We start from the raw sequence: 288,358 nt of genomic DNA on the forward strand, positions 1-288,358 counted from the left end.
TACCGCCGCGAAAAAGCACTGTAGTAAGAAACTTACCAGTGGCCATCTTCTACCATTTCGCTCCTGTTTCCTTTCTGTCTTTTTGTGACAGCATCTCGGACTGGCTGGAAGTCACTAATTAAGGTCATTAGCATTCTTAACCCCTTACTGCCGAAGCCTGTTTTCACCTTCCTGACCTGGTCAAATTTTTCAATTCTGACCAGTGTCACTTTATGTGTTGAAAACTCTGAAATGCCTTCAGCATATCTCAGTGATTTTGAGATTGTTTTTTGTGAAATATTGTATTTTATTCTATTGGTAAATTTCAATTGATATCATTTCTATTTATTTATGCAAAAAATGGAAATTGGATGAAAACTTTTGAAACATTTGCAATTTTAGAACTTTGAATTTTTATGACCATAGAACAGATTGTCATGCCACTAAAAAGAACTAATAAGTAACACTTTCCACAAGTCCACAAGTCTAATTTACATCAGCATCAATGTAAAACTTTTTTTGTTCGCAGTATAGAAGAATTTAAACATGAAGCAGAAATATTTCATCTTGTAACAAAAGTTCCAAAACCTATTTTATTAGGGACCCATATTTGAAGTGAGTTTTAGGGGCCTACATGTCAAAAAATGCCCCAAAGTGACCTATTTTCAAATTGCACTCTTCACGGTATTCAAAACCACATTTAGGATGATTATTAAAGGGAATTTGTCACCAGGTTTTTGCCACCTAACCTGAGAGCAGCATAATATAGGGGCAGAGATTCTGATTCCAGCAATGTGTCACTTACTGAGCTGCTGAGCTGCTGCTGCTAGTGTAGTTTTGATAAAATCATGGTTTAATCAGCAGTTGATTATCATTAAAGGACTACTTGGCAAGCTGCCTGGTAGTCCAGCATATTCATGAGCTCTGTATAACTGCTAGATCTGCAGCAGAGAAAACATTGATTTTATCAAAATGACAGCAAAAGAGTTCAGTAAGTAACACATCATTGGAATTAGGATCTCTGTCTCTACATTATGCTGCTCTCAGATGGGGGAGCAAAAACTATTTTCCTAAGTATAATGATACTCCATATGTGGTCAGAAACTACTGCTTGGTGTTACGGGGGGCTGTCTGATAATAAAACCCAAAGGAATATGAGACAGTCAGGGTCCACCGTGCAAAGACTCTGCTGCAGACTATGGCAGAGGATAAGGGTATATAAGTGTGCCACTGTAAATAGTAATAGCACAAGTGCAGAGTGCAATACCTCTGTTAAACTCACAGAGGAATATAATTAGGAAATAAAGCAATTCCTCCCTTGCTTGGAGGGTGTGTGGTATGGTCTCTGTTAATGGTCACAGAGACAAAAGCAGTGAGTGTGAAATGGCACCTACCTAGGTCCGTTCCTCTAGCGGTGCCAGGAGACGGACAGCAGCATAAGCCGCACAAAGCTCCTACCTATGTTCGCTCCCCTAGTGTGCGAGGATACGAACAACTGCCAGACGCAGTATAAGGAACGTTACTCTACCGGCAACATCCACCTACGAGTAGAATCACAAGGCCCAGCCGGACCATGTGCCTCAGGCACCTGCCTAGGTCCGCTCCACTAAGATGTAAGGATACGGACCGCAGCCGAAGCTGTAAGGTATAAGAACGCTACCCTGCCGGTAGTGCTCACCTAGCATAGACAGAGAGATGCCTAGAGGGATGTGCACAGAGCGTCTACTCTCATGCATGAACCAAGAGGACTGAGCGCCGGGCGGCGTGCGTCAGGGTCTTATATAGACTCTGTGCCTCATCCAAGATGGAGGACACCAGAGCCAATCCGCTGCCAGAACGACAGCAATGACGTCACGCTGGCCTATCACCGAGCAAAGCGTCACAAGCACATGACCAGCGACCAATCGGCATAGAAGGTGTCAGAGACATGTGACCGCGTGTCACAAGCACATGACCAGCGGCCAATCAGCTTAGAAGGTGTCAGAGACATGTGACCTCGTGTCAGGGATGATGTCACCCGCACATGTGCAATGGCTCCAAGATAGGACTTAGTCTCCAGCGCTTGCACATGTGCAGTAGCAAGAAATCCGAACATAGTCTCCAGTGCTCGCACATGTGCAGTAGCAAGAAATCCGAACATAGTCTCCAGTGCTCGCATATGTGCAGTAGCAAGAAATCCGAACATAGTCTCCAGTGCCACAGCAACCGTAACACTTGGACACATACCAGGTTCATAAATGGAACGAGTGCCATTTACGTTTTTGAGCATAATTTTGACTGGAATAGACTGCGGACACCATGTTGCATTTGCCGGGCCCATAGATGCCAAAACAGTAGAAAACCCACACAATTGACCCCATTTTTGAAACTATACCCCTCAAGGAATTAATCTAGGGTAGTAGGGTGCATCTTTAACCCACAGGTGGCTCATAGAATTTTATAATATTGGCTGTGAAAATAAAAAAAATATTTTTTTTGCACAAAAATGTTACTTTGAATCCAAATTTTTAATTTTCACACAAATAACAGGAGAAAATTGACTTTTCAGTTTGCTGTCCAATCTCTTCTGTGCATGAAGATACTGCATATACGGTCAGAGGCTACTGTGTAGGTGCATGGCAGGACTAGGAATGGAGGGAGCAGTATTTCAATTTTGGTGCGTCATTTTGGCTGTGGATAACATGTTGCATTTGAAGAGAACCTGACCAAAACAGCAGAAACCCCATGCAAGTAACCACGTTCTGGAAACTATACCACTCGATTGCAATGAGGTTCTAGAACTGAGACATTTGTCACAGAACTTTAGAACACTGGGATGTGAAAATAACAAATTTTCCACAAAAATGTTACTTTAGCCTCAAATTTTTCATTTTTACAAGAGTTGAAGGAGAAAATGGACAAATACAATTTGTTGGGCGAATTTTCCTAAGTACACCGATAACCCATATGTGGTTGAAAACTACTGTTTGAGGACATGGCAGAGCTCGGAAGGGATGGAGCACTATTTGACTTTTGGAGCGACATTTTGACTGGAATAAATTGCGGGCGCAATGTCACATATCAGGAGCTCTTGACGTGCCAAAAGAGGAGAACCCCCCCACACACACACACACACAATTGACCCCATTTTAGAAACTACACCGATCAAGAAATTTATCTTGAAATATAGTGAGTACCTTGATTACACTGGTACTTCACAGAATCTTAGGGGTACTTTGCACACTACATCATCGCAGGTGCGATATCGGTGGGTTCAAATCGAAAGTGACGCACATCCGGCGTCGCAGGCGATATCGTAGTGTGTAAATCTTTTTTGATACGATTAACGAGCGCAAAAGCGTCGTTAACGTATCATCGGTGTAGGGTCCGACATTTCCATAATTTGGCAGCAGCGACAGGTACGATGTTGTTCCTCATTCCTGCGGCAGCACACATCGCTGTGTGAGAAGCCGCAGGAGCGAGGAACATCTCCTACCTGCGTCACCGCGTCTCACGCCGGCTCTGCGGAAGGAAGGAGGGGGGCGGGATGTTTACGTCCCGCTCATCTCTGCCCCTCCGCTTCTATTGGCCGCCTGCCGTCGTTGTGACGCCGCACAACCCGCCCCCTTAGGAAGGAGGCGGTTCGCTGGGCAGGTGAGTGCATGTGAAGCTGCTGTAGTGATAATGTTCGCTACGGCAGCAATCACAAGATATTGCTGCTGCGACGGGGGTGGGGACTATCACACTTGGCATCGCAGCATCGGCATGCGATGTCGTAGTGTGCAAAGCCCGCCTTACAACAGTGTAGTGAGCAATTTCAAACCTCAGGTGATCCACGGAATTGTATACCATTGGGCAGGGAAAATGAAAATTTACATTTACATTACATTTATTCCATACAATATTGCTTTAGCCTCAAGTTTTTAAATTTTCAAAGGGGCCAATACAAGAAAAAGGAAGGTACAATTTGTTACACAATTTTTCCTCAGTATGCTACTTTAAGTATTTTTTACTTATAACTACTTTTCTGTCACAGTGTAAAGCTCGGAAGGGAAGAGCACCATATTGGAGTTCAGATTTTGCAGTAATGGTTTGCAGGTGCCATGTCACATTGGCAGAGCCAGAAAAAACATAACTCCCTTCCTATAACTGACCCCATTTTATACACTACACCCCTCAATGAATTCATATAGGGTAGCAGTGAGCATTTTGACAGCTAAGGTGTTACACAGAATTTTATACCAGTGAGTGGTATTACATTTTCACCACAAAAATTTAGTTTTGACAGTAGATTTTATATTTCTGTTCAATGTGGCAATACCTCATTTGTAGCACTATGATGTTGTTCAGCCAAATGGCACAGCTTAGGAGGGAAGGAGTGCCATTTGACTTTTGGAGCATAGATTTTCCTAAAAAAGGAGTTTGTGGACTCCATAAGGAGAACCCCTAAGTGTAAGCACACACGGCGAGAAAAACAGAGCTAGTGGAATGCGATAAAAAAATCCCATTCCACCCACACCCATGTCACTCTATGGGGCTGCTCCCATGAGCGATTTTTTTCTCAGCCCTAATCGAACCGAGAAAACAATCACAGCATGCTGTGCGAGCAATCCATTTTTACTCGCACCCATACAAGTCTATGGGTGCGAGAGAAACATCGCATTGGACTCGCATTACATCGGTGTAATGCGAGTGTAGTTTGAGAATCACATCTGCTGACAGTGGAGGAGATGGGGAAATTACTTCCTCCCTCCTGCAGCGCCAGCCCTGTCCTCTGTGGCTGTGCTGTGATCGCAGGATCGCATCTCAGTGGCATGACAATCACATGACACTCGGCTTACACTCCAGCAGAGGCAAATGTCATGCGATTCACTGGCATTAATGACCGTGTGGCCCCAGCCCAAGTGTCAGAACAGCAGAAACCTCCCTTTTAAGTGTCCCCATTTTAGAAATTACACCATTCTGGGAATTGATCTACAGGTGTAGTGATGATTTTGACTCCATGGGTGTTTTTGTTTTCCAGAAATAAGCAGGGGCATGATAGAGTGAAAATTGTAAATATGCCATTGTAATACTCAATACACTGTAGTAAGGCTGCTTTCACACTACGGCTTTTTAACATGCGTCCTGAACGTTTTTTTGCTGCAAAAGCGGATCCTGCTTTTACAGCAAAAAATGCATGCAAATGCATGTCTTATTTTGCAGGATCCTGTCACTGGATGTTTAGGGGCGGGCATTGGAGTCATGTGATCGGGAGTGAGGGGAACTAAACGTGCCAGACTGGGAGCCGGCATCTGACAGCTGCGAGGCTCGTAACCAAGGTAAACATCGGGTATACTTGCTTGGATACCCGATATTTACTTTGGTTACAAGCGTCTGCAGCTGCTAGGAGCCGGGCTCCCTGCACACGTTACCAACGTAAACATCGGGTAACTAAGATAAGTGGTTACCCGATATTTACCTTGGTTACGAGTGTCCGCAGCTCTCAGGTGGGGGAGAGGGAGGGGGAGAGACAGAGAGAGAGGGGGAGAGAGACAGAGAGGTAGGAGAGAGATAGGAGAGAGATAGACTGATCACGGAGGCTGGCTTCTGTGCATGCTCAGTAGAGCAAGCAGGATCCTGCCTATCGGCATGCCAGCGTTCACATGCGTTTGCATGCTGTTTAGTCAGGATCCAGCAATTTGCAGAAGTTGGACGCAGCTCAAAAACGCTACAAGTAGCATTTTTGAAAGATGTTAAAAAACTGCAAGTCGCTGGATCCTCACTATAACGCACGCAAACGCAGGTGAACGCATGTTAACGCGAGTTCATTGCAAATGCATTGAAATGAAAACGCATTTGCACTGGATCCGTTTCTGCGTTAAAAAAACGTTCAGGACGCATGTTAAAAAGACGTAGTGTGAAAGCAGCCTAACCTAGCATTGTACCCAGCTCATGCGTCTGGAGAAATGTGCTCCATAAACTACAGTAACCAAGCACTCCTCGCTACAGTACTGACAAACATATGGATGAAAACTGTGGTTTAAGCCCACTGTGGGGCTCAGAATGGAAAGGGACACTTTGGATTTCACTGAATTTATTTTGGGAGTGAGAAGAAGAGGAGTCATGGAGCTTTTCAAGAGCCTCTGTACTATCATTAATATGGAAAACCATCATATTTTTGTTAGATGATGGACCTAAATGGTGGCTTGTTTTTTTGGAGTTGAAGCTTTTATTGGGGACATTTTACACAACATTTTGGATCACATTTATTCTCTGCTCTATGCTGGGCGCTAACATTGGCTTTTCCTTTTAAATCTCTGAATGATGTGATTCAGATAAAAAACCCCAAAACCCAAGAGATCTATTTAGTACAATAAGGCAGAGATTCTTTGAACTCTGACCTCTGCTCAGTGGTGTTCATTTCAGAAGTACACAAAAATATGGATAACCGTGATTTTATGAATGCTTAAAAAGACTGTCACCGCCAAATTATAGCCTAGACACAGTCCAAAGTGACTCCATCTGCCTCATATTTAATGTTGCTTTTTGGGTTCCATTTGAATCACGTATTTCAGAGATTTACATGGAAACCCCAATGTACGAGCTCAGCGCAGGATAAATGTGAGCCAAGCCTTACTGCGATCTTTGGGAGGCAGAATGAACAAATCAGAATTTCATGAATTGCTTTTATTTAAATTTTGGTTACACCATTCACCTGTATGGTATAAGTGATCAGACCAATCTATTCTTCAGGTAAAAATGATTACAGCGATACCAAATGTACAGTATATCAGAATATTTTATTATGTCTTATCATGGGGTAACACTAAAAAAAGCATACTTTGATACAATGTAAAGTATTCAGTGTACAGCTTGTATGAAAGTGTAAATTTGGTGTGCCGTTTAAATACCTCAACTCACAGCAATTAATGTCCAGGGAAGGAGTCTTGCGAGGATAATTTGCATATTCCCAGTGCCTTCTGGGATAAGTGAAGAGTCACCGCGAGCTCAAGGAGAACCGGGTTTTGGCCGTTACAGCCGGAAGGAAGACTTCTGAAAACCGCGTGCCTAGCGGCTCGCGAATTTTAGCCTGTCTTCTTCATTGTGAGCGTGAGTGAGCAAAGTGTGAGCAAAAGTAAGTGTGAGTAGATTTGTTTGTATTTAGTTGTTTAATTACTTAACATTTGTTTAGTGCTATCCCCATTAGAAAATGTGCTCCACTATTGCTAATGCGATCCAGTGTACATCTTGTCTCATGTATGCAGTCCTTGAAAAGCCGTTCGAGGGTGCATACTGTTGTTCGAGATGTGCGCAAGTTGCACATTTGGAAGCCCAGATACTGGATCTAAATGAGCAGCTGGCAACTCTGAGATGCATTAGCAATATGGAAAGGAGTTTGCTGCTCACTGAGCAGCAGCTTGCTGGGTCAGATGTGGGGGAGGATCATAGTAGGGAGCGGCAGGACGGTGAGGTAGGTAGCTGGGTGACAGTTAGAAAGGGGGGTAAAGGGAAAAGTGCTAGGAAGGCTAGTCCTGAACTGACACACCCCAATAGGTTTGCAAACTTGGCAGATGAGGGGGATGTCACTACAGGGGTAGCATTGCTGCAGCAAGGCATGACCTCTGAACGCCAGAGGAGTGTCTGCTCCAGTAAGGGGGGGAATAGGAGTGCAGGGCAGGCAAGACAGGTACTGGTAGTGGGGGACTCAATTATTAGGGGGACAGATAGGGCAATCTGTCACAAAGACAGGGATCACCGAACAGTGTGTTGTCTTCCTGGCGCTCGAGTTCGGCACATCGCTGATCGGGTTGACAGATTACTGGGAGGGGCTGGGGAGGACCCAGCGGTCATTGTACACATTGGCACAAATGACAAAGTTAGAGGTAGGTGGAAGGTCCTTAAAGATGATTTCAGGGAATTAGGTTGTAAGCTTAAAGCATGGACCTCAAAGGTGGTATTTTCGGAAATACTACCTGTGCCACGAGCCACACCAGAGAGGCAAAGAGAGATCAGGGAGGTTAACAGGTGGCTCAGGAATTGGTGTAGGAAAGAGGGTTTTGGGTTCCTGGAGAATTGGGCCGACTTTTCAGTTGGCTACAGATTCTATGCTAGGGATGGGCTGCATCTTAATGGGGAAGGTGCAGCTCTGCTGGGGCAGAAAATAGCTAGAAGGTTGGAGGAGTGTTTAAACTAAGAATGGGGGGCGAGGGTATTCACTTTATAGAAGGGGAATGTAGTGCAGATAGTGACCAGGGCACAAGTAATGAAATTGGGGGTAGTACGGGGGGAAGGGTTAGGACAGTTAATACAGTAAGCAGGAATACAGGTACAGAGTCATACGTAACGTGCATGTACACTAATGCCCGAAGCCTCACAAATAAGGTGGAGGAATTAGAATTAATATTGTTGGAAGAAAATTATGATATAGTGGGGATATCAGAGACATGGCTGGATGAGAGCTATGACTGGGCTGTTAATTTACAGGGTTATAGCCTATTCAGGAATGACCGTACAAATAAGCGAGGGGGAGGTGTGTGTCTATATGTAAAATCATCCTTAAAACCCATCCTGCGTGACAACATATGTGAGGGTACTGAGAATGTAGAGTCCCTATGGGTGGAGATAAGGGGGGGGAGAATGAATAATAAAATACTGATAGGGGTGTGTTATAAGACGCCGAATATTATGGAAGAGGTAGAGAATCTCCTCATAAAGCAAATTGATAAAGCAGCGAGTCTCGGAGAGGTAATTATTATGGGGGACTTTAACTATCCTGATATAAATTGGGGAACAGAAACTTGCAGTTCCAGCAAAGCAAATAGATTTTTGATAACAATGAAAGATAATTACCTTTCACAAATGGTACAGGACCCCACAAGAGGGGGAGCACTACTACACCTTGTACTAACCAATAGGCCAGACCGCATATCAAATATACAAGTTGGGGGTTACTTGGGGAATAGTGATCACAAAATAATAAGTTTTCATGTATTCTTTAGTAAGATGTCTAGTAGAGGGGCTACAAGGACACTAAACTTCAGGAAAGCAAATTTTAAACGGTTGAGAGATGATCTTAGTGCAATAAACTGGGATGATGTACTAAGTAATAAAAGTACACAAAGCAAATGGGAGACTTTTATGAGCATCCTGAATAGGGCTTGTGCAGAAAATATACCCTATGGGAACAAACATGCTAGAAATAGGAGGAAACCCCTATGGCTAAATAGAGCTGTAAGGGAAGCAATAAAAGAAAAACAGAAAGCCTTAAAAGAATTAAAGAGGGTAGGTAGTGATGAGGCATTATATAATTATAGAAAATTAAATAAAATATGTAAAAAGCAAATTAAGTTAGCTAAGTTTGAGACAGAGAGACTCATTGCGAGAGAAAGTAAAAATAATCCTAAAATATTCTTTAACTACATAAACAGTAAAAAACTGAAAAGCGATAGTGTTGGCCCCCTTAAAAATAGTCTTGGTGAAATGGTGGAAGGGGATGAGGGTAAAGCCTACCTGCTGAATGACTTTTTTTCTACGGTTTTTATACAAGAAAATGCCATGGCAGATGACATGACCAGTGATACCATAAATTCACCCTTGAATATTACCTGCTTAACCCAGCAGGAAGTACGCCGCCGCCTCGAAATCACTAAGGTTGACAAATCTCCGGGCCCGGATGGCATACACCCCAGAGTACTACAGGAATTTAGTTCTGTGATAGATAGACCATTATTTTTAATCTTCTCAGATTCCTTAGTAACAGGGTCGGTACCGCAGGACTGGCGCATAGCAAATGTGGTGCCAATATTCAAAAAGGGGACAAAAACTGAGCCGGGAAATTATAGGCCGGTAAGTTTAACCTCTATGGTTGGTAAAATCCTTGAGGGTATCTTGAGAGATGCTATACTGGAGTATCTCAAGAAAAATAACCTTATGACAGAGTATCAACATGGGTTTATGAGGGATCGATCCTGTCAAACTAATTTGATCAGCTTCTATGAAGAGGTAAGTTCAAGCCTGGACCAGGGAAATGTAGTGGATGTTGTGTATATGGACTTTTCAAAAGCTTTTGATACGGTGCCACACAAAAGGTTGGTACATAAAATGAGAATAATGGGGATAGGGGAAAATATGTGTAACTGGGTTAAAAACTGGCTCAGTGATAGGAAACAAAGGGTGGTTATTAATGGTACGTACTCGGACTGGGTCTCAGTTCATAGTGGGGTACCACAGGGGTCAGTATTGGGCCCGCTTCTTTTCAACATATTTATAAATGACCTTGTTGGGGGCATGCGGAGTAGAATTTCAATATTTGCAGATGATACTAAACTCTGCAGGGTAATCAATACAGAGGAGGATAATTTTATATTACAGGGAGATTTATGTAAATTGGAGGATTGGGCTGAGAAGTGGCAATTGAAGTTTAATGTAGATAAATGTAAGGTCATGCACTTGGGTAGAGGAAATAACATTTATGATTATGTACTTAATTGTAGAACACTGGGTAAAACAGACACAGAAAAAGACTTGGGTGTATGGGTTGATGGTAAACTTCACTTTAGTGGACAGTGTCAGGCAGCTGCTGCCAGGGTTAATAAAATAATGGGATGTATTAAAAGAGGTATAAGTGTTCATGAAAAAAATATAGTTCTACCTCTGTACAAGTCACTAGTGCGACCGCACTTAGAATACTGTGTACAATTCTGGTCACCGATATATAAGAAGGACATAGCTGAACTGGAGAGGGTGCAGAGAAGAGCCACCAAGATTATTAGAGGAATGGGTGGGGCTGCAATACCAAGACAGGTTATTAAACTTGGGGTTATTTAGTTTGGAAAAACGAAGGCTTAGGGGGGATCTAATCACAATGTATAAATATATGAGGGGACAGTACATAGACCTTTCCAAAGATCTTTTTACACCTAGGCCTGCGACTGGAACACGGGGGCATCCGCTACGTCTTGAGGAAAGAAGGTTTAATCATAATCACAGACGAGGATTCTTTACTGTACGAGCAGTGAGACTGTGGAACTCTCTGCCGCATGATGTTGTAATGAGTGATTCACTACTAACATTTAAGCAGAGCCTGGATGCCTTTCTTGAAAAATTTAATATTACCAGTTATGTATATTAGATTTTATGACAGGGTATTGATCCAGGGAACTAGTCTGATTGCCGGATGTGGAGTCAGGAAGGAAATTTTTTCCCCATTGGAACTTGTTTGCCACATTGGGGTTTTTTTTGCCTTCCTCTGGATCAACATGTTAGACTACGGGTTGAACTAGATGGACTTAGAGTCTCCCTTCAACCTTAAAAACTATGATACTATGATACTATGATGTCAAAACTTCTAGCAACAAAAGTGAGTACACCCCTAAGTGAAAATGGCCAAATTATTTAATTATTAGTGCCAATTTTTTGTGTGTCTACAATTATTTTCAAGCACTGCCTTAATTCTCTTGGACATAAAATTCATTGAAGCTTAACAGCAGCCACTGGAATCCTCTTCCACTTCCCCATGACATCATGGAGCTGGTAGATGTTAGAGACCTTGCGCTCCTCTACCTTTCATTTAAAGAAGCCCCACAGATGTTCAGTAGTGTCTAGGTCTGGAGACATGCTTGGTCAGTTGACCACCTTTACCCTCAGTCATTTAGCAATGCAGTGGTCGTCTTGGGGTCATTATGTTGGAATACTGCCCTACAGCCCAGTTTCCAAAGCTTCAGTATGTCATAGTACCTGTTCTCATTCATGGTTCCCACAGTGAACTGTAGCTCTCCACAGTGAAAAGCATTCATGCTGCCCCAACCGATGACACTCCTGCCACCATGCTTGACTGTAAGCAAGACACACTTGTCTTTGTACCCCTCACCTGGTTGCCGCCACACATGCTTTCAACAACCTGAACCAAATAAGTTTATCTTAGGTGCATCAGACCACCAACACATGGTTCCAGTAATCTATGTAGTCAGTCTGTTTGTCCTCAACAAACTGTTTGCAGGCTTTCTTGTGCATCATCTTTAGAAGAAGCTGCCTTCTGGGATGACAGCCATGCAGACCAGTTTGATGCAGTGTGCGATGTATGGTCTTATGACTGACAGGCTCACATCCCACCCCCCTCCACCCTTCTAAGGATCCAACCTGCAAAGCTGATCTAGCAATCACAACCAGAGAAAGTTGGAGCCAGATTGATGAAGAGTACTGTTTGCCACTCATTAAGTCCATGGCTTAGAGACTGCAAGCTGCTATAAAAGCCAGAGGGGGTGCAACAAAATACTAGTGATGTATTTGGCTGTTTTTTTGTTTGTTTTTCATGATTCCATAATTTTTACCTCATAATTGAGTGATTCCATAATTTTTCCCTGTTTGTTCTTGAAAAGTAACCGTTACTGGCTAGCACATTATGTTTTCATGATTTTTTTTTTTTTTAGTGTTTCTTAAAGCCAGAAAGTTGTCATTTGAAATGACTTTAGTTTTGTTCCATGTCTGTGATCTGCTTTTTTTTTTTTTAAACAAAAGTAAGCAACTGAATGAACATCCTCAGAGCCTGGTGAGTATACAATGTGTCCATGGTTTCCATGAGGTATCGCTTAACGTCCGCAGCCTTGTGAGTTTTACACGTTCTAATCATAGCATTTCTGTATGCAAGGTGACGATTCATATTGACTTGATGATACCCAACAACTTTGTAATTCCTTTTTTCTCTATCTCGTTCCGTTTTCGAGATAAAAATACTAACTCCGTTGTTTTCCACCAGGTGGCGCTATAGGTGGTTTCATTGCGTAGCGCATGGCTACTTTACTATACCTAGACAACACTTCTATGCCTATAGCTGCCGCCGTTCTCAAGGTAATGGCGGTGGACAGGATATGGGTGGACAAACTGTATAATTTTTTATCAGGGGTTGTATTACACACCAAAAAAATGTTTTTTTTCTTTAAACAAGAGTAAAGAAAAAAAAAATTCTATCACCATAATTTGAGAGCCATAATTTTTTTAGTGACAGTCGTGTGAGAGCTTGTTTTTTTGCAGGGCAAGATAAAAATGGTATCCCTGAAAATGTTATTTACATTTAACTTTTTGATTGCGTTTTAATCCAGTTTTTGTGGGGCGGTTTGATGAAAAAGCATAGTTTTTGCCCTGTGTTTGTTTTTTTTTTTACAGTGTACACTGAAGGGGTCAACTATTGTGACAGTTTAATAGATCGATAACAAATGTATATTTTTTTTATTTTTGTTATTGCAGAAATGTATATTTATTGGTGTAATTTTTTTTCCATTTTTTGTTTTTTATTTTGTTTAGTTTTAAGGTTTTTAAAACTTTATTTTGACTTAGTCCTCTCTATGGGACTTTAACTTTTAATAGTCTGATCACTAGTCTAATGCATTGCAATCTATAAGACCTAATTGAAAAACTACCGCGTTAACTGGATGAGTGGGAAAAGGGAGTGAATGGGTAGACCTAAATTCAGGTATACAAACATGGAGACACAGCTGGGAATTAGTAACATGTAAACTGATTTATTCTATAATAATTTAAGATAAAACACAAGGTTTAAAATTCTCTCCTCCTCTTGTCATTTTCGCAAATTCTACATTTTCATCCTCAATGTGTTCATAACCACCAGGTAATTAGTATTTCACCCAGATCCTCATTATTCCTATTATCAGTTTACCTGCATTCATTCCTGTCACTTTGTATTCCTAACAGGTCCCAAGTCTCCCCTTCTGTCCCTAAGTTTCTCACCAGGACCCTTTCTATAATACCTCCACGCAGAGCTTTTTTTTGTTTTGTTTTTATCTATAATTTTAAACCTTGTGTTTTCTTTTAAATTATTATACAATAAATCAGTTTACATGTTACTAATTCCCCGCTGTGTCTCCATATTTGTATACCTAAATTGAGGTCTACACATTCACTCCCTTTTCCCACTCATCTAGTCAGCGCGGTAGTTTTTCAATTAATTCTTCCTTTAGACAGGTTTACGCGGAACCTGCCAACTGCCTGCAGCTTTCATCCCCTTCCTCCCCCCCGTCTTTTTATACTTCACAGATATTATCAGTCCAGTGTCCCCTCCCTGGCATCACATCCATACCCTCAGAGTTAAGTATAGCCCCTTTCCCATTCCTTGTGGGAACGCTAGTTGTCTATCTTTATATTTTTTAAGGTATAAGACCTATTAGTGTTAGGGCTCTTTCACCCGTCTGAATTTCCGTGTAGGAGTGGTATCCATGGTTTGAATGTAACTTGTAAACTTAAAGGGATTTTCCAGTGACCTAACCAAAGGCTGCAGTCACCCTTGCTTATAGCACATGTCCTGCATTCTGTCAGGGTTCTCAGGTATTACTAGTGAGAGCGGTAAGCCACTTATCTGCAAGTAAGGAATTTGACTACACGCAGTCACATCTCAAATGGATGTGCTTGACATCGCTTAAGGCCACTACACACTAAGAAAAATCGCTAGCAACATCTATGCTGAGGCACGACTTTTGTGATGTAGCAGCGATGTTGCTAGTGATGTCGCTGTGTGTGACATCCAGCAACAACCTGGCCCCTGCTGTGAGGTCACTGGTTGTTGCTGAATGTCCTGGACCATTTTTTAGTTGTTGCTCTCCCGCTGTGAAGCACATATCGCTGTGTGTGACAGAGAGAGAGCAACAACTGAATGTGCAGTGAGCAGGGAGCCGCCTTCTGCGTACGCTGGTAACCACGGTAAACATCGGGTAACCAAGAAGCCCTTACCTTGGTTACCCGATATTTACCTTCGTTACCAGCGTCCGCCACTCTCACGCTGTCAGTGCCGGCTCCCTGCTCTCTGCACACGTAGCCGGAGTACACATCGGGTAATTAACCCGATGTGTACTGTGGCTAGGTGTGCAGGGAGCCAGCGCTAAGCGGTGTGCGCTGGTAACCAAGGTAAATATCGGGTTGGTTACCCGATATTTACCTTAGTTACCAAGCGCAGCATCGCTTCCACGCATCGCTGCTGGCTGGGGGCTGGCCACTGGTTGCTGGTGAGATCTGCCTGTGTGACAGCTCACCAGCAACCCGTGTGACAGCTCACCAGCAACCCGTGTAGCGATAATCCAGCGATCCCTGCCAGGTCAGGTAGCTGGTGGGATCACTGGAGCGTCGCTTAGTGTGACGGTACCTTTAGGGCCACTCCAGTAGGCGCACTTCAGTACAGTGTGATACAGTACAATGGCAGCGCGTCAACTTCTGCGTCACATGCTTCGGCCACATGACAGCATGTGACCAGAGCTTGTCGCGCCTCCATTGTACTATATACACTATACTGGAGTGCGCCGGATCCGCCAAACTGGTAGACAGACCCCCAAAACATTTGCAGGAGTAGTTACAGCAAATGGTAGTTCTACAAAGTATATTGACTCAGGGGTGCTGAATACAAATGCACATCATTTATTGTATAAAAATCATGTGTCATTTCTTTTACTTTTTACAAATACTTGCTACTTAGTGTTGTTTTATCACATAAAATACATTTACGTTTGTGAGTGAAACATGGAAACATGTGGTAAAGGTCATAGGGTATGAATACTTTTTCAAGGCACTGCATTTTAATGCTGGTCAATGTGCTTTATAAGGTAAAGTGCATTCAGCTTACCAGGATGAGTACCCAGGCAGATAGAATGTGCACGGATTCTCCAGGGCAACCCGTTCCGGAATCCAAGATATATCAAAGAGAGGAAAAAGGGGGGGAGGGGATGTGGAATCCAGGACTAAAAAATATTTTATATAAAATCAAAAATTTATTATAACATGTTGGTTAAAAATGAAGAAGCCGCAAAAGGCAAGGAAAAGACAACATCTACATCCTTACACGTTTTCGAAAAGCGTAAGGATGTAAATGTTCTCTTTTCCTTGCCTTTTGCAGCTCCTTCATTTTTAACCAACATGTTATAATACATTTTTGATTTTATATAAAATATTTTTTGGTGCTGGATTCCACATCCCCTTCCCCCCTTTTTCCTCCATTTGATATACAATGTGCTTTATGTTGCTCACATGGACAGCCCACAAACCGAAAAAAGTGTTAGTCTGTATGAGCTGTAAGATTAGAGAAGTTAATGGAGGGTCTGCCCCTGAAAGAACGTTTGCAAAGTTTGGCACTTGTTTGAGCCAAAAAATGTGTTTGTTTTTTTACATCATGTTTATTATAATTTAGGCTATGTGCTTACGTTGCATTTTTTCATGCGTTAACGCAGCGTTTTAAACTGAAGTGTAAACGCATGCGTTCTACGTCCCCAGCAAAGTCTATGAGAATTTAGCAAATTCCATGAGCAGGTTGCGTTTTAAAATGCAGCGTTTTGCATGCCAAATTTCTGACAAAATCGATACGTTCTAAAAACACGTTACTTCTTTTGTGCGTTTTGGATGTTTTTCCCACTCTGTCTATGGTAGAGCAAGCATCCAGAACACATGAAGTCTACATCCATTCTGCATTAAAAAAATACATCCACAATGCAGCGTTTTGAAACGCACATGCAGTGACAAAACGCTGCAGAATATTTGTCACAGCAGAACGCAATGTGCGCACATAACCTTACTCAAGAAAGGACCCATAGATTGTGCAGATTTGCTTTTTTGGAGCACGGGCAGCAGACATGCATCAAACTTATTAAGAATCGTACTCCTCTAATAACCAGCGCATTTTACTCTGTCCTTTTCTATTTATTGTTTGTTTTAATGTTTTGTTTATTGAAGCAAAAATAAGAATACATAGTCAATAGAAAGCAGTCTTAGCTAATATTATTGCAATTGTAGCAGATGCTTCCCCTTCGTCTCTATGACTCTGGCTACCTGTTTAATATCTGATCTTAGCCAAATAATAATAAACTTATCCATCAGGCAGTGGGGAAGTCTGCTCTAGATTATTAGCCTGGTTTCTGGATTAATATGAAACAAATTTATAACAGTAAGTAACATAGGAACTAGGAATGGGGGGGTAGCTGGAGTATAGGAGAGCAAGGTTATATCACATGAAATTCAGATAAGGGAGTCGAGATAGCGGGTTCAGGAGGTGAAGAGAAAGGAAAGAGGAGAAGATTTTGGTCTTGGGTCCACTCAATCCGTGGGAAAAATGATCTGCAGGCCGTCATTCATCCCGTTGGTGGGGGATAAGGTGACTTACAGTCCACTATGTTGCCTTCTGCGAAGTAACTACTGAAAATTGAGGTTTAGATTTAAAGGCCTGCCAAGCCTTCCAAACCTGGAGGAAAGAGAGCATATTCTGGCGTGAGAGGGCTGAGAGTTCAACAACATGATATAATTGATCAATTTTCAGCAAGAGCTGCGGGAGGGTGGGAATTGTCGTTGTACGTCACAACTGAGCAATGAGAAGTTTACAGGCTGAACCCACAAATGACACTAATTTCGAAGTAGCTTTATCTTTAGGCCACATTGGGAAGTTCAGGAGCATTTGCCTAGGGTCCAGGACCACCTTCTTGCCTGTGAGGTCAAATATTAACTGTGATGCTGTCTTCCAGAAGGTCTGGATGATCGGACATGTCCACCACACATGAAGATATGTTCCTTTGTCCCTCTCGCATCTCCAGCACTGATCTGAGGTGGAGGAACTCCAAGTACTAGATGAGGTGGGGACAATGTACCATCTCGCAATCACTTTGAAAGAATTCTCTTGGACTCTCACACAGCATGACGGTCCGTGTGAGGCATTGTAAATTTGGCTCCTTTGTATGTCGGTAAATGTGGTATTCAGGTTCCTTTCCCATCTCAGTATATATGCTCTCTTCACCACCAGTTTTTTTGTAAGCAAGGTATGGTATAAATTAGAAAGTATTTTTTTGGGGGCCCGGGTTTGCATGCAGAATGATTCAAAGGTAGTTAAAGGTCTATCGAGATGGGTATGAGGTAATAATGGTTGGATCACGTGTTTTAGTTTCATATAATGGAGAAATGTAAGCTTAGAGAGGAGGGGGTTCGTACACATTTCCTATTTAGATATCAAAGAGCCATCTACCAGAAGATCTGTCACCGGAACCTTTGCATTGGTTAGGTATGTGGATTTCGTGGACGCAGCTTGGTTTACATCGGTGTCTAAAATATCTGAAACTTGGGTTAGAGGGGAAAGAGGTGGGGCCAATATCTCTCTATTTTCCTTCCAGTTCTGTAAAAGTGTGCTCGTTAGTTCATTAGTATAGATTCTTTTATCTCCCTGGCTGGGAGGGGAAAGTAGCAGGGCTCGTAGAGGGGTTGGAGCTAGGTGTTCTTCTATCATTGTCCATAATTTACTCGGTGGACGTCTGATCCAGTCCAACGTTCTGGAGAGAACGGCGGCTTGGTAATATAACGATATATTGGGTAGTCCCATGCCCCCTTTGTCTTTTGGAAGGTTCAATGTTTGGAAGTTGATTCTCAGTTTGTGTTTGTTCCAGACATAGTTGGAGACTAAAGAATTACATTGGGAGAGAAATGCTTTGGGAATTGGTATGGGTAACATTTGGAAAAGGTAAATAAATTTTGGGAGTATGGTGCTTTTAATTAAGTTTTTCCGTCCCATCCACGAAAGGAAGGGAGCCTTCCACGAGGATAATTGTGCGGTAAGTTTAGGGAGAAGGGGCTTGTAGTTGAGATCAAACAAGGACTTGAAAGTTTTCCCTAGTTTGATGCCTAGGTATGTTATGTGACTATTTGGCCATCGAAAAGGAAACGATTTTTGGAGAGACTTGGTAACTTTACCGGCGATATTAATGCGTAATGCTTCTGATTTAGATAGATTAATTTTGAAGTTAGACCAGTGGCCGTATTCCTCTAATAATTTCATAAAGGCAGGGAAACCCCTTTCCGGCCTGGACATTACCACCAACAAGTCATCGGCAAAGGCTGCGGACTTGTGGTGAATTCCCTGCAGGTTGAACCTCTCGATTTCCCGGTCTTGCTGGATGGAATTTATCAATGGATCCATGACCAAGACAAAGAGTGGGGCATCCCTGCCTTGTGCCATTTTTTATGTCAAAGGGGTCGGTGAGAGTATTGTTTATCCTAATCCTGGCCGTGGGGGATGTGTACATCTGTAGGATTGCGCGTATGGCATTTGGGGGGAAATGAAAGGCCTCCAACGTTCCCTGCAAGAAAGTCCAGTCCACCCTGTCAAACGCCTTCTCGGCGTCCGTTCCCAGCAGCACAAGAGGCAAATTATGGGTCCTGGCGTGTTGCATTAAATTTATCACTCTTAGCGCATTATCCTTCCCCTCTCTACCTCTAACGAATCCAGATTGCTCCGGGGAGATGAGGTCTGGAAGGATAGTCGCCACCCGATTGGCAATTAAACTAGCATATATCTTTAGGTCCACATTCAAAAGTGAGATGCGCCTATAGTTTCCACAACACTCTGGATCTTTCCCGTCTTTGTGTATTAATGATATGTGAGCCTCTAATGCTTGCTTGGGTATAGGATCGCCGAGTAGTAGAGCGTTGCATGTTGCTAGGAGGTGATCTCCCAGGATATCAAAGAATTTTTTATAATAGATATTGGGAAGGCCATCCGGACCTGGTGCCTTTCCCAAGGGGCTCCTGGACAGGATGGACTGAACCTCAGCGCGAGAGAACGTTTTTTACAGGGATGCTTGTTGTAGTTTGGAGAGTTTCGGAAGATTTAGTTTAGCTAAATACTTTTGTATGCTGCATTTCCTCTTGTCCCTTTCCGTTGCCGACTCTTCTGGTCGAATTTGATATAAGTTTTTATAAAATCGTAGGAATTCTTCTGAGATTTGGGAATAGTCTTGTGTGCGTTGGCCCTGAGGGGTTTTAATTACATGTATAAAAGTGCGAGCCTGTCTTTTTTTTATCAGGGACATCATAAGTTTAGAGGCTTTATCCCCATGGAGGAACATGCGGTTTCTCCAACCAAGGTAAAATTTAGCCGACTGTTTATTGAGTATGTCTCTAAGTGCCACACATTTCGCGGTCAGTTGTTCTAATGTCTGTTGGGATAGGGATTTTTTATGTGGAGTTTCCAATGTGGCTATCTCTTCATATAAAGTCTGCAAATACAATTTCTTCTGCTTATTGAGGTGTGAGGAAATGGAAATCAATTCTCCCCTAATGACCGCTTTGTGTGCTTCCCACAAAATTGGGGCCGCAATGTCTTGTGTCTTATTCTCTGCAAAGCAATTACGGAGGCATTCAGATATGCGTTTCCTATTATCTTCCGAGGAGAGAATTGATTCATTCAATCTCCATGTACGGTGGAGCCAATACGGCCTCAGGAGTGAGAAACTGGCCGAAACATAAGCATGATCAGAGTAAGGTGTTGACTGGATCGCCGTGTCAGTGACATTAGGTAGTAGATGCCTAGGTAGAAAAATGTAGTCTAGTCTATGGTATGATTTATGAGGATGAGAGAAAAATGTAAAGTCTTTAGTTGTGGGATGTTGATAGCGCCAGATGTCGATCAGAGAGAGGAAAAGGAGAGAACATTTAATCCGAGATAGGTCCCTTAGAGAGATGTGACTTTTTTTTGCAGTGGAATCTAATTTAGGTTCCAAAGCCACATTAAAATCGCCACAAAGTATTGGAGTACTTTCTGAGAAAGCACGACATTTTTTCAGTGTGGATATCAACCAACGAATCTGTTTGACATTTGGGGCATATACATTCCCTAGGGTTACCATTGAGCCGGCCAATATACCCTTGCCGAATATGAACCGGCCCTCTGGGTCAATAGCAACCTCTCGGGATAGGAAGGGTATATCTTTAGCAAGGGCTATAGAGACCCCCCCTAGAACCTTTGTTTGGAGAGGGGGCATGGAAGCAGGTGTTGTAATGTGCTTTGTCAAAGCTTGGGATCGTGCCCTCACGGAAATGCGTTTCCTGAAAGAAGATCATGTCTGCGTGCTTCTTATGTAGGCTATATAGAGTCTGTGACCTTTGTATGGGGGAGTTTAGCCCGTGAGCGTTAAGACTTATCACCGTAAATACCTTATGATGTGTTGCCATGATGATGCATGCAGGAGGACGATCTTTTCTTTTTCCATCGGGATGAGTGGACCAGACCTGTGACCAATGCGGGAGAAGAAGAGATAGAGAAAATAGAGGGTAGAGAGAGGTTCGGAGGAGAACAGGGTATTAGTATCAACATTGTCAACTATTTGAAATTCAAGACAAATATGAATGTGCGTCAGAAGGGAGCAATAAGTGCAAAACCCCTATAATGACTTCATGCTTTAGCTAGCATAAACAGTAATGTGCAACAATAGACCTGATCTTAGGCCCCTTCAATGGGGCTCGCCTTCAGAGTTCATCTGGAGTTTCTTTGCCGCTTTGCGTCTGGATCTGTGGGTCTTTGGGGTGAGGCTGTGCCACGGTGTCGGTTCTGGGAGTGGTTGTAGTGTAGATGTCGAGTGATGAATTTCCAGCTCTGGGTATTTCTTTCTCCAAAGTGATCCCCAGATCTTCGCAAATCCGTCTTATTTCAGCCGATGTTTTGCCTTGGTAGTGTTTCCCATTTGCTGTTATAGCAATGCCAAATGGGAATAACCAGCGGTATGGAAATTGGCGTTGGCGTAACACTGTTGTGAAGGGTTGTAGCAATCTCCTTTTGGTCAGGGTGGTGGAGGCGAGGTCTTGGAATATCAGTATTTTGGAGCCTTCGTGACTTATGGACTCAGCTTCTCTAGCTTTTTTAAGAATGAGTTCTTTAATTCAGTAATCCAGGAAGCGGCAGATGACATCTCTTGGTGGTTCCCCTTGTTTGGGTCGGGGTCTCAGCGATCTATGAGCTCTTATCAATTCTATTGTTGGTGCAGGGTCAGAGTCCACTAGGTCAGTGAAGATGCCCTGTAGAGTCGGGATCAGAACTTCATTTGCCACCGATTCCGGAAGACCCTTTAATCTGAGGTTGTTTCGCCTTTCTCTGTATTCATGGTCCTCCAGGATGGCATGTATTTGATTGACACTGTCCTCCTGATGGCGAAGGCAAGAGATGATAGTATTGGAGGTGGAGGTTAAAGTGGTTTGAGAAGCTTCCAAGGTTTCCACTCTATGTCCTATTTGGCCGATATCTTGTTTAATGTCTGATAGCTCCCTTACTACAGGCTCCAGTGCATTTTTGAGGATCCGTTTTATAAAAGATCTTGAGATGGGGAGATTCTTGCTATTATCAGCACCCTCAGTGTCACTTTCGTCATCTTCCATATCTTGTACATCATTAGCAGACATGCTTTGGAGGCTGTCTGTTTCAGCATCGGCTGTATGTAAGTGTTTTTTGAGAAACTTATCGACATCAGCCTGAGTAGTGGACTTAGCTGGTCTAGGCAGAGAACTGGCTCGTGCGTTGCCGATTTTGACCATATTGAAGTCAGTCACATATGGTATTATGCTTAAATGAAAATAGTGGGGGTTAGGCTTCTTTACTCCCTCTAGACAGCTCAGAGTCTAGAACATTGTACGCCCCTAGAGAGGGGGAAGGAGGCGAGAAGAGAGTGTCTCTATGCTAGAGGTATGTCTGTGTGACAACTCTCTATATCATCTCCACTGTATAGCCCCACTGGTGGCCTCGGGGCCCGGAAAAGTGTATGGAGCCGGGTCTTAAGGGATTTGCTTGTCACTGTCCAAGTTATGGGGGTCCTATCGCAGGCCGACAGAGCACCCTGCAATGTAGAGGGGTACAGATCAGCCCCCTTTGATTCTTAATTTCTCTGTGTTGTTTTGAAAAGGGGGTCCCCTTTAATGGGGTTCCGTTCCCCCTTCTTCTCCCTCCACCAGTCAGGCTTCTAGGGTGGGGGTTTTGCTCGGCGGTTCCCACTCAGCACCGGCCCCTGCTTTCACCGCGGCCTAACGCTCAGTAGCGTGACCGGCCGCTGGTCCACGCAGGAGAGCTATGGAGGGGGACGCTGGGGTGCCGGATGCCTGTGCTTTATGCCCGTACGGTGCTGTAGACTGGGCGCGGGGCTCACCGAGGGTCCCTGGGGAGGGCGCGGAGCGGGTGTGGAGCCGGGCATTAGGGGAATTCTCACTCACCGCCAGGTCTCCTCTCCGGGCACCGCAGGATCTCCTGAAGCGCCGCTCACAGCCGCCGCGAGATTTCCAGCCGGGTCCCAGGAACTCCAAGCGGCCTCCTGAGGATCCCACGCGGCTCACAGACTCCTCCACTCCGGTCCCGCCGTCTTCCAGATCTGGTGAGTGTCAGAGCTCTCTATCCCTGCAGGCCGTCCGGCTTGCTCCTGCGTCCTGTGGGTTCGCCGCACTGTCCACCGTCCTCGGGACCGGGCGGCCGTTTAACCAAGATGGCGGCGGATCTTCTATTGTTGCACTGGGCGCCGGGCTCACCTACTAGCTTGGTCCAGGTCGAGGGGGGGGGGGGGGAAGACAGCCAGGCCTCCGGACCCTGGTCCGTTCTTTCTGAGCCCGCTGGTGTTCTCAAGTTGTCCTCCAGCGGGTGCCTGCAGTTCTCAGAGGCCACGCTGCTCAGGCCTCGCCGCCTCCAGTGCCCTGCCCGGTCTCAGTGTTGGAGGGCTCCTAGGGGGTGCCCGTGTGGGTGAAGTTGGAAAATGAGGGTCTCTCCCCTCCTGGGGTGTTCCAGGAACGTGGATGGAGGAGTCAGACGGGTGTATTTTCCGCCAGGGAGCAGGATGTCTGTTGTTGCTCAAGAGCTCCCTCATCCACGTCTGCCTCTGACAGCGGCCATTTTGGACTCCTCGTCCTTTTCTATTTATTATGGCCAGGCTGGCCCCCCTGGCCTGGCTGTCCTTGTTTTGTGTTATATGGTTAATCATGTGTCTAACAGCTTTCCATAGCCAGCCTCAGCTTTTTTTTTTTTTACACATAATAGCCGAGTGAAGAGGTTTTTCCACGAAATGCAAAGCTTCAAATGGGTTGACCACTAAAGGCCCAGTCACACACAACGACTTACCAGCGATCCCGACAACGATACGACCTGATAAGGATCTCTGTTAAGTCGCTGGTGAGATGTCACACAGTCAGACCTTAGCAACGATGCAGTAACAATGAGCGACCTGCATAACGATCTTGGCAGCGGTGGGACCCTGTTAGGAGGTCGTTGGTAGGCGTCAAACACAGCGATACGTCCTGCCCAGCAGGACATCCCCCTTTAAAGAAAATGATCCAGACCATTCGGCAACAACTAGTGATCTCACAGCAGGGGCCTGATCGCTGGTAGGTGTCACACATAACGAGATCGCTGGCGAGATCGTTGCTACGTCACAGAAACTGTGACTCAGCAACAATCTCGTTAGCGATCTCGTATGTGACAGGGCCTTAAGGACAATGTCAAAGGATCTCAGATAAACAGTGATTAGATAGGAGGGGACACTAGTCAATGTATGGAGCTGCTGTCTTCTACTCTGTACATCAGGGGTGGGGAACCTCCGGGCCCACAGGCTGTATACGGCCCGCCATGCCCTTTTATGCAGCCCCCGGGCAGATTCCCGGGGGCAGCAGTGCTCGAGCCGCCAACGCCATCTTGTGGGCCGCCATCCCTTTAAATCCGCACATGTGCTTCTGTGCTTACCAATGCATTCTCCCGCTGGCCAGTGCCAGCGAGAGAGGACTTACTTTGTGGGCGGGTTTAGTGCTCTGCGTTGCCCGCCCTCTGCCCTCGGAGCTGCGTGCCTGCCCCCCGGCCTTCTGACCTGCGTGCCCGTCCCCCGACCCTCTGAGCTGCGTGCCCGCCCCCCGGCCCTCTGAGCTGCGTGCCCGCCCCCGGCCCTCTGAGCTGCGTGCCCGCCCCTCTGAGCTGCGTGCCCGCCCCCAGCCCTCGGAGCTGCGTGCCCACCCCCTGCTCTCCGGTGTTGTGAGTTTGGCGCTGCTGTGTGTCCAGCGCCAGCCCTCTGCTGCTGTGTGTCCTGTCCAGTGCTTGTGGCCCCCCCTCCCCTCAGTGCTGTGTGCCCCCCAATGCTGTGTATCGCCCAAAGTTTTTGTGTCCCTCCCCCCCCCACTGATGTCAGGGCTCCACAAGTGATATCTGTGCCCCCCCCAGTGATGCCTGCGCCCCAGCCCCTCTTGTGTGGTGCCTGCGCCCCAACCCCTCTTGTGTGGTGCCTGCGCCCCAGCCCCTCTTGTGATGTGCATGTCCTCAGCGTCTCCTGTGACTTATACATCACAGGAGGGGCTGGGTGCACATACATCACAAGAGCGGCTGGGGGCACATACATCACAAGAGCGGCTGGGGGCACATACATCACAAGAGCGGCTGGGGGCACATACATCACAAGAGGAGCTGGGGGCACATACATCACAGGAAGGCTGGGGGCATATACATCACAGGAGGGGCTGGGAGCATATACAGTGCTGGCCAAAAGTATTGGCACCCCTTCAATTCTGTCAGATAATACTCAGTTTCTTCTTGAAAATGATTGCAATCACAAATTCTTTGTTATTATTATCTTCATTTAATTTGTCTTCAATGAAAAAAAAAATATATATAATTCTAATTGGATATAATACCACACCAAACATAAAAAAGAGGGCGGACAAAAGTATTGGCACTGTTTGAAAAATCATGTGATGCTTCTCTAATTTGTGTAATTAACAGCACCTGTAACTTACCTGTGGCACCTAACAGGTGTTGGCAATAACTAAATAACACTTGCAGCCAGTTGACATGGATTAAAGTTGACTCAACCTCTGCCCTGTGTCCTTGTGTGTACCACATTGAGCATGGAGAAAAAAAAAAGAAGACCAAAGAACTGTCTGAGGACTTGAGAATCCAAATTGTGAGGAAGCATGAGCAATCTCAAGGCTATATATAAGTCAATCTCCAAAGACCTCAAAGTTCCTGTGTCTACGGTGCGCAGTGTCATCAAGAAGTTTAAAACCCATGGTACTGTGGCTAACCTGCCTAGATGTGGAAGAAAAAGAAAAATTGACGAGAGATTTCAATGCAAGATTGTGCGGATGGTGGATAAAGAACCTCGACTAACATCCAAACAAGTTCAAGCTGCCCTGCAGTCCGAGGGTGCAACAGTGTCAACCCGTACTATCCGTCGGCATCTGAATGAAAAGGGACTGAATGGTAGGATACCCAGGAAGACCCCACTTCTTACCCCGAGACATAAAAAAGCCAGGCTGGAGTTTGCCAAAACTTACCTGAGAAAGCCTAAAACGTTTTGGAAGAATGTTCTCTGGTCAGATGAGACAAAAGTAGAGCTTTTTGGGAAAAGCCATCAACATAGAGTTTACAGAAAAAAAAAAAAGAGGCAAAGAAAAGAACACGGTCCCTACAGTCAAACATGGCAGAGGTTTCCTGATGTTTTGGGATTGCTTTGCTGCCTCTGGCACTGGACTGCTTGACCGTGTGCATGGCATTATGAAGTCTGAAGACTACCAACAAATTTTGCAGCATAATGAAGGGCCCAGTGTGAGAAAGCTGGGTCTCCCTCAGAGGTCATGGGTCTTCCAGCAGGACAATGACCCAAAACACACTTCAAACAGCACTAGAAAATGGTTTGCGAGAAAGCACTGGAGACTACTAAAGTGGCCAGCAATGAGTCCAGACCTGAATCCCATAGAATACCTGTGGAGAGTTCTCAAAATGGCAGTTTGGAGAAGGCACCCTTCAAATCTCAGGGACCTGGAGCAGTTTGCCAAAGAAGAATGGTCTAAAAGTCCAGGAGAGCATTGTAAGAAACTCATTGATGGTTACCGGAAGCGGTTGTTCAGTTATTTTGGCTAAAGGTTGTGCAACCAAGTATTAGGCGAAGGGTGCCAATACTTTTGTCTGGCCCATTTTTGGAGTTTTCCGTGAACTGTTCAATGATTTGATTTTTGTTTCATTCTCTTTTGTGTTTTTTCATTGCAAGCAAAATAAATGAAGTTAATAATACCAAACAAGTTGTATTTGCAATCATTTTCAAGAAGAAACTGAGTATTATCTGACAGAATTGCAGGGGTGCCAATACTTTTGGCCAGCACTGTACATGTCCCCAGCCCCTTGTGTGATGTATGTGCCCCCACTGTCTCCTGTGATGTATATACAGCAGTCCCAGTGTCTCTTATGTGTTATATGTGTCTCCAGTGTCTCCTGTGATGTATATACAGCCTCTGTTAGGTTATGTGTATGATTTACCAATCTTATCACAAGATCGCGCTCCAGACCCAGACAAAAATGAAAAAGCAGCTGTGAGAAGAAACATGATTAGTATCACCAAACATCACAGCCGCACCAAAGAGAAGCAGCTCCGGCCGCCACTGTAGGGGTAAGTTAATTAATTGTTTGACCAAATATAGCAGTGTCATTTTCACATTGATAATTTTGTGCGGCCCCCGAAGGTTGGTAGAAATTTCCAAATGGTCCCCGGCTGAAAAAAGGTTCCCCACCCCTGCTGTATATTGTTTCTTACCTTTGCTGGAGCAGATGTCAGCCGATCATTTGGGGTTCCGCACAGATCTGTCACGCCAGTGACTCGCACAGCATCATCATACTCACTGTGGTCACCGTCCTGTGCCTAACCAGCTTTCTCATGTAACTTCTCCAGCGCTGCTGCCTCCACCTGTTGTTGGGGAGTTTCCTCTTGTCGACAGGGAGGCGCAACAAGACTCTGCTGGAAATTGTATTCCCTGTGTCCTATAGCATGTTTGTTCCCTGGCCTATCCCTTCCTTTCTAGTACTCGGTATATCAGGAGCACCTTACTCCACACAGTGGCCTGTTCTAAAGTAAGGTCCTTGTCTATTCTCTTGAGGGTTCTGTCTGTTTGATCTCTCAGTTTTTTTTCTCCTGTTTTGCTCTGGCATGCCTCCGGTTTATTCTGACTTCTGCTGGCTTGCCTCCTGTTTGCCCTGATCCCTCCACGCCTGTTTCCTGTACATCTGCTCTTTCTTCCGTCGCTGTCCTGCCCATCTTGACCATATCTCTGGGTTTTGCCTTACACATCTCCTGCACCCTGAGCCTCCGATCAGCTGCTGTAGCTCCGAGGACTGTCCTGGAGTAATACCTGGCGACTGCCTGTGGCTCATACCTTTCACCATACGCCTCTCAAGGGTAAGCTCGGCCAACGACGCAGTGGATCCACAGCCACTAGCCGTCACAAGAGCTCATATTGATGGCCTAGCCTACAGTAATATAGGACAATTCCTTTAATATGGAGGAAGAACAAGTATCGAGAAATTTTGGCCAACAACCTCCTTCCCTCAGTAACAGCATTGAAACATGCGTCGTGGCTGGGTCTTCCAGCATGACAATGAACTGAACAACACAGCCAGGGCAACTAACGTGTGGCTCCATAACAACCATTTCAAGGTCCTGGATTGGCCTAACTAATCTTCCGACCTGAACCCAATAGAACACCTTTGGAGGGAGCCTAAACTCAATGTTGCCCAGCGCCAGCCCCGAACCTAAAAGATCTGGAGAAGATCTATATAGGAGGAGTGGGCCAAAATCCCTGCTTCAGTGTGTTCAAACTTAGTCATGAACTGCAAGAAATGTTTACCCTATGTAATTGCAAATACAGGTTTCTGTACCAAACATTAATTTCTATTTTTCTATTGCATCAAATACTTATTTTATGCAATGAAAAGCAAATTAATTATTAAAAATCATACAATGGGATTTTCTGGATTTTTTTTTGGATTCTGCCTGTTACAGTTGAAGTGTACCTATGATTAAAATGACAGACCTCTCCATTTAGGTGGGAAAACTTGCAAAATCAGCAGTGTATCAAATACTTATTTTCCTCACTGTAGATAGATGACAGAAAAATATTATGATAGACAGAATAGTTAAATATTCTGCAGATATATAATGTCACAACCCCCTAAATATTATAAAGTTGCACCCTTTGGCACTAAAGGGTGTTTAAATTTGTTTAACATATTAAATAATTGTAAAAAAATTACGTGAGGTCCCTACTATTTTTAAAAACCATAAACTTATATCTATAAGACACCTCTCCATTACTAACCCAGTAACTAAGGAAAAACAAACCATACACAAATATAGTTAATTTTCAAAAAAAATTCCTGACTCTTTTCCTGGTTCACCAATGTATTAAAAAAAACAACAAAAAAACAAAAACCCATGTATCTCAGACATAGCCCAGGAATTCCAACATAGTCCAGGGAATCCAATGTAGCCCACCAATGGATTCCCTAGACTACTTTGGATTCCCTAAACTACGTTGGACTTGCATGATTTTTTAAAAAAAAAATAAATAAATTGGTGAACCAGGAAAAGCTTCGTGGAGTGTTTTTTTTTTAATAAAATATTTTGTGTGGGTTTTTTTTGTACTTATTGGGTTACTAATGTAGATGTCTAATAGATATCAGACCATTTACTATCATCAGGACTTAATAACAGCTAACACACATATGACATCAACCCCAACTACCATTATCCGGACTGCCACCGCACCATGGCAATTGGGAAAAGCCGAGGTAAAGCGCCAGAATTTGCACAACACATGTGATGTGCCACTTCTGGGGTGGCTGTAAGCTGTTTTTTTAGGTTGGGAAGGACCCAAAACCACGGTCCTTACCAGCCTGATAATAGACACCCACAGCTATTTGCTTTACCTTAGTTTCTTATCAAATATAGGGTGTTTTTTTTATAATCTGTAGGGGGTTGTGATATTATTTAGCTTCAATATATCTATCATCTGTAGCTTTACATTATTATTTTTTCTTTTAGATGTGTGCGTAAAAATAGGACGCCACATGGATGATTCATGTGCCGTGCAATTTATTTCCTCTCACCCATTGACTTGCATAGGCAGATATACGCGGCTACACACAGCATGCTGCGAATTTTTTCCTCAGCATGAGGAGGGAAACTTTCAGATGAACACTGCCTCATTGAATAATGTTAATGCCAGTTCAATGCAATGTTTTCTAGCACGTTTTCACATCTACCTGAACTCTTTCAGGTGCAGATTAAGAGGGGAGCCAAAATGCCGTAAGCTTTAGTAAGGAAACCCCTTTAGGAGTGATGTCTCTTGGTATAGGTGTCTTTACACGCAACGACAGCGCTAACCAGATATCGTTGGGGTCACGGAATTCGTGACGCACATCCAGCCTCGTTAGCGATGTCACTGCGTGTGAAACGTACGAACGACCGCTATCGATCAAAATTACTCACCTAATTGTTGATCGTTGACACGTCGTTCTAATCCCAAATATCGTTGCTGTTGCAGGACGCAGGTTGTTCGTCGTTCCTGAGGCAGCACACATTGCTATGTGTGACACCCCAGGAACGAGGAAGACCACCTTACCTGCGTCCTCCGGCAACGAGGTGGGTGTCACTTTCTTTCGGCTGCTCTCCGTCCCTCCACTTCTATTGGACGGCTGCCGTGTGACGTCGCTGTGACGTCGCACGGACCGCCCCCATAGAAAGGAGGCGGTTTGCCAGCCACAGCGACGTCAATAGGCAGGTAAGTACGTGTGACGGGTGTAAGCGATGTTGTGCGCCATGGGCAGCGATTTGCCCGTGACGCACAACTGACGGGGGCGGGTGCTTTCACCAGCGACATCGCTAGCGATGTCGCTGCGTGTAAAGCAGCCTTATGAAGTGACTGTCTAAAGCCCTGCAGCCCTACATGTACATCGCAGAGCTGGAGTTCACTGTTGGATGGAGAGACTTTGCCATCTGCAGATCATTGCCTTCTATCACAGCGTTACATTTACATTCAGTGACTTGAAAAAGAATTCATACCCAGTGAACTCTTCTGCATTTTTTCTACGTGGGACAAACTTAAATGTATATTATAGGGATTTTATGTGATCTACCAACACTAAGTAGCAAGTATTTGTGAAGTGTAGAAGGACATGATTCATGGTTTTCTAAATATTTTAAAAATATAAAAAAAAAAAAAAAGTCTACAAAAATTGTAACGTGCATTTGTATTCAGCCCTCCCAAGTACCACCTTTCGCTGTAATTATGGCTGCAAGTCTTTTGGGGTATGTCTCTACCAGCTTTGCACATTTAGAGGGTGAAATTTTTGTCCATTGTTCTTTACAAAATAGCTCTAAAGGCCCCGTCACACGCAACGAGATCACTAACGAGATATCGCTGGGGTCATGGAATTCGTGACGCACATCCGGCCTCGTTAGCGACGTCGTTGTGTGTGACACTTACAAGCGACCGCTAACGATCCCAAATACTCACAAAATCGTTGATTGTTGACACGTTGTTCATTTTCCAAATATCGTTGCTCGTTCTGGACGCAGGCTGTTTGTCGGTCCTAATGCAGCACACATCGCTACGTGACACCCCAAGAACGACGAACAACAGCGTTCCTGCATCCTCTGTGAACGAGGTGGGAGTGACGTTCATGCGGCTGCTGTCCGCCCCTCCGCTTCTATTGGTGGCCTGCTGTGTGACGTCGCTGTGACACCGCACGAACCGCCCACTTAAAAAAGAGGTTGTTCGCCGGCCACAGCGACGTCGTTAGGAAGGTAAGTTCGTGTGACATGTACCTGCAATATTGTTCGCCATGGGCAGCGATTTGCCCGTGACGCACACACGACGGGGGCGGGTGCGATCGCTAGCGATGTCGCAGTGTGTAAAGCGGCCTTAACTCAGTGAAATTGGAAGATGCCAGTATGCGAACAACAATTTTCAAGTCTTACCACAGATTCTCAATGGCGTTTGACTGAGTCTTTCAAACACATGAATATGCTTTGATCTAAACCATTCCATTGTAGCTTTGGCAGTATGTTTAGGGTTGTTGTTCTGGGGGAAAGTGAACTTAAGTCCCCTATTTTCTCCTGAATTGCCTTCTATTTAACTTCATCCATCTTCCCATCAACTCCATCTTCCCTGTCCCTTCTGAACAGAAGCCTCCTCACAGCATGATACTGCCACACTTGACTGGTGTTTTAAGGGTGATTTGCAGTTACTTTTCCACCACATAGCGTTTTGTATTTAGCCCCCAGGGTTCTACTTTGGTCACATCTGACCAGAGCACCTTCTTCCATGTGGTAGCTGTGTCCCCTACATGGCTTTTTTCAAACTACAAATGGGACATCTTATGGCTTGCTTTCAAAAATGGCTTTCTTCTTGACACTCTTCCATAAAGGCCAGATGTGTGGCGTGTATGACTATTAGTTGTCCTGTGGACCTATTCTCCCAATCTCAGCTGTAAATCTCTGCATCTCCTCAAGAAGTGACCATAGGCCTCTTGGCTGCTTTTCTAATTGGTGCGCTCCTTGCTTGGGATGTCAGTTGAAGTGGACACGTCTTGGTAGGTTTGCAGTTATACCATAATTTTTCCATTTTTAGATGCAAGATGATCAGAGCTTGAGTTTTTTTTATATATAACCTAACCCTGCTTTACTCTTTTCAACAACTTTATCCCTGACCTGATGTATTCCTTGGTTTTCATGATGCTGTTTGATGCCTAATGTTCTCAAACAAACCTCTGAGACCTTCACAGAACAGCTGTAGTTATACTGAGAATACATTACACACAGGTGGACTCAATTTACTAATTAGGTGACTTCTGGAGGCAATTGGTCACTCAGGATTTTATTTTGGGGTATCAGACTACAGGGGACTGAATACAAATGAACATCAATATTGTTAGATTTATAATTTTTAAATAATTAGAAAACAGTGCATCATTTCCTTTACACGTCATAAATACTTGGTACTTAGTGATGGTATATCACAGAAAATCCCACTGTGATACATTTATGTTTGTGGGTGTAACATAAAAAATGTGGAACGTTCACAGGGTATTTTTTATAGCACTGTACTTATACCAAACCATGCACATACTTGTAAATACAGAATATTTTATTTATCTTGTAATCTTGTTTTAACCCTTAATTAGAACATTGACAAATTTAATGAGTGGTTATCTTAAGAACTGGAATTATTTTTTTTTTCTGCATGGTGGATGAAATGAAAAATACAATAAAATAAAACATAAAAACATCTTATGCAACAGTACAGTCTGCATTTGTTCATACATTACCCATACAGTAGTCACACGTCGTATAAATAAAACACTTATATAACATGCACGTATAAAAATAGAAGCACGCCAGAACGCCGCTTCATACACAGTTACCTAGTGGCAGAGTTGTTGCAAAAGTCAGTTCCTTACTGCAAACCAATCAGCACCAAAAAGGATGAGCTTCTGAAATACACAAGGACCAATTGAGTACAGGAGTGTTCGTAGGCCGATCAGTTCAGAGTCCGTCCAAGTATTCAATGCCAGCCTCCTACTAGAGACCCCAATTAGTGAAATGAGAAACCCCTGTAGCCCCTAATGTCAGAACCATCAGTCTTTGGGGCGAATCATCTGGGAATAGGTCAATGAACCTGAAAGGAGCGACAGGCTTGTATGGAAAATGCAGTCCTGGTAATAATCCTTCCCACTGGAGAATCCTTGTGGTCTCGGTGTTGGAGGTAAGGAGAACATCAAACAACTAATGCATCCAGGTCATATCAAGAGTAATATCGACTTTTGTGTCCTGATGATACAGTCAGTGGAAGGGTCACTGATGAAAGGGAAGATACCTCCCAATAAAGGCTGTGTGATAGGAAAAGTCTATACAGTATAATCATGGAGAGCGACTGAGACAGGATGACTCCCACAGTGATCACCTAATGAAGAAAACACAGCTAGTTAGTGTGACACAGATACATATGATCTCTACATAGCTAAAATTAGGACCATTTATGAGAGCAATGTGCGTCCATGGTGCGCATTATGGCACGATTATGGGGCTGTAATTAATAGGGAGGTGTTACATTTCTGTAGAGCAGCCACAACTTCTTTACCACGAAGGACTAATCTACTCTCAGCTGTATATGGGTTCGGATGAGCTAATTATGAGTCACATACAGAATGGTGCGCTTTGCTAAGGGAACATCTCAGAGTATTTTCTATCAAGTTCAGTAGAGAATGATACTATTATTAATGCAGCCAATTTCTGCCAGATCACTGTAGCCGCAGGACACTTTGTTGAGCTTCACTATAAAGGGGTAAGTGTGAACTAATAATGTAGATCACTCAGTTCTTAAACTCCAGGTTTTCATTAAACAGAATCTGACAGATTCGCCATGCCCTCCCACCCACCAGCATTTATATATTTATTTCTAAATACCCTGCATAACGAGCCCTATATACTACCTGACAGCTAAACACATACTGACGAAGTCTTTATAACGTCTTTTTCATATGTAAGTTAATCTTTTGACTAATCCATGGGAAGTTAGATCCCATGCAGCCCTCTCCGCATGTTATCATGCCCATGTGGATGCAATAACATGAATTGTAGAGAGCGGGTGTCATTGCTATCTGTCTGCAAATCCCGCGCATGTGCATTGCCTTCTTGGCTAACATGTCACGTTTGGACATGCGCCTCTCTGAAGCTGAGAAGCACACACCTATCCCTCAGAGGCGCAATGATGTTAGTGAAGAGCGCTGCATGCATGTGCGGGATTTACAGAGAGCTGGCGATGACTGCGGCATCTCTGCAAATCAAGTTGTTATCACACCCACATGGTCACTGACCCCCCCCCCATGGACTAGTCAACAAGGACTTTCAATATGTGCTTAGCTGTCATGCTTGTTAGACAGGGTATTTAGAGAGATTATATATATATATATATATATATATATATATATATATATATATATATATATATATATATATATATATATATATATATATATATATATATATATATAAATATATAAAAGGGAATGTTCTAAAATAAAGAAATAACCACTCCGGTGGTCCCCGACAGTCCTGCAGTGATGAGGTCTAGTTTATCATTCATGTGACCACTGCAGCCCATCACAGACCCCAGCGATCACATGCTGCATACCAAATGTAAGCAACGGTCATGCTAATGGCTTCTGGCATCGAATAATTGTGTGAGTGCCAAAGAACAATGGAGGAAAGAAGGATGTAAAAGGCAAGTACTGGTTATTTCTTTATTTTATAACATGCTCTTGAGAAGCTTTTATAAAAATCCCAAAAAGCCACTAAAAATCCTATTTAACGGTTCCGTTATAATTGATCAAAAGCAAGGCACGTTGCCAATTTGTGATAAAGAAAAGTTTCACAGAAGTAAAGCCTGCAGCTTCTTGTAAACATGCAGGGAAGATTCATAGCAACTTCTGGACATGGCAAGGTATAGAATATTCACCATAGCCTGAACCTTCTTTCAGATACAGAATATAGAAATCTTTTGATATGTAAGATTTCTTTGTAAATATTCTTCACTGCTTTTTTTCTTCATTTATGTCGTCACCTATACAAAGAAATTATCGCACGCGCTACAGTCTCCTTTCAGGAGATCCTGGTCCCTGAGTGCAGTTTGTTGTAGAATAAAAACTTTAATTACCCTCCCTGGGTCCAGTGAAGAGTCTCCACCGCTGTTCTTGGTGTCTGCTATCGGCACAGTCCGTCAGAGAGCACAGAATCTAAGCGGAGCGTTCCGTCTATATGAGCAGCCGCTGAGCTCACTGACTGGCTGCCATATTGTTGTCTATGTAGCGCAAATGAGGTATCCACTACGGGACACTGAGCAGCGGCAGAGACTCAGCGCTGAACTCGGGGAAGGTGAGTAGAGCAAATGTTTTTAAATAATAATCTGCGCCTGGGGACCACCACTTTCTAAAAGGGGATAAACTCTTTAAGAGCATTAAAAAAATGCATAGGGACAGTTTTTGCTACAGGTTTCATAAGTAGAGATGAGTGAACCTCAGGTTTGAGGCTCGGAAAATGACGTGAAAATCTCCCTGGTGAGTACTGCGCTGTGCTGGTGTCTGAGTGACGCGCAGCATTGTGCGCGCTGCGGGATGTGTATGATCGGCTCAGATTTGACTTACATTCTGTGTTCTATGATGTTTTGTTCACGGAGAAATTAAAAAAAAAGAAAAAGCAACACCCACCCACCCATTCACCTCCAGAAGTGTTTTGCTTTCAGCCCACAGCAAAACATGTCCGAAGCAAGGTGGGCTGTGTTTTTTTTATTTTTTCACTTTTTCCGTGAACAATACATCTGAGAACACAGAATGTAAGTCAAATCTGAGCCGATCACACACATCCCGCAGCGTGCACAATGCTGCGCATCATGCAGACATGAGCACAGCGCGATACCCATCAGGGAGATTTCCACGTCATTATCCGAGCCCGAACCCCGAGCCTGAGGTTCACTCATCTCTATTCATAAGGACAAACAAACCAACAAACACACGGCTCACCTTCTCTCTCTGATACTCTTTAAAGAAATACGAGATGGCAACAAAGCATGGGTGGCACAAGAACCACAAGAAACAACCCTAAAAATGAACAGATATTAATGCATTTAGATTTCAAAGCAACACGACTACAGAATAAACTGCTCAGAGTCTAGGGCTACAAGGCGATAATTGGATGTGCCTAAGTTGCATTCAATTGTGCCGTATGTAATGTGACTACAAGGTTTCCCTAAGGGACTCAGGCGACACAAACTATCACAAACAAAACCACTAGCAACCATGTTGTAATGGAGATTGCATGGTTATGTACGGTTTTACTGTGATGGAGTGAGACTGGCATTTGTTATTTGTCTCACAACGCAGCAAAATGAAGTGATTAAATGGCTATCTATATATATATAATTGCCTTATTCTGTCTGTCTGTCATGCTCCGAAATTGTGTCCTTACGGTGACACAAAGCTGATTGGCCGCTGGGCTCGCCATGGCCCCCCCCCCCCACACGGATTGGCCTCTCGCCCCGGCTCTCTGCAGGCCCCGCCCCCCTCACGTAATGCACGCTCGCTCTGGCCCAACTGACACGGAGCTCCGATTCCCAGGTGAGTACACACACACATCAGATCACACTCACTCTCACACTCACTCTCACACACACCTCACACATCACAACATGCTGGGATATCGCTTGCTTCTACACCGGCTCCGTCAGGATCCCGGCAGCGCCAGACATAACCTTGCGATGCTGGGATCTTGACGGAGGCCGTGAAAGCTGGTAACCATTATACACATCGGGTAACTAAGGTCCCTTAGTTACCCGATGTGTATCATAGTTACCAGTGTACACCGGCTCACACTCACTCTCACACACACATCACATCGCATCCACACATCAAGGTCCTGCAGCTGCGGAACATACACACACATAACAGCACACACACACACACACAAATCAGATCACACTCACACACACCTCACACATCACATCGCATCCAAATACTCACAACATCCTGGGATATCGCTTGCTTCTCGGCGGCGATACTGTGCTGTTGTGAGCTTCCAGGACCTGCCGGGGGATCACATGGCCAGAAGCATGTGATATCCCCGGATGTTGTGAGTATCAGCGCATATGTGCAATATCGTCAGTGTGTGTGTCTTTGTGTGTGAGTGTATGCGATCGGGTGTGTGTGAGTGTATGCGATCGGGTGGGTGTGAGTGTATGCGATCGGGTGGGTGTGAGTGTATGCGATCGGGTGGGTGTGAGTGTATGCGATCGGGTGGGTGTGAGTGTATGCGATCGGGTGTGTGTGAGTGTATGCGATCGGGTGGGTGTGAGTGTATGCGATCGGGTGGGTGTGAGTGTATGCGATCGGGTGGGTGTGAGTGTATGCGATCGGGTGGGTGTGAGTGTATGCGATCGGGTGGGTGTGAGTGTATGCGATCGGGTGGGGGTGTGTGGGTGTGTGTGAGTGTATGCGATCGGGTGTGTGTGAGTGTATGCGATCGGGTGTGTGTGAGTGTATGCGATCGGGTGGGTGTGTGTGGGTGTGTGTGAGTGTATGCGATCGGATCTGTGAGTGTCGGCAGAGGAGCACGGCGTGCTGGAGGAGGCTGAGAGGAGAGAGGCTGAACCTGGGGAAGGCTGGGATGGGGAGGCTGATGCTGGAGACAGAGAGGCTGATGCTGGCGCAGCATGGCGGATGGAGCACCTCTGGGAGTGCGCAGCATGGGGGATGGAGCACGTTTGGGAGTGCGCAGCATGGCGGATGGAGCACCTTTGGGAGTGCGCAGCATGGCGGATGGAGCACGTTTGGGAGTGCGCAGCATGGCGGATGGAGCACGTTTCGGAGTGCGCAGCATGGCGGATGGAGCACGTTTGGGAGTGCGCAGCATGGCGGATGGAGCACGTTTGGGAGTGCGCAGCATGGCGGATGGAGCACGTTTGGGAGTGCGCAGCATGGCGGATGGAGCACGTTTGGGAGTGCGCAGCATGGCGGATGGAGCACGTTTGGAAATGCGCAGCATAGCGGATGGAGCACGTTTGGGAGTGCGCAGCATGGAGGATGCAGCACGATGTGGAGTGCGGAGTATGGCGGATGGAGCACGTTTGGGAGTGCGCAGCATGGCGGATGGACCACGTTTGGGAGTGCGCAGCATGGCGGATGGAGCACGTTTGGGAGTGCGCAGCATGGCGAATGGAGCACGTTTGGGAGTGCGCAGGATGGGAGATGGAGCACGATGGGGGGTGCGCAGCATAGGGGATGGAGCACGTTTGGGAGTGCGCAGCATGGCGGATGGAGCACGTTTGGGAGTGCGCAGCATGGGAGATGGAGCACGATAGGGAGTGCGCAGCATGGCGGATGGAGCACGTTTGGGAGTGCGCAGCATGGGGGATGGAGCACGTTTGGGAGTGCGCAGCATGGGGGATGGAGCACGATGGGGAGTGCGCTGCATGGCGGATGGAGCACGTTTGGGAGTGCGCAGCATGGCGGATGGAGCACGTTTGGGAGTGCGCAGGATGAGAGATGGAGCACGATGGGGGGTGCGCAGCATACGGGATGGAGCACGATGGGGAGTGCGCTGCATGGGGGATGGAGCACGATGGGAAGTGCACACCTCCCCCCAACACACACACACATACGCGCGCGCGCGCACTGCACAACACACCACACCACACACACACACACACACACACTGGGAACCACAAACAACTGCCCTACACAGACACCCACACACACAGACAAGGCTGCACACACAAATATACGCACATACCGCACAACACGCACATTGCACAAAACATACCTCCCCCCAAAACACACCACACACACACAAACTGCGCAACACACACACACAATGCTACAGACACACAGCGCTCCACAAACAACGCAACACACAAACAACACCGCTCTCACCCCCCATCACACCCAGACAACATCCAGAACATGTACAGCGCCCTACACAAACACTTGGTAACTACACACAACATCTATATATATATATATATATATATATATATATATATATATATATATATATATATATATATATATATATATATATATATATATATATATATATATTATATATTATATATATATAACAAAAATCATACATGAACTACACAATACGTAAATTCTAGAATACCCGATGCGTAGAATCGGGCCACCTTCTAGTATTATATATAAGCATCTCCAGATTATGTGTTTTAGGTCAGTGTGCATAATGTGAAGGTGCTAATCTAATCATAACGCCCATTATGAGACACATACCTTGGCAAATGTAATGTAGAATTGGCGTTTCATCGTGCTCCTCTCAAGGGTTATAATGTGGTACAGGCCACATGCCAAAGACGCAGCTAAACAAACTTTCAGGGCAATCAGGAGGATGCCGGCCAGGCTCTGATGGGCATGGTAACTGTGGTGATTGGTGTCTTCAAACTGCTCCCAAACAAGTAAAATCACCTGCAATACACACACCTCATAAATATACATATATACACAAACACACACACACATATATGTATATACATACATACAGTGAAACCTCGGTTATCGAGTAATCCGGTTCCGTACTTCCACCGCGCTCTAACCCGCTCTTGCAGTCCACACAAGCATATCGGGTGTATATCAGGTAACCATCGCGACGAGGGAGGAACTTCAGCTGCCAGCACGCTGACGTCACAGGCATGAGCCGCTTGCCTTTGATTGGCTGGCGAAATGCCTTTGAGTAGCGGCTGACAGCGGCAGTTCCGCCCTCGTCGCGATGGTTACCCGATACACATCCTGTACCGGCGAACTACAAGAAACAGGAGGCCGGCGAAGGAACGGAAGGTAAGGTGAGCATAATATGTGTGTGTGTGAGTGCGTGTTTGTGTGTGTGTGTGTGGAATGGCAAAACAGGGGACCAGGATGGGACATTTAACAAGTTGTGGAACATATTGTCTGAATTGCAATGATTTTCTATGAGAAACCTTGCTTTGCTAGACTAGTAACTTGGTTTACAAGCACACTCCCTGCACAGATTGTTCTCGTCAACCAAGGTTCCACTGTATATATATATAATATATGTCGTATTTTTCGTTTTACAAGACGCACTTTTGCTCCCCCAAATTTTGGGGGAAAGTAGGGGGTGCGTCTTATAAGCCGAATATACGGGGGGTTATATATATATATATATATATATATATATATATATATATATATATATATATATATATATATATATATATATATACATATATACATATATACATATATATATACACATATATACATACATACACACACACACTGCAAGGTCCAGGGGAGGTGGGGGCGCTGCTGGGGGCAGGTGAACGCAGCTGCGGTGGCAGCGTTTGATCTCCTGCTCCCGCTCATATAATATGCACAGCCGCTGTCCATCTCCGGTGGTGCTGAAATCGCACCACAGTGACGGGCTGGGGGAGCGGTGCATATTATTTGTCCCTGCGCCCCCCTGTGATGGCACATGCCCCACCCTGTGTTAGATATGGCCCCCCGTGCTGCTGCTCATCCTAAAATAAAAAAAGCTTTACTTACCCCCTCCAGCGTTTCTCCCCGGTGTCCCTGCTTCCACTGTGATTATGCACGCAGAGATCTCACTCTGCTGTGCCGATCACATGACCGCACTGAGAACCAGGAAGTGGAAGAACAGAAGCACGGAGGGAGCTCAGCGCTGTAGGAGGTAAGGAAAGAGTGTTTTGTTTTACTATGGGCAGCAGCCTGGGGAAGATATCTAACACAGGGGGCTTGTGCGATCTATAGGGGCCATGGGCAGCACCATGGGGGGTATATCTAACACAGGGGGACTTGTGCGATCTATAGGGGCCATGGGCAGCACAGGGGAACGTGTGCCATCACAAGGGGGCTATATTCAATATAAGGGGGCTATATCCAGATTAAGGGGGGGGCTAATTTTAGGATGGGGGGCTATGAGGGGCCTATACCTTATATGATTTGTTAGACGGACACTGGCATTATAAGATGGACCCCATTTAACATTAAAAAAAAAATTTCTCTTTTCCTTCACCAAATTTGGGGGTGCGTCTTATAAAGCGAAAAATACGATAGATAGATATCATATATATATATATATATATATATATATATATATATATATATATATATATATATATATATATATATATATATATATATATATATATATGACACACGCAGGAGAACTAAACAACAAACCCCCAGACCTGAGCAATCACAGCAATCACAGCAATGCCTGTGGAGGTTGGCGTGGAATCCCACTGAAGAGGTCTTCCTTGTGATTTCTTCATTCTGCTGAGAGTCCATCCCATACACAGGCTGAGGAGCAAATACAACATCTGCACCTCTGAGGCTATGTCGCATACTGGAACACAAATGGAAGACAATGAGTAACATGTGCAATGCCGTTTTGTTCAATTGCAGACTGGTATATCTTTCCATGAAATGTTGTGGTGTGTAAGAGAAAATGTCCCCCATCTAAGGACCATAGGGAGAGACTAGACTAGTCCAATGTGGTTCATTGCAGGCTCCTCCCTGCCAAGCTCCAGCTGACTGACAGGTCTCACCCATGTGTGTAGATAGGCAGAGACCTGTCAATTCTCTACGGGGGGAACCTATACGGAGATTACATTGCACTCATCCCATCTCTTCCTATGGTTCCAAAACAGATTTTCAAACTATATTTTCTCTGAAACACCAGGGCATTCATTTCATAAAAGTACTTACCTGGCTACAATAACACAGCCAGGTTCAGATTCATGCTGTCTGTGGTTTGGGGAGCATCGACTAACAGCTTCCCCTTCAACCTTGACATTAACATGCAAGGGTGATCAAGAAGGAACATAAAATAATGTACACTATATTATACACACATATCAATAAGTCACCTATGCCCTGCCTTTCTGCACACTGTTTTTTTTTTTATTTTTGCGTTTTTCATGTGTTTTTTAGTGCAGTTTTGTACATAACTGCATGCAAATCCTTATGCAAGCAATGTCAATGAGAATCCTAAAGATTTGTGCACGTTACTTTTTTTACTTTTTTTTTCCCCCTTGCAGATTTGGTGAACAAATAAATCTGCAGCATGTCAATTCTTTCAGCGTTTTTCTACCTCAGAATGTGTAGAAAACACATGGAAAAAAAATGCAACACAACCGTGTGTATTTTCTCCCAAGAAATGCAGATTTGGTGCAGAAATTTCTGCAACCAAATAATTAGTGTGCGAAGATAGCTGTATAGTGCATTACACTATTTATAGGGCTGGTGAAGTATTGATATTTGACTAATTGCATTAATATGGAAAGAATGCATGATAAAAAAATGTATTTACAATTTGGAACCATTTGAGAAGTAATTTGTAAAAAAAAAAAAAAAAAAAAAAAAAATAGCTGACATACTAAATAATATCATATTAAAGACACAACCTAATACTGGGTGTATTCATCTTATATTATGTGAATATATTGGTTGTAAGTTCCAACAATGAGTCTATGTATGTGGATAACTGAAAAGGATCATCAGCTGGGTATAAGTGCTGTGATCCGGAGCACGGAGAGCAGATCCGCCTGTATGCAACAAATCAAAAGGAAGAACTTTTACTAGGTGGGCATAAAATAAGAACATCTAGGCGTTTCTGGTGCTTAGCAAGATTAAGAGTGCTCTTAGCCCCAGAAACGCCTAGATGTTCTTATTTTATTCAGTCACCAGTTGGTATGCCCACCTAATACAAAAAAGGACATTTATGTGTAGTCACCGTAAAATGTCTTTCTTGGAGCCTTTCATTGGGGGACACAGACAGTGGGTTATATGTTTGTCTCCAGGGGAGGCTTGACACTAGGTTTAAAAAAAAAAAGAGTTAGCTCCTCCTCCCACAGCATATAACCCCAGCTAGGCGGGAACTAGCTCAGTTTGGTGTAAAAGCAGTAGGAAAAGGATAACCAAAACCACAAGGGCGGGAGCTGTGTCCCCCAATGAAAGGCTCCAAGAAAGACATTTTACGGTGAGTACACAAAAATGTCCTTTCCTTTCTCACCTTTTCATTGGGGGACACAGACAGAGGGACGTCCCAAAGCAGTCCCTGGGTGGGAACTGAACTATTAACAGTGTATAATATCAGACTAAGAGCTGACTAACAACTGCAACTGCAGTGAACACATATCAAAACACTGTCAAGAACCGAGCAGTGGCCACTTATAAATGGGCCAATGCCGCCTGAAGGACTTGTCTTCCAAGAGCTGCATCCGCAGATGCATGCGTATGCACTCTGTAGAATTTTGTGAACGTGTGCACACTAGACCAGGTAGCAACCTTGCAAAGTTGGGCCGCCGAAGCCTGAGGGCCCGCACAGATTGAGGGGGGAACGGCACCTCGTGCTTTGTATGCCTCACAGATGGCAGTCCTGATCCATCGAGAAATCGTGGATTTAGACGCCGGGTTGCCCTTTTTGTGTCCTACTGGGAGGACGAAGGGGGCATCGGACTTGCGCAACGGCACTGTTCTGGAGATGTAGATCCGCAGAGCCCTGACAAGATCGAGAGTGTGAAGGGCTTTCTCAAAAGGAGTGGACCGGGGCCGGGCAGAATGACGGCAACACAATGTCCGACCAGAGTCCAGACCGTCTTGCAGAAAAGCAAGAACATTAGGGATTGAAAAGGTAAGGGGCGACCGATTTTGACGATCACACCAGGAAAGATAGGTCTTCCAGGTCCTGTAGTAAATGCTGGCGGAGGAAGGCCTCCGAGCATTAAGCATGGTATGAACTACCCTGGAAGAAAGACCCGATTTGGCTAGAATCAGGGATTCAAAATTCAGCTGTGCTGTATTCTGGTGGAATATTGGACCTTGCGACAGAAGATCCGGGCGGTCGGGAAGACGCCAGGGAGTGTCCTGAGAAGTTGGAGGAGCTCTGGATACCAGGCTCTCCTGGGCCAGTCCGGGGCCACGAGGATCACCGGGATTCCCTCCGCTTTGATTTGCTTGATTGCTCTCGGAATGAGAGGAAACGGAGGGAAGATGTAGGGCAGGCGAAACTGCGACCATGGAAAGACTAGGGCGTCGGAGCCGAGCGCTAGCGGGTCTCTCGACCGAGATATGAAGGGACGTATTTTGGCATTCATTCGAGACGCCATGAGGTCCACATCCGGGAGTCCCCAACGAAGAGTGATCTGATGGAACACTTCGTCGTGGAGGGACCATTCCAGTGCTGCTAGACCTTGCCTGCTGAGAAAGTCTGCGGCCCAGTTGTCTACCCCTGGGATATGGACAGCTGAAATAATGGGGATGTGCTTCTCTGCCCAAAGAAGAATCTTGGATACTTCCTTCATCGCTGCCTTGCTGCGAGTTCATCCCTGACGGTTGGTGTAAGCAACGGCCGTGGCATTGTCTGACTGGATCCGAACAGGGAGGCCCAATAGTAAGGGTTGAAAATTCTGAAGGGCCAAAAATTATGGCTCTGATCTCCAGAACATTGATGTGCAGGGAGCGCTCGGGAGGAGACCAGCGTCCCTGAACAGTGTGGTGGAGAAACACCGCCCCCAGCCTATCAGGCTGGCATCCGTCGTGACTACCTGCCAGTGGACCGGGCGGAAGGACTTCCCTTGAGATAGGGATGAGGCTTGAGTCCACCAGACGAGGGAGCTGAGCGGAGACCGAGATAGGCGGACTGTCCGGTCCAGGGAAGCTGTATTCTTGTCCCTGGAGAATAGAAGATCCAGTTGTAGAGGGCGCAGATGGAATTGGGCAAAGGACACGGCTTCTATGACCGCCACCATCTTGCCTAACACTCTCTTTCCATTCCGAAGGGATGTGTGACGGCGAGAGTGGAGGGATTGGGCGGCCCGGATCAGGGAAGACCTCTTGTCCTCTGGAAGAAAAACCTGGGACTGAGCCGTGTCTATCAGTATACCTAAAAAGGTGATGGGCTGATGAGGAATGAGGGATGACTTGTTGAAGTTGATCAGCCACCCTAGCCTTGACAGCGTGTCTAGGCAAATCTGCACGCTTTCTGAGCAAACGTGAAGAGAGCTCCCTTTGACAAGAAGGTCGTCCAAATAGGGAACGACCAGGATGCCTCTGGGGTGTAAAATGGACATGACGGCCGCCATGACCTTTGTGAAGACCCGAGGCGCAGTGGCCAGCCCAAAGGGGAGGGCCCTGAATTGGAAATGACGGTGTCCTATGGCAAAGCGAAGGAACCATTGATGAGAGACACATATGGGAATGTGTAAATAAGCATCTTGAACGTCTATGGAAGCTAGGAATTCTCCAGGTTCCATGGCGGCTAGTACTGCTCTCAATGATTCCATTCGGAAAGTTCGAACCCGTACGAATTTGTTCAGCCGTTTGAGGTCCAAGATAGGGCGGACAGAGCCATCTTTTTTGGGAACGACAAAAAGGTTTGAATAGAAACCTTTGCCGCGCTGTTCCAGGGGCACTGGAATGATAATGTTTGCTTTCTGTAAAGAGGCTATGGCCTGAAATAAGGCCTGGCTTTGCGTTTTGGACTTTGGAAGACGAGAATGCAGAAACCTGTTGGCCGGCAGGGAATGGAAATCGATCTTGTAACTTGAGGTGACGATTTCCCGAACCCAAGCATCGCGAGTGTGGTCTAGCCAGATATCCCGAAAAAGCAGAAGCCGCCCTCCCACAGGAGTCGGATCTGAGGGATACCTGGCGCCATGCTGAGGGGGCCTGTACAGAGCGAGGTCCTTTGGGTTTAGGTTGCTTGGAGTGGGAGCGCCAAGAAGAGCCCCTTGAGGTACCGGATCCTCGATCTGAGCGTTGGGACGGTCCTTGGGCTGATGGTTTTTGGGGGGCAGGCCGAAAGGACTTCCTGCGCCAAGAAGATTTTTTGAAATTTCTGGCTACAGGCCGCTTTTGTGGTAGAATGGTACTTTTACCACCCGTCGCCTCAGATATGAGTTTGTCCAGGGATTCACCAAACAGACGAAGACCCTGGAAGGGAAGTGTGGACAGGGACTTCGTGGAGGCACTGTCCGCATTCCATATTTTTAGCCACAGAACCCTGCGGGCGAAGACAGCATTTGCTGCCGTTAGGGCTGACCAGTTAGCTGCATCCAGGGAGCCGTGAAGAAAATAATTAGAGGCTAGAGAGAACAAATCAAGAATCTCAAGAGCCTCTGGAGGAATATTGCAAGGGCGAAGCAACTTGCGCAGGTTCCTACTCCACACGCTCATAGCTCTTGCCACCCATGTCATGGCAAACAGAGGGCGCAGACAGGAGTCCGAAGCCTGGAAAATAGATTTGACCGCAGCCTCAACTGCGCGGTCGGACGAGTCCTTGAGAGACGCGTTGTCTGAAACAGACATAACTGTGTGTTTAGCCAGTCTGGATACTGGCGGATCCACAACGGGGGGTACCGACCAGGGCTTAACCATTTCCGGAGGAAAGGGATAAGCGAATGAAGAGGAGGATTTTTTAATAAACCTCCTATCAGGGTGATCCCACCGTTTAGATATGATTTGATGAAAAATCGGATCCTAGGCAAAGGACTTAGGAGGCTTTTTGGCTCGTTTGATTGCCGACTGAGAAGTCGGGTCCGAGGGCTGATCAGAAATCGACAGAGAGTGATTGACAGCCATTATTAAAGTGTCTTCCATATGCCTAGACTCAGAAGGGACATCTGAATCAGAGTCAGAGTCTCGGGAATCGTGACTACTAAAGGTCACGGAGCCTGAGTCAGACTGACCATCGTGTGAGTCAGACGAGGCGGAGCGGTCGCAATGGCGCCTTTTGGAGACAGCCTTTTTACATACTGGGGATGATACACCAGACGAAGGCGGGCTCCTCTGAGGGAGCTGAGCCGGGGGGAGGCTGCGGGAGCCTGTGGAGGGCTGGGATATCTGAGCGCCCAGGTCATTAACCTTTTAGACGTCAGAAGAGCCCATGCAGGGATAGCCTCATCAGACTGGGGTGCTGCCTGAATGGTGGCCGGGCCCGAACCCACAGACTGCACGACCCCCTGGTCCGGCAACGTCTGTTGTGACACTGTAGTAGGGGTATGCAGCCCCGGCATAGTGGATAGCTTCAACCATTGGGAAACGAGCTTCCACAGGTGGTACAAGCATAGTACAGGTCCATAGAGGATGCCTGGGAAGCTTTATCACTAGAGTTGAGCGCGGTTCGCGGTTCGAGGTTCTCCAGTTCTAGGCTCGAGTGATTTTGGGGCCTGTTCTAGATCGAACTAGAACTTGAGCTTTTTGCAAAAGCTCGATAGTTCTAGAAACGTTCGAGAACGGTTCTAGCAGCAAAAAAACAGCTAATTCCTAGCTGGCTTTCCGCTGTAATAGTGTAAGTCACTCTGTGACTTACACTATTATGAAATTTCAGTGTATAGTGTGCGGGAACAGCGCCTTCAGATCACTGCTGTTTGTATAATGGCGATCGCCATTTTTTTTTTTTTCCTGGTCTTCCTTCCCTATGCGCGCGCGTGTAGTGGGGAGGGCCATTATGTCAGCCAATCCCAGACACACACACAGCTAAGTGGACTTTTAGCCAGAGAAGCAACGGCATGTGTGATAGGATGTCCATGTCACATGTCCCTGCATTATAAAAACGAGTATCTGCCCGTCCGGACGCCATTATCTCTTCTGCGTCCTTGGTGTCAGACATCACTGGCGCAGCTCCGTCCTTTGTCCTATCGCCGATACTGCTGTATGCGCTCCATACACAGCGCTGGACAGCTTAGGGAGAGCACTTTCTATCAGTCCTTTTAAGGGCTCGTACCGGCAGGGCCAGAGCCATAGGTGACAGGTCCTGAAAACAGAGACAGCGTCTGTGTAGCTAAGGTCAGGGATTTCCTCGCTGCATTTCCCCATTAGGAGGGAATAGAAAGGCAGGCTTCCTTTCCTCTACCCAGAGCCCCACAACCCTGGCACTGTACCCTCCTGTCCTCTGCACACTCCAATTCATTATAACTAAGCCATTATACTAGCAAACACTGAGTGTACCTAGTGGCATCCTAAACGTGGCTGTTGGACTTCTGTATAGTCCCAGTAGTGCACAGATATTTGTAGCACGTCTGCCTGCATTGCACACTCCAACTGATAGTTACTAAGCCATTAAACTAGCAATTTATGCTGCCAGTTTAAGGGCCGTAGTTGCATTGTCAGGGATATTTATTCTTTATTATTCTGCTGTTAATAAAGCTAGACCACCGCTGCAATCTACACCACCTCTCAATTTTTACTACCACATTTTCAGTGCACAATCTTGTCGCAATCAACATGAGTGGCAAAATGACAGATGCTGGTGGAAAGGGGAAGAGGCGTGGTGGAAAAGGAAAAAAAAGGGTTTGTCCGTGGGGAAGGTGGCAAAGCTCCATTATCATCTGCTGAAGATAGACCATCTACCAGCAAAAGTAAGATGTCTACTACTTACCGTGGACAATCCGATGTGCTCCCTTTTTTACGGACACGAACAACAGGAACAAAGGTAGATGATGGGCAAAAAAGGAAAATGCTTGAATGGATCTCAAGTGGTCCAACAAGTGCCCTCTCAGCCACTTCAAGTACCGCATCCAAAAAACACCAGTCCTCTGAGTTGTCATCCCAATCAAACTTGCTTTCTCCCAGCTCTGAAGTCTCCATCAGCCCTGCACAGTATGGTGGAACTGAGATGGCTGAGTCTGCAGAGCTGTTCAGTCACACTATAGCCTGGGAATCAGAGGTCTGCTCCCAAGCTACAGTGAGTACAGAACAGGAAATGGTCTGCAGTGATGCCCAGAACCTTTGTGACTCTGATTCAGGCCGTGAGGACCAAGTTTCTGAGCATAATGTTGACCCTTTGTCACAAACTGTAACAGCTGTGGTTATAGACAATGAAGAACATACTGATGAAGATGAGACTCAGATACCCGATTGGGATGACAACTTAAATATTCGGTCAGGGCAAGAAGAGGCTCGGTCTGAGGGGGAGGGGAGTGCAAACACAACAATTGATGAAGTTCTAGATCCCACCTACTGTCAACCCAGTCAGGCACTCGAGGAGGTCAACAGAGGTGATGGAGGAGGATGCAACTGATGACGAAGTTACCTTGCGCCTTCCTGGACAGAGTCGGAGTACTGGTAGCACGTCTACAACTGCATCCTCAGCCACCACTCTGCCTCTGAGCACTAGTCGGGGTGGATCAACAGGTCGCATGCCCTCTAAGCCTTGCCTAGCCTGGTCCTTTTTTGACATAGCAAAAGATCGCCCAAATTATGTGATCTGTAAAATTTGTCATGGTTCTCTTAGTAGAGGTCAAAACCTCAGCAGTTTGACAACTTCTTCCATGAATCGTCACATGAATAAATATCATATGTCCCGGTGGGAAGCTCACCGTGCTGCAATGCGGCCTAGCGGAGCGAACCATCCACCGCCTGCCCCTTCCAGTGCATCCGCGCGCTCTTCATCTTCTGGGACTGTGGGGACAGCTGTCACACCTGTTTTTCCACGCACAACTTCCACCACTGTAACCGCAACAGGCAGTTTGCTTGGTAGGTCGTCAGTTGGTTTGGAAGGGGAAACAAGTGAGTGTGTACAGCTCTCTCAGACATCGATAGCACCAACGTTGGATGAAGGCAACATCATGTCTCCGCCTGCACTTTCCTCACAAACCTGCATTTTTCCAGGGACACCCTACTCAACACCGTCTACACACAGCAGCCAGATCTCTGTCCCTCAGATGTGGTCAAATAAAAGGCCACTTCCTGCGACCCATGACAAAGCTAAGAAGTTGATTCTATCCCTCTGTAAGCTCTTGGCTACCGAAATGCTGCCTTTCCACCTAGTGGACACACAGGATTTTAGAGACCTTATGTCTGTCGCTGTGCCCCAGTACCAGATGCCCAGTCACCACTACTTCTCTAAGAAAAGTGTGCCCGCGCTACACCAGCATGTCGCACACAACATCACCGCTTCCTGGAGAAACTCTGTGTGTCAACGGGTGCATTTCACCACCGATACTTGGACCAGTAAGCATGCATATGGACGTTACATGTCGCTGACTGGGCACTGGGTAACTATGGTGATAGATGGTGAAGGGTCTGCTGCACAAGTCTTGCCGTCCCCACGACTTGTGTGTCAATCCTCTGTCTGTCCAAGTTCCGCCACTGCTTCTGCCTCCTCCACCTCATCTGGGTCCTCCACCTCTGCCCCAAGCCTGCCTGGTTAGGCCACCAGCGTTCTCACTGCGCAGAAGGAATCACGCACCCCTCATTACTATGCTGGCAGCAGAGCGCAACGGCATCAGGCGGTCTTTAGCTTGACATGTCTTGGGAATAAGAGTCACACAGCTGAGGAGTTGTGGTCAGCTCTGCGGTCCGAGTTTAATAAATGGTTGTCTCCACTCAACCTGAAGCCTGGTAAGGCCGTGTGCGACAATGCTGCAAACCTGGGTGCGGCCCTTCGCCTGGGCAAGGTGACACACGTACCTTGTATGGCTCACGTGTTGAACCTTGTCGTCCAGCAATTTTTAACACACTATCCCGGCCTAGATGGCCTTCTGAACACGGCACGAAAACTGTCTGCTCACTTCCGCCGTTCAAGCGCCGCAGCTGAGCGACTTGCATCGCTCCAGAAGTCTTTCGGCCTGCCGGTTCATCGCCTGAAATGCGATGTGGCGACACGCTGGAATTCAACTCTCCACATGTTACAGCGACTGTGGCAGCACCGCCGAGCCCTGGTGCAATACGTCATGACGTATAGCCTGGGCCAACGAGATGCAGAGGTGGGGCAGATCACCCTGATGGAGTGGTCTCAGATCCAGGACCTATGCACCCTTCTGCACAGTCTCGACATGGCGACGAATATGTTTAGCGCTGACAATGCCATTATCAGCATGACAATTCCAGTCATTTACATGCTGGAGCACACGCTAAACACTATTCGGAGTCAGGGGGTGGGACAACAGGAAGGGGAGGAACGACAGGAGGATTCATATGCGCAAGGGACAACAACATCACCAAGGTCCAGACGTTCATCATCACCAACGCAGCAGGCATGGGACCATGGGGGACAGGGATCAACAAGGGCGCATAGTAGCAGGCTAAATGTTGAGGAAGGTGCAGGAGAACATGAAGAAATGGAGGACGAACTGTCCATAGACATGGAAGACTCAGCAGATGAGGGAGACCTTGGTCAAATTTCTGTTGAAAGAGGTTGGGGGGAGATGTCAGAGGAAGAAAGAACGGTTAGCACCTCTATGCCACAAACACAGCGTGGACTTGGTCCGCATGGCTGCGCAAGACACATGAGTGCCTTCTTGTTGCACTACCTCCAACATGACCCTCGTATTGTCAAAATTAGAAGTGATGATGACTACTGGCTTGCCACACTATTAGATCCCCGATACAAGTCCAAATTTTGTGACATAATTCCAGCCATAGAAAGGGACGCACGTATGCAGGAGTATCAGCAGAAGCTGTTACTCGATCTTAGCTCGGCTTTTCCACCAAACAACCGTGCAGGTGCAGGGAGTGATTCTCCCAGTTGTAACTTGACAAACATGGGACGGTCTCGTCATCTTCAGTCTACCCGTACCAGTAGGACCGTATCTGGTGCTGGTAACAGCAATTTTATGGAATCGTTTCATAATTTTTTTAGACCCTCCTTTGCAAGGCCACCAGAGACAAGTCTGACACATAGTCAACGGCTGGAGAGGATGATACAGGAGTATCTCCAAATGAACATCGATGCCATGACTTTGCAAATGGAGCCTTGCTCCTTTTGGGCTTCAAATCTAGAAAAATGGCCAGAGCTATCCAGTTACGCCTTGGAGATTTTGTCGTGTCCAGCTGCCAGCGTTGTCTCTGAACGTGTCTTCAGTGCTGCTGGGTGTGTGCTGACAGATAAGCGCACGCGTCTGTCCAGTGACAATGTGGACAGACTAACGTTCATCAAAATGAACAAGTCATGGATCCAGAAGGAATTTACTACCCCTGTGTCATCCTGGGGAGAGTAAATGCTTGTGGATTTGGAATGTGCTTGATGCAAATCAAAACATCCTGTTTGCAACTGGGGCACAAGTGTTGCCACTGATAAGGTGTCTGTGTGGGGCCCAATTTTTGGAAAAAAGGGAGACTCCGCTTGGAGTAACCCTTGCTTGCTGTGTTTTTTAAAAATGATCCAAGATGAACAGAGCTGGGATCAGGAAAGACTTTGCTACCAACCCCGGTGTCATCCTGGGGACGGTTAAGAATAGCGTATTTTTGAATGTGCTTGATGCAAATCTAGCTGTGAAGTGTACAACTAGGGCACAAGTGCTGCCACTGAATGGGTGGGTGTGTGTGTGGGGCCCAATTTTTGGAAAAAAAAGGGAGACTCCGCTTGGAGTCACCTTGCGGTGTTTTACATGATTTTAGAAGGGCGTGCCATGCCTATATCTGTGTGTCCTCCTCTTTTTCCTTGTCCAGCTCTTTTGTTTTCGCATGAGTATATGTCCTTGTCACTTTCCCATGTGTTTGTGTTGTGTTGTGAGTTGTTTGTCACCTTTTGGACACCTTTGAGGGTGTTTTCTAGGTGTTTTTATGTGTTTGTGATTGCCTGCCATTGTTTCCTATGCAGTTCGAGCTCGGTTCGTCGAACGTTCGACGAGCTGAACTCGAACGGGACGTCCGTTCGGCGAACCGACCTCGAGCCGAACCGCGACCGGTTCGCTCATCTCTATTTATCACCCTTGCGGTTTGTACGCATGTCAGCAACAAACGTACGATTAGTACTGTGAGCATCTAGCAGTATTACACTACTGTGGGTGAGGAGCTACTAGCAGTATTAGAAAGGGACTGCTATACAGAGCTGGTATATACAAATAGTAAAGTGGCATACACTGCCAACAAGTCGGTATATACCTGCAGGCACAGTCAGTATTTACCGCTAAAAGCTGATATACACCACCAGCCAGCAGGCACACACCGCTAAAAAAGACAGCGATATACCGCTGAACAGAGCGGTATACAGTGCTGCAGAGTTGCAGAGCCAAGAAGGCGATCTCACCCGTGTCTGCTCCCCACATGTAATGGCGTCCAGTGTTCTCTGGCAGCATGGAGGGGAGAGACGGCCCACTAGAGGGAGCGGCTTCTGGAGCAGTGGAGGGGGCGTTGCTAAGAATGCAGGCCGAAGCCGGGAGCTAAATTTATGATGCTTCCCCGGGAACACGGCCTGCATCGCCCCACCGGCGCCTCCTCAGGCGGCAGTTGGATGCAGGGGACGGGTACACGTCGTCTCCCTACCTGCTCTTGCTCCGTCTGAAGACGTGTCGGTCCTGGGATGCAGAGATCTCGGGGACGCATCTTCGGCTCAAGGCTAGCAGGTGCTCGGCTCTGCTTAGCCCTCTGGAGCTACCTCTGTGAGGTGCTTCCAGGGAGCCTGGAGGGGTATGCAGACCCGACCACTTGGGCGCGAGGGAAGACTGACGGCTTTTGCACGCCAGGTTTCCTCTGCCCGTAAGCGGGGGTAACGAGGGTGAGCACACCCTGGTATTTCCCCATAGTAAAAATTAGAATAAAATCACAAAGAAAAAGAAATAAATAAACAAAAAACATGAGCTGGCCTGGGGCTCAGGCCAGACGTGTCAGCCTCCCTGCTGACACTAAAAAGAACTGAGCTAGTTCCCGCCTAGCTGGGGTTATATGCTGTGGGAGGAGGAGCCAACTCTTTTTTAAACCTAGTATCAAGCCTCCCCTGGAGACAACATATAACCCACTGTCTGTGTCCCCCAATGAAAAGGCGAGAAAGGAAGATTTGTTTTATTGTGAAGCTACACTACCTATGTTCTTCCTTGGATATGTAGATCACGCACTATATATAGACACCATATTATAAATAATACTTGGATGTAAAGCTACGTGGAACGGAAGAACAACCCAAGTGATGGGTACTCACATTCTGCCAAACTGCCGATAAAAGGAGCCCCTTTACCATCCTTGGCATACCTGAAAAGAAGAGACATTGGAGTTAAAAAGTAAAATTGCAACAGCAAATCAATAATAATAATAATAATAATAAAAAGACCTATGATATTTACCATGAGAAATGCAGGTAGTTTGCCAGGGCAGACACGACTTGCAGTAACAGAGCATTCGATAGCACTTTCAGGACCGTATGCATCGGCCCACCCTTCTTAATGGTCTGATATAGCGCCTGGATGTATATACAAGCAGCCACAAAATATACAAGGACAAGGAGGAAAAAGAACTCATGTAAACCTGGAAGAGGAGAAAAAGAAGAAAGAGGCGACTGTGGGGTGAGAAGGGCAAAGAGAATAGTCACAAGTAATCACTATGAAGATTTATGTTAAGTTGTGTATTCTCATTTCTCACTGCCCTTCCTCCAAGAGCTGAACTTTTTTATTTGTCTATTAACTAAGTGAGTGACACCATTATCTGTACCGTGTAGTGTACTGAATAACAGGAAAAACCTTCCAAGTGAGGTGAAATGGTGAATTCCACCGCCGCCCAATTCCACCATTGCTTTGAATTTTTGTTTTTACAGGATTCAATATGTGGTAAAAATTACCTGACGATTAAAAACAATAAAAAAATTTGGCATGTTGCCATATTCTGAGAGCCGAAACTTTTTTACTTTTCGGTCACTGGAGCTTTGTAGAGGGTGAATATACGATGATTTGATCTCTTTTATTACATTTTGTATGTGGGTCCTGTATTTGGACTCTTTCTTTTTTGAGCGTAACGTACGGATAAAAATGTTTATATTCTGACAGATCGGACTTTTATGGACACAGGGATAACAAGTATGGTTTTTTCTTAACATCTCCAAACTATGTACTGTTCGCAAAGAACACTTCAAGAAAACCCTGTACCAAAACCATTGATTGTGCACATAGCCTAAGGGCGGCTTTGCACACTACGACATCGCAGGTGCGATGTCGGTGGGGTCAAATTGAAAGTGACGCACATCTGGCATCGCATGCGACATCGTAGTGTGTAAAGCCTAGATGATACGATTTACGAATGCAAAATCGTCGTAATCGTATCATCGGTGCAGCGTCGGCGTAATCCATAATTACGCTGATGCGACGGTCCGATGTGGTTCCTCGTTCCTGCGGCAGCACACATCGCTGTGTGTGAAGTCGCAGGAGCGAGGAACATCTCCTACCGGCGTCACCGCTGCTTCCGTAGGATATGCGGAAGGAAGGAGGTGGGCAGGATGTTTACATCCTGCTCAACTCCGCCCCTCCGCCGCTATTGGTCACCTGCTGTGTGACGTCGCTATGACGCCGCACGACCCACCCCCTTAGGAAGGAGGCGGGGCGACGGCCAGAGCGACGGTCGCAGGGCGGGTGAGTGCGTGTGAAGCTGGCGTAGTGATAATTTTCGCTACGCCAGCTATCACACGATATCGTACCTGCGACGGGGGCGGGGACTATCGCGTGCGACATCGCAGCATCGGCTTGCGATGTCGCAACGTGCAAAGCCCGCCTAAGGCCTGAGCTACACCGCAAAATCCGAGAGGTCCTTGCAATCACAGAAGGTAGAACCTTATATATTTATTATCCTGGAGTCACACTTGCTTAGACTCGTGCGAGGGTCGCATCGCACCTCCCGCCCCAGCCGGCAGCTCTCCTGACAGGAGCATGTCAGCTTCATGTATTTCTATGCAGCTGACATGCTCCTGTCAGTAGAGCCGTGGCCAGTCCAGGCGATTATGATGCGATCCTTGCACGAGTCTAAGCAAGTGCGACTCCAGCCTTACATCACACTGATCCAACCGAACGGTTCAGCCCAACCGGACGTTCTGCCAAGCGACTGATTGATTTTAACTATTGACAGCTGCAGTCCATCCAATTACATACAGCTCAACGTACTACGTTGGACTGCAGCTGTAGCTAAACCGTTAACAAAAATCACTAGCTCTATGAGGCCTCATTCACACATAAATACTGAACACCACAGAACAGGTGTCAATCTCTTAATAATCTTTTTTCTCTCTGTAAGGTCCACTCCTAGCTTTGGCATACAAACATTGATGCAAAAATATTGACCAAATACTGATGTCTGAATGATGCCTAAGGCCACGTGCACGCATTGAGAATTTGGTGAGTTTTATATCTCAGTATTTGTAGCCAAAACCAAAAGTGGAGCATTCAACGGAAAAGTATAATAGAATCACGTCACCACTTCTGTACTTATCACCCACTCCTGGTTTTGGCTACAAATAATGAGATAAAAAATTCACCATATATTCAATGTGTCCACGTGACCTAAGGCAGAGTTCACATGTCCAGTAATCATCCATTACAACGGATCAAAACCTTCCATTGGCAAAAAAAGTTGTGCAGACATAACTATTTTGAAAAAAAATTGATTATTGCAGTATTCATTTTTTTTTTTTTAACCTTGGAGTCTATGGAAATCCATTAACCGATTCCTATTGAGTCATCTGTTTTTCTTGCATTTGTAGAGGATCCGTTTTTTTCTTACTGGATCAGTTTCAAATGAAAGATAAGAATGGTAGCAATCAGTTAATGGATCCGTTATCTATAGACTACCTTGTTAAACAAAAAAGGATCCTGCAAAAATCATTTTTTTTTTATAATGGGGAAGAAAGTTGTGTTTGTGCAACTGGATCCGCTTTAAAGGATGATTCCTGGACATGTGAAGCTAGGCTATGAAGTGTAGCCCTGGCCTTCCATTTCTTTAATGTGTATCCTTGTATAATGTGTATAAAGTTACAGACTGTTCACATTTACATGGAAATGACAACTTATAAATAAAATGTCCGATAAAGTACATCGGCCCTTACCGGACTCATCTGCTCCAAAGTGATCAAACGGATTCCCCGCTGAATCAGGATTCAATAATGTGACTTGAAACGTGATCTCATCTGTCCGCGGGTCCTCATAGCTCATCAGACAGGTGTACTTGTCCACATATACGGCGTACCACGCTACAGGGGACACAATCTGCGGCAGAGTGTAGTTATACTCAGTTTGATTCAAAGGAACTGAAAAAAAAGAAAGGAAAGTAAAATAGAAGATGTGGTTAATGTGTTCTTCATTATGTGGCTTCCGTCTGGAGATCGGAGAGGTGGGAGATTACCAAATATTCAGTGTTATCACACAGGGATTGAAAAGAAATACAACAATTAGTGTTCCAGTGTTTGTGCATTTTGTACAAATAGTCACTGAAGTGATGAGATATGGCTAATCTCATGCTGTATTTGCTGTACATTCACCATATGGCAGCTGCACCATTATATACAGTAAAAATGACAAGAGCCATAGCCTTCCAGTATGGTGGTCACTGCATGGCATATGTCATAGCCTTCCAGTATGGATGTCACTACATGGCATATGCCACAGCCTTCCAGTATGGATGTCACTACATGGCATATGTCATAGCCTTCCAGTATGGATGTCACTGCATGGCATATGCCATAGCCTTCCAGTATGGATGTCACTACATGGCATATGTCACAGCCTTCCAGTATGGATGTTGCTGCATGGCATATGTCATAGCCTTCCAATATGGATGTCGCTGCATGGCATATGCCATAGCCTTCCAGTATGGATGTCACTGCATGGCATGCCATAGCCTTCCAGTATGGATGTCACTGCATGGCATATATGCCATAGCCTTCCAGTATGGATGTCACTGCATGGCATGCCATAGCCTTCCAGTATGGATGTCACTGCATGGCATATGCCATAGCCTTCCAGTATGGATGTCACTGCATGGCATATATGCCATAGCCTTCCAGTATGGATGTCACTGCATGGCATGCCATAGCCTTCCAGTATGGATGTCACTGCATGGCATATATGCCATAGCCTTCCAGTATGGATGTCACTGCATGGCATGCCATAGCCTTCCAGTATGGATGTCACTGCATGGCATATGCCATAGGCTTCCAGTATGGATGTCACTGCATGGCATATGTCACAGCCTTCCAGTATGGATGTCGCTGCATGGCATATGCCATAGGCTTCCAGTATGGATGTCACTGCATGGCATATATGCCATAGCCTGCCAATATGGATGTCACTACATGGCATATGTCATAGCCTTCCAGTATGGATGTCACTACATGGCATATGTCATAGCCTTCCAGTATGGATGTCACTGCATGGCATATATGCCATAGCCTTCCAGTATGGATGTCACTACATGGCATGCCATAGCCTTCCAGTATGGATGTCACTGCATGGCATGCCATAGCCTTCCAGTATGGATGTCACTGCATGGCATATGCCATAGCCTTCCAGTATGGATGTCACTGCATGGCATATGCCATAGGCTTCCAGTATGGATGTCACTGCATGGCATGCCATAGCCTTCCAGTATGGATGTCACTGCATGGCATATATGCCATAGCCTGCCAATATGGATGTCACTACATGGCATATGTCATAGCCTTCCAGTATGGATGTCACTACATGGCATATGTCATAGCCTTCCAGTATGGATGTCACTGCATGGCATATATGCCATAGCCTTCCAGTATGGATGTCACTACATGGCATGCCATAGCCTTCCAGTATGGATGTCACTGCATGGCATGCCATAGCCTTCCAGTATGGATGTCACTGCATGGCATATGCCATAGCCTTCCAGTATGGATGTCACTGCATGGCATATGCCATAGGCTTCCAGTATGGATGTCACTGCATGGCATGCCATAGCCTTCCAGTATGGATGTCACTGCATGGCATATGCCATAGCCTTCCAGTATGGATGTCACTGCATGGCATATGCCATAGGCTTCCAGTATGGATGTCACTGCATGGCATGCCATAGCCTTCCAGTATGGATGTCACTGCATGGCATATGCCATAGCCTTCCAGTATGGATGTCACTGCATGGCATGCCATAGCCTTCCAGTATGGATGTCACTGCATGGCATATGCCATAGGCTTCCAGTATGGATGTCACTGCATGGCATGCCATAGCCTTCCAGTATGGATGTCACTGCATGGCATATGCCATAGGCTTCCAGTATGGATGTCGCTGCATGGCATATGCCATAGGCTTCCAGTATGGATGTCACTGCATGGCATATGTCATTGACTTCTGTAACCTGCACATTTTACAGAAGGAAAACATCTCCGTATGCCATGCTCAGCATAAATAAGTACACCCTAAACTTTAGTTTCCTTTTAGAATCAACGTTTTAAAAAGGATACCAGGACTAAAAAAAACCCACTATATTATATTTTGCACACCCAAAACAGTAGTTTTCCTATCAAATTCAACAAACCAATGTTTCACCTCAATAAAAGTCTTCTGTACGAATTTTCCCCATAAACTTCCAATGAAAGCGGGAAAATCCGTAGGTAAAAGACACACATGCGTTTTTTGTACATTTACGAGGCAGAAACAAATCAATAAGGCATGTAATTCGCACCTAATGATGTCAATACTAGGAAGTTTCAAAACCAAAACAGCTTTATTTAAAGCTTAAAACAGAAAACAGACAAAAAAAACCTCAGTGTTAAAAACCCAATTTAAAAAAAGGCAAGTAAACTAAGGTGCGGAGATGGCGCAGAAAAGAGCAAAAACTAGAGTTTAGGCTACACCATTCTAATTAAGAATTCAGCCACAGGGAAGTCTAACTGATAGTGATGGGCGAATAGTGACTATTTATGCTCGGGTAATGCTTACCGAATACTGAGTATTATTACAGTGTTCGTCACCACAAGAAAAATGCTCAGGTTCCCCATAGACTTTCATTAGGTTCATTATTTGTGCTGAATACTGGAATAGTAAACTTTGAGATTCGTATAATACAAATAATAGGAACATGAATACAGTGGAACCTCGCTTAACGAGTAACCTAGTTAGCGAGTATTTTGTTGAACGAGCAAAGCTTGCTGTAAATTTGTAACTCGGTTTACGAGAAAGCTTTGCTGTATGAGCAAAATACTCACCGCACACACTTCTGGTTCCGTACATCCACAGCGCTCTAACCTGCAAACACACACAAGCACGCACAAACAAACACGCACGCACACATATTATGCTCACCTTACCTTCCGTTCCCTCGCCAGCTTCCTGGAACTTGTAGTTCGTCCGTACGAGATGCGTATCGGGTAACCATCGCGACCGATGCCGGACCTTCCGCTCCCAGCGCGCTGACGTCAAAGGCAGTAGCCGCTTGCCTCTGATTGGCCAGCGCGCTGCCTTTGAGTAGCGGCTGACAGGGGAAGGTCCACTCTCGTCGCGATGGTTACCGGATACACATCCTGTAGCGGCGAACTACAAGAACCATGAGGCCGGCGATGGAACGGAAGGTAGACATATGCTCACCTTACCTTCCGTTCTATCGCCGGCCTCATGGTTCTTGTAGTTTGCCACTACAGGATGTGTATCCGGTAACCATCGCCACGAGGGAGGAACTTCCCCTGTCAGCTGCTACTCAAAGGCAGCGCGCTGGCCAATCAGAGGCAAGCGGCTCCTGCCTTTGACGTCAGCCCACTGGGAGCAGAAGCTCCGGCATTGGTCGCGATGGTTACCAGATACACATCTTGTACGGGCGAATTACAAGTTCCAGGAAGCCGGCGAGGGAACGGAAGGTAAGGTGAGAATAATACGTGTGTGTTTGTGCATGTGTGGAATGGCACAATAGGGGACCAGGATGGGACATTTAACAGGTTGTGGAACGAATTGTCTGCATTGCAATGATTTCCTATGGGAAATTTTGCTCTGCTGAACAAGTAGCTTGGTTAACAAGCACAGTCCCAGAACGGATTGTTCTCGTTAACCAAGGTTCCACTGTAGTTACTATTCGTCCATCACTACTATTTGAGCCCAGTTGACTATAAAAGGATGATACTTAGAGAATAGATCTTACTATTCTATGTTGTCAGCAATGGCTCCCAGCACCAGAGAATCCTGACAGTGTGCACTTATAGCCTAAACCTGGACCACCCCTTTAAAACTCATGGAGGTCATACATAATACTAGCTGTAGTAGTTATTTTATGTTATCTGTATTCATTTTTACAATAACTGATTTGAGTAACGGTATGCTTACATTAGCGCATAGCATCTGATAATTCTCTCATACAAGAACATCGGATATGATATGTTAATGACACTTAGCTCAAACTCTGCTGTGAGCACAGGTGAGGAGAGACAGAGGGATTCATTTCTCCATTGTCTATTTTGGTGTATATCACACTGCACTTGGCTGACATCTGAGTGCAGTCCGATGTTTTGCACGCACCCATAGACTTGTATGGGTGCACACCGTCCGACATACGTTGCCAATCGCAGCATGCCATCCATCAATCCCGCCCAGGATACTTGCGCCTCTGCAAGCATAGATTTACAAGCTGTGGCTCGGAAAGCTGCCCCGCATATCAGATTACTTTATTATTTTAAAGAAATCCCATCCACTGTGCTTGTACTCTACCACGCAGCGTTCTGGATTCAGCGAAAACACGTTGCGTCCAAAACGTTGAGGATGTTGATCATGAGGATGTACCCTTAGTATTTATGCTGCCCTGCTTCAACGTACACAGCACTTTCTCTTGTCTTTTTGACATGGAGTATACGTGTAAGGCTGGGGTCAACCTTGCGATTGCCTCGCGTGAGTCTTGCATCACCCAGCACGGCCGCACGCTCTCCTGACAGGAGCATCTCAGCTGCATAGAAATACATGCAGTTTACTCGCTCCTGTCAGGAGAGTGTGCGGCCCTGCCGGGTGATGTGACGCGGGAATGCGAGACTCGCGGGAGTCACTTGTAAGTGTGACGTCAGCCTAACCAGAAGGTTGGCCGCAGCACAGTACGGCATTGCAGGCTGTGCATCCCCAATATATATTAATAATGTCTCAATACAGCCCTTACCCAACCTGCGATTTTTTTCCTGTATTTAAGCGGAGTATAAAAACCCCAAAATGCAGCATGCTGCATGTATCGGCCGATACTCGCCAATGCAAATCTATGGATGCGAGAGAAAAGAAAAAAAGAAAACAGATGGCACACGGAACATCTCTATGCCGTCTGATTTTTATGCACACATGGCAAAAGAAAAAAGACTAATATAAAAGATATATAGTCATGGCTGAGTTTGCATCCTAGGTCATGGGTCTTCCAGGACAATGATCTGAAACATACTGTAATTCAAGAAGCCCCCAGAAATGGATGGAAACAAAGTGCTGGAGAGTTCTGAAGTGGCAGCAATGGGTCCGGATCTAAATCCCATTACTGACGACTCCTCACAGTCGCCGAGTCTCGTGGAGAGCAGCATAAGCCCGGAGTGGCTGCTACTCAAAGCCTATGGAGCATCAGAGCAATGCTTCATAAACATTGACCGGCGGAATCGGGGAACGTCATGGCAAGCACAGGCCTACGACGGACCTGGGAACTTTGCTTTCTAAAACTGGTGAATGAGGGACAGTGTCTTGTTTTTATTTCTCTCTTATTATGTTATTCGGATTTCCTTTTGTGGACTATGTTGGACCCGACAGGGTTTTTTTTTTTTTTTACAGATAAACTGGTAAAACAGGGAAACAATTGTGTTTTTCAAAGTAAAGTATTTGTGTTTGTTTTTTTTTTACTTACTGCATTAGTAATTGGGGTGTCTGACAGGCCCCCTCCATTACTAACACCAGGGCTTAATGTCAGCTCTGTTTTAGAACAACACACAGCTATCTGCTTTATACTTGATGGTTTAATAAAATATGGGGGCCCCAGATTGTTGTTTCCATTTCTTTTTTAAGTTAAACCTAAACACGACATGAATGGTACTAAAGGGGGCAAATGTGTAGTACGAAGGGGGATTGTGAAATGATATATCTGCAGGATATCTAGCTATTCTATCCATCTGTATACAAGATTGCTTTATGATTTGTGAAAACTCACTTCAATTTACATAGAGTATAATAGTATGAATATATATTATAAAAAAATAAAATAATCGCACACTCGTATATGTATGTCCTGCATGACACTCAGCCAACTTTTCAGGATGAAGATCGGAACAATTTTATATAAGCAGGTGTGAGCGAACCCTAAATCTTACACGCTGTGCCCCTGCATGTACCAGTATAGGACCACACTGAGTGCAGCGTGGTAAAGGGTGATAGATTTGTTGTGTGAATACAGTAAAAATGAAGGCAAAAAGGCAAGAACTGGAGTTATTAAATAGGCAGGACAGCAGCCACACGATACTCCAGCCCTAATAGGTCAGTATTGACTCTATGGAGACCACGTGTTTAGGAGTTAATTCATTTCTATGACTGTGTTCAAATAGAAAAAGGGACATACAATCGTTAGCTGTGGCAGCCCATCTATGTCGCCCATGTGCTCTGTGTCATGAGACAGCCCTACCAGCACTATTTACACAAGCATACCACGGGTACTGTGGATGTTGGCTATTTATGGCCAAAAATGGGATCAGATCATATCATGACCGAGAAGAAAAACTGCTATGTTTGTGGAGATCAATCTGATCCTCCCCTGTTAAAACCCATGCCAGGCCATAACTCACAGGGGCCTCTGCTGGACATGTAGTCGATGGGAGGTATGTATTGCAGAGGTGGTTATCCTCTATGATGTAAGCTCTAGTACACATAAAGCACGTCAGGGCCGCGTATTACGAGCAGCCGGAGAGATGGGCAGGTCTGACTGCTCACATTCCCACACCCATGGGTGCGGTACATGGGTTAAAATACAGACAGTTTGTCTCACACATGGGGTGTGTGTGGAGGTTGCTATACCTCCAGTTGGACACCTGTGTCACAGTACTATCTTATCCTAAGAGGGCGATCCCAGAGCTGAACGGACTGTTGATGTCTTGTGTTTGAACCTTTATATCGGTTTTAGGTTTTCTGTGGAGCAATTTATGCAGACTGAAAATAAACCCGCTGGACTTCTAAAAATTAAATGGTTCCTGTGATACCTGAACCAGCACCCAAGTGAGTAAGCATTACAGTATACATTTATATACACGTACTGGATATCTGTGCCAGCGACAGTCTCTCGGGGCAGCTGTACTCCTCCATGTTTCCGTGCATCCTCACCCATTCTTCATCCTGATACAGATACAGGGCAGCATCTTTCCCAACCGCTGCAGCAACATTGCTGATTCGCACGCGCAGCACAGCTTGTTCTCCTGCCCGAAAAAAGCAAATCAGAAGTTACTCCGCCAGATATAGGAACAACATAGTACTGAATGCCCGGACTCTCATCATATGTTACTATACTGATGGAGAGAAAGGAAAATGCAACAAGCTCCCTGGTGAATGGAGCAGCTACGTTCTCCTTTGTACAGACATCTATATACAAATAGCCATTCCCTTAGATCATGGACTGGCACAACCAGCAGTGCCCATTATACATCTATTAACACAACCACATAAAGGACAACCATCACTGGTTATGGCCTGTAATGGCAAGGCTAGATAGGTCAATAATACCCACTATGATTCAGACAAACGTCACGTGAGGCGAGTGCAAACAACTGGTGAGTGGCCAGTGGGGTATCAGTGTATGCCAACCGACAAACTAAATAGCCAAATTCCTGATGAGTAGTAGCAAGGGGTGGGCCGGCAGGGGGCTAGTTGTGCCCTCCCTTTTACCTACCTACCAGCAGAGGGGCACCATACCTTTTTGGGTACCCCCCGCCCCTATTCTATCCCTAAATACTATTGTTGCCAAAGGTAGGCACCCGCCACCAAGATAAAAATAAATAAAGTGCCAAGTCGTCTCAAGTCAGTTTATATAATATTCAAATTGGTTTCCATCAATTAATAAGTAATGAAGACTAAACAACCCCCCCGAGAACTCCCCACCTAGGGGCTGAATAAGTGGAAACTCAAATATCAGCGACAATATGCTGTAGGCCTAAATTAATTAAAGGAGTTGTCCGACAAACTCAAACATTTTTGTTAAGCTAATCTGTGCTGTATTGTCATATAAAACAGCCCTACATTGTTATTTTTTGTTTTCTAACTTTTGTTCCTCTTGAATTATTCCTTTATTCTCTGCAGCTCTTTGTTTACATTCAGCACAAGCAAACTGACCATTTCCTGTGCCAAACCTCCCAGTCACAGCTGGCACCGCCCGGCCTCAGTGTCCAGCCCCACCCTCTGCCCGCCCCCTGCACACACATTCCCTGTCAGTATTCAGCCTCAGCACTGACCTGTTATCACTACAGCATTGCAAATAACAGCCCCACATCAGGCTCTGCACCACACACCACATCGGGCTCTGCACCGCACATGCACACATCGAACTCTGCACACCACACTCACATCGGGCTCTGCACACCACACGCACATCGGGCTCTGCACCGCACATGCACACATCGAACTCTGCACACCACACTCACATCGGGCTCTGCACACCACACGCACATCGGGCTCTGCACCGCACATGCACACATCGAACTCTGCACACCACACTCACATCGGGCTCTGCACACCACACGCACATCGGGCTCTGCACCGCACACACGCACATCGGGCTCTGCACCGCACACACGCACATCGGGCTCTGCACCGCACACACGCACATCGGGCTCTGCACACCACACACGCACATCGGGCTCTGCACACCACACACGCACATATGGCTCTGCACACCACACGCACATATGGCTCTGCACACCACACATATGGTTCTGCACCACACACAGGGCTCTGCACCGCACACAGGGCTCTGCTCCGCACACAGGGCTCTGCACCGCACACAGGGCTCTGCACCGTACACGCACACAGACAGGGCTCTGCACCGCACACAGACAGGGCTCTGCACCGCACACAGACAGGGCTCTGCACCGCACACAGACAGGGCTCTGCACCGCACACAGACAGGGCTCTGCACCGCACACAGACAGGGCTCTGCACCGCACACAGACAGGGCTCTGCACCGCACACAGACAGGGCTCTGCACCGCACACAGACAGGGCTCTGCACCGCACACAGACAGGGCTCTGCACCGCACACAGACAGGGCTCTGCACCGCACACAGACAGGGCTCTGCACCGCACACAGACAGGGCTCTGCACCGCACACAGACAGGGCTCTGCACCGCACACAGACAGGGCTCTGCACCGCACACATATTGCTCTGCACCACACACACACATATGGCTCTGTACCGCACGCGGCGCTCTGCACTGACCCCCCCCATCCCCATAGGGAACACATGTAGGGAGTACATACTCACCCGTCCTCGGTCCCCGCTGCTCCTGCACGTTCGCGCGCTGTCTGTGCTCTGGCCATATCAGCACAGTAGTGACGTCACCGCTGTGCTGAAGAGAGCACAGACAGCCGGGCAGTGATGAGAAGCTGCGCTCCTTCTCATCAGCACTTTCAAATGTACCAGCATCTGTGATCTGTGATGCCGGTACATTTGAATGTGCGATCCTGAGCAGGGGCCCGGTGCTGGCGTTGACACCACGGCAGCTGCCGCCAGGCCCCTCCCCCAGGTCACGGACCCCACAGCAGTGCAGGGGGAGGTTGTGGGCAGAGTACGGGGTGCGGGGGAATGTGTGGGAGGGTGCAGGGAAGGGGGCGGTGACTCCTCGCACTGTACAGCCCCAGCAGGGAGGTGACATGCTGTTCCAGATTTGCATGTCAACATGGCCCTGCCCATATTGACATGAAATGACCGGAAGCAGCAAAATCACGGCAGGAGCGGTCACATGACCACTCTGAGCCGGGGGAGAGGGTCTGACAGCAGGGCAGGTAAGTGCTCTCTATCTACTTACCTGCCCCAATGTAGCCCAATAGGGTAATAAAAAAAAAAGTCACAAGAAGCCGGATAACCCCTTTAACCAAGAACCCAGCAACTTATCTGCTGGGATCATCTAAAGATCATCCAAAGAAGAATCCCGACGCGTTTCTCCTCATATTTTCTTTTGGGGTTCATCGGGGGAAGTACAGTGGACTAATAATAGGTCCAGAAAGCATTAGGGTCATCCAATAGGGCAATATCAATGGCCCAGTGTACAGGCCCCAGATGGAGCCTGCAGGTCCATAGTACAAGGACAGGACGCCTCGCACACAAAGATATGCACACGTGCTGGTCTCCTGGAGAGTGGGCATATTCAGCCCCTAGGTGGGGAGTTCTCGGGGGGGGTTGTTTAGTATTCGTTACTCATTAATTGATGGAAACCAATTTGAATATTACATAAACTGACTTGAGACGACTTGGCACTTTATCTCCATCTTGGTGAAGGGTCCCTACCTTTGGCAACAACAGTATTTAGGGATAGAATAGGGGCGGTGGACAAGGACCAAGGGGTACCCAAAAAAGTATGGTGCACCTCCGCTGGTAGGTAGGCAAAAGGGAGGGAACAGCTAGTCCCCCGCCGGCCCACCCCTTGCTACTACTCAACAGGAATTTGGCTATTTAGTTTGTCGGTTGGCATAAACTGATATCCCACTAGCCATCCACCAGTTGTTTTGCACTCGCCTCATACACAGGGCAGTGTGCCCATACATGTACTCATCCTGTGCCCGCATGTATAGTATACACAGGGCAGTGTGCCCATACATGTACTCATCCTGTGCCCGCATGTATAGTATACACAGGCTAGTGTGCCCATACATGTACTCATCCTGTATGTATGGGCACACTGCCCTGTGTATGATACTGCACAGGATGAGTAAATGTATGGGCACACTGCCCTGTGTATACTATACATGCAGGCACAGGATGAGTACATGTATGGGCACACTGCCCTGTGTATACTATACATGCAGGCACAGGATGAGTACATGTATGGGCACACTAGCCTGTGTATACTATACATGCAGGCACAGGATGAGTACATGTATGGGCACACTGCCCTGTGTATACTATAGATGCAGGCACAGGATGAGTACATGTATGAGCACACTAGCCTGTGTATACTGTACATGCGGGCACAGGATGAGTACATGTATGGGCACACTGCCCTGTGTATACTATACATGCAGGCACAGGATGAGTACATGTATGGGCACACTGCCCTGTGTATACTGTACATGCGGGCACAGGATGAGTACATGTATGGGCACACTAGCCTGTGTATACTGTACATGCGGGTACAGGATGAGTAGATGTATGGGCACACTGCCCTGTGTATACTGTACATGCAGGCACAGGATGAGTACATGTATGGGCACACTGCCCTGTGTATGATACTGTACATGCGGGTATAGGATGAGTACATGTATGGGCACACTGCCCTGTGTATACTGTACATGCGGGCACAGGATGAGTACATGTATGGGCACACTGCCCTGTGTATACTGTACATGCGGGCACAGGATGAGTACATGTATGGGCACACTAGCCTGTGTATACTGTACATGCGGGCACAGGATGAGTACATGTATGGGCACACTGCCCTGTGTATACTGTACATGCAGGCACAGGATGAGTACATGTATGGGCACACTGCCCTGTGTATGATACTGTACATGCGGGTATAGGATAAGTACATGTATGGGCACACTGCCCTGTGTATACTGTACATGCAGGCACAGGAGGAGTACATGTATGGGCACACTGCCCTGTGTATGATACTATACATGCGGGTATAGGATGAGTACATGTATGGGCACACTGCCCTGTGTATGATACTGTACATGCGGGCACAGGATGAGTACATGTATGGGCACACTGCCCTGTGTATGATACTATACATGCGGGTATATGAGTACATGTACGGGCACACTGCCCTGTGTATGATACTGTACATGCGGGTATATGATGAGTACATGTATGGACACACTGCCCTGTGTATGATACTGTACATGCGGGTATAGGATGAGTACATGTATGGGCACAGTGCCCTGTGTATGATACTATACATGCGGGCACAGGATGAGTACATGTATGGGCACACTGCCCTGTGTATAGTATACATGCAGGCACAGGATGAGTACATGTATGGGCACACTGCCCTGTGTATACTATACATGCAGGCACAGGATGAGTACATGTATGGGCACACTGCCCTGTGTATACTATACATGCAGGCACAGGATGAGTACATGTATGGGCACACTAGCCTGTGTATACTGAACATGCGGGCACAGGATGAGTACATGTATGGGCACACTAGCCTGTGTATACTGTACATGCGGGCACAGGATGAGTACATGTATGGGCACACTAGCCTGTGTATACTATACATGCAGGCACAGGATGAGTACATGTAGGGGCACACTGCCCTGTGTATACTATAGATGCAGGCACAGGATGAGTACATGTATGGGCACACTAGCCTGTGTATACTGTACATGCGGGCACAGGATGAGTACATGTATGGGCACACTGCCCTGTGTATACTATACATGCAGGCACAGGATGAGTACATGTATGGGCACACTGCCCTGTGTATACTGTACATGCAGGCACAGGATGAGTACATGTATGGGCACACTGCCCTGTGTATGATACTGTACATGCGGGTATAGGATGAGTACATGTATGGGCACACTGCCCTGTGTATACTGTACATGCGGGCACAGGATGAGTACATGTATGGGCACACTGCCCTGTGTATACTGTACATGCGGGCACAGGATGAGTACATGTATGGGCACACTAGCCTGTGTATACTGTACATGCGGGCACAGGATGAGTACATGTATGGGCACACTGCCCTGTGTATACTGTACATGCAGGCACAGGATGAGTACATGTATGGGCACACTGCCCTGTGTATGATACTGTACATGCGGATATAGGATGAGTACATGTATGGGCACACTGCCCTGTGTATACTGTACATGCAGGCACAGGAGGAGTACATGTATGGGCACACTGCCCTGTGTATGATACTATACATGCGGGTATAGGATGAGTACATGTATGGGCACACTGCCCTGTGTATGATACTGTACATGCGGGCACAGGATGAGTACATGTATGGGCACACTGCCCTGTGTATGATACTATACATGCGGGTATATGAGTACATGTACGGGCACACTGCCCTGTGTATGATACTGTACATGCGGGTATATGATGAGTACATGTATGGGCACACTGCCCTGTGTATGATACTGTACATGCGGGTATAGGATGAGTACATGTATGGGCACACTGCCCTGTGTATGATACTGTACATGCGGGCACAGGATGAGTACATGTATGGGCACACTGCCCTGTGTATGATACTATACATGCGGGTATATGATGAGTACATGTGCAGGCACACTGCCCTGTGTATGATACTGTACATGCGGGTATATGATGAGTACATGTACAGGCACACTGCCCTGTGTATGATACTGTACATGCGGGTATAGGATGAGTATATGTATGGGCACAGTGCCCTGTGTATGATACTATACATGCGGGCACAGGATGAGTACATGTATGGGCACACTGCCCTGTGTATACTATACATGCGGGCACAGGATGAGTACATGTATGGGCACACTGCCCTGTGTATACTATACATGCGGGCACAGGATGAGTACATGTATGGGCACACTGCCCTGTGTATACTATACATGCGGGCACAGGATGAGTACATGTATGGGCACACTGCCCTGTGTATACTATACATGCGGGCACAGGATGAGTACATGTATGGGCACACTGCCCTGTGTATACTATACATGCGGGCACAGGATGAGTACATGTATGGGCACACTGCCCTGTGTATACTATACATGCGGGCACAGGATGAGTACATGTATGGGCACACTGCCCTGTGTATACTATACATGCGGGCACAGGATGAGTACATGTATGGGCACACTGCCATTAGACATTTGCTTATTACACTGGATGAATGGGATGAGTATTAGTAGTGTAATTGCTCCCTGTTATCAGCCACACTGGTGCCACCCCCCTGCAGTGCCCCCAGCACTAGGCCCAGGAGCTGCAGAACATGATGAGTAGTGTCTCCAGCTGCCTCCGTATACCCACCATGGAAGAGAAAGGTGAAGATGTGCTGCCCCCGGCTGTGCCACGCCAGGGCGCTGTCAAAGCTGCCGTGCACGGTTTTCGCCCATCCCGTGTGTGGCAGGAGCGCCCCCACGGCCAGCAGCAGCCCGAGCATCTCCTCCCACGTACTGCCCGGTGACATGTGCCGCTCCAGCCGCCACATCTGCAGAGTCAACGGGGCGGGGCCGTGACGTCATGCGTGCGACCAATCGGCTGGAGGCGAAACACTGCTTACGTGTAAGTGACACCAGGTAGAGTCGTCAAGCGCGGCTGTCGTAACTTGTATGCGGAGACGCGTACAGTGTCGCGACATACGATGTGCTCGGTACAGAGGAGTCACGTGTATCCGCCCAGTAGACCGGACACAGCTCCATGTCGTCTGTCTCCGGCCCTGTTATAGGCGGCACATCACAACATGAGCAGTGACCACGGGCCCCCCGGGGGCTACCGCAAGCGGCTCCTGGTGACCGGCGGGGCCGGCTTCATGTAAGTGTGCGGTGTGTACGGGGGAAAACGCGGGTAACCGCACAGGTCAAGAGCTGTTCACACATTGGCTGATCGGCCGCTCCCCGTGGTGTCTGCAGTGAGGCACATTGACCAGACGGTGTCCCGTAACGGTCCGCCCGGTGTGAGCTGTGGTGTCACAGGAGTACGGAGGCCGAAGGGTGACAATCTGCGGACAGTCTGTGTGATGTGCACTACAGAGCCCGGCCAGAACATAGTGTGAACGGGCTCCAATGGGAAGACTGGAATGAGCACTGGAAATATGAAGGGATAGGGTATGTTCACACTGGGCTTTTGTGGTATTTTTGCTGCATTTTTTAGCTGCAGATTTGCCTTGGTTTTATGCAAATCCATGCTAATAAAACACTGCTTTTTACAGTCCCAGCAAAGTGTATGAAATTTCTGAAATCTCATGCACACACACCTGCAGATTTTTCGCTGTTTTGTCAAATACCTGCGTTTTTACTGCAGATCTCACAGAATGAGCATGTCAATTTTTTGCAGTGTTTTTCATTGAAACAACCCATTTTGTAGAAAAAAAACACAGCAAATCTGCAGCAAAAATGCATCTAAAAACCACACCAAGAGCACAATGACTCAAAGGAGATTTCCTGCCAAGAGATCAGTTTTTGGTCAGGAAAAAAAACGCTGCATAACCGCCCTGTGTGAACGTAGTCTAAGGCCGTGTGGGCATGCTGAGCTTTTGGTGCAGTTTGTCGCCCAAATCTGCATTTCTATCCTTTTTCCCTGTAAAGTCAATCAGAATTCTGAAGTGCTGTGCGCACGTCGCTTCTTTTTTTCCTTGCAGTTTTGGGTGCAGAAAAAGTCTGCAGAATGTCAATTGTTAGGCCGGGGCACTACTGCGATGCTCGTATGAGACTCGGCTCGCGCTGGCAGCACAGCAGGAGCCGAGTGTCATGCTAGTATTCCTGCGACTGAGGTCTGACCGTGCGAGCAGACCGCAGCTAGGGAGGGTTGGGCCAGCTCTCAGGAGGGGAGGGAGGGATTTATCTCCCTGTCTCCTCCGTAGCCGGCTATTGCCATTCTCGCACTGCACTGGCAGTACACCGGTGTACCATGAGTGCAGTGTGATTTTTTTTTTTTTTTCTCTCGCACATTCACTTGAATGGGTGCGAGAGAAAAGAGTCTTGCATTACAGTCGCAGCATGCTGTGATTGTTTTCTCGGTCCGATTAGGGCTGAGAATATAATCGCTCATGTGCACTGACACACAGGCTAGAATTGGTCCGAGTGGAGTCCGATGTTTTATCGCACTCCACTCGCACCGATTTTCTCGCCGTGTGGCTTAGGCCTTAGTGTGTTTCTTTCTGCACTTTCCAGGCATTGATTTAACTAAAAGAAAGGCATTGCACAAAACCGCACTGAAAACTCACCAAAAGCGCATGCACCACAAATGTGTGCTTTGGTGCAGGAAATTTCTGCTGTGTGCGCACATATCCTTAGGCCGGTTTCACACATTCGGCATTTTGCCACTTTGCCGGATCTGTCACACTCCAGTACAGTGCAATACAGTATAGTTAATGCACTGCGCTATTCTCCATAGACTTGTATGGACGACGCACTGTAACTCAAGTGTCATCATTGCATCCGCTGGACGACGCAGTGTCGTTATTTTGACGCTGCGCCGAGCGGGAGGAACGCAGCATGTAACGTTTTTTTTGAGCAGCGCAATCCGTAGGATTTCACTGCGCATGCTCTCTCTGGCTCCCTGCACCCGTAACCAAGCAAAGTGCTTTGCCGATATTTACCCTCGCTCTGCCCCCTCCCGCACTCCAGTCTGCATGTATGTACACACACACATACACATGCACACTCACCTGTCCTCAGTGCCATCGCCCGCTCGGCTCCACTCACTCCGCCCCCCGCACACATTCTCGGCAGCCGAATGATCAGCTGAGCGCCCGGCCTCCGGCATGGGAGTGCGCTCAGCTGATCGACCGGCAGCCGGCTACTGAGAGCGATCAGCTGATCGTTCACAATAGTCTGCTGCCGGTAAAACTGTAGAGAAGAAGAAAAAAAGGCTTTACGTTGTCTTGTACGATCCGTAGCATCCGTTGTGCCACTATATGCAACGCATCCGTCACACAACGCAGTGCTACGGAAGCCGTTCAACGCAAGTGTAAAAGTAGCCTTAAAAGGTCAAAATGCAAACTACCAATCCATGACCCTACCCACTTTATTAGGGTACGTGCGCACAATTAGAACCTGCTGCGTCCGGGACCTGGCGGGTCCTGATCTGCGGGCCTGTGAGTCTCCTCTGCGGGAGACCGCAGCTGCTTGTACCCACAATCAAGGTTCCGTGCACTGCAGTCTCTCGCTTGTGTTCTCCCTACGGAGGAGGCATGTGACCCCCCCCGCATCAAGGAATTGACATGCTGCGGCCCCAGAAAGCCTCACCGCAGGTCAGTCTTCGCTGTGGGCCGTAGACGCACAGTCGGCATGGGATTTCTAGAAATCCCGTCCACTGTGCTTGTACTGTACAATGCAGTGTTTTGGACGCATCTGAAGCATGCTGTGTGCAAAATGCTGTGAACACTGATTGTTGACTCGTACCCTTAATAAATATTGCTGGACAATAGGTTGAAGGTGATGAACATTAACATTTTTTATATACAGTTAGGTCCAGAAATATTTGGACAGTGACACAAGTTTTGTTATTTTAGCTGTTTACAAAAACATGTTCAGAAATACAATTATATACCGTATTTTTCGCTTTATAAGACGCACCTGATTATAAGACGCACCCCCAAATTTGGTGAAGGAATAGAGAATTTTTTAATAAATGGGGTCCGTCTTATAATGCCAGTGTCCGTCTGACAAATCATATAGGGTATATGTCCCTCATAGCCCCCCCCATCCTAAAATTAACCCTCTGAATCTGGATATGGCCCAGTGATGCCACATGTCCCCTATGGCTGGCACACATCCTCTATGGCTGGCACACCGGCCCCATGTGGCTGCACATGACCCACTATTGCTGGCACATGGCCTCATGTGGCTGCACACGGCCCACTATTGCTGGCACACGGCCCCATGTGGCGGCACACGGCCCCATGTGGCGGCACACGGCCCACTATTGCTGGCACATGGCCCCATGTGGCGGCACATGGCCCCACTATTGCTGGCACACAGCTCCCTGTGTTTATATATCGCCCCATGCTGCTGCTTTTAGTAAAATAAACTTTCCTTACCTTCTCCAGCATTGTCCTGTCTGTGTCCCCCCTCCTCGGGGTTGAGCTCCGGCCTCCTGCATTTCCTGGTTCTCGGCGGTCATGTGATCGGCACAGCAGAGTGAAATCTCTTGTGCCTTATCACAGCAGCAGGAGGGAGGCCTGGAGGAGGTGAGTAAAAAGTTTATTATTTTACTGTTTGCAGCAGCATGGGGGCCATAGCTAACACGGGGGAGGGGGCATGTGCAATCAAAGAAGGGCGCAGGCAGATATAATATACACTGCTGCCCCAGCCCATCGCCGCAGTGCACTTTCAGCACCATGGTGGTGGACAGCGGCTGTGCATATTATATGAGCGGGAGCAGGAGATCAAACGCTGCTGCTCCCAGCTTTCACAAGTCCCCCAGCAGAGCTCCAGAGCTGCCCGCACCTCCCCTGGACTCTGTAGTGTGTGTATATGTATATACACCCCCCCCCGTATATTCGGATTATAAGACGCACCCCCTACTTTCCCCAAAATTTGGGGGAACAAAAGTGCATCTTATAAAGCGAAAAATACGGTATATAATATGGGCTGAAAGTGCACACTCCCAGCTGCAATATGAGAGTTTTCACATCCAAATCGGAGAAAGGGTTTAGGAATCATAGCTCTGTAATGCATAGCCTCCTCTTTTTCAAGGGACCAAAAGTAATTGGACAAGGGACTCTAAGGGCTGCAATTAACTCTGAAGGTGTCTCCCTCGTTAACCTGTAATCAATGAAGTAGTTAAAAGGTCTGGGGTTGATTACAGGTGTGTGGTTTTGCATTTGGAAGCGGTTGCTGTGACCAGACAACATGCGGTCTAAGGAACTCTCAATTGAGGTGAAGCAGAAGATCCTGAGACTGAAAAAAAAGAAAAAATCCATCAGAGAGATAGCAGACATGCTTGGAGTAGCAAAATCAACAGTCGGGTACATTCTGAGAAAAAAGGAATTGACTGGTGAGCTTGGGAACTCAAAAAGGGCCTGGGCGTCCCACGGATGACAACAGTGGTGGATGATCGCCGCATACTTTCTTTGGTGAAGAAGAACCCGTTCACAACATCAACTGAAGTCCAGAACACTCTCAGTGAAGTAGGTGTATCTGTCTCTAAGTCAACAGTAAAGAGAAGACTCCATGAAAGTAAATACAAAGGGTTCACATCTAGATGCAAACCATTCATCAATTCCAAAAATAGACAGGCCAGAGATAAATTTGCTGAAAAACACCTCATGAAGCCAGCTCAGTTCTGGAAAAGTATTCTATGGACAGATGAGACAAAGATCAACCTGTACCAGAATGATGGGAAGAAAAAAGTTTGGAGAAGAAAGGGAACGGCACATGATCCAAGGCACACCGCATCCTCTGTAAAACAAGGTGGACGGCAACGTGATGGCATGGGCATGCATGGCTTTCAATGGCACTGGGTCACTTGTGTTTATTGATGACATAACAGCAGACAAGAGTAGCCGGATGAATTCTGAAGTGTACCGGGATATACTTTCAGCCCAGATTCAGCAAATGCCGTAAGTTGATCGGACGGCGCTTCATAGTACAGATGGACAATGACCCCAAGCATACAGCCAAAGCTACCCAGGAGTTCATGAGTGCAAAAAAGTGGAACATTCTGCAATGGCCAAGTCAATCACCAGATCTTAACCCAATTGAGCATGCATTTCACTTGCTCAAATCCAGACTTAAGACAGAAAGACCCACAAACAAGCAAGACCTGAAGGCTGCGGCTGTAAAGGCCTGGCAAAGCATTAAGAAGGAGGAAACCCAGCGTTTGGTGATGTCCATGGGTTAGACTTAAGGCAGTGATTGCCTCCAAAGGATTCGCAACAAAATATTGAAAATAAAAATATTTTGTTTGGGTTTGGTTTATATTTGTCCAATTACTTTTGACCTCCTAAAATGTGGAGTGTTTGTAAAGAAATGTGTACAATTCTACAATTTCTATCAGATATTTTTGTTCAAACCTTCAAATTAAACGTTACAATCTGCACTTGAATTCTGTTGTAGAGATTTCATTTCAAATCCAATGTGGTGGGCATGCAGAGCCCGACTCGCGAAAATTGTGTCACTGTCCAAATATTTCTGGACCTAACTGTATATGTGTGTGTATGTATGTGTGTATGTGTGTTATATCTCTCTATATATATTATATCTCTCTCTATTCTGTCTTTCTCTCTCTCTCTCTCTGTCTCTCTCTCTTTCTCTCTCTCTCTGTCTTTCTCTCTCTCTCTCTGTCTTTCTCTCTCTCTCTCTGTCTTTCTCTCTCTCTGTCTTTCTCTCTCTCTCTCTCTCTGTCTTTCTCTCTCTCTCTCTGTCTTTCTCTCTCTGTCTTTCTCTCTGTCTTTCTCTCTCTGTCTTTCTCTCTGTCTTTCTCTCTCTGTCTTTCTCTCTCTCTCTCTCTCTGTCTTTCTCTCTCTCTCTCTCTCTGTCTTTCTCTCTCTCTCTCTGTCTTTCTCTCTCTCTCTCTGTCTTTCTCTCTCTCTCTCTGTCTTTCTCTCTCTCTCTCTGTCTTTCTCTCTCTCTCTCTCTCTGTCTTTCTCTCTCTCTCTCTCTCTCTGTCTTTCTCTCTCTCTCTCTCTCTGTCTTTCTCTCTCTCTCTCTCTCTGTCTTTCTCTCTCTCTCTCTCTGTCTTTCTCTCTCTCTCTCTGTCTTTCTCTCTCTCTCTCTGTCTTTCTCTCTCTCTCTCTGTCTTTCTCTCTCTGTCTTTCTCTCTCTCTCTCTCTGTCTTTCTCTCTCTCTCTCTGTCTTTCTCTCTCTCTCTCTCTCTGTCTTTCTCTCTCTCTCTCTGTCTTCTCTCTCTCTCTCTGTCTTTCTCTCTCTGTCTTTCTCTCTGTCTTTCTCTCTCTGTCTTTCTCTCTCTCTCTCTCTCTGTCTTTCTCTCTCTCTCTCTCTCTGTCTTTCTCTCTCTCTCTCTGTCTTTCTCTCTCTCTCTCTGTCTTTCTCTCTCTCTCTCTGTCTTTCTCTCTCTCTCTCTGTCTTTCTCTCTCTCTCTCTCTCTGTCTTTCTCTCTCTCTCTCTCTCTGTCTTTCTCTCTCTCTCTCTCTCTGTCTTTCTCTCTCTCTCTCTCTCTGTCTTTCTCTCTCTCTCTCTCTCTGTCTTTCTCTCTCTCTCTCTCTGTCTTTCTCTCTCTCTCTCTGTCTTTCTCTCTCTCTCTCTCTGTCTTTCTCTCTCTCTCTCTGTCTTTCTCTCTCTGTCTTTCTCTCTCTCTCTCTCTGTCTTTCTCTCTCTCTCTCTCTCTCTGTCTTTCTCTCTCTCTCTGTCTTTCTCTCTCTCTCTCTCTCTCTGTCTTTCTCTCTCTCTCTCTCTGTCTTTCTCTCTCTCTCTCTCTCTCTGTCTTTCTCTCTCTCTCTCTCTGTCTTTCTTTCTCTCTCTCTCTGTCTTTCTTTCTCTCTCTCTCTCTCTCTCTCTGTCTTTCTCTCTCTCTCTCTCTCTGTCTTTCTCTCTCTCTCTCTCTCTGTCTTTCTCTCTCTCTCTCTCTGTCTTTCTCTCTCTCTCTCTCTGTCTTTCTCTCTCTCTCTCTGTCTTTCTCCTCTCTCTCTCTCTCTCTCTGTCTTTCTCTCTCTCTCTCTCTGTCTTTCTTTCTCTCTCTCTCTGTCTTTCTTTCTCTCTCTCTCTCTCTCTGTCTCTCTGTCTTTCTTTCTCTCTCATTACATACTGTTCACACCCTGTGTAATGGGGGTTTACTCACTGGCTGCGATACGAGATAGCATAGGAATCCATTTAAAGGGAACCAATCACCAGGATTTTCGTATATAAGCTAAAGCCAGTGCTATACTGGCACTATCAGGCTGATTCTATACATACCTGTAGCGGTCAGCTCATCCTTACATCAGTTTCATCCTTACATATAGCTATTGAATTTTTCATGTCAGTATTCACACAGCAGTTTCTGCTATTCCATGTATTCCCCTTACATAGTCACTGGTGTGCATACCTTATCTCCCCATAGTGATGTTTTTTTAGGTTTTTGCACCCAGTTCAGACATAGAATAGAGTTCCAAACGTTATTTCTTATTTCTCTCTCTCTCTCTGTCTTTCTCTCTCTCTCTCTGTCTTTCTCTCTCTCTCTCTGTCTTTCTCTCTCTCTCTCTCTGTCTTTCTCTCTCTCTCTCTGTCTTTCTCTCTCTCTCTGTCTTCTCTCTCTCTCTGTCTTTCTCTCTCTCTGTCTTTCTCAAATTCAAATTCAAATATGCTTTATTGCAGGACCAAAATACAATTAGTGTTGCCAAAGCAAGAGAAATACAGTAAGTGTGGTGGGAGGGGATCAGGGTTATGGGGAGTTGGGGGGCACAATTTGGGCTCTGACAGTCCCATTTAGGGGTCTTAGGTTCCCCTCAGCTTATGACATGTGGTGACATATTGGGCGGCGATCTCCACCATTGATTCCTCTTCCCCCAGTAGGAAGCGGAGTTTCATGTCCTCATCCATGGATGGAAAGCCCGGGCTATGGGTGGTAAATTTCTGGAAGTGGGAGCCCCTCACTGCTGAGTATTTGTCACAGTGCAGTAGGAAATGCGTCTCGTCCTCCAGAGCCCCCCTGCTGGCAGTGCTGGCACAGTCTGTTCTCTCGCGGCTTGTATGTCTGTCGGTGCCGCCCTGTTTCCACCTCTAGGCTGTGGGCACTCAGTCTGTACAGGCTCAGGGTCTGCCTGTCTTTGGGGTGGCGTAGCCTTTCCAGATATGGGGCCAGAGTGTAGTCCCTCCGCAGTGACCGGTAGATGGTGAGTTTCTGGGAGTTCTCTAATTCACTCTTCCAGTCCTCTATGTATTGCATCTTGCAGCTCTCTGAGATCTCTTTTATTTGGGCTTTTTGTCAGGGGGTGTTGCTGACTTTGGCTGGACTGGCTGCCGGGGTTCCTGGCTTGCTCTGGGCTCCGGCTCAGCAGGGCTTTATGATGGTAGGAGCTGGGGTTGCTGTTCTGTGTGTGTGCCTGGTGTGATAGCGCCCTCTTGTGTATAGTGAACCATAAGGGGAATCGGCCCAGCTCTGCCCTACAGGCTATGTTTGAGGTGCTGCGATGGACTTGGAGGATGATATTTACAGAACTCCATGTGGAAGACTTCGGTAGGGCTGGAATCCCACTTTGTGTGGTCTGGGTAGGTCACTGGGCCCCATACCTCGCTGCCATATAGCAGTATAGGGGTGATGACGCTGTCAAATATCTTGAGCCAGACTCTCACAGGTGGTTTGAGGTGGTACAGTTGTCTTCTGATGGCATAGAAGGTCTGCATGCTTTTCCTTTCAGGGCTTCTGCTGCTTGCTTGAGGCTCCCGTTATTGCTTAGCTCCAGACCGAGGTAGGTGTAGCTGCTGGTGTTCTCCAGCGTGGAGCCATTTAATGTGAAGGGAGGGAGTGTTTATTTTGTTCTGTTCCTCTTCTGAAACACCATGACTTTGGTCTTCTTTTGGTTGATGGGAAGCGCCCATGTGGTGCTGAATGTTTCCAGTACTGCCAGGCTATCTTGGAGGCCTCTTTCAGTTGGGGAGAGTAGCAGGAGGTCATCTGCGTACAGCAGGAACTTCACCTCTCGGTCATGCAGACTGAGGCCTGGAGTGGGGGAGGACTCTAGAGCTGTTGCTAGTCCATTTATATAGATGTTGAATAGAGTTGGACTCAGGCTGCAGCCCTGTCTGACCCCACGGCCCTGTCGGAAGAAAGCCGTCCTCTTTCCGTTCACCTTCACGCTGCACCGTTCTCAGTGTATGAGCTCTTGATCACGTCGTAGGTCCTGCCACCTATTCCGCTCTCCAGGAGTTTCAGGAACAGGCCTGGATGCCACACTGAGTCAAAGGCCTTTTTGAAGTCCACGAAACATGCAATATTTTCCCCTGTTTTTTGTCGTGGACGTGGGTCTTGATGAGGCTTTGCAGGGTGTAAATGTGGTCCGTGGTGCGGTGGTTTGGCATGAACCCAGCTTGGCTTCTGCTGAGGACGTCACCCTGGGTGAGGAAGGCGATAATCCTTTTATTAATGATGCTGTTAAACAGTTTTTCCCAGAATGCTGTTGACACAGATCCCTCTGTAGTTTGCTGGGTCATATCGGTCTCCATCCTTGTAGATGGGCGTTATGAGACCTTGATTCCAGCTTTGAGGGAAGTAGCCGGCACTCAGGACGTGGGTGAATAGTATTAGCCAGTGCTGCATGAATATCTGGGGAACTGTATTGATCATCTCTGGCAGTGATGCCGTCACTGCCCGCGGCCTTCTTAGATTTTAGCAGTTTGATTCTGTCTTTTATTTCCAGCACACTGATTGGTATGTCCAGAGGATTTTGAAAGTCCTTGATTGTCTCCTCCATGTCCCTCAGTTTAGTCATTATATGCTCTTGTTCTGGGGTTAGGTCGGTCTTCTGGGATATTCTTGTAGAGGCCCTTGAAGTAGCTGTGCCAGATGTTGCCATTTTGAATGTGGAGGGTACTTTGCTTGGGACTTGTACCGATATGGCTCCATGTCTCCCAGAAATGAGTTATCCTGGAGGGAGTCTTCGAGCTGCTGCAGTTTGTGGGAGATGTGCTTTTTGTTTTTCTCCTTGAGGGTTCTCTCTCTCTCTGTCTTTCTCTCTCTCTCTGTCTCTCTCTCTCTGTCTTTCTCTCTCTCTCTCTGTCTTTCTCTCTCTCTCTCTCTCTGTCTTTCTCTCTCTCTCTCTGTCTTTCTCTCTCTCTCTGTCTTTCTCTCTCTCTCTTTCTCTCTCTCTCTGTCAAATTCAAATATGCTTTATTGGCAGGACCAAAATACTGTCTTTCTCTCTCTCTCTCTGTCTTTCTCTCTCTCTCTGTCTTTCTCTCTCTCTCTGTCTTTCTCTCTCTCTCTGTCTTTCTCTCTCTCTCTGTCTTTCTCTCTCTCTCTGTCTTTCTCTCTCTCTCTCTGTCTTTCTCTCTCTCTCTCTGTCTTTCTCTCTCTCTCTCTGTCTTTCTCTCTCTCTCTCTGTCTTTCTCTCTCTCTCTCTGTCTTTCTCTCTCTCTCTCTGTCTTTCTCTCTCTCTCTCTGTCTTTCTCTCTCTCTCTCTGTCTTTCTCTCTCTCTCTCTGTCTTTCTCTCTCTCTCTCTCTGTCTTTCTCTCTCTCTCTCTCTCTGTCTTTCTCTCTCTCTCTCTCTCTGTCTTTCTCTCTCTCTCTCTCTCTGTCTTTCTCTCTCTCTCTGTCTTTCTCTCTCTCTCTCTGTCTTCTCTCTCTCTCTCTGTCTTTCTCTCTCTCTCTCTGTCTTTCTCTCTCTCTCTCTGTCTTTCTCTCTCTCTCTCTGTCTTTCTCTCTCTCTCTCTCTGTCTTTCTCTCTCTCTCTCTGTCTTTCTCTCTCTCTCTCTCTGTCTTTCTCTCTCTCTCTCTCTCTGTCTTTCTCTCTCTCTCTCTCTCTGTCTTTCTCTCTCTCTCTCTCTCTGTCTTTCTCTCTCTCTCTGTCTTTCTCTCTCTCTCTGTCTTTCTCTCTCTCTCTGTCTTTCTCTCTGTCTTTCTCTCTCTCTCTTTCTCTCTCTTTCTCTCTGTCTTTCTCTCTCTCTTTCTCTCTCTCTTTCTCTCTCTCTTTCGCTCTCTCTTTCGCTCTATCATTACATACTGTTCACACTCTGTGTAATGGGGGTTTTACTCACTGGCTGCGATACGAGATAGCATAGGAATCCATTTAAAGGGAACCAATCACCAGGATTTTCGTATATAAGCTAAAGCCAGTGCTATACTGGCACTATCAGGCTGATTCTATACATACCTGTAGCGGTCAGCTCTGATGTATAGGTTTTTGAAATCCAAAAAAGTAAAGTTTATAAAATGAGCAGCTTCTTGAGTCAGGTAAATATATCTTTGTACCGTGTTAGCCAGTAGAGAGAAAAAATTGTTTAAAAGAACTGAAGTTGTCAGTAGTTGATACCTTTTTAATGGCTAACTGAAAAGATGGTAATAATAGCAGCTCCAGACTACTCAGGTCTCTTCATCATGCATGGTATAACACAAAATCTGAAGAGTCACATATTTAATATGAGACTAATATGAGATTAATATGAGATAAAATGTGACTCTTCAGATTTTGTGTTATACCATGCCTGATGAAGAGACCTGAGTGGTCTCGAAAGCTTGCTATTATTACCATCTTTTCAGTTAGCCATTAAAAGTATCAACCAATGACGACTTCAGTTCTGTTAAACAATTCTTTTTCAGCTTGTTGAGTGACAGTTGCACTGGTCAGATCATATATTCATAGTTATCCCCTCCCCCTGTTAGAATTAGCATAAGCATTATACAAACAACTCATTTTGTCTAGCAGGACCTGTGTGAGGTCATAGCCATGTGACCTGGTATACAGCTTTGGTGGCTGAGGCCGCGCCCCTTCTGGTCACATGGGTATGACCTCACACAGGTCCTGCAACAGTCGTTTTGCCTTAGGGTATGTGCGCCACGTTGCGTACTAGCCCAGCACCGTAAAAAGGTGCGCTTCAGAGCGCAGCTGAAAAGCTCCGTTCTGAGGCGCATGGTGCCGGCGAGAACGTGCGCTCTGCCTGCAGCTCCTCCCATAGACAGAGCAGGGAGCTGCCGGCAAAGCGCACGGAAGAAGTGACATGTCACTTCTTTTTACGCAGCGCTTCGGCAGTAGCCGAAGCGCTGCGTTTGTAATATGCCACGTGCGCACGGCCCCTGCAGAATCTCCATAGATTGTGCAGGGGACAGCAGGACGCATGCAGTTACGCTGCGCTACAAAGCGCAGCGTAACTGCATGAATTTACGCACGTGCGCACATAGCCTTAGGAGGGGAAAAACAAAAAGTACCTTTTGGTTGCTGAGGACCTCCTCAGGGATCGGATCTCCAGACCTACCACAGGATGCAGAAGAGTCCTGTAATGCAGGTGCAACAGGCACAACTGGGGGAAGTCTTCTGAGCCTGGTTCTTCTTTATATGCCGCCAAGCTTGTGGCCAACCACTTACTGGCTATGGAAGCGGTAAAACTTCCCTTCACATATGAACTCGCTCGCCTAACGCGGGCCATGTAGGTGCCTGCCTTGGTGACTTTCCACTTTCAATTACATCACTCGGATACACTAGTATGCACCTTTTAATGAATTTGGTGTATCTTATCTTTTATTCCTGCACGACCCTCAGTAACACTGTGTACGAACCCGGGCCATGTCGTCTATAAAACCTGCGTAATAACCCGCCGCTCCCCTGCCAATCCCAGAACACCACAGCTCAATGAAAGAGCCCCCCCCCCAGATTTGTGGCCAGATGTATATGTGGTAATACTGTCTCTTGTGCTTTTGTTCCTGTAATAAGTGTCCCATTGTGCTCCCTGCCATGCGGAGGTCTCCTGCTAGGTTCCTGGACCTTGTGAGGGTCTTGTGCCTTCTTGTAATGCAGACTTTTGATAGCACATTTTGTATGTAGAAATTGCTCCAAGCAGTGTAACCTCCGCAGCGGTCAGGATGGAGGCATAGAGGCAGTCAGCTGCTCCTCAGCATGTGCTACTATGGCTCCTAGTGTGAGCTGGGCGCACGAGGGTCCTCCTGGCCCTGTAGATGTGTATTACAGCAGCTTACTAAACCCAAAACTGAGGGAGATGTACTAAATGTGGAGAAAACAAAGTATCCCATTTGCCACATATGTTGTCTTAGCGCTGATCTGGGATTGTGTCTAATGCTGTCATGGTAGGCATTGTATGGCGCATATGAGGAACCACACGTGTGACCATGGCTGGGTCTGCGGGTATAACGCTGGGTCCCCCATGTCATTTTCTCTTTCTCTTGCAGAGCGTCCCATATGATCATATCGCTGGTTGAAAACCATTCCGATTACCGAGTAATAAATCTGGATAAGGTGAGTGCGGTTTGTGCCCTTAAATGCGGAACCAGTTGAGCTTTGTGTGTAAATCTGAGCACATGTACAAGTCGCTTTTTGCATAGAAATGAATATGTTGATTATTTGATTCTTTCGGTCATAGTTAGGATTCTTTTTCGGGTGGATTTCAGAGCAGACATGCCTAAATAAAGATGTTGTGTTAACACACCCTAAGGCTAACTTCACACAGGGCATCTTTACTGCGTTTTTGAGGTCACAGAGATTCACCTACATGCATGCTTTTCCTTCTCCCAGCAAAGTCTGAGATTTCTATTTTGCTGTCCCGACTGGGCATCTTTTGTTGGCTTAGTTTTTGAAGATGCCGCATGTCAATTCTTTGTGTTTTTCCAGCATTTTTGAGTCTTTCCAGTCAATAGATTTGACTTAAAAAACTTATTGGGCAAAATGCGGTAAAAACGTGGCTAAAACGCATGCATTTTTGATGCGTTTTTGCCGCGGATGCCTCTTTTGGACCCAGAACGCTGCATCTTTGTGGTTAGAAAAGATGCACTTTGTGATCGTTGCCTTAGGTTATTTTCACCTTCCAAAATGAGGGCATATTTCTGGGATATCCCATAACTATGGCTGTTGGGAGTCTGACCTGCGACCTTTTGGATCCTGAGGATTCAGCACATATATCACCTCCAGCATTTTCCTCACACAGTGTCACTTCAGCCCCTCACCACAACTGAGGTAGAGCCAGTATTCGCCCCACCACCGCTCTCTCCTCTGGATTTGTGGGGTTCTGGAGCTGCACTGACTATAAAGTGATAGCATATCCTAGAGATGCCATTTCCAGCGTGTGGTAAAACATAAGGATTCCAAAGACAACCTTAAATAGCATATTTGAATGAATGAGGTTCTGTTCTGCCTGGACGAGATGTTCTAATGGTCACACGTGGCTTTATAATGGCACAAATGGCCAGTTTTTTCCATGTAAGTTACTGAATTAATTTCTAATATTACGTCTTCTTTTTTTCCTCAGCTTGATTATTGCGCCAGCTTGAAAAATCTTGATGCCATTTCAAGTAAACCCAATTACAAGTTCTTGCAGGTGTGGTATGTCCAAGACATATAAAGTGATTTGAATTGTGGACCTTATCAGGGAGAGGTCAGACACCGATAATATGTGATTTTACCCCAAAATGAGGCAGTTGTCACAGGTTAACAGATTATAGCCAAAGACTGCATCACAAAACAGCATTGTTTAGATTGTACCTCAGCCTCACATCAGCCACAATGTGACGTTACTGAAAGTCCTGTAAGGCTTGGTAGGTATCCACAGTTATGTCCTGGATAGGGCCACTCCCTATAGGACCTATATCTACAGTGCCTTGAGGGAGTGTTCATACCCCACTTTCTATTCACCTGACACCCACAAGCTTAAGCATATTTTATTGGGATTTTGTGTGTTACACCATCACTAAGTAGCAAGGATTTGTGACGTGTAAAGGGAATGATACATGGTTTTCTAAATATTTTATAAATATTAAAATTGTGACTTGCATTTGTATTCAGCCCTCCCTTAGTCAATACTTTTTAGGACCAGCATTTGCTGTAATTATGGCTGCAAATCTTTTGGTAGTATGTCTCTACCAGCTCTGCACATATAGAAGCTGAATTTTTTTTCCCATTCTTCCTTGCAAAATAGCTCTTGCTCAGTGAGATAATATGGAGAGTGTCTGTGAACAGCAATTTTCAAGTCTTGTTATAGATTCTCAATGGGATTTAGGTCATGAACTGTGCTTTGATCTAAACCATTTCATTGTAACTGGCAGTATGTTAATTGTTAACCTACACCCCAATCTCTAACAGGTTCTCCTCCAGGAATGTCCTGTTTTTAACTCCATCCATCTTCTCATCAACTTTGACCAGCTTCCCTGTCCCAGCTGAAAAAGGTCCCAGCTGAAAAAGGCATCCCCACTACATAGTTCTGCCACCACCATGTCTGACAGTGGGGATGGTGTTTTCAGGGTGATGTGCAGTTAGTTTTCCGCCATAGAATGCATTTTACCTCTACCCTGAAAAGGTCTACTTTGGTTTCATCTGACCAGAGTGCCTTCTTCCACATGCTAGCTGTGTCCCTTACATGGCTTTTTGCAAACATGACTTCTTATGTCTTGCTTTTAAATGTATTTTTTTTTTCCATGCCATTCTTCCATAAAAGCCAGAATTGGGGCATATACAACTAATAGACTAAACATTTTGAACCTAACCCTGCTTTACGTTTCTCCACAACTTTATCCCTGACCAGTCTGGTGTGTTCCTTGGTTTTCATGATGCTGTTGTTCCTTAACATTCTCAAACAAACCTCTGAGACCTTCACAGAATAGCTCTAGTTATACTGAGAATAAATGATAAATGACACAGAGGTGGACTCAATTTCCTAATTAAAGGGCTTCTAGACTCAGGGCTGTGGAGTCGGAGTCGGAGTCGTGGAGTCGGAGTCGGAGCTCATTTTGGTGGAGTCGGAGTCGGTATAAAATGCACCGACTCCGACTCCTAAAATATATAATAAATTGGGGACAGGAGTGCAATGCAGAATGTGCTGAATATTTTACTAAATAATATTTAGTATAATGCTTATATTTAAGTGAAAAATTTATTGTAGTACAATGTGAACATCAGACATTTAAATGTTTTTATGATACAATAATCAAGATATTTGGATAGAACATAAAATATTTATTGGAATACAACTTTAGAACACAAAAAACTAATAAATTGTAAATATGTAAAATATATATATATATATATATATATATATATATATATATACAGTGTATATACACACACAAGATATATATGTAATCTACTGTATATTACATAGTGTATTACATATTTACAATTTATTACAGTTTTTTGTGTTCTAAAGTTGTATTCCAATAAATATATTTTATGTTCTATCCAAATATCTTGATTATTGTATCATAAAAATTATTAAATGTCTGATGTTCACATACACATATTCATGTACTACAATAAATTTTTCACCTAACTATAAGCAATATATGTAGGAGTCGGAGTCGGAGCCGGAGTCGGAGTCGGTGCAAGAGAATTTGAGGAGTCGGAGTCGAAGGTTTGGCTTACCGACTCCACAGCCCTCTAGTCAGTTGGTCACTCAAGATTTTGTGTAGGGGTATCCGACTACAAGGGGCCAAGTACAAATGCACATCATAAATTTTCAGAATTATGTTTTTAAAATAATTTGAAAAACATACATTTCCTTTTACACTTCACAAATCCTTCCTACGTAGTATTAGTATATCATATAAAATACATTGACGTTATATACATACACATACTATATTATATTATGGGAGTCATGATCTGATATTGTGCTTTGTGATGGGATTTGGCTGATAACATCTGTCCTTGTACCTCAGGGGGATATCTGTGACTCGCACTTCATAAAACAACTCTTGGAAACCGAAAATATAGATGTGGTCTTACATTTTGCCGCGCAGACCCATGTAGGTAAGTGCGTAGTATACTATTATTTCTATGAACAGAAACTTGTCAGATGTGTGGTTAAACTCAAGGAAGTGTATGATTTAGGTCAATTCTATTATATACAGTGGGTACAGAAAGAATTCAGACTCCTTTAATTCTTTCACTCTGTTTCTTTGCAGCCATTTGGTAAATGCAAAAAAAGTTCATTTTTGACAGAAAAAAACCTAGAAACGTAGAATTTTTTGCAAATTTAGTGAACAAGAAAAACTGAAATATCACATGGGCATAAGTATTCAGACCCTTTTGCTCAGACACTCCTTTCCTTGTGATCCTCCTTGAGATGCTTCTACTCCTTAATTAGAGCCCAGCTGTGTTTAGTTAAACTGATAGGACTTGATTTGGAAAGGCACGCTCCTGTCCATATAAGACCTCACAGTGCATGTCAGACCAAATGAAAATCATGAGGTCAAAGGAGCTGCTCGAGGAGCTCAGAGACAGAATTGTGGCAAGGTACAGATCTGGCCAAGGTTACAAAAGAATTTCTGCAGTACTCAAAGTTCCTAAGAGGACAGTGGCCTCCATAATCCTTAAATGGAAGACGTTTGGGACCACCAGAACTCTTCCTAGACCTTGTCATCCAGCCAAACTGAGCAATCATGGGAGAAGACTCTTGGTGAGAGAGGTAAAGAAGAACCCCAAGATCACTGTGGCTGAGCTCTAGAGATGCAGTAGGGAAATACCAAGGCCAGGTATCCATCCACAGACAGCTGTTTCGGGGTATTGCCCCTCATCAGTGTGGAGTAGGATTCTGGCCAGGTGGGAGCAATGCCTAGTTGACCAACAAGATAAAACAATCACTGATCTCGGGGAGACCAGCCTCCAGGAAGGACCCAGCCAATGATATTGGTATTTCCCTTGTCATATCTTTAAACTTGTCAAAAAGTTGGATATTGACTAAAAGGGCCACTTAATATGGTGATTGTGGTGGTCTCCTAAAAAGAGCCACCCCTTGGCTGGGTCCTTCCCAAAGAGATATCTGGCTGGTTTCTGTGTTGAGACTCCTAGGCTCCACGGCCTTTTATGATTTGCATATTTCCTAGGGGGCAATGTACCTAGGATTTCACTGTCTTGAGCGCCCTCGCTGGCTGCCGGCAGTGTTTTCTCTGGCTGGTCTCCACGAGATCAGTGATTGTTTTGTCTTGTTGCACCATCTAACCTGACAGAACTGGAGAGGATCTGCAAGGAATAATGGCAGAGGATCCCCAAATCTGGAGGGAGGAACTTGTTGCATCATTCCCAAGACGACTCATGGCTCGAAAGGTGCTTCTACTCAATACTGAGCAAAGGGTCTGAATACTTATGACCATGTGATATTTCAGTTTTTCCCTTTCGCCCATGACAGCACCACCTGAGAGATAGGTTCCGCCCACATCAGGACAGGAAACCCACTGATAAAAAGGCGGTACCTCTCTTCCACATCAGTTTGGTTTCCTGCCCTGATTGGACAACGCATGGATTCTCCCAGGTCTGACCCGGTGTGGAAGTTTGGTTTCTTACCTCCCCAGGGCTTCGGCTGTCTGCGGTGGTGGGGCGCGGGCCTGGAGCGGGAGCTCGGCTCTGCGTCGCCCCAGGCTATGTGATCCTCACACGGCGCCCACGAGTCGGGCGCCCTGCTGACGGAACGCCGGGGTGAAGAGGAAGTGACGCGGCACCTGGAAGTTCATCACCTGTGCATGTGCAAGGTGTTCCAAGATGGCGGCGCCCAGTGAACGGATTTCGGGCGGGAAATTTGAACCAGGGAGGTATGAGGAGTCACCTTCGCTGCATTCTGGTGAGTATGACTTATCCGCTATTCAGGATGGAAGACAACTCTCCTCCAGAGCAGGATGTGCTGGAACAGCATACAGATTCCCAGGGCAGCAAGGGGAGCGTTCCTCCGGCAGGGCTAGTCCCTCCAGTCCGGCAAGTCGACATTCCAGGGGATCTGAGAAATCCAAATCTGGAAGTCATAAACTGCCTCCGAAACCGGTACCAGATCCGCCATCTTGGGTGGTTAGTGTCTGCTGCAGCATTTCATTGTTTAAAAGTCCCCCCTATGTTCCCTTCTTTCTTCAGGAGGTACCTCTAAGAGGAATCATAGGAATTGTGGGGTTTACAAGGACAGTCTATCCTCAGATTACCAAGGGGGCCTTGTCCCACCTGTATCAGAGAGTTCTTCTGTTTTATTTAGATCATGATGTTGAAATTACATACAAAATGAAACAACATGACCAAATCCTGACATGTTTCAGACCCTAGAACAGGGTCCTTATTCTTAGGTAACATGGACGGTCCTTATTCTTAGGTAACATGGACGGTCCTTATTCTTAGGTAACATGGACGGTCCGTATTCTTAGGTAACATGGACGGTCCGTATTCTTAGGTAACATGGACGGTCCTTATTCTTAGGTAACATGGACGGTCCTTATTCTTAGGTAACATGGACAAATATGTATGCTGGATTTATAAGAGGAAACATGAACTTGTCTCAGTGAATCAGTGTCAGAGTGAAAACATCTGTTGTAGACTGATTGTTCATTTAAGACAAGACAGAGCAAAAAAAAAAAAGGCTTCTGAGTGTTGTGGTGCGCCTGCATCCCTAGCTATATTGGGAGGCTTGGACTGTTGTATCACTTGTGATTCTCAGTTCTGGTCCAGATTGTGCTATGTGGATCAGGTGGTTACTGTCCTCTGATGACTGAGGAAGGGTGGTGCCTGGCCAAAAAATCCCAAAGCAAATCAATGCACTGTTAAAAAAACAAAAAAAACAAAAACACACATGTTACCACAAAAAGCTTAATATACCATTTTGACACTCTAGGTGTGATCAAAGATACATAGTTTATAATTATATCATTCCAGATGTTGTAAAGTGTAAATAAGCGAATCGCTCAGCACCAGAAAGACTACTTCTATTGTTCTCTGTTGTCAGCCTTTATACACAACTGTTATTGGTATAGAGAGGCTGCAACTATTATCCCTTGTTGTCAATCTTACAAGTCATAGAATAACTGTTATAATGTGGGAGAACTACTGCTTTTATTCTCTGTCAGCTATTACTAACCAAGAAAAGGCTGTTATAATATGGGGGAACCACATCCACTATTCTCTATTGTCAACCTTAAGGGTAAGAAACTATTGTAATATGGAAACTAACATCTATTGTTCTCTGTTCTCAGCCATACAAGCTGGGAGAAAAAAAAACAAAAAACGGGGTAATCTTAGTAGAAGGAAACTGCATCTCTTACTCTTTGGTTTTGGCTTATGTATGGAAGCACCAAGCCTCAAGGCTGAGTTGAGAGATATTAGCCGTGCTGAAGTCAGAGTAACACAAACATTCCACTAGGAATTATGGGGGAACTTCAGATAAATCAGGTGGCTCTGAACGGGGTTCCAGAAAATTTTCACCTGCCTCTTCCTCAGCCTTGGACTCCTCATCTTCCTCAGACGTGGACGGCAGACTATGCTTCCCATCCTCTGAGGTAACACCCCTAGTGGAAGCTGTCCGCTCCACTATGGGGGCTGGTGGATGATAAAGATCCTGAATCCACACAAGACCTCATGTTGGAGGCCTGGATTGCAGGTTCATGGTACCTGGAAGGTTGCAGTAGTAGCTCTTCGCCCGGCTGTGGCAGGTACATGTGTAACAAGGTCCATAATGGTCTGGGTCCAACAATTAGAAGACTAACTTAAGGGTACCGTGTCTAGTAAGGACATTATTTCCTCAATTCCACGTATAAAGGGGGCGGCAGACTTCTAGCGGATGCTTCCATCGACTCACTCAAATTATCTGCAAAGGTAGCAGCTCTTTCCAATTCAGCCAGAAGGGCCCTATAGTTGAAATGCTGGAAGGGAGACGTACAGTCCAGGAACAGACTATGCAGGATACCTTGTGAAGGAGACTTTTTGTTTGGATCACAACTGGATGACTTTCTGTCCAAAGCGGCAAACAATAAACAAGGATTTCCAGCTGTAAGCACTCCATTCCCTCGTAGCTGTCCGTTTCGGAGGAAGCAATTTTCCATAACGAGCCTCCCAGAGACCAGAACTCCTGGAAGGATAGATGGAAGAGGTCCTCAGGATTATGTTTGATCCATCATCCTCTACCAAGCCACAAGGCCCTCAATGACTCCACCATCCCAGTGGCGGGGAGGCTCTCCCTCTTCTTGAGACTGTTTCCTCCAGCCCGTGGATTCTACAGATCATTGCAAAAGGGCCGACATTAAAACTGAAGTCGCCCCTTCGGGGGTATTTTATTGTAACATCTATATGACAGGGAGAGAAAAGAATAGTGATCTCCATCCTACAGCACTTAGGGTGGATCATAAATCAGGAAAAATCTAGAACACAAACCTCAACAGTGTCGGTCTTTCTTGGGGCTGATCCTGGATTCAGTCGCTCAGAAGTCTTTTCTCCTGGAGGAGCAGATACTGAAGTCACAATCCCTGGTCACCTTGGCGATTGAAAAACCAGTCATGACCCTCAGACAGGCTATGTCTCTTGTGGGGACCCTCACATCCTGCATCCCCACGGTTCCTTGGGCTCAGATAGATACAGTTAGGTCCAGAAATATTTGGACAGTGACACAATTTTCGCGAGTTGGGCTCTGCATGCCACCACATTGGATTTGAAATGAAACCTCTACAACAGAATTCAAGTGCAGATTGTAACAATTTGAAGGTTTGAACAAAAATATCTGATAGAAATTGTAGGAATTGTACACATTTCTTTACAAACACTCCACATTTTAGGAGGTCAAAAGTAATTGGACAAATATACCAAACCCAAACAAAATATTTTTATTTTCAATATTTTGTTGCGAATCCTTTGGAGGCAATCACTGCCTTAAGTCTTGAACCCATGGACATCACCAAACGCTGGGTTTCCTCCTTCTTAATGCTTTGCCAGGCCTTTACAGCCGCAGCCTTCAGGTCTTGCTTGTTTGTGGGTCTTTCTGTCTTAAGTCTGGATTTGAGCAAGTGAAATGCATGCTCAATTGGGCTAAGATCTGGTGATTGACTTGGCCATTGCAGAATGTTCCACTTTTTTGCACTCATGAACTCCTGGGTAGCTTTGGCTGTATGCTTGGGGTCATTGTCCATCTGTACTATGAAGCGCCGTCCGATCAACTTTGCGGCATTTGGGTGAATCTGGGCTGAAAGTATATCCCGGTACACTTCAGAATTCATCCGGCTACTCTTGTCTGCTGTTATGTCATCAATAAACACAAGTGACCCAGTGCCATTGAAAGCCATGTATGCCCATGCCATCACGTTGCCTCCACCATGTTTTACAGAGGATGTGGTGTGCCTTGGATCATGTGCCGTTCCCTTTCTTCTCCAAACTTTTTTTTCTTCCCATCATTCTGGTACAGGTTGATCTTTGTCTCATCTGTCCATAGAATACTTTTCCAGAACTGAGCTGGCTTCATGAGGTGTTTCTTCAGCGCTCTATTGGGAGACCCAGACGATTGGGGTATAGCTACTGCCTCCGGAGGCCACACAAAGCACTACACTAAAAAGTGCAAGGCCCCTCCCCTTCTGGCTATACCCCCCCGTGGTATCACAGGTTCTCCAGTTTTCAAGCTTTGTGCGAAGGAGGTCAGACATCCATGCATAGCTCCACAGATTTTAGTCAGCAGTAGCTGCTGACTATTTCGGATGGAAGAAAAGAGGGCCCATATAGGGCCCCCAGCATGCTCCCTTCTCACCCGTTGATGGTGTTGTAAGGTTGAGGTACCTATTGCTGGTACGGAGGCTGGAGCCCACATGCTGCTTTCCTTCCACATCCCCCTGGGGGGCTCTGAGGAAGTGGGATCCTGCCGGCCTCAAAGCTCTGACGCCGGGCTCCATCCACAGACCCATTTGAACCTGCTGGATACGGAGCTGGAGTACCGTTCAGGGACATGGCCCTGCACCATTACAGGTACTCTGTGTCCCCGTACACACAGGCACAGCACACTCCAGACTTGCTGGGTGTGCTAGTGCGCCGGGGACAGTAAAGGGTTACAGTCACTGCAGCTTTGCTGAGTGACTTTGTGTATTGGGAACTACCGCGCCGGACGCTCCGGGAGCGGCGGCGCGGCTGGGACTTGTAGTTCGCCGGGGACTGGGCGCCGACCGCGCTTTTACGGCGGCGGCGCTTATAAATCCAGTCCCCGGCTTCTGCGGCCTAGTGCCGCTTCGTTCCCGCCCCCTCCCTGTCACTCAGGGAAGGGGACAGACGCTGAGCAATCGGCAGCGCCGAGGGCTGGAGCCTTATTTACATGCTCCAGCCCTCTCACTGCACACTGTCGGACGCCGGATTCCCGCTCTGACTTGGGGCACGCCCACGGCCCGCCCCTCCTCACACGAGCTGGGGAAGACGCCGGCAGCCATTACTGCAGTCCGAGCTCGGACTTTCGGCAACCAGGCAGGACGGTGGCGACCATACACCCGCTTATAGGCGGGCGGTAAGCGGCACACATAGTGCTGACCCCAAGATATACTGCAGTGTGTACATGTGTATTTTAACTGCATAGGTCGCTATATGCCCGCTTGGAGAGCGACACATCAGCAGCAGGAAAGCAGGTGTGCTAAGGCACAGGCTTTCTAGGCTGCTTGTATTGCACGTACTGAAGTGTTCATTTGTGTTTATGCTTGTATGCTATACACTGCACTGTACAGTCGCTAGTCTTAGCTATATTCTCCTGGAATGGCTAGACTACAGCAGCAGAAAACCAAGGGTGCTGGGGCACAGGTTTTTTTTTTTTTTCTATGCTGCTTGTATTGCATGGGCTGCAGTGTGCATTTGTACTTGTGCTTGTATGCTATACATTGCACTGTATGGTCACTCTTCTGGGCTATATTCCCCTAGATGACTAGTCTACAGCAGCAGAAGAGCAGAGGTGCCAGGGCACAGGCTTCTATGCTGCTTGTATTGCTTGTGCTGCAGTGTTCATTTGTACTTTATGCTTGTATGCTATACATTGCACTGTACGGTCACCAATCTTGGCTATATACTTCTAGATGGCTAGTCGGCAGCGGCAAAAAAGCAACACAGATTTTCAGTGCTGTTTTTACTACATGGGATGCTGTTCATGACACCGTCCCATTGTGTGCATGCTCCCCTGTAGCACTTCGTCTGCCGGGGTCTCTAGCACTTCGTCTGCCGGGGTCTCTACTAGTCGTGGCCAAAGAAACCACCTGTCATCCCTGTCCAAGGACAGGGACGGAGTTGCAGTTTCGACAGATATATTGTCATAAGATAGAGACTTGCAGTCCAGACAGGCCATGGGCAATCTTCCTGACCAACCTCATTTGGAACGGGGGGGTCCCAGGAGGACTCTCTGTATGATAAGGCGGCTCTCCAGGACTTTGATCCTGACATCGCTATCAATCCGGATACACCGGATGGTAACGCCATACGGAATGATCCTATAGCGTCCATCAATGGAAGGTTGGATCTTTCTCCCTTAGCTCCCCCAGTGGAGGAGTCAGCTTCACAGCAGGAGAAGTCCCTTTTCAGTATCTCAAACGGATATTGAGTATTTTTCTGGCCACGCTGACTTCAGAGAAGCAGTCCAGAAACACCACGCTTACCAGATAAGCGTCTTCTCCAAACGTTTTTTAAGATACACGTTATCCCTTTTCCCCTGACGTGGTCAAGCGCTGGACCCAGGGTCCAAAGGTGGATTCTCCAATCTCCAGGCTTGCGTCTAGAGCCATAGTTGCACTGGAGATGGGGCTTCACTTAAAGATGCCATTCACAGACAGATGGACTCTGGTTGAAATCTGTCTAGGAGGCTATCGGCGTGTCGGTTGCTCCGGCATTCACAGCCGTATAGGCAACCTAACCTTTTCAGCTGTTCTTGCGCAGCTGGCCTTGAGCACATGTACATCTGTACCGCAGAGGCGTCCGTAACTCCGCAATGTCTGCACTGCGACTTACCCTATTAATGCTGTCCTAAAAGTACAGTCGAGGTTTCGGTCCTTCCCAAGCTCGGGCAGGTTCCAATTGTCCTCGTGCAAAAGGGCTACAAAACCTCAGACGGGCTCAGATTCCGGCCGGGCTCAATCACGCCCAAGGAAGGCAGCCGGAGGAACCGCTACCAAGGCGGTCTCCTCATGACTCTCAGCTCTCTCTCTCTCTCCGCATCCGCGGTTGATGGCAGACTCCCCCGCCTTTGGCGACATTTAGCTGCCACAGGTCACAGACCGGTGGGTGACGGACATTGTGCTCACGTGCACAGGACAGTGTTCTGTTCTCGTCCTCCGACTCCATTCTTCAGAACGGCCCCACCTCCCCACCGAGCAGATGCCCTGCTGCAGGCGGTGGACGCTCTAAGAGCAGAAGGAGTGGTGATCCCTGTCCCCCCTCAGGAACGAGGGCGAGGGTTTGTACTCCAATCTCTTTGTGGCTCCAAAAAAGGACGGCTCCTTCCGTCCTGTTCTGGACCTAAAACTGCTCAATAAGCATGCGAACGCCAGGCGGTTCCGGATGGAATCCCTCCGATCCGTCATTACCTCAATGTCTCGAGGAGACTTCCTTGCCTCAACAGACATCAAAGATGCCTATCTCCACGTGCCAATTGCTACGGAGCACCAACGTTTTCTACGTTTTGTGATAGGAGACGACCATCTTCAGTTCGTAGCTCTGCCATTCGGTCTGGCGACAGCCCCACGGGTGTTCACCAAGGTCATGGCAGCAGTGGTAGCAGTCTTGCACTCTCAGGGACACCCGGTGATCCCTTACTTGGACGATCTACTCGTCAAAGCACCCTCCCTCGAGGCATGACAACGCAGCCTGAATGTTACGCTGGAGACTCTCCAGACTTTCGGGTGGATCATCAATTTGGCAAGAACAAATCGGTCACCGACTCAATCACTAACGTATCTCGGCATGGAGTTCACACTCTATCAGCGATAGTGAAGCTTCCGCTGAACAAGCAGCGTTCACTGCAAACAGAGGTGCAGTCTCTCCTTCAAGGCCAGTCGCACCCCTTAAGGCGCCTCATGCACTTCCTAGGGAAGATGGTGGCAGCCATGGAGGCAGTTCCCTTTGCGCAGTTTCATCTGCGCCAACTGCAAGGGGACATTCTCCGCCAATGGGACGGGCAGTCAACCTCCCTGGACAGGAAAGTCTCCCTTTCCCAGACGGCCAAGGACTCTCTGCAATGGTGGCTTATTCCCACCTCATTGTCACAGTGAAGATCCTTCCTACCCCCATCCTGGGCAGTGGTCACGACAGATACGAGTCTGTCAGGGTGGGGAGCAGTTTGTCTCCGCCACAGGGCTCAGGGGACGTGGACTCAGCAGGAGTCCACCCTTCAGATCAATGTTCTGGAAATCGGGGCAGGGTATCTTACCCTACTAGCTTTCCAGCAGTGGCTAGAAAGAGAGCAGATCCGAATCCAGTCGGACAACTCCACAGCGGTGGCATACATCAACCACCAAGGAGGGACGCGCAGTCGGCAAGCCTTCCAGGAAGTCCGGCGAATCCTCATGTGGGTGGAGGACACAGCATCCACCATATCCGCAGTTCACATCCCGGGCGTAGAAAACTGGGAAGCAGACTTCCTCAGTCGCCAGGGTATGGATGCAGGGGAATGGTCCCTTCACCCGGACGTGTTTCAGGAAATCTGTCGCCGCTGGGGGGTGCCGGACGTCGACCTAATGGCGTCTCGGCACAACAACAAGGTCCCGGCATTTATGGCACGATCGCGCGATCACAGAGCTCTGGCGGCAGACGCCTTAGTGCAAGATTGGTCGCAGTTCCGGCTCACATATGTGTTTCCACCTCTGGAACTCTTGCCCAGAGTACTGCGCAAAAAATCAGATCCGATTGCAGCCGCGTCATACTCGTCGCCCCAGACTGGCCGAGGAGATCGTGGTACCCGGATCTGTGGCATCTCACGGTCGGCCGACCGTGGTCACTACCAGGCTGGCCAGACTTACTGTCCCAAGGGCCGTTTTTCCATCGGAATTCTGCGGCCCTGAACCTGACTGTGTGGCCATTGAGTCCTGGATCCTAGCGTCTTCAGGATTATCCCAAGGGGTCGTTGCCACCATGAAACAGGCTAGGAAGTCCACCTCTGCTAAGATCTACCACAGAACGTGGAAGATTTTCTTAACTTGGTGCTCGGCTCAGGGAGTGTCTCCCTGGCCATTTGCATTGCCTACTTTTCTTTCCTTCCTGCAATCGGGGTTAGAAAAGGGCTTGTCGCTCGGCTTCCTTGAGGGGGAAGTCTCGGCACTATCCGTGTTTTTTCAGAAGCGTCTAGCACGTCTTTCTAAGATGCGCACGTTCCTACAGGGGGTCTGTCATATCGTACCCCCGTACAAGCGGCCGTTAGATCCATGGGATCTCAACAGGGTATTAGTTGCTCTCCAGAAGCCGCCTTTCGAGCCTCTGAAGGAAGTTTCCTTTCTCGCCTGTCACAGAAGGTGGCGTTTCTCGTTGCGATCCCATCGCTTCGGCGAGTGTCTGAGCTGGCAGCTCTGTCATCCAAGGCTCCCTTCCTGGTGTTCCACCAGGACAAGGTAGTGCTGCGCCCCATTCCGGAGTTTCTCCCTAAGGTCGTATCCTCATTTCATCTTAATCAGGATATATCCTTGCCTTCCTTTTGTCCTCATCCGGTTCACCGGTATGAAAAGGACTTACGTTTGTTAGATCTGGTGAGAGCACTCAGACTCTACTTTTCCCGCACGGCGCCCATGCGCCGTTCCGATGCACTTTTTGTCCTTGTCGCTGGTCCGCGCAAGGGGTTGCAGGCTTCTAAAGCCACCCTGGCTCGATGGATCAAAGAACCAATTCTAGAGGCCTACCGTTCTGCGGGGCTTCCGGTTCCTTCAGGGCTAAAAGCCCACTCAACCAGAGCCGTGGGTGCGTCCTGGGCATTACGACACCAGGCTTCGGCTCAACAAGTGTACCAGGCAGCTACCTGGTCCAGTCTGCACACTTTCACCAAGCATTATCAGGTGCATACCTATGCTTCGGCGGATGCCAGCTTAGGTAGAAGAGTCCTGCAGGCGGCAGTGACACCCCCGTAGGGGAGGGCTGTTTTGCAGCCCTAACATGAGGTATTTCTTTACCCACCCAGGGACAGCTTTTGGACGTCCCAATCGTCTGGGTCTCCCAATAGAGCGCTGAAGAAGAAGGGAATTTTGTTACTTACCGTAAATTCCTTTTCTTCTAGCTCTTATTGGGAGACCCAGCACCCGCCCTGTTGTCCTTCGGGATGTTTTTTGTTGTTTGCGGGTACACATGTTGTTCATGTTGAACGGTTTTTCAGTTCTCCGATGTTACTCGGAGTTAATTTGTTTAAACCAGTTATTGGCTTTCCTCCTTCTTGCTTTGGCACTAAAACTGGAGAACCCGTGATACCACGGGGGGGTATAGCCAGAAGGGGAGGGGCCTTGCACTTTTTAGTGTAGTGCTTTGTGTGGCCTCCGGAGGCAGTAGCTATACCCCAATCGTCTGGGTCTCCCAATAAGAGCTAGAAGAAAAGGAATTTACGGTAAGTAACAAAATTCCCTTCTTTTCAGCAAATTTAACTCTGGCCTGTCTATTTTTGGAATTGAATGGTTTGCATCTAGATGTGAACCCTTTGTATTTACTTTCATGGAGTCTTCTCTTTACTGTTGACTTAGAGACAGATACACCTACTTCACTGAGAGTGTTCTGGACTTCAGTTGATGTTGTGAACGGGTTCTTCTTCACCAAAGAAAGTATGCGGCGATCATCCACCACTGTTGTCATCCGTGGACGCCCAGGCCTTTTTGAGTTCCCAAGCTCACCAGTCAATTCCTTTTTTCTCAGAATGTACCCGACTGTTGATTTTGCTACTCCAAGCATGTCTGCTATCTCTGATGGATTTTTTTCTTTTTTTTCAGCCTCAGGATGTTCTGCTTCACCTCAATTGAGATTTCCTTAGACCACATGTTGTCTGGTCACAGCAACAGCTTCCAAATGCAAAACCACACACCTGTAATCAACCCCAGACCTTTTAACTACATTGATTACAGGTTAACGAGGGAGACGCCTTCAGAGTTAATTGCAGCCCTTAGAGTCCCTTGTCCAATTACTTTTGGTCCCTTGAAAAAGAGGAGGCTATGCATTACAGAGCTATGATTCCTAAACCCTTTCTCCGATTTGGATGTGAAAACTCTCATATTGTAGCTGGGAGTGTGCACTTTCAGCCCATATTATATATATAATTGTATTTCTGAACATGTTTTTGTAAACAGCTAAAATAACAAAACTTGTGTCACTGTCCAAATATTTCTGGACCTAACTGTATGAGATCCCTTCAGATGGAGGTCCTGGTCTGACAGCAACAGTCAGGAAGCTTCTTGGATATGAGAATCCGCTTGGATCCAAAGGTGTTGCTTTCTCTGTCCTAGTGGCAGGACTTAACTCTATTGCCCGCAGGGGTGTCCGGGTGTCCCAACATCACGGATATCATCCCAACAGATGCAGGTCACTTAGACTGGGGAGCTTACCTGAGAACTCACCTGTTACAAGGACTATGAGACGATCATGTGAGGACTCGGTCCTCAAACTTCAGTGAACTAACTGCAATAAAATCAGCCAGGGATCATCCCATGACAATAGATGCAATGCTGATCTCCTAGTCACAGGGTCTTCTATATGCCTTTCCACCCCTGGTTCTTCTTCCGGCGGTGCTCAGGAAGGTTCGGGAAGACAAGGCCCTCATTATCCTCATAGCTCACTTCTGGCCAAAAAGAGCCTGGTTCTGTTGGCTCCAAAGACTGGCAATATCAGACCCTTGGATACTGCCGGACAGGACAGACCTACTAGTCCAGGGACCAATGTGCCAACCCAATGCTCCTACCCTCCACTTGACAGCGTGGCATTTGAAAGGCGGCTGCTCCTAGCACAGGGATTCTCCTGAGAATTTAGTAAAATTCTCCTTAAAAGTAGGAAGCTGGTCGCCACTGGTATTTAGGGAAGGGTCTGAAAAATCCAGCAAGTTTCCTGGGCACAGATCGGGGGGGTCCCCCTCTCTTCCCGGCCATCCTGGAAATCCTTCAGTAAGGGTTGGATTGAACTTATCCACTAGCACCTTGAAGGTACAAGTTTTGGCCCTAGGAGCCCTCTATAAACATAACCTCAGAGAATAGATGGATTAGCAGGTTCATTAAATCCTGTGCTAGAGCGACTCCTGTCCCTTCTCCTCGCATGCCTCCCTGGGATTAAATCTTGTCCTTGATGCCCTTTATAGACACCCCATTGAGCCCAAATCAGATGTTCCCTCCAAGACCCTGAAGGTGGTACTACTCATTGCTTGACGTCCGCTAGACGGGTGGGTGACCTACAGGCGCTCTCCATTGCCCATCCATATACCCAAATTTTGGTCGATAAGGTGGTATTGGGTACAGATCCCTCATAGCCTAAAGTGGTCAAGCCCTTCACAGGTCCCAGGAATTCATACTTCCTTCCATTGTGACCCTCCTTCCAATGACAAAGTGGACAGGCTCCATAGCTTGGATGTAAGACTTGCCCTTATAACCTACTTAGGACCAGGGAATTGCGAGAATCTCAGGCCCTGTTTTTGTTATTTTACAGCCCCCGGACTTTCCCTAGAACGTATCTACAAGCACCTTGGCTAGGTGGGCCCGGGATGCTATTGTGGCACCCCAGGGTTCAGTTGCCACAAATATACCTGTACCTGGGCAGGGAAGGATCTCCACATTAGGTAATCCCACATACAACATTTCCCCTCCAAGCCTGGAGGGGGAGCTCTACAAGTCGAGTTCAGGTGAGGTCCCCTTTAAATCCAGGTTTGGAGGCAGAGACAGTTGACAGTTGGAGAAAAGGAGACTGTGCGAGCAGAGAGTGAGGGAAGACATCAAAATGGAGAGGGCAGTGCTTAGCCCGTACGAGTAACTGTGTGACTGCCTGAGGGATCAGAAGTGAGGCAAAGGAGGAGTGACCGGGGAGGTGGAGCCAGACCGGTTCATCCCCAAAGGAACAGCGCTGATTATCGGACACCGGCGTCTGAGATTGTGAGGGATCTAATCTGCCCAGCAATAAAGACCGGGGGCCAGGGAGACTGCAGATCTCCTGGCCGCAGCAGCACCTGAAGGCAAAGCCGCTACACAGAGCTTAGGGACTGCAGTGAGTACAGCAGTGCCCCTTAGAGAAGCTCCCGCCGCCTGCCATACAGGTGAAGACAGTGAGAGAGGGACAAGGTATAGCTACAGGCAGCCTAGTACGAAGGAGAGACACAGCGCAGCAGGAAGGCCACACAACTAACCTGGTGCTGAGATCCTGAACTGTTCCCAGATTACCCAAAAACTGTAACATCAGAAACTGAACCCCTTTTTAATAACACCTGCAAGTAAAACCTGGTCAGAGTTAATGAATTGGTGTGACGCACTTTATTTCTTTCATCTGAGGAGCCATAGGCTGCTGCACTAAAGTGACAGTTGAAAAGGCTGTGAAGAAAAACCGCCATATCTGTGTACTACTAAAACTGCCCTGGGGACCCCGCTTCACCTACGGGAAGCGTAAACAACTGGCTGATCACCATCACCCCAGAGGTCTGACCTGCAGCCCCAGTAACCATACTGGAACCGTAGGTGGCGTCACGAAATTTATTTATTTTTTTCTTTATTTTTATTATTTATTGACTTTCAGCGACCACCAGGGCTACGGAACTGGGCACAGGCCCCGGTGACATAATCCCATTAACCAACACCCGGAACAGAGTACCCCACAGCCCTGGGGTGGGTCACTATGTCGCTGACCTACTCAGGGGGTGCCAGTTCCCCTGCAGATTAGGGCCTTTCCACTGGCTCACTTTCTACTACTTGGGCTGAGCGGGCAGAGGTGTCTATTGATCATATATGCAGGGCCGCCACTTGGTCCTCTTCCTCTACCTTTTTCTGTCACTATAGACTTGACTTGTCCTCCATGGCCGACCCTTCTTGGTAGACGGGTATTTGGTCTCTAGAATCTCTCAGGCAGTGTTGTCATGGGCAAAAGGGAAAAATCTTAATTACTTACCGGTAATGGGATTTGCAGAAGCCCATGACAGCACCCTTAGTTCCCCCCCCCCCTCCCTATTCACTGGTTATGGGCACCCTTCGGGGAGTGTTAATGGTGTATTCCTTTGGTGGTGGTGTGATTAACATTTTTGTTTGTGTTTTGTTGGTCCTCTCTGGCTCTGAAAACCTACTGATGTGGAGGAGAGGTACCGCCTTTTTATCAGTAAGTTTTCTGTCCTGATGTGGGCGGAACCTATCTCTCAGGTGGTGCTATCATGGGCTTCTGAAAATCCCATTACCGGTAAGTAATTAAGATTTTTCTTGTTTAATAAATTTGGAAACATTTCTACATTTCTGTTTTTTCTGTCAAGATTGGGTGCAGAGCGTACATTAATGAGAAAAAAATGAACTTTTTTTGAATTTACCAAATGACTGCAATAAAGGTCTCTGAATACTTTCTGTACCCAATGTAGGTTTATGTAATTAGTACAAAGATAATGGGGCATATTAGAACTAAGCTAACTTGGACTACACAGACTTAAAATGTGCCAAAATGATTAAAGTGCTCCATATTGTGTGGTAAATCTGTGTCATTTTAAGACTACTAGTCTAAACCCATCGATAGCGACTGGTTCGGCCGACAGCTCAATGTGTATGGTTACCAGGACGATTTTGGCATACTATGTGTCTTATTATGTTTGACATTGGTGGTAAGGTTTGGGATTTCCAAATATATTACACCAATACTCTGTGATTTTTGTGCAAATTTAGCAACATTTCAATAGAACGTGCAATTTTATTTTTTGTGAAAACCAAATGGAAAAAGGTTAAGCCACGGGACTCCTTATTTGCCTCTATGTTGGGCACTGTAAATGATTTGCAGGTAGTACCATTCTCACCAGTTGCTGCCTTCTCTGGTCCTGCACTGTGTGGCTGTGCCTGTCATCTGCCGGATCCCTGTTTGGAGCGGCCGGTTACTCTCTCAGGGTAGGTCTGTGAGGTTTAGCACAAGACTCTCTCGCCTTTTGAGTCTTATAGGCTTAGATTGAAAAGTTTAAAAAAGTGGCCTGAGCTCCACTGAGCAGCCACTGTGTGATTCGGCAGATCACCACATACGCAGTCACATGGTGCCACAATGGGCTGAAGCGCTGTTGACACTGAGAGGTGATGGCGACCGGTGAGCATATTACTACCCATGAGATGTACACACATCATCCCTAACGAAACAGAAAAATTAAAAAAAAATCCTTTTTTTTTAGTGGGGTTTTAAATAAAAAGCATTTTTGTTTTTGCACAAAATTCATGAACCCCGTGCGTCATTTTTAAGAATTTGGAGCAAAAAGTCACTGAATCCCACAAGAAAGTGATTTAAAAAAAATAAAATAATAATAAAAATAATTGGGTCCATATTGTTAAAATGTATTTTTTTTTCTTTTTTCTTTCAATGAAGCCTTCTCTGGGGCTGCCCATACTGGTAATACGTACTTCCATCCTGTGTACTCCCAGCTGGGTGTGCTCACTTTATGAATGCTGAAATGAATGGAAGTCAACAACCGAGAACAGAAGGGGCTATACCATGCTAGTATGGAATAAATAGACCACTGTTTGAAAAAAGTATATCAATTTTATTGTAGAAACAGTGCAATACTAATTTTATACAAGAGTGAGAATATCACAGTACATGATTTAATCAATATTAATATAAAAACCAGAAAGAGGTAGTTGGAGGAGAAAAATCCCACAGAAAGGACGGGAGACTGACCCCTACCATAGCCACAAGTCAGACAGGAGGCCAAGTGTGTAAATAACCACCAATGTAAAAATTATATACCGTATTTTTCGCTTTATAAGACGCACTTTTGTTCCCCCTAATTTTGGGGGAAAGTAGGGGGTGCGTCTTATAAGCCGAATATACGGGGCTTATATTATTACATATAATATGCACAGCTGCTGTCCATCTCCGGTGGTGCTGAAATCACACCGCAGTGATGGGCTGGGGGAGCGGTGCATATTATTTGTCCCTGCGCCCCCCTGTGATGGCACATGTCCCCCCTGTGTTAGATATGGCCCCCATGCTGCTACTCATTCTAAAATAAAAAAGCTTTACTTACCCCCTCCAGCGTTTCTCCCCGTGTCCCTGCTTCCACTGTGATCAGGCACGCAGAAATCTCAGTCTGCTGTGCCGATCGCATGACCGGCACCAAGAACCAGGAAGTAAGGAAGAGAAGCACGGAGCCAGACAGGAGGGAGCTCAGCGCTGGAGGAGGTAAGGAAAGAGTGTTTTATTTTACTATGGGCAGCAGCCTGGGGGCAATATCTAACACAGGGGGACTTGTGCGATCTATATAGGGGTCATGGGCAGCACTATGGGGGCGATATCTAACACAGTGGGACTTGTGCGATCTATATAGGGACCATGGGCAGCATTATGGGGGCGATATCTAACACGGGGACTTGTGCGATCTATATAGGGACCATGGGCAGCATTATGGGGGCGATATCTAACACAGGGGGACTTGTGCGATCTATAGGGGCCGTGGGCAGCAGCATGGGGGCGCTATCTAACACAGGGGAACGTATGGAATTCATAGGGGACCATAGGCAGCACAGGGGAATGCATGCAATCCATAGGGGGCCATAGGAAGCACAGGGGAATGTGTGCAATCCATAGGGGACCATAGGCAGCACAGGGGAATGTATGCAATCCATAGGGGGCCATAGGCAGCACAGGGGAATGTATGCAATCCATAGGGGGCCATATGCAGCACAGGGGAATGTATGCAATCCATAGGGGGCCATAGGCAGCACAGGGGAATGTATGCAATCCATAGGGGGCCATAGGCAGCACAGGGGAACGTGTGCCATCACAAGGGGGCTATATTCAATATAAGGGGGCCATATCCAGATTAAGGGGGCTAATTTTAGGATGGGGGGCTATGAGGGACATATACCCTATATCAGTTTAGAGGGACACTGGCATTATAAGATGGACCCCATTTAACATTAAAAAAAAATAAATTCTCTTTTCCTTCACCAAATTTGGGGGTGCGTCTTATAATCAGGTGCGTCTTATAAAGCGAAAAATACGGTACATATAGGAAAGGTTGGACCCCCTAAAACATTGGTGGTGGTTAACATCCAAAACGCCTACCTGTATATAAGTAAAAGAGGGCTGGAGGGGAAAGACTGCTGTCCAAGGTGTGGGACCGGTCCCGACACGTGTTTCTGTAACTGCTTCAGGAGACTCGTCCTTTCTGTGGGATTTTTCTCCTCCAACTACCTCTTTTTCTGGTTTTTATATTAATATTGATTAAATCATGTACTGTGATATTCTCACTGTTTTATAAAATTAGTATTGCACTTTTTCTACAATAAAATTGATATACTTTTTTCACACAGTGGTCTATTATTTATTCCATACTAGCATGGTATAGCCCCTTCTGTTCTCTGTTGTTGACTTTATTATGTCTTTGGGTACATGCATTCTTTCACCATCATGAGGTCCAGTTGTCCTGGTCTTTATTTTTTCATTAATGAATGGAAGTCAATTGACAGAGGAATGTCATAGTTTAGTCTCAACAAAGTATTCGGAGCTTTATCTTTTATGCATCGGTACTATTTACCTATTGTACAGCAATAAAATAGATTGTGTTGCAAATGACCTGTTACCAACCACATTTCTACTGTTATACAAGCTGTACACGGACTGCTTTACATTGTATCAGTGTCTTCTCTTTCCATGGGACAACACTGAAGATATAATAAAATGTTTACAGAATTGTGAGGGGTGTACTCACTTGTGTGATATACTGTATGTTCACATGGAGCCATTATTGTATCTAATCCATAATGCAGACCTATAAATAAGGACTATGACGGGGTCCTAAAGTCGGACTGTAGAATGACCTCCTGCTGTGCCTGACCATAACCAGCTGCATTACTTACAGGAGCTTTTTCCCAACAGATCTGTCTTTTTTGGATTCCTTGAAGTTTGCATATGTGAACATCTTCGGAACGCACGTCCTTCTCAATGCTGCCTATGAAGCCAGAGTGGAAAAGTTTATCTACATAAGTACAGATGAAGTTTATGGAGGAAGCCTCGACGAGGTAGCTGATTTTATAGTGTCTGTGACCCCTGCCATTATTCCCTGTAAGCATGGCTTCCTCTGTACTGCTCCTGTAGCCCCCAGCATCTGGGTTACTGGGGCTGAGCTGTGAATTGACAGCTGAATGTCTAGTAAGCTTGCTTGTTAGAGTAGGCCTTAGATCCGCAGGCAGTAATGTACTGTCATAAAGTACCGTATGTTGAAACATTTGCTAAAAGGACCTAAATAAATGCAAAAAACAAACCATATTTATCATTGAATAGAAAAATCCCATGCTGCAAATACAAGACTTGTGTAAAAATAGCAATTCCATAAAAAGATCAAAAATTGTTACAGCTCTTAATGCCAAAAATGGCTGTGTGTAAGAGGTTAATATTTTATTCCAGGTGAAGGGATACAATCATTAGAGGATACCTGTATAGGAGACAAAATAGGAGCTTGTATATACAAAACCACATTAATGTTGGGCACATGATGTGTTGTGATATGTCGCCAGTTCTGTAAGACTGCCATACTGTGCTAACTGCTTCCGCACAGCCCGCCTCCTCCCCTGTTGGCAGCCATGGACTCGCTGCTGCCTCGCTTTCTATAGAGTCTAGTGGTTAGAGGTCACATTGATGGAAACAATGATGCTGAAAATCTGGATTGTGTTATTCCCAGTGCAGAATTATGTAGATGAATCTCTTCATTACCGCATATCTTGCCCAGTATTCTGAACATTATTCCACTTCATTGCCATCTTTAAAAATTCATATTTCATTAGGAATTTGATGAAACATCACCAAAACGGCCAACGAATCCATACGCATCGTCCAAGGCAGCTGCAGAAAGCTTTGTACTGTCTTTCTGGGAAAGATACAAGGTAAGGAGGCAATGGAAGAGCCAAGGATATATTAGCACTGGGAGTCCTAGCTCTATTCAGCGGGGTATGTGTGGAAATGAAGCATCACACCGCCATATGTTGTGAAGTGCTGGATGGATTGAGGCCATGGACCAAGTGTCCCACCTGCTCTGCGGTGCACCAGCTGTCATTCACTGCCGTGCGCAATCTGTCCAGGGTGACAGCAGAAATACACTCGTACTAATATATACACTGTGTGTGTGTGTGTGTGTGTGTGTGTGTGTGTGTGTATATATAGAAAGATAGATAGATATAGATATAGAGATATATATATATATATATATAGATAGATAGATAGATAGATAATCTCTCATCATGATGATTATTCAGTTTAATCAATTTCCCTAAATTTACATGATAGAAGGTTGTCGATACGGGTTGCATGTAATGTGTCTTGTCATATCAGAAATGGCATCACAGACCTTTTGGGTGCGGGTGGTAATAGTTTTTTCCTCCAGGGGGCAGGGTTTGGTCCATGTACAATGGCTGAATGCACTACCTTGGTAAAATGACAGCATATGGAAACCCAAAAGACCCTACTATAACTCAGTGGCAGTCTGATTCATCATGTGATGGGTCTGTCCTCTGTAGCAGGGCATATCTGCATGTATACCATAATATAACAGATAATGATGGATTCCCTGCCACCACAGCAGAGGGGCAGGTGTAATGTCCTGCATCTCGCCAGACCGTGCTGATAAAACCTGTAGGATCTCTACATGGTGTCAGCTTTATGGTCATGCCCTTGTGTAAAAGGGCTATTTGTGGTCATAGTAGTAGGACGTTGCAATTGCTGCAGTCCCCTAACAATCTAGATGACTGAAATTGGAGGTTCTCTGTACAGATGTACGTTGTAGGTAACTAAAGGGGAGAATGGAAGTCACTGAATGCATTGCTTGTGTTACTGCATATGCGGTACATGTGTCCTGTATGGCATGGCCCAGAGCACAGCAGCCACCATGAAATACATAGGATTTATCATGCCAAGATTGAGGAAATTAAACTGCATCATGTTCTTTCATGAAGGGGTTTCTCATTGCTGATGAGCAGCCTGCAGTGTGGTGTAACCCAAAATCTGCAGTGTGACCGCTCATGTCCTACTGACACCTGCACATGAGACAGCATGACAGGGGGTCGCTTTACTGTAATGTCTAATGTTGTGCACCATGTTTTTAATATTAATGATCGATCTGTTTCCCTGCAGTTTCCAGTTATTATCACCAGAAGTAGCAATGTGTATGGACCACATCAGTACCCAGAAAAAGTAAGTGGCATTGCTTTCTGTGTGGGGTTTTTTTTTTTGCTTCTTTGCTTATTTGTCTGTGCACAAATTATTTTCTGAACTGTTATCCATTTGCAGAACCTCTCCATTTGCTGGTCTAATGACAATCCGTTTCCTTCTGAAGCTAAAGAGCAGTGGTGTACATGTACTACTACTAGATTCTAGATGTGGGCTGCAAACTAGCCAGCTCCAGTGTCTGCACCATCATGTGTGCCTGCAATACACTGTGTGCATGTATGTATGCATGCATACATACAGACACCATATAGTGTGTGTGTGTGTGTGTGTGTGTGTGTGTGTGTAATATATATATATATATATATATATATATATATATATATATATATATATATATATATATATATATATATATATATATATATATATATATATATATATATATATATATATATATATATATATTTTGTATTCTCCCAAAAGTGAGTACACCCCCTTTACATTTTTGTAAAAATGAATTTATTTCTTTTCATGGAACAACACTGAAGATATGACACTTTCATGCAAATGTAATGTAGTCAGTGTACAGCTTTGTGTAATAGTGCAACTTTGGTGTGCCCTCTAAATAACAACACACAGCTATTAATGTCAAACCGCTGGCAACAAAAGTGAGTACACACCAAGTGAAAATGGCCAAATTCTGCTTAAAGAAGTGTCAACATTTCTTCAGCGCTCTATTGGGAGACCCAGACGATTGGGGTATAGCTACTGCCCTCTGGAGGCCACACAAAGCACTACATTAAAAGTGCAAGGCCCCTCCCCCTCTGGCTATACCCCCCCCCGTGGTATCACGGGTTCTCCAGTTTTAGCTTTGTGTGCGAAGGAGGTCAGACATTCCATGCATAGCTCCACAGATTTTAGTCAGCAGTAGCTGCTGACTATTTCGGATGGAAGAAAAGAGGACACATATAGTGTTCCCAGCATGCTCCCTTCTCACCCCTGGATGGTGTTGTAAGGTTGAGGTACCTATTGCTGGTACAGGGCTGGAGCCTGACATGCTGTTTTCCTTCCACATCCCCTTGTAGGGCTCTGTGGAAGTGGGATCCTGCCGGCCTCTCAGCTCTGACGCCGGGCTCCATCCACAGACCCATTAGAACCTGATGGACTCGGAGCAGGAGTACGATCAGGGACAGGCCCTGCATCATACAGGTACTCTGGGTCCCCGGCAGGCACAGACACACTCCGGGCTGGCTGGGTGTTGTAGTGCGCCGGGGACCGCAACGTGGAGTTGGTGTCCCTACAGATTACTGGGGGATTTTTTGTGTATGGGAACGCAGCGCCGACCCCCTCTGGACCGGGCGGCGCTGCTGTGACTTGTGGTGCGCCGGGGATCCGCCGTCCGCGCTTTTACGGCGGCGGCGGTTATAAATTTAGTCCCCGGCTTTTTGGGCCTAGGACGCCGGCAACTCCGATTCGTTCCCGCCCCCACCCTGTCAATCAGGGTAGGGGAGAGACGCTGTTCGCTAGCAGCGACGAGGGCTGGAGCCTGATTTACATGCTCCAGCCCTCTCACTTGGCACAGAGGGAAGCAGGCTTCCCGCTCTTGGCCAGGAACGCCCAGGGCCCGCCCCCCTTCCTCTCTCGAGACGCCGGCAGCCATTACATGCATGCCTGGCTGGAGGAAGGACGCAAGGCTCTGGGAGACCTGGACTAGGGGCTATCTGGCGACCACACACCCGCTTTTTTAAGCGGGCGGTAAGCGATTTTTCTGTGCTGGTCCCTCTAGTGCCTCACTGTGTATCAGTGTACTGTGTACAGCTATATAGATTTTGTATTTCTTGAACTGTGAGGTCGCTTCTGGCTGCATATCCCAGATCGCTCTGTGGAAGCAGCAACATGTCATCCTCAAAACGCAAGCCTGCCAAGGCAAAAAGGGCTGTGTATACTGCGTGTGCTGCATGTGGGGCTAATCTACCAGCAGGCTCCGATGACCCCCATTGTGTGCAATGCTCCGACCCGGTGCTGCTTCGCCAGCCGGAGTCAGGAGAGGTAGCGACCCAGGCTGAGACGCTTGTAGGTTCTGCCCCGGTGACAGGGACAGACTTTGCAGTTTTTGCAGATAATATGTCTGTGTCTATGGCAAAAATCCTTGAAACCTTGCAATCTATGCATGGGGCTCAGTCTCTGGGCACGGCGAGGCCTCTGTCCTCAGGTCCCCCTTACTTGGAATGTATCCAGCCCACAGGGGGGTCCCCGGCTTCACAGGCCGAGGATTATGACTCAGATGATGGCCCCAGCCACCCTAAGCGAGCTCGCTGGGAAAGACCCTCGACGTCTTCACACTGCTCAGGGTCTCAGCGCAATCAGTCTCCCTGTGATGTGTCTGATGAGAGTGATCAGGAATCCTCTCCTGGAACCCCTCTCAACCTGGATACCCCGGATGGGGATGCCATGGTAAACGACCTTATCTCAGCCATCAATAGGCTGTTGGATATTTCTCCCCCAGCCCCTTCAGCAGAAGAGGCGGCTGCGGAGCAGGAGAAGTTTCGTTTCCTTTATCCCAAGCGTAAATTGAGTGCTTTGTTAGATCACTCTGACTTCAGAGAATCAATCCAGAAGCACGACGCTCACCCAGAAAGGCGTTTCTCTAAACGATCTAAAGATACGCGTTTCCCTTTCCCCCCTGAGGTGGTCAAGCGCTGGACACAGTGTCCAAAGGTAGACCCCCCGATTTCCAAACTTGCAGCTAGATCCATAGTTGCAGTGGAGGATGGCGCTTCACTTAAAGATGCCAATGACAGACAGATGGACCTTTGGTTAAAATCTGTCTATGAAGCTATCGGCGCGTCGTTTGCTCCGGCATTCGCAGCCGTATGGGCACTCCAGGCTATTTCAGCTGGCTTAGCAAAAGTGGATGCTATCATGCATCCAGCAGTGCCGCAAGTGGCGCACCTTACCACGCAGATGTCGGCGTTTGCGTCTTACGCTATCAATGCGGTCCTAGAATCTACCAGTCGCACCTCAATGGCGTCCGCCAATTCGGTAGTTTTGCGCAGAGCCTTGTGGTTAAAGGACTGGAAAGCAGATGCTGGTTCCAAAAAATGTTTAACCAGTTTGCCTTTGTCTAGAGATAGACTGTTTGGCGAGCCATTGGCTGACATCATTAAGCAGTCCAAGGGTAAAGACTCCTCTTTACCACAACCCAGAACATCCAAACCTCAGCAGAAAAAGTGGCAGCAGAGGTTTCAGTCCTTTCGAGGTTCGGGCAAGACACCATTTACCTCGTCCAAAGGGACTCGGAGGACGCAAAGAAACTCAGATTCGTGGCGGACTCACACACGCCCCAAGAAAGCAAATGGAGGTACCGCTTCCAAAGCGGCTACCTCATGACTTCCAGCCCCCCCCCTCCGCATCGCCGGTCGGGGGCAGGCTCTCCCGCTTTTCCGGCATTTGGATGTCACAGGTCAAAGACCGGTGGGTGACGGACATTTTGTCTCGCGGGTACAGAATCGAGTTCAATTCTCGTCCTCCAGCTCGGTTCTTCAGAACCTCCCCACATCCAGACCGAGCAGATGCTCTGCTGCAGGCGGTGGATTCCCTAAAAGCGGAAGGAGTGGTGATCCCAGTCCCTCCTCAGGAACAAGGGCAAGGGTTTTACTCCAATCTCTTTGTGGTTCCAAAAAAGGACGGCTCGTTCCGTCCTGTTCTGGACCTAAAACGGCTCAACAAACATGTGCACGCCAGGAGGTTCCGGATGGAAACCCTCCGCTCTGTCATTGCCTCAATGTCCAGAGGAGACTTCCTTGCCTCAATAGACATCAAAGATGCTTATCTCCACGTGCCAATTGCTACAGAACATCAACGTTTTCTACGTTTTGTGATAGGAGACGACCATTTTCAGTTCGTAGCTCTTCCATTTGGTCTGGCGACAGCCCCACGGGTCTTCACCAAGGTCATGGCGGCGGTGGTAGCAGTCTTGCACTCTCAGGGACACTCGGTGATCCCTTACCTAGACGACTTATTGGTCAAAGCTCCCTCTCAGGAGGCATGTCAGCACAGCCTGAATGCTACGCTGGAGACTCTACAGTCTTTCGGATGGATCATCAACTTTCCAAAGTCGATCCTATCACCGACTCAGTCACTAACGTATCTTGGCATGGAGTTTCATACTCTAGCAGCGATAGTGAAGCTGCCGCTGAACAAGCAGCGGTCACTACAGACAGGGGTGCAATCTCTCCTGCAGGGCCAGTTGCATCCCTTGCGGCGCCTCATGCATTTCCTAGGGAAGATGGTGGCAGCCATGGAAGCAGTTCCCTTTGCGCAGTTTCATCTGCGCCCACTTCAATGGGACATTCTCCGCCAATGGGACGGGAAGTCAACGTCCCTGGACAAGAAAGTCTCGCTTTCCCAGACGGCCAAGGACTCTCTACAATGGTGGCTCCTTCCCACCTCATTATCTCAGGGAAGATCCTTCCTGCCCCCATCCTGGGCAGTAGTCACGACAGATGCGAGTCTGTCGGGGTGGGGAGCAGTGTTTCTCCACCACAGGGCTCAGGGGACGTGGACTCCGCAGGAGTCCACCCTTCAGATCAATGTTCTGGAAATCAGAGCAGTGTATCTTGCCCTACTAGCCTTCCAGCAGTGGCTGGAAGGAAAGCAGATCCGAATCCAATCGGACAACTCCACAGCGGTGGCATACATCAACCACCAAGGAGGGACGCGCAGTCGGCAAGCCTTCCAAGAAGTCCGGCGCATTCTAATGTGGGTGGAGGACAGAGCATCCACCATATCCGCGGTTCACATCCCAGGCGTAGAAAACTGGGAAGCAGACTTCCTCAGTCGCCAGGGTATGGACGCAGGGGAATGGTCCCTTCACCCGGACGTGTTTCAGGAAATCTGTCGCCGCTGGGGAGTGCCGGACGTCGACCTAATGGCATCCCGGCACAACAACAAGGTCCCGGCATTCATGGCGAGGTCGCGCGATCAAAGAGCTCTGGCGGCAGACGCCTTGGTTCAAGATTGGTCGCAGTTTCAGCTCCCTTACGTGTTTCCGCCTCTGGCGCTCTTGCCCAGAGTGCTACGCAAGATCAGATCCGAGTGCAGCCGCATCATACTCGTCGCTCCAAACTGGCCGAGGAGGTCGTGGTATCCGGATCTGTGGCATCTCACGATCGGTCGACCGTGGTCACTGCCAGACCGACCAGACTTACTGTCCCAAGGGCCGTTTTTCCATCAGAATTCTGCGGCCCTGAACCTGACTGTGTGGCCATTGAGTCCTGGATCCTAGCATCTGCAGGATTATCTCAAGGAGTGGTTGCCACAATGAGACAAGCTAGAAAGTCGAATTCTGCTAAGATCTACCACAGAACGTGGAAGATTTTCTTATCCTGGTGCTCGGCTCAGGGAGTGTCTCCCTGGCCATTTGCATTACCCAAGTTTCTTTCCTTCCTGCAATCGGGGTTAGAAAAGGGCTTGTCGCTCAGCTCCCTTAAAGGGCAAGTTTCGGCACTATCCGTGTTTTTTCAGAAGCGTCTAGCACGTCTGTCTAAGGTGCGCACGTTCCTGCAGGGGGTCTGTCATATTGTGCCCCCGTACAAGCGACCGTTAGATCCATGGGATCTGAACAGGGTACTAGTTGCTCTCCAGAAGCCGCCCTTCGAGCCTCTGAAGGAAGTTTCCTTTGCTCGGCTGTCGCAGAAAGTGGCGTTTCTTGTTGCGATCACATCGCTTCGGCGAGTGTCTGAGCTGGCAGCTCTGTCATCCAAGGCTCCCTTCCTGGTGTTCCACCAGGACAAGGTTGTGCTGCGCCCCATTCCGGAGTTTCTTCCTAAGGTCGTATCCTCTTTTCATCTTAATCAGGATATTTCCTTGCCTTCTTTTTGCCCTCATCCGGTTCACCGGTATGAAAAGGACTTACGTTTGCTAGATCTGGTGAGAGCACTCAGAATCTACATTTCCCGCACGGCGCCCATACGCCGTGCCGATGCACTTTTCGTCCTTGTCGCTGGTCCGCGCAAGGGGTTGCAGGCTTCTAAAGCCACCCTGGCTCGATGGATCAAAGAACCAATTCTAGAGGCCTACCGTTCTGCGGGGCTTCCGGTTCCTTCAGGGCTAAAAGCCCACTCAACCAGAGCCGTGGGTGCGTCCTGGGCATTACGTCACCAGGCTTCGGCTCAACAGGTGTGCCAGGCAGCTACCTGGTCCAGTCTGCACACTTTCACCAAGCATTATCAGGTGCATACCTATGCTTCGGCGGATGCCAGCTTAGGTAGAAGAGTCCTGCAGGCGGCAGTGACACCCCCGTAGGGGAGGGCTGTTTTGCAGCTCTAACATGAGGTATTTATTTACCCACCCAGGGACAGCTTTTGGACGTCCCAATCGTCTGGGTCTCCCAATAGAGCGCTGAAGAAGAAGGGAATTTTGTTACTTACCGTAAATTCCTTTTCTTCTAGCTCTTATTGGGAGACCCAGCACCCGCCCTGTTGTCCTTCGGGATGTTTTTTTGTTGTTTGCGGGTACACATGTTGTTCATGTTGAACGGTTTTTCAGTTCTCCGATGTTATTCGGAGTTAATTTGTTTAAACCAGTTATTGGCTTCCTCCTTCTTGCTTTGGCACTAAAACTGGAGAACCCGTGATACCACGGGGGGGGGTATAGCCAGAGGGGGAGGGGCCTTGCACTTTTAATGTAGTGCTTTGTGTGGCCTCCAGAGGGCAGTAGCTATACCCCAATCGTCTGGGTCTCCCAATAAGAGCTAGAAGAAAAGGAATTTACGGTAAGTAACAAAATTCCCTTCTTTGTGTGGCCACCATTATTTTCAAGCACTGCCTTATCTCTTGGGCGTGAAAGTCACTAGATCTTCACAGGAGCCACTGGAATCCTCTTCCACTTCTCCATGACATCACGGAGCTGGTGGATGTTAGAGACCTTACGCTCCTCAACCATCCATTTAATGATGCCCCACAGATGCTCCGTAGGGTTTCGGTCTGGAGACATACTTGGCCAGTCCAGCACCTTTACCATTCTTTTCTTTAGCAAGGCAGTGGTTGTATTGGAGGTGTGTTTGGGGTTGTTACATTGGAACACTGCCCTGCAGCCCAGCTTCTGAATTGAGGAGATCATGCTCTGCTTCAGTATGTCACAGTACATGTTGGCATTCATGGTTCCCTCAATGAACTGTTGCTTCCCACAGTCAACAGCACTCATGCAGCTCCAAGCCATGAAACTCCCAACACCATGCTTGACTGTAGGAAAGATACACTTGTCTTTGTACTCCTCACCTAGTTACTACCACACACGCTTGACACCATCTGAACCAAATAAGTTTATTTTGCTCATCAGACCACAGGACATAGTTCCAGTAATCAATGTCTTTAGTATGCTTGGCTTCAGCAAACTGTTTGCGGGCTTTCTTGTACATCATCATTAGAAGAGGCTTCCTTCAGCCTCTTCAGCCTTCAGCAATCTTCTTATAGTCTAGGCCATCTTTATGTAGAACAACAATTATTTTTTTCAGATCCTCAGAGAATTCTTTACCATGAGGTGCCATGTTCAACTTCCACTGACCAATATGAGTGCGTGATAATGCCAAATTTAACATACCCTTTCCCCATTCACACAGTTATTTAGAGGGCACACCAAATTAACACTGTTATACAAGCGGTGCACTGACTCTGTTACGTTGTATCAAAGTGTCATCTCTTCAGTGTTGTCCCATGAAAAGATATAGGAAAATATTAACAAGAATGTGATACTGAAAGTGTTTGCACCCTTGAAATTGTTCCAGAAAATTAATGAAGTATGCCTCCCAGATTATTTATAGCAATTACACATTTTGTTATACATATATTAACACAAAAAGAAAAACAGAAGACAAAGGGCAAAATGGGTATAGTTTTCCACAACATTGCAAAAATGGGCTGGACTGTACAAAATTGTCAGCACCCTGAACCTAATATTTGGTTGCACACCCTTTGGTATAAATAACTGCAATCAATTGCTTCCTATAACATCAGCAAGCTGCTTACACCTCTCAACTGACTGAGGAGAAAACGGTGCACAAATAGGGTTTTAACTGTGCGGTGACCTGGGTGAGAAGCAAGAGAATTGCTCACCTGGACCGGCTGTGTGAGACCCAACCACTGATTATACATGAAGAGCTGCTGAAGACCCTGGAGATGCAGATAGCTGACAATAAATGATAGGGATAAAAGTGTGCTGTGGTTGAGGACTGAAGCAAGTCCTAAAAGGAGATTTTATTCAGCTCCTTTCAGAGTAAAACAATCAGGACAATCCGTATTCTGGAGGTTGTCCTGATGGAGTTTTACTCCAAAACGAAACGCGTTGAATAGAATCACCTTTTAGGACTTTATTCCTCATTCAACCACAGCGCAGTTTTTAATCCCATCATTCATTGTCGGCTATCTACATCTCTCAATTGGAATTTTGGACCACTCTTCTTTTGCAAACTGCTCCAGGTTTCTAATAATTGAAGGGTGTCTTCTCCCAACATCAATTTTAAGATCTTAAGATCTCTTCACTGGTGTTCATTGGGATTTAGATCCGGACTTATTGCTGGCCACTTCAGAACTCTCCAGTACATTGTTTCCATTCATTTTTGGCTGCTTCTTTAAGTATGTTTTGGGTCATCGTCTTGCTGGAAGACACGTGACCTAGGGCGCAATCCCAGCTTTCTGACACTGGGCACTGCATTGCGACTCAAAATCCTTTGGTAGTCTTCATATTCCATGATGCCTGGCACATAGTCAAGGCTCCCAGTTCCACAGGCAGCAAAATAACTTCAAAACCTATTTGAACCTCCATCATATTTGTCTGTAGGTACTGTGTTGTTTTCTTTGTCAGTCTCATTTCGTTTTTGGTAAACAGTAGAATGATGTGGTTTTACCAAAAAGCTCTATCTTAGTCTCGCCTATCCACAAGACACTTTCCCATATGAATTTTGGCTTAATCAAATACATTTTGGCAAACTGCAGTCTAGCTTTTTTATGTCTGTCAGTGGGGTGCTCCTGGATCTCCTGCCATAGCGTTTCATTCAAATATTGACAGAGTGCACTTACACTGATGTACCCTGAGCCTGCAGGACAGCTTGAATTTCTTTGGAACTTGATTGGTGCTACTTATTCACTATCCTGCGTTGCAACCTTTCATCAATTTTTCTCTGCCGTCCACGTGATTAGCTACAGTGCTATGGCTTGTAAACTTCTTGTTTATGGTGTGCATCATGGACAAAGAAACATCATGATTTCTGGAGTTGGGCTTGAACCAAAATTGTTGAAAAATATCAACAATTTCATGGTTACAAGTCCTCAGCTAGTTTAATTTTTATTTTTCTGATCTTCATGCTTAATGTGGCACACACTCGCACAATGCAAAGATTCAATCAACTTCTCCCCTTTCTATATGGTTTCAGGCGTGATATTCATATTGCCCACACCTGTTACTTGCCACCGGTTAGTTTGTGATCATCACTTGCTTGAGCATAGTTGTTATACCCACAATTTTGGAAAGGTGGCAACAATTTTTGGCTGGCCTATTTGTGGGGTTTCGTGTGAAATTGTGTCCAATTTGCCTTTTTATTCTGTATGTTTTCTTTTTGTGTTGTTCAATACATACAAAAGAAAGAAAACGTGTAATTGCAATAATTTTCAGGGAGGAATACAGCACTTCTGTAATAATTTGGTGCTAATACGTAAATTTATGTATGCACACTTGCACATTAGAGAGGGATGTACAGTGAGGTATGTATGGCTAAATCCAATACATGGAGTGGGATTAGTGTGTGAACAGAATAGTATGGAGCAAGAGGAGGGCTGAGCTACAGTTTTGTCATAGTCATTGTTTTTATTTATTTACAATGGTTTTCCGGAAAGTTGATGGAGGTGCGTATACCTAATTGCTTCTCCGTTCAGTCTTTGGAACTCCTGGAGAAAGCGGAGTACAACGTTCGGCTGTTCCTGGTGGTCCCGCAGACAGTGAGCTCGTACACATCCACCCCATGCTGGATGGGGTTCTGCAGAGATTGGTTTTCTGGATCCAGGGTCCCACCCTCATGATTGATGGGGTTTAGGTGGTCAGACCCCTAGCAGTCAGTAAGCGATCCCCTTTTAATCCCTACTCCTTCTATGCTCAGTTGTCCAGTAGTTGGGCCCTCTTTGTGATGGTCACAATTTCCTATAATACATTGTAGTACACAATCGTATATGGAGACTTTGGGCTGCAGATGTGTGTAGCTCACAGATGATTACTTTATAAAGCTGTTGGCCATTTGCTGCTTGGCTGACCGGGTTTTTCTCCCAATCTAGCGAAGTTTACATGGGGAGAGAAGAATAGGCCTTCGTCAGACCTGTTGACATCCAGGAGGCTTGATCCTTTATTCCCCTGAGATTTGTAGTGTGGAGACAGGGTTGTTGGGTGTCCATATTTTGTCAGAAACGTTTAGACAGGATAAGTGAGGTATTTTTAGGAGGGCTTTGCTCTGGAGAGCTGATTTTAGTCGTCTTTGGACTGCAGATTTTTCCACTTGACTGTAGTCCTAATCTGTCTTTCTCCTAATAGTGATTCATTCAGAAGGCTTGAAGTGTTTTCTGCTCCTGCGTGATTGTGAATGCGGCATTAATTGCAGAGAGCGCGGTTAACATCTGTTTTCCTCTTCTGTAATTCTGCTTTTATTGCCTGCACACCATGCTATTTCTTAAGTAAAACAGTATGAAAGAAAGCTATTATGTGATCTTAATTGCACTTTGCTGTTTTACGTTTACTATTACTGCGTAAATCCGCACGGGTCCTGAAATAACCCACTAAAATTACACCTCTGTGTGTTTAAGCACTCGGTAGGCTGGTAAACGTCTAATTGATGTGTTATACGTCTGAGCGTCTATCCTACTGTGGTGAATAAATGGCAGTGTTATATACCAGGACAACATGTTCTATAATGTGTTGTAAGATACACACATCAACCATAACAATAAAACCACCCGGCTAGTAGGCCCGCTATCTGCCAAATCTTCTCTGATCCATCAAGGCATGGCCTCTAGGAGACCTCTCAAGGTGTTCTGATAATGGCAGCAGCTTCTTAAGTCCTGTAAGTTGATGATCAATCGGATTGAACCTTAGAGAATCTGCAGGCATATTATAACCTTGAACTGTATGAAGAGTTCCTTTCATCGAGTCCGTAACACTTTGGATGACGGCAGTGCATGTTCTCCTGCTCCGGAGGCCATCGCTCGTCACTTGTTGTGGGAGGTGCAGTGGTTCTTATAAAGGAACGTGGAACAGATACATTTATACATCTTTTTTTTTTCTTCCTATTATTCTCTATCTTTACACTGTGTTGTAGTTGAAACCCTACTAATCATCAATTTGTTTGCTTCCAGGTTATACCCAAGTTTATTTCATTATTGCAGCACAACAGAAAATGGTGAGTTATTACAGTAAAGGCTGATAGGATAAATATAGCTGATAAATACGCCGACCACTGAATCAGTGGAGATATTTAGTCATGCAGTTGTATGGTGCAATCCGGTGATGGATCATCTAGGAGTCTGTGATGAGTTTCCTGCTCATTAAAGTAATTACACTTCCGTGAAACATGGTAAAACACAGTAAATTTTGCTCAATATTATTTGCATTTAGTTATGAATATATCTAAAATTGGCAATTTAAAAATTTCCCAAGTTTCAAACTTTGAATTATGTTCTTAAACCATATACGGTAGTTATACCACACACAATAGTTTAAATGTCATCTGTCACCAGGATTTTGCCATCTAATCTGAGAGCAGCATAACATAGGGGCACAGAACCTGATTCAAGCGGTGTGTCACTTACTGGGCTGCTTAGTGTAGTTTTAATAAAATCTCTATTTAATCAGTAGTAATTATCATTACAGGACTGTTTGGCATGCTGCAGGTAGTCCAGCACATTCATGAGCTCTGTATAACTGCTAGATCTGCAGGAGAGAAAAATATGCATTTTGTCAAAATGACAGCAGACAGACAGTTCCGTAAGTGACAGATCACTGGAATCAGGGTCTTGGTCTCTACATTATGCTGCTCTCAGATGGGGGAGCAAAAACCTAGTGACATTTTAATAACATTTCCCACATGTCTACTTTACATCAGCACAATTTTTGAAACTTATTTTCTAAAAGTTAAAAGTTTATCAGAGATTGCTCATTCTTCCAACACCATTTACCAAATCAATTTTTTAGGGACCACATCACATTTGAAGTGACTTTGAGAGACCTGGGTGACAGAAAATACTCAAGTGACACCATTCTAAAAACTGCATCCCTAAAAGACCTTAAAACCATATTTAAAAAGTTTATTTACCCTTTTGCAAACTACACCCCTCAAGTAATTTAACTAGACGTGTGGTGAGAACCCCCCACGTGCTCAACAGAATCTTATAATGTTGAGCCGAGAAAAAAAATATAATATAGAATATAAATTCCCAGAAAAAATTTGTTTTTGCACCACATTTTTCATCTTCACAGTTGTAACAAGAGAAAGCGCACTCTACAATTTGTTTTGCTAGTTCTCCTGAATGCAGCGATATCCCTTATGTGGTCAGAAAAGCTTGTTTGAGCGCACGATAGGGCTCGGAAGGGAAGGAGCGCTATTTGAGTGCAAAATTGGCTAGCATAGACTGCGGGCGCCATTTCGCATTTGCCGAGCTGCAAAAAATCCAAAATAGCAGAAACCCCTCCTCAAAAGTTACACAATTTTGGAAACCACACCTGTCAAAAAATGAGAAATATTTATTTATTTATTTTTCTTTTTCGCTCCTAATTGGGAGACCCAGACAATTGGGTGTATAGCTACTGCCTCCGGAGGCCGCACAAAGTACTACACTTAAAAGTGTAAGGCCCCTCCCCTTCTGGCTATACACCCCCCGTGGGAGCACGGGTCCCTCAGTTTTTGCTTTGTGCGAAGGAGGTCAGACACGCACGCATAGCTCCACTGTTTAGTCAGCAGCAGGTGCTGACTATGTCGGATGGAAGAAAAGTGGGCCCATATAGGGCCCCCAGCATGCTCCCTTCTCACCCCACTTTCTGTCGGTGGTGTTTGTTAAGGTTGAGGTACCCATTGCGGGTACGGAGGCTGGAGCCCACATGCTGATTCCTTCCCCATCCCCATTAGGGCTCTGGGTGAAGTGGGATTTTACCGGTCTCCAGGCACTGAGACCGTGCTCCATCCGCAGCCCCTGGAGAAGCCGCTGGATATGGAGCTGAGTATCGTCAGGGACATGGCCCTGCTCCGTCAAGGTACTCTGTGTCCCCGTGCATACGCGCGCACACCGCAGCATTGCTGGGTGTGTTAGTGCGCCGGGGACAACAGCGCTGCTGCGCTTGTGCCATTTCCTCACTTCAGCTTAGCTGAGTGGGTAGACTCAGGGAGAACGGTCGCGCCGGCCGCTGGGACTGCGACGCGGCTGGGACTTGTGGTGCGCCGGGGACTTCCGCGCTGGCCGTGCATATATCACGGCCGCGCTTATTACTACAGTCCCCGGCTTTTTGCGGCCTAGTTCGTTCGTTCCCGCCTCCGCACCTGCCAGTCAGGAGGAGGGCGGGACGCTGTACAGAGCATCAGCGCTGAGGGCTGGAGTCTTTTTTACATACTCCAGCCCTCACACTAGGCACAGTAGGACGCAGTTTCCCGCACTTTGTTTGTGGCACGCCCACGGTCCGCCCCTCTTCACAGAACGCCGGCAGCCATTCCTGCCTGCACGCTGAGCTGCAGAGGGGAGACGGGGAGACCCAGACAAGGGATTCTACGGCCTCATACCCGCTGTTCAGCGGGCGGTAAGCAGCCCTCAAGGGCTCACCCCCACTTGTGCCATTTGTATACTGAGTATTTTGTGTTTGCAAATACTTTGTACTGTACGGTCGCTGGTGATTCTCGGCTATACCCCCTCCTAGATTACAAGGAGGCAACAGCATGTCGTCCGCAAAACGCAAGGGTGCCAAGGCACAGACATTATATGCTGACTGTACCGCTTGTGAGGCTGCTCTACCGGCAGGTTCCACTGACCCCCATTGTGTGCAGTGCTCGGCCCCTGTGCAACTTGCACAGCCGGGGCCTCTGCTAGACGTGACCCAGGGAGAACCACCTGTGAATGCTGTCCAGGTGACAGGAACGGAGTTTGCAGCTTTTGCTGACAGATTGTCTATGACCATGTCAAAGATTCTTGAAACATTGCAGTCTAGACCAGTAACTCAGACCATGGACACTGTGGCATCATTGCTCCCTGGTCCCCCTCAGCTGGAACACTTCCAAGCTCCGGGGGTGTCACATGCACCCCAGGGTGACGATTCTGACTCGGACGACAGTCCCAGACAACCTAAGCGGGCTCGTTATGAGGGGCCCTCAACTTCGTCTCACTGGTCAGGATCCCAGCGGGACGACTCTCTGTGTGATGAGGCGGATGTAACTGATCAAGATTCTGATCCTGGGACCGCTCTCAATCTGGATACACCGGATGGTGACGCCATAGTGAATGATCTTATAGCGTCCATCAATAGGATGTTAGATATTTCCCCGCCAGCTCCTCCTGCGGAGGAGGCAGCTTCACAGCAGGAGAAATTCCATTTCAGATATCCCAAGCGTAAATTAAGCACTTTTCTGGACCACTCTGACTTTAGAGATGCAATCCAGAAACACCACGCTTATCCAGATAAGCGGTTTTCTAAACGGCTTAAAGATACACGCTATCCTTTTCCCCCTGACGTGGTCAAGGGCTGGACACAGTGTCCCAAGGTGGACCCTCCAATCTCCAGGCTTGCAGCTAGATCCTTAGTTGCAGTAGAAGATGTGGCGGCACTTAAAGATGCCACTGACAGGCAGATGGAGCTCTGGCTGAAATCCATCTATGAAGCTATTGGAGCGTCGTTGGCGCCAGCTTTTGCAGCCGTATGGGCACTCCAAGCTATTTCAGCTGGGCTTATACAAGTCGACTCGGTCACACGTACATCTGCCCCGCAGGTGGCACCATTGACCTCTCAAATGTCTGCATTCGCGTCTTACGCGATTAATGCTGTCCTGGACTCTACGAGCCGTACGGCGGTGGCGTCAGCCAACTCCGTGGTTTTGCGCAGAGCCCTGTGGTTGAGAGAATGGAAGGCAGATTCTGCTTCCAAGAAGTGCTTAACCAGTTTGCCTTTTTCTCGTGACCGATTGTTTGGGGAGCGTTTGGATGAAATCATTAAACACTCCAAGGGTAAGGACTCATCCTTACCTCAACACAGACAAAACAAACCCCAACAAAGGAGGGGTCAGTCTGGTTTTCGGTCCTTTCGAGGCTCAGGCAGGTCCCAATTCTCCTCGTCCAAAAGGACTCAAAAGGATCAGAGAGGCTCAGATTCTTGGCGGACTCAGTCACGCCCAAAAAAGACAGCAGGAAGAACCGTTACCAAGACGGCTTCCTCATGACTTTCAGCCTCCTCTCTCCGCATCCTCGGTCGGTGGCAGGCTCTCCCGCTTTGGCGGCATTTGGCTGTCACAGGTCAAAGACCGTTGGGTGACGGACATTCTGTCTCACGGGTACAGGATAGAGTTCAGCTCTCGTCCTCCAACTCGTTTCTTCAGAACTTCCCCACCGCCCGACCGAGCCGATGTTCTGCTGCAGGCGGTGGCCGCTCTAAAGGCGGAAGGAGTGGTGACTTCCGTTCCTCTTCAGGAATAAGGTCACGGTTTTTACTCCAATCTGTTTGTGGTGCCAAAGAAGGACGGGTCCTTTCGGCCCGTCCTGGATCTAAAGTTGCTCAACAAACACGTAAAAACCAGGAGGTTCCGGATGGAATCTCTACGCACCGTCATAGCCTCAATGTCTCAAGGAGATTTCTTAGCATCAATAGACATCAAAGATGCTTATCTTCATGTGCCGATTGCGCCAGAGCATCAGCGTTTTCTACGCTTCGTTATAGAAAGCGAACACCTGCAGTTCGTAGCGTTACCTTTCGGGCTGGCAACAGCCCCTCGGGTCTTCACCAAGGTCATGGCAGCAGTAGTAGCTGTCCTGCACTCGCAGGGTCACTCCGTGATCCCGTATTTGGACGATCTACTTATAAAGGCACCCTCTCAAGAGGCATGCCAACACAGTCTGAACGTGGCACTGAAGACTCTCCAGATTTTCGGGTGGATTATCAACTTTTCAAAGTCAAATCTAATCCCGACCCAATCACTAACATATCTTGGCATGGAGTTTCATACTCTCTCAGCGATAGTGAAGCTTCCACTGGGCAAGCAGTGCTCTCTGCAGACAGGGGTGCAATCTCTCCTGCAGAACCAGTCCCACTCCTTGAGGCGCCTCATGCATTTCCTAGGGAAGATGGTGGCAGCAATGGAAGCAGTCCCTTTCGCGCAGTTTCATCTGCGCCCTCTACAATGGGACATTCTCCGCCAATGGGACGGGAAGTCGACGTCCCTCGACAGGGATGTCTCCCTCTCTCAGGCAACCAAGGACTCTCTCCGATGGTGGCTTCTTCCCACCTCATTGTCAAAAGGAAAGTCGTTCCTACCCCCATCCTGGGCGGTGGTCACGACAGATGCGAGCCTATCAGGGTGGGGAGCAGTGTTTCTTCACCACAGGGCTCAGGGTACGTGGACTCAGAGAGAGTCCACCCTTCAGATCAATGTTCTGGAAATCAGAGCAGTCTATCTTGCTCCGCGAGCCTTCCAACAGTGGCTCGACAAGCCTTTCAAGAAGTCCGGCGGATTCTGACGTGGGTGGAAAACACAGCATCCACCATATCCGCAGTTCACATCCCAGGCGTGGAAAACTGGGAAGCAGACTTTCTCAGTCGCCAGGGCATGGACGCAGGGGAATGGTCCCTTCACCCGGACGTGTTTCAGGAGATCTGTCGCCGCTGGGGGATGCCGGACGTCGTCCTGATGGCGTCACGGCACAACACCAAGGTCCCGGTTTTCATGGCACGGTCTCACGATCACCGAGCTCTGGCGGCAGACGCCTTAGTTCAGGATTGGTCGCAGTTCCGACTACCTTATGTGTTCCCACCTCTGGCATTGTTGCCCAGAGTGCTCCGCAAAATCAGGTCCGACTGCCGTTGCGCCATTCTCGTCGCTCCAGACTGGCCAAGGAGGTCGTGGTACCCGGATCTGTGGCATCTCACGGTAGGACAACCGTGGGCGCTACCAGGCCGTCCAGACTTGCTGTCTCAAGGGCCGTTTTTCCATCTGAATTCTGCGGCCCTGAACCTGACTGTGTGGCCATTGAGTCCTGGATCCTAGGGACCTCAGGTTTATCTCATGATGTTGTTGCCACCATGAGACAGGCTAGGAAACCATCCTCCGCCAAGATCTACCACAGAACGTGGAGGATATTCTTATCCTGGTGCTCTGCTCAGGGAGTTTCTCCCTGGCCATTTGCATTGCCTATTTTTCTTTCCTTCCTGCAGTCTGGGTTGGAAAAAGGTTTGTCGCTTAGCTCCCTTAAAGGACAAGTCTCTGCGCTATCCGTATTCTTTCAGAAGCGCCTGGCGCGACTTCCTAAGGTACGCACGTTCCTGCAGGGGGTTTGTCATATCGTTCCCCCTTACAAGCGGCCATTGGAACCCTGGGATCTGAACAAGGTTCTAATTGCTCTCCAGAAGCCACCTTTCGAGCCTATGAAGGAGATTTCCTTTCTCGGCTTTCACAGAATGTGGCTTTTCTGGTGGCGGTCACGTCTCTTCGGAGAGTGTCAGAGCTGGCGGCGTTATCTTGCAAATCTCCCTTCCTGGTGTTTCACCAGGACAAGGTAGTACTGCGTCCAATTCCAGAGTTTCTTCCCAAGGTGGTATCTTCCTTTCATCTCAATCAGGATATCACTTTACCATCTTTGGGTCCTCATCCAGTTCATCAATGTGAAAAGGGTTTGCATCTGTTGGATCTGGTGAGAGCACTCAGAATCTACATTTCCCGCACGGCGCCCCTGCGCCGCTCGGATGCACTCTTTGTCCTTGTCGCTGGTCAGCGTAAAGGGTCGCAAGCTTCCGAATCCACCCTGGCTCGGTGGATCAAGGAACCAATTCTTGAAGCCTACCGTTCTGCGGGGCTTCCGGTTCCTTCAGGGCTGAAGGCCCATTCTACCAGAGCCGTAGGTGCGTCCTGGGCATCACGGCACCAGGCTACGGCTCAGCAGGTGTGCCAGGCGGCTACCTGGTCGAGTCTGCACACCTTTACCAAGCATTATCAGGTGCATACCTACGCTTCGGCGGATGCCAGCCTAGGTAGACAAGTCCTGCAGGCGGCGGTGGCCCACCTGTAAGAAAGGGCTGCCTGACAGCCCGATCGCGAGGTATTCTTTTACCCACCCAGGGACTGCTTTTGGACGTCCCAATTGTCTGGGTCTCCCAATTAGGAGCGAAAAAGAAGAAGGGAATTTTGTTTACTTACCGTAAATTCCTTTTCTTCTAGCTCCAATTGGGAGACCCAGCACCCGCCCTGTTTTTTCTGAGGGTATTTGTTTTTCGGGTGCACATGTTGTTCATGTTGATAAGTTACGTTCTCCGATATTGTTTATTGGATTGAATTTGTTTTTGAAACAGTTATTGGCTTTCCTCCTTCTTGCTTTTGCACTAAAACTGAGGGACCCGTGCTCCCACGGGGGGTGTATAGCCAGAAGGGGAGGGGCCTTACACTTTTAAGTGTAGTACTTTGTGCGGCCTCCGGAGGCAGTAGCTATACACCCAATTGTCTGGGTCTCCCAATTGGAGCTAGAAGAAAAGGAATTTACGGTAAGTAAACAAAATTCCCTTCTTTTAAATAAAAAGGAATGCTGAAGGCCAAAATGTTTAATTTTCACAAGGGTAACATGAGAAAATGAACAACGAAATTTGTTAGACAATTTCTCCTGAGTACAGCAATACCCCACATTGGCAGAGCCTCCAAGGTGCCAGAACAGCAGAGCCCCCCCCCCCCCATAAGTGACCCTATATTACAAACTACAGCTCTTAATGAATTCATCTAGGGGTGCAGTTAACATATTGACACACCATATGTTTCACAATGTTATACCATTGGGCGGAGAAGAAAAAATAATTACATTATTACCACTAAAACTTTAGCCCCAGATTTTACATTTTCACAAGGGGAAATGGATAAAAATGATCTAATTATTACACAATTTCTCATTAGTATGGCAAATTCCCACATGTGACTGTATAGTAGTGTTTGGCCACACGTTGATACTCGGGAGGGAAATGTGCTATTTGACTTTTAGAGAAGATGGCTTCCTAGAATAATTTGCAGACTTCATATACAGAGCTCATAAGTGCCAGAAGAGCAGAACCCACCCCCCAATCAAGTGACCAAAGCTTCAGTTTCACAGCTTTATTCTTCAGGGCTTACAGCGATACCATTTTTATTTACAGTTGTCTTTTTGATCCACGTTTATTTCGGGGTTATAATGAAAAAGCAATGTGTTTTGCCACTTTTGTTACGGTTTTCTCTGTAGGGGTTAAATAGTGTCACCATTTTATAGATCGTGCTGGTTTTTGACGTGGCGAAACTATATATGTGCACTTCATTAGTTTTTGTTTAAAAAAAACAATAAATTACACAATACGAATGTGTTTTTTAGTTTTATAATTTTGCAATTTTATTTTTCTCTACTTTAATTTCTTGGTCCCTTTTATGGGACTTTTATTCTTCTGATCACTGGTCTCATACATTCCAATAGAAATTAATTGCAATGCATGAGACCCATCAGATTACACTGACAGATTGCCTTTTAGACCCTGCATATGGCTGGATCTAACAGGCCACCATACCTGGTACTCTGGGAGATCATTGTTTGACCTCTGGGTGCCATGACAACCATCGGAGGCTGTCTAGCAGTTTTTCTTCTTGGATATCATAATAGTCAGTATAATGCTAAGCAGCACAAGTACTCGTCGGCCTCCTGATGAACCACGGGGAAATGCATTGATTCAGGAACATATGTTGTAACCTTCGGAGAGATAAGTATCCATCTTGGGCATCCCTGAGTTATGTTGCCCTGATGTCAAGCACTGTTAGCATATTTATGTTTTGTAGACACTGCACTTTATTCTCTTTTGTATCTTTTGAGGGTGAGTTAGGGCAGCTCAGGTAAAGTTGACGGTGAGTGTGGGCGCCATATCGAACTCTTAAGGCCGCTTTACACTCTGCGACATCGCTAAAGCAATGTCGTTGGGGTCACGGAATTCATGACGCACATCCGGCCGCGTTAGCGATGTCGTTGCGTGTGACACCTATGTGCGATCGAAAATCGTCGCAAACACGTGTAAAATCGCTAATCATTGACATGCTCCCCTATTCCCAATCATTGTTGCTGCTGCAGGTACGATGTTGTTCCTCGTTCCTGCGGCAGCATACATCGCTGTGTGTGACACCGCAGGAACGAGGAACCTCACCTTACCTGCGGCCGCCGGCAATGAGGAAGGAAGGAGGTGGGTGGGATGTTCATCCCGCTCATCTCCACCCCTCCGCTTCGATTGGGTGGCTACTTTGTTCGGCGTCACAGCAACGTCACTAACCGCCCCCTTAGAAAGGAGGCGGTTTGCCGGTCACAGCGACGTCGCTAGGCAGGTATGTAGTGTGACTGCTCCGCGCGATTTTGTGTGCCACGGGCAGCAATTTGCCCGTGACGCATAAACGATGGGGGCGGTTATGCACGCTAGCGAGATCGCAGCGTGTAAACCGGCCTTTAGGGTGCCGACCTCTGCTGCCAGGTAGTGTACCAGAGGGTGGCTATATTGTAGGGCACCATCACTATGTTTCTCCTTTTATTTCCTGTGCACTAGAGATTTTTGTGTCTTGTTTAGTTGTTTATGATGGATTAAATAAAATGTATAGTCTTTAAAGGGTATTAAATGTCTGCAGGCTTCTATGACCCTAAATTGATTCTACCTGTTTACACTTGCTGATTGGCGGCATTAAACGACCACCGATAGGCTACTTGTTTGCAGACCACACGTCAGATGCACACTGAACAATGAACCTGTCATAGGCTGCAATTGTTCTCAGCAGCACGGGTTCTGTATACACAGGACGATGCGCTGCCAACAACGATGATCATTTTGGGAAATCAATTTACCGTTTCATCTGAGGGACGAGCGTTTAGTCATTTGTTCGGATGATCAGCAGCCTGTTCACACAGCACGATTATTGTGAAACAAAGGTTTTAGGAATAGGTAGTTATGATTGTGCAGTGTAAATGCCACAGGATGCTAGACAACACAAACGTATATCCATTATGCAAATTATCTGGCAAACTAAGGGCAGTCCCAATCCTATCCAGTGCCCTGGCTCTCTGCCATAAACCTGCCACGTAGACTTGTTAGGCTCCTATCAATAGAAATGAATTGAGAGAAGATGAAAAAGTCTAGTCGGAATGTGACCACTTCTATGCAAATCACATTTATGTGGTCATGTGACCATCTACTCGCATTGGGGAATCCTGACAGTGTGCTCACTGCATGCTGTCACAGTTTGGTCATCTGCGGTCAGATCGAATGACTTGACTGTAGACGTCTGTCCCAAGCCTGGACAACCCTTTAAAATAATTGAAGTCAATGTGAACTGATCACTTTTATAGGGTATTGCCTTTTCATCGGTTGTGAAACTGATCCAGAAAGCTAAAAACCTGGATCCGTTTCAATCGGATGATGACTGGACATGTGAGCTCCGCCTGACACACAGCCTGGGTATCTTGCAGCTGGTCTTTGTATTGATATTTTAATTTCTTGTGTATTTATAAAGGCTAACCATATTTGATTATTTTCTTTCTTCTGGTTTACAGCTGTATTCATGGTTCTGGGAGACAAACCCGGAGTTTTTTATATGCCTCTGATGCAGTGGACGCAATATTGACGATTCTGAAGACGGGAAAGGTCGGAGAGATCTACAATATTGGTACCAACTTTGAAATATCTGTGACGCAGCTTGCTAAAGAACTAATCCGCATGGTGAGTGGTACGGTACAGGCTGCCAGAGATCAGTAACTGAAATAGCCCTAGAAGGATAAAGCCACATGTAGCAGCCACTGTTCACCGGGAGTGCAGGTTTAGGGCTTGTTCACACAGTACTTTACTGTAGCAGTTAGTTTTTTTTCTTCATAAAACAGTGTTGGCAGAAGAAATGCTGCTGACATTAATTTTTTTTTTTTTTTTTTTATGCATGAAATTGAATGGGTAAAACATTTGTCAAAACACTAAGACTTGACATACTGTGGTTTAAAAAAATAAATATACACCGCAGCTCTAAAGACGCAAATAAAAAAATAATAGAAATTAAGTAAATATATATAATATATAATTTTATATATATATATATATATATATATTATATTATATTATATTATATTATATTATATTATATTATATTATATTATATTTAATTTCTATTATTTTTTTTTTATTTATACCCGTATATGCCAGCGTATAAGACTGGGCGTATAAGACGACCCCCAACTTCTGCCCTGAAAATATAGAATTTGGGATATACTCACTGTATAAGACTACCCCGCTCCCAAATGAAAAAAAGTCTGCTTTGATTGCAACATGTTAATTTTAATTCCGCGAGAGCCGTACAATATGTTTTTAAAGGGCCATTGACAGATCAATCGCTCCAATGTTCACTTAGTACAGCAAGGAATGCTCCTCCCTGCTGTATAAAGCCACAACTGGACTGAAACAATGGTACTACACTCTGCTACAAACAGACACACACAACTCTGCTACAAACAGACAAACACACAACTCTGCTACAAACAGACAAACACACACAACTCTGCTACATACAGACAAACACACACACACAACTCTGCTACATACAGACAAACACATACAACTCTGCTACATACAGACAAACACACACAACTCTGCTACATACAGACAAACACATACAACTCTGCTACATACAGACAAACACACACAACTCTGCTACATACAGACAAACACACACACACAACTCTGCTACATACAGACAAACACATACAACTCTGCTACATACAGACAAACACACACAACTCTGCTACATACAGACAAACACATACAACTCTGCTACATACAGACAAACACATACAACTCTGCTACATACAGACAAACACACACAACTCTGCTACATACAGACAAATACATACAACTCTGCTACATACAGACAAACACATACAACTCTGCTACATACAGACAAACACACACAACTCTGCTACATACAGACAAACACATACAACTCTGCTACATACAGACAAACACATACAACTCTGCTACATACAGACAAACACACACAACTCTGCTACATACAGACAAACACACACAACTCTGCTACATACAGACAAACACACACAACTCTGCTACATACAGACAAACACACACAACTCTGCTACATACAGACAAACACACACAACTCTGCTACATACAGACAAACACATACAACTCTGCTACATACAGACAAATACACACAACTCTGCTACATACAGACAAACACACACAACTCTGCTACATACAGACAAACACACACAACTCTGCTACATACAGACAAACACACACAACTCTGCTACATACAAACACATACAACTCTGCTACATACAGACAAATACACACAACTCTGCTGCTCTGTGGGGCCTGCACCCGCGGCTCGGCGGGTACAGCACCCGCGGCATCGGCGGGGGGGGGGGATTGGCAGGGCATACATCTGGGGGGTTAGAAGCAGCTCACCGGGGCCCATAATGGGGAGGCGGGGAGGGCATTTACCCGATTGGGTCACGGTGGAGAGGGGGCCCACACAGCGCCGGACAGAAGTTCGCCTCCTTCATCTGTGGGACTGAGAAGGCGGTAGCTCCGCCCACAGATGAAATTCAAAACAGGATGTCTGCGCGCCTTAAAGTGACGGCGCCGCAGATTGCTGCCGAGGACTGCGGTCCCCGGAACTCGGCCGGGGGCAGCAGAACTATAAAGGCGAGTGGGCCCCGGCCAAGGGACAGGAGAACTGACGAGGCCGAGTGGGCCCCCCCGGCTCTCCAGGGCCCCGGCATTTGCCCATAGACAGGTAGGAGCCCTGTCTGCGAGCCAGATACGGCCATCAAAAGAGCCATATCTGGCTCGCGAGCCATAGGTTCCCGACCCCTGCTGTATGATATATACCGTATTTTTCGCTTTATAAGACGCACCTGATTATAAGACGCACCCCCAAATTTGGTGAAGGAAAAGAGAATTTTTTTTTTTTAATGTTAAATGGGGTCCATCTTATAATGCCAGTGTCCCTCTAACAAATCATATAGGGTATATGTCCCTCATAGCCCCCCATCCTAAAATTAGCCCCCTTAATCTGGATATGGCCCCCTTATATTGAATATAGCCCCCTTGTGATGGCACACGTTCCCCTGTGCTGCCTATGGTCCCCTATGGATTGCACACGTTCCCGTGTTAGATAACGCCCCCATGCTGCTGCCCATGGCCCCTATAGATCGCACAAGTCCCCCTGTGTTAGATATCGCCCCCATAGTGCTGCCCATGGCCCCTATATAGATCGCACAAGTCCCCCTGTGTTAGATATCTCCCCCATAGTGCTGCCCATGGTCCCTATAGATCGCACAAGTCCCCCTGTGTTAGATATCGCCCCCATAGTGCTGCCCATGGCCCCTATAGATCGCACAAGTCCCCCTGTGTTAGATATCGCCCCCATAGTGCTGCCCATGGTCCCTATAGATCGCACAAGTCCCCCTGTGTTAGATATCGCCCCCCCATAGTGCTGCCCATGGCCCCTATATAGATCGCACAAGTCCCCCTGTGTTAGATATCTCCCCCATAGTGCTGCCCATGGCCCCTATAGATCGCACAAGTCCCCCTGTCAGATATCTCCCCCATAGTGCTGCCCATGGCCCCTATATAGATCGCACAAGTCCCCCTGTGTCAGATATCACCCCCATAGTGCTGCCCATGGCCCCTATATAGATCGCACAAGTCCCCCTGTGTCAGATATGGCCCCCATAGTGCTGCCCATGGCCCCTATATAGATCGCACAAGTCCCCCTGTGTCAGATATGGCCCCTAGGCTGCTGCCCATAGTAAAATAAAACCCTCTTTCCTTATCTCCTCCAGAGCTGATCTCCCTCCTGTCTGGCTCCGTGCTTCTGTTCTTCCACTTCCTGGTTGTCAGTGCGGTCATGTGATCGGCACAGCAGCCTGAGATCTCTGCCTGCCTGATCACAGTGGAAGCAGGGACACGGGGAGAAACGCTGCAGGGGTAAGTAAAGCTTTTTTATTTTAGAATGAGCAGCAGCCTGGGGGCCAAATCTAACACAGGGGTGGGCATGTGCGATCACACTGGGACGCAGGCTCACATAATATGCACCGCTGCCCCAGCCCATCACTGCGTGCGATTTCAGCACCATTGGAGATGGACAGCGGCTGTGCATATTATATGAGCGGGTGCAGGAGATCAAAGGCTGCAGCCCGCAGCTTCACCTGCGCTCCAGAGCTGCTGCCCCCACCTCCCCTGGACGCTGCAGTGTACATATATATATACACACACACACCCCCCCCCCGTATATCCGGCGTATAAGACGACCCCCCACTGTAGCCATTATTTTAAGGGGGTAAAAAGTCGTCTTATACGCCAGTATATACGGTATGTTAACATGTTTGGTATTTATGTACTTATATTGGCCTAGGAAATAGGAAATCCTACTGCCAGGTCAGTTTTACCATTTTTTGAACATGGAAACAAAGAAAACAAAAACATTATGAAATTGCACTTTTTTTTTTTTTCCTCTGTTTTCTGGTGCAGAATGAAGGGTGTCATTCAAAAGTACAACTATTAAGGAAAAAATAAAGCTATGGAAGAACGGGAGGAAAAAACGAAAAACAGAAAATTGACAAAGGGGTGAAGGTGTAAAGAGAATTCACAATAATCTATGTAATGGAGTCTGAGTGCTTACATGTCTCGAGTGCTAACCTCACTGAGTGAATATGTAAGCACCTATAGATTCCATTACATGGATTATTGTCGCTTTTATACTAGCTATTTATTTTAACATCCATTATATAGATAGATATAGATATGTGTGTGTATATAATTTTTTTTTTTTTCCTTTCGAAAATAAACTTACAAGCCATACAAACGTTATACTTGCAGACTGATTTTGGAGATTTTACTAAGCACAGATAACAAAGAATAAGAAGATAGAGAATGGCGAGTCAGCCAAGCATTATAGATTTTTGGGAGGTGCAGTGAAACAAAGGTTTGTTTCCTTCTACTGGGATGTATTGGATTTTTTTTATTTTTTTATTTTAGTATATTCTGTTGCCCACCAAGTGCAGTCCAGTCAGGCAGCTCCAGATCTGGATATGGTGAATCTCGGCACTTTTTTTTTTTTTTTTTTTTCCTCTTGTACCATACAGTGGTGCATTTTACTGGATACTTGTCTATATCCATGTAGTATGTGCAGGGATGATGTGATACTGATGCATTTATGCATGAGCTGTATCTTTAATGCTAAGGGCTGGATCAGATCCGGTCTTGTGAGATGTAGAAAGCTTCCAGATTATCTGATCTCACCCCCTTCCTAAATGTACAGTCCCTGCTCTGTGCAGAAATATGGCTGCAGGCACAGATACTTGTTAGAAGTCTTTTTGTTGTTTTTTTTTTTTTGCCTACAGCACATAAACCAGTTTCAGGCTACTATATAGCTTCTTTATTAGAAATTGTTTGAGGTTTTCATTTCCGCCTCTCCGGTCTCAGCACAAACATGTTAAAATGCCGGATTGCCTATTACTGCCAAGCTGTTGTTAATAAAATAGTCTACCGTTATGGATGGACCGCCATAAGACAGAAGCCCATTTAGCTCCACGTTACTACAATGCTTTGCTGACTTATTTTTACTTTGGAATATTCTTTGTAACGGAAGGAACTTTCTTCATTACCTTTTCTGTCTTTAAGATACAGAATACCTCCTCCGACACAGAAACAGAGCTGTGGATGGATTATGTTAATGACAGGTAATATGATGCTCATTTACCATCACTGTACAGGCATATACAAGATCATAGTCCTCCTATGAGACTGTGTACCTCAATAGTCAGCCCAAAGCAGGGGCCCGTCACTGCAGAACATGACGCAGCACCACGTTCGTCCCTTTTTTCACTGGTTTTGCTAGCTGCGATTTAGCTGGAGTCCACAGTTCATCCACAAGGTAAGGCCGAAGTCACACGGCATGAAAATCGGAGCGAGTGGAATGTGATAAAACATCGCATTCTACTCTGACCAATATTACTCTATGTGCCAGCACCCATGAGCGATTATTTGTTCAGCCCTAATCGGACCGAGAAAACAGTCGCAGCATGCTGCGTGTGCAATGCGAACCTTTTTCTCTCGCACCCGAGGGTGACAGAAAAATTGCACTGCACTCGCAGTACACCGATGTAATGCTAGTGCAGAGCAAGAATGGCAATAGCCGGCAACGGAGGAGAGATTGAGATAAATCCCTCCCTCTCCTCCACAGCGCCAGCCCTCCCCTCCTCAGTGACGGCTGTGCTGCCAGTGTGAGCCGAGTGTCATGCGAGGATCGCAGTAGTCCCCATGTGGCCCCGGCCTAACATTGAGAGGCTGAACGCCTCGAGCTCACAGTGTAGAGACTGCCCGAAGACCAGGCCACTGGTATACACAGATGAAATGCTCTTGGATCAGTCTGCCTTCCATATAAAGTACATGACTTATCTCACCAAAGTTTACACCGGGAAGAAGCTAGTGTATGCATCAGATCAGAATAAGCTACGTTCACCTGGCGTCGTTTCACAGTCCATATCTGCAGCCTGTTTCCCGGCCCAATCTCCAGAGCCTCCTGAAATGTCTCAGGCTGCTGGGAATCACGGTCCATACACAGAAATGTGAATGCAGTCGAATATGCTCAAAGCCTGAATAAGAATTACATCCAAATAGATAACGCCGGTCTGTTCGGCTGTCCTTTTTTATTGTAATTTTTACGTGAAATAAAGATTAGATTCTTTTTAACTGTATGGACATTGACAGTGGTCTGTCAGGTACTGTCATGAAAAGGACTTCACACACAACCATTGGGACCATTCACAATCCACCTAATTGATGGCACACCCCAAAGAGAAGACACCATTGTTTATCAGAAAAGTTTAAATGGTCTTAAAGGGCCCCAAACTATAGTTATGTTCTTTTTATGCGCATTGTGTGGAAAAGACCACTGCATATTCTTTCTAACCCCGGTGTTTTTGGAGTTGGGGCAGATATTTCGCAGGAGGAGCTGGGGGGCACATACATGACCGGAGACAGTGGGGAGCTTATACAAATGATAGGTGACACACTGGGGCATGGACCTCAGCGGGGAGAGTCTGGGGGGCATGGACCTCAGCGGGGAGAGTCTGAGGGGCATAGACATAAATCGGCTTGAATAATTTCCTTTTAATATTTATGCATAGCATACTAAATAAATTACATGATCTGCTCTGTAACCCAAATGTTCCTGATCTTAAGGAATTTATTTAGACATATTTTACCTTTTTTCTTTTAAAGACCTGTCAATGATATTCGTTATTTGATGAAGTCTGAAAAAATGCATAGTCTGGGATGGAGACCAAAAGTGGAGTGGAAAGAAGGCATCGAAAGGACAAGTATGCTGTACAATATCTTCAGGGAGAAAAACGTTGAGAACCTGCATTGTGCTGAATATTTGTTATGTACTTTTCTCACTTATATAGCGCTATTAATTCCACAGACATTTCCAGATGTCAGACATTGATTGTCATCATCTAAGCAGTTTCTCATCTAGTAAAGTTTCGCATACCTCTTGGATATTTCACTACTTTGATTCCTGGGTTCTGACCTCTAGGCTCTTACAGGGGATGAAAATGAACATTCATCCCAACACCACATTCCCAATAATGAATAATTCTAATTGCATTCTTCATTTTCTCACCAAAGTCAGAGTGTTAATTTCCACTGAAGTTTTTATTACGTCTGCCTTTCAATTAAGTGGTGATTACGTTTTTGTAATTGCCCTTTTGCTGCTGTGACAATTTTCTTTGGAAAAACACAAATAAAACCTCAAAGTAGTTGTCCACTAATTAGACAAGCCCTTCTCTTTTTTTTTTTTTTAAATGGGGAAAACTTCCCCCCCCCCCTCTGGTGCCAGCGCTGTTCCAGCGGTGTTAGCACTGTCTCTCCCAGGTGTCGTCACTCGATCCCAGTGGCCAATCAGTGGCAGTTCACTCTCCCTGCCTATAGACAAACTGCTTACAACCACTGCTGCTATACCCCTTCTTCTACATTGACCGGTGGGATTATGACTACACTGCTGGAGCGGCGCCAGCACCCGAGGAGAGTATACATTTTATTATGTTAAATGGGGGAAATACACAGCTTGAGAATGGGTTGTCTGAATTGTGAACTACCTCTTTAAAGAGAAATTGAGAAGAAAAAAAAAATGGAATTGTACCAATATTTCTTCCTAAAAATGCCACCTATTACCTCAATCATAAGTAATATTTTATAAGAAACTCATACAAAATAAATCCTGTTTGTAGCTAAATGTCTGATCCAAGCAAAGCATGAGACAAAGAACATTTCCACAACTTTGTGTCTGTATGAGCATATACCGTATACCAGAACTTAATAGAGCCCAAGTGGTCTTATTAAGAGTGATGGATATGCAACTGCTTAAAGGGGTTATCCAAAAGTAAAAATTAATAAATGGACACATAATCTCCTCTCTGCACCCCCTTGGATCCAGTGCAGGCCGCTCCGGAGATCTGTGCCAGTTTCAAAACAGGTGTTTGCCCTGTTAATTGACTGCAGCGGTAAGGTACCTACAGTAGGAGAGCGTCAACGGATGTCTCTAGAGCCGCCTGTGCTGGATCTGTGGGACACTAGAGGAAGAGTATGCCAGCCTTTATTATTTTAACTCAGTCCATACTTACAAAATAAAAAATTTCCTTTTCCCCGTCAGTGTTCTGTTTGGGCAGCTCAGTTCACATGCAGCCAGTGACTTCCATTGGGGTTCAGATCCAGCCTGAGTCCAACACAGAACGTTATGTAAAGTCCGGATGAACTTGCAAAACCCAAACTTCCACAGGTCCACTCATCTCTAGTTTTAACTAAAAATATTCAGCTTTGTTTAACAAAGATAGTTTGAACAAATGTTAATTACTTTTCATGAATAGAAAAAGCTGCCATTAGTATCTGAAGACCTTTGTTAGAGAACAGCAAATGCCATTCATGTAACGGAGCGAACCAAAATACACGACCTTACCCGTGGTGCTTCACATGCAAGAGGTGGCATCCACAAACTGTTCTTTCAATAGAAGGAATCCTGCCACTCACCTGTGACGTGGAATCACGCGCTACCTTTACACAGTAGACATGTGAATGCGTGCGCACACAGCAAGTTGAAATTGACGGCAGCTTCACACTCTAGTGCTTTGTATTATCAGAAGAAGCGCTAGCACAGCGTGTAATGGCCGTTGCTAGTGAATGTGCACTTACACTGACCGTTTCACATGTCTATTGTATAAAGGTGTGTGTAATTCAACTTCCAAAAATAATTTTGCCAAGGTTAGGGCGCACTCTCTTTAGCCTTAGTGACCATATTTCTCAATGGAAGTATGTAATTGGGCAGTTTGTGGCTCAACCCACAGCTGCCAACCATAAGCAGAACACTTCCGGGGGAGGGTGGGCAGGGTTTTTCAACTTTTGTGCGCGCACACTAATCTCATCACGCTGATTTTACCCCAAGTGAGCGCAGATGAAACACTGCACTCGGCTTGCACAGGGCTGAGCATCAAACATACCTTGAGTGGTTTGCAATCGTAGCTCACTCAAACTTCGAACACAAACGTTTTGTTTTTGTAGTTGGCTTCGTAACATTGAACTTTAGGTTCGCTTATCTCTACAAGACACAGGCATAGCCTGGGCCCATCTGTCCCTGCTGCTGTAATAGGCCAAATCACCTCATCGTGTCACGTATCAGAGTGTATTCTCTCATTATGTATAATACTACATTTTAATAAATATACTTTTAGAACTTGACGGACACTTGAGTAGGCCTACACATCTAGCAATATAGGCAGGACAGGTACTGCAGTGTACAAGATGTAGAGGTTAGACTTGTGTAATTTCTAACACATAATTATCTCTCTGAATAAGCATATTAACAGGTAATGTTGTGGCTTGATTCACACAAAGTTGCTGCTTTTTTCTTTTTCGCTCCTAATTGGGAGACCCAGACAGTGGGTGTATAGCTACTGCCCTCTGGAGGCCGCACAAAGAACTACACTTAAAAGTGTAAGGCCCCTCCCCTTCTGGCTATACACCCTCCCGTAGGAGTACAGATTCCTCAGTTTTAGCTTTGTGCGCAAGGAGGTCAGACACGCACGCATAGCTCCATTGTTTTTAGTCAGCAGCAGCTGCTGACTATGTCGGATGGAAGAAAAGAGGACACATATAGTGTCCCCAGCATGCTCCCTTCTCACCCCACTGTATGTCGGAGGTGTTTGTAAGGTTGAGGTACCCATTGCGGGTACGGCGGCAGGAGCCCACATGCTGATTCCTTCCCCATCCCTTTTTACAGGGCTCTGGGTGAAGTGGGATTTACCGGTCTCCAGGCACTGAGACCGTGCTCCATCTACAGCCCCTGGAGAAGATGCTGGATGGAGCGGAGTACATCAGGGACATGGCCCTGCTTCCTCAAGGTACTCTGTGTCCCCGTGCATTTGGCGCTCACACCGCAGCATGCTGGGTGTTGTAGTGCGCCGGGGGACATCAGCGCTACGGCGCTTGTGCCAGGCCTCATTCAGCTTCGCTGAAGCAGGCACACTTCTAGGAATCGGTCGCGCCGGCCGCTGGGACTGCGGCGCGGCTGGCACTTGTGGTGCGCCGGGGACTTCAGCGCGGCCCGCGCTTTTACGGCGGCCGCGCTGATAACTCGAGTCCCCGGCTTTTGCGGCCTGCTTCCGTTCGTTCCCGCCCCCAGACCTGCCAGTCAGGAGAGGGGCGGGACGCTGGCCAGTGCATCAGCGCTGAGGGCTGGAGTCGTTTTTACATACTCCAGCCCTCACAATCGGCACAGAGGGGACACTGTTTCCCGCACTTTTGTTTGGGAACTCCCACGGACCGCCCCTCTCCACAGACGCCGGCAGCCATTCCTGCTGACACGCTGAGCTGCAGAGGGGAGCCGGGGAGACCCAGACAAGGAATCTGCAGCCTCTTACCCGCTATTCAGCGGGCGGTAAGCAGCCCTCAGGGCTCACCCCCTCTTGTGCCAGTATTATTCTTAGTATTTTGTTTCTACAAATACTTTGTATTGCATAGCGCTGGTCGCCCTTTGGCTATAGACTCTCTCACATTGCAGAGAGCCAGCAGCATGTCGTCCGTAAAACGCAAGGGTGCCAAGGCACAGACATTATATGCCTCCTGCACCGCTTGTGGGACTTTTCTACCGGCAGGCTCCACGGACCCCCATTGTGTGCAGTGCTCGGCCCCTGCGGCGCTTGCACAGTCGGGACCTCTGCTGGACGTGTCCCAGGGTGTACCACCTGTGAATGCTGTCCAGGTGACAGGAACTGAGTTTGCAGCTTTTGCTGACAGAATGTCTCTCACTATGTCACAAATTCTTGACACATTGCGAGCTAGGCCTGTACTTCAGGCCACGGACACTGTGCAATCATTGCCCCCTGGTCCCCCTCAGCTCCAAGCTCCGGGACGGGCATATACACCTCAGGGTGAAGACTCTGACTCGGACGATGGCCCCGGGCAGCCTAAGCGGGCTCGCTATGACGGGCCTTCACATTCATCTCAATGGTCAGGATCCCAGCGAGATGAATCTATGGGTGATGAGGCGGACGTAACTGATCAGGATTCTGATCCTGGGACCGCTCTCAATCTAGATACACCAGATGGTGACGCCATAGTTAATGATCTTATATTTAACATCAATAAGATGTTAAATATTTCCCCACCAGCTCCTCTTGTGGAGGAGTCAGCTTCGCAGCACGAGAGAATCCATTTCAGATACCCTAAGCGTACTTTAAGCACTTTTCTGGACCACGCTGACTTTAGAGACGCAATCCAGAAACCCCACGCTTATCCTGAAAGGCGTTTTCCTAAACGGCTTAAAGATACACGCTATCCTTTTCCCCCTGAGGTGGTCAAGGGTTGGACCCAGTGTCCAAAAGTGGATCCTCCAATTTCCAGGCTTGCAGCTAGATCCTTGGTTGCAGTTGAAGATGGAGCGGCACTTAAAGATGCCACTGACAGGCAGATGGAGCTCTGGCTGAAATCCATCTATGAAGCGATTGGAGCGTCATTAGCGCCTTCTTTTGCGGCCGTATGGGCACTCCAAGCTATCTCAGCCGGGCTTGCGCGAGTTGACTCCGTCACACGTGCATGTGCCCCGCAGGTAGCACCATTGACCTCGCAAATGGCGGCATTCGCGTCGTACGCGATTAATGCTGTTCTTGACGCTACAAGCCGCACGGCAGTGGCGTCAGCCAACTCCGTTGTTTTGCGTAGGGCCCTGTGGTTGAGACATTGGAAAGCAGATTCTCATTCCAAGAAGTGCTTAACCAATTTGCCTTTTTCTCGTGACCGATTGTTTGGAGAGCGTTTGGATGAAATCATCAAACACTCCAAGGGTAAGGACTCATCCTTACCGCAACACAGACAAAACAGACCCCAACAGAGGAAGGGTCAGTCTGGTTATCGGTCCTTTCGAGGACCGGGCAGGTCCCAATTCGCCTCGTCAAAAAAGACTCAAAAAGACCAGAGACGCTCAGATTCTTGGAGGTCTCAGTCACGCCCAAAAAGGACAGCCGGAGGAACCGTTGCCAAGACGGCGTCCTCCTGACTTGCGGTCTCCGATTCCCACACCCGCGGTCGGTGGGAGGCTTTCCCACTTTGGCGACATCTGGCTGTCACACGTCAAAGACCGTTGGGTGAGGGATATTCTGTCTCACGGGTACAGGATAGAGTTCAGTTCTCGTCCGCCAACTCGTTTCTTCAGAACTTCTCCACCACCAGACCGAGCCGATGCTCTGTTGCAGGCGGTGGCCGCTCTAAAGGCGGAAGGAGTGGTGACCTCCGTCCCGCTTCAGGAACAAGGTCACGGTTTTTACTCCAATCTGTTTGTGGTCCCAAAAAAGGACGGATCGTATCGGCCCGTCCTGGATCTAAAGTTGCTCAACAGACACGTAAAAGTCAGGAGGTTCCGGATGGAATCCCTACGCTCCGTCATAGCCTCAATGTCTCAAGGAGATTTTCTAGCATCAATAGATATCAAGGATGCGTATCTCCACGTGCCGATCGCACCAGAGCATCAGCGTTTCCTACGCTTCGTCATACACGACGAACACCTACAGTTCGTAGCGTTACCTTTCGGTCTGGCAACAGCCCCCCGGGTCTTCACCAAGGTCATGGCAGCAGTAGTAGCTGTTCTGCACTCGCAGGGTCACTCGGTCATCCCGTATCTAGACGACCTGCTTATAAAGGCACCCTCTCAAGAGGCATGCCAACACAGTCTGAAGGTGGCACTAGACACTCTCCAGAGTTTCGGGTGGATTATCAACTTTCCAAAGTCTCATCTAACCCCGACCCAATCTCTGACTTATCTTGGCATGGAGTTTCATACTCTATCAGCGATAGTGAAGCTTCCACTGGACAAGCAGTGCTCGCTACGGACTGGAGTGCAATCTCTCCTTCAGAGCCAGTCGCACTCACTGAGGCGCCTCATGCATTTCCTAGGAAAGATGGTAGCAGCAATGGAGGCAGTCCCGTTCGCGCAGTTTCATCTGCGCCCTCTACAATGGGACATTCTACGCCAATGGGACGGGAAATCGACGTCCCTCGACAGGACTGTCTCCCTCTCTCAGACTGCCAAGGACTCTCTGCGTTGGTGGCTTCTCCCCACCTCATTGTCACAGGGAAAGTCGTTCCTTCCCCCGTCCTGGGCAGTGGTCACGACGGATGCGAGCCTATCAGGGTGGGGAGCGGTGTATCTCCACCACAGGGCTCAGGGGCGGTGGACTCTGGAAGAGTCCACCCTGCAGATCAATGTTCTGGAAATCAGAGCAATCTATCTTGCCCTGCGAGCCTTCCAACAATGGCTGGAAGGCAAGCAGATTCGGATTCAGTCGGACAATTCTACGGCGGTGGCGTACATCAACCACCAAGGGGGAACACGCAGTCGCCAAGCTTTTCAAGAAGTCCAATGGATTTTGACGTGGGTGGAAAGCAGAGCGTCCACCATATCCGCAGTTCACATCCCAGGCGTGGAAAACTGGGAAGCAGACTTTCTCAGTCGCCAGGGCATGGACGCAGGAGAATGGTCCCTTCACCCGGACGTGTTTCAGCAGATCTGTTGCCGCTGGGGGACGCCGGACGTCGATCTGATGGCGTCACGGCACAACAACAAGGTCCCAGTTTTCATGGCACGGTCTCACGATCACCGAGCACTGGCGGCAGACGCCTTGGTTCAGGATTGGTCGCAATTCCGACTCCCCTATGTGTTCCCACCTCTAGCATTGTTACCCAGAGTTCTCCGGAAAATCAGGTCCGACTGCCATCGAGCCATACTCGTCGCTCCAGATTGGCCAAGAAGGTCGTGGTACCCGGATCTGTGGCATCTCACGGTAGGCCAACCGTGGACACTTCCAGACCGTCCAGATTTGCTGTCTCAAGGGCCGTTTTTCCATCTGAATTCTGCGGCCCTGAACCTGACTGTGTGGCCATTGAGTCCTGGATCCTAGCGGCCTCAGGTTTATCCCATAAAGTTGTTGCCACAATGAGACAGGCTAGAAAACCATCCTCAGCTAAGATCTATCACAGAACGTGGAAGATTTTCTTAGCGTGGTGCTTGGCTCAAGGGTTTTCTCCCTGGCCATTTGCATTGCCAATTTTTCTTTCCTTCCTGCAGTCTGGGTTGGAAAAAGGTTTGTCGCTTAGCTCTCTTAAGGGTCAAGTCTCCGCGCTATCCGTATTCTTTCAGAAGCGCTTGGCACAGCTTTCTAAAGTACGCACGTTTCTCCAAGGAGTTTGTCATATCGTTCCTCCTTACAGACGGCCATTGGAACCCTGGGATCTGAACAAGGTTCTCATTGCTCTCCAGAAGCCGCCTTTCGAGCCTTTGAAAGAGGTTCCCCTTTCTCGGCTTTCACAAAAGGTAGTTTTTCTTGTGGCGGTCACGTCTCTTCGAAGAGTGTCCGAGCTAGCGGCGTTATCTTGCAAATCTCCCTTCCTGGTGTTTCACCAAGACAAGGTAGTACTGCGTCCAATTCCAGAGTTTTCTCCCAAGGTGGTTTCTTCCTTTCATCTCAATCAGGATATCACTTTACCATCTTTGTGTCCGCATCCAGTTCACCAATTTGAAAAGGGTTTACATCTGTTGGACCTGGTGAGAGCACTCAGGATTTACATTTCTCGCACGGCGGCTCTACGCCGTTCTGATGCGCTCTTTGTCCTAGTCGCTGGTCAGCATAAGGGATCGCAAGCTTCCAAATCCACCCTGGCGCGGTGGATCAAGGAACCAATTCTTCACACATACCGTTCTGCTGGGCTTCCGATTCCATCTGGACTGAAGGCCCATTCTACCAGAGCCGTGGGTGCGTCCTGGGCATTACGGCATCAGGCTACGGCTCAGCAAGTGTGCCAGGCGGCTACCTGGTCGAGTCTGCACACGTTTACCAAACACTATCAAGTGCATACCTACGCTTCGGCAGATGCCAGCCTAGGTAGACAGGTCCTTCAGGCGGCGGTGGCCCACCTGTAGGAGGAGGCTGTCTGACAGCCCGTTCATGTGGTATCTTTTTACCCACCCAGGGACTGCTTTTGGACGTCCCACTGTCTGGGTCTCCCAATTAGGAGCGAAAAAGAAGAAGGGAATTTTGTTTACTTACCGTAAATTCCTTTTCTTCTAGCTCCAATTGGGAGACCCAGCACCCGCCCTATTTGTTCTTAGGGTTTCGTTTTTCGGGTGCACATGTTGTTCATGTTGTTTCTTAAGTTCTCCGATCGTGTTATCGGATTGAATTTGTTTTTGAAACTGTTATTGGCTTTCCTCCTTCTTGCTTTGGTACTAAAACTGAGGAATCTGTACTCCTACGGGAGGGTGTATAGCCAGAAGGGGAGGGGCCTTACACTTTTAAGTGTAGTTCTTTGTGCGGCCTCCAGAGGGCAGTAGCTATACACCCACTGTCTGGGTCTCCCAATTGGAGCTAGAAGAAAAGGAATTTACGGTAAGTAAACAAAATTCCCTTCTTTTAGCTGTGGTAGTACTGTTTAGGCTGCAATAGTTTCTAGTGTGGCTTTACAAGCTTCAATAATAAGGTGATTCAGCATTGACTCTACACACCCATGTAAGACAATCATACCTAGCAAAATAATTTCCATTTTTTTTCCCCACTTTTAATGTCACCTATAATCTATACAAATCCATTACCAAACAAAATGAAGTCATTTGCAGGGGGAAATAAAAATAACAAAACTAAAATAATGTAGTTGCATAAGTGTGAACACCCTGTTATAATAAGAGATGAGGTAGTGTTAAGCGTTAGCCAATCACATTTAACACTAGAACTACTGGACTCGTGACACCTATATAGAAATACATGGTGCAAAGTAGTCAACATGACTACCTCAGTAGTTCTAGTGTTAAACTCCTGTTAAATAGTCAGTACACAGCTGCCATCATTTAAAGTAATTCTGATTTAACCCCATAAAACATTTTAGCTGTTGTAGGATTTTCTTTACATTTTTTTTCTTTGTTGCATTGTACGGCAAAAAAAAAACATTCTATAAACAGTCCTCAACACAGCAAAGGGATCTCATTGTTTAAAGTTAGCAGTCAGAAGAAGGGTATAGGAATTATTCCACTGTCATAAAGAAGTGGCTTAAACTTGGCACAACAGTGACATTACCTAGAAATTTGTGTCCCTCAAAAATTAGTCAAAAGATGAGTAGAAAATTGTTCCGGGAGGCTACAGGAATTGTATACATTAAAGGAGCTGTGGGACTTTCTGGCAAGTACTGGTTGTGCGCTGCATATGGCAACACTTTCCCGTATTATTCATATGTCTGACATGTGGGGTAGGGTGGCAAGATTGGAGCCCTTTCTCACAAAAAAAATCCAAGCCTGGCTATGTTTTTCCAAAACCTTTATCGAACCATAATCCCAAAAGATATTTGGTGCAATACCAACACTGTGCTACACCGAAAGTACACCAGACCCACAGTGAAGCATGGTGGAGAAAGCATTTTGCTTTGGGGCTATTTTTCTGGTAGCTGGACCTGAGGTTTTAGTCAAGATGTAGGGAATTATGAATAGTTCCAAATATCAGGCAGTCAATTTTGCATCCACCGCTTCAGGCCATCTCCTAAAATGAGGAGATTCACCTCTCAGCACAATAAAAGCCGTAAGCATACTTCCAAAATAAACAAAACAACTTCTCCACAATAAGATCAAAGTTTTGGCATGGCCCAGACCAGACCTAAATCCGATTTGAAGATCTGTAAGTTACCCTGAAGAAGGCTGCACACAAGAGGTGCCCTTGCAGTCTCTCACATTTGGAGTGCTACTGCAAGGAAGAGCGAGCAAAGATTACCAACTCTAGATGTGCCATGCTGATACTGCTACTCAAAAAAAACAAAAACGAATTCAGTCATAACTTCAAAGGGCACTTCAACAAGATATTAGTTTTAAGACACTGCAGATTTATACAGACAAATTATTGTAGTCCTTTTTCTAAGTTGGAAAAAATTCTGAAAATTTTTTTGGTGTGTGGTTGTGGCTTTTTTTTTTTTTTATTAACTGGCAGCTTAACAGGGGTGTGTAGACTTTTTATATTCACTGTAGATTCTTGTCATGACGTTAATAGAAGTCATAGTTATCATTGGATATTAGATGTAGGGTACCATAGTCTTTTGTAAGACTTTTGAGTGATTCCATTTACATGCAACGATTTCCTGATCGTGCGATAAACATGATTAACACACACATAAAGGCATATTATTGAGATTGCCACTATCTAAAGTTCTTGCCTGTGAGGCTTGAAATGCAAATAAAAATGGAATTTGTATGATATATAATTATTAAATGTCAGATCTGTTTTTAACTTTTTTTCTTTTCGTTTTAGTTCAATGGTACAAAACCAATTTCCACAACTGGAAGAATGCAGAGAGTGCATTAGAGCCATTTGCTTGCCAAGCATAGCTATTAAGGAGTGGAGAATTCTGGGAACACAACAGTTATCTTGTTTCTACCTCTGCAGACGATGTGAAGAGAAATGCAATGAATTTAAGTGATGGCCCAATCCCAAGTTACAATATGATTTGTAGAACCGTTTCATCTGAGTGTTTGACTACCGGGGAATTAAAGGAGAACTCCAATAAAAGAAAAAAAACTTCTGGCATGGAGACACGAGATGTTTTGATGGTGTAGTCTAGTTGGTGACACTCAGCCAAGCGCTGCTTGGACATGAAGGATGACCTCCATAGACTTTCCAGCTTAGCTCGTCTGGAGTGTGTGAGATCTGCTCTTGGCTGAGCACTTCTGCTTCTCGCTTTGGAAATCAGGCAGTTGAGCGTCCACACATTTATTGATCAAATTTTCTGATTATGTGAAAAGTTTTTAAAAGTGCAGGTTTATTCTAAAGGGGTCCCGACTCTATCAGAGAGCCCTGTTCAGAGAGTTGGTGGGTTCCCAGCAGTCAAACCCATCAAGTTATCACCTATCTTATAGATTACTGATAACTGAGTTGAGACAAAACCTTTATCCTAATTATTCCTAACTTGCACTTTCCTAATATACTTCTTCTGTCTACTCTGCTCCTGTAAGCTTATCTCTAACAGGCTCGTAAATACCTTTTTATTGTTGTACCTTTTGATCCTTCCAGTCTGGAGACCGGAATCGGACCACTGAGCACTGCACCGCACCGGTGGGGCTGCCTCTCTGTGAGTGATAGCAGTCTGGCACGCATGTTCACATCACACTTCCCTCTCCTGTCATCCCGCTTGACAGTGCGGTATTTCATGTGACAAGCGCCGCCATGTCCCAATTACAAGGTGATATACTATGTAATGATGGACACATTGCAGCGCTTGTCATATGAAACCACTGCACTGTGAATCAGGCTGAGAGGAGAGGGAAGTGTGATGTGGGCATGTATGCCAGACTGCTGTGACTCACAGAGAGGCAGCCCCGACCCCGCCATTGACGTGCCCTGCTCAGTTGGTCCAAATCCACCCGATGGATCAAAGCTACAACAACAATAAAGGTATTTACGAGCCTGTTAGAGATGAGCTTACAGGAGCAGAGTAGATGGCAGAAGTTTTTTAGTAAAGTGTTAGGCTAAATGAAAGGGGGTCACATTAGTAGTGGAAAACCCCTTTAAGTTTGCATATAGTAGAATAGTTTGCTATAAAGCAGTAAATAATACCAATTCCAATTCCAAAGTGTATAGCGGTGAGGGCGGTCCAGACTACTCAACGTCCAGCATGCTTGTAACCTACAGAAACATTAGCTGCTCTTCTTTCTCACTTTGAGCAACTCTATGAAGGCAGCAGGCAAGGTAATGATCCATTTAGACAGACTGAAGCAGACGAGCAGTAAGACCACTGATTCCAAATTATTGGCCCAGGCACACATGCTGGCGAACGCCTGATGAAACCTCAAAGGGCTAGTTCGTTTTCTGATTGAATTGTTTATTAGCAGCACATTGCAACATGCAAAAAGGGGATGTGGTGCGACAACATATTGTATGGAGACAGAATGATCTTATATACAATTGTCCTGCTGTCATCAGTATCCACCGGCATGAAAAACATTCTAGTGTATATAGTCCATCCGCACTCGTTAATGGGCCAGTCTAACAGGATAGAAAAGCTCCATAATATGTGAAGTAAAGCTTTGATAGACCAGCTCTCAGAAAAGAAAGCCAAGATTGGCATAAGTTGTAACGCACCAAAGCAGGAAATCCTATGCACCTTATGAAAGTGTGGCTCAGAAAGTCAGGTTGTAGAAGTCTTTGATTCATAAACCATTGACATCTACGACCAGATCATCTGACGCCCCAGGGGGAGAGTAAATGAGATTTATTATAAATATTCAGAATTATATGAAAGGAACATATTTTTTATGCTAATGCACATTTTGCACTCTTGTGAAATCTTTCCAATGTTATTAGAATGGACTGTTTTAGTATTTTGTTGTTTTTTTGCTTTTCTTGTCCTTGACGTGACACAGTTCTCATTATATTTTATCTTTAAGGCTCGTTCAAATGATCTGTGTCCTGTACATATGGAAACTGGTAGCACAAGGACCAATGGAAACCAATGCACATTTGTTCTTACAGCCGATGATGTGCATGTAACAAATTACAGATCTGACTTGTTCATTATAAGTTAATGGGTGGGCAAAACGACTGAACATAGCATCCGTATGCCTTCACATTTTCACAGGTCCCTTACAGTTGAGAATGGAAACTGTATCTACCTTTATTTAGTATACAGTTCATGTTAAAAAAAAAAAAAAAGGATGCCATATGGATGCAACAAACGGGCACATGAAAGATGGACAATTTTATTTATGCACGTCTCAGCGCAGTCTTATCTGTTCAAAATGTACTTAAAGGGTTATTCCCATCTCCAAAATCCTATCCCAATATGTAATGGGTGTAGTAATAACAATATCATCTTACAAAATAATGCCTCCAATTAGAAATGTAACAGACATGGCTATATCAGGAGACCTATGCTAAATTTCTAATTGGAGGTATTTGCTAATATTAATACTGCCCTTACTACATATCGGGATAAAATATTGGCGCTGGGGACACCCCTCCAACTGTAGAACATGGGAGAAACCTTCCGCTGTATTAGGTAGTCCATTTTAAACAAAAAAGGTCAATGAGATTTTTTAATTGTAAAATAATTTTATATTAAGTGCCTATTAAATGCCACATTTGTATTTAATAAATGTGCCATGTTTTACACTATTGTTTGTATTTCTTAATTGTTAATGTCTACACTGTTACAAAGCATCATATTACTGCATAGTTCTGGGAGCAGCTGGGAAATCCTCCTTTAAGCTGCTTTCACACATCAGGTTTTTGCTGTGCGGCACAATCCGGCGATTTGCGGGTAAAACGCATCCGTTTTGGGGTTTTTTTGCCGCCGGGTGCGGTTTTTCCTCATAGACTTTTATTAGCACCCGATTGTGCCGCTTGTACTTGCGTTTGATCCGGTTTTTGCCGGTTGCGGCAAAAATCGTCACTCCGGTGGCCGCACAGGACCCAGAGAGGAACGTTTTTTGCCAGCAGCAAAAAAAACGCATAGCGCCGGGTGCGGCGCTGTGCGGCATGGTGCATAATGAAATTCTATGTGCCCTGGATCCGGTGGCATGCATCAAACGCCAGAAGCATGTACCGGATCCGGTTTTTACTTCTGAGCATGCCCAGAAGTGATATAAATTCATTGCTTGTCAGAAAATCAATCACTCCCTCACTCACTCTCTCTCAAACTCTCTCACTCACTGACTCATTCACTCACTCTCACCCACTCACCGATCACCGGCGCGGCGCTGCACGGCTGTCACACTGCTGGCGGCTTCTGATTTGAAAATGTCGGCCACCCATTATTCAATCTCGTATTCACTGTTTTCCCCGCCCACCGACGCCTATGATTGGTTGCAGTCAGACACGCTCCCACGCTGCGTGACAGCTGTCTCTGCAACCAATCACAGCTGCCGGTGGGCGGGTTGCAGTAAAATAAATAAAAAATAACGGCGTGTGGTCCCCCCCAATTTTGATACCAGCCAAGATAAAGCCACACGGCTGAAGGCTGGTATTCTCAGGATGGGGAGCTCCACGTTATGGGGAGCCCCGCAGCCTAAAAATATCAGCCAGCAGCCACCCGGAATTGCCGCATCCATTAGATGCGACAGTCCCGGGACTTTACCCGGCTCATCCCGAATTGCCCTGATGCGGTGGCAAACGGGGTAATAAGGGGTTAATCATGTCAGGCATCTATGAGACACCCCCCAATGATAAACCTGTAAGTGAAAGTAAATAAACATATACACCCCAAAAAATACTTTATTTTGAGTAAAAGACAACCCCCCCCTTTCACCATTTTATTAAAATCCCCAAATACCCCTCCAGGTCCGACGTAATCCACAGAGGTCCCGCGACGCTACCAGCTCTGCTACATGAATCTGACAGGAGCGGCTGTAGAACACCGCCGCTCTCTATCAGCTCCATGCAGCAACTGAAGGGAGTCGTGCTGTCAGCGGTGTGGTCACTGAGGTAGTGCCGGTGTATGCGCGGTGATGGTGCATGCAGTAGTGCTGGTGTATGCGCGGTGATGGTGCATGCAGTAGTGCCGGTTTAAGTGCGGGGATGATTGGGGCAATAGTGCTGGTGTATGTGCGGGGATGATGGGCGCTCTCTCTCTCTCAGCCTTAAAAAAAAAAAATCCGTTTTTTACCGGATCCGCCACATCAGTTTTTACACAATTTGAGACGGATCTGTTCCATCAGGCACAAACCGGATTGTGCCTGATTGCAAAAAACTGATGTGTGAAAGCAGCCTTATACTGTGGCATAGGTTGATGTCTAGATAACTTATTACATAGCTATGTTACCACGATGAGAATTTGACGCATTTTCTGCACCTATTATGTTGGGTTTTTTTTCTATCTTTGACACTGTTTTCTGTCACCAGATTTTTGTTACCCATCTGAGGGGCAGCATAATGTAGAGGCAGAGACCCTGATTCCAGTAATGTGTCACTTACTCATCTGTTTGCTGTCATTTTTGTAAAATCAAGGTTTTCTCTGCTGCAGATCTATCAGTTCTACAGCGCTCATGAATATGCTGGACTACCTGGCAGCACACAAAGTAGTCCTGTAATAATCTATTGCTCATTAAACAGTGATTTTTATCAAAACTACACTAAGCAGCCCAGTAAGGGAAACACCACTGGAATCGGGATCTCTGCCCCTTCGTTATGCTGCTATCAGATTAGGTGTCAAAAACCTGGTGACAGATTCCCTTTTAAATAAGGTCACATGATATTTCCTGGTTTTTGGCTTTGACAAAACTTTGAGACGTGTGGATTTACATAGGTTTAGTGCGTTTCTGCAGCGGAAACTTACTGGAAAGCCACATGCGTTCTTCACCTGTGGTTTTTCCAGATTAAATGTAATTTTATGGGGAAAATCTTCTCATACGCTTAGTTGTATCAGCAAGAGAAATTGACGTGGATTTCAAAAACGCACCACAGGCCAGTCTTTCTGTTGGATAAAAAGAAGCTCAGTGGGCAGGAGATTTCTAGAAATCCCATTCACTTTGATGCTCCACAAAAATATGCAGCGTCAAGAACTCATGGGACTTCAAAGAATGCTTTTCAGAAAACTTTTCCTTGTCTGCAGTTGCCACTGTTTGTTAAAGGACTATTCCCATCTTCATAAAAGGATATTGTTGGACAGTGCTTGTAAATACAAGCAGTTTTGCAATGTAGACCGCTTATTAAAATGTTCAGCTGACGCGATATTAAGACTGGTTTTGTTATATAACTTGTTGCTCTGTAGATAGCAGACCATGAGTGGTGCTTACAAGCTTTTTCTGTTGAGCTTACAAGAACTGTCTGGAAGCTCTTCTGGATCGCTGGCATGTGTGGTCACCTAATCCTACCCTGCTTCAGCGCAGTGCTGACAAGTTAGCAACAGTGGTCGTTCTCCTAGGCACAGAGCTGTAATGCTACGTGCCCACGGGAGCTTGCATCTGCGGATTTCTTTATCGTTCCTTTGGGAGACCCAGACCATGGGTGTTTAGCTTCTGCCTCCGGAGGACACACAAAGTACTACACTAAAAAGTGTAGCTCCTCCCTCTGAGCTTATACACCCCCTGGTGAGCAGACCCAGCCAGTTTATCGCTTTGTGTTCAGGAGGAATACATCCACACATGCATTCTCATATGATTTTTCCCTTTTGGAATGAGTTTGAAGAACTGTGGGTCCACGTCTGGACCCCCGGCATGTCCCTTCTCACCCCACTGTGTCGGCGGTGTTGTAAGGTTGATTTCCTAGGCTGGAGCCTTACATGCCGTGCTCCTTCACCATCCCTCCTGGGCTCTGGCTTGAAGTGGGAGCCAGCACGGTCTCCATGCCTGGCAGGAGACCGGTCTCCATCCGCAGCCCTTCAGGACCCTGCTGGACCGGAGCACTCATCCCCAGGGACATGGCCCTGCGTCTCAGCAGCTAAGTACCTGAGACGTTTATATTTGGGGGTCCCTGTGCTTTATTGTTGTGGGAGAGTGTACTTATTGTATTTTCTGACATTTCCGGCGGGTTCTCTAGCTGTCGCCCGAGAACCGCGCCGATGGTGCCTGCGCGTCGGCCTCGCCGCTCAAATTTAGGCCCCGGCTTCGCCGGAGGCCTAGTTTCGTTTCACTGCCCTAGCATGTCACTCATGCAGAGGGACAGCGCGGCTCCTCCCGGCGGCCGTTCTGCACAGGGGAGGGACACTCCCCACTGCTGTGTGTGTCTCCTCCCCTGTAGGTCTCTATGGCTCTCCAGATCCCGCTCTTTATGCAAGTCCCGCCCCCTCTCCTCGCTCTGGCGGCCATTTTCTCAGAGTTCTCTCAGCGTTGGTCTGCATCCCTGCTGAGGTGCTGTGTTTGGGGGTCCGGGCTTCGGGATCTGGAGGGCACACAACACCGCTCTGCACAGCGGTCTGGTAAGCCACAACCGGCTCTGGTTGTGGACCTCTGATATACTCTCTGGGGTTCATTCTCTGGCAGAGCCCCCACTCCAGCAGCATGTCTCACACGAGGAGCAGGGATCCAAAGCTTTACTCTGTATGCGCTGCATGTAAGCTCCTGCTGCCTGAACCGAGCACCTATCCACATTGTGATGCCTGCTCTAGCTTGGCGGTGCCACAGCCTGGAGTCTCTCCCCCAGTGGTCTCTCAGGCTGCTCCTGCTCCTGTGGCTGAGCCCCCGGCCTGGGTAGAATCCTTTTCTAGGTCTATCTCCCAGTCTTTTGCTGAGTCCATGGGACTTCTGTCCAGGACTTTGCTGAATATGCATCAGCCCCCCTCACAGGGTGCCTCTGCTGCTAGGGCCCTCTCAGGACCGGAGCTCACAGAGGATTCATCATCAGGTCCCAGACCCCGTCCTCCTAAGAAGAGACGTAGGGTTCCCTCTCCCTCCTCCTCCCGTGGCTCTGATTCAAGAGCGGACTCGCAGGATGAGGAGGATGCCTTTACAGGGGGCTCGGAGGCTAACTCCATGTACCCCATTGATCTGTCCGAAAGTGACTCAGATCTTAGTGACTTGATTGCTTCCATTAATTCTGTTCTGGATCTTAATCCGCCAGTATCAGAGGAGCAACCCTCTCTGGCAGAAAAGCACCAGTTTACCTCGCCTAAGAGGGCAAAGAGTGTGTTCTTTAACCACTCCAGTTTTCAGGCCGCTGTGTCCAAGCCCAGGGCCTGTCCTGACAAACGCTTCCCGAAGCGTGGTTCTGATGACAGTTTTCCCTTTCCACCTGAGGTGGTCAGGTCAAGGCGTGGGCTCAGTCCCCAAAGGTAGACCCCCCCCGGTGTCTAGGCTCTCAGCCCGGACTGTTGTGTCGGTGGCTGATGGCACCTCCCTTAAGGATTCCACTGACCGCCAGATTGCCCTTCTGGCCAAATCCGTATATGAAGCGGCGGGGGCCTCGTTTTCCCCGACTTTTGCAGCAGTGTGGGCTCTCAAAGCCATATCTGCTTCTCTAGAGGAGATGCATTCCCTCTCCAGGGAATCTATGCCCGAAATGGTTGCCTTGACTTCCCAAGCTTCAGCTTTTTCATCCTATGCCATGTCTGCCATGCTGGAGGCTTCTCACTGCACTGCGGTGGCTTCGGCTAATTCCCTCGCTATCCGCAGGATCTTGTGGCTTCGAGAGTGGAAGGCAGATGCTTCTTCTAAGAAGTACCTTGCTGGGCTCCCTTTTGCTGGGTCCCGGCTGTTCGGAGAACAGCTGGATCAAATTATTAAGGAAGCTACTGGCGGGAAGAGTACTTCCATGCCACAAACCAAAGCCAGGAAACCTGCCCAGGGTAGGAATCAGTCGAGGTTTCGCTCCTTTCGTTCCTCCAACTGGTCGTCCTCTAAGCCCTCGGCCTCGTCCACTAACTCAGCCAAGGACCAGAAATCCAACTGGCGCCCAAAAGCGCGTCCACAGAAGACGGCAGAAGGTGCTGCCACTAAGGCAGCCTCCTCGTGACTATCTGCCCGCTCCAGCAACGTCCTTGGTCGGTGGCAGGCTCTCCCACTTTGGCGACGCTTGGTTTCAACACGTCTCCGATCAGTGGGTGAGAGATATCATCTCCCACGGCTACAGGATAGAATTTTCTTCCAGTCCGCCAAACAGATTTTTTCTCTCAACCCCCCCCCCTGCTCCAAGGCCGCCGCCTTCTCACAGGCCGTGGCATCTTTGCAGGCCAACGGAGTAATTGTACCGGTGCCCGCCTGGGAACGGTTCAGAGGTTTCTACTCAAATCTCTTCCTAGTCCCCAAAAAGGACGGTACTTTCCGGCCCATCCTGGATCTCAAGCTTCTCAACAAGCATGTTCAGGTGCGGCACTTTCGCATGGAGTCTCTGCGATCAGTCATTGCCTCAATGACCCAAGGGGATTTCCTGGCGTCCATCGACATCAGAGATGCCTATCTGCATCTGCCAATTGCAGTCTCTCACCAGCGTTGGTTACGTTTTGCAATCGGAGAAGATAATTTCCAATTTGTGGCTCTCACCTTCGGGTTGGCCACAGCCCCTCGGGTATTCACCAAGGTCATGGCTGCAGTGATTGCGGTTCTGCACCTACAGGGGTTGGCAGTGATCCCTTACCTGGATGACCTTCTAGTCAAGGCTTCATCCAGCGCAGATTGTCAGCGGAGTGTCTCGCTCACTCTCGCCACTCTAGCCCAATTCGGGTGGCTGGTCAATCTTCCCAAATCCACTCTGACTCCGACCCAGAGTCTCACGTACCTAGGGATGCAGTTCGAGACTTTGCCGGTGCTTGTGAAGTTGCCCTTAGTCAAACAGCAGTCCCTCCAACTGGCAGTGCGCTCTCTGCTGAGGCCCCGCCGTTATACCCTCAGGCGTCTGATGCAGGTGCTCGGTCAAATGGTGGTGTCAATGGAAGCTGTCCCCTTTGCCCAGTTCCATCTGCGCCCCCTGCAGCTGGACATTCTCCGCTGTTGGGACAAGCGGCCTTCCTCCTTACATAGGCTAGTGGCTCTGTCGCCACAGACCAGGAGCTCTCTTCAGTGGTGGCTTCGGCCCCTCTCTCTGTGACAGGGGCGCTCCTTCCTGGCCCCATCCTGGGTGATCCTCACCACGGATGCCAGTCTATCCGGCTGGGGAGCGGTATGTCTCCACCACAGAGCGCAGGGCACTTGGACTCCGTCCGAGTCAGCCCTTTCAATCAATGTGCTGGAAACCAGAGCCGTGCTTCTAGCTCTTCTAGCTTTTCACCACATCCGAGTCCAGTCAGACAACGCGACAGCGGTTGCTTACATCAATCACCAAGGCGGGACACGCAGCCGCCTGGCAATGTTGGAGGTACAACGCATCCTTCAATGGGTGGAGGACTCCAAGTCCACCATATCCGCAGTCCACATCCCAGGCGTGGAAAACTGGGAGGCAGGTTATCTCAGCCGTCAAACCGTGGACAGTGGCGAGTGGTCCCTGCACCCGGCAGTGTTTCAGTCAATCTGCCGCAAATGGGGCACTCCGGACGTGGACCTAATGGCATCCCGTCACAACAACAAAGTTCCTGTTTACGTGGCTCGCTCCCACGATCCTCAGGCATTCACCGCAGATGCTCTGGTTCAAGACTGGTCCCAGTTTCGTCTGTCCTACGTGTTTCCCCCTCTAGCTCTCTTGCCCAGACTCCTGCGCAAGATCAGAATGGAGGGCCGTCGAGTCATCCTCATTGCACCGGACTGGCCCAGGCGAGCTTGGTAGCCAGACCTGCTCCATCTGTCCGTAGAGATGCCGTGGCATCTCCCGGACCGTCCAGACGTTCTCTCGCAAGGTCCGTTTTTCCGCCTGAATTCTGCGGCCCTCAAATTGACAGCGTGGCTCTTGAGTCCTGGATTTTGACGGCTTCTGGTATTCCTCCTGAAGTCATCTCCACTATGGCTCGGGCCCGTAAGTCTTCCTCCGCTAAGATCTATCACAGGACTTGGAGAATTTTCCTATCCTGGTGTCGCTCTACCGACCATCCTCCTTGGCCTTTCTCCTTGCCGACCCTTCTGTCTTTTCTACAGTCCGGTCTGCAGCTAGGTCTGTCCCTCAACTCTCTCAAGGGACAAGTCTCAGCTCTGTCTGTTCTGTTCCAGCGGCGTCTCGCTCGGCTGGCTCAGGTCCGCACCTTCATGCAGGGCGCCTCTCACATCATTCCGCCTTACCGGCGGCCCTTGGATCCCTGGGACCTTAATTTGGTTCTCACGGTTTTGCAGAAACCCCCCTTTGAGCCTCTTAGGGAAGTTTCCTTGTATCGTCTTTCACAGAAAGTGGCCTTTCTGGTGGCCATTACTTCCCTCAGGAGAGTCTCTGATTTGGCTGCGCTCTCTTCGGAGTCACCTTTTTTGGTTTTTCATCAAGACAAGGTGGTTCTCCGTCCGACTCCGGACTTTCTTCCTAAGGTGGTCTCTCCTTTCCACCTTAACCAGGACATTACCCTACCTTCCTTTTTGTCCGGCTCCTGTTCATCGCTTTGAAAAAGCGCTGCATACTCTGGATCTGGTGCGTGCTCTCCGGATCTATGTGTCTCGCACCGCTGCACTTAGGCGGTGCACTTCTCTTTTTGTGCTAACCACAGGTCGGCGCAAGGGTCTCTCTTCTTCTAAGCCGACCTTAGCCCGTTGGATTAGATCGACCATTTCGGACGCCTACCAGAGTACTCAGGTGCCTCCCCCGCCGGGGATCAAGGCACATTCGACCAGAGCTGTCGGTGCCTCTTGGGCTTTTAGGCACCAGGCTAAGGCTCAACAAGTCTGTTAGGCTGCCACTTGGACTAGCCTGCATACCTTTTCGAAGCACTACCAAGTGCATGCTCATGCTTCGGCAGATGCGAGCTTGGGCAGACGCATCCTTCAGGCGGCTGTCGCCCATTTGTGAAGTTAGGTTCTGCCTACTTCTTAGTTTATTCTGTTTATTTCCCACCCAGGGACTGCTTTGGAACGTCCCATGGTCTGGGTCTCCCAAAGGAACGATAAAGAAAAAGAGAATTTTGTTTACTTACCGTAAATTCTTTTTCTTATAGTTCCGTATTGGGAGACCCAGCACCCTCCCTGTTGCCTGTTGGCAATTTTTTCTTGTTCCGCGTGTTCTCACCGGCTGTTGTCGTGGACAGAGTCTCCGGTTGTTCCGGCTCTTGCTCTGTTCTACTTGTGGGTGGCTATTCTCCTTCAGCTTTTGCACTAAACTGGCTGGGTCTGCTCACCAGGGGGTGTATAAGCTCAGAGGGAGGAGCTACACTTTTTAGTGTAGTACTTTGTGTGTCCTCCGGAGGCAGAAGCTAAACACCCATGGTCTGGGTCTCCCAATACGGAACTATAAGAAAAAGAATTTACGGTAAGTAAACAAAATTCTCTTTTTTGCCGCGGAAAACATGCGGATTTATCTGGATTTTCCAGATAAATCCGCAGGTTTTAGCATGTACAGTCACTCCCCATGTTATCCTATGGGACATGAGGAGTGCTGTGTCCACGCTGCGGAAAGTGCGGCTGCCAAACATGCTGCGGATGTCCACATCTGCACGTGCAATTGCATGTCAATTATTCAGGCGGAATTACCTGTGGATGTCCCAGCCCTCCGCTATGGAGATAGAGGCCGGGACGTCCGCAGGTAATTCGCATGAATGTCCGCATGTTTCCCGCAGCTATTCCGCTGTAATCTCGCAGCTAAAAATAGCTGCGGATGCCGGCGGGCAGCTGCGGGAAACATGTGCTCGTACCTGCAGATACATCCGCAGGTACGAGCGCCCGTGGGCACATAACCTAATATTTAAATGTTCAGCCACTCTTGAAATAAGTATTAAAGTGCTTGTTTTTGCAAACCCAATTTAAAAGGGGGGAGTGATCTAGGACCCCACCGATCAGCTGTTTCCAGTGCTGCGTTGTGCAGCTGCACAGCTCCTTCACCTGCATAGTGATCGTGCCCAGGTACTGCCCTATTAATATGAAGAGAGAGGGGATCTGAAGTACGCGGCTACAATTCCGTTGACAGAGCTGTGCTGTGCAGTTCCTCAACTCAACACATCTGGATGGCACTGGGAACAGCGGATTGTCGGGATGCCTGGTGTCTCACCCCAACCAATCTGATATTGACCTAAAGATAAGCTATCATTATATTAGTTTAAAGGAAATCTGTCAGCAGGTTTTTGGGAAAATGGGTCAGAAGAGAGATTTGACAGGCTCTGAAAAGTCCAAAATTGTGAGATGTCTTGCAGAGGGATGCAGCAGTCTTGAAATTCCCAAACTTTTGAAGCGTGATCACAGAACAATCAAGTGTTTCATGGCAAATAGCCAACAGGGTCGCAAGAAATGTGTTGGGCAAAAAAGGCACAAAATAACTGCCCATGAATTGAGGAAAATCAAGAGTGAAGCTGCTAAGATGCCATTTGCCACCAGTTTGGCCATATTTTAGAGCTGCAACGCTACTGGAGTATCAAAAAGCACAAGGTGTGCCATACTCCGGGACATGGCCAAGGTAATGAAGGCTGAAAAACGACCACCTTTGAACAAGAAACATAAGATTTTTTTGGACCAGTCTTGGCGTTTTATCATAAGGCTGTGTGCGCATTGCACCGCAGCATAAATGCATGCGTCTATGTATATTGTGGATGATACGTGCGCACATTGCTTTTATGAACGCAGCGATTTGGATGCTGCAATTTTGACCCAAATCTGTGCGTTCTAAAAAGCAGCATGTCAATTATTCCATGCACTTTGGATGCAGCTCCCACTCTGTCTATGGTGAGGGCAGCAGCCATAGCGTATGAAATCGGCTTTTTGTTTTTCCCCTGAAACACTGCATTCATTATGCAGTGTTTCTGCAGCAATTTGAAGCGCACACGTGCAAACATGGCCTAAGGCTAAGTTCACATTTCCGTTGTTTTGTATCAGTCACATGCGTCGCTTGATGCATGTGACTGATGCGCTGTACAACGCTGTACAATGGATGACAAAGAACAGAATTCTTTGTCGGATTCCGTTGTGTGCGGGGGGCGGAGTTCGGGGGGGAGCAGAGCGGGGCCGTGGGACTGAGGACGTCAGTGCCACAGGGACTGCAGGACAGGTGTGTGTGTGTGTGTGTACACATGCTGAATGCGGGAGGGGGCGGAGCCGAGCGGGGGGCGGGGTGGGGCCAGGCGCTGAGGATGTCAGTGGCAGTGCTGCGGTCTGCATGGCTGGGGACAGGTGAGTGTGTGTGTGTATATGCGGAATGCGGGAGGGGGCGGAGCCGAGCGGGGGGCGGGGCCAGACGAGGGTGTCAGTGGCAGTGCTTGTCTGCATGGCTGGGGACAGGTGTGTGTGTGTGTGTGTGTGTGTATATACATACATATGCGGGAGGGGGCAGGGCCGCGCGGGGAAGTGTCCGCCTCCCTGCACACGTAACCAGACTAAATATCGGGTAACAGCAAAGCACCCGATGTTTACCTTGGTTACGGGCCTACACCGCTTAGCGCTGGCTCCTTGCACCGTAACCAGGGTAAATATCGGGTAACCAACCAAAGCTGGTTACGTGTGCAGGGAGCCAGAGAGCATGCGCAGCGAAATCCGACGGATCGCGCTGCTCAAAAAACGTTACATGCTGCGTTCCTCCCGCCCGGCGGTCAGTCGTTCCACGACTGATCAGTCGGGCGGAGGGTGCAACGCAGCATCATCAGTCACAATCCGCTGCTCATACAAGTCTATGGGAGCAACGGAATCCGCTAAACGGATTCCGTTGTTTACAAGAGCAGCGGATTGTGACTGATACATTTTAGCGGAAATGTGAACTTTGCAAAAAACTGATGTGCAGCCTTAGGCTATCAGGCACAATCCGGTTTGTGTCTGATGCAACGGATCCGTCTCAGATTGTGTAAAAACTGATGCAACGGATCTGGTAAAAAACGGGTCCTTTTTTTTTGTTTTTTTTTGCTGAGAGAGACCCTATCATCCCCGCACAAACGCCGGCACTATCGCCCCCATCATGACCGCACACACTGGCACTACCGCACGCATCATCGCTGCACACCCCGGCAGTGCCGCACGCATCATCACTGCACACACCTGCACTCCCGCACGCATCACTACCGCACGCATCATCTCCGCACACCCCTGCAGTACCGCACACATCATCACCGCACACCCCTGCACTACCGCACGCATCATCACCGCACACGCAGGCACTACCACACACATCACCGCACACCCCTGCATTACCGCACGCATCATCACCGCACACCCCTGCACTACCGCACGCATCATCACCGCACACGCAGGCACTACCGCACACATCACCGCACACACCTGCACTCCCGCACGCATCATCACCGCACACATCTGTACTCCCGCACGCATCATCACCGCACAAAATGGCACTCCCGCACTCATCATCACCGCACACCCCGGCACTCCCGCACGCATCATCACCGCACCCACCCCCGCACGCACCATCACCGCACACCCCCGTACTACCGCACGCATCATCACCGCACCCACCTCGGCACTACCTCAGTGACGTTACCGCTGACCGCGCGATTCACTTCAGTTGCTGTGCGGAGCTGACAGAGAGCGGCGGTGTTCTACGGCCGCTCCTGTCAGCTTCATGTAGCAGAGCTGAAAGCGGCGCGGGACCTCTGTGGATTATTACGACCTGGAGGGGTATTTGGGGATTTTAATAAAGTGGTGAAAGGGGGTGTTTTTTTGTCTTTTATTCCAAATAAAGTATTTTTTTGGGTGTATGTGTTTATTTACTTTCACTTACAGGTTAATCATTGGGGTGTTTCATAGACGCCTGCCATGATTAACCCCTGCTTACCCCGATTGCCACCGCACCAGGGCAATTCGGGATGAGCCGAGTAGAGTCCCGGGACTGTCGCATCTAATGGCTGCGGCAATTCCGGGCGGCTGCTGGCTGATATTTTTAGGGTGGTGGGCTCCCCATAACGTGGGGCTCCCCATCCTGAGAATACCAGCATTCAGCCGTATCGCTTTATCTTGGCTGGTATCAAAATGGGGGGGGCCCGCACGCTGTTTTTTTTTTATTTTTTTTTTTTTACTGCAAGAAATATAGGCTGTGATTGGTTGCAGTGAGACAGCTGTCACTCATCGTGGGGGCGTGTCTGACTGCAACCAATCATAGGTGCCGGTAGGCGGGGAAAGCAGGGAATACGAGATTGAATAATGGGCGGCCGGCATTTTCAAATCAGGAGAAGCCGCCACAGCGTGACAGCCATGCAGCGCCGCATCGGTGAGTGGGTGAGAATGAAAGAGAGGCTGGGGCCACATGGGGCACTAATGCGATGCTCACATGACACTCGGCTCGCGTTGGCAGCACAGCAGGAGCTGAGTGTCATGCTAGTGTCCCTGCGTCTGAGTGCGGTCCGACTGTGCGAGCGGACCACAGCTGCAGGGGACGGGCCAGCACGGAGGAGGGGAAGGAAGGATTTATCTCCCGCTCTCCTCCGTAGCCGGCTATTGTGACTTTCGGTCTGCACGCGCGGTACACTGGTGTACCGCGAGTGCAGTCTGATTTTTCTCTCGCCCCATTCACTTGAATGGGTGCGAGAGAAAGAGTCTCGTATTACAGTCGCAGCATGCTGCGATTGTTTTCTCAGTCCGATTAGGGCTGAGAAAATAATCGCTCATGTGCGCTGACACACAGGCTAGAATTGGTGCGAGTGGAATGCGATGTTTTATCGCACTCCACTCGCACCGATTTTCTTAGGCCAGAGAGAGATATTTTCTGACAAGCAATGAATTTATCTCACTTCTGGGCATGCTCAGAAGTAAAAACCGAATCCGGTACATGCTTCCGGCATTTGATGCATGTCACTGGATTCGGCGTGCATAGACTTTCATTATGCACCATGCCGCATGCGGCGCTATGCAGTTTTTTGCTGCTGGCAAAAAACGTTCCTCTCTGCGTCCTGTGCGGCCGCCGGAGTGACGATTTTTGATGCAACCGGCAAAAAACGGATCAAATGCGAGTACATGCGGCACAATCCGGCGCTAATAAAAGTCTATGAGGAAAAACCGCACCCAGCGGCAAAAAAAAACGGATGCGTTTTTTCTGCAAAGCGCCGGATTGTGCCGCACTGCAAAAACCGGATGTGTGAAAGCAGCCTCAGACCCGCAACACACATCCGTGTAATTTGTACGTGTGCGGTACGTATTTGCACGTACCAGAGACACGGGGACCCATGTTATTCAATGGTAGATGGCACACACACGTAAAATCACACGGAACGTGTGTCCGTGTGGTAAGTACATGTGTGCGCTTTTCTACACGGACGACATGTCCGTTTTTGGCTGGCAGCACGCAGGCACGGACCCGCATTAGTCTATGGGTCCGTGCCTGCACGGACCGCACACTGAGTATGTCCGTGTTCAGCACGTATCGTCCGTGTCCGTTTTTCATCACGAAATATGAAACACTTGTTTCCAATCTATCAGGACAATTGAAAGCAAACAACACCAGGATCTCATGATGAATGATTAAAATCGTTAATTGGGTAAGAATGCGGGCCTTTAAAAACGGACAGCACACGGACAGCACACGTACGTATTTTATGTCAATACGGACATTCCACACGCACACACGGCTCGCATAAGCCATCACATGGATGCCATACGTACCGGAGAAACGCCCCTAAAAAACGGAACACGGACCCGAAAACCGGACCGTAAGACACGTACGTTTTTTTTGCGGAAGTGTGTTTTTTTAGGCCTAAGACTAATTTTTCAAAGGTTTTTGGACTGATGAAATGAGAGTACTTCTTGATGGGCCAGATGGATGGGCCAGAGGCTGGATCAGTAAAGGGCAGAGAGCTCCACTCCGACTCAGACACCAGCAAGGTGGAGGTGGGGTACTGCTATGGGCTGGTATCATTAAAGATGGTAGGCTGTTCAGTGTTATCATAAAGAAAGGTGGCTATATTGGTCACTAGTTTTTTGGGTTTTGTTTTTACGTGTCAGAAATGTTTATATCTAAATTTTGTACAGTTATATTGGCTTACCTGATGAAAATAAGTGATATGGAAATATATTTGTTTTTTATTTAGTTGCCTAATAATTCTGCACAGTAATAGTTACCTGCACAAACAGATATCCTCCTAAGATAGCCAAATCTAAAAAAAAACCCACTCCAACTTCCAAAAATATTAAGCTTTGATATTTATGAGTCTTTTGGGTTGATTGAGAACATAGTTGTTGATCAATAATAAAAAAAAATCCTCTAAAATACAACTTGCCTAATAATTCTACACACGGTGTACAGTTAGGTCCAGAAATATTTGGACAGTGACACAAGTTTTGTTATTTTAGCTGTTTACAAAAACATGTTCAGAAATACAATTATATATATAATATGGGCTGAAAGTGCACACTCCCAGCTGCAATATGAGAGTTTTCACATCCAAATCGGAGAAAGGGTTTAGGAATCATAGCTCTGTAATGCATAGCCTCCTCTTTTTCAAGGGACCAAAAGTAATTGGACAAGGGACTCTAAGGGCTGCAATTAACTCTGAAGGCGTCTCCCTCGTTAACCTGTAATCAATGAAGTAGTTAAAAGGTCTGGGGTTGATTACAGGTGTGTGGTTTTGCATTTGGAAGCTGTTGCTGTGACCAGACAACATGCGGTCTAAGGAACTCTCAATTGAGGTGAAGCAGAACATCCTGAGGCTGAAAAAAAAGATAAAATCCATCAGAGAGATAGCAGACATGCTTGGAGTAGCAAAATCAACAGTCGGGTACATTCTGAGAAAAAAGGAATTGACTGGTGAGCTTGGGAACTCAAAAAGGCCTGGGCGTCCACGGATGACAACAGTGGTGGATGATCGCCGCATACTTTTTTTTGTGAAGAAGAACCCGTTCACAACATCAACTGAAGTCCAGAACACTCTCAGTGAAGTAGGTGTATCTGTCTCTAAGGCAACAGTAAAGAGAAGACTCCATGAAAGTAAATACAAAGGGTTCACATCTAGATGCAAACCATTCATCAATTCCAAAAATAGACAGGCCAGAGTTAAATTTGCTGAAAAACACCATGAAGCCAGCTCAGCTCTGGAAAAGTATTCTATGGACAGATGAGACAAAGATCAACCTGTACCAGAATGATGGGAAGAAAAAAGTTTGGAGAAGAAAGGGAACTGCACATGATCCAAGGCACACCACATTCTCTGTAAAACATGGTGGAGGCAACGTGATGGCATGGGCATGCATGGCTTTCAATGGCACTGGGTCACTTGTGTTTATTGATGACATAACAGCAGACAAGCGTAGCCGGATGAATTCTGAAGTGTACCGGGATATACTTTCAGCCCAGATTCAGCCAAATGCCGCACAGTTGATCGGACGGCGCTTCATAGTACAGATGGACAAGGACCCCAAGCATACAGCCAAAGCTACCCAGGAGTTCATGAGTGCAAAAAAGTGGAACATTCTGCAATGGCCAAGTCAATCACCAGATCTTAACCCAATTGCGCATGCATTTCACTTGCTCAAATCCAGACTTAAGACGGAAAGACCCACAAACAAGCAAGACCTGAAGGCTGCGGCTGTAAAGGCCTGGCAAAGCATTAAGAAGGAGGAAACCCAGCTTTTGGTGATGTCCATGGGTTCCAGACTTAAGGCAGTGATTGCCTCCAAAGGATTCGCAACAAAATATTGAAAATAAAAATATTTTGTTTGGGTTTGGTTTATTTGTCCAATTACTTTTGACCTCCTAAAATGTGGAGTGTTTGTAAAGAAATGTGTACAATTCCTACAATTTCTATCAGATATTTTTGTTCAAACCTTCAAATTAAACGTTACAATCTGCACTTGAATTCTGTTGTAGAGGTTTCATTTCAAATCCAATGTGGTGGCATGCAGAGCCCAACTCGCGAAAATTGTGTCACTGTCCAAATATTTCTGGACCTAACTGTACATACAGCAAAAGACTTGGCTCTACTACATCTATATCAATCAAGGATTATATCAAAACTACACCAACACAAATCCTCCTGAGGAAATGCATGTGAAACCAGAGGCTGCAGGCCCGATATATGACACACGGTTAGGGTAAGTTCACACCGTGCATTTTTCGCGGCGTTTTTGCGCGTTTTTCGGGTGCGCAAAAAACTGATGTGCAGCCTTAGGCTATCAGGCACAATCCGGTTTGTGTCTGATGCAACGGATCCGTCTCAGATTGTGTAAAAACTGATGCAACGGATCTGGTAAAAAACGGGTCCTTTTTTTTTGTTTTTTTTTGCTGAGAGAGACCCTATCATCCCCGCACAAACGCCGGCACTATCGCCCCCATCATGACCGCACACACTGGCACTACCGCACGCATCATCGCTGCACACCCCGGCAGTGCCGCACGCATCATCACTGCACACACCTGCACTCCCGCACGCATCACTACCGCACGCATCATCACTGCACACGCAGGCACTACCGCACGCATCATCTCCGCACACCCCTGCAGTACCGCACACATCATCACCGCACACCCCTGCACTACCGCACGCATCATCACCGCACACGCAGGCACTACCACACACATCACCGCACACCCCTGCATTACCGCACGCATCATCACCGCACACCCCTGCACTACCGCACGCATCATCACCGCACACGCAGGCACTACCGCACACATCACCGCACACATCTGTACTCCCGCACGCATCATCACCGCACACATCTGTACTCCCGCACGCATCATCACCGCACAAAATGGCACTCCCGCACTCATCATCACCGCACACCCCGGCACTCCCGCACGCATCATCACCGCACCCACCCCCGCACGCACCATCACCGCACACCCCCGTACTACCGCACGCATCATCACCGCACCCACCTCGGCACTACCTCAGTGACGTTACCGCTGACCGCGCGATTCACTTCAGTTGCTGTGCGGAGCTGACAGAGAGCGGCGGTGTTCTACGGCCGCTCCTGTCAGCTTCATGTAGCAGAGCTGAAAGCGGCGCGGGACCTCTGTGGATTATTACGACCTGGAGGGGTATTTGGGGATTTTAATAAAGTGGTGAAAGGGGGTGTTTTTTTGTCTTTTATTCCAAATAAAGTATTTTTTTGGGTGTATGTGTTTATTTACTTTCACTTACAGGTTAATCATTGGGGTGTTTCATAGACGCCTGCCATGATTAACCCCTGCTTACCCCGATTGCCACCGCACCAGGGCAATTCGGGATGAGCCGAGTAGAGTCCCGGGACTGTCGCATCTAATGGCTGCGGCAATTCCGGGCGGCTGCTGGCTGATATTTTTAGGGTGGTGGGCTCCCCATAACGTGGGGCTCCCCATCCTGAGAATACCAGCATTCAGCCGTATCGCTTTATCTTGGCTGGTATCAAAATGGGGGGGGCCCGCACGCTGTTTTTTTTTTATTTTTTTTTTTTTACTGCAAGAAATATAGGCTGTGATTGGTTGCAGTGAGACAGCTGTCACTCATCGTGGGGGCGTGTCTGACTGCAACCAATCATAGGTGCCGGTAGGCGGGGAAAGCAGGGAATACGAGATTGAATAATGGGCGGCCGGCATTTTCAAATCAGGAGAAGCCGCCACAGCGTGACAGCCATGCAGCGCCGCATCGGTGAGTGGGTGAGAATGAAAGAGAGGCTGGGGCCACATGGGGCACTAATGCGATGCTCACATGACACTCGGCTCGCGTTGGCAGCACAGCAGGAGCTGAGTGTCATGCTAGTGTCCCTGCGTCTGAGTGCGGTCCGACTGTGCGAGCGGACCACAGCTGCAGGGGGTGGGCCAGCACGGAGGAGGGGAAGGAAGGATTTATCTCCCGCTCTCCTCCGTAGCCGGCTATTGTGACTTTCGGTCTGCACGCGCGGTACACTGGTGTACCGCGAGTGCAGTCTGATTTTTCTCTCGCCCCATTCACTTGAATGGGTGCGAGAGAAAGAGTCTCGTATTACAGTCGCAGCATGCTGCGATTGTTTTCTCAGTCCGATTAGGGCTGAGAAAATAATCGCTCATGTGCGCTGACACACAGGCTAGAATTGGTGCGAGTGGAATGCGATGTTTTATCGCACTCCACTCGCACCGATTTTCTTAGGCCAGAGAGAGATATTTTCTGACAAGCAATGAATTTATCTCACTTCTGGGCATGCTCAGAAGTAAAAACCGAATCCGGTACATGCTTCCGGCATTTGATGCATGTCACTGGATTCGGCGTGCATAGACTTTCATTATGCACCATGCCGCATGCGGCGCTATGCAGTTTTTTGCTGCTGGCAAAAAACGTTCCTCTCTGCGTCCTGTGCGGCCGCCGGAGTGACGATTTTTGATGCAACCGGCAAAAAACGGATCAAATGCGAGTACATGCGGCACAATCCGGCGCTAATAAAAGTCTATGAGGAAAAACCGCACCCAGCGGCAAAAAAAAACGGATGCGTTTTTTCTGCAAAGCGCCGGATTGTGCCGCACTGCAAAAACCGGATGTGTGAAAGCAGCCTCAGACCCGCAACACACATCCGTGTAATTTGTACGTGTGCGGTACGTATTTGCACGTACCAGAGACACGGGGACCCATGTTATTCAATGGTAGATGGCACACACACGTAAAATCACACGGAACGTGTGTCCGTGTGGTAAGTACATGTGTGCGCTTTTCTACACGGACGACATGTCCGTTTTTGGCTGGCAGCACGCAGGCACGGACCCGCATTAGTCTATGGGTCCGTGCCTGCACGGACCGCACACTGAGTATGTCCGTGTTCAGCACGTATCGTCCGTGTCCGTTTTTCATCACGAAATATGAAACACTTGTTTCCAATCTATCAGGACAATTGAAAGCAAACAACACCAGGATCTCATGATGAATGATTAAAATCGTTAATTGGGTAAGAATGCGGGCCTTTAAAAACGGACAGCACACGGACAGCACACGTACGTATTTTATGTCAATACGGACATTCCACACGCACACACGGCTCGCATAAGCCATCACATGGATGCCATACGTACCGGAGAAACGCCCCTAAAAAACGGAACACGGACCCGAAAACCGGACCGTAAGACACGTACGTTTTTTTTGCGGAAGTGTGTTTTAGGCCTAAGACTAATTTTTCAAAGGTTTTTGGACTGATGAAATGAGAGTACTTCTTGATGGGCCAGATGGATGGGCCAGAGGCTGGATCAGTAAAGGGCAGAGAGCTCCACTCCGACTCAGACACCAGCAAGGTGGAGGTGGGGTACTGCTATGGGCTGGTATCATTAAAGATGGTAGGCTGTTCAGTGTTATCATAAAGAAAGGTGGCTATATTGGTCACTAGTTTTTTGGGTTTTGTTTTTACGTGTCAGAAATGTTTATTTCTAAATTTTGTACAGTTATATTGGCTTACCTGATGAAAATAAGTGATATGGAAATATATTTGTTTTTTATTTAGTTGCCTAATAATTCTGCACAGTAATAGTTACCTGCACAAACAGATATCCTCCTAAGATAGCCAAATCTAAAAAAAAACCCACTCCAACTTCCAAAAATATTAAGCTTTGATATTTATGAGTCTTTTGGGTTGATTGAGAACATAGTTGTTGATCAATAATAAAAAAAATCCTCTAAAATACAACTTGCCTAATAATTCTACACACGGTGTACAGTTAGGTCCAGAAATATTTGGACAGTGACACAAGTTTTGTTATTTTAGCTGTTTACAAAAACATGTTCAGAAATACAATTATATATATAATATGGGCTGAAAGTGCACACTCCCAGCTGCAATATGAGAGTTTTCACATCCAAATCGGAGAAAGGGTTTAGGAATCATAGCTCTGTAATGCATAGCCTCCTCTTTTTCAAGGGACCAAAAGTAATTGGACAAGGGACTCTAAGGGCTGCAATTAACTCTGAAGGCGTCTCCCTCGTTAACCTGTAATCAATGAAGTAGTTAAAAGGTCTGGGGTTGATTACAGGTGTGTGGTTTTGCATTTGGAAGCTGTTGCTGTGACCAGACAACATGCGGTCTAAGGAACTCTCAATTGAGGTGAAGCAGAACATCCTGAGGCTGAAAAAAAAGATAAAATCCATCAGAGAGATAGCAGACATGCTTGGAGTAGCAAAATCAACAGTCGGGTACATTCTGAGAAAAAAGGAATTGACTGGTGAGCTTGGGAACTCAAAAAGGCCTGGGCGTCCACGGATGACAACAGTGGTGGATGATCGCCGCATACTTTTTTTTGTGAAGAAGAACCCGTTCACAACATCAACTGAAGTCCAGAACACTCTCAGTGAAGTAGGTGTATCTGTCTCTAAGGCAACAGTAAAGAGAAGACTCCATGAAAGTAAATACAAAGGGTTCACATCTAGATGCAAACCATTCATCAATTCCAAAAATAGACAGGCCAGAGTTAAATTTGCTGAAAAACACCATGAAGCCAGCTCAGCTCTGGAAAAGTATTCTATGGACAGATGAGACAAAGATCAACCTGTACCAGAATGATGGGAAGAAAAAAGTTTGGAGAAGAAAGGGAACGGCACATGATCCAAGGCACACCACATTCTCTGTAAAACATGGTGGAGGCAACGTGATGGCATGGGCATGCATGGCTTTCAATGGCACTGGGTCACTTGTGTTTATTGATGACATAACAGCAGACAAGCGTAGCCGGATGAATTCTGAAGTGTACCGGGATATACTTTCAGCCCAGATTCAGCCAAATGCCGCACAGTTGATCGGACGGCGCTTCATAGTACAGATGGACAAGGACCCCAAGCATACAGCCAAAGCTACCCAGGAGTTCATGAGTGCAAAAAAGTGGAACATTCTGCAATGGCCAAGTCAATCACCAGATCTTAACCCAATTGAGCATGCATTTCACTTGCTCAAATCCAGACTTAAGACGGAAAGACCAACAAACAAGCAAGACCTGAAGGCTGCGGCTGTAAAGGCCTGGCAAAGCATTAAGAAGGAGGAAACCCAGCTTTTGGTGATGTCCATGGGTTCCAGACTTAAGGCAGTGATTGCCTCCAAAGGATTCGCAACAAAATATTGAAAATAAAAATATTTTGTTTGGGTTTGGTTTATTTGTCCAATTACTTTTGACCTCCTAAAATGTGGAGTGTTTGTAAAGAAATGTGTACAATTCCTACAATTTCTATCAGATATTTTTGTTCAAACCTTCAAATTAAACGTTACAATCTGCACTTGAATTCTGTTGTAGAGGTTTCATTTCAAATCCAATGTGGTGGCATGCAGAGCCCAACTCGCGAAAATTGTGTCACTGTCCAAATATTTCTGGACCTAACTGTACATACAGCAAAAGACTTGGCTCTACTACATCTATATCAATCAAGGATTATATCAAAACTACACCAACACAAATCCTCCTGAGGAAATGCATGTGAAACCAGAGGCTGCAGGCCCGATATATGACACACGGTTAGGGTAAGTTCACACCGTGCATTTTTCGCGGCGTTTTTGCGCGTTTTTCGGGTGCGTTTTTGGCCTCAAAACTGCATGACTTTGCTTCCCCAGCAAAGTCTATGAGTTTTCAGTTTGTTGTCCGCACACAACTTTTTTTTTAAGCTGCATTTTTGAGCTTAAAAAAAAAATGGACATGTCAATTCTTTCCTGCGTTTTTCTGCGTTTTCCCCCCATGCAATGCATTGGAAAAACGCAGCAAAACGCAGAAGTCCAAAACGCAGCCAAAACCGCACCAAATCGCATGCGTTTTTTGCCTGTTTTTGTGCGATTTTAGCGGCCAAAAATCCACAAAAACGCAGCGTCAAAAAAACGCAGCGTGTGCACATAGCCTTAATGGGTATGTATTCTTATCTGGGTTTACCAAACTCTACATATCAGTCACTCTTATCAGCTCAGTACTTTTTCTTTACTTCTGTGGTGGTGCCTTGCTGGCTGTCTTGGACATAGGTCCCCTTGTAATTTTATTAAAAAAAAAAAAATAATAATATATACACACACAGCTCTGGCAAAAATTAAGAGACCACTGCAAAATTGTCAGTTTTTCTGATTTTCTCTTTATAGGTATATTTTTGAGTAAAATGTAAATTCTTTTATTCTATAAACTACTGACAACATGTCTCCGAATTTCCAAGCAATACATTTTGTATTTTTTTTCTGAAAAGGAAAAAATGGTCAAAATAACAAGACAATGCATTGCTTCCAGACCTCAAATAATGCAAAGAAAACAAGTTCATAATCATTTAGAAACAACAATACTAATATTGTTTTAACTCAGGAAGAGTTCAGAAATCAATATTTTGTGGAATAACCATGATTTTTAATCCCAGCTTTCATGCGCCTTGGCATGCTTTCCACCAGTCTTTCACACTGCTTTTGGGTGACCTTATGCCACTCCTGGTGCAAAAATTTAAGCAGTTTTTTGTTTGATGGCTTGTGACTATCCATCTTAGTCTTGATTACATTCCAGAGGTTTTCAATGGGGTTCAGGTCTGGAGATTGGGCTGGTCATGACAGGGTTTTGATGTGGTGGTCCTTCATCCACACATTGGTTGACCTAGCTGTGTGGCATGGCGCATTGTCCTGCTGGAAAAAACAGCCCTCAGAGTTGGGGAACATTGCCAGAGCAGAAGGAAGAAACTGTTTTTCAAGGATAACCTTGTATGTGGCTTGATTCATATGTCCTTTGCAAAGTTTAATCTGCCCAATTCCTGCCTTTCTGAAGCATCCCCAGATCATTATCAATCCTCCACCAAATTTCACAGTTGGTGCAAGACACTGTGGCTTGTACGCCTCTCCAGGTCTCCATCTTACCATTAGACGACCAGGTGTTGGGCAAAGCTGAAAATGAGACTCAGCAGAGATTACCTTACTCTAGAAATTGGGCAGATTAAACTTTGCGAAGGACGTAGGAATCAAGCCGCATACAAGATTATCCTGGAAAAACTCTGTGGACTGTTTTTTCCAGCAGGACAATGCGCCATGCCACACAGCTAGGTCAAGCAATGTGTGGATGAAAGACCACCACATCAAAACCCTGTCATGGCCAGCCCAATCTCCAGACCTGAACCTGATTGAAAACCTCTCATTCTTAATGTGCTCACCCATAAAAATTTAAAAGTGTATACTCCCCTCCGCTGTCAGTGTGGTTCCAGCGATGTCAGAAGCAGCATTACCAGGGCCCACATGACATTATTACACATGAGCTCTACACCCAATCGGAGCTGGCTTTCTTCTTCCTGCCCTCGGACAGTTAAGTATTTAACAGGAAGTGAGTGGCAGCCATAGCCCTCACTTTCTGTTGATTGCTTAAATGGCTGAATGCAGGGAGAAGGTAGCCGGCGCTGATTGGGTGCGGGGCTTGTGTGATGTAACAACCTCACATGAGCCCCAGGAGAACGAGTGATGTCAACACTGGAATGGTGCTCAGGAGATGACTGAGCTTTTTTTTATTTCATCAGGGGCAAACATGGGGAATGAGAAGGGGTTGTCTAAGTAGTGGACAACCCCTTTAAGAAAAGCAAATCCATGGGCAGATGATGTTGCCTGGTATTGTAGTTTCTAGTGACATCGGGTACCAACATTGTATTTCCCGATCAGTGTTCGGTCTCTTATTAATTGTGCCATCCATGCAGGACGTTTTCTGAGTGGCAATAAAGCAGTGCTGTAAACCACACTTGATGCCTCATGTAGGCCGTGTGCACACACTGAGTATTTGCAGAGTTTTCTGCACCAAAAACAAAAGTGGTAGAAAGAAAAACACTGCGTAAATTACATACATTGTTTTACTTTTTTTGGTGCATTTGTGTGCATTTTTTTCCCTGTTCATTTCAGTGCGTGAAAAACGCCTGCAAATACTGAAAAATGGTGGAGAAAGGTTGAACTAGATGGACCTAGGTCTTTTTTCATCCTATGTAACTGACGTGCTGCAGATTTGAAAAAACACTTAGAGGGTACGTTCCCATGATCCGGACACAGCATCATTCCTAGCTTAGAAATCAGTGAGGGACGCAGCGTCATTCCTCCTGTGGAGACGCGAGTGTTCTGGGCGGGAGAACGCAGCGTCTGTGTCCGTGATCAGGGTTCTCTGTGGAGAACACTCGCGCTTCTGCAGCATAAATTGACATGCTGCGGCTTGGGAAGCCATGCTGTCTGTCAGTTCACACTGCGTAGATAAGAAGCACAGTGGGCATGTGATGTCTATAAATCCATCCACAGTGCTTGTACTGTACAATGCAGCGTTTTGGAAGCAGCAAAAACTGATTATGGGAACGTGCTCTTATGGTTCTATTCTGCAAAGGAAAAATAAACGACGTGCATTAATTTAAAGGGAACCTGTCACTTTGTTGCACTATAAGCTGCGGCCACCACCACCGGGCTCTTATATACAGCATTCTAACATGCTGTATATAAGAGCCCAGGCCGGGGATATAACATAAAAAACACTTTATAATACTCACCTAACGGTCGCGCGGTGGGCCTTATGGGCGTCTACGTTGTCCAGTGCGGACGTCTCCTCTTTTGGCCATCTTCATCCTCTTTCTGAAGCCTGTGTGCATGACGCACTACAATACTTTGATCTGTCCTGCTCAGGACCTGAATGCCGGCGAGTGTGGATGACGTTAGACCTGTCATGCACTGCAGCTAGAGAAGGAGCACAAAGATGGCCAAAAGAGGCAATGCCGGACTATGAAGACGCCCATTAGGCCCACCGCGTGATCGTTAGGTAAGTATTATAAAGTGTTTTTTATGTTCTACACAGCGGCCTGGGCTCTTATATACAGCATGTTAGAATGCTGTATATAAGAGCCCGGTCATGGTGGCCGCAGCTTATAAGCCGAAAAAGTGGTGACAGGTTCCCTTTAAGAACTTAAATTCACTTTGTTGGTAAAGTGCAGCACTTTTTACCATAGAAAAAAAAACGTGAAAAAGCCATTAAGATGCGTTTAACCTGCTAGATTATAGCGGACGGCGCTCGTTTCATGATAATCTTCCAGTGAAGCGGCCGCCGATCACCCAAGGAATAAGAAAAATGCTTTCAGTGGGTAAAATGGTCTTTTGACCTGGACAATTGTTCTCGGCAGCACATTGTCCTGTGTAAACAGCTCGCGCTGCGGAGAGCAATGGCGGCCTGTGTGGTCTAGTATAGATCCTCAGTAATCAGGCGATTACACGACTGATGATCAGGAAATAGTCATCGCTCGGCGCTCGTTAGGGCTGTTGGTCGCTCTGTATAACGGGATCTCTCTGGAATGGAAACGCGTGGGCGCGTATTTGGCGTTAGATGTAAGGCTACTTTCACACTTGCGTTGAACGGTATCCGTTGCATTGCGTTGTGTAACGGATGCAACGGATGTGTTGCATATAGTGACACAACGGATGCAACGGATGCTGCAAAACAACGCAATTCGTTTTGATTTTTTTTTTTTTTTTCCCGGTTTTACCAGCGGCAGACTATAGTGAACGATCAGCTGATCGTTCCCTGCAGCCGGCCGCCGGGTGATCAGCTGATCGCTCCCTGCAGCCGGCCGCCGGGTGATCAGCTGATCGCTCCCTGCAGCCGGCCGCCGGGTGATCAGCTGATCGCTCCCTGCAGCCGGCCGCCGGGTGATCAGCTGATCGCTCCCTGCAGCCGGCCGCCGGGTGATCAGCTGATCGCTCCCTGCAGCCGGCCGCCGGGTGATCAGCTGATCGCTCCCTGCAGCCGGCCGCCGGGTGATCAGCTGATCGCTCCCTGCAGCCGGCTGCCGGGTGATCAGCTGATCGCTCCCGGCCGCCGGGTGATCAGCTGATCGCTCCCTGCAGCCGGCCGCCGGGTGATCAGCTGATCGCTGTCACTTGCCGGCGCCCGGGCATGCCGGCGGGCGGGCGCTCAGCTGAGCGCTGTGACTTGCCGGCGGCCGGGCATGCTGGTGGCCGGTCATTCAGCTGAGCGCTGTCGCTTGCCGACGGCCGGGCGCTCAGCTGAATGTTCGGCCACCGCGAGCCAAAATAAAGTTTGATTTAAAAAAAAAAAAAAAAAAAAAAAAAAAAAAGAGCATGCGCAGTGAAATCCAGAGGATTCCGCTGCTCAAAATAACGTTACATGCTGCGTTCCTCCCGCTGGGCGGAAGCAACGGAGCGTCGCCCAGCGGAAGCAAGGCAGCTCCTTTTGGTACAATCCGTCAACCATACAAGTCTATGGGAAACAGCGGAATCCGTTAACGGATTCCGCTGTTTCCCAAAAGGGCGGATTGTAACGGAAGGAAAATAACGCAAGTGTGAAAGTACCCTAAGGCCGCGGTCGCCTGTGTTTGTGTTGTAGACTCCATTATGAGGCTGAGATGTAGATTTCATAAAAAAGACAAGTATTCTGCATTCACACCCTGGTGGTAAAGCGACGATCACTATGCTAGCTGATGGCGGCCATCATGGCACGGCCATTATTACTCTGGTTTCTATATACAGTATTATAAAGCAATAATTTGCAGACATCACCGGCTCACACAAAAGCTGCAGAGCCCTGGTGGGCTAGAGACCAGGCATAAGGCGCTCACACTAGGAGCACAGCTCTGCCAGCTCCAGAGCCACAATGTGCGCGCCCGTGCACTGCACTAACTACCTCAGAGCACAACGCACAGGGAGGCGGGAGCCGAGCAGTGAGTGCCGCAGGCGTCTACCTGAGACTGCACTGCCTGCGCCATACGTGCTCCAGTATATATAATACACGCAGGCATATTAGCGCCGCCGCCTGAGGATAGTGCGCAGTATAACGGCCGCATTCCCGCCGGCGGAGGCTACAAAGGGTAATTCACCGCTTTACCGGGCGCTGTTCCCTGAGCGCATGCGCAGCTGCGATCACTCTGTAGTTTACTCGGTGGAACGTTGAGCCGCGCTCGTTACCAGTAATGGCGTCATTGTAGAAAGCAGCATTATCACAGCAGACGCGTGTCTGTGAGCGGAACTACAGGGGAGGCAGAAGCTGTATAGATATAATGTAATGCACGGACACAACCACTAGAGCTCCCCAGACCCCTCCTGCAGACACGGCGCCGAAATAGCTCAGTTGGGAGAGCGTTAGACTGAAGATCTAAAGGTCCCTGGTTCGATCCCGGGTTTCGGCAGCAGAGGATCTATTTTCTTACTGCTATTTATTTGACATAATAATCGCTTGTGCTCAATATATGACGTGTTTGAGTTTTTTATGTCTTTGTTATGTCACAGTGATTGGGTTTGTACTGTGTATATTGTGCTTTGTATATTGTGCTTTGTATATTGTACTTTGTATACTGTGTATACTGTCTATTGTGCTTTGTATACTGTGTATATTGTGTATATTGTCTATTGTGCTTTGTATACTGTGTATACTTTGTATATTGTGCATATTGTACTTTGTATACTGTGTATATTGTGCTGTGTATATTGTGCATATTGGGCTTTATATCTTGTCCATAATTTGTATATTGTGATGTGTAAATTGTGCTTTGTAAACTGTGTATATTGTGTATACTGTATATATTGTGCTTTGTATACACTGTATATTGTGCTTTGTTTTTTGTGCATACTGTGTATATTGTGCCTCGTATATTGTATATATTGTGTAAATTGTGCTTTGTATACTGTGTATATTGTGCTCTGTATACTGTGTATATTGTGCTTTGTACATTGAGTATATTGTGCTGTGTATACTGTCTATTGTGCTTTCTATACTGTGTATATTGTGCTTTGTACATTGTGTATATTGTGCTGTGTATGCTGTCTATTGTGCTTTCTATACTGTGTATATTGTGCTGTGTATGCTGTCTATTGCGCTTTGTATACTGTGTATATTGTGCTTTGTACATTGTGTATATTGTGCTGTGTATACTGTCTATTGTGCTTTCTATACTGTGTATATTGTGCTTTGTACATTGTGTATATTGTGCTGTGTATGCTGTCTATTGCGCTTTGTATACTGTGTATATTGTGCTTTGTACATTGTGTATATTGTGCTGTGTATACTGTCTATTGTGCTTTCTATACTGTGTATATTGTGCTTTGTACATTGTGTATATTGTGCTGTGTATGCTGTCTATTGCGCTTTGTATACTGTGTATATTGTGCTTTGTACATTGTGTATATTGTGCTGTGTATACTGTCTATTGTGCTTTCTATACTGTGTATATTGTGCTTTGTACATTGTGTATATTGTGCTGTGTATGCTGTCTATTGTGCTTTGTATACTGTGTATATTGTGCTTTGTACATTGTGTATATTGTCCTGTCTATGCTGTCTATTGTGCTTTGTTTACTGTGTATATTGTGCTCTGTATACTGTGTATATTGTGCTTTGTACATTGTGTATATTGTGCTGTGTATTCTGTCTATTGTGCTTTCTATACTGTGTATATTGTGCTTTGTACATTGTGTATATTGTGCTGTGTATGCTGTCTATTGTGCTTTCTATACTGTGTATATTGTGCTGTGTATGCTGTCTATTGTGCTTTGTATACTGTGTATATTGTGCTTTGTACATTGTGTATATTGTGCTGTGTATACTGTCTATTGTGCTTTCTATACTGTGTATATTGTGCTTTGTACATTGTGTATATTGTGCTGTGTATGCTGTCTATTGTGCTTTGTATACTGTGTATATTGTGCTTTGTACATTGTGTATATTGTCCTGTCTATGCTGTCTATTGTGCTTTGTTTACTGTGTATATTGTGCTCTGTATACTGTGTATATTGTGCTTTGTACATTGTGTATATTGTGCTGTGTATGCTGTCTATTGTGCTTTCTATACTGTGTATATTGTGCTTTGTACATTGTGTATATTGTGCTGTGTATGCTGTCTATTGTGCTTTCTATACTGTGTATATTGTGCTTTGTACATTGTGTATATTGTGCTGTGTATGCTGTCTATTGTGCTTTGTATACTGTGTATATTGTGTATATTGTCTATTGTGCTTTGTATACTGTGTATACTTTACTTTGTATATTGTGCATATTGTACTTTGTATACTGTGTATATTGTGCTGTGTATATTGTGCATATTGGGCTTTATATCTTGTCCATAATTTGTATATTGTGATGTGTAAATTGTGCTTTGTAAACTGTGTATATTGTGTATACTGTATATATTGTACTTTGTATACACTGTATATTGTGCTTTGTTTTTTCTGCATACTGTGTATATTGTGCCTCGTATATTGTATATATTGTGTAAATTGTGGTTTGTATACTGTGTATATTGTGCTGTGTATACTGTGTATATTGTGTTTTGTACATTGTGTATATTGTGCTGTGTATGCTGTCTATTGTGCTTTCTATACTGTGTATATTGTGCTTTGTACATTGTGTATATTGTGCTGTGTATACTGTCTATTGTGCTTTGTATATTGTGCTGTGTATACTGTATATATTGTGCTTTGTATATTGTGTATATTGTGCTGTGTATACTGTCTATTGTGCTTTGTATATTGTGTATATTGTACTTTGTATACTGTGTATATTGTGCTCTGTATATTGTGTATACTGTCTATTGTGCTTTGTATACTTGTATATTTTACTTTGTATACTGTGTATATTGTGCTTTGTATACTGTGTATATTGTGTATATTGTGCTGTGTATACTGTCTATTGTGCTTTGTATATTGTGTATATTGTACTTTGTATACTGTGTATATTGTGCTGTATATATTGTGTATACTGTCTATTATGCTTTGTATACTGTGTATATTTTACTTTGTATACTGTGTATATTGTACTTTGTATACTGTGTATATTGTGCTGTGTATATTGTGCATATTGGGCTTTGTATCTTGTCCATAATTTGTATATTGAGTTTTGTAAATTGTGCTTTGTATACTGTGTATATTGTGCTTTGTACATTGTGTATATTGTGCTGTGTATGCTGTCTATTGTGCTTTGTATACTGTGTATATTGTGCTTTGTACATTGTGTATATTGTGCTGTGTATGCTGTCTATTGTGCTTTGTATACTGTGTATATTGTGCTTTGTACATTGTGTATATTGTGCTGTGTATACTGTCTATTGTGCTTTCTATACTGTGTATATTGTGCTTTGTACATTGTGTATATTGTGCTGTGTATGCTGTCTATTGTGCTTTGTATACTGTGTATATTGTGCTTTGTACATTGTGTATATTGTCCTGTCTATGCTGTCTATTGTGCTTTGTATACTGTGTATATTGTGCTTTGTACATTGTGTATATTGTGCTGTGTATGCTGTCTATTATGCTTTGTATACTGTGTATATTGTGCTGTGTATGCTGTCTATTGTGCTTTGTATACTGTGTATATTGTGCTTTGTACATTGTGTATATTGTGCTGTGTATGCTGTCTATTGTGCTTTGTATACTGTGTATATTGTGCTTTGTACATTGTGTATATTGTGCTGTGTATGCTGTCTATTGTGCTTTGTATACTGTGTATATTGTGCTGTGTATGCTGTCTATTGTGCTTTGTATACACTGTATATTGTGCTTTGTTTATTGTGCATACTGTGTATATTTTGCCTCGTATATTGTATATATATATTGTGTATATTGTACTTTGTATACTGTGTATAGTGTGCTTTGTTTATTGTACATACTATATTGTGCCTCGTATATTGTGTATATATTTTGTATATTGTGTTACATATTGTGCTGTGCTGCTGCCTTTATTGTTTCTGGTCACAGCACCTATGAAACCACTGAAAACCCTGGCATTCAGGCTGGGGTACACAGGAAGCTCCTGCACCACTTTTTAACCCCAAAATGACAGTTTTATTGGGGGGAGGTGTTGCCAAGTTGCACATTATCAGCCATTATTTTTCCTTTTTTACTACTGACGCGCCTGTTTTATGTTGGAGAATTTGTATTTTATTTCAATGCAATTCAACACAAATCTAGAAAAGAGCAAATGTATTTATCGTGATGGTCTTTGCTCTTTTTGTGTAATGATTGCTTAAGAAATTTCAGAATGTTTGCAGTTTTTTTTCTGGGGGATTTAGGCTGTGTGCGCACGTTGCGTTTTTTCCCGCGTTAACGCTGCGTTTTGAACTGCAGCGTTTTAGTGCCAAATTGCATGCGTTCTGCTTCCCCAGCAAAGTCTATGAGAAGTCCGAAAATTCAATGCGCACGCTGTGTTTTTAAACGCAGCGTTTTGGATGCCAAAAATCGCTGCGGAAGAAAAAGCAGCATGTCACTTCTTTTGTGCGTTGTAGCTGCGTTCTCCACCCATTGAAATCAATGATGTGGGTCAAAACGCAACCAAAATGCACTTGGACTGCATTTTTGTTGCGTTCCGCATGCTTTGTTGGGAAACAAAACGCAAGTCTTTCAGTCTCTCTCTGTCGATGTCGGTCAATCTCTCTCTGTCCGTCGGTCGGACTCTCCCTCTCTTTTTCATACTCACTGATCATCGGTGTTGCGCTGCATGGCTGTCACACTGCTCCGGAGGCTTTTCGTCTTTTGAAGATGCCAGCCGCTTATTATTCCATCTCGTATTCACTGCTTTCCCCGCCCACCGGTGCCTATGATTGGTTGCAGTCAGACACGCCCCCATGCTGAGGGACAGCTGTCTCGCTGCAACCAATCACAGCCGCCGGTGGGTGGGTCTATATCGTGTAGTAAAATAAATAAATAACAAAAAACGACGTGCGGTCCCCCCAATTTTGATACCAGCCAAGGTAAAGCCACAAGGCTGAGGGCCGGTATTCTCAGGATGTGGAGCTCCACGTTATGGCGAGCCCCCCAGCCTAACAATATCAGCCAGCAGCCACCCGGAATTGCCGCATCCATTAGATGCAACAGTCCCGGGACTTTACCCGGCTCATCCCGAATTGCCCTGGTGCAGTGGCAATCGGGGTAATAAGGAGTTAATGGCAGCTCATAGCTGCCACTAGGTCCTAGGTTAATCATGGCACGCGTCTCCCCGAGATACCTTCCATGATTAACCTGTAAGTTAAAGAAAATAAACACATACACCCAAAAAATCCTTTATTTGGAATAAAAGACAAAAAACATCCTCTTTCACCACTTTATTAATCCCCAAACACCCATCCAGGTCCCATGTAATCCACATGAGGTCCCACAACGCTTTCAGCTCTGCTACATGAAGCTGACAGGAGCGGCCACAGACCACGACCGCTCTCTGACAGCTCCACGCAGCAACTGAAGTGAGCCATGCGATCAGCAATGACGCCACTCAGGTTACCCGCAGCCACCGCTGGATCCTCCAACTGTGACAGCAAGTTGCCCGAGTGATTGAAGTGAGCAGTGCGATCAGCGATGACGTCACTCAGGTTACCCGCGGCCACCGCTCTCAGGTGGAGGACTCCAGCTGTGGCCGCGGGTAACCTGAGTAACGGCACCACTGATCTCGCTGCTCACTTCAGTCACTCGGGATTTGCGGTCACCGGTGAGTTCTTCACGGGTGATCGCTAATCAGGACGTGGCACACAGACAGAGCCGCGGGATGACAATGAGGTTGGGTGAAGTTCATCCGAGTTCATTCTCATCGCGCGACTCTGTCTGTGTTTGCTGTCAGCGGGCATGTAGCAGAGCTGAATTGCCGTGGGACCGCACTGTCTAAAATGCATGCAAAACGCATCCAAAATGCATGCGTTTTGGATGCATTATTTTTGGCAAACGCAGTGTTTACATTTGTCCAGTCTGCCAGAGGGTGCGCTTTTTTTCTGCACGTGACAGAATGCAGCATTCGCACATACCCTTATAGTTTGTTTTTTCCTAATGTTAAAGGTGCACTGCGACATTTCTTTTATTATCCGCTCTTTGGATCAGTAATATCTGTAGTGGTACCACACTTACCAACAGACAGCCCGCAGCCCGGCTCACAGCATCTTCTCTGGACCGCTGGTCACTTTCTCATGGAAATCTATGAGATCCAGATCGAGGAGCCCATGCACATAATATTATATAAGATTATATTATCACCTTCCTAATGAAACATCCCCATCATGACATGTCACTCACTGACAGATATGATGAACCCTGAAGCTCAGTTATGGCGGCTCATTGAGTGTTAAATATGTGAAAGAGGGAAGACAGAGTGGTGTGAAAAAGCTTCTTTCCTTTCATCACATTGCTGACCTGTTAAGAAAGCGACATCAAAAGTTATAACTGCAGACAAGAGACCTGCCCTACCCATTATCAAAATAAATTGGATGGTCCACTAAAGCCTGCTTTACACGTTGCAATTTCGCATACGATATCATATGCGATTTGCAACACCCCCATCGTATGTGTGGCACGTTCAATTTGTTGAACGTGCCGCACAAACGAATAACCCCCGTCACACGTACTTACCCGTCCATACGACCTCGATGTGGGCGGCGAACGTCCACTTCCTGGAGTGGGAGGGACGTTTGGCGTCACATCAACGTCATGCGGCAGCCGGCCAATAGTAGCGGAGGGGCGGAGCTGAGCGGGACGTAAACATCCCGCCCACCTCTTCCTTCCGCATTGTGGGCCGGGAGCCGTAGGACGTAGGTAAGATGTGTTCATCGTTCCCGGGGTGTCACACACTGCAATGTGTGCTACCCCGGGTACGATGAACAATATGATATGCAATTCTAGAGAAAGGTACGATGTGTATGCGATGAACGTTTTACCGTTCAATCGCAATCGCACGTACCTGTCACACACTGCAATGTACCTTACAATGCCGGATGTGCGTCACTTACGACGTGACCCCGCCGACACATGGTAAGATACATTGCAGCGTGTAAAGCAGGCTTTAGGGATTAAAGTTGTAGCCTCATTTAGACTACCACTGGTCATATTTTCGGCTTGTCTTTCTTTATAAGCCAGTACCAGGGGCGTAACGGTTGTGGTTGCTGAGCTCGCCACCAGGCCTGTACTGCGGGGAGGCTTCCAGTGCCGATCCAGCAGATGGGTCCCAGGAATATATCTGGATGGAGCCCAGGATGTGGGCCATATATACCTGCATGGGGCCCAGTATGGGGTTCATATATACTGGGATGGGGGGAATATTAGTACAGGATGGAGGACATTACTACATAATGGGGGGTCAACACATATGTCTTTAAAGGATTTAGAATGCTAAAAGGGCCCATACAGCTGATCAACATCAGGAGGGGAGCAGATCCAAATCTTGCATTGGGGCCCATCAGACTCTGTTTTGGTGAACTTAAATAGTCCTTGTTTCTCACTACCAACCATTCCCCAAACACTACATAGCCCCCTTAGGTTCTGTGGCTTTCATTAGCAAAGTCATCTGTTTATTACGGTGTTGGGAGCGTGGGACCCAATGGATCAGCTGATTTCTCCCACAGCCACATTTTAAATGGGTTTCTCTCTGCTGAAAATACATATCTGCCTCCGTCAATAAAGCACTCTATATGTTTCATCAACATAATCATTTTATTATACTGTATGTGGAATAATATAATATAATAATACAATATAATGTGGAATAATCACAAACCATAGAATAATGGTAATTAACCCCTTCACGACAGGGACAATTTACGTTTTTGCACTTTAGTTTTACCTCCCCTTCTTCCCAAAGCCATAAATGTTTCATTTTTTTGTCCACATCTAAATATAAGGGCTAATTTTTTGCAGGACAAGTTGTAACTTTTGGATGGCACCATTTATTTTACCACCTAGTGTACTGGAAAACTGGGAAAAAAATTCCAAATAGGCAGAAATTGCGGGGAAAAAAACCCTATTCCGTCATGGTTTTTTGGGGAATTGTTTTTATGAGGTACATGACTTTGCAAAACGATTCTCCTCATCATTAAAAGTGCAGTGATACCAAAGATGTCCAGTTTTTTTATTTTAGTGGCAAAAAAAATTGGACCAGCTCAATTTAAATAACAAGTATAATGTAAGTACAGTTAGGTCCAGAAATATTTGGACAGTGACACAAGTTTTGTTATTTTAGCTGTTTACAAAAACATGTTCAGAAATACAATTATATATATAATATGGGCTGAAAGTGCACACTCCCAGCTGCAATATGAGAGTTTTCACATCCAAATCGGAGAAAGGGTTTAGGAATCATAGCTCTGTAATGCATAGCCTCCTCTTTTTCAAGGGACCAAAAGTAATTGGACAAGGGACTCTAAGGGCTGCAATTAACTCTGAAGGCGTCTCCCTCGTTAACCTGTAATCAATGAAGTAGTTAAAAGGTCTGGGGTTGATTACAGGTGTGTGGTTTTGCATTTGGAAGCTGTTGCTGTGACCAGACAACATGCGGTCTAAGGAACTCTCAATTGAGGTGAAGCAGAACATCCTGAGGCTGAAAAAAAAGAAAAAATCCAGCAGAGAGATAGCAGACATGCTTGGAGTAGCAAAATCAACAGTCGGGTACATTCTGAGAAAAAAAGAATTGACTGGTGAGCTTGGGAACTCAAAAAGGCCTGGGCGTCCACGGATGACAACAGTGGTGGATGATCGCCGCATACTATCTTTGGTGAAGAAGAACCCGTTCACAACATCAACTGAAGTCCAGAAAACTCTCAGTGAAGTAGGTGTATCTGTCTCTAAGTCAACAGTAAAGAGAAGACTCCATGAAAGTAAATACAAAGGGTTCCCATCTAGATGCAAACCATTCATCAATTCCAAAAATAGACAGGCCAGAGTTAAATTTGCTGAAAAACACCTCATGAAGCCAGCTCAGTTCTGGAAAAGTATTCTATGGACCGATGAGACCAAGATCAACCTGTACCAGAATGATGGGAAGAAAAAAGTTTGGAGAAGAAAGGGAACGGCACATGATCCAAGGCACACCACATCCTCTGTAAAACATGGTGGAGGCAACGTGATGGCATGGGCATGCATGGCTTTCAATGGCACTGGGTCACTTGTGTTTATTGATGACATAACAGCAGACAAGAGTAGCCGGATGAATTCTGAAGTGTACCGAGATATACTTTCAGCCCAGATTCAGCCAAATGCCGCAACGTTGATCGGACGGCGCTTCATAGTACAGATGGACAATGACCCCAAGCATACAGCCAAAGCTACCCATGAGTTCATGAGTGCAAAAAAGTGGAACATTCTGCAATGGCCAAGTCAAACACCAGATCTTAACCCAATTGAGCATGCATTTCACTTGCTCAAATCCAGACTTAAGACGGAAAGACCCACAAACAAGTAAGACCTGAAGGCTGCGGCTGTAAAGGCCTGGCAAAGCATTAAGAAGGAGGAAACCCAGCGTTTGGTGATGTCCATGGGTTCCAGACTTAAGGCAGTGATTTCCTCCAAAGGATTCGCAACAAAATATTGAAAATAAAAATATTTTGTTTGGGTTTGGTTTATTTGTCCAATTACTTTTGACCTCCTAAAATGTGGAGTGTTTGTAAAGAAATGTGTACAATTCCTACAATTTCTATCAGATATTTTTGTTCAAACCTTCAAATTAAACGTTACAATCTGCACTTGAATTCTGTTGTAGAGATTTCATTTCAAATCCAATGTGGTGGCATGCAGAGCCCAACTCGCGAAAATTGTGTCACTGTCCAAATATTTCTGGACCTAACTGTACATATAGTAGGCCACAGGGGCATTTAATAACGTACACCAAAAAAAAAAGTTTCACAAGTAAAGAAACCTCTAATGGGGTAACCCCGACCGCTGTAGGGATGCAAAACCTTTTCACCTTTTAAAACATTACTACACTGTGGACAACTTAAACATGGGAATGTGCCTTGTCTCTGAGTAAGTAAGTGGGTTTGAATGGGTCCAGTCGAACTGGTGCCCATATCAGCCCTCACTAATTTGTTACTAAGATTAGACGGACGTCTAAAACAAGGAAGAAAAGGTAATTTAAATTCTTCTACCTCCGGGTACCCTTTATGTAAGATGTTCCAATGGCTTCTGATAAACTTATGAATTTTATAGGAAAAGGGATGGTAAGTATGTACAAAAGCTAGACGTTTGTCTTTAGTCTTACAAACTGAAGATTCAGTACTGATACTAGCACTATTCAAAACCTCCTTTGGATACCCCCTAGCCAGAAACTTAGCTCTCATTTCCTGTAATCTGATATTTTTGGTCTCCTGTTGATTGACAATCCTATGTATGTATCCTAAGAAATTGAGACTTAGGTATGGAATTTCACATGGCTTTGGGATGGCAATTGTCATATGAAAGTAAGTTGTTCCTGTCAGTAGACTTTGTATACAGATTGGTTTGTAAGTGCCCATCATCCAATTTCGTGATTGTGACATCTAAGAAATTAATATGATGTAAATCATGATGTATAACAAATTGGAGTTCAGGCCAAATACTGTTAATATAATTATGACATTTTCTGGTGATTCAGCATGGCACAGTATTTGGTTCCTTTTTTCTGTTCTCTTAGCATTCATTTATATCTTATATTTCCTCTCCTTATTCTTAGGAGGACATTGTATCTGCTAGTGAAGTGGCTCAACTGACAGATCATTTGTTTTGTCCTTTTTTTTCCCTTTTTCTATGTTTTTTGACATTTTGTATGTCATCCTTATGGTCAATGTATTATTGCTAATTGATGGAATATTTCTGCCTTTCTTTGATACCATGATTGTATTATGTCATTATACATATGTCTGTATCTATCTAAAGTTTTTTTTCTGTATTTCTTCTGTTATAGTGTTATCTGATGAAGGTCGGAAGACCGAAAATTGATAAAAATTAACACAAAATTGCGTTCTTGACAAAAATTTAAAATTAAAAAATAAAAAATAATTTCATTTAATGCTCTGAGTGCTGGATTTTTTGATATTTTTTGATACGGGGTGGGACCCTATCTAAGCACCAGCGTATAAGGAGTGCCAGCTTTCTATATTTATATAGCTGTGTAATGTCACCTGGCATCAAGCCCAGGGATTAGTAATCTAATCTATCAGACACCCCCATTACTAAAAAATTATAAATGTCCACTTATATACACTTCAATTGGACTTTTACTACCACAAGTTGGCATTGGTAAATCACCAACCAAGAAAGAAGTGAAACCTCACCAATTAACTATGAAATTTTCAATATTTTATTTTCAAATTCATTCAATTACAAAAACCACAAGAGAGCCACCTGGGGGGCGCATGATTCCAGATACAATATTATAATTATCCTATCCATCCTAGGCAGTTTTATCACTGTGTATTGCAAAATAACAAACTGACAGAAACTGGCCTTACATCAAATCAGTCTGATATTAGTACATATAAGTGACAATCACTTTGTATTGATCTATAATTGATAAGGTAGACATATACATCTTTTGAGAAAGCGCGTGGCGAAACGTACGTCAGGGGTGGTGGGACGCTTGACTAGTCAGCTTATTGTTGAAGTAAGTAATTTTCCATCCTGGTGATTGAATATAACTGTAGCATTGTTATACTTTGTATGGATACATCTATGGCAGGTTAAACATCGTAATCAGTCTATTTATGTGTGATCTTACAGATAAATTGGCAAGAGAGGTATACATCTTAAGGTACATATGTTCATGTGGCTATGGGAATTATATGAGATTAAATTTTATATCTGATGACCTCTATATTATGTAGCTCAGTCCCACGGATGTATATGTCTACCTTATCAATTATAGATCAATACAAAGTGATTGTCACTTATATGTACTAATATCAGACTGATTTGATGTAAGGCCAGTTTCTGTCAGTTTGTTATTTTGCTATACACAGTGATAAAACTGCCTAGGATGGATAATTATAATATTGTATCTGGAATCATGCACCCCCAGGTGGCTCTCTTGTGGTTTTTGTAATTGAATGAATTTGAAAATAAAATATTGAAAATTTCATAGTTAATTGGTGAGGTTTCACTTCTTTCTTGGTTGGTGATTACCAATGCCAAGTTGTGGTAGTAAAACCTACATTACTAACCCTGTAAGTGAAAAGTTAAGAAAAAAGAAAAAAAAAAAAAAAAACACACAGGAGAAAATAGTTTATTTGATTAACCCCTTCACGACCGGCCAATTTTTCGCTTTCCGTTTTTTTTTTCGCCATTCTTTTTCTGAGAGACGTAACTTTTATTTTTCAGTCAATGTGGTCATGTGAGGGTTCATTTTATGCGGAACGAGCTGTACTTTTAAATTAAACCATCAGTTTTACCATATAGTGTACTGGAAAACAGCAAAAAAATTCCAAATGCAGAAGAATTGCAAAAAAAGTGCGATAGCACTATGGTTTTTGAGATATTTTATTCACTGTGTTCACTATATGGTAAAACTGATGTGTGGGTGTGATGCCTCAGGTCAGTGCGAGTTCGTAGACACCAAACATGTATAGGTTTACTTTTATATAAGGGGTTAAAAAAAACCCGGAAGTTTGTCCGAAAAAAGTGGCGCACGTTTTACGCCATATTCCGTGACCCGTAGTGTTCTCATTTTTCGGGATCTATGGCTCAGTGATGGCTTATTTTTTGCGTCTTGAGCTGACGTTTTTAACGGTACCATTTTTGCGCAGATGCTACGTTTTGATCGCCTCTTATTGCATTTTGCGCAAAAGTTGTGGCGACAAAAAAAGTCGTTTTGGCGTTTGAAATTTTTTTGCCGCTTCGCCGTATACTGATCAGATTAATTGATTTTATATTTTGATAGATCGGGCGTTTCTGAACGCGGCGATACCAAAAGTGTGTATATTTTTTATTTTTTAACCCTTTAATTTTCAATGGGGCGAATGGAGGGTGATTTGAACTTTTAGGTTTTTTTGGGGTTTTTTTTAATTTTTTAAAACTTTTTTTTTACTTTTTTTTATTTTACTAGTCCCCCTAGGGGGCTATTGCGATCAGCAGTCCGATCGCTCTGCACTATCTGCTGATCACAGCTACCTAGCTGTAAACAGCAGATACGCTTCACTGTCTTTTTCACTGTGCAGCGGGCACAGCGAAAGTGAAAGCAAGTCATGTGTAGTACAGGAGTCATCACATGACCCTGTGCTACCATGACAACTATCGGAAGTTACGTGATCGCGTCACGTGACTTCCGGTATCGGGCGGTAAGTAAACGTTTACCGCGATCGCGCTTATAATGGCACTGTCACATATTGACAGCGCCATATAAGGGTTTAAACGGCACGGCAGATATCGATTCTGCTCGTGCCTAGCAGGCACACATCTCAGCTGTGAAAATCAGCTGAGATGTGTGCCGATCGCAGCATGCTGCTGCCAGCAGACCGCGGGCAGTAACGTTATGACCGCTAGGACGTAATTTTACTGCCCACGGTCGTTAAGGGGTTAAAGACTCTACCACACTATTCCTCATTCGCCAATTTATTACAAAAGAACACAATATGAAGATTATTATTATTTCATTCACTTATATAGCGCCATTAATTTTATAGCGCTTTACACACGTAATCATTACTGTCGCCATTGGGGCTCACAATTAGAGATGAGCGAAACGGCCGTGGTTCGGCTCGAGTTCGGTTCGTCGAACGGAGGTCCCGTTCGAATTCGGTTCGTCGAACCTTCGACGAACCGAACTCGAACCGCATAGGAAACAATGGCAGGCAATCACAAACACAGACAAAACACCTAGAAAACACCCTCAAAGGTGTCCAAAAGGTGACAAACAACTCACAACACAACACAAACACATGGGAAAGTGACAAGGACATATACTCATGCGTAAACAAAAGAGCTGGACAAGGAAAAAGAGGAGGAGACACAGATATAGGCATGGCACGCCCTTCTAAAATCATGTAAAACACCGCAAGGTGACTCCAAGCGGAGTTCTCCCTTTTTTCCAAAAATTGGGCCACACACACACCCACCCCTTCAGTGGCAGCACTTGTGCCCCAATTGTACACTTCACAGCTAGATTTGCATCAAGCACATTCAAAAATACGTCATACTTAACCGTTTCCAGGATGACCCCGGGGTAGGTAGCAAAGTCTTTCCTGATCCCAGATCTGTTCATCTTGGCTCCTTTTAAAAAACACAGCAAGCAAGGGTTACTCCAAGCGGAGTCTCCCTTTTTTCCAAAAATTGGGCCCCACACACACCCACCCCTTCAGTGGCAGCAGTTGTGCCCCAGTTGTACACCTCACAGCTAGATTTGCATCAAGCACATTCAAAAATACGCCATAATTAACCGTCCCCAGGATGACACCAGGGTAGGTAGCAAAGTCTTTCCTGATCCCAGCTCTGTTCATCTTGGCTCCTTTTAAAAAACACAGCAAGCAAGGGTTACTCCAAGCGGAGTCTCCCTTTTTTTCCAAAAATTGGGCCCCACACACACCCACCCATTCAGTGGCAGCAGTTGTGCCCCAGTTGTACACTTCACAGCTAGATTTGCATCAAGCACATTCAAAAATACGCCATACTTAACCGTTCCCAGGATGACCCTGGGGTAGGTAGCAAAGTCTTTGCTGAACCATGACTTGTTCATCTTGAGTCCTTTTAAAAAACACAGCAAGCAAGGGTTACTCCAAGCGGAGTCTCCCTTTTTTTCCAAAAATTGGGCCCCACACACACCCACCCATTCAGTGGCAGCACTTGTGCCCCAGTTGTACATTTCACAGCTAGATTTGCATCAAGCACATTCAAAAATACGCCATTCTTAACCGTCCCCAGGATGACACCGGGGTAGGTAGCTAAGTGTTTGCTGAACCATGACTTGTTCATCTTGGCTCCTTTTAAAAAACACAGCAAGCAAGGGTTACTCCAAGCGGAGTCTCCCTTTTTTCCAAAAATTGGGCCCCACACACACCCACCCATTCAGTGGCAGCACTTGTGCCCCAGTTGTACATTTCACAGCTAGATTTGCATCAAGCACATTCAAAAATACGCCATACTTAACCGTTTCCAGGATGACACCGGGGTAGGTATCTAAAGGCCCCGTCACACACAGAGATAAATCTTTGGCAGATCTGTGGTTGCAGTGAAATCATGGACATATTGTGCCATTTGTACACAGCCACAAACCTGTGGACTGATTGTCCACAATTTCACTGCAACCACAAATCTGCCGCAGATTTATCTCTGTGTGTGACAGGGCCTTAAGTCTTTCATGATCCCAGATCTGTTCATCTTGGATCATTTTTAAAAACAATGTAAGCAAGGGTTACTCCAAGCGGAGTATCCCTTTTTTTTCCAAAAATTGGGCCACACAGACACCTCATCAGTGGCAGCACTTGTGCCCTAGTTGCAATCAGGATGTTTTGATTTGCATCAAGCACATTCCAAATCCACAAGCATTTACTCTCCCCAGGATGACACAGGGGTAGTAAATTCCTTGTGGATCCATGACTTGTTCATTTTGGTGAACGTTAGTCTGTCCACATTGTCACTGGACAGACGCGTGCGCTTATCTGTCAGCACACACCCAGCAGCACTGAAGACACATTCAGAGACAACGCTGGCAGCTGGACACGACAAAATCTCCAAGGCGTAAGTTGAGAGCTCTGGCCATTTTTCAAGATTTGAAGCCCAAAATGAGCAAGGCTCCTTTCCCAAAGTCATGGCATCAATGTTCATTTGGAGATACTCCTGTATCATCCTCTCCAGCCGTTGACTATGTGTCAGACTTGTTGTCTCTGGTGGCCTTGCAAAGGACAGTCTAAAAAAATTATGAAAAGATTCCATAAAATTGCTGTTACCAGCACCAGATACGGTGCTACTGGTACGGGTAGACTGTTGAAGATGACGAGACCGTCCCATGTTTGTCAAGTTACAACTGGGAGATTCACTCCCTGCACCTGCACGGTTGTTTGGTGGAAAAGCCGAGCTAAGATCGAGTAACAGCTTCTGCTGATACTCCTGCATACGTGCGTCCCTTTCTAATGCTGGAATTAGGTCACAAAATTTGGACTTGTACCGGGGATCTAATAGTGTGGCAAGCCAGTAGTCATCATCACTTCTAATTTTGACAATACGAGGGTCATGTTGGAGGTAGTGCAGCAAGAAGGCACTCATGTGTCTTGCGCAGCCATGCGGACCAAGTCCACGCTGTGTTTGTGGCATAGAGATGCTAACCGTTCTTTCTTCCTCTGACATCTCCCCCCAACCTCTTTCAACTGAAATTTGACCAAGGTCTCCCTCATCCGCTGAGTCTTCCATGTCCATGGACAGTTCGTCCTCCATTTCTTCATGTTCTCCTGCACCTTCCTCAACATTTCGCCTGCTACCATGCGCCATTGTTGATCCCTGTCCCCCATGGTCCCATGCCTGCCGCGTTGGTGATGATGAAGGTCTGGACCTTGGTGATGTTGTTGTGTCTTGCGCATATGAATCCTCCTGTAGTTCCTCACCTTCCTGTTGTCCCACCCCCTGACTCCGAATAGTGTTTAGCGTGTGCTCCAGCATGTAAATGACTGGAATTGTCATGCTGATAATGGCATTGTCAGCGCTAAACATATTCGTCGCCATGTCGAAACTGTGCAGAAGGGTGCATAGGTCCTTGATCTGAGACCACTACATCAGGGTGATCTGCCCCACCTCTGCATTTCTTTGGCCCAGGCTATACGTCATTACGTATTGTACCAGGGCTCGGCGGTGCTGCCACAGTCGCTGTAACATGTGGAGAGTCGAATTCCAGCGTGTCGGCACATCGCATTGCAGGCGATGAACCGGCAGGCCAAAAGACTTCTGGAGCGATGCAAGTCGCTCAGCTGCGGCAGTTGAACGGCGGAAGTGAGCAGACAGTTTTCGTGCCCTGGTCAGAAGGCCATCTAGGCTGGGATAGTGTGTTAAAAATTGCTGGACAACAAGGTTCAACACGTGAGCCATACAAGGCACGTGTGTCTCCTTGCCCAGGCGAAGGGCCGCACCCAGGTTTGCAGCATTGTCGCACACGGCCTTACTAGGCTGTAGGTTGAGTGGAGACAACCATTTATTAAACTCAGTCTCCAGAGCTGCCCACAATTCAGCCGCTGTGTGACTCCTATTTCAAAGACATGTCAAGCTAAAGACCGCCTGATGCCGTTGCGCTCTGCTGCCAGCATAGTAATGAGGGGTGCGTGATTCCTTCTGCGCAGTGCGAACGCTGGTGGCCTGACCAGGCAGGCTTGGGGCGGAGGTGGAGGACCCAGATGAGGTGGAGGAGGCAGAAGCAGTGGTGGAACTTGGACAGACAGAGGATTGACACACAAGTCGTGGGGACGGCAAGACTTGTGCAGCAGACCCTTCACCATCTATCACGATAGTTACCCAGTGCCCAGTCAGCGACATGTAACGTCCCTGTCCATGCTTACTGGTCCAAGTATCGATGGTGAAATGCACCCGTTCACACACAGAGTTTCTCAAGGAATCGGTGATGTTGTGTGCGACATGCTGGTGTAGCAGGGGCACACCTTTCTTAGAGAAGTAGTGGCAACTGGGCATCTGGTACTGGGGCACAGCGACAGACATAAGGTCTCTAAAATCCTGTGTGTCCACCAGGCGGAAAGGCAGCATTTCGGTAGCCAAGAGCTTACAGAGGGATAAAGTCAACCTCTTAGCTTTGTCATGGGTCGCAGGAAATGGCCTTTTATTTGTCCACATCTGAGGGACAGAGATCTGGCTGCTGTGTGTAGACGGTGTTGAGTAGGGTGTCCCTGGAAAAATGCAGCTTTGTGAGGAAAGTGCAGGCATAGACATGATGTCGCCTTCATCAAACGTTGGTGCTATCGATGTCTGAGAGAGCTGTACACACGTACTTGTTTCCCCTTCCAAACCAACTGATGACCTACCAAGCAAACTGCCTGTTGCGGTTACAGTGGTGGAAGTTGTGCGTGGAAAACCAGGTGTGACAGCTGTCCCCACAGTCCTAGAAGATGAAGAGCGCGCGTATGCACTAGAAGGGGCAGGCGGTGGATGGTTCGCTCCGCTAGGCCGCATTGCAGCACGGTGAGCTTCCCACCGGGACATATGATATTTATTCATGTGACGATTCATGGAAGAAGTTGTCAAACTGCTGAGGTTTTGCCCTCTACTAACAGAATCATGACAAATTTTACTGATCACATAATTTGGGCGATCTTTTGCTATGTCAAAAAAGGACCAGGCTAGGCAAGGCTTAGAGGGCATGCGACCTGCTGATCCACCCCGACTAGTGCTCAGAGGCACAGTGGTGGCTGAGGATGCAGTTGTAGATGTGCTACCAGTACTCCTACTCTGTCCAGAAAGGCGCAAGGTAACTTCGTCGTCAGTTGCATCCTCCTTCATTGTCTCTGTTGACCTCCTCGAGGGCCTGACTGTGGGTTGACAGTAGGTGGGATCTACAACTTCCTCATCAATTGTTGTGTTTGCACTCCCCTCACCCTCGGACCGAGCCGCTTCTTGCCCTGACCGAATATTTAAGTTGTCATCCCAATCTGGTATCTGCGTCTCATCGTCATCAGTATGTTCCTCATTGTCTATAACAACAGGTGTTACAGTTTGTGAAAAAGGGTCAACATTATGCTCAGAAACTTGGTCATCACGGCCTGAATCAGAGTCACAAAGTTTCTGGGCATCGCTGCAGACCATTTCCTGGTCTGTACTCACTGTAGCTTGGGAGCAGACCTCTGATTCCCAGGCTAAAGTGTGACTGAACAGCTCTGCAGACTCAGCCATCTCAGTTCCACCATACTGTGCAGGGCGGATGGAGACTTCAGAGCTGGGAGAAAGCAAGTTTGATTGGGATGACAACTCAGAGGACTGGTGTTTTTTGGATGCGGTAGTTGAGGTGGCGGAGAGGGCACTTGTTGGACCACTTGAGATCCATTCAAGCATTTTCCTTTTTTGGCCATCATCTACCTTTGTTCCAGTTGTTCGTGTCCGTAAAAAAGGGAGCACATCGGATTGTCCACGGTGAGTAGTAGACATCTTACTTTTGCTGGAAGATGGTCTATCTTCAGCAGATGTTAATGGAGCTTTGCCACCTTCCCCACGGACAAACCCTTTTTTCCTTTTCCAACACGCCTCTTCCCCTTTCCACCAGCATCTGTCATTTTGCCACTCATTGTGATTGCGACAAGATTGTGCACTTAAAATGTGGTAGTAAAAATTGAGAGGTGGTGTAGATTGCAGCGGTGGTCTAGCTTTATTAACAGGAGAATAAACAACAATAATTATCCCTGACAATGCAACTACGGCACTTAAACTGGCAGCAGTGTTTGCTAGTATAATGGCTTAGTAACAATGAGTTTGAGTGTGCAATGCAGGCAGACGTGCTGCAAATATCTTTGCACTAGTGGGACAATATAGAAGTCCAACAGCCACTTTTATGATGCCACTAAGTTCACTCAGTGTTTGCTAGTATAATGGCTTAGTAACAATGAGTTTGAGTGTGCAATGCAGGCAGACGTGCTGCAAATATCTTTGCACTAGTGGGACAATACAGAAGTCCAACAGCCACGTTTAGGATGCCACTAAGTTCACTCAGTGTTTGCTAGTATAATGGCTTAGTAACAATGAGTTTGAGTGTGCAATGCAAGCAGACGTGCTGCAAATATCTTTGCACTAGTGGGACAATACAGAAGTCCAACAGCCACGTTTAGGATGCCACTAAGTTTCCTCAGTGTTTGCTAGTATAATGGCTTAGTAACAATGAGTTTGAGTGTGCAATGTAGGCAGACGTGCTGCAAATATCTTTGCACTAGTGGGACAATACAGAAGTCCAACAGCCACTTTTATGATGCCACTAAGTTCACTCAGTGTTTGCTACTATAATGGTTTAGTAACAATGAGTTTGAGTGTGCAATGCAGGCAGACGTGCTGCAAATATGTTTGCACTAGTGGGACAATACAGAAATCCAACAGCCACTTTTATGATGCCACTAAGTTCACTCAGTGTTTGCTAGTATAATGGCTTAATAACAATGAGTTTGAGTGTGCAATGCAGGCAGACGTGCTGCAAATATGTTTGCACTAGTGGGACAATACAGAAGTCCAACAGCCACTTTTATGATGCCACTAAGTTCACTCAGTGTTTGCTAGTATAATGGCTTAGTAACAATGAGTTTGAGTGTGCAATGCAGGCAGACGTGCTGCAAATATCTTTGCACTACTGGGGCAATACAGCAGTCCAACAGCCACGTTTAGGATGCCACTAAGTTCACTCAGTGTTTGCTAGTATAATGGCTTAGTAACAATCAGTTTGAGTGTGCAAAGGGCAGGAGGGTACAGTGGCAGGGTTGTGGGTCTGTGGGTAGGGGAAAGGAAGCCTGCCTTTCTATCCCTCCTAATGGGGAAATGCAGTGAGGAAATCCCTGACCTTAGCTACACAGACGCTGTCATCTTGTGTAGCTGTTAAACTCTGTTTTCACGGACCTGTCACCTATGGCTCTGACCCTGCCAGTATTAGCCCTTAAAAGGACTGATAGAAAGTGCTATCCCTATTCTGTACAGCGCTGTGTATAGAGCGTACGCAGCAGTATTGGAGATAGGCGCTGCGCCGGCGGTGACTGACACCAAGGACGCAGAAGAGATAATGGCGTCCGGATGGGCAGATACTCGTTTTTATAATGCAGGGACATGTGACATGGACATCCTATCACACATGCCGTTGCTTCTCTGGCTAAAAGTACACTTAGCTGTGTGTGTGTCTGGGATTGGCTGACATGCTGGCCCGCCCCACTTCACGCGCGCACTTAGGGAAGGAAGACAAGGAAAAAAAAAATGGCGATCGCCATTATCCATACAGCAGTGATCTGAATGCGCTGTTCCCGCACACTATACACTGAAATTTCATAATAGTGTGAGTCACAGAGTGACTTACACTATTACAGCGGAAAGCCAGCTAGTAATTAGCTGGTCTTTTTGCTGCTAGAACCGTTCTCGAACGTATCTAGAACTATCGAGCTTTAGCAAAAAGCTCGAGTTCTAGTTCTATCTAGAACAGCCCCCAAAATCACTCGAGCCGCGAACTGGAGAACCTCGAACCGCGCTCAACTCTACTCACAATCTAATTTCGCAATCGGTATGTCTTTGGAATGTGGAAGGAAACCAGAGAATCCGGAAGAAGCCCACGCAAATATGGGGAGAACATACAAACTCCTTGCAGATCCAATGTAATCTATTGTGTAGTGGTCCAACGATGTTCCCTTAATTCATACTCTAACCTATGGAGCCTTGAGAGATTCCAGGTCTGGCATTGACCGTGAGTGACTTATGGAGCCTTATTCTCTGAACAAGGCTTCATAGGTTGGAGTACGAATTCGGGGGATGTTGTGGGACCACTGCACAATGATAATTATAAATTGGTGAACGAGGGATAGTGGGAGGGAGTCTTTATTCAAATAAACCATTTTCCTGTGTGTGTGTGTGTGTGTGGATTTTTTTAACTTTACACTTACTTGGTTAGTAAGGTGGGTGTCTGATAGACGCCTCTCCATTACTAACCTATGTGCTTGATGTCAGCTGACATTACACAGCTCACATAAACCCCAAAATGTATTACTTCAAATGCCAACACACCAGGGCAATCGTGGAGAGCTGGGGCGAAGCACCAGAATTGGTGCACATAACGGATGCGCCACTTTTGGGAAATCTGCGGTCTGCTATTTTTAGGCTGGCAAGGGCAAATAACCGTGGACTTTCCCAGCCTGATAATATCAGCCTACAGCTGTCTGATTTAACTTGGCTGGTTATCAAAAATAGGGGGAACCCATGTTTTTAAAGTTATTTATTTTTTAAATTAAAACACCCTTTAGTGCCACATGAAAGGCACTAACGGCAATGGCTAAAAACGGCACAAAGCATGTGTGGGGAGGACTTAAGCATGGCGCCTGAGTACCCGACTTTCTCGGCTGAGTCTTGAGCAGGGCCGAGCATGCTCGCTCTTCACTAAGGCCGGCGTCACACAGGACGATCTATCGTGCGATCGCACGAGCGATCATACCCACCCCTGTCATTTGTGCGTCACGGGCAATTAGTTACCCGCGGCGCACAAAGTCGTTAACCCCCCGTCACACGCACTTACCTCCCGGACGATGTCGCTGTGGGCGGCAAACATCCTCTTCCTGAAGGGGGAGGGACATTCGGCGTCACAGCGACGTCACACAGGAGCCACCCAATAGAAGCAGAGGGGTGGAGATGAGCGGGACGTAACATCCCGCCCAGCTCCTTCCTTCCGCATTGCCGGCGAAATGTAGGTAAGCTGCAGTTCATCGTTCCTGGGGTGTCACACGGAGCTATGATGATGAACAACCAGAGCACAGAAGGAGGACCGACATTTTGAAAATAAACGACGTGTCAACGAGCAACGATAAGGTGAGTATTTTTGCTCGCTCACAGTCATTCAGAGGTGTCACACGGTACGATGTCAAACGATGCCGGATGTGCGTCACTAACGACGTGACCCCGACGACATATCGCACACTATATCGTACCGTGTGACGCCGGCATAACATCAAGATATTTTGACAGCCCCTTCCAGAGATTTGTACTGTTTTACAATAGTTGTATGTATGGGGCTAGGATACAAGGTATACTGTATCTGACTGTAAAACAAACAAGGGTATGCTTCCCACTAAGAGCCCAATATATTCTGCATACGAGTATATGCTGTATCTGAGGACAGCTTGTTTCTCACCATGAAGCTAATATCACAGCAAGTTTACAAGGTGCTGTCCTCATACCAATTATTTTTATTGTAATACCATTGAGATCGCTTATGAATACGAAGGGTCACATGTATATGCACATTCTTCCATGTTTAATGAAGCAAACGTCTCAGTTAACGTTCAGAAGCAGCACATTCCAGCCTTATTATGGCACTATTGATGTGAGGCACTCATGGGCACTAATCCCTGTTGTATAATCCAGATGATTATTTCACAGATACGTTGATTGCCCACAATCTGCTATGAAGTTCTTATGACTTTGCAGAGGTTGGCTAAAGCACAAGACCCTGTTCAGCTGAGCGGTTAGAATTCTTTAATGCTTACGCTATTTGGAATATCATTTCACCCAAAATTTCCAACCGTACTTTTTTCATCACAACAGGGAATTATTTTTACAGCCTAAAAAGAAAGATACATATTTGAAGTTTCACTAATGATAAAAAAAATATGGCAAAAACTGCGACTGGAGCAAGCAAGATGCAAAAAATCCAACTGCAACCAATAGCAGAGATGGTACTATGCTGCGGCAGTACGACCCCATTCACCTGAATTGCTCTGTGATATAGCAGTGGCAGAGAGCAACGTGTCACAACCAAGGTCTCCATGTTGCCAAAGTCTTAGCTGGTTTTGGATAGAAGGAGTGTAAAGATATATAGAATAAATAGCATAAACACTGCCAAAACGTCAGTATGAATGAAACAGCAGAGATCGATGAAAAGACATAACCCAAGAACTAGAGGTAGAATTGTAATTAAAAGCTTTTTCTCTGAAACCTTGATTGTGCAAAATGTTTTGTTTTTTTTGTTAAGACCGTATAAGGAATGGTTCTTAAAAGGAACATAAGTATTTACAGGATATTTTTTTCAGAAGTAGACTGAAAAAACGATTACTGAATGAATGTGAAAAAGGTGTGTACAGCTTAAAGTCTTATCGTGCTATTATGCAAAGCGTGCTGCCATACGATGCCTCCCTACAGCACCATGCAACAAAGAAAATATGGCTTTCATCGAGAAAACAAATAAATATATTAGAAATGCAATATCGCTGCATTATAAACCCATAGTCCTCTAGTGATTGTAATTGTCATGGGTTCGAGCAGGGACTGGATCCACTTGGCCACAGCATACAGAAAACCTTGAAGGGCTTGTCTACAGTTTGTCACCAGGTTTTCATGAGATCCTCTACAGGTGAGGATGTTGCACTGCAGATAGTAACCAGGTGCCACTTAGGAAGACTTCTGCTGCGACAGCTGGCCCCAGTGGTATGAACACGGACAGTGTCGCGGGTGTGTCACGCATGACAGACAGTCGTGTAGTTTCTGGCTGTTGACGATCACTGCATTTGGCTACACAAGGTTCTCTCTAACTTTCCTTTTTTCCCTGCTTGGAGTTTATCCCTTTCTCTTTAGGACCCTTTGCATTTCTTCACCTTTTCAGCTGTTAATCTTCAGCACTTCCCTTTGTGTCTTTATATACTCTTTTCCCCCTAAAGGCCCCACCACACACAACGAGATCGCTAATGAGATCATTGCTGGGTCAGAGTTTCTGTGACACAGAATTGGTCGGTGGCTAACCCCCACCTTGCTATGCACCCCAATTTGGGATGTATTCCACCTGTCTAGATTTTGGCAATTGGTGACTGTTCACATTCAGTCATCAGGCCCTGTCCACAGGCTATTTACTTCATGAAGCATTTGCCTGGACCTGTCCCGCCCACAGCCATGATTCAGTCATGGGTACGGGATTGAAATAGACCAGATGAGTGCTGCTGAGAGCAGTTCTGCTATTTCATATGTGAGGCCGTTTGGCACATTTTATAAAAATATTTTAGTGTTAGGACTGCCCCTACACAGATTGCCGTGGAGTGGCGGGGTGGCTCAAGAAATTGCAATTTTTTGCCAAAAATCTCATATTTATAATAAGTACAGTTGGAATTTTTTAGTGCTGTAGTGCACATTTAGTGCTAGCTTTTTTGTTTCTTCTTCATGACAGACAGTCGTGTAGTTTCTGCCTGTTGACAATCACAGCATTTGGCTACACAAGCTGCTCTCTAACTTTCCTTTTTTCCCTGCTTGGAGTTTATCCCTTTCTCTTTAGGACCCTGTGAATTTCTTCACCTTTTCAGCTGTTAATCTTCAGCACTTCCCTTTGTGTCTTTATATACTCTTTTCCCCCTAAAGGCCCCACCACACACAACGAGATCGCTAACGAGATCGTTGCTGAGTCAGAGTTTCTGTGACGCAGCAACAATCTCGCCAGCGATCTCGTTATGTGTGACACCTACCAGCGATCAGGCCTCTGCTGTGAGATCGCTAGTCGTTGCCGAATGGTCCGGCCCATTTTCTTCAAAGGCGATGTCCTGCTGGGCAGGATGCATTGCTGTGTTTGACGCCTACCAACGACTTCCTAAGGGCTCATGCGCACGTTACTACTGATTATTCTGCAGCGATTTGACAGCACATGTCCGCTTCAAATTGCTGCAGAAACACTGCATAATGGATGCATTTTTTTGTATAAAAAAGCCGATTTGATGTGCTATGGCTGCTGCTCCCACCATAGACAGAGTGGGAGCTGCATCCAGAACGCACAAATTAATTGACATGCTCATTTTATGAACGCAAGGATTTGGGTCAAAACTTTAGCACCCAAATCGCTACGTTCATAAAAGCAACGTGTGCACATATTATGCACAATCTACATAGATTGTGCAGGGGACACAGGACGTATGCATTTACGCTGCAGTGCAATACGCAGCATAAATGCATGCAATTATGCAACGTGCGCATGAGCCCTAACAAGGTCCCAACGCCCGCTGAGATCGTTATACAGGTCACTGATTATTACTGTGTCTGACTGTGTGACATCTCACCAGTGAGCTCCCAGCGACTTACCAGCGATCCTTATCAGGTCGTATCGTTGTCGGGGGTCGCTGGTAAGTCATTGTGTGTAACTGGGCCATTACTCTGTTCTGGTGATTGATGTATTACCAAGTGCAAGAATGTAACCCCAAATAATTTAAGATATAACTTTTATTATAATAAAAGGAGTATCAGGACAAACAATAATACCCGTAAGTCAAAAAGAAATTCACACAAAAATGTAAAATAGACAAATTGTGCATAGCCCTGGACCAATGAATCTTGTTAGGATACTTAATATTCAAGACCCCTACAATATCCTGCTGCAAACATCCTCAATGTTTGTCACCTACCTAACAATGGAGGTTAAACAGCCTGGAGGAATTTTGGTGGTTCCCCCGTTCCACACTGGCTTACCCTCACTCTCCCTGTCTATCCCTAACAAGATATTATAATATAACAAGGCAAAGAAATAGGTGCAACAGTCAAATCTCACAGGGTAGACATAAGGTAGTTACAGGATGCACATGTAAAAAACTGCCATGCAGTATCATGAAAAAGCTAGGAATACGACACCAATACCATGTAATTGCAACCAGAATATAGTCAACACATAGATTAGCATAATATTATACAGGTTGTTGGATAGTAGTGCAAAACATAACTTAGCATCATAATTCCAGACCATATGAGCCTTAACGCGTTTCAGCCCCTTGATATTGCAAGGTCATCAGGAGGCTTAGGGTCAGATGACATAATGGATATTGATGTCCACAGCTATATTAAGTATGGTCTGTTAACAATGATTCCCAATTCAAGCAGCATGGACAGGTGAGTTGCAATATCAAACCCCCATATATCCTTGTGGCATCTTTTTATTGGTCCCTTCTGATTTTTAATGAATCGCTCCACCATTCACGGTCTACCCAGAGTACTCATGCTTCCAATGGTCTATTTATACACACAGTCATATGCGACAAGTGTGGCAGTAACATGGCAGTGAGGTTACGTTTTTGCAATTGGTTCTGATGACCCTGGTGAATATATCAAACTGAGTTTTTCCTGATAGGTCTAAGGCTAGTTTCACACTTGCGTTGAACGGTATCCGTTGCATTGCGTTGTGTGACAGATGCAACGGATGTGTTGCATATAGTGGCACAATGGATGCAACGGATGCTGCAAAACAACGGAATCCGTTTTTATTTATTTATTTATTTTTTTACAGTTTTACCGGCGGCAGACTGTTGTGAACGATCAGCTGATCGCTCCCAGCAGCCGGTCGCCGGGTGATCAGCTGATCGCTCCCAGCAGCCGGTCGCCGGGTGATCAGCTGATCCTTCCCAGCAGCCGGTCGCTTGGTGATCAGCTGATCGCTCCCAGCAGCCGGTTGCCAGGTGATCAGCTGATTGCTCGGCCACTGAGAATGTGTGCGAGGGGCGGAGTGCGGGGTGGGTGGAGCCGAGCGGGGCCATGGCACTGAGGACAGGTGAGTGTGTGTGTGTGTGTGTGTGTGTGTGTGTATACATGCGGAGTGGAGTGCGGGAGGGGGTGGAGCCAAGCGGGGAAGTGTCGGGCTCCCTGCACACGTAGCCAGGGTAAATATCGGGTATAACTAGGCAAAGCACTTTGCTTGGTTACCCGATATTTACCTTGGTTACGGGTGCAGGGAGCCAGAGAGAGCATGCGCAGTGAAATCCTAAGGATTCCGTTGCTCAAAAAAAGTTACATGCTGCGTTCCTCCTGCTGGGCAGAAGCAACGGAGCGTCGCGCAGCGGAAGCAACGCAGGTCTTTTTGGCACAATCCATCATCCATACAAGTCTATGGGAAACAGCGGAATCCGTTAACGGATTCCGCTGTTTTCCAAAAGGGCGGATTGTGATGGAAGGAAAACAACGCAAGTGTGAAAGTACCCTAATACACTTGTATTCATCTGGAGAAAATTTGTTGTTGTTTCAGTTCTTCTCCCCAAGTCATCTGGAGATGTTATTTGTTTACTTTTTCACATTCTTCAATTGCACGGCATAGGCAAACCTCTTGCCGCATTGGTGATTGCTCATTACAGAGTATTCATGCTAGGTCAGTTATACATTAGATTTATTACCTTCCTCTTACTGATATAGCACAAACATATTAAGCAGTGTTGTACAGAGATTGATATTGCCCCTTTCAATGCATGTCTCCAGTTAAGCTTACAATCTACTGTATTGTCCGTAACATCTCAGATACACAAAATAGTTTCATTAAACCAACATGTATTGCAGTATTACAAAGTAGGGTTGTCCTAAGGTGCATTAGGTCTCTATTGTATCGCAATGAATCTGCCAGAAATAACATCATAGTATTAGAAGACTCCATCAAACTGAAGGAAGTAATACATCAGCACATACGGCTACAGCACCTGACGGAGCCTATTATGTTGACCAACAGCTTCTTCAGTACCTAGAAGGGGCCGCAACACATTGAATGGATCTCTGCACTGCAGCCCAGTTCAGTTTTTATATTCAGATGACCAAATAGCAGTTGTTGACCCGGAGTCCCAGGTATTGGACTCCCACCAATCTGATATTGATGCCCTATCCCAGGGTGAGCTCTCAATATGTTGTGACCAGAAAACCCCTTTAAAACTTTATTTATAATTTGCGGATTGGTGGGATTCCAACCAATGAGTTGCCCACTTATCCTGTGAATAGGGCTTTGAAACGCTCCATTGGAATGGAGGGGTAACCACCCATGTGCAGCTGCATTTATTTTTTACTGTGCAGTTTTTTCTCAAAGTGGTCGCCGTATACAGCCGAATACAAAGCTCCCCAATAATCTGCAAACTATAAAATATCATTTGGGAATTGAAGATTTCTGCAGGCAAACATCTTATTGAAAGTTGCTGCCACCCATTTTTAAGGTTTCCATTTCTTCTTGGCTTTGAAGAGTACATAAGCATTGCCTATTTGAGTTTTCTGTTCTATTGATCCAGACAGATCTGAATGTCTTAAGGCTGCTTTACACGCAGCGACATCGCTAGCATTGTCGCTCGTGAAAGCACCCGCCCCCGTCGTTTGTGCGTCACGGGCAAATCACTGCCGGTGGCGCACAATATCGCTAGTCCCCATCACACATACTTACCTGCCTAATGACGTTGCTGTGGCCGGTGAACTGCCTCTTTTCTAAGGGGGCTGTTCGTGCGGCGTTACAGGGACGTCACATGGCAGCCGTCCAATTGAAGCGGAGGGGCGGAGAGCAGCTGCAGGAAAGTGACGCCCACCTCGTTGAAGGAGGACGCAGGTACGGTGTTGTTCGTCGTTCCTGGGGTGTCACACGTAGCGATTTGAACAACGTGTCAATGATCAACGATTATTTGAGTATTTGTGATCGTTAGCGGTCGCCCGTAAGTGTCACACGCAACGACGTCGCTAACAAGGCCGGATGTGAGTCACGAATTCCGTGACCCCAACAACATCTCGTTAGCGATATCGTTGCGTATAAAGCCTCCTTTATACGAGTCTTGCAAGTAGGCAAAATATTTGCAAAAAGTTTGTTTTGTGTGAAATGTGGATTTTCCCATGAACTTAAAGTAGGTTCTCCTTTTTATTTACTCTTAAAACTCACACTGATTTTTTTCTACAGTGTGAATAATTGATTTTTAGGTCCCAAAACTATCAAAACGAAGTAATTTCTCATATTTTATACCCTAGAATATATTTTATACAAAATGTAACAATGCACCTACTGCAAGGGGTCTTTGTACCCTGACACGTCCAGCATCATCAGTAGTAGAACATACAGTATAGCATCTAACAGAATTTTTTTTAACTATAACAAATTGAGCCCCACTAGGGCTGGCTCCAGGATTTTGTGGGCCCTGGGTGAACAACCCTCAGTGGGCCCCATGCGCACATGCAGACATGAACATATATAGATATATAAATAAATAATAATAATATGTACACATACAGGCATATGTACATATAGATATTTGAAGACATTCACAAAAATACATATAAACAGACAAAAATATACACACATATATACTGACATACATAGGTGCAGACACATCATGAATGCACACAGACACATTAGATATATTTTTAATAAGTAGAAGCCAGCAGCAGCCTCACTTCCCATGTTTGTCTCCGTCAAGCTCCTCCCAGGCATGGGGTTATGCAGGCTGTGCTGCATGATGGCCATCACTAACAGACATGGCCATGCATAGTGCACACTGATACTGCTGTTTAAACATCACAGGAGGGGCTGGGGCTACAGTATATACATCATAAGGGAGGCTGGGGGCTATAGTATATATATATATATATATATATATATATGTGCCGCCACCATGCCAGCCGACGTTGCTTGGGCCCGGACCTTTAGGGGTGGTGGCTCGAGGGTCTCCGGACCCGGGGGTCTCGCGGACACATCGAATAAAATGGGGGACGTAGGTATATGGGCTAGGCCGTAATAGGTTCGTGATGCCACCCACGGTGTGTGGTGAGGTGGGACACCACCGCTGCTGTTATGGGGCATCCGGGGGAGATGTTGTGCAGCAAGATGTTAACCCCTCCGTGGGCAGGGATGGTGGCCCCGGGACCCGATGGCTCTGGTGCAGGGGAGATGACGACCGCAGGGGGTGCTGGTGTACTCACTATTAGTAAAACACACAAGTCTCTGGTAAACCAAGGTGGTGGTGGCCGCTGCCGCGGCCAGTTGCGTTCGGAGTCCCCCACCTGGCTGGTGGTCTCTATCCTTTTCCTGCACTGTTTTAATAGAAAAGACTTCCCAGTATCAAACGTAGGAGTCCGCTCCCGGCTGGACGTGGCCTAAGGAGCAGTGCACGCAAACGCTGGCCCGTGGGATCTATGGTCCTTGGCGGTGACCTCTTATCCCTAATCGGTGGGTTGTTGTCTTCTATGAGGGACTTTGGGTGGGACAGGACCTCTAGTCCTGGCCTCAATCGGTTAATTAACCAGTTCCAGTAGGTTCTGGTTCCTGGCTTCAGGGTCCGAGTACCCCCCCTTTGTGCTACAGTTTCCGGGTCGGTTCCCCGTGTCGGTACCGGTGGGCTCCAACCCTGGCCCGGTCCACCTCAGTTCCACCGAGCCGTCTTCCCGTCTCCTGCTGACGGAGACCACCGTCTGCCTCCTAGCCAAGGCACCAGGGCTCCTACCCTGGTACCTGTCAGTTTGCTTCAGGCCTTACACACAGGCCTGACCTCCACTCCACACTCCTCTGTCCTTGAACTCTAAGACTGAACTGAACTTACTTTCCCACCCCGGGCTGTCTAAACCCCTGGGTGGGTGTGTCCCAACCACCTGGTCACGCCCACTGGTGTGTCTATCTGTCCCTAAGGGGGGTGACTAGGGTTTACTGATTGGCTGTGTGTTCCCTAATGAGGGAAGGTGTTATGCAGGGGCCTATTTGTGACTACCTGGTTTTGCCAGGCTACAGCATATACATAATAAGTGGGGCTGGGAGCTACAGTATATAAATCACAGGAGGGACTGTGGGCTACAGTATATACATCACAGGAGGGCCTGGCGGCTACAGTATACATTACAGGGAAGGCTGGGGGCTACAGTATATATATATATATATATATATATATAAATATATAATCAGGAGACATTACTGGGGGGCATAGATGTTACTGGGGTGGGGGGCATAAAGCTCTAGGGGGCACATTCAGCTCTGATGGGGTCCATACAGCTCTGAGGGGGGCTGATACAGCTATGAGGGGGCCCATACAGTTTTGAAGGGGAGCACATACAGCTCTGAGGGTGGCACATACAGCTCTGGGGAGCCCATACAGTGCAGGTGGTGGTATACAACTCTGGGGGATCCATACAGCTGGGGAGGAGGCGAGGCAAGGCACAGCACATACAGCTCTGGGCCTGATAATGCTGCCAGGCTCTGTGGCTCCTCTCTATTCATCTGTGGAATGGGAGTGCAGCTCACTGTGCACTAGCTCCACCCACAGATGAACTTCTACACACATGCATGCAGTGTTCAGCAGAGAATGTTTAGTGCAGGTGTCGGGTTTAAAGGGCTGGCAGCCAAGATAGTGTGGCTGCCGGCCTGAGAACTGTGGTCCCTGGAATTCAGCCCATTGACCGCAGAACTGATGACCGCTGCTGACTGTGAGTAAAAGCCCCCCAGCGGTCCAGGGCCCTGGCACTTGCCCAGGTGTGCTGGTTGCTGACACCGGCCCTGAGACCCAACCTTGGCATCGCATTTAATTGACTACCCGTCATCTTTTCCTTGCTCAGAAATGTTTCTCGAGACCATCAAAGCCCAAGGAAGAACATAGGCTATGCACCTCCTGTACTTATAATATTCTGAGACTTGACGTACAAAACTAATGCTAAATACTGAGTGAAATACAGTATGTGACTCTGATCTTATCCTGTAAACCAGAAGAGGAATTGCAGATGCTACGTCTCCCGATATTACTACTGTATGGTAAAACATGCTTGCGTGTCTGCTGCCTGCACACCATTACATCAGGTGTTATACTCTTCTTCACCATAACAACATTATGTTTTGTCTTTTATTAGCTATTAATGGGCTATATATAAGACACAGATAATACAAGAAAGCCTATAGATATGAAACTAAAGAAGTCAGCTACATAATACACTGCTGGAAATCTCTAGGTGTTGACACCACAGATTTCTGAAATCTTCCTATTATACAAAGCATAATTTACTCATACAGAAACTACCACAACAGATCAGTAATGTACAGCTCATTTTATTATTTAATTTACTTCAAGAGGTATTCCCATCTCCAAGATCCTATCCCAATATGTAGTAGGTGTCATAATAATAATAATAATAATAATAATAATAATAATAATAATAATAATAATATTATCACATACCTCCAATTAGAAATGCAATATAGTTCTCCTGATATAGCCATGTTTCTTACCTCATGTGCAGGGTATTGCAGCTTAGGTATCCATGTTTATGACCACGAACAACTAACTGACTAACTATGGAAGAAGATCAAGTAAATCCAATGAATAAAATCTTCATACTTTATTTGTACATGACATACTAAAACTCCATGATGGCGGAGATGTACAATTCAGATGCGTTTCTGGCACTAAGCGCCTTTGATCACTGAATAAAGCATTGCATTATGGTACAAGATTTAAAAACAAAATTGAACCAATCATAGAACATTTACAAAATTTAAATAATTACCAATTAATAAATTATATACAAATATATCGCAGCAAAATACACATTTGTAAAATTTTTTATAAATATACAGTACAGACTAAAAGTTTGGACACACCTTCTCATCTCTAGAACACCTATTAAGAGGAGACTTTGTGCAGCAGGCCTTCATGGTAAAATAGCTGCTAGGAAACCACTGCTAAGGACGGGCAACAAGCAGAAAAGACTTGTTTGGGCTAAAGAACACAAGGAATGGACATTAGACCAGTGGAAATCTGTGCTTTGGTCTGATGAGTCCAAATTTGAGATCTTTGGATCCAACCACCGTGTCTTTGTAGAAAAGGTGAACGGATGGACTCTACATGCCTGGTTCCCACCGTGAAGCATGGAGGAGGAGGTGTGATGGGGTGAGGGTGCTTTGCTGGTGACACTGTTGGGGATTTATTCAAAATTGAAGGCATACTGAACCAGTATGCCTACCACAGCATCTTGCAGCAGCGTGCTATTCCATCCGGTTTGCGTTTAGGTGGACCATCATTTATTTTTCAACAGGACAATGACCCCAAACACACCTCCAGGCTGTGTAAGGGCTATTTGACTAAGAAGGAGAGTAAGGGGTTGCTACGCCAGATGACCTGGTCTCCACAGTCACCAGATCTGAACCCAATCGAGATAGTTTGGGGTGAGCTGGACCGCAGAGTGAACGCAAAAGGGCCAACAAGTGCTAAGCATCTCTGGGAACTCCTTCAAGACTGTTGGAAAACCATTTGCGGTGACTACCTCTTGAAGCTCATCAAGAAAATGCCAAGAGTGTACAAAGCAGTAATCAAAGCAAAAGGTGGCTACTTTGAAGAACCTAGAATATAAGACATATTTTCAGTTGTTTCACACACTCTTTTGAGTATTTTATTCCACATGCTTTAATTTATAGTTTTGATGCCTTCCATGTGAATCTACAATTTTCAGAGTCCTGAAAATAAAGAAAACTCTTTGAATGAGAAGGTGTGTCTAAACTTTTTACTGTGTGAGACTGTGACCGGGGTTATCTATGACGGCCGGTATGTCTCGCCCCGGTTGTGCTCACTCCATGATAGAAAGTAAATCCACTATAGGGTTAATGCTGTTTCCCTACAGGCTGAAGGAAGGGTTAAATAGAATCAGGAACAAGGGCAGGTGTGCCGGGTGTGAGGGAGTGAACAGGACTCCCTGAGTTTTCTGCTGGAGAGGCACATGTATTTTGTTATGGACTTTTGTTTGGACATTAAAACCGTGTGCTGTGAACTTTAATGCCTGGATCCCGTGTCTTCTGCTGCGCAGCCGACCGTGCTACCTCACATATGGTGGAGAATGCGGGCATGACAGCCGGTGAGGTGTAGCATCCATCCCTGGTGACCCAGCTGCGCATGCCCTGGATTCGAGCGGCTATACTACAGCCCAAACCCGGCGACGCCATGGAGGACATACTAAAGCATTTGGCTCAGGCTAATGCACAGCAGCAACAGGCTAATGCACAGCAGCAACAGACCAATGCACACCTGCTCCAATCCTTGCAAGTGCAGGAAAAAAAACTCCAAGAACAGATGGGTCAAGCCAATGCACGTCAGCAGCAAGCCTTGCAATTGCAGGAAAAAAGGCACCAAGAACAGATGGTTCTCCTGGCCAAGTCGATCCGTGCCGGACCGGCAGCAACAACCCCGGGACCGGGTGACGACGGCAGCGTCCGGAAAGCGGTGAGACAAGCGTTGCAAAAGATGACCCCGGGTGATGATGTGGAAGCGTTCCTGGCGGTGTTTGAGCGGGTGGCCGAGCGGGAAAAGCTGCCGACCCCGCAGTGGGCTGAGGTATTGTCGCCCTATCTGACGGGGGAACCCCAAAAAGCGTACCTGGACCTCTGTACCGAGGACGCCATTGACTATGTGACCCTGAAAGCCGAAATACTGGCTCGGTTGGGGGTGAATACCTATGTACGGGCTCAGCGGGTAAATCAGTGGTTCTATGAGGAAGCCAAACCCGTACGCTCCCAGGCCTATGACTTGTTGCATCTTGTAAAAAAGTGGTTGCAGCCTGACACTCTGAGCCCGGCGCAAATGGTGGAAAGGGTAGTATTGGATCGTTTTGTGCGCACTTTACCCATCACCGTTCAACGGTGGGTCGGACAGGGTGACCCGAGTACCCTGGACCAATTAGTGTCCCTGGTAGAGCGGCATGTGGCTATGCAGGACTTGATACGGGACACTGAGACTTTGCGTACCGCCCGTCGGTCCGGCCCCTCCAAGCCTAGGGCCAAGGACCCACCGCTGACAACGGTGCAGGAGTCCCCTACCGTCCCGTCTGAGGCCGCGGCCCGCCATTCCTGAGGTCCAGAAGGTTCTGTACCCTAAACGACAACCCGTCAAGGGGGTTTCCGTCCCCATTAGATGTTGGCGGTGCCAGCGGGTGGGACATATGGAAGCCCAGTGTCCACTCACCACGGAGCCCATGGATTGTGGGGTTACCCGGCGGGGTTCAATGTATGCTCAGGTGGTGTGTACCGCTGACCTGGTCTCCCCAGAGACGGAGCCCCACTTGTGCCAAATACAGGTGAATGGATGTCCGGTTACAGGATTGTTGGATTCCGGAAGCTTAGTGACCCTTGTGCGATCCACCTTGAGGGCTAAAGTAAAGGCCACAGGACGCACCGTGGGCGTGGTTTGCATACATGGGGACCGCCGCGACTATCCCACGGGGATTGTCACCATCACAGCACCTTGCGGTCAGGTGCAACATGAGGTGGGACTTCTTAACACTCTTCCTTATGACGTGATCCTAGGAAGGGATCTGCCCTATTTTTGGACTTTATGGAGGGGACCCCCTAAGTCCCCTCAGATATTGGTCGGTCCGGGACCTGAGCCCTACAATCCTGAATCCGGGACACCTGCCGTAGGGGTCACCATGATAGGGACAGAGTGTGAACCCGATAGGTCGCCCCTAGAGGTATTGGCAGGAGAGGCTGAGACGGTCGAGCCCATCCCGGAGTTGGAGGCGTCCCCGGATACGTTTGGGACAGCCCAACTGCAGGACCCTACGTTAATACATGCTCGGAGTCGGGTGACAGTAGTTGACGGGGTGGCACAGCTGCCCGGTGCCCAGGTAAGGTACCCCCATTTTGCTCTTAAACAGGATTTACTCTACCGGGTAGATGAAATACGGGGCGTGGGGGTAGAGCAGTTGGTGGTGCCCCAGCCGCATCGCCGGCGGGTCCTCGACTTGGCTCATAAACACCTGATGAGTGGCCACCTAGGGGTCAAGAAAACGCAGGAGCGAATATTGCAAAGGTTCTATTGGCCCGGGGTCTTTGGGGAGGTAAAACGGTTCTGCGAAACCTGCCCGGAGTGTCAGCTTACCGCACCCCTGACCCATTTTCGCAGTCCGTTGGTACCGTTACCCATTATAGAAGTCCCTTTTGAACGGATAGGGATGGATCTGGTGGGGCCCCTCGTAAAGTCCGCTCGAGGGCACCAACACATCCTAGTGATCGTTGACTATGCCACCCGGTATCCCGAGGCGATACCTCTCAGACATACTGCAGCAAAGCTTATAGCTCGGGAGTTGTTTGCTGTGTTCTGCCGGGTGGGGTTGCCCAAGGAGATCCTTACGGATCAGGGGACCCCATTCATGTCTAAAGTGACCAAAGAGCTATGTCGGCTACTCCAGATCAAGCAGTTGCGTACGTCTGTGTATCATCCTCAAACGGACGGTTTAGTCGAGCGTTTCAATAAAACCCTGAAAACCATGCTAAGAAGGGTGATTTCAAAAGACGGGAAAGACTGGGATATGATGCTTCCCTATTTGATGTTTGCCATACGAGAGGTGCCACAGGCATCCACGGGGTTTTCGCATTTTGAATTGTTATACGGGCGACATCCCCGGGGATTGTTGGACCTGGCAAAGGAAACATGGGAACAAGAGCCCACCCCCCATAAAAGTGTGATCGAACACATTTTAGGTATGCAGAACCGCATAAGCGCGGTCATGCCAATTGTGAAGGAGCATTTACAGGAGGCTCAGGCCGCGCAAAGCGGCCGCTACAATAGACAAGCCACCGTGCGGACCTTTAAACCCGGGGATCGGGTGTTGGTATTAATCCCCACGGCGGAGAGTAAATTCCTGGCTCAGTGGCAAGGCCCCTACGAGATAAAGGAAAGAAGCGGGGTAGTCAACTATAAAGTATTGCAGCCTGGTAGGCGGAAACCTGAACAAATATACCATGTCAACCTATTAAAACCTTGGCAGGAACGGGAAAGCCTGATGGCTGTTTTTTCCCCACCTCCCTCCTCTTCGGGTCATTCACATCCGGCTCCAGCGACCTCCGGAGAGGACGAACCGGAAGTAAGGATTGGAGAAGCCCTCACCAAGACTCAGAGGCGAGAGGCCAGATGGCTGGTTCAGCAGAACCCCGATGTCTTCTCCGAGCTGCCTGGTAGGACCAGTCTGATACGACATGATATTGTCACCGAGCCCCACCTGAAGGTACGCCTGAAGTCATACCGGGTACCGGAGGCTCGACGACAAGCCATATCGGAGGAAGTAAAGACAATGTTACGCCTGGGGATCATCGAAAAATCCCGGAGTGAATGGGCTAGTCCGATTGTCCTAATACCAAAACCCGATGGCTCCTTAAGGTTCTGCAATGACTTTAGGAGATTGAACGAAATATCCAAGTTCGATCTCTACCCCATGCCCCGGGTGGATGAGCTGATTGATAGGCTGGGACAGGCGCGATATTTTACCACGCTCGACCTGACCAAGGGGTACTGGCAGGTGCCACTAACGGAGTCCGCCAAAGAGAAAACCGCTTTTGTTACGCCGGAGGGTCTCTTCCACTATGTTGTCTTGCCTTTTGGGTTACATGGCGCTCCGGCCACGTTCCAGAGGTTGATGGACTTAGTGCTGGAACCCCACCAGGCGTATGCATCAGCGTACCTGGATGACATCATTATTTACAGCTCCGATTGGCAGACTCACTTGGAACAGGTACAAGCGGTGGTGGACGCGCTTCGAACAGCCGGATTGATAGCCAATCCCAAGAAATGTGCATTGGGACTCACGGAAGCCCGCTACTTGGGCTACGTGATAGGCCAAGGAGTGATTAAGCCCCAAATTAACAAGGTTGAGGCGATCCAGAAGTGGCCTAGACCCCTGACCACGAAGCAGGTTAGGGCCTTCCTGGGTATCGTGGGGTACTACAGGAGGTTTGTAAAAGATTTTGCGGGACTATCAGCCCCCTTGACGGACCTTCTCAAAGGCAAGAAGTCCGTCATGGTGCGCTGGACTCCGCAGGCCGAGGACTCCTTCCGAGCCCTGAAGGAGGTCCTGTGCGGACAGCCCGTTCTGGTCAACCCTGATTTCCGGAAGGAGTTCATAGTACAGACTGACGCCTCGGAGGTCGGCCTGGGGGCAGTGGTGTCTCAGGTGGTTCAGGGGGAGGAACACCCCGTCACCTTCTTAAGTAGGAAGCTCACCCCTCCCGAGCGGAATTATAGCGTAGTGGAGAAGGAGTGCCTGGCGATCAAGTGGGCCTTGGAGTCCCTACGCTATTACCTGCTGGGACGGCAGTTTCGCTTGGTGACGGATCACTCTCCACTGGTCTGGATGAGGTCCGCCAAGGAACGGAATGCCCGGGTTACCCGGTGGTTCCTTTCTCTGCAGAACTTCCGGTTTACGGTTGAACATAGGGCCGGTGGGTTGCAGGGCAACGCCGATGCCTTGTCCCGCGGCCCGTGTTTGATGGCTGGAGTTCAACCCCGCACGCTTGAACTGAGGGGGGGGTGTGTGAGACTGTGACCGGGGTTATCTATGACGGCCGGTATGTCTCGCCCCGGTTGTGCTCACTCCATGATAGAAAGTAAATCCACTATAGGGTTAATGCTGTTTCCCTACAGGCTGAAGGAAGGGTTAAATAGAATCAGGAACAAGGGCAGGTGTGCCGGGTGTGAGGGAGTGAACAGGACTCCCTGAGTTTTCTGCTGGAGAGGCACATGTATTTTGTTATGGACTTTTGTTTGGACATTAAAACCGTGTGCTGTGAACTTTAATGCCTGGATCCCGTGTCTTCTGCTGCGCAGCCGACCGTGCTACCTCACAACTGGTACCGCTCACTGGGAGGCTCGGAATCAATAGCGGTGGCTGGCACAACCTGCTCATCAACCATAGTGAGCCGCTTCACATCTAGGGCGTACCAGCCCCGCTCACTCCAATGCCGAGTGTAGATAACCACCTCTCCTGGCTCCAGGTTACGGCCCAGGTGGTCCCTCGGGAGATGTTGCTCTATATCTCTCCGAGTGACAAACACTTCTTCAGAGAGGTTCGCCTCCCAGAGGAAACCCCACCCTTTTTTGGGGTTAAACCGCCTTACATGACCCCTGCGCCACGGCCCTCTGACATGAAAGGTGGCCTTTTTCAAGTGCTCCTTTACTCGCTGTGTACGGGCAACCATCTCCCGTTGCCGCTGATCTTAATTTGTCATCTTCGGTTTAAGCTTTGGGTGTTGTCATTCCCATTCCCATAGAGGGAGTTAGCGTCCGGCCTCGGCTCCCTAGCTGGCTCTGGCTTTAGGTATGCTGTTGCGGCTCCAAGAGCCGTTGGGATGCCGCGCAGTGGTGGAACTGGCAGCTTTTCAGGTTCTACCTCCGCTACATCGGATAGATGTACCGACTGCTCCGCAGCCGGGGTTGCAGAGTCCGGGTGTTCCGCCTCTAAGGACGGGCCCGATGATACGGCTGGGTCTGGTCTGGCCAGTGTCGGGGTGACCGCTGTCGTGACAGGGTCGAGGGCCAAAACCGGAGGTTCTGCAGCTGTATCTTCATACACAGGGGCTGAAGGATCCGCTGCCATGGTGGGAGTAGGCAGTTCGGCGTCTGCCAAGGACGGGGTTGGTGGCGGCAGAGTGCTCACCGGGAGCGGGGGCGGTCCGGATCTCTCAGCAGCATCGGCCGGATTAGGGCAATCATCAGGGACTGGGTAACCGCTTACACTCTCTTCACGTGGGATTTCGATCTCACGGGCGCGCACCGCCACCACCAGGCTCCTCATCTCTTCCCTCCAGGGGTCCAGTATAAACAGGAATTGCATCCACATTCTCCTGCACAGCTGCTCCGTCTCTTCCTCAGTCGAGGTCGCGGTCCCGGGAACAGCACGCTCCGGTGACCATCTCCGCTCCGCCATCTTTCCTCTGTGCTGTCCAGGAACGTTATGGCAGATGTCTTGCATCCCTGCTTCTCTTCCGCTGCTGCTACATGCCGTCATGCCCCCTCGGTTTTCACTTAGCACTCCTCTCGATGTTGTGGCCCTCCGGGAACTTCCGGTTCCAGGCTCACCCTCAGGATGAAGGGCGGGGCTTCGGCTTTGTGCGCTTTCGTGAAGAAGACGGCGTTTTGGCACCAAAAGATGGGGGAAGATTGCGGAACCCAGGTAAGTAGGTCCTGCTCGTATCCTGTTTGTGACGCCAGGAATTTGAGGTGTGCCGCCACCGTGTCAACAGCCGGGCTGCTCAGATCCGGATCCGCGGTGGCTCGAGGGGCGTCATGCGGCCACTCAAACGAAGGGGGTATTTACAAGAGATTGTAAATTTAGAGTTCGTGATGCCACCCGTGGTGTGTGGTAATCTCGAGTACCACCGCTGCAGTTGGGAGTACCGAGGGGCGATGGAGTGGGGCAGCCGGATGTTAGAACCCTCCACAGGTAGCAGGAATGCCCCGGGGACTCGTTGATGGGAGCTGGAGGGGTGCCTTGGGGAGGAAAGAGGCCCACTTTCGTACTCACACAGTCCATAAAGCTACACCGACAACCGGATAAACCAAAGTTCTGGACACTGCTGCCACTGAGGGGAGCAAGGTTGGGTCCTGTCTCCGATGGTGCTGCATGGTGATCTGTGACCTTCCTCCTGGCACTTAGTTCTCTTCTTAGTTGGCCCCGGTAGCATAAAACTAGTCGGGTGCCACTCCCCAGTGTGGCTAACTGTGGGATCTTGCTCTCAGGGTTCACACTTGGGATTTTCTGAACTGTTTTAATGGAAAGACCTATCCCCTCATTGCACTAGTACCCCGATTTTGGAGTGGGTGGAGAACGGATCTTGAAGGCTCCGTTCTCGTCGGGTAAATTGTCAGGTTGCCTGAAGCTACTCCCTGACCTAGGGTCCATGTACCCCGTGGTGCCCTGGTGCCAGCCCGGTGATGGTACAAGGCCACCGGCTGTCCTTCTTGACAGTTCCGTGCCCTTGTCACGATCGCCTGTGACCAGGGGTTCCATCTCCTACTAGGCCCAGACCACTGTCTGCCACCTAGTTGCTTCCAAGGAGCCCGGCTCCTGACCTCCTCTCTCCTTCACTCTTTACTCTACAACTGACCTACTCCTGGCACTCCTTACCTCCCCTTAACCAACCCCCCACGTGGCGACCCTATTCCCCTTAGATCGGGACATGGTTGTAGCCCCGCCGGTACTGACACGGGGAACCGACCCGGAAACTGTAGCACAAAGGGGGGTACTCGGACCCTGAAGCCAGGAACCAGAACCTACTGAACTGGTTAATTAACTGATTGAGGCCAGGACTAGAGGTCCTGTCCCACCCAAAGTGCCTCATAGAAGACAACAGCCCATCGATACGGGATAAAAGGTCACCACCCAAATATGGCCATGGGCCAGCATCTGCGGGCACGGATCTTTAGGCCACATCCAGCCGGGAGCGGACTCCTACGTTTCATACAAGGAAGTCTTTTCTACTAAAAAGGTGCAGGACAAGGATAGAGACCACCAGCCAGGTGGGGGACCAGAATGCAGTACCGACCACCACCACCTTGGTTTACCAGAGACTTGTGTGTGTTTCTAACTGTGAATACACCAGCACCCCCTGCGGTCGCCATCCCCTGCACGCACAATCAGTGGGTGGGGGACCAGACGCAGCCGGCTGCGGGCACCGACCACCATCAACTTTGTTTACCAGAGACTTGTGTGTGTCAATAACAGTGAGTAAAACAGTGCCATCTGGCCGCGCACCGCCCTGCACCGCCCAGCTCTCCCCAATGGGTCCCGGGGGCACCACCCCTGCCCACGGAGGGGTTAACACCTTGCTGCATCACCATCTGCCCCGGTTGCTCAATAACCGCAGTGGTGGTGTCCACCTTCACCACAACCCGTGGGTGGCATCACGAACTTAAACACGGCTCCAGCCGTAGACTTACATACCACCCCCCTAAGTAGCGCCACCGCCTGCCGCAGGAAGGATGTCGGCCCCGGCAGTCCGCCCGGCCGTGTTAGGAACGGCGCCCGACTCCGAAGATCTCCCGATAGCCAACTCGGAGCCAGAGGGGGCGACCGAGGAGGAGGCCGTGGCCCCCGCCCTGGATGCCGGAGCTGAAGCGGCATGGGATCGGTTGCCGCCCGGGGACGGCGACGTGGTTGGAGAGGAAGCTGGCACAGTTCATTATCCAGGTACGGGTCGAGTCAATGCAGCAAGCTTTAGGTTGGAAGCAGGAGATGCAAAATATGGTGGCTGTGGTGCAGGCAAATGAGAGGCCCTCATGGAAGGCACCCCGGCAAGATAAGGCCATGCAAACCCTTCCAGACCCGCTGACCCGTCGGGAGACAGGGCCCGCTCACGGTGAAACTAGCGAACCCCAGATGTCCCAGATCTCCGTGCCAGCTTTAGCTGCAAGGAGGGCATACATGGGTGCACAGTTCCATGTCCGCTCCTCTTCGCCATCCTCTGACCATGAAGAAGCCTGTTAAAAAAAGTAGCGGTTCCCGGCTACTATACTGCCCGTCCCCGTTGGGACTTTGTTTAATCCCGTTGTTTACCCCGTTTTAAAATGAACAAGGCCGAGAACTTGCAGGCCACCCAATAACTTTTGGGCTTGTAAATAATCCCGGACCACCCTTTGAGGTCCTGCAGCCTCCGGAGAGGCTGGTTGGAGGAAGGGCCTGCGGCAGAGGAGGCAGCGGTCCCGTCACCATTGCAATCGGTGACAACCCTCCGGGATAGGGGTCCCCTGGACGTGGGGCCTCTGAGAGACTGCCGGGTATGGAACTTTGTACCCGGTCCGTATGGGCAACACCCGGACCCGAACCCGATTCCTGGACTGGGGAAAAGGGGTGCTGACCTGTTTTTAGAGGCAGCATCAAGATTCAGGTTTGCTTGGGTGGGCAACTGAAAGGACCTGGTCCCGTCCCGTTTCCGGTTAATAAAAATTTGCTTTTATCTGTTTGCAACGTTTAAGCAAAATGCCTCCCGTCAAGGGAAGAAACAAAAGTTTTCGTAATTGTAAATATGTTGGTAAACTTGTATACATGTTCTCTTTTATCTTTTGCAGTTCAGAAAAATAAACTGTGGTGGTCGGACAGCCCGCGGACGGTCTGTAGTTAACCAAGGGGAGTGTGACACTCTGGACTAGCCAGGTAGTCACAGGTAGACCCCGCATTACACCTGTTCCTTAGTAAGGTAACATCAGCCAAACCATAAACCCTAGTCACCTCCCTCAGGGCTTATTGGGCACACCAGGGGGTGGAGCCAGGCTGTTAGCCACGCCCACCGAGGAATTCAGAGGGTCTGAGGCAGGAAACACACAGAGTTCAGAGATCAGTGTCAGTGAGTGAGAAGTGAAGGAGTCTGACAGGTGCCGGGGTTGGAGCCCGGGCACCTTTGTCTAAGAGGCAGACGGTGGCCTTAGTCTGCAGGAGCCGGGAAGACGGCTCGGTGGAACCGTGGTGGACCAGGACAGGGTAGTGGCCCGCCGGTACCGACCTGGGCAACCGACTGGAAACCGGAGCACACAGGGGGTACTCAGACCCTGAAACGAGGTAAAAAAGTTCACTGTACTCAGTTAATTGACTGATTGCGGTCTGGACTATAGGTCCTTTCCCACCCAAGTCCCGACTGAAGACAACAACCCACCGAGGGGGATAGAAAGCCATCGCACAGGCAGAGAGATCCCACGGGCCAGCGTCTGCGGGCAAAAGGGCTTTCCCGACATACATACAGCCGGGGAGTGGACTCCCGTCGCTGAAGCGCAGGCTGTCTACACATATACTACACGGTGCAGGAGAAAGGCAAAGACCACCGAACTGGGTGGGGGACCAGACGCAACCGGCTGCGGGCACCATCAATTTGTTTACCGGAGACTTGTGTGTGTCAATAACAGTGAGTACAACAGTGCCATCCGGCCGCGCACCACCCTGCACCGCCCAGCTCTCCCCAACGGATCCCGGGGCCACCACCCCTGCCCACGGAGGGGTTAACACCTTGCTGCATTACCATCTGCCCCGGGTGCCCAGTAACCGCAGCGGTGGTGTCCACCTTCACCACAACCCGTGGGTGGCATCACAAACTTAAACACGGCTCCGGCCACACACCTACCTACCACTCCCCTAAGTAGCGCCAGCACCCTTTCAGAGCGAAGTGACCCCGGGTCCGGAGGTGCTCGAGCCACCCACCAACGAGCCCGGATCCGAGCGGCTTGGCTGCAGCTGAGCGCGGGGTGGTGAACTTGCAGAATACTCACCTGTCCCCGCGGTGCTGTCCTCGGCGGCGCTGTCCCTGCGATGCTCTGGCTTCCAGCTCCTGAGTGCGGTGAATAATCGATGAATATAATGAGCGGGGTTCATGAGCTGGAGGCAGCAGAGCCGGAGACAGCAGGTAAATATGGAAAATATTTTTATTTCACAGACCCGTGTTTTCTCCGGTACCTGTCACAAGTATGCAAACATGGATGTCACACGTATGACACATGTATGACCATAACAATGTGTGTGACTGGTACCTGATTAAACACGGACGTCTGAAACCGGCCGTACCGCAAGTGCAGTGCGAGAATGGCAATAGCTGGCTATTGAGGAGACAGGGAGAGAAATCCCTCCCCTCCGCAGCGCTGGCCCACCCCTCCTCAGTGCCGGTCCGCCCCTCCTCAGCACTGGCCCGCCCCCTGCAGCTGAGGTCCGCTCACACGGTCGGACCTCAGTTGCAGGGACACTAGCATGATACTCGGCTCTACTGTACTGCCAGCATGAGCCCAGTGTCATGCGAGGGGATCGCAGTAATCCCCGTGTGGCCCCAACCTTAGGATCACTTTGCGGTCACCAACAAAATGGCTCTGCACTGTGTCCCTAAACTTTATCTTCCCTTATCCTTTTGAAAACAGCCAGAACAGGAGGGGGAGGTGTGACATCACACACAGTAGAGCAGATTCTGCCCACTTTTACTGCAGTTGTAATGTGAGCTTGTTCTACAGTAGGATTTCAGCAGCTGCTCCCCCTAGTGTTTAAGAGTGGAAAATATCAAACTTTTAAAATATTTTTTTATATTTTGCTCAAGTAAAAACAAATAATATTTAAACAAAACATTAATACTTTACATTTTTTCAGTTATTGAATTTTTTGTTTTAGGACACTTTCCTTTTAAGTAGGTATAGAAAGGTACCTACTGTTCAATGTTATTCCAATGAATCCAGTGATTCCAAAGGATCTAGTCTTTGTGAATTTTGTAATCCTGCTATCCATGTATATAGTGTCTGTATCTTGTGTGAAATACACATGTAATATTTGTATATTTAGGTAATAGATCTTTGACCAGAAGAAGGCAGGGGTTGGGAGGGCTGTTAATTTTGTTTTATTTGTATCTGTTTCAAAATGAATAAAAAAATATCTGATTAAAAAAAAGCTAAATTCATGTATTCTGCAGATCATGGTCTGAATAAGGTTTGCCAAAGCCAAATAACAGGAAGTATTATAAGTAAATCATCTTTAGTTAAAACATGACATACCAAAGAGACAAAATAAAAGAGACAATAAAAACACGTGAAAAAACGTACTAAAAAAACCGCAAGTGACTGAATTTACTGATTAGGTGCTGAAAATCGTGAACATCAAAAACTCCCCAGAAGCTCACTGTGGGAACGTAGCCGAAGGCTATGTGTCCACGGGAGAATGTAGCTGCGGATTTTTCTGCATCAAAATCCGCAGCTTTCCCGCAAAATCCGCACCTTTTCAAAGGTGCGGATTTGCCGCGGATTTACCGCGGAATTGCTTGATTTGATGCGGATTTTCGTGCGGATTTTTTTTCCCCCAATTTTGAAGCCAAAATCCGCATGAAAATCCGCAACAATAATTGACATGTTGCAGATTTTTCCGGACCAAAATCCGCACGAAATCCGCTGCGGAAAAATCCGCAGCATGGGCACAGCATTTCCAAAATGCCATAGAAATGGCTGGGAAGTACCTGTGCTGCAGATTTTCGGGAAATCCGCGGCTTTTCCGCGAGAAATCCGCGGCAAAATCCGCGCATTTTCCGCAGCGTGGACACATAGCCTAAAAGACTCCGAAGCCTCGATCTCCATTATACAAGCTTTATATCACTGCAAAATTTGGTACCTAAAACTGTGTGAGCATCATAGCTAACATCACATGTTACATTCCTTGCCTATAGGTCTGTCATATGCCCTTCACATGAATGCTGCTCCTAGCTATAATCCCCCACCCCTTATGGATCGCAATATAAAATCTGGAGCAGCTGAGGCTTTCTTGTGAATGAACAAAGGCCTGGGAAAGGCGTCTCTACCGCTGTATAAAAACAGGTTTTGCCAATTCCACAGGATCACGTGGAGGATCTTAGAGAAGGATTAGAGGTTGTGGGGAAATAGTTCTGACACATGAGGAAAGTTCTTAAGTGAGCTGTGTGTCATGGGCAGGCTGGTGTGATCACCATTAATAGTGCTATTAGTAGTTACACAGGCAGTAAATAGCTGGGCCATTAATTAGGGGTGTTAACAAGACGTCCTCCCAGCAGATGACAAGTCCTGAGATCTGCTTAGTATATGTGTAGTGGGGATTTCTGCCTATAATATTCCTACCCCAGTCAACATGGCTCCCTCTACATGCCTGTGGGCTCTCCTGCTCTCAGTGTCCAGCATACTTGTGGTTCAGGCTCAGTTCCCCAGGGCTTGTACCACTGTGGAGGCAATAGTTGGTAAACGCTGCTGTCCTTCACTGGGATCGGACCCAGGCAATGTATGTGGCATTCTGCAGGGTCGTGGTCGCTGTGCACCTGTAGTCATAGACGAGCGACCATGGAGTGGTCCGTACACGCTGCGCAATGTGGACGATCGGGAGCGCTGGCCACTAAAGTTCTTCAATGTCACATGCCTGTGTACAGGTAAGTGCCACCCCACCTGTGTAAGGGGCATTTTGTTTTGATATGTGGGCGGTGAGAAGGATGTGTGGATCTTAATTGGTGCCACGATCACCTACTTCCAGATTGCACTGGAATGTTTTGTTTTTTTTTCTTCTTGTCACTATAATCTGTACAAGTCTCCCAGCTCCTATGGATCCATGACAAAATCAATTTAGTTTCAGTGAGACTTAATTGTTGGAAAAACAGTCCATTGGCAAAGTGTGTGTGTGTGGTGTGTGTGTGTGTGTGTGTGTGTGTTTTTTTTTTTTTTTTTATTTATTTTTTTTTTTTTTATCGTTCTATTCATCTGAAGGCTCAAACCGAGTGTAATAAATGGAATGGACTGTCAATCTCAGAATTTATATTTTTTCTCTATGAAATCTGCCATTTTTGTAAATGCACTCCAGCGTTTAGTTTAGGCTTTCATATTTACTATTGTTACCCCATGAAGCTTATTTTTTGGTTACACCAAAAAGCACAGATGTCTTTGCCTCACCAGATGTTTTGAGTGTCTAGAAAGCTGCTAGGGATATAGTCATTCCAGAAATCCACTGCACTAATTATTGAAAGAGCGGACAAAACACAGGTCTACAAAAAATATCTTTTGTTTTCATCACAGGTGACTTTGTACTTTTCTGAATCATCTTTTTGTCCTGATTTCCAAAATGTATATAGTTCTTTCTGTAGCACGTATTGGTTTCCATAGAGCAGCATCATTATTATAAGGTATAGGAAATATACTGGCGACATTAAGAAAACAGTATTCTACATATCAGAAAAAATGCTTCATCTTACAAAACAGCTTTTATTGAATCAAAAAATTATTTCACATGCAAAATAGAAACCAAAATATGAGCAGAAATTAAAAGTGCTCTGTATTAGACTGTTGATACGATTATTTTTCAGGGTTGTCCCTATATGACATTCAATAGTAATCTGCCATCATTGAGTCATTCCAAATTCCCTGGTAGCGGTGTTCCATTACTTTAATGACCTGGTGAAACCGATCGCCTTGTTCATTGCTTACATCCCCAAGATATTAAGGGAAGAAATCTAAAAAAAAAAGTGCTTTCTCAAGAAGGTCTTCCTCCTTGAGAAAGCAACAGTACCTCCGCGAAACGTGTGTTGGTGGTGGTCCTGCATCTGATGGGTTATTTGTACTGATGTTGTGACTGCGCCCTGGTTTCCCCTGTGACTGCACTTTCACTTTAGGCAACTTTCTGACCACCTGTCTAAGTATGGCTATATTGGAGACCCTGTCCAGTTGTTTGCACTTTATTGAATTATGGAGCAGAACCCTATAAACTCTCATCTGATTCTTGTTTCCCTCCTCATTCTTTCACTTTAGTCCTCAACTTTGAGGTTTAGGTCAACTTCCAACTTCCATTCATTTGATTTTTGGATGATTAGAGGTAAATGGAAAACTTCATATTGATCACTATTTATCTGCCTATACATCTTGTACTCCCCCCCCCCCCCCCCCCCCCCCCCCCCCCCCCGATCTCATGGACGTTTTTTTTTTTTTTATATTGTGTGTGTGTGTGTGTGTGTGATCTTCATTAATAAAAGTTTTGTAATTTCCACATTTACTCGCATTTCTCTTCTGTTATGATTATCCTTGAGTAGTGCTAACACGTGGTCAGTATATTTTATACTGATAACGTGTCCACCTTTATGGCTCGTTTATTGGGAATTGTTTTTGAATATTGTCTCTGCCTGGAGCATAGATGTTTCTCTGTCCCCAATCACAATGAACATAATACTCTACTGTATTTCTACTGTCTTATAAACACAAAAAGCAACAATATTTTGTGAAACCTCCTTGCATTCCCATTAGCAGACCAATCACTTTCAAATCTCCACAGATATTCCATTGATGATTATATTGTACAGCATCCAAAACTGACAGATTTTCATAACTTTCCTTTAGATGACATGAGTGAGCAATGGGGATTGATGGTTTTATATTTCTATTGTGAATCAGCACTGATTTCAATCTTCTCTGGGATGAATAAACAATCGCCAATCTCCAACAAAATACTCGATTCAGTTCTTCAAAGAGGCCATTCACATTGTTACAGTACATAATTGGTCCAACAACTGTGAAAAATTGTTAGTGTAACTTCTGTTTCGGTAATAACACACTTTGACATAATCGAGAGACTTTTCTGTTTCCACCTAGATGCCCGAAGTTCAGCTCTATCTTTTGTCAATGAAAGATCTCTGAGATCATTTCATTCATGTTAAGTAAAGTGTTCTCTGTGCTCCATCAGGTACATGCTCTTGACTTAGGCTGTTTGTGAACGTGCGTATTGCATGCATTTACGCTGCATTTAGCACTACAGCGTAAATGCATACGTCCCCTGCACAATCTATGAATGTGCATAATCCTTGTGCATGATGCTGTTTTTTTTTTTTTTTTTTTTTTTTTCTGAGCATAGCGTTTTCAGAGTCAAACATTTGACAATCATTGCTTTCAAAAAAGCAACATGTCACTTCTTTCGTACACTTTGGATGCAGCTTCCAGTCTGTCTATGGGAGAGGCAGCATCCCGAGCGCATGAAATCAGCATTTTTTTTTTTCTGCAGACACACTGCATCCATTACGCAGTGTTTCTGCAGCGATTTGAAGCGCACCTGAGCTGTCAAATCACTGCAGAATTTTCTGCAGTGACACGACGCAACGTGCGCACGTAGCCTTAAGGTCCCCATGTCTTTGCCAGTGGCTTTAGCTCCATAGTCTTCATATTCTACTTCATTTTCATCCAATCCAGACAACGGTGGTACAGGAACTGGCAAGGTACCATCATGTGAAACTGGCCTAATCACAGATTCAAGTTCAGGGTAATTAATCTTATGTTTGTTCTTTGTAGAAAAGCCCTTCAGTTTAACAAAACAAAAGTAGCAGTCATCACTGTTTTTTGGGTTCTCTTCAAATAACGGGAACAGCAAATGTCATAGCCACTTTCTTCATATTCAACCAGTCACGAAGACCATTTGAACAACTCGAGTATCACATGAGGGGCCCAGCATACATTGAAAATGCAGAAATAACACAAACACTATCTCAAACGTTGAGCTAGAGCAAAACTAAGCATGTTTTTCGAATCCACACATCAAACTCCACAAAACAGACATATTCGTGTATTGCCTTTGCTAATGTTGTTTTGTTGCTATGTCTAACTTTCAGGGTTCATGCTCACTCTGTTCTCTCTGCATGCTACCTGTGAAAAACAGATCACACTCAGACCAGTATTATTCATTGGAGCAGTGCAGATGACAATGTGTTTTGTTTTGCTCTCTATATGCTCGTGTAAGCCTAGACTTGCTGGGGCTTCAGATGTTCAGACTGATTTCCCAGACTTTCCTCAGGTCTTCTGACCTGATCTCATCAGCCCTTATACCTATGAGGCCCCTTTCACACGTCAGTGATTCTGGTACGTTCTTTTTCTCTTTTTTTTTCTTTTTTTTTTCTCTTTTTTTTTTTCTCTTTTGAATGGGTCTGCTCACACATCAGTGATTTTTCACCGCACGTGTCTCCGTGCGGCGTGTCCGTGATTGCCGCACGGAGACATGTCCTTTTTTTTTTTTTTTTTTTTTTTTTTTCTGGCATCACTGATGTCCCACGGACCACGCAGTGGTGTGATCCGTGAAACACGTGCCAGAAAAAAACGTGCTTTGAAAATAAAAATAATTTTCACTCACCCGGCGTCCAGCGATGTTCTCTGCAGCCCGTGCAGCTTGCTGCTTCTGAGCCGGCTCATTACTGTCGCGCATATTCATGATGCATGACACAGCCAACACGGAAGCAGCTGCTGTGGGGGTCAGCGCCGGCCGGATGCTGCACTGTGGGAGCGTTCAGCACCATGGACAGCGGGAGCGCGCACAGGTGAGTTAATCTCTAAGTGCAATCACGGGCCACGGAGAACGGAGCCCGGATTGCACTTAGACAACCCACGTGTGCCGTAATTCACGGCACACGGAGGGACATGTGCATGTTTTACACGTTAGTGAAAAAGTCAGTGTTTTTCACTGACGTGTGAAACGGGCCTGAGGCTTACATTTTTGTGAGGAAACCCATTACCAATTTCTGAAATCGCACGCCGTGCTGTGATCATAATGTGGCGCCCTGAATAAGCCAGGACATCACAGGTACTACAACACACCCCGACTAGGCACACCGAAGTCAAACACAAATCCTTGTTGCCTCCCTCCAGGGGCTGATGTCCACACCAGGGGGTGGGCCAGGCAGTTGGCCCTGCCCACCAAGGAGTTCACAGTCCTGGAGGCGGGAAAAGGAGGGAGATAGAGTTTGAAGTTTGAGGAGTGAAGTGGTAGGAGAGGAGACTGAAGACGTCCGGGTGTGTGGCCCGGACGGAACAGCAAGGTTGGCAGACGGTGGTGACCGTCTGCAGGAGAGGCTGATTGGAGTGAACCATAAGGACCGGGGACGGGTGATGGCCCGACGGTACCGGATCGGGGAGCAAAGAGAAGCCAGCACCATTCGGCAGGGCTTACGGACCCCGACCAGGCTTGGAGTCGCCGTAAAACTGGTCAAATCCGTTAGCGAAGGGAACCTCCGGGGTTTCCCAGCAGTCAAGACCCGATTGAAGGCAACAGCTCACACCGTGAAGGGAAACAGTCACTGCCAAGGCTACAGTTCCCAGGGCCAGAGCCTGCGGGCAAAAGGGGCTCCCTCAGCATCCATCCAAGCTGGGGAGTGGGTTACCGGTGGGAAGCCATTGGAACCGTAAACACAACACAGGTGCAGGGAAAGGCAGTCACCATCAACCTACTGGGAGAGCTACCGCAGCCGTCTGTGGGACCCGTCCATCCAGCCGTTTGTTTTTCCGGAGACTTTGCATTCATCATTGGCTGAGTGACTACCACTGTGCCGTGCGGCACAGCGCTGCCCCCGTGACCCTGCGCCTCACCAGGCCCCGTAACCCGCCTGCCATCCATCCCTACCCCTCACCGGGCCCGGGACAACCAACCCCCTTCCCCCCCCCCCCCCACCCACGGAGGGGAGAAACAACATCCAAGCTGCTCCCTGTCATCGCTCCCGGGATCCCCGTCCAGAGCAGCGGTGGTGTCACAACCTCACCACAACCGTGGGTGGCGTCACGGACAATATCCCTAAACCCAAACCACCCCCTTTCACTCACGGGCGAGGAATGCCGCTCGAGTCCCCGGGATCCGGCCCACCGCTCGAGCCACCACCAAGCAGCAGCCGGACCCGAGCAGTGGGTGAGCGCAGCGTCCCCTCCTCCGCCCGCGACTATAACATCTGAATTTTTCACCCCACACAGCCTTAGTATATGTGGACCATTGGTTTTACTTCGATCGTTTAGGTGAGTGTTGGTTTGGTAACCAATGATTAAGGAATTATCATTGGTAATCATTGGTCGTCAGTGTAATGAAATTTTGCTTTTACCAGAATCCTTCTGAGAACATATGGCTGGTCCTCATATGTTGTCCAAGGATGATACTAGCCCAGATTAGGGGCCCTTATTTTACCTCTTTATGGGAATCTTGAATATTCCCTTATTTTAAGGACTTCATATAAGAAAGAAAGTTGGCTAGTAACTGTGGGACAACTTGGTGGCTCTATGTGCAGTGGTGTCTGCATATATAGGTAAAGAGACACCTATGGAAAAACCCATACCTACTGTAAGGCTAGGTGCGCACATAGCGTAATTACATGCATTTACGGTGCGTTAAGCACTGCAGCGTAAATGCATGCGTCCTGTGTCCCCTGCACAATCTATGAATGTGCATAATCTGTGCGCACGATGCTTTTTTGAACGTAGCAATTTGAGTCAGTGACAAAATCTCTGCGTTTAAAAATGCAACATGTCAATTCTTTTGTGCGCTTTGGATGCTGCTCCCACTCTGTCTATGGGAGAGGCTGCATCCAGAACGCAGGAAATCTGCATTTATTCTGCAGAAACACTGCATCCATTAAGTGTTTCTGCAGCAATTTGCAGCGCATTTATGCTGCTAAATCGCTGCAGAAATTTCAGCATGTACATGCGCACATAGACTAATACATGCTGAACCCCTCCCCCCCCACTAGTGTCTATATTTCACCGATAGTTTTATAAAAAAAAAAAAAAAAAAATCCACAAAACTACAGAGGGGCTGTTATAAATGTAGCAAGTGATTTTAAAGGGAAGATGTGGTTTTGGTTTCACAACAATTGAAATAAAATTTTTGTCAGGTAGTAAATGGTTTTATTTTTTTTCTTCAATTTTTCATATTTCATGCCTTTTTTTTAAAAAAAAAAAAAAAAAATTACGGAGATGTAGAAAGTGTCACAGAGAATGTTTTGCAGCTCAGTCAGTTAATTGGTGCTACTCGCTGTATCCTGCAATGGGGTTAGATACTTGGAGTGTAACAAATCCTGGGATTCGATATAGGGCTACATGGAGATGTTGTGGGACCTATGGTGTAAAGTGACCCCGCTCCATCTACTTTTCCCCATAGACTTCTATGGACAACTGATGGCCTTGCGTTGCTTCTGCCGCGTGACAGATCAGCCATGGAACGACTGACCGTTGGGTGGCAGGGACGCTGCATGTAGTGGGTTGTTTTTTGTTTTTTTTTTCCCCTTCACTGCGCATTCTCAGCTCTTGTTTAATCTTTGAAATCAATGTCTTTCTCTGTGGCCCAACAATAATCTGGCAGTGGCTTTTGTGAACGATCAGCTGATCGGCCGGCTACTCTGAACGATCAGTTGATTGGCCGTCCGCTGTGTGATCAGCTGATCGTTCACAATAGCCGGCCGCCGGTAAAAGTAACTTTCCCCCCGCATCAGTCACGTCAGTTGTGCCACTAGCTGCAATGCAACTGATTCAATACAATGCAAGTGTGAAAGCAGCCTTAATTAAAAGGAATCTGTCAGTAGGACCAACCATCTGAAGATGTCTATTGCATGTAGGTCATAGAAAGTTTAAGTAAAATATCAGCAAACTGTTCCAGAGAAATCAATGTTTTTCTTATATGCAAATGAGCTGATAAGATCTATGGCTGGACACTGATCTCCCTGGGAATCTGCCTCCAGGACTTGTTTTATATGAAAGTCATTACATGTCTCAGTGGTAACTCCTCTAACAGTCTGATTATGAGAGCACCCACAGGTCTGCAATGACTTTAGAGCCAACACATTACAGCAGAATTGAACTGTCTCATTACAAACAATTATAGCAACACAGTGCTTCAGCTTCCATCTCACAGGCAGCCAGTGTGGGGGAAGGACTGTACAGCAGAGCTGACAGCATTTTAAAAGGACGACTGGAAATGTGCTTGTAATGAGGCAAAGATTAACTCTGCTGTACTGTTCTAATGGGGCACAGCTCTGCAGCAGAACTGCCAGCATTATGAGAAAACAAGTACTGCTGCAAGTGTTTTGTAATGAGACAAAATTCAGCTCTGCTGTCCTGTGTTGGCTCTGATCTCACTACAGAGCTGTGTGTGACTGAGAGCCAAGTCAGTAGTCATAAGACACCCTGGACTATTCAGGTAGTCCCAGGGTTCTGCACGCTTTTTCTCTTTAGTGCAGGATTCAACCCCACCCCCATGGTTCTGGGTCTCCATCCTGCAGTACTGCCTCCACCAGTATTCACAAATCCTAGATACACCTGTCAGGCATACCAGTAGGCTGCTTAAGCAGGAATAGGGCCGCCCACCTAGGGGTCAGGCATGGAGGGGGGAGGTGTCAAGTCAGTTGAGCTGTGAGGAGCTCTGAGGAAGCTGGGAGTGGTACCTCCCAGGGGAGAAGCAGACTAGGTTGCAGACAGTGGTCTGGACCTAGAGGAGTCAGACCCCCGGTTGCAGGGCATTAAGGTTGGGTGCCTGGGACCTGTCTTGGAAGATGGTCAGCAGCCTGGGCCTTATCACCGGTCCGGGACTGAGGGCACATCGGGGTACACGGATCCTAAGTCAGGGAGAAGCTTCAGGCGACCCGGCAATTAACCTGCGGAGGAGGACATGGCCTTTATGGACTGTTCCCACAAGCTCAGAGATCAGGGGCACTACCGCAATGAGGGGATAGGGCTTTTCCCAAACAAACTGTCCACTGAAATCCCAAGTGTGAGCCCCTGAGAGCACTTAGCCATAGTGGGGAGTGGGGCATGAAAAGCTCCAAGCTAACGGGCCCCAAAGGATACTCTAAATTTGTGCCAGAAGGCAGGTCACGGACCACCACGCAGTGCTGCAAGGGACGGGACCCAGACGAGTTCCCCTCAGGTGACAGGGACAGTCAGACTTGGTTTACCCTGTTGTCTGCTTCATTGCTGAATTAGTACCCGACTGACCCCCCCCCCCCCCCTTGCACTGCACTCCGAATCATCATTCAGAGTCCCGGGGCCTACCCCCTACCCATGGAGGGTAACGTCATCCTACTGCCCCACTCTAGCACCCCGGGTACTCCCAATGGCAGCGGCGGTACTCCCAATTACCGTACACCACGGGTGGCGTCACGAACTATATCCATTTCCCCTGTAAATACCCCCTTCATTTGTGTGGCCCCTAGCCCCCAGGTCCGGAGACCCTCGAGCCACGAGTAATCATCACCCACGGGTCTGAGCTGTTCGATCCGCTGCAGGGGTGGCACGGTTACATGGCTCTCAGTTGTAACTCCCGCTTTCATTTAAAATAATCTCTGGAGGCAGAGTCAAAGGGAATCAGTGTCCGGCCTGTAGATCTTATGAGTACATTTAGATTTAGGAAAAAAAGTATTTCTCTGCAATATGACATCAGAATGCAGATATCCAGGTATCATGTTGTTCTGTTTTCATTGTCCTACATGCCCATGTACATGGCTTAGAGGGGTGGATCCCACTTCCAGTTACTTTTAACAACTTGAGTCTATATTAAAAATATTAAAAGTATTTAAATGTTATTTACCAGTAGTCGCTTGTTTTTTCTTCCAGTCTGAGCAGAAATGTACAATAGACGGATGGCACAATGTGTTTCCACAAACTGTTCTCAACAGATGCCTCATTAATGAAATATTCCCTGGACTTCTCCTTATTGTGCCAGCAAGGTCTTGGGCTGTATTTAGTCATGACTGCATTTAACAAAGCAATGAAGCCTTTAATGAAGCTTGGTGACATGTGAAATGTATTTAAAGGGAACCTGTTAGGCTATGTGCGCACGTCGCGTAAAAACATGCAGTTACGCTGCGCTTTGTAGCGCAGCGTAACTGCATGCGTCCTGCGTCCCCTGCACAGTCTATGGAGACTGTGCAGGGGCCGTGCGCACGTGGCGTTTAAGAGCGCAGTGCTTCGGCTACTGCCGAAGCGCTGCGCAAAAAGAAGTGACATGTCACTTCTTTCCTGCGCTTTGCCGGCAGCTCCTGCTCTGTCTATGGCAGGAGCTGCAGGCAGAGCGCATGGAATCGGCGCTCACTACGGACATTTCTGCAGCGATCTAAAGCGCACATGTGCTCTTCAGATCGCTGCAGAAATTTCTGCAGGGCTTGTACGCAACGTGCGCACATAGCCTTAGATTGGAAATGCTGTGCAATCTATGGGCAGCAGGTTAAGCAGCAGAAGAAGCTAAACAGACTGTATACACTGTCTGTCGAAAGATTTTGTAGGTTTCCCTCCCCTCCCCCCCCACCCCTTCTCAAAATCCTTCTCTAAATCATTCTCTTTACAGGTTTTGCAGTTTTCTGGGCAGTCATTATTAGTTATTGATAGCTATCTCAGGATTCCTATTAATAAGGCAGTCTGGTACTGATCAACTTGCCAACTTAAAGTGAATCTGTTACCAGGTTTTTGCCACCTAATCTGAGAGCAGCCTAACGTAGGGGCAGAGATCCTGATTCCAGTGTTATTCCTCTTACTGGGCTGCCTAGTGTAGTTTTGATAAAAATCACTGATTAATCAGGAGTAGATTATCATTAGAGGACTACTTGGTGTGGTGCCAGGTAGTCCAGCATATTCATGAGCTCTGTAGAACTGCTAGATCTGCAGCACAGAAACCATTGACACATCGCTGGAATCAGGATCTGTCTCTACATTTTGCTGCTCTCAGCTGGGGCAGCAAAAACCTGGTGACAGATTCCCTTTAAGGCCTTGTGTGCATGGTGTGTTTTGTGGTGTGGGTTTTTTTTTTTTTGTTTGCATAACCTACTGCTGGTAGATCACTGTGTGCATGTATCTGGTTCCATTTTAGAACTTTCTTAGATTAAGGCAGTAATTAAATGCCATCTATTTCAACCCCTTAACAGTCTTTGTCTTACCCATATGCCATGGTTTGAAAGCGGTTCCTGACCTATGAAATTTGGGTAATGGCAATCATGCAGGGCACAAAATCTGTACACGCATGATCGCCACCAGGAGCTTTGCTTAAGTGATAGCCAAGCTCTGGCTGTTTTACCCCCTAAATGCTGAGATCAATAGCAATTGCAGCATTTAGGAGGCTGTAAAGGGGGTGGGTTCAATCTCTAACCTGATTTGGATCCCCCATGAGGTGATTGTGGGGTTCCAATAATTGCCATTGCAACTCTAGGTCAAATAATGACCTATGGGTTTGCTGGCTATGGTGGCCTGTTATACCATGCCAGCAGCATGGTGTAAGAGGCATTCTGTCAGTGGCACAATGACCAAAATAATGCATTGCCATGCTTGCATCGTATGCCAATAAAAATGGTATTGCTGAGTTTGTCCTGTAATAAACAAACCACCACACAGCTCTGTCAGCATAAAAAAGCTACAGCTCTCAGAATGGAGCAAAGCAAAAACATTATTTTTTCCTATAAAATTGTGTCAAAATATTTTTAAAAAAATTATATAAATTTGGTATTTCTAATTATTTATCCTGTCCTCTATGTTGAGCACTTACGCTGATGTTTACATGTAAGGCTATATGCGCACGCTGCAGGCTTTTTTTTTTTTCCTTTTGGTGCAGTTTTGTCAGAACTTTCTCACTTTTGACTTTCCAGTATGAAGTCAGATTTGCCATTCGCACATTTTAGTTCTTGTCAGCAGTTTTTTGGGGGTTTTTTTGACAATTTTGTGACAAAGTAGCAGCATGTTCATTCTTCTTATGGTTTTTGTCAACTTTTGTCACACATTGAAATCAATGAGGGGTTGACAATACGGATGGCAAAATGCATGGTTACAAATTGTTTGCTTTTTGTATACGTTTTACCCGCAGTTGTTTTGTCAACAAAAAATGCAGCTCAGGAACTTGGTTCCAAAGTGACAAAATCAATGCTGGAGTGATTTTTGGGGTCTCTCAATCTCTAATCATCACACAAGCTCACTTCACTTGCTGCATGGAGCTCACAGTGGGCAGTCTTGTTCTATGGCGCTCGCTGTGACAGGACAGGGATTTAGCAGAGCTAAATCGTCCCGGGACCTCGTGTGGAGTATGTAATTTCTAGTTGGGTGTTTGGGGGGTTAATCAAGTGGTGGAGGGTGGTGTGTTTTTTTTTTTTTTTTTTTTTTTTTTTTTGGTCTTATTTCAAATGAAGGGTTATTTTTTTGGGGTGTTTTACTTTCACTTACAGATTAGTGATGTGGGTGTCTCATAGACTCCTGCCATCACTAAGCTAGGGCTTAGTATCAGCTATGGGCTGCTGCCATTGACTCCTTTATTACCCCGATTGCCACCGCATCAGGGCAATGGGAAGAGCCAAGCCAGCTCCAGAATTGGTGCAACTTATGGATGCGCCACTTCTGTGGTTACTGTGGGCTGCAATTAGGCTTGGAAAGATCCAAATAACAACGGCTCTTCCCACCAGCCATAATATCAGCCCCCATCTGCTGTACCTTGGCTGGCTTTAAAAAAAAAAATAAATAAATAAAACACCTGAGATCCCCCTCACAAAAAACAGCTGGCCAAGCTAGGTTACCCCTTTTTATAAAGTTATTCTGTGTTTCTATCCATTCTATATCTTCTTTCTATTTCTTTTCTGACTATCCATCTAATCTAGCTATCTGCCAATTATCCTATCCTACCATATTTTTTTTTTTCTTCTCCTTTTAAAAAAAAAAAAAAAAAAAAATGCATTTGCAAAACTGCACCATCATTACAACAAAGGGCACAGTAACTCTGCTGCCTCATTGTAGTGAACGGATCCCTTCGGGGGGTGTCACTTGGCGATTTAGATGGCAACTGATGTAACTGCAGAATAGAATACAGGATATGTGTGATCTAAAATTATTTGTAAAATATTCCAAATAGCTTCATCTCAATCTGCAAAAAAAAGTTCCTACTCGGGTCCGTCATCTGTCAATGAAATATAAGGGGGTTTTCATATTACTGGTAACCCAAAGGCTTTGGAAAAGCGCTATGGCTTCCAGAAACTTATGCGCACCAGTGTGCCTAAACCGTATTTACCATCAACATGTGTTTGGCATTACTGTAGTGAGGAGAGCCAACTTAATTTACAGGGTGCATTTCTCCAGAAGCATGAGCTGGATACCACATCGAACTGATCACCATATTGGAGGCTTGGCGTTTGTTTTTTTTTTTTTCTTCACTCATCAGCATCAATTACTGCTTGTTTCTGAAAAACAACCCATGGAGTCAAAATTGTCACTACATCTGTAGATAAGTTTCCAGAGGGGTGTGATTTCCAAAATAAGGTCACTTAAAGGGGGAAGTCCTGGTTAATGTTCATGACTATGGGGAGTTGCCTAACTAAATACTAGGGAATTGAGTGTGACCAACTGACGAATAGGTGTGGCCATACAGTGGGAGTGATCTTTCTCAATACACTTCATGGAGCAGGGCAGCATCCACTAGTCAGGTTCTGGCTGTGAATATGCATAGCTGACACTTGCGGTCACATAATCTCTGTTCCCAGCTCAGATACCTGCAAATTCTCGCAGAATTCATAGGTCTGCTGGAGGCGGGTTCTGCTCTTCTGTCACATGAGGAGCTCTGCTAATGTGACATGGCACCCACAAACATAACAGCAATATCTGAAGTATATATTGGTGCTCCTCCTTTCTGAGCCTTCCATAGTGCTTGAAAGTTCCCAATTGCATGTAGAAAATGCACAACAAACTGTGCTGTCCATTTTTTTTTTTTTTTCTTATTGACCCTCTCAAATATATAAAACTTGGGGCTAAACAACATTTTTAATAGTACGTAAGGAATTATTCATTCTTCACGTCCCAATGTGATCAAATTCTGTGAGGCACGTGTGTTGTCAACATGTTCACTGGACCCCGAGAAATTCTTTGATGGGTGTAGTTTCCAAAATAGTCACTTGTGGGGGTGTTTCCAAGGTGTAAGGATGATGTGTTTCAGGATGCTTGTACATTTATCATTCATTATATATTTTATTTTTTTAGTTTAAGAGTAACTCTCAAAGTATAGAATTCTGTGCTGACTAAGTCCTTGGTTTAGCCTAGCATCTTTAAAGGAATTTGTGTCATTCACACCACTAATGAATAGCTGACACTAAAGTGTATTTGTCTTTTGGCTCTGTAAAGCTTGAAAATAGTGTTATGGGGTTAAATCATTGGGCTGATCTCATTCAGTTACCCTACAAATATATACTTTGTACTTTTTTTGTAACCTATGAATGAAATTTGTGGTTGGTTTGTTGGTTAAAATTATAATTTTGTTTTTTTTTTATTAGGAAACTTTGCAGGATACAATTGTGGAGAATGTAAATTTGGATGGATTGGAGTCAACTGTGACCAAAGGAAGGCACCAGTTGTTCGGAAAAACATTCATTCTCTAACTCCTCAGGAAAGAGCCCAGTTCCTGGATGCTTTAGATCGTGCCAAAACCACAATTCACCCTGACTATGTAATTGCTACCCAGCATTGGCTTGGACTTCTTGGCCCAAATGGAACTGAACCACAAGTGGCTAATACCAGTATCTACAATTTCTTTGTCTGGCTCCATTACTACTCCGTCAGAGACACCTTGCTAGGTTTGTTTATCTTCTTCTATGTCTTAGTTCAAATTGGAATAAGCTTTCAGTCAACTCTTTACAAAGTCTCACGGTATTGCATTTCCTTCTGCAAGGCACTTATGGTCAAAACATACTGTATTAGTTGGGTTGCTTGACTACTTCTGGACTGTCCATAGAATTTAAACTTCCTGGTGGTCCACACTTTACATTGACATTTTGAAACTTCAATGCAGAGTAGAGTGAGCATCTTGCAGGAGATCGTGCAACAGTTATGATGGGGAGCTGACTGTCAGACACAGCTAGAATCTTCACAGAAGGTAGACCCCATTTATTAACATGTTTGCTATCCTGATTGGTGTGTATATAATGCTAGACCAGGGCTTGTCAGATTAGGACACACTGACAGTGCTTCCCTCTCAGAACCCAGTGAGATAATATGCTTACTGGTATAAAGGGGACAGGAGATTCATCCAGCCCTGCTATGCAGCCAGGAGTCTGCATTTCCACTGTAACTACAACAAATATACCATCATCACTTACAGGTGAAATCTGCAATCAAAAAAATGTATTGTGTGTGTAAGAGAGACCCTAAGTTAGCCATCTGGGACATAAAATTTAGTTTTAAATGCATTTACAAAAGTCCCATTTGAGCCAATTTAATCAGTTACCATTAAGGTTCTCATACTTTAACACATGGGTCCCCAATTCCAGTCCTCAAGGGCCGCCAGCAGTGCATGTTTTCAGGATTTCCTTAGTATTGCACATGTGATAATCTAATCACCTGCACAGTTGATGATTCCAACGCCCATGCAATGCTAAGGAAATCCTGAAAACATGCACTGTTGGTGGCCCTCGAAGACTGGAGTTGGGGAACCCTGCTTTAACACAATAGTCCCTAGTAGCTCTGACATCAGCTAGATATGTGAGTGATTTGCAAGCTATTTCAGTTAACCCACTGTTCTACTATATTGGAGTGACACGAAGGCCTTACCTGGCTTTTGTACCAAAAGTGAACTCTACTTTTCATAGGGCTCGGGAAATGATACCCTTCTTTTTTTTTATTGCAGCCCAATATTCCAGGGTGAGAACCTTTCATTTCTTGATGTCAGAAGATGTTTAGTTGGGTATCTAGAGGTGATGGCCTCAAGGCTGAAGTCTTTTGCCATGGTTTTTGTTTCAGAGCCCAAATAAGAGAAGAGAAGCTACTAAATATACTATTGATCGATGGGTTGGATGAACATAGCCTAGGGTCCATGTACCCCGTCGTGCCTTCGGTCTCGGACTGGTCATAAGGCTAGGCTGCTGGCTGTCCTCCTCGACAGGTCCGAGCACCTCGCCACAATCCCCCTGCTACCGGGGGTCCAACTTCTCTAGGCCCAGACCACCGTCTGCAACCTAGGCAGTTACTTCATGAGTCCCACTCCCAGCTTCCTCCTGAGCTCCTTCTCCACTCACAGACCGACTCTCTACACTCCTCCCCTCCCTGACCCCTGCCAGGTGGGCGACTCTATGCCTCTCAAGCCGTCCACTGGTGCATCAGGTGGGTGTGGTGCAGGGTGTCTCTAGGATTTGATTTGCTGTTGGAGGCAACACCACTTAAGTAGGGACCTGAAAACCAAGAGGGAGGCGGAATACTGCACGGAAGGGCAGCTTGTACTGTACCCTGTGACTACCTGATGGTCCAGGGGCATCACATATTGATGTGGCTACCTCCATGGGCTCTGTAAGCACATTGGGGCTTTTGAGAGATACCACCCTTTCATTTTCAGTAGGATTTTTGTTACTGGGGGAGAATACTCTTGTGCAGTGCTGTCATTGTTTGGGAAAATCTAATCCCCAGTAAGTAAGCTTATCTTTCTTTTAAATGCGGCTCCTCATACTCCATTGAGTCCATTATTAAGATTGGAAATCACAATGTCAGTCTTAATGAATTGGCCCTACGGTATAATCTACCATGCTTTCTACATTTCAGATCATAAATGGCAATTGTATTACAGTCCCATAAAATAAAAGCATGTTAATCATGGTTTTCCCACTTGCTTCATGTATGCAAATAAAAGTTATCATAGTGCATTTTTGCTTAATATGTTGCATAAATACCATTATTTTATATCTTCACTGTTCAGTTATGAATAATTTTTACTTTTGTGCACTTTCCAAATGTAATTCGCCTGAAGATCAATATCTTATTCTGTTCAACAATCCACAGGTCATTAAAAAGCAGCGGACCTAAAACTGAACCCTGCAGCTTCATTAGTCTGTCGTACTAGGCTAATCATAAGCAGGTCTATCAAATTACTAAACTGACAGCTAATTAATCAAATGATTGTCTGAAAGAAAACCTTTTCATATTCTTATATCCTTGCACAAAACGTCTGGTGCTTTCATACGTCTGCACTATATTGAGAAAGTTGCATTTTGTTTTTTGTTCAGGGCCAGGACGTCCATTTAAAGCGATTGACTTGTCTCATAAAGGACCTGCCTTTGTCACATGGCATCGATACCACCTGCTGCTGCTGGAGAGAGATTTGCAGGTAACTTCACTGAGTACATATAAGCAGTGGTAACGAGACCTATGGGCCCGATTGAAAAGCTTTAAACTGGGCCCCCACCTGCATGTTGGTCAGATCTATGGGCCCATGTAGCATTTTAGATACTAGAATACAAGTTCACTCCACTATGAAATGTTCCCGTGCTGAGATAATCTTATATCTGTGCCTCTATGTACTGTGTAATGGCAGTGTCTGACCGTACAGGGACATGCTCTGATCATTCCAAATCTCCTGGGCAGGGGAGGATGTAAAAGTGGGTATACAGATAGGACAGCATGGGATCACAGCTGATTGTGTGTGTGTGTGTGTGTGGTTTTTTTTTTTTTTTTTAATAGTAAAAACCTCTCTAAAAACAGGTAGTGTAATGTTTTACCTCACAGAAATAATCAGCTTTGTTCCACTGCGGTAATGTCTGTATTCTGCCCTCCCCAGCCCAGGAGCTGTGGTGTGATCAGACCATGACCCTGTATGGTCAGACACAGCCATTACACAGTACAAATTAGGGGCATGTATATAAGAAATAACACATCACAGGAACTTTGTTGTGTTTTGTGTTTTTTTTTTTTTTTTTTTTTTTACATCCAACTGTGTAAATGTATTTTTACTATTGCATTTAAAGGAAATAATAATCCCCTCATCCACAGCAGCAACAAAGAGCTAAATGACAGCAAAATGTATGTATGTATGTATGATAATATAATATATAAATTACCCCCCCCCCCCCCCCACAGCTTATCGAAAAATAGCCGACAGGCTTTTTTTATTTACAGAAACCTTGGAAACCATACTAAATTATTATGAAGAAATTAGATTATGTTGACACTGATTTATTTAAGTTGAAAGCGGCTAGTGTGATGCTAGTCTCTACTCACAGGCTAGCCGTGTGGCTATGTTGTCTAAAAGTCCAGGGTCCGATACAACAAAAGCGCGTCCTACACAAATTGGTAAGACCATTGGTATAGTTAGGTCATTTTCCAAGGTCCACATTCCAGGAAGGTAGTGGATAAAGACAAAGAGGCTAGGCAAACAGTCAGACGAAAGGTCCAATGTCTCGTAATAATAGATCAAATCCACAGAAACCAAAGGCACAAAGAGACCACTGAACATAAGCTACGGAGTGAGAGCTCAGCCATCCAATTGGAGGCCAGGGTGTGCTGAGCTGTCCCTCACTGCGTCCAGACCCATTGCTAGGAGGCGTTTTGACCATAAAAGGGGTATTCCCATCTCCCAGATACGATCTCAATATGTAGTAGTAATATTAGCAAGTACCTCCAATTAGAAATGTAGTATAGTTCTCCTGATTAGCTATGTACCGCCCTGGTGTTAGTCGGGCTGCTCGGATCCGGGATCGTCGTGGCTTGAGAGGTCCGGACCCGGCTTGGAGGACACTGATCCGTAAAAAGAGGGGTATTTACAGGGGATTAGTTTGTGACGCCACCTGCGGGTTGCGGTAATGGGAGTACCGCCACTGCTGGAAGGAGTACCGGGGCAGATGGTAGGAAGCAGCAAGGTGTCAGTCCCTCCGCAGGTAGGGAAGGCCCCGAACTCAGGATGGTGGATAGATTTGGGAGGACAGGGTGTAGGGGACCAGGGTACTCGCTGTGGGTAGTTGTGGTGCTGGATGAGGTTTAAATTATCTTAGAGAGAAAGGTATACCAAAAAAGGGATCACCACAATATCAGAAATTTAGAATATCAAAATATACTTTATTTCAAAAGAACAAACCACACGTCTCCACCCTAGGAGTGGGGCACACACGAAAACAAGGTTAAAAACACTTAAAAAGCCGATGGCATTATATACCCAGCACGCCAGGAACCAATATAAATACAGCATACATATGCAATGTGAAAACCTCTCCTACCACCAGAGTGCAAAAAATTGTACGTTCAAGTAATATAGATGTTTTATATATTTATGAAACAGTCAGGTCTAGCAAAGGTAGAGTAGAAGTATGGCAGTGGCTAACCTTAAATTCAGACAGTATGACATAATGAATGTGGTAAAATTAGCTGATAAACCACATAATACTATGCAAATACTGTTTTACAAAAATACAATAAAATGGATAATTGAGCTTGGCAAGTACACCACATACAATTGTATAAGCTAGTGAAAAGCAACAAGGACAGTCACAATTAATTTATCTGAGACACAAATAGTGCATAATCAGGATCCTAAGCTCCTGACTCCTGAGTGACCACCTGCCTGCATGATTCTAGCTATAATAATGCTATCTCACCGTAACAAAACTATTTCGGATCGCATAAAACAAACCAGGGCAGTGTCCCTACTCAAGGTTTGGAGGAGCCAGATCCATACTCACTACCATAAAGGTAAATAAAGCCATGTGACTGGAGTGGTAAGGAGAGAAAGGTTCCTAGCGTGACAACCCCACGCGTATCGCCACCTATAGGGGTGGCTTCCTCAGGGGAAAGAAAAGGCAGGCTGAGGTTTAGACACAAACACGGTAAACCAAAGTCTCTGTGTACAGCTGCTGCTGCCGGGAGTCATTCCAAGTACCCAGTCCCACCGATGTCACTTAGTGAGCAGGGAGGCAGGCACCGGCTTACTATTTGTAGTGTAGCTGTGCTCTTGAGGGCTGGCACGTGGGACTTTAGTGGGTTACTGTGTCTGTCTGGAAACACCCCTGTCCCCCTCCATTGTGCTGATTCCCTCAAGCTCCTGAGCTCGTAGGGAAGTCCTTGAAGATCCTCTCCCTTCCAGGTGAACTGCCAGGACGTTGTGGTGCAGATGGGAGTGACATTGGTTTCTTGGGTACCTGGAACTATGGGGGAGTAATCCCTACACCCTTGGTAAGGATGCAGTACCCAGTGGCACCCTGATGTATTCAGGGGTGCCACAGCTATGTCATTTACCTAATGTGCAGGGCATTCAAAGAGCTTGATTGTTTAGTGGTCGTGATCATGGATTAAGAAGTCACGATGGGTGGTTGTAACCATGGTTATTTAAGCTCCTGTAATGCCCTACACATGAGGTAAGTGACATGGCTAATCAGGATAACTTTACTATTGCATTTAAAGGAAATAATAATCCCCTCATCCACAGCAGCAACAAAGAGCTAAATGACAGCAAAATGTATGTATGTATGTATGATAATATAATATATAAATTACCCCCCCCCCCCCCCCACAGCTTATCGAAAAATAGCCGACAGGCTTTTTTTATTTACAGAAACCTTGGAAACCATACTAAATTATTATGAAGAAATTAGATTATGTTGACACTGATTTATTTAAGTTGAAAGCGGCTAGTGTGATGCTAGTCTCTACTCACAGGCTAGCCGTGTGGCTATGTTGTCTAAAAGTCCAGGGTCCGATACAACAAAAGCGCGTCCTACACAAATTGGTAAGACCATTGGTATAGTTAGGTCATTTTCCAAGGTCCACATTCCAGGAAGGTAGTGGATAAAGACAAAGAGGCTAGGCAAACAGTCAGACGAAAGGTCCAATGTCTCGTAATAATAGATCAAATCCACAGAAACCAAAGGCACAAAGAGACCACTGAACATAAGCTACGGAGTGAGAGCTCAGCCATCCAATTGGAGGCCAGGGTGTGCTGAGCTGTCCCTCACTGCGTCCAGACCCATTGCTAGGAGGCGTTTTGACCATAAAAGGGGTATTCCCATCTCCCAGATACGATCTCAATATGTAGTAGTAATATTAGCAAGTACCTCCAATTAGAAATGTAGTATAGTTCTCCTGATTAGCTATGTACCGCCCTGGTGTTAGTCGGGCTGCTCGGATCCGGGATCGTCGTGGCTTGAGAGGTCCGGACCCGGCTTGGAGGACACTGATCCGTAAAAAGAGGGGTATTTACAGGGGATTAGTTTGTGACGCCACCTGCGGGTTGCGGTAATGGGAGTACCGCCACTGCTGGAAGGAGTACCGGGGCAGATGGTAGGAAGCAGCAAGGTGTCAGTCCCTCCGCAGGTAGGGAAGGCCCCGAACTCAGGATGGTGGATAGATTTGGGAGGACAGGGTGTAGGGGACCAGGGTACTCGCTGTGGGTAGTTGTGGTGCTGGATGAGGTTTAAATTATCTTAGAGAGAAAGGTATACCAAAAAAGGGATCACCACAATATCAGAAATTTAGAATATCAAAATATACTTTATTTCAAAAGAACAAACCACACGTCTCCACCCTAGGAGTGGGGCACACACGAAAACAAGGTTAAAAACACTTAAAAAGCCGATGGCATTATATACCCAGCACGCCAGGAACCAATATAAATACAGCATACATATGCAATGTGAAAACCTCTCCTACCACCAGAGTGCAAAAAATTGTACGTTCAAGTAATATAGATGTTTTATATATTTATGAAACAGTCAGGTCTAGCAAAGGTAGAGTAGAAGTATGGCAGTGGCTAACCTTAAATTCAGACAGTATGACATAATGAATGTGGTAAAATTAGCTGATAAACCACATAATACTATGCAAATACTGTTTTACAAAAATACAATAAAATGGATAATTGAGCTTGGCAAGTACACCACATACAATTGTATAAGCTAGTGAAAAGCAACAAGGACAGTCACAATTAATTTATCTGAGACACAAATAGTGCATAATCAGGATCCTAAGCTCCTGACTCCTGAGTGACCACCTGCCTGCATGATTCTAGCTATAATAATGCTATCTCACCGTAACAAAACTATTTCGGATCGCATAAAACAAACCAGGGCAGTGTCCCTACTCAAGGTTTGGAGGAGCCAGATCCATACTCACTACCATAAAGGTAAATAAAGCCATGTGACTGGAGTGGTAAGGAGAGAAAGGTTCCTAGCGTGACAACCCCACGCGTATCGCCACCTATAGGGGTGGCTTCCTCAGGGGAAAGAAAAGGCAGGCTGAGGTTTAGACACAAACACGGTAAACCAAAGTCTCTGTGTACAGCTGCTGCTGCCGGGAGTCATTCCAAGTACCCAGTCCCACCGATGTCACTTAGTGAGCAGGGAGGCAGGCACCGGCTTACTATTTGTAGTGTAGCTGTGCTCTTGAGGGCTGGCACGTGGGACTTTAGTGGGTTACTGTGTCTGTCTGGAAACACCCCTGTCCCCCTCCATTGTGCTGATTCCCTCAAGCTCCTGAGCTCGTAGGGAAGTCCTTGAAGATCCTCTCCCTTCCAGGTGAACTGCCAGGACGTTGTGGTGCAGATGGGAGTGACATTGGTTTCTTGGGTACCTGGAACTATGGGGGAGTAATCCCTACACCCTTGGTAAGGATGCAGTACCCAGTGGCACCCTGATGTATTCAGGGGTGCCACAGCTATGTCATTTACCTAATGTGCAGGGCATTCAAAGAGCTTGATTGTTTAGTGGTCGTGATCATGGATTAAGAAGTCACGATGGGTGGTTGTAACCATGGTTATTTAAGCTCCTGTAATGCCCTACACATGAGGTAAGTGACATGGCTAATCAGGATAACTTTACTACATCTCTAATAGGTGTAATAACAATATTAGCAGTGGCAGGTATTGCTATTGTAGTGTAGGAGGCCAGACATTCAGCCCAGTCAGATGAAAATGGTGCTGTTGAGCCACCTGACTCCACAGGCCCCACGGTCGTTAGGCCCCTGCATATAAGCATAAAGTATTAACCTAAGAGCTAATTTTGCAAATGTGGCAGCGCCAGTTCTTGTTTGTTTTGTTTTTTTTTTAACCCTAAAAACCAACCCTGTTTTTTTTGTTTAAACCTGACATGTCACTTGTGTAGTATTAACTCTGGAATGACTTTAAAGAGGCCCTTTCAGCAAATGTAAATATTGTACTGAAAGCCTAATGTAATTTTTTTTTTCTTTTTACAGAGGCTAATTGGTAATGACTCATTTGCTGTACCATACTGGAACTTTGCTACCGGCAGAAATGAGTGTGATGTGTGTACAGATGAATTGTTTGGTGCACCTAGAGTGGATAATCCCACTTTAATCAGCGCTGGGTCACGATTTTCTAACTGGGAAATTGTGTGTGACAGGTAATTATGTTAGTAATACAATCTGCATTAGTGATGTGCAACTATTTGGAGATCACTCTTTGCAATATTTTTATAAACTACTTACAAGTCTGTATACGGATGAGGCCATGGTTAGAAGAAGGTAGATACCACCACATTGAAATATCATGGTGCAGAAAATTGTAATCTAGCACCTAAGTTTTCATTGCAAAATCCATTGACTGATCTCAATTTGTCTAAATCCATGTAACTTTCTGAGAACAGTTCTCCCTTATCAAGATGCCACTTAATTTGTGTAGATAAATGTGGCTACATCTGTAGACTGGTTCCCACTGTCTCAAAACTAACCTTTTCGATATTCGAATTTTAGCCTGGATGAGTACAATCGGCGAGTTACCTTGTGTAATGGAACTAATGAAGGCTTTCTACGAAGGAGTCCAATTGACCGAACCGGTGGGCAGCTGCCAACTATGGAAGATGTACAGAAATGTCTGTCACTGCAGCAGTTTGACAACCCACCTTACTTCACAAACTCTACATTTAGCTTCAGGTATTGATGGAAATGTTTCCTGTACAAACATTTCAAAATGTGTTGGGGTTTTCACATGTAGATACAGTCCAATCAATTACCCATTGATTGTGTGGTGTGTTTTTTTTTTTTTTTGTGTTAATATATTCAACCATGGCCATGAAGGGATGATTGGAGTCAAACTTTACCTAATAAACACTTGATATTTGGAGCTTAGTATGTGCAAAGAAAATGTTTTGCTTGCCATTTTCACTACCACGTGTGTGTGAGTGTGTACTGCCCCTGCAGCAGTCGGACTGCTCGGATCCGGGTTTTGCTGTGGCTCGAGGGTCTCCGAACCCGGGGGCTTGGGGGTCACCCGAAAAATGAAAGTGGGCTATTTACAGGGGATTAATGTTCATGACTCCACCCGTGGTTCGCAGTAAGGGGAGTACTGCCGATGGGAGTACCCGGGGGAGATGGAGCTGGGCAGCCAGATGACGTTCCCTGCACGGGTAGGGGAAGCCCCGGGACTCTGGATGGTGAAGTGTAGGGGAGTGTGGTGCAGGTTGGACGCAGGGGAAGGCAGTGTACTCACTCAGGCCGTGTTTGCGTTGATGCGACCATAAAGCAGTCTGACAAAGTAGTAAACAAAGTCTCTGGGTGCCGATGCCACTTCAGGGGAGCTCGTCCGGGAGTCCGCTCCCGTTGGTATTGCTGATGGTCTGTAACCTGCCTCCATGCACTAGAATTTAGATGTTCTGAGGGACCCGCTCCCTACGGTTAGAGGAGCTGTGCTCTTGATGGCTGACACTTGGGGATAGGGCTTTCCAGCTTATGCAGCCCACTGAGATCCCCTCGTCGTGTTGATGCCTTTTCTCTCTGAGCTCCTGGGGAAAGTTCATAAAGAGTATCCTCCACTGGTTAATTATCAGGTTGCGTGAAGCTACTCCCTGATCTAGGGTCCAGTACCCCGCCGTGCTCAGTACCGGTTCGGTTACTAGATTTTCGGTGCCGACCGTTCTAAACGAAGTCTGGCACCCCTCTCTAATAACCTGTGACTGGGTCTCCAACTCCTCCGGTCCCAGACCACCGTCTGCGACCTAGCCAACGTCTCCCAAGGAGCTCCAACTCCCTCAGCTCCTCACTCTGAGGGCTAGCACTCAACGGCCTCTACCCCTCCCACCAGTCTGTTTGGACCCCCCCCCAGGTGGGTGGCCCTGATCCAGCTAGACCACCCACTGGTGTGCCTGACAGGGTGTGGTGCGAGGTGTGGCTAGGATTTGAATGTTGATGGAGCAATACCAAAGGTTAGGATCCCAGAACCATGGGGGTGGGGGGATGTGCCTTGCACCAAAAGAGATAGGAGTGCAGTGCTTTGACACCCTGACTAGTTCAGGTGTGTGTGTGTGTGTGTGTGTGTGTGTGTGTGGTTGGTTTACACCAGATTGTAAACTTAATAAAGTGACAAGTCTGGGTATCTGTTGCATAATACATGTTTTTACAAAAATGGTACACACTCCATCCAAAATAAAGGGTAAGTGCCAGTGGAGAAGGACAAAATCCCTCAGTCAGTTAAGGGAATCCACTGCACTCAAGACTGAATTTTCTGCTGCAATTAAAGTGTTTTTTTTTTGTTTTTTTTTTATATTGAAAATATATGCAATATTTGTTTAAATGTAAATCAGGCGAATAAATAACAGTTTCGACCAGTCCCCGGTCTTAATTATATATTCGCTGATTAGTGTAATGTGTTTGAATTTCAAATGTGAGAAAGTATATGGAAGGTCCAACTGAAATAGATGAATGGATCCAATGCTGGTGTGAAGCCCCACAGGTGTAGTGTCGGTGCATTACCTTCAGGGACTCCACGTAGCTGGATCTGGTCACAGGTAGGAGATCTTCTTCTTGTCGTGACGCCACTCTCAGTATTGCGGCCAGTAGGGACCGCCACTGCAGGTTGAGGGACGCCTGGGGCTGATGGTGAGTGCAGTTAGTTGGAATAGCCTCCTGAGAGTGAGGCAAGCCCCAGGACCCGGTGTAGGTGCGTAGTACCACAAGGCGCAGAATAACTCCACACAGGCAGAATGTCTTTCAGGGTTTTTACTCACTTCAGGTGGCAGGGTGAGTAACCCGGGCGTAGCTGGGATGAACCAGGCTGGAACCAGGTATCCTTCAGGCTGACTTCTGATGGTGACTACCAACTCGCCTTCCTTAGCCCTTGGTGGTTTGGGGTAACCCCGACTTTTAGTCCCTATGGGGGTCACCCAGGGAAGTTGCTGAAGCCTCTCTCCCCTTCGTTTGCCGTTTGCTTGTGGCCTGGACCAGCTCACTCCAGCTGCTTGCCTCCTGTGAGCTATGGGCCCTAACTGTGGCTACGTGGCTGCGGCTTTTGTGGTGTTGTGGTGTGGGCTTTGAGGGCCCCACACCGGCAGGTTTAGCAGGGAAAGGTGGATCTATCCCCCGCTCCGGGATCTGCCGCCCGTTTGGGCCTGGTTCTCCCTAGCAGTCTCCTTACTTCCCACTCTGTGCTCTCTCTCTAGCTGGAGATGGGTTTCGGGTAGCACTCCTAGGTGACCGTTCTCCCCCGTCGGTAGCCACTGCGCGGACGCTGTCAGACTCCAGCAGCCCAGGGGAAGGGGTCAGCTCTCCTCGGAGCTCCCTGGACTCTGCTCTGAACCGGCTCACATCTGGGACCTTCACCGCTGCTCCTGTCAGAGCTTCACTTTCCTGCTCCTCACTCCTCCACACTCTGCTGCAGACTCTAGACTGTTTACTCCTCCTTCTCTTTTCCCTTTGTGCCTGCCTACGCCACCTAGCAACCAGATTCTCTTACCACACCCCTTGAGAGGAGATGGAGGCTTTTGGCCCCCTCCACTATTCCAGTGGAGGTGAAGGCTTTTCCCCCTCCTGGGATCCCCAGGGGTCCTCTCATAGGTACATGTGTGAGACCTGATCACTATGCGCCTGTGTAGTCACACCTCGGTCAGCCTTCTGGATTACCTGTATTGTACTGTCCCCAGCATGGGTGCAGTACTCAGTGGTGCCTGACCAGGTCAGGGGCGCCACACTGGCATAGGTAGTGCTTGCATGTCCAGGATCCATTCATTTATGATTAAGACCAGGGGACTGGTCGCAATGTTAATATGATTTACATTTGTTGCATGATACAGACAAGATGTCTCCCCTCTTCTACATTCACCACAAACCTGCAGCTCTATTCCCCCACCACCCTATATCCCTGTCTACTTCTTATTAGTAGAGAGGTTTGGTTGGACTCAGACGTACATAGAAATCATGGGGCCCCATAGAAACTTCTACTTGAGCACCCCCATCAAAGTAAATATATATTTTCATTTTTCAGGGTCACAAAACTTGCAAAGTAATTTTCCTCCTATTGAAGCTCCTAGATTCTCAATTAATTTCACCAATAGAGTATGATGCCAACAAAAGTGCCCCACAAACAGTTTGATACTCCCTATAGTGATTTTTTTTTTTTCCCTTGGTACCTTCCACACAGTATTATCCCCTAGCTGTGACCCTCTCCACACATAGCCATCCATGCAGTATAAAGGCCACCATACTTCTCCACACTGTTGAATGGCTCCCGCTATCCACCCTCCTCACATTATGATGGACCATACACAAAACTTCACACTGTATAACTGCTTGCACAGTATGGCCCTCCATACAGTATAATGCACCCCCCCCTTTCCATAGTGCTCCATATAGTATTATGGCCACCAACTCAATCTCCTTTCCTCATTTCCCCGCTGGTCCAATCCAAGCAGTGAGTGTTCTGAAGTTCTGTCTTCACTACTCGGCACAGCAAGCGTGATGAAATGACGTCATAGTGCCCACTTCGCTGAGACGTCAGATCTTTGAATCCGGGGGTGAATAATGGTTTGAGCAGACATATCCCTCTTCAATCTGTACTTTCAACTATATCACCATCTGATACATTTGAAAGTGTGATGCCGCATGGGAGGGCCTGGTGCCATAGCGGCACGTGTTCTGCCATTTATGGTATGCCCCTGATTTGTTTCTAGTTACTTTGATAACTGGCATTTACACTGCATAAATGGGGAAACTTTTGACCAGACTTTTCGTAGTGAGACACCTCTGATAACAAGTAATTAACTTGTGTAAAGGGTGCTTTACATGCTGTGATCTCGCTAGCGAGATCACTAACGAGCATACCCGCCCCCGTCTGTTGTGCGTCATGGGCAAATCGCTGCCCATGGCGCACAACATCGCTTACACCCGTCACACGGACTTACCTTCCCTGCGACGTCACTGTGGCCGGCAAACCGCCTCTTTTAAGGGGGCGGTTCGTGCGGCGTCACAGCGACATCACATGGCAGCAGTCCAATAGATGCGGAGGGGAGGAGATGAGCGGAACGAACATCCCGCCCACCTCCTTCCTCCCTCATTGCGTGCGGCTGCAGGTACGAGGCTGTTCCTCTTTCCTGCGATGTCACAAATAGCTGTGTGCTGCCGCAGGAACGACAAACAACCTCGCTACTGACCAGACAACGATTTTTTGGTAAATGAACAACTTATCACAGACCAACGATTTTTGGCCCTTTTTGCGATCGTTTAAGGTCGCTCATAGGCGTTACACGCTGCAATGTCACTAACTATGCCGGATGTGCGTCACAAACACCATGACCCCGACGATATATCGTTAGTGATGTCGCAGCGTGTAAATGGCCCTTTTGTCACAACTTTTTTTTTTTTTTCTTTTTTTTTTTTTTTCTCCAAACCTGAGTACCTTAATCGCTAATTGTGAATTGTCATTGCCATGTAAATGGCTAGTTTATATGGCTGGTTGCCACTAGACTTTTTCCTTTTTGCTCTCTCCCAACATGCAGACAAGCTCAGTTTAATTGTGTAGGAGCAAACATGCTAGTTAAAGGCACATTTGCAAGCAATGGATTTGTTGTAGAGCATTCTGAGGCTGTCCATTTATCCAACTAGGGCTTGTACAAATCAATGTACACCCCCGCAGAATCTACTCCATCCAGATAAAGGGAACTGATGGTTAGTTGCAAAAATAATAAACTGCAATATTTCTGTCTTCATATATTGGAAAAGGTTAGTTTTAGACTAATACTGACTTTCAACAGACCCTCCCAACCCCCCCCAACGCAAAAAATAATTTTATATGCTGGCATCATGACTCAGATTTTTCTGCAATAAATCTGTAGGCCATGTCAGCAAATGTATTGGTTGTGACTTTTGGAGGGTCTGATAAGCACTAGGCACATGTGTAAACCAGTACCCACAGGGGCTCAGACTGGACTTTAGAATTGAATTGCTCATCTTTACTCTAAAATACTTGCGCCATTTGATTATCGAAGTCATTAGTGGTCCAAGACTAATGAAATCACGTGTGGGTATAGAACATACCATAAGACAGCTTAGACTGGATGCCATACTTCCTGGAACATGGATGTAATAGGGACACCTGTGTCCTGTCTTGACTTATTTGCACGCAGGATAAGGTCATCAACCCTATAACCAAAGAAAGATCAGTAAGTCACAGAACTAAGGGGGCACTGAAGATAAAAAGGAATCAAAACAATGATAGTGAAATACAAAATACTTTTATTGAAATTAATAGAAAAAGGTGAACAAAGGACAAACTGAAGCAAAAAGATGAAATTTTGACAATACAGAGGGCACACACACCAACTGATAAGACTGCTAGTGAAGGTACAAGATGTAAGGTACCCAAATGGGCAAGGGCAGGAGACAAGGGGTGTAACATCAATGATTAAATACCAACTCAAATGTTGTTCCCATGGACCTCTATGAGGATCAATTAAGTAGTCATACCTTGAGACATAATGGAAATAATACCGCAGCAGTCAGGTCAGTGGTGGTGAGGGCGGGGCCTCGACGCGCGTTTCACCAAGCATTACATGTTGGCATGTAGTGAAACTGCATGTAATAATTTTTCTCATACAGGAATGCACTTGAAGGCTTTGACGAACCAGATGGAGAATTCGACCCTCCTGTTATGAACCTACATAACTTGGTGCATGACTTCTTAAATGGGACCAGTGCACTCTCGCACTCTGCTGCCAATGATCCAATCTTTGTGGTACGCTTTTCATCTTTGATTAAATTCCTGTTTTAGTGCAAAACAAAAAATGACATTTTATTATATACTCTATTTTTGACCAAAGGTTTTAAATACTTTAAATGTTTATAAAGAGAATTTTTGTGGCTTACGATCAGCTTTTATTTTTTTGAGGACGTAGTGAAGGGTTGTCTTCACATTGATGCATAAACGGAGAAAGCGTCTTAGGTAATTATCAATTAGACATACCGACCACTTATTGTGTGGAAATTAGGTTGTAATTATGGGACAATCAATTTAATAAAAGTAATTTTATTTGCTGACTGATTTTTAAAGTATATATCTGGGACTTGGGCTCCAAAGAGCGGTCATGGATTGGTCCTGCAGCGATTCAGCTGCTTCCACTGTTATGTCAACGGAACAGTGGTTTCTCACACTCTACTCTGTAGACTGGGCAGGACATCAGACGTCAAACTAATTGACAGCTGGCTTCCCCCAGTTAGGCTGCGGGGAGCCAGCTGTTAATTACCATGAAGTCGGCTGTTCAGCCCCATGTATAGAGTAGAAAAGAAGCCTCCACTCAGATGAAGCCACTGTATCGCTGGAAGCTGTCTGACTGCTCTGTGCCACTTAAAAAAAAAAAACACATTGGCACAACTGAGAAGTGGGTAGTAACTACCTGCCTGTTACTCTGTGCCGCCCCCGTGGAAGCAGCCGAGCTGCTCGGATCCGGGTTCACTGTGGCTCGAAGGTCTCCGGACCCGGGGGTCATGTGGCCCCTCAAATAGAAGGGGGTATTTACAGGGGTGTTGATGTATAGTTCATAATGCCACCCGTGGTGCACGGTAATTTGGGAGTACCAAGGGTGATGGTGGGGCAGCAAGGTGTTGTAACCCTCCACGGGTAGGGGGGATGCCCCGGGACTCTGTGTGGCGTGCAGGGGTCACTCTAGTACTCACTCTGTTTACCCAGTTGTCAGTGTCTGCTTATGAACGAAGTCTCTGGGTATCGCTGCCGCTAAGGGGAGTTCGTCTGGGTCCCGTCCCCAATGTTGCTGCCTGGTGATCCGTGACCTGCCTCCTGGCAGTTAGTTTGACTTCAACTTGATGGCCCGGTAGCCTGAAACTAGCCGGGCCCCGCCCCCTACTATGGCTGAGTGTAAGAGCTTGCTTTCAGGGCTCACGCTTGGGATTTTCTGGACCTTCGGTCCCGGACTGGTGATAGTGCTAGGATGCCGGCTGTCCTCCTCAACCGGTACGAGCACCTCGCCACAATCCCCCTGTGACCGGAGGTCCGACTCCTCTAGGCCCAGACCACCATCTGCAACCTAGACAGTTCCTTCAGGAGGCCCCACTCCCCACTTCCTCTGAGCTCCTCACAGCTCGAGGGCTACTTCCCAACCTTCCTTCAACTCTCCACACTGCACTGACTGCACTCCTCACCCCCCCCCCCCCCCCCCTCCCTGACCCCCACCAGGTGGGAGACTCTATTCCACTGAAGCCGTCCACTGGTGTCTGGTTGGTGTGGTGCAGGGTGTATCTAGGATTTGATTTGCTGTTGGAGGCAACACCATGTAAGTAGGGACCCAAAACCAAGAGGGACGCAACCAAAGGGCTTTCATTTTGTATTTTGCTCTTGCATTAAAGCTTTGGTGTGATTACTATGTGCCGCAATGACAGTTTTTGTTAGACCATTTTATTACTGCTATACAGTAGAATTTATGTAATGGAGACTGGTTGAAACTCCTCACACAGGCTACACCGTTTGGTGTGTGTATAAGGGGACAGCTATTTGATGTCACTAATGTATTACTAACAACCATTAGATGTGAGTGATGGCATCATGGGAAGTAAGAAGGAATCAAAATGGCAGACCATTCCGGCATGGCACATCACTAGAACAGGTGAACACAACGCTTACACAGGAGCCTCTACGTTATTCTTTGATAATGGCCTATAATGCACTATATCAGAAAGTTTCCACAGTTTAGGATATGTAGAATGGCATTCCAGATAACAATTAACATTTTATTTAAAAACAAACGTTTGAGCCAATAAACTAAGCTTAACTTGTATTTTCTAATCCTTTAGGTGCTGCATTCCTTCACGGATGCAATCTTTGATGAATGGATGAAACGGTTTCAGCCGTCTGACGCAGTTTGGCCTCAGGAACTTGCACCAATAGGACACAATCGTTTGTTTAACATGGTGCCCTTCTTTCCTGCAATAACAAACGACCAACTCTTCATGTCTGCTGACCAGCTCGGGTATACATATTCTATTGAATTGCCAGGTAACCCTTATCCTTACTTTCTAACTAGCTACAAGGTCCTATGCTCTGTTTTTGGTTTTCTGAAATCCATCTTTATAAAAAAAAAAACAAAACCTTTTATTGTTCATTTATGGCACCTCCGTTGTCCACCCTTTAAAGTTATGAATGGTGACGTCTCGGTACTTGTACTGTATATGCCACTTTACTGTTATGGACTTTATTTTCATCATGGTAAGACTGCTTGAATGGAAACTTTTAGTGTATACATTAAGCTCGTCCAGCGCAAACAGTGAACATGGGTTCAGATCAAGATCTGAGCAGGTCCTTTTAGAAATGGCCTAGAATGCTTAGGCAATGGCAGCGCCGCAACTTCCAGGGTCACATGCTCCGGTCACATGACAGCAGTTGACCAGCGCTTGTTGCGCTACCATTGTACTGTATACACTGTACTGGCGTGCGCTAAATCCCGCAAAACGGCGAAAAGCCGAATGTGTGAAACTAGCCTTATTTGGCAGTTTCCTAGAGCAGTGAATGAGGAAATGCATACTAGGAACATGGTGTGAAAACCTAGGTATGTAGCTCAACAATATTAACCTAATTAACTTGCCAAATTTGTCCTGAAATCCATTATCTAGCTCCTAGGCAATGTGCACCATATATGTATGTTGGCACTGTGCCATCCCTATATGGGGCTCAGGAGAGCAGGCATCATCTTGCAGGTGACACCTGAGAAGCATAGGTTTCTCAATTGTGACTGCTGTAATTCAGAGGCGGGGGAACATACTTTAAATAAAATGCATAGCCTTACTATTGCATCAATACTTCACTGTGTGCCCTCTCCAGCACAAGCTGACTTCTCATGTCTCCTGAGCTGAAGACTGCAATGGTCTTTTGAGTAATCTTTGTGGGTTTCAGAATTTGGCCCAGACTGATCAGAAGGGGGTTGAATAGACACAAAATATAATTAATTTTATTTTTTTATTTATTTATTTTTTTTAAGGGGCTTTCCTAGTGCCTCCTTAATTTCCAATGTTTGCATTCAGTGTACGCTTATTTATTTTAATATCCTGCCATGTTGGCATGATTCTGGTGGTATCGGCACTAATTTTCCTGGGGTTCACTTGAGGTGGTTATATCACACCAGTCCCATGCCCAATCACTGCCAGCTTCTCTCTCTGCCAGTCTTAAGACCTATAAGTAATCAACAGGAAGTGAGCTGCGGCTGGCCACTCACTTCCTGTTAGTCACTTTTTACAGCCGATTGGGCGTGGGGCTTATGTGACGTAACAACCTCACGTGAGCCCTGGCAATGTGGTTGCATAAGCTGCTGATATCTCACTGCCACGGTAGAGGGGGGACAATATAAACTTAATTTTTTTTTTTTAGTTTAATGGGAGCAAACCTGGGGAATGAGAAAGTATGTCAGTCATTAATGTTAACAAAATAAAAATAGGTAAAAAACATCTGACTCCCACTAACCTTTTCTGTTTCTCCCATTTTAGCCTCTGATCCGGACAGTCGTGCAGTTGCCGTGGTGGTTGCATCAACTGTTGGTGGAATACTTATTGCCATGCTTGTCCTCTTGGTGTTACTTATTCTTTTCATACACAGAAAACAGCGACAAGGCTTTGAACCACTAATGAATGCAAGATTTAACAGTACCAAGTACACAGAAGATGCCTAATGAACCTTTTATAGTCTAGACATGCCATATATTATCTACCTTTTTACTGTATCTACTTCTAATTTGTGGTAAAATGCCTTGGTGTATGAAGTAAAGTGGAATAAACCTTTATTACAACACACATATGCTTGTAAAGTTTTTCTATATTGGGATGGGTCCACTTGGGTCAGACTTCCTGTGGATAATTCAAGAGCAGAAAAATTTTCTAACATCAGATTTGCAAATCTGTGCCAAGTTTCTTTCAGTTTGAAATAAATAGGGGGTGGATGGGAACTGCGAAATGGTGGCCGTGCGGAAGACTTTAAAATTGGCACTGCAGGTCAGTTTCACTGGAAAGTGGACAGGTAGATGAAATTTGTAACATCTCGTTCATTGGCAAGCCACTACGGCAGGGGTCTCAAACTCTGCTGGGTGTATGGGCCGCACAGAGGAAAAATTTGGGGGCCGCATTCTTTGCAGGACAGTGACATTTTTATTGGTACCATATATATATATATATTTTTTTTTTTAACACACCTTTTGGATCACTTATTTTGAATATTTTCACTTGTTATAGCAAACGTGCACATTCTTTAAATATATAAAAAATGTTTTTATTTTTTTACATTTTATTCCTTTCTTGTAACTAATAGTCTTACAATTAGCACTATATAGAAATTTTGACCAATATCTTTGAGTAATGTTCCCCATCTTGTTGTAACGTGCCCATCCTTGTCCCCTTGTAGTATCGTGCCCCATCCTTGTCCCCATCTTGTAGTAATGTGCCCATCCTTATCACCATCCTATAGTAATGTCCCCAGCCTTGTCCCCATCTTATCGTAATGTGCCCATCCTGTACTAATGTGTTCATCCTTGTCCCCATCTTATAATAATGTTCCCCATCCTTGTCCCCTTGTAGCAATGTCCCCATTCTATAGTAATGTGCCCATCCTATAGTAATGTGCCAACCTTGTGCCCATCCTATAGTAATGTCCCCAGCCTTATCCCTATTCTATAATGTTTCCCATCCTTGTCCCCTTGTAGTAATGTCCCTAACCTGTAGTACTGTGCCCATCCTAGTCCCCATCCTGTAGTACTGTGCTCACCTTGTTCTCATCCTATAGTGTCCCCAGCCTTGTCCCCAGCCTTGTCCCCATTCTATAGTAGTAATGTACCCATCCAATAGTATTGTCCCCATCCTTTTAGTAATGTTCCCATCCTATAATGTGCCCATCCTGTAGTAATGGGTCGTGGGGGTGGGGGGGCAGCGGCTATAACTTATCGATCGCTTTCAGTCCTCATCTTCCACAGATGCTGAGGGGAGCGGTCTCCAGCCGCAGATCCACAGTGATTGGAGAGATCGGTCAGAAGGCCGGTCTCTCCAATCAGAGCAGGGGGTGGGTGAAACAGAGATCACCCAGCTCCTGTCAATGATCGGTGCTATAGCTGCACTGATCATGGCTGGATTTCAATGTTTCAACCATTTTTAATGGTTTAAACATTACAGTGGCTGTGATTGGCGGAGCAGCGTTCATCAATCACAACCTCCTGAGGTCAGGCAGAGGTCCCCTCTCCCCTAATCATCTAAGGTATTTGCACAGTGATCGCAGTCACCGGGGCTGCGATTTTTGCCATGACTTGCTGGGTACAACATGGGTCCTTAAGTACCAGGGAGCCATGACATACCCAGTAAGTCATTATGACACACACACACACACACACACACACACACACACACACACACACACACACACACACACACACACACACACACACACACACACCCCATTCTTCTATTCTTCTCACCTGTCCCACGTTCCCGCGGCTTCCTCATCTCTGCTTCATGCGGCCCCCAGGCCCGTGTCCCTGTTCACTATCGCAGCAGGTGCCACAGTCACTGTCTGTGCTTTAAGGAATAACGTTTGGAACTCCATTCTATGTCTGAACTGGGTGCAAAAAACCTAAAAAACATCACTATGGGGAGATAAGGTATGCACACCAGTGACTATGGAAGGGGAATACATGGAATAGCAGAAACTGCTGTGTGAATACTGACATGAAAAATTCAATAGCTATTTGTAAGAATGAAATGTGAAAAATGGAACCTGCATTACTGCCATGAATATATGAATAAAGAGAAATTTAGCTACTGAATTGATCAATGCAATAGAGCCCCAACACTACGCCAAAGTATTTCTCTACGTTGGGGTCCCTAGCTTGTGTGTGTCCTCTCATGCAGTTAAAAAACTTACCGTGTATGGGAGGCTGAGACCCAGGCTATATATAAGATGTGGATTGGCAATAGGTGTGTATGGGGAGGGTTCACAAACGAAAAACTACTCACATTAAGGAATAACGTTTGGAACTCCATTCTATGTCTGAACTGGGTGCAAAAAAACTAAAAAACATCACTATGGGGAGATAAGGTATGCACACCAGTGACTATGGAAGGGGAATACATGGAATTGCATACCTTATCTCCCCATACTGTCTGTGCTTTGTCAGATTAATGTTTTGCTGACGCTGTGCTCTCGCGCTGGCAATACAATCATCTGACAGACCTAAATCGCACACAGTGGCTGCGGCCCCTGCTGAGATAGTGAACAGGGACACGGGCCTGGGGGCTGCCGCCGCTGCGCTTGCTAACGCTCGGGTCCGGCACTGCTGCGATAGCTGCTCGGTGGCTCAAGCGGTGGGCCGGATCCGGGGACTCGAGCGGCGCTCCTCGCCCATGAGTGAAAGGGGGTAGTTTGGTTTGGGGATTTGGTCCGTGACTCCACCCACGGGTTGTGGTGAGGTTGGGCACCGCTGCTGGTAACGGGGATCCCGAGAGCGATGGCAGGGAGCAGCTGGGATGTTGTTCTCCCCCTCCGTGGGTAGAGGTTGGTGGGCCCGGTGAGGTGACGGGGAGGCAGGGTCGGGAAGGTGCAGGGTCGCTTGGACTGTGCAGTGCGGTGCCGGACGGCTCGGTAGTACTCACTCAGCCACAAATGTACGCAAAGTCTCTGGTAAACCAAACGGCTGGATGGACGGGTCCCGCAACCGGCTGCTGTGGCTTCTCCCGGACGGTTGGTGGTGGCTGCCTTTCCCTGCACCTGTGTGTATGTTCGGTCCCGATGGATTCCCACCGGTAACCCGCTCCCCAGCGTGTATGTGCCGGAGGAGCCCTTTTCCCGCAGGCTCTGGCCCTTGGAACTCTAGCTGTGGCAGTAGCTGTATTTCCTTTTGCTGGTTGGACTGTTGCCTTCAATCGGGTCTTGGCTGTTAGGAAACCCCTGGGGTTCCGGTCACTGATGGATTTGACCTCTAATGGCGACTCCAAGCCTGGTCGGGGTCCGCAGGCCCTGCTTGTGTGTGCTGGCTTCACTTCGCTCCCCGGTTCGGTACCGGCGGGCCACCGCCCGTCCCCGGTCCTACGGTTCCGCGTTGATCTGCCTCTCCTGCAGATGGCCACCACCGTCTGCTAACCTTGCTCTTAGTGCCCGGGCCACACACCCGGACACTGTCAGTTTGCTCCTCCACTTCACTCCTCTCTCACTTGCACTTCCCTAACTGATCTCACTTCCTTTTCCCGCCTCCAGGACTGAACTCCTCAGTGGGTGGGGCTAACCGCCTGGCTTCACCTCACCTGGTGCGGCCATCAGCCCCTGGAGGGAGGCAACAAGGATTTTGTGTCTGGCTGATGTGCCTGTCTCGGGGTGGGGGTGTGTGTTGCAGTACCTGTGACGACCTGGCTAGTCCAGGGCGCCACACAAAGCAGCCTGAGGGGCCGCGTGTTTAAGACCCTTGCACTACAGTGTTACGGATTTTACCAACCCAAATCTGCAATTCCATCCAGTGTAGACTAGCCCTTGACGTTTAATGTCAAAACTAATTTGTGTAATGAGGCTAGATATCCTGTGTTCCTTTGGGTTACAGCAGCCAGCGCTTTCTACCAGCTGTTGTAGCTTGATCAAGGCAGCTGCTTGTTTGGACAAACTGAAAGGGTAACTGTCAGGAGTCTTCACAGGCTTTCATGTGTTTGACAAGACTTTCTCCATATCGCTTGGATATGAATGTGCTGCAAGAAATACAGGAAGGTGCAGTCTGTATGAGTTTGTAAGGAAAATAAAGCCTTTTCCGTAACCTCTTCTTAGGGTACGGTTCCCCTTGTGCACAACTTCCGATGTGAGAGTATCGGAAGCGATATGCTAATGACCCTCTGCTGTGAACGTCAGCCGAGGGTCATGCGACTGATGCGATCTTGTGATCGTAGCACAGCTATGGAGAGGCGGACATTGGATCAACAATTCTTCGGTCCCGGCAGACTTTTCTTTCTACTCCCAAAAAGGGTAATTTCCCGTGTCTCCATTGTCCCCATTGCTCGAATATGGTTAAGGGCAACCAATTCACACATCCCCGTACTGGGAAGGTTTTCCAAATAAAAGAATTTTTTACTTGTGACACATCATATGTAGTTTACCTAATAAAGTGTCCATGCAGTCTCGGATATGTTGGGGAGACCACCCAGCATGTCCGAGACCGCATAGGGAAACACAAATCTACCATTTGATGTAGGATGACTATGTTGCCTATACCTTATCATTTCATACAGTGTGGACATACGGAATAAAGTCCAGGGTTTAGTAATGGGGTGGGGGTGGGGGGGGTGTCTATGCTTTCTGGGTTTGTAGAGGAGGTGTCTGATAAAAAAAAAAAGCAAAAAAATAGTTTTTGAATAAACTCCCCCTACACTCTTAACCAATTTAGTAATTAAAAAGTAATCCTCAATTTCAATGTAATCCAATGGTGTAATGCCCCATGGCACCCATTGAATCCTATGGAGCTTTGTTCTGGGAACATTCTGCACTCACTGGGTGCCAATGGGTTGGCATGGCAGTGTGGGGTCAGATGACAACTCTATTACTGTTATGATGTGTTTCTGTGAATGCCAGCTCGGATCCGGGCTCGTTGGTGGGGGCTCGAGCGCCTCTGGACCCGGGGTCACTTCGCTTTGAAAGGGGATGCTGGCGCTTTTGGTGGGGGTTAGGTAGGTGCATGGCCGGAGCCGCGCTTGAGTTAGTGACGCCACCCACAGGATGTGGTGAAGGTGTAGACACCACCGCTGCAGTTACGGGGCACCCGGGGGAGATGGTAGTGCAGCAAGATGTTAACCCCTCCGTGGGCAGGGATGGTGGCCCCTGGGCCTGTTGGGGATAGCAGGGCGGTGCTTGGCCGGATGGCACTGTTGTACTCACAATTATTGGCACACACACAAGTCTCTGGTAAACAAAGTTGATGATGGTCGGTGCTCGCAGTCGGCTGCATCTGGTCCCCCACCCGGTTCGGTGGTCTTGGCCTTTCTCCTGCACCGTATTGTGTACTTGGGCTGCCTGCGCTTCAGCGACGGGAGTCCGCTCCCCGGCTTTGTGGATGTCGGGAAAGCCCTTTTGTCCGCAGACGCTGGCCCGTGGGATCTCTCTGCCTGTGCGGTGTTTCTATCCCCCTCGGTGGGCTGTTGTCTTCAGTCGGGACTTGGGTGGGAAAGGACCTATAGTCCAGACCGCAATCAGTTAATTAACTCAGTCCAGTGGATTCTGGACCTCGTTTCAGGGTCTGAATACCCCCCTGTGTGCTCCGGTTTCCGAGTCGGTTCCCCGGGTCAGTACTGGTGGGCCACTACCCTGTCCCAGTCCACCATGGTTCCACTGAGCCATCTTCCCAACTCCTGCAAGCTAAGGCCACCGTTTGCCTCCTAGCCAAAGGTGCCCGGGCTCCAACCCCTGGCACCTGTCAGACTGCTGCAGACCTAGGCACAGGCCTGCTTCCACTCTCCTTCACTCACTGACTAAACTGCCTGCCTCAGGCCCTCTGAACTCCTTGGTGGGCGTGGCCAACCACCTGGCTCCACCCTCTGGTGTGTCCATCAAGCGCTGAGGGAAGTGACTAGGTTTTAATGGTTGGCTGATGACACTTTTTTGGGGGACAGGTGTAGTGCGGGGGTCTATCTGTGACTACCTGGCTAGTCCAGTCACACTCCCCCTTGGTTAACTACAGACCGTCCGCGGGCTGTCCAACCACCACCGTTTATTTTTGTTGTAACTGCAAAAGATAAAAGAGAACCTATGTACAATTATAATAACAGTATTTACAAAAAAACATATTTGTGTTTCTTCACTCGTGGGAGGCATGTTACTTAAACGTTGCAAACATATAAGAACATTTTAATTACACAGGAACTGGGCGGGACCGGGTCCTTTCATTTGCCCACCCAAGCAAACCTAAACCTTGATGCTGCCTCTAAAAACAGGTCAGCACCCCTTTTCCCCAGTCCAGGAAACTGGTTCAGGTCCGGGTATTGCCCACACAGGCTGGGTAAAAACTTCCTTACCCAGCAGTCTCTCAGAGGCCCCACATCCAGGGGACCCCTGGCCTGGAGGGTAGTCACCGGTTTGCATGGTGACTGGACCTCGGCCTCCTCTGCCGCAGGCCCTTCCTCCAACCAGCCTCTCCGGCAACTGTAGGACCTGAAAGGGTGGTCTGGGATTATTTACAAGCCCAAAAGTTTTTGGGTGGCTTGCAAGTTCTCAGCCATGTTCATTTAAACGGGCAGTAACTGGGATCAAACAAAGTCCCGACGGGGACGGGAAGTATGGTAGCCAGGAACTGCTACCTCACTCGTACTGCAACTTCAGGACTGTTTGGTGGGGGAGGGGACTGGGTGTGCCTTTTGGGCATTGTGGCTCACCCTCCTCTTCACATTAAGGGTGAACCATCCCCTCTCCCCGCAATGCCGGGTGTAGTTCACCAGCTCTCCGGGCTCCAGGTCCCGCTCGGGGTGACCAACGGCCAGGTGCGGGTACACGTCCCTGCGGGACACAAACACTTCCGCCTCCAGGCCGGGCCCAAAGATAAACCCCATCCGCGGCGGGGGTCAAATTGCTGGACTTGGCCTTCATAGGTCTGGCCCCATACCCGATAGGTGGCGCTGCGGAGATTCTCTTTTTCTCTGATAGTCCGGGCCAGCACCTCCGCCTTCTGCTTCTCTCAGGCCGCAATCTCCAGGCCCAGCTGGCGCTGCTGCCGCTTCCAATACAGAGTGTCCTCCTGCTCCGGTTACTTCTGCGCGGGGGTTGGGCCCAGCCGGAGCTCCCCCGTGCCAGCTACGATGGCACCTTCTGCACTGAAGAGCCCCGCTGTGTCATGGCCTGCTTAGCTGCCTCGCAGCGGCAACCCCATGACGCCTAAGCCAAGGCTTGGAACCTGGGAGCGGCCAGCTTTACCTGCTGGGCTGGCTTCCGGACAACGGCCACCTCCATCTTGGCCGGGCGGACTGCCGGGGCCTGGATCTTTTAGGGCGCGGTCACTTCCGGGACTGGCGGGTCCACACCGGAAGCGGGCATCCTCTGGAGATGGGTCTTCCAAGGAAGCGATATTGGCGCCGGTCGGATGACTGGCCGTCTGTGGGCTGCTTCCACCGGCGGGTCCTCACGGGTTGATCGATTGGGCTCCGCTGCCGGTGTCGGGGGCAGTGGACCGAGCGGGGGAGTGGCGGCAGCCGGTACTTGTGGTGATTGAGACAACATAGAGGGCAGGGGCAGACCAGGTCCCTCAGCCGCGTCGGCGGTCCCTCAGATACAGGGGCGTGGGTCGCTTACCCGGTCCTCCAAATTGCCTCCACTTCATGTACCCACACAGCCACAGCTATCTCCTCCATCTTGGCCACCCACCGCTCCATTAGGAAGCGCACCTGGGCTTGCAGACGACGGCACATCAGCGTTGTCCGGGCTTCCACCCACGCTGCTGTTCCAGGCACCGGCTCCGGTGCTGTGGGCTTGCAGGACGGGTCAGCCATGGCGCTCTCGCGGGGTCCAGGAACCAGAAGTGTGGCAGGGTCCTGGAGTCCCTGCACTTTTTCAGCTCTGTCACATGTCGCTGAATCTTCACCCGCCCCCCCCCCCCCCACCTTGGTCTTTTTGCGGCACTCCCCTCTCTGGCTGATCAGTTTCACTTTTTGACCTCTCGCTTTGCTGCATGGCCGCGTTCCCCGGGCTCCGGCGGGAATCTTCGCGCCTAAAGATGGCGGCAAGATGGCGGATTCCGAAAATTTCGCAACGGATCACTGCTGACTTCACTTCAAGGCGCACTTCACTAGTTAAGTGAATAGGTAAGTATCCTGTTCGTGACGCCAGAAGAGTTGATGTGTACCGCTCGGCTGCATCCGAGCCGCTCGGATCTGTGATCGTTGGTGGGTGGCTCGAGCGTCTCCGGACCCGGGGTCACTTCACTCTGAAAGGGGATGCTGGCGCTTTTGGTGGGGGTTAGGTAGGTGCATGGCCGGAGCCGCGCTTGAGTTCGTGACGCCACCCACGGCATGTGGTGAAGGTAGACACCATTGCTGCAGTTACTGGGCACCCGGGGGAGATGGTAGTGCAGCAAGATGTTAACCCCTCCGTGGCCCCGGGGCCTGTTGGGGATAGCTGGGTGGTGCAGGGCAGTGCACGGCCGGATGGCACTGTTGTACTCACGATTATTGACACACACAAGTCTCTGGTAAACCAAGTTGATGGTGGTCGGTGCCCGCAGCCGGCTGCGTCTGGTCCCCCACCCGGTTCGGTGGTCTTGGCCTTTCTCCTGCACCGTGTTGTGTACTTGGGCTGCCTGCGCTTCAGCGACGGGAGTTCGCTCCCCGGCTTTGTGGATGTCGGGAGAGCCCTTTTGCCTGCAGACGCTGGCCCGTGGGATCTCTCTGCCTGTGCGGTGGCTTTCTATCCCCCTCAGTGGGCTGTTGTCTTCAGTCGGGACTTGGGTGGGAAATGACTTATAGTCCAGACCGCAATCAGTTAATGAACTCAGACCAGTGGATTCTGGACCTCGTTTCAGGGTCTGAATACCCCCCTGTGTGCTCCGGTTTCCGGGTCGGTACTGGTGGGCCACTACCCTGTCCCGGTCCACCACTGTTCCACCGAGCCGTCTTCCCGACTCCTGCAGGCTAAGGCTACTATTTGCCTCCTAGCCAAAGGTTCCCGGGCTCCAACCCTGGGACCTGTCAGACTGCTGCAGACCTGGGCACAGGCCTGCTTCCACTCTCCTTCACTCACTGACTAAACTGCCTGCCTCAGGCCCTCTGAACAACTCGGTGGGCATGGCCAATCGCCTGGCTCCACCCCCTGGTGTGTCCACCAAGCGCTGATGGAAGTGACTAGGTTTTAATGGTTGGCTGATGACACCTTTTTGGGGGACAGGTGTAGTGCGGGGGTCTATCTCCTGTCCAGCCCAGGGCGTCACACCAGCACTCACAATAAAGCATCATTTCTCATCAGAGCAATGCTTCAGCATCGTTCACATGAGGAGAAGCGATTGCAGATTAGTCATAAAGTCCCCTAGGGGGACTAGAAAAATCAGTGTGGGGGAAAAAATATAAATAAAAATCTAAGTACAAATCGCCCCTCTGTTGCCCCATTGAGAAGAAAACAATAAAAAAAATATACTTGGTATTGCTGCTTTCAGAAATGCCTGATCTATCAAAATATAAAATTAAGCTAATCAGTAAACGGCGTAGCGCGAAAATTTCTTTCCAAACTCAAAAATTATGGCTGTTGCAACATTGCATTACAATGCAATAACAGGCGAACAAGAGAAAATTGCATCTGCACAAAAATGGTATACGGTAATTAAAAACACCAGCTCAAGACACAAAATAAGCCATTAATGAGCCCCAGATCTCAAAAAAATGATAACCGGAAAATGGCGAGAAAAGTGCAAATCATTTTTTTTTTTTTTTTTTTTCTGAATTTATTTTCAACAAACCGGTAAAGAAAACTATACTTCTCCGGTATCTACAAATTCGAACTGACCTTAATTTTCACCGGATACATATATATATATATATATATATATATATATATATATATATATATATATATGTATGTATGTATGTATGTATGTATGTGTGTGTGTATGTATAATTTTTTTTTTTTTTTTTACAGTACAACATTGGGCAGAATCAATGGTCTCGTTCAAAAGTACAACTGATCCTGCAAAAAACGAAACCCTCACATGGCTATATAGGAAAAATACAATTTATGGCTGTTGGGAGGAGGTGAGGAAAATGGAAACTGTCTGGGGGGTGAAGTGGTTTATACAACCAAGATGAGACTGTACAACATTATATAGGTATAAATAATCAAATAATCTTTGTAAATTAATCAATACTATGTTATAAAGTTGTACATAGGATGTACAATGAGAAGTTTAAAATTTAATATCAAGACATAAGAAAATCTAATTAAATATTGTGTACCATATAGAAAGTAAAGATGAGACTTTAGTATTTATAAAGATAAAAAGGAATAACGGAACAAGCTTCTGAAATAGCCAGATGACTGTTTCATAAACTGAAAGAAAATATAACTGACTTCCCTAAACTGAAAACATTCCAGCAACTAATAAAGCATGAAATTAATTAATGTTTCGGACTGGTGTATAAAAGCCAAAAAACAACATTTTTTTTTTCTCAGCTTTGAGTTACACAAAAATTTTGCAACATTTAAAAAGGTGGTTCACTACTCTGCAATAGTGACAACATCCCTGTAAAAATGATAGGGAAGGTATCTTCTAAATACCTTGATCAGCCAATTCTGACCCTGAACGTTTATATTGTGGACCGCTCATCCCCATGAAGTGACCCCCAGGCTCAGTGACCTCTGGAATCCGGACCTGACATCACCGAGCCCTGGCACCAGTCTTCCTGAGTCACTGGGCTGTGGGCGGAGTTTCACTGCTCGTCACAGCCAGCATCTCCCTGCTCCTTCCTTCAGTGCAGAGCGCCACAAACAGGAGTGATGTTGGGCTGTGACAAGCACCGAAACATCACCCACAGCCCAGTCACTCGGAGACTGGGGCCCACCTTGGTGATGTCAGGTCAACTGGAAGTTGACGTGACATCACCGGATCCAAGAGGTCACAAAGCCCAGGAGGTCACTTCACGAGGATGAGCTGTCCTCAATAGTGTTGCTGAGAGGCAGAATTGGCTAATCAAGGTATTTACAAAAAACCTTCCCTATTAGTTTTACAGAGATTTGGCCACTATTGCAAAGTAGTGAACCACCTCTTTTAAGGCTAAGTGCACGCACTGTGGAGTTGTTTTGTTTCTCCAGCGAAAAAAGCACCTACCTGTGGAAAAAACACCTACCTGCAGAAAAACTGCATAAAAAATGCATGCAATTTTACCCCGGTTTGGTGCGTTTTTGGGGTGGATTTACCGTGTTTTTTCCTGCGGTATTGGCCCTGCGGTTTTTAAGGGAAAAACGCAGAAAAGAAGTGACATGCTACTTCTTTTTGCTGCAGAAATTCTGCAGCAAAACCTGTAAATAAACCAAACAAACGAAAACTGCACCAATTCTGCAGCAAAAACCGCTGTAAATCCGTTGCAAAAAACGCAGTGTGCGCACAGGGCCTAAGGGTGTTTTTACACCAGAAAGCCTAATGTATTGGAGCAAAAGGAAAAAGAACATGAAATATAAATAAAAAAATAAATCTTTATTTTCATATAGTGTTAACATATTCCACAGCTTTACATACATCAGGAACACTGTCCCCATTGAGGCTCACAATCTAAATTCCCTATCAGTATGTCTTTGGAGTATGAGAGGAAGCCGGAGAACCTGGAGGAAGCCCACACAAACACGGGGAGAACATACAAACTCTGCAGATTTTGCCCTTGGTAGACTTTGAACCCAGGACGCCAGCGCTGCAAGACGGCAGTGCTAACCACTGAGCCACCGTGCCGCCCATATGATGAGACTACTGCAATTCAAGACTTTTAAGGATTTGTCCACAAAGTATTTGATTGGAAGTGGCATATTATTGAGGAGAGTGCTGAAGATCAAATAAATTAGGCATCTACAAAGAGAAACTTCCTGGATAAATAATTTCTTAGTTTCAGTGAGTCACATAAGACTTAATGAGATTTGTAATTTTACTATATCTATGGGATTAGTAGGATTCAGCTTGCTACTTTGTTGTATCTGGAGAGAATATTTGTACATATTTTTTATCATATATATAAGCAAGAGAACGAGAGTCAAAGGGTGCCAAAAAAGTGAATATAATTTTATTGTTTACAATTAGTGATGAGCGAGTATGCTTGTTACTACTCGGTACTCGCACGAGTATCACTGTACTCGGGCTACTCGGCGGGTACCGAGTATTTTCACGATACTCGTGCTGTACTCGTGGTCTTCATCTTTGCATGTTGGCGCTCTTTTGAGAGCCAGCCCTCATGCAGGGATTGGCTGGCAGACCACTGCAATGCCACAGCCCTGTTAGTTGTGGAATTGCAGTGATTGGCCGGCTTGCACAGCGTGACCGAGCCTTTATACCGGCGGGCGCGCTGTGCTCTGCACACAACCATCTCATATTCCCTGCTTTCCACGCCCACAGGCGCCTATGATTGGTTGCAGTGAGACACGCCGCCACGCTGAGTGACAGGTGTCTCACTGCACCCAATCACAGCAGCCGGTGGGCGTGTCTATACTGTGCAGTAAAATAAATAAATAATTAAAAAAAAACGGCGTGCGGCCCCCCAATTTTAATACCAGCCAGATAAAGCCATACAGCTGAAGGCTGGTATTCTCAGGATGGGGAGCCCCACGTTATGGGGAGCCCCCCACCCTAACAATATCAGTCAGCAGCCGCCCAGAATTGCCGCATACATTAGATGCGACAGTTCTGGGACTGTACCCGGCTCTTCCCGATTTACCCTAGTGCGTTGGCAAATTGGGGTAATAAGGAGTTAATGACAGGCCATAGCTGCCACTAAATCCTAGATTAATCATGTCAGGCGTCTCCCCGAGAAACCTTCCATGATTAATCTGTAAATTACAGTTAAAAAACACACACACCCGAAAAAATCCTTTATTAGAAATAAAAGACAATAACAAAGTCCCTCATCACCAATTTATTAACCCCGACAAACCCTCCATGTCCGGCGTACTCCACAGTCCTCCAGCGTCGCGTCCATCTCTGCTACATTCAGGTGACAGGAGCTGCAGAATACACTGCCGCTTCTGTCAGCTTCACACAGCAACTGAGGTGAGTAGCGTGATCAGCTGCTGTCAGTCAGGTAACTCACGGCCACCGCTGGATCCAGCGGTGCCGTGATTAAACTCAGTGACAGCAGCTGATCGCTATACTCACCTCAATTGCTGCATAGAGCTGACCGGAGCGGCGGTGAGTAGCGCGATCAGCTGAGCTGTCACTGAGGTTACCCGCGGCCACCGCTGCATCCACCGCTGGATCCAGGTAACCTCAGTGACAGCTCAGCTGATCGCTATACTCACCTCAGTTGCTGTGTGAAGCTGACCGGAGCGGCGGTGTATTCTGCAGCTCCTGTCACCTTCATGCAGCACAGCTGGACGCGACGCTGGAGGTCCGTGGATTACGCCGGACATGGAGGGTTTGTCGGGGTTAATAAATTGGTGATGAGGGACTTTGTTAGTGTTTTTTATTTCTAATAAAGGATTTTTCGGGTGTGTGTGTTTTTTAACTGTAATTTACAGATTAATCATGGAAGGAATCTCGGGGAGACGCCTGACATGATTAATCTAGGATTTAGTGGCAGCTATGGGGTGCCATTAACTCCTTATTACCCCGATTTGCCAACGCACTAGGGTAAATCGGGAAGAGCCGGGTACAGTCCCAGAACTGTTGCATATAATGTATGCGGCAATTCTGGGCGGCTGCTGACTGATATTGTTAGGCTGGGGGGCTCCCCATAACGTGGAGCTCCCCATCCTGAGAATACCAGCCTTCAGCCGTATGGCTTTATCTGGCTGGTATTAAAATTGGGGGGGACCGCACGCCGTTTTTTTTAATTATTTAATTATTTATTTCACTGCACAGTATACACACACACACCGGCTGCTGTGTTTGGGTGCAGTGAGACACCTGTCACTCAGCGTTGGGGCGTGTCTCACTGCAACCAATCATAGGCGCCGAAAAGCAGGAAAGCAGGCAATACGAGATTGTTTAATGAGCGGCCGGCTTTTTCAAAAGAGGAAAAGCCGCCGGAGTTTAGTGAACAGCCGTGCAGCGCCGCGGCAGTGATCGGGGAACGGTAAGTAAGAGTGAGGGGGGAGAATGACCGACAGACTGTGAGAGGGGGACAGACAAGATAGAGAGAGACCGACAGAGCGACGGGAGATAGAATGAAAAAAAAAATGACCGACATCGCTAGTAAAAAGCACAAAACGTGCGTTTTGGACATCGGAGTGCCACACAATGTTTTACGTAAAATCTTTCATGTATAAATCTCAAAAAGTAACATACACCAGCTTTATCTCACTATTGGGTATGTGCCCTTAACATTTCCGCCATGAAAATTCATTTTGGTGTCATTTTGGAAGGTTTTCTGGTGAGTCCGTAAAAATGGCGTAAAACTCGGACAAAATTGTTCACAGCTGTGACTTTTGAGTGATAAATGCTTCAAGGGGTCTTCCCCATGCTGTTGCCATGTCATTTGAGCACTCTTCTGAGACTTTTGTGACATTTTTAGGGTTTCTACATGCTGCCGGGGGTCATTTCATAAAAATACTCGGGTCTCCCATAGGATAACATTGGGCTCGGTGCTCGGTCCGAGTACACGAGTATCTTGGGATGCTCAGCCCGAGCCTCGAGCACCCGAGCTTTTTAGTACTCGCTCATCACTATTTACAATCATAAATGTGCGACCAGCAAAAACAAAAAGGGGTGGGAAAATACATAATCAGGACCGCCAGAATGAATGGTATTGAGGGGTGACCAGTTACATGAATAAAGCAAACAGGGGAAATATCAGAGCGAATATTATGAAGACAATACAGGGAGGGAGAATATGTGCTGCCTTCTCCCTCTCTGAGGAAGCCGAACTTGAGCACGGCGCTCAAATAGGCGAAACGTACGTTGGTGGGGTATGGGGGAGCCTCTTCTTTGCATATTCAGGATCGTGCACTGGCCACTTTAATATGCACTGGCCACTTTATTCTGTACATGCTGCCTTATTTATATGATTGTACCAGACTCTATTTATGCATTGGGGGTGTCTGAGCGGGCTATTTATATGCATTCATGCACATGCACTTTATATGTATTGTCTTCATAATATTCGCTCTGATATTTCCCCTGTTTGCTTTATTCATGTAACTGGTCACCCCTCAATACCATTCATTCTGGCGGTCCTGATTATGTATTTTCACACCCCTCTGTGATTTTATCCTTTTTTTTTGCTGGTCGCACATTTATGATTGTAAACAATAAAATTATATTCACTTTTTTGGCACCCTTTTACTCTCGTTCTCTTGCTTATATATATATGTCAGTTTGAGTCTGTGCAATGGTTTTATTGACCAATCTGGGCTAGAATTTGCCTAGTATGACTTTTCATACTGCTGTATGGGGGTCCCTATATTTAATATATTTTTTATCATGTCTTTTTGATTGGTTGCACAATGAGATCAGTTTATACTGCAATATACATATTTCAGTATTAATCACTTTATAAAGATTAATCATCTATATATCCTGTAGTACCGTCTCATCGATCGAGGTTCTACACTAGGTCTTTTGTGGAAAGTTTAGATTTTTTTTATTATTATAGTGTTAAGTAGTAAATACAGTAATGAGTTTGTCAATTTATGTTTCAGTGTGTTTAATCTGGCTCTGTAACAATTTGCTATATTGTAGCTCGCATGTCTCAGGAAGACGTCCTCGAAACGGACAGGAACCATTCTGAATTCTGTAGTCGGAGAATGTTTTTGATGCACTCGGAATGAGTATACATAATTGGCTGGATTGTATTATGTTCAATAAATGATTACTTATCTTAGTGAGATATAAGCCATGTAAGTATTGATTAGCTCCACTGCATTGTGTGGGTTGTGTTATGCGATGGTTTTCTGTGCAGACATATCTGTGCTGGATTATACTGGGCAATCTTCACTAATACTCTCGACGGCTTCAAAGTTACATTTCTTAATAGCACGACTGTCTCACCACACAGGAAGTTTATAAAACCCACAGTAAATATTTAATTGGCTATTAAATTATCTATGGTATATCATTATTAGTGCTTATGGCGTGACTCACAAAGACTTTAGAAAACCACAGCTAATTCCACAATTTAACTTGCTACGGTAGGTTTTTTCTCGCTTTCAAAAGGAAAGAACTTGTTTGGCATCTCTGTGTTGCATTGCTGCTAATAATGCCATTATTTGACTCATTGCCACGAATCATCGACGACTAAGGCCGGTTTCACACATCCGGCTTTTTGCCGTTTTGCCGGATGCGGCGCTCTCCCGTACAGTTAATACAGTACAATGACAGCGCTGTAACTTCCGGGTCACATGCGCCGGTCACATGACAGCATGTGACCGGCGCTTGTTGCGCTGTCACTGTACTGTATTAACTGTACGGGAGAGCGCCGCATCCGGCAAAACGGCAAAAAGCCGGATGTGTGAAACCGGCCTAAATGGCAAAAAATTGTGTGCCTGGTAACACGGCGTCCCTCAGCTGGAGCGATTTGTAAGAATAAACATTAAAAACACATGAAACTACAATGCTTAAGGACAAACATTCTTGCAGACAGATGCAATGACCTTTACTACTCATTTAAAATTATATTGTTGGAAAATAATGTATTTTTAAATCAGGACTTTTTGTATTAAAATATATGTATTTTTTAAAAATCTTAGCATTTTTTTTCCATATCGCATAATGTATTAAAAAAAAAATAAAATTAGTTATATTGCAAATTTTACACTGGCCGACATGGTTATTTTAGACTCATAGATTCTGGCCTTTCAGGAAGAATTTTCAGCACTTTTACTATCATCCCCAGCATCATTACAATGACAAGTAACCAACCTTAGGCCCTGTGCGCACACTGCAGATATGTTTCTTCAGCAAAAAACGCACCATCTGGCAGAAAAATGCTCCTCTGGCTAAAAAAAACGCATAAAAAAAGCATACGTTGTTACTGCGTTTTGGTGCGGTTTTGTCCCTGCGTTTATTATTAACATTAACATATAAGATTATCAATGGCAAAACACAGGGGAAAACACAGGGACCTGTAGAAAATCTGCAGCAAAACCTGTAAGGAAAAAAGCAGCAACGTACGCACAGCATTTTGGATTTCTCATAGACTTTGCTCAGGAAGGAATTCATGAAGTTTATGAACAAAAACTGCACCATTTCCGCAGCAATTCTGCACCCAAAACCACAGGAAATCTGCATCAAAAATGCAGTGTGCACAGTGCACACAGGGCCTTAAAGAGGTCGTTCACCACTCTGCATTAGTGGTCACATCCCTGTAAAACTGATAGGGAAGGCTTTTTTCTAAATACCTTGATCAGCCACCTTGATGAAATGCCGCCCACCGACCAGGAAGACTGTGTCTAGCCTCATTGATGTCAAGTCAACTGGAAGATGACATGACATCACCAGAATCCAGAGGTCATGGACCCTCAGGGGAGTCACTTCATGGGGATGAGCGGACCACAATAGCACCACTCACAGGCAGAATTGGCTAAACAAGGTATTTAAAAAATGCCTTCTCTATTACAGGGATGTGGCCACTAATGGTGAGTAGTGAACCACCTCTTTAATGTTTGATGTCACAGCTGACCCATCTCCTCCCTTCACAATAACTTTGCACATGCGCCTTAGACGCTTCAATACAAAGGATAGGGTTTGAGTCAGTGTATTGCTGCTAATGTAGATTTGTAGCACCCCTGAAACCATCAGGGTGCTACAAGGTTCTGCATCCCCACGATAATGCAGGGCCTACCCCCTTACGGACCCAGAACCACAGTGCCGGTACCACAAAACCCAGGTAATCCCAGTTTTCCCAAACAATCCCCCATACAATGGTACTTAGCTAGGGTCAGACCAATGGATGGCCACCTAGAGGTGGAGCCAATCCAGTCCACTAGCTGACCAGGTGGGAAGGGCAGACTGTGGAGAGTAGTCAGTTGAGAGTTGACAGCAGGAGGGTGAAGGTGGAAGCGAAGTGACATCCTGACTTGGGTTAACGGTGACCTGGTACCCAGGAGAAGTGGTTGCCGGTGGAGTTCTCCCGGAACTACGCACCGAAGGGGTACAGGACCCTAGGACAGGAAAGAGCTTCAAACCGACCTGTTAATACCTGCACAGCAAGGGGACCATCGTGGACCTTGCTGACCCTAAAGAATCCAAAGACTCAGTAGCAAAGGGAGAACCGGGGAAAGGACCAGAGACTCCAACCCCACAGGGTTCACGCTACCGTCAGGCGACAGAAGTGGACAAACCACAGAACGGGGACCCCCAGTTGTTCTATACCACGGGGACCCATTTACCAGAGACAGGTTCAGGGGAAGAAGGAACCAGAGAACCAAACTGGCACTGGGACGAAGGGGACCTGGAGGCGAAACCAGCCAGCCTCGGGCAACCAGTTAACATCTTCAACAGTGAGTAAACCAGTTGCACTGAATACCTGCGTGGACTACCTTCTTCCGACGCTCACTGCACCATACTCCCTCTGGGGCAAAACCCTACTTGCGGAGGGACTACCATTCTAGCTGCCAATACCATCAGGCCCAGTAGAGACATTCTGCAGCGGCGGCTCCCTACACTTAGCCACAACACCGCAAGTGGCGTTACATGTGAACATTATTATATTCTCCCCTATAAATACCCCCATTACAAAAAGGGCCCAGGGCACGGAACCGGGTAACGGCCATCATCGTGACATTCCCAAGAGAGACACTGCCCGGAACCGAGTACCCCATATCCGTGGGGGAAACAGATTCTCAGATGAGTGTAAAAAGTCCAGGGACCTGTGAAAATTGATACATTTTTTATTTTTAATAAATATGTTTATTGGTCATGGGCAAATAGTAACAATTCGAGTTCAGATTATTCGTAACGAATCCCAAAGTATTATTCCACTATTCATCACAAATAATGAACCTAATGCAAGTCACTAGGGACCTGAGCATTTTTCTTGTTGTAACGAATACTGGAATAATACTTTGTATTCGGTAAGCATTATCCGAACACGAACAGTTAGTATTTACCCATCACTAATATTTATGTATATATGTAAACAATCTCACATAAAATCTAATTTAACCCCTTAACGACCACCGATACGCCTTTTAACGGCGACAAATTAGGGTACTTCCTCCAAACCGCCGCTTTTTAATGGCTGTCGGAAAAAAGGGTCTTGCGCCCCCCAGAGTCGGAAAATTTCCGGGGTCTCAGCTGGTGCGCCGGCCGCATTTCTCTGGTTTCTGTCGCATGTGCTATGACACATATGACAGAAAACTGCTCCCCATGTCCTGCCAGGTCACCCCCTATTCCCACCCCGGTGTTCCCCGGTGTCCCCCGTACCTGTCTCAGTTCTGATCCCCGCGGCCCCCCTCCTCCTTCACAGTGAACGCTGGTCACACGTGCAGAGTGCGGCTGTCAGCTCAGCTTCCTGGTTTGCTTTCAGAGACGCTGTGCCGGCTGCTCGCACTCTGCAGCTGTGACCCGGGGAGGGTGGGTGCAGATTCTTTGCACCCACTCTCCTCAAATGGAGGGTCTGCACTCCTAGAAAATGGGGGATACGTTCCCTGAATGTGCCCCCCTTATTCTAGAAGGTCCAGAATCGCCGCGGGACTTTCACAATGGATTACAGCAGGGACCCGATTTTTTTTTCTTTTCAATAAATTCGTGAAAGAGGGAATATTTTGGGGAGTGTTTTTTCAAATAAATTATTTTTTTGTTGTCAATTTTTTTTTTTTTTTTATTACTGTCAATTACTTATGTCTGGTATCAAATAGATGCCGTAACATCGCTTATTGCTGGGCTTGATGCCAGGTGACATTACACATCTGGTATCAACCCCATTTATTACCCCGTTTACCACCGCACCAGGGCAACGGGATGAGTTGGGGAGAAGCGCCAGGATTGGCACATCTAATGGATGCGCCACTTCTGGGGCGGGTGCGGCTATTTTTAGGCTGGGAAGAGTCAAATAATCATGGCTCTTCCCACCCTGAGAATACAAGACCCAGCTGTCAGCTTCACCTTGGCTGGTGATCTAATTTGGGGGGAGCCAACGTTTGTTTTTTTTTTTTAAATTATTTATTTATAAATAATAAAAAAAAAAAACACAGCTTGGGGAGCCCTTCAAATTGATCACCAGACAAGGTGAAGCTGTCAGCTGTGGTTTGCAGGCTACAGCTGTCTGCTTTACCCTAACTGGCTATCAAAAATAGGGGGGACCCCACGTCATTTATTTTAATTATTTTTTTTCTTTTTGGGCTAAATACAAGGCTAGGCATCCTTTAGTGCCACATGAAAGGCACTAAAGGGCGCCAGCTTAGAATATGCAGGGGGTGGGACGTTATATATGTTTGACATCTATCCATTCATCCACTGTAGCATTTTACGCTGTGTGCCCACAATCAGGGTTTGCAGCGTTTTGGGCGCAGAGTGTTTTACCTGCATCCATAACGCTGCATTGTGCAGTAGAAGCACAGTGGAAGGATTTTTAGAAATCTCATACCCACTGTGCTTCTTTTGTCCGTAGCATAAACCGACCTGTGGTGCAGCTTACTGAGCCTCAGCATGTCAATTTATGCTGCGGAGATGAGTGTTCTCTGCGGGTAGAATAGAACTAAAGTCCACAGCAGCCTAAACCCAAACGTGGGCACGGGCAGCTGCGTTCTCCCGTGGACAACACTCACATCTCTGCAGGAAGGCTGACACTGTGTACTAGACACCGTGTCGCTGGATCATGGACACATAGCTTAACAGTGAGAATATTATTCCTGCAGCAACATTTTTGTGAAGTACCTGTGGATTCAAAATGCTTACTATACTCCTGAATAAAATCCTTGAGGGGTCCAGTTTCCTAAATGGGGTCACTTGTGGGGGGTTTCTGATGTATAGGTACCCAAGAGGCCCTGCTAATGTTACATCGTGCGCACAATTTATTTCAACTTTTCCAAAATTCAAATGGGGCTTCATCCGTTCCAAGCCCTCCCATTTATCTAAACAGAGGTTTTTGGCCACATATGGGGTATCCCTGCACTCAAAAGAAATTGGATAACAACCTGTGGGGTCCATGTTTTGCTTTGGCCTCTTGAAAAAGTGAGAAATGTGATGCTAAAGAAAAGTTTTTCTAAAAAAAATGAAAATTTTCAATATGGCAACCTAAGCTTATCAATTTCTGGGAAGTATTCGTGGATTCAAAATGCTCAATATACACCTAGATAAAAGCCTTGAGGTGTCTTATTTCCAGAATGTGGTCACTTGTGCGGGACCTCTACTATTTAGGCACCTTACGGGCTTTCCAAAAGCGACATAGCGTCCACTAATTATTCCAGCCAAATGTTCAGTCAAATGGCACTTTTTCCCTTCCGAGCCCTGCTGTGCACCCAAACAGTTGATTTCCACCACACAAGGTATCAGCATACTCAGAAGAAATTGCACAATACATTTTATGCTGCTTTTTTTCCTTTTACTCTTGTTAAAAAAAAAGCTATCTAGTTGAAGTAACAATTTTGTGGTAAAAATGTATTTTTTTATTTTCACAGCTCAACATTATAAACTTCTATGAAGCACCTGGGGGTTCAGGGTACTCATCAAACATCTAGATAAATTCCTTGAGGGGTCTATTTTCCAGAATGGGGTCACTTGTGGGGGACCTCCACTGTTTAGGCACCTCAGGGGCTCTCCTAATGCAACATGGTGTCCGCTATTGATTGCAGCCAATTTTGCAGTCAAATTGCACTCCTTCCCTTCCGAGCCCTGCCGTGTGCCCAAACAGTTGATTTCCACCACATATAAGATATCACCAAACTCAGGAGAAATTGCACAATAAATTTCATGGTGATTTATTTCCTGTTACCCTTGAGAAAAAAAAGCTACCTGGTTAAAGTAACAATTTTGTGGTAAAATTTTATTTTTTTATTTTCATGGCTCAACGTTATAAACTTCTGTGAAGCACCTGGGGGTTCAGGGTATTCCCCAAACATCTAGATAAATTCCTTGAGAGGCCTAGTTTCCAATATGGGGTCACTTGTGGTGTTTTTTTGCTGTTTACGTACCTTAGGGGTCCTCCAAATGCGACATGGTGCCCGCAATCTTTTTCAGCCAAATTTCCTTTCCAAAATTGATACAAGTAAAATATATCTTTGTACCATGTTAGCCAGTAGAGATAAAAAAAAATTGTTTAAAAGAACTGAAGTCCTCAGTGGTTGATACCTTTTAATGGCTAACTGAAAAGATGGTAGTAATTGCAAGCTTTCCAGACTACTCAGGTCTCTTCATCGGGCATGGTATAACACAAAATCTGAAGAGTCACATATTTATACACAACAAGACTTAGAATAGTGCAGTAAAAAAAAAACAACAAAACAAAAAAACAACAAAAACAAGTTATATAAAACAGAACTCTCTCTATGGCAGGGGGGAAAACTGTTGTGGCCATAAATTTTGCTGCAGTTCAGTGTGAAAGTTTTATTGTCCTTTGATAAGGGTCTGGTCCAGGGCTGTGACATGCTCGGATGGTTTAGATGCTTTTGTGCCTTGAATGGAGCATCCGAGCGTGTCACAGCCTGGACCAGACCCTTATCAAAGGACAATAAAACTTTCACACTGAACTGCAGCAAAATTTATGGCCACAACAGTTTGCCCCCCTGCCATAGAGAGAGTTCTGTTTTATATAACTTGTTTTTGTTGTTTTTTGTTTTTTTTTACTGCACTATGCTAAGTCCTGTCGTGTATAAATATGTGACTCTTCAGATTTTGTGTTATACCATGCCTCATGAAGAGACCTGAGTAGTCTCGAAAGCTTGCAATTATTACCATCTTTTCAGTTAGCCATTAAAAGATATCAACCACTGAGGACTTCAGTTCTTTCCAAAATTCAAATATTGCTCCTTTCGTTCCAAGCCCTCCCATTTGTCCAAACAAAGGTTTCAGACCACATGTGTGGTATCACCGCGCTCATAAAAAAGTGGGTAACACACATGTGGGTAAAATTTTTGAAATTATCTCTTGAAAAAGTGAGAAAATTGATGCTAAAGCAACATTTTTGAGAAAAAAATGACAATTTTCAAAATGACAACGTAACGTTATCAAAATCTGTGAAGTACCTGTGTGTCCAAAATGCTCACTTTACCCCTCGACAGAAGCCTTAAGGGATCTAGTTTCCAAAATGGGGTCACTTGAGGGGGGTTCCTGCTGTTTAGGTACCTTAGGGGATCTCTAAATGCAACATGGTGCCCGCAATCTGTTTCAGCCAACTTTGCTTTCCAAAATTCAAATATTGCTCCTTTCGTTCCAAGCCCTCCCATTTACCCAAACAAAGGTTTATGACCACATGTGGGGTATCAGCGCGTTCATAAGAAAGTGGGTAACAAAGTGTTAGGTCCAATTTTTGGTTTTACCTCTTGAAAAAGTAAGAAAATTAGTGCTAAAGTAACATTTTTAGGTAAAGTGTTAATTTTATTTTTTTTCATTCCACATTACTTTAGTTCCTGTGAAGCACCTGAAGGGTTAATAAACTTCTTGGATGTGGTTTTGAGTACCTTGAGGGGTGCAGTTTTTAGAATGGTGTCACTTTTGGGTATTTTCTTTCACCTAGGCCTCTCAAAGTCACTTCAAATGTGATGTGGTCCCTAAAAAATGGTTTTGTAAATTTTGTTGAAAAAAGGGGAAATTGCTGATGAATTTTGAACCCTTCTAACTTCCTAACCCCAAAAAATTTTGTTTAAAAAATTGCGCTGATCTAAAGTAGACAAGTGGGAAATATTATTTATTAACTATTTTGTGTGACATAACTCTCTGGTTTTTGGGCATAGAAATTAAAAGTTTGAAAAATTTTAATTTTTTTTCTCAAATTTCAGATTTTGTCACAAAATAAAAAAATATCATCCTACATTTACCTCTAACATGAAGCCCAACATGTCACAAAAAAACTATCTCAGAATCACCGGAATCCATTTAAGTGTTCCAGAGTTATTGCCTTATAAAGGGCCACTGGTCAAAATTACAAAAAATAGCCTGGGCATTAAGTACAAAACTGGCTTCATCCTTAAGGGGTTAAACAGTCAGTCATTTGTTGAATTGATATAAAAACAAAAAAATGATGTAGTTTTTTTGTATTCAGTACAAACAGGGTGTTGCCCTCCCTCTTAGGCAGCTGGACATTTCATTCTGTGCATCCCCTGACTGTTTGTCCTGTTGGGACCCGGTTACTCTCAGCCCTTATTCACATTGAGGCCTATTTTAGACCCATGATAAGGTTTTAATATTAGAGAGTGTAGGTACTGTCCTGACTGAGTACACCTTGTCGTTGTTGGGATAGCTTTATGCTTTTTTGAAAGTGTTTACTAATCCCCCTATGTTTATATGCACAATGCTTTTATTTAGTTACAGCAGGGTATATTTTCCCAATTTTTCCCTTGGTTTCGATTTGACGCTCTCTTGTAATATTTCTCATTATCATGTACTATGACGTTTGGTGCAAGATATAAAGCGCTGTGGAATTAATAGCGCTATATGTGAGTAAAAAAAAATAAAAGTTTTAAGCCTCTGCTTACATGTCCATTTATCGTTTCCATTTGTTTGTTCCGTTTAGAACAGAAAAATGGAAAGATAAAATTGAATTCTTGTGTCAAATGGAATTGATTTGGATGAGGTCTGTTTGCTTTGTATTTGTTTGTTTTTTGGGATGGAAGAAAAAGTTCTGCATCTCCGACTTTTCTTTATTTTTTTCTAAACTGAACAAACAAAAGAAAACAGACATATGAACATAGCCTAAACCTGGAACCACATGAAAGTCTCAGACTTAAAGGTTGTCCGACATAAACTCAAAAATGTTTGTTAAGCTAATCTGTGCTGTATTGTCATGTAAAACACCCCTACATTGTTATTTTTTGTTTTCTAACTTTTGTTCCTCTTGAATTATTCCTTTATTCTCTGCTGCTCTTTGTTTACATTCAGCACAAGCAAACATGATAACTTCCTGTGCTAAACCTCCCAGTCACAGCTGGCACCGCCCGGCCTCAGTGTCCAGCCCCGCCCCCTGCCAGCCCTGCCCTATGCCCAGCCTCATTGTCCAGCCTCGCCCCCTGCCAGCCCTCTGCCTGCCCCCTGCACACACATTCCCTGTCAGTATTCTGCCCCGGCACTGACCTGTTATTACTACAGCATTGCAAATAACAGCCCCTCATAGGGCTCTGCACCCCATACACACATCGGGCTCTGCACACCACACACACATATGGCTCTGCATCACACACATATCAGACTCTGTACCGCACACACACATATGGCTCTGCACCGCACACACATATATGGCTCTGCACCGCACACACACACATATGGCTCTGCACCGCGCAGACACACACATGGCTCTGCACCGCGCACACACACATATGGCTCTGCACCGCACACACACATATGGCTCTGCACCGCACACACACATATGGCTCTGCACTGCACACACACATATGGCTCTGCACTGCACACACACATATGGCTCTGCACCGCACACACATATGGCTCTGCACCGCACACACACATATGGCTCTGCACCGCACACACACATATGGCTCTGCACCGCACACACACATATGGCTCTGCACCACATACACATATGCCTCTGCCCCACACACACATAGGGCTCTGCACCGCACACCCACATAGGGCTTTGAACCACACACACACATTGGGCTCTGCATCGCACACACACATAGGGCTCTGCACCGCACACACACATATGGCTCTGCACCGCACACACACTTATGGCTCTGCACTGCACACACACATAGGGCTCTGCACCACACACACACATATGACTCTGCACCACACACACACACATATGGCTCTGCACCGCACACACACATGTGGCTCTGCACCGTACACACACATATGACTCTGCACCGCACACACACATCGGACACTGCACCGCACACATTTAGGGCTCTGCACCGCACACACACACACGGCGCTCTGCACCGACCCTCCCCTACCCCCATAGGGAACACATGTAGGGAATACATACTCACCCGTCCTCGGTCCCTGCCGCTCCTGCACGTTCGCACGCTGTCTGTGCTCTGGCCATATCAGCACAGTAGTGACGTCACGGCTGTCCTGAACTGTCAGACACAGACTGCATGGGCAGCGATGAGAAGCAGCTGAGAGGAATGAGAGGGATCTCATCAACGCTTTCAAATACATCGGCATCTGTGATCTGTGATACTGGTACTTTTGAATGTGCGATCCTGAGCAGGGGGCCCGGTGCTGGCGCTGACACCACGGCAGCTGCTGCCAGGCCCCTCCCCCAGGTCATGCACCCCACAGCAGTGCAGGGGAAGGTTGTGGGCAGAGTACGGGGTGCGGGGGGAGGTTGTGGGCAGAGTACGGGGTGCGGGGGAATGTGTGGGAGGGGCAGGGAAGGGGGCGGGAACTCCACACATTGTACCCGCCCAGCAGGGCGGCAACATGCTGTTCCCAGATTTGCATGTCAACATGGTCCTGCCCATGTTGACATAAAATGACTGGAAGTAGCAAAATCGCAGCAAGAGCGGTCACATGACCACTCTGAGCCTGGGGAGAGGGGCTGACAGCAGGGCAGGTAAGTGCTCACTATCTACTTTCCTGCCCCAATGGAGCCCAATAGGGAAATAATAAAAAAAAGCAAAATAAGTCGGATAACCCCTTTAAATTTTGGATTTGGCTATCTAATCTGTATGGATCACTTTTAAGAGCATGTGATAAGGTATGAGCACCATAGTATTAATTTTCTGTTTTGCTTGAAGACCATTTCAAAATGTGTAAAGTAAATGCATTATTTTTTTTTTTTTAAATATCTGTAAATTATGTCATTTGTTTGAGGTGGATAATCAATTAAAGCTGTTGTGAGACGTCTGGTAGGGAAGTCTCCATAAAGAACTTCTGTTTTCTCTTTTATGCTGATACATTACAATCCCAGTGTTTTTGTGGTATACTGGTGTGGCACCCCTAAGGCTTCAGGCGCCACAGGGTACTGCACCTCAGCCGAGGTGTGGTATCCATCCCGATTAAGACAGGGGTCATTCACCGGTGTACACCACAATTCATACAAAACACAGCTGCCCTCCCACCGGGACTGAGCTAGGGTAGGTGCTGGGGGTGGCCATTACGAGGTATGGGCCCTCCTGCCAACTAGTTTAGCAACCCGGGGGGCGGGGCACCGTTAGGGGAAGTGAGTGGTCATATCATGTGCCACCCTCGTGGAAGCAGCTGAGCTGCTTGGATCCGGGTTCGTTGTGGCTCAAGGGTCTCCATACCCGGGGGTCGTGTGACCACTTGAGTGAAAGGGGGTATTTACAGGGGAGTTGATGTAAAGTTCGTGACACCACCCGTGGTGCGCGGTAATTGGGGAGTACCGCCGCTGCCGTTGGGAGTACCCGGGGCGATGAAGTGGGGCAGCTTGGTATTGTAACTCTCCACGGGTAGGGGGGAATGCCCCGGGGCTCGGTGAGGGGTGCTGTGGTGTGCAGGGGTCACTTTCGTACTCACTCAGTTCATAAGCAGACACTGACAACCGGGTAAACCATGTCTCTGGGTACCGCTGCTGCTGAGGGGAGCTCGTCCGGGTCCCGTCCCCAAGTGGTGCTGCCTGGTGATCCGTGACCTGCCTCCTGGCACTTAGTTTGACTTCAACTTGATGGCCTTGTAGCATGGAACTGGCTGGGCCCCACTCCTTACTATGGCTAAGTATGGGAGCTTGCTCTCAGGGCTCACACTTGGGATTTTCTGGACCGTTTTTGGGTTGGAAAGTCCTATCCTCCTTGTTGCGCTAGTGCCCCGATTCTGGAGCGGGTGGGAATGGATCAAAAAGGCTTCATTCTCCTCAGGTGAATTGTCGGGTCGCCTGAAGCTACTCCCTGACCTAGGGTCCGTGTACCACGTCGTACCTTTGGTCCCGGACTGGTGATAGGCTGCCGGCTGTCCTCCTCGACAGGTTTGAGCACCTCGCCACAATACCCTGCTCATCTCCCCTCCCTGACCCCCCAGGTGGGCTACTATATTCCACTCAAGCCATCCACTGGTGTGTCTGGTGGGTGTGGTGCAGGGTGTCTCTAGGATTTGATTTGCTGTTGGAGGCAACACCACTTAAGTAGGGACCTAGAACCAAGAGGGAGGAGGAATACTGTACGGGAGGGCAGTTTGTGCAGTACCCTGTGATGACCTGATAGTCCAGGGGCGTCACAATCACACAATAGTCGAGGCTGGACCTTGGAACAGGCAACAGCATACAAGGGGAGAGGACACCGAAGAGCAAGGGGCCTGTGGCTTGGAGCTGGAGTGGCTTGGCCCGGGTTCTTAGGAAGAAGGGGGATCCCAGGGCTCGCGGGGAGCACAAGAGGTGCCCGTGAAATGTTCCACTGACCAGGTGCTGGGGTGGAGGGATTACCAATAGAAAGGACACATGGGAGGAACACTGGCCTTGACCTCCGAACTATCTGGGATTGGCTGGAGCCCATAATAGCAAAGCTCCTCACTCCAAAGGCGGTGACATCTCAGTGAGTAAATAACTTTGACTGCAATCCCTGTGTTGTCCTATCACTGCCGGCGTTGTCGCCCTCGCGTCCTGCCACATCAGAAACTACCATTCTCATCATCCCCGGGGGCTGAGCTCTGCCTGTGGAGAGCTGTACCAACCGAGTTGCGCTACCATCTGCTCCAGGGGAATACTCCCGCAGCCGCGGCTCCTGTATTAGCTGCATTCCAAGGGTGGCGTCACGAATACAAACTCTATTATCCCCTGTAAATAATGCCTCCATCTTTTATTGACACCGCTGGGGTCATGGAACCGGGCTAGCCGCTGTGACATCTCACTTCCTACACCGGCCCGGTGTTACGAGTAACCCCTCAGACCCCATGGGTGCATCAACTTGGCGTCACAAACAGGATTTCGGGCCCGTTACGGATGGTTACTGTGCGCCTAACAAACTGTGTATATAGTGTTCAGTCAACAATGACAGTCGACATTGACCGCACAGTGCGGCAAGGAAGAGGGCATGCCATCGTGGGCGTAACCCAGAAAGCATGTGGAAAAGTTCCCCACTGACGGAAACAGGCAGAAAACCCCGCATCTCCAGGCAAGGGTGGGAAAAAGGGACATGTCCACTGAGGAGGAGGATCAAGCTGTCCCTGTAGCCGCTGCACCGGTAATACCATTCTCAATGCCTTACCTTCTGGGAGCATCATGGCTATCGCAATATTCAGGGGAATGGTATACCCTGACTGACTTCAAGGATAGACTGTATAGTTTATTCCGAGTATACCCGCTGGCTGACTAGCATCCTAATCAGCCAGCTGACTGATGCAGCTCAGCGGGAGGTGAGATCCTGGCCAGACACTGATAAAAGAACCGTGAAACAGATCTTGGACAAGCTAAGAAGCACCTTCGACACCCGCATGGCAGCCGAGATAAAAATGAGATTCTACTGGTGCAAACAGAGGGCACAGGACAGTGTACGGCCCTATGCTCTTAATCTTCAGGAGGCAATGAAGACTGTTGGCAAGTGGATTCAGATGTTGTGCAAGATGAGGACCGGCTGCTGACCGACCAGTTCATTGAGGGGCTCCTGTCTGATGCGCACTGAAGCCAGCTGTCCATCATGACTATGCAAAATCCTGACTTCAGCTATGTGGAATTTAAAGATCAGGCGATCTGGGTGTTGCGAGAACCGTCCCTCCGCAGCAAAGCGTCTCAATGGTCCATTGTGGCTCCGGTTACGGAGGTGATGTCAGCAGGGAGAACAGCAGTGGGAGATAGTGAACAGACTCTAAGTGGGGACTCTATCGCTGAATAGTGACTCCAGGTCCTGGAGCTCACCCGAAATATGGCTCCCCTATCCAAGGTAGTACAATCTCAGCAAGAGGCTCCACAAACAGCGACCATCGAGCTGGCCTCTAGTGCTGATGACCTCCATTGGCAGCGATGAGGAAGAAACCAGTTGCCCCAAGTTCCTGACCAGTATGACATTAATTGGCAACCGATTTGCCGCCACTATGACAAAGTGAGGCACTATGCCCAGAGATGTCCCACAAGTGGACAGAACCTGGGGGCAGGAGCAGGCCCTCAGGAACCAGCAGCCAAGAGGGAGTAAAAGTGCTGAAATAAAGACCCTGTAACTAGTTGAATAATGCTGCATAGTGTTTTCCGTTAAAGTATAATGTTGTGTTGAAATGGACATCTGGGCCAGT

At 46.6% G+C, this 288,358-nt stretch overlaps 3 protein-coding genes and 1 non-coding gene across 4 annotated transcripts; 3 read left to right on the forward strand and 1 right to left on the reverse strand.

Annotated features, from left to right (window-relative positions):
• Positions 1–32,648: 32,648 nt before the first annotated feature.
• On the reverse strand, positions 32,649–71,554 carry GPR180 (G protein-coupled receptor 180). The gene is made up of 9 exons (XM_075336757.1): positions 70,946–71,554; positions 64,021–64,179; positions 56,865–57,065; positions 54,127–54,307; positions 53,985–54,034; positions 41,311–41,468; positions 39,359–39,550; positions 36,098–36,175; positions 32,649–33,483 (listed from the first exon to the last, which is right to left on the reverse strand). The coding sequence occupies exons 1-9, from the start codon at positions 71,124–71,126 to the stop codon at positions 33,325–33,327; spliced, it is 1,359 nt and encodes a 452-aa protein (XP_075192872.1). The 5' UTR covers positions 71,127–71,554; the 3' UTR covers positions 32,649–33,324.
• TGDS (TDP-glucose 4,6-dehydratase) lies at positions 71,205–151,238 on the forward strand. The gene is made up of 12 exons (XM_075336758.1): positions 71,205–71,449; positions 84,417–84,483; positions 85,490–85,558; positions 87,891–87,981; positions 106,954–107,096; positions 107,859–107,957; positions 109,201–109,260; positions 120,630–120,673; positions 131,037–131,202; positions 136,174–136,232; positions 137,776–137,873; positions 148,380–151,238. Exons 1-12 carry the CDS (start codon positions 71,379–71,381, stop codon positions 148,454–148,456), a joined length of 1,044 nt encoding a protein of 347 aa, XP_075192873.1. The 5' UTR covers positions 71,205–71,378; the 3' UTR covers positions 148,457–151,238.
• Positions 151,239–178,475: 27,237 nt separating this feature from the next.
• TRNAF-GAA (transfer RNA phenylalanine (anticodon GAA)) lies at positions 178,476–178,548 on the forward strand. The gene has a single exon. It is a non-coding gene; the product is annotated as a tRNA-Phe (tRNA).
• Positions 178,549–224,542: 45,994 nt separating this feature from the next.
• On the forward strand, positions 224,543–258,236 carry DCT (dopachrome tautomerase). Its single transcript, XM_075334358.1, has 8 exons — positions 224,543–225,142; positions 238,766–239,065; positions 241,481–241,581; positions 247,428–247,594; positions 247,944–248,123; positions 254,055–254,190; positions 256,260–256,461; positions 257,943–258,236. The coding sequence occupies exons 1-8, from the start codon at positions 224,851–224,853 to the stop codon at positions 258,122–258,124; spliced, it is 1,560 nt and encodes a 519-aa protein (XP_075190473.1). The 5' UTR covers positions 224,543–224,850; the 3' UTR covers positions 258,125–258,236.
• The last annotated feature ends 30,122 nt before the right edge of the window (positions 258,237–288,358 follow it).

Source organism: Anomaloglossus baeobatrachus, chromosome 2 (assembly GCF_048569485.1).
Source record: "Anomaloglossus baeobatrachus isolate aAnoBae1 chromosome 2, aAnoBae1.hap1, whole genome shotgun sequence".
Lineage (NCBI taxonomy): Eukaryota > Metazoa > Chordata > Amphibia > Anura > Aromobatidae > Anomaloglossus > Anomaloglossus baeobatrachus.

Coding starts and splice junctions, on each gene's coding strand:
- GPR180 (XM_075336757.1), bottom strand. CDS start 71,126: ATGTGGCGGCTGGAGCGGCACATGTCACCGGGCAGTACGTGGGAGGAG. Junction 54,308..56,864: donor CTTTGGAGCAGATGAGTCCG/GTAAGGGCCGAT, acceptor CTCCTCTTCCAG/GTTTACATGAGTTCTTTTTC. Junction 41,469..53,984: donor TATCGGCAGTTTGGCAGAAT/GTGAGTACCCAT, acceptor TTTGTGTTCCAG/TATGCGACATAGCCTCAGAG.
- TGDS (XM_075336758.1), top strand. CDS start 71,379: ATGAGCAGTGACCACGGGCCCCCCGGGGGCTACCGCAAGCGGCTCCTG. Junction 71,450..84,416: donor ACCGGCGGGGCCGGCTTCAT/GTAAGTGTGCGG, acceptor TTTCTCTTGCAG/AGCGTCCCATATGATCATAT. Junction 120,674..131,036: donor TTGCAGCACAACAGAAAATG/GTGAGTTATTAC, acceptor TCTGGTTTACAG/CTGTATTCATGGTTCTGGGA.
- DCT (XM_075334358.1), top strand. CDS start 224,851: ATGGCTCCCTCTACATGCCTGTGGGCTCTCCTGCTCTCAGTGTCCAGC. Junction 247,595..247,943: donor TGGGAAATTGTGTGTGACAG/GTAATTATGTTA, acceptor TTCGAATTTTAG/CCTGGATGAGTACAATCGGC. Junction 254,191..256,259: donor CCAATGATCCAATCTTTGTG/GTACGCTTTTCA, acceptor CTAATCCTTTAG/GTGCTGCATTCCTTCACGGA.